Source organism: Haemorhous mexicanus, chromosome 2 (genome assembly GCF_027477595.1).
Source record: "Haemorhous mexicanus isolate bHaeMex1 chromosome 2, bHaeMex1.pri, whole genome shotgun sequence".
In the NCBI taxonomy this organism is placed as follows: Eukaryota; Metazoa; Chordata; class Aves; order Passeriformes; family Fringillidae; genus Haemorhous; species Haemorhous mexicanus.
In genome coordinates this window covers 72126744-72396425 of record NC_082342.1, presented here as the reverse complement: position 1 = coordinate 72396425, position 269682 = coordinate 72126744, and the positions used below count along the sequence as shown (strand labels likewise).

General features: G+C 38.1%; 6 protein-coding genes across 23 annotated transcripts; 3 read left to right on the top strand and 3 right to left on the bottom strand.

Moving 5' to 3' along the window:
* Positions 1 to 29609: 29609 nt before the first annotated feature.
* On the bottom strand, positions 29610 to 36765 carry LOC132323682 (protein VASP homolog). The gene is made up of 2 exons (XM_059839185.1): positions 35872 to 36765; positions 29610 to 33725 (listed from the first exon to the last, which is right to left on the bottom strand). The coding sequence occupies exon 1, from the start codon at positions 36763 to 36765 to the stop codon at positions 35974 to 35976; it is 792 nt and encodes a 263-aa protein (XP_059695168.1). The 3' UTR covers positions 29610 to 33725; positions 35872 to 35973.
* Positions 36766 to 36802: 37 nt separating this feature from the next.
* On the top strand, positions 36803 to 205854 carry MYCBP2 (MYC binding protein 2). Of its 16 annotated transcripts, none has more exons than XM_059839180.1 (85): positions 36803 to 37133; positions 58179 to 58254; positions 65964 to 66179; positions 70796 to 70949; positions 72200 to 72396; positions 72616 to 72858; positions 73137 to 73208; positions 75024 to 75120; positions 79490 to 79563; positions 80704 to 80842; positions 81465 to 81541; positions 83038 to 83242; positions 84151 to 84315; positions 85014 to 85172; positions 85638 to 85842; positions 86518 to 86663; positions 87400 to 87501; positions 96664 to 96771; positions 101626 to 101745; positions 102224 to 102305; positions 108202 to 108319; positions 109822 to 110026; positions 110379 to 110532; positions 112873 to 113045; positions 114058 to 114183; positions 114275 to 114402; positions 116024 to 116115; positions 117026 to 117160; positions 117241 to 117324; positions 118549 to 118645; positions 119425 to 119617; positions 120225 to 120499; positions 121447 to 121668; positions 123269 to 123460; positions 124287 to 124493; positions 125240 to 125371; positions 125898 to 126076; positions 128663 to 128805; positions 129564 to 129664; positions 130821 to 131039; positions 132138 to 132363; positions 132656 to 132774; positions 134049 to 134136; positions 137147 to 137199; positions 137882 to 138054; positions 138294 to 138438; positions 140279 to 140491; positions 142839 to 142894; positions 143317 to 143432; positions 145489 to 145586; positions 149599 to 149715; positions 150487 to 150627; positions 156609 to 156683; positions 158628 to 158852; positions 159761 to 159893; positions 162554 to 162679; positions 166022 to 166183; positions 175608 to 177251; positions 178124 to 178293; positions 179034 to 179278; positions 179961 to 180128; positions 181790 to 181947; positions 182362 to 182561; positions 182841 to 182990; positions 184156 to 184316; positions 184925 to 185081; positions 185684 to 185908; positions 186514 to 186579; positions 187810 to 188049; positions 188181 to 188279; positions 188889 to 188969; positions 189570 to 189836; positions 191201 to 191484; positions 191618 to 191714; positions 193521 to 193640; positions 195206 to 195307; positions 196939 to 197067; positions 199578 to 199710; positions 199940 to 200043; positions 201216 to 201404; positions 201891 to 201998; positions 203024 to 203233; positions 203806 to 203913; positions 204123 to 204288; positions 205047 to 205854. In XM_059839180.1, the coding sequence occupies exons 1-85, from the start codon at positions 36862 to 36864 to the stop codon at positions 205160 to 205162; spliced, it is 14247 nt and encodes a 4748-aa protein (XP_059695163.1). In that variant the 5' UTR covers positions 36803 to 36861; the 3' UTR covers positions 205163 to 205854. The 16 variants fall into 16 exon arrangements, with proteins under 16 accessions (XP_059695163.1, XP_059695167.1, XP_059695151.1 ...); XM_059839184.1 differs by having other exon boundaries at positions 36847 to 37133; positions 137150 to 137199; positions 188181 to 188270; XM_059839168.1 differs by having other exon boundaries at positions 36847 to 37133; positions 137150 to 137199.
* An 8287-nt stretch (positions 205855 to 214141) lies between these two features.
* On the top strand, positions 214142 to 231445 carry FBXL3 (F-box and leucine rich repeat protein 3). Of its 2 annotated transcripts, XM_059839163.1 has the most exons (5): positions 214145 to 214352; positions 218526 to 218889; positions 220934 to 221056; positions 224069 to 224240; positions 229013 to 231445. In XM_059839163.1, exons 2-5 carry the CDS (start codon positions 218527 to 218529, stop codon positions 229654 to 229656), a joined length of 1302 nt encoding a protein of 433 aa, XP_059695146.1. In that variant the 5' UTR covers positions 214145 to 214352; position 218526; the 3' UTR covers positions 229657 to 231445. The 2 variants fall into 2 exon arrangements, with proteins under 2 accessions (XP_059695147.1, XP_059695146.1); XM_059839164.1 differs by lacking the exon at positions 220934 to 221056 and having other exon boundaries at positions 214142 to 214352.
* A 736-nt stretch (positions 231446 to 232181) lies between these two features.
* On the bottom strand, positions 232182 to 241934 carry CLN5 (CLN5 intracellular trafficking protein). The gene is made up of 4 exons (XM_059839166.1): positions 241735 to 241934; positions 238885 to 239050; positions 237460 to 237685; positions 232182 to 235662 (listed from the first exon to the last, which is right to left on the bottom strand). The coding sequence occupies exons 1-4, from the start codon at positions 241863 to 241865 to the stop codon at positions 235151 to 235153; spliced, it is 1035 nt and encodes a 344-aa protein (XP_059695149.1). The 5' UTR covers positions 241866 to 241934; the 3' UTR covers positions 232182 to 235150.
* A 1989-nt stretch (positions 241935 to 243923) lies between these two features.
* On the top strand, positions 243924 to 250071 carry LOC132323680 (glutamine amidotransferase-like class 1 domain-containing protein 3, mitochondrial). The gene is made up of 4 exons (XM_059839167.1): positions 243924 to 244119; positions 246667 to 246838; positions 248670 to 248874; positions 249778 to 250071. Exons 1-4 carry the CDS (start codon positions 244012 to 244014, stop codon positions 249968 to 249970), a joined length of 678 nt encoding a protein of 225 aa, XP_059695150.1. The 5' UTR covers positions 243924 to 244011; the 3' UTR covers positions 249971 to 250071.
* Positions 250072 to 250618: 547 nt separating this feature from the next.
* On the bottom strand, positions 250619 to 258307 carry ACOD1 (aconitate decarboxylase 1). 2 transcript variants are annotated; one of them, XM_059839162.1, is made up of 5 exons: positions 258157 to 258307; positions 256625 to 256786; positions 255450 to 255539; positions 253228 to 253433; positions 250619 to 252653 (listed from the first exon to the last, which is right to left on the bottom strand). In XM_059839162.1, the coding sequence occupies exons 1-5, from the start codon at positions 258166 to 258168 to the stop codon at positions 251699 to 251701; spliced, it is 1425 nt and encodes a 474-aa protein (XP_059695145.1). In that variant the 5' UTR covers positions 258169 to 258307; the 3' UTR covers positions 250619 to 251698. The 2 variants fall into 2 exon arrangements, with proteins under 2 accessions (XP_059695145.1, XP_059695144.1); XM_059839161.1 differs by lacking the exon at positions 258157 to 258307 and adding an exon at positions 257387 to 257566.
* Positions 258308 to 269682: the final 11375 nt, after the last annotated feature.

The window sequence follows — 269682 nt, the reverse complement described above, 5'->3', positions numbered from 1 at the left end:
AATGATTTCCTCGTTTTGCTTTCCTGCATGAGCAGCTTTTGCTTTCCCTGTTAAACTGCCTTTATCCCAACCCACAAGTGCTTTCACTTTATCTTCCAATTCTCTTCAACATCCCACCAGAGGAGAGTGAATGAGTGATCATGTGGGACTTGGCTGCCAGCTGGGATTGCACCATGACACCAGTTAGGTTGAACATGTTCTATGAGCATTTTGAGGGCTTGAATACCTTTACATGTATCTTTTATATTAAAGGCAATAGCTTCTTTCTTTTCAATTCAAAATCCCACTTTATTTTCAATACTATCAATATTCTAAATCTGTGAACTATTTTTCCACAATGAAAGTTAAATCATTATTTCATTTGTGTACCAAGACATCAAGACCATCATTTGCATCTAAAACTATTCTGCTGTGTTAGATGAAACACCTAAAATGTTTAAAATACAATTTTATCCTTTCTATCACCATTTTGGCACAGTAACTTTCCTCTTTTCTATGTTGAACCTTTAAGACTGACCTGTAAACTTATGCTTCCATCATTTGCTAATCTAGACTAAATTTTTTCTCTCCCATAGCTTTGATAATGTACCTGCATCTTTGGTATGACCTCAGTGAAAACTCCAGTGGAAGAAATGAACCCCTGTTCAATTGTCCCCCTAAGAACATCACTCATGGGCAATGAAAATCATGTCATGCTGCCTGCAAGTCTGCAGATACACACTTTTATTCAATTTATCTATACCTATGTGGACTGTTACCAATAGCTATGGATGCTAAAGGGAATTCCAGCTCAGCTCTCATTTTTACTCCTGGAGCTATGTAGCCACTTACCTTCCTGAGATGACTCCTGGCAGCATCTGTACAGCCTATGACTTGGGCTTATAAAGCTATCAGTGCCAGGACTTTGGGTAAATGAATTAATCTGCCTTCCCACCACCATTATTCTGTGGTTCCAGCACACTGTCTTCTCCCATGTCCCTTGAAAAAGCACTATTTCCTACTTAATTTGAAAAATGTTACCCACCTGACTGTTCCATCCCACTCTTAATCACATTTATTCTCTTCATTTTATCTGATGCACATTTATGTATTCCACATCCCAAGCGGGATCTCACGTCTCTGTTCTGTTACGATTGTAACACCTCTTAATAGATGATTTATTTAAGAACATTTACCTCAAGATTGTACCTCTTTTTTTCCCACTGATCAAAGCTATTCCTTGATTTTTTTGTAACTTTTTCCCCTCAGAATTACTGGAGCAACATATGCTCATTCAGATTTTTAGCTGATGTTCATCAGTGTGATCTCTTTAAATTCTCTATTTATAGAGTATTATCTCCTTGTCATTTGTGAACTCCCAAAAAGCTCTCAGGATCACCATACTTGGTCCAAAGACTTACATGGGTAAACTTCTGCATTATATATGTCCAAAGGGATATGGCATATGTATATATGGCATTTTCCTTTCCAAATGCATTTCTAACAGGCTGTATCCACTCACGTAATGCTAAGAGAAATAAATGAAAAAAACCCCACATTTAAAGAAATTATCGTTTCTCAATTATAAGACTGGAAACACGCTTTTACAGGGTCTATTTGGCCAGCTCCTTTCATTAGCTTACTCTGTTGGCAATTCTAACCCAACAATTGCCTTTTTCCCTGCTGTACTTTTAGAATAGATCATTTTTCTCTTGGGCACAGTCATCCATGATATTTTCACAAATTCAAGTCACTCTCAGAAATTATTGTTCTCTGTTTCACAGTTATTTTACTTGGGTTTCCAGCTCTTACTCTGTCATCCAGGTACATGTTCCCAAAGCTGTTGAGGCCAATATAGGTATCAGTCTCCAACAGCAGGTCAGTGGCCTTATTGCAATATTTTCCTTGTCTTCCTGCAGCTGCAATATACTGTCATCTGCAGCTTTGCTGGGGAAGAGAGCAAAGAGATAACACAGAAATTGTTCTAGGGAAGGTACAAAAAGAAAACTAGGTAGAAAATTAAGAATGAATGTGAGAAAGATAAAAATATTCAGGAGACAGATTTCTTTTCTCACATACCTCAGCTCATATTGATTATATCCACAATAAGCCACCTACACAGTCACAGCTTCTAGACTGTATATAGATTAAAAATATTGACACCAAGAAGCTGTCAGATAGTTCTTGATAACTTGTTAAGAAATGTTAAAGAAAGGAAAATTGGGAAAAATATGAGGCAGGGATAGAAATAAAGGGAGTGAGTAATTTCAAATCTAGTAACTTCTATATATTTACCTTTTATATAGTTCCCTAGGAAATGACAGTAAACTGTGCCCTGCCTCAAGCCTCTTTCAAAGATCATGCAAACTCAAAACTTGCCTATATAATTTTTTGTGTTAAGGAAAAAGCCCACCAAGTGGTAACTAATTGAGCATAACTCAATTTGCAAAAATTCTTAAGAAAAACAGTTGAAGCTAAAGAGTAGCAATTACAGTGGATAACACAAAAAAAACTCCTTGGTACCAAACATATCTCATCCTATTAATTTCATTGTTATTGTATGTGTAAAAAAAATGAGCAATTATATATGTAAATAAAACAAGGCCCAATGAAATCTCTACTTCAAAATATTCTCCCAAGGGAGCCAATTATAAGCTCCTTCACTTAACACACTAAAATGCTGCAACATAAAAGAATAAAAAAAGTTCTAACAGACAGCAAACTATACGAGATGATTCACCATGAAAAGTCTTTTCCATATCTGATTTCTATGAGTCAAGGATCTACAAAACCATCAATTTTAAAGGGCTGTCACCCCCATTTCCTCACGAGTAATTTCTGTTATCACTGGAAAACAAATTTACCAATAAAGACACCAGTGAAAAGCTGCTAGTTATCTGTATTTAAAATGCAGATCTTTTATTCAAATGCTGCTATGACATATAACATTTCCCAAAAAACCCCATTGGTTTGCATACAACTTTATCCAAGTAAAAATATGTTGCAATGTTAGTTCCTGGAAATAAAAATAGAATTGAAAGTTGACACACTTTTATTCCTTTCTGCTCTCATTCTAATCTAGTACAAGAGTACAGACCTGGTGCAATCCTATCATGTAATTAGATGGTGCAAGATCAAATGTCTTCTGTTGCATTGTTAAAACAAAATCAGGACTATGTTAACCATCAATAGTTCAGCCTGTCCTGTTCCAGTGGATGGGCTTCTTAGATGCACGTGCAATAAATGAGGATTAGAAAATAAATAAATCAATAATTTTAAAAACCAATCTTATTGAATCTAGGTGTTTTTCAGGCACTTAAGTTGCTCATACTTTTATCTAGTCTACCATATTTATCTAATTTATGGGGGTTTCCTTAGAGTTCTGCTCATGTTTTCCACAACAACTTTATTTTTCTGTTATTCATGAAAAGAACAATAATATGTTGACTTCCCATGAATTGTGAGGAAACAAAATTATTAATTTTAAATAAATAAAATCCTTGAAATTGTAGAACACAGATACCTTACTCTTACTTATGATAACATCATAAACTAGTTCCACTCAGAACACAGGTAAGTAAGAGAAAATAAACAGCAACACTTCTGTTATTCCAGTATTTGTTAACTTGTATTTTTTAACATGTGCACATGTTAAAGAGGCTTACTTGGAATGTGAGAAAGTACGAAGAATAAAATAAGACCAATAAAAACAGTGGCAGTAGAAATAAAAAATTAATTTCCACATTAAAGTTTTAAAATCTAGGCCAATAATAAAACATTCACTGAGGTGGTTTTCCAATCCAAACTAACATCTTGTAGAGTTATCATCAACATGCAATTAAAAACTAAGTACTAGAGAGGGAAGAATTTTGTTTTTTACATAACATTGAAGTTATGTAAGGTTTCTCATGATTCTCACACGCACAAACTCTTTCAAGCAGGAAGTTTTGCCTAGCTTGACAAACTTCCAAAATAATTTCATAGCTCTGAAATACATAAAGTATTCAAGTCTCCATGTATCTCTTTAGGCATTTGTGCTGGTTTTGGCTGGGGTAGAGTTAACTTTCTTCACAGTGGCTGGTTTGGGTCTCTGTTTTGGATTTGTGCTGAGCACAGGGCTGGTGATATAGAGCTGGTTTTGTTATTGTGAGCAGGGCTTACACAGAGCCAAGGTCCTTCCTGCTTTTGATACTGCCACACTGGTGAGGGAGTTTGGGTGCTTGGGAGGTTGGGAGGAGACACAGCTGGGACAGGTGACCCCAAATGACCAGAGGGTTACCCCAGACCTTATGACATCATGCTCAGTATATGAACTGGGAGAAGGAGGAAAAGTGGGGATGTTTGGCATGATGGTTTTTGTTTCCCCATGTCACCATTGCATGCGAGGGGGCCCTGCTCTCCTGGAGATGGCTGAACACCTGTCCGTGGAAAGCAGTGAATTAATTCCTGGATTTGCTTTGCTTGCATGTGAGGCTTTTGCTTTCCCTATTAAACTATCTTTATCCCAACCCATGAATCTTCTTCCTGTTCTCTCTCCAGTCTCTCTGCTGGTGGGGGAGTGAACACGTGGCTGCATGGGGCTTGGCTACTGGCTCAGGTTAAGCCACAAGAGAATAATAATGAAAATGGATCAAAATTCTTTGAAGAGTGATGTACAGCATTTTATTTCTTTATTGAAATTATTGTTCTCTAGTTGTCACAGCTACAGTAATTTTCCTTGTTGTTCTTAACATATTTTTGTAGTCTATCCTTCTACTGACCTAAAGAGCGAGAAAAATGTATTTCACATTCTGTTCTGTTTTGAGCTTGTCCCTTTTTAGTTCCACTTTTCCCTACCAATGCTACCTCACCACACTTATTCATTGCTATTCTCAAAGACAAGTTTTATTCTGTACTTTCCCAGTATTCCAGGTTTCCTATGGTATTGTTTATATTTTCAGTTTTTAGAACTGATCTTGCACATATTGAGGTCATTGGAAGTTTGGGACTGAAAGGAGTAACAATGAACTCAGGACTTTACAGGGAAAACTGGGTAACAAGCTTGCATTAAAAAATGCAAATAGCACTAAAATGTGCTCTCAATAACTCATTTGGAGTTGAGGGGATGCCATGAAGACATACATGGTCATAACCAGATTCTGAATGGGAAAATAAGATGTGTCAGAAAGAGTGATGGAGAGAAAAAATATTCAAAATGCAAGGAAGAAAAGGAAAAAAAGAAAGTAAATAGAACTGCAGGAAGGAGAAGGGATCCAATCCATTATATTAAATGAGTTGACACTAAAATTAGCAAGATATTTTATTTGTAAGCAATACATTTTTAATTTTTATATCAAATGGTTTAATGAAAATGTAAGAATCCAAAGCCTAAGCCTAAGCATCCTAATCAGTTCTGACTGATGAAGGAATTTTGAGAAATAATTTTTTTACTTCTTGTTGGCATTTTTTATGAAATCTGAAATACCAATGTTGTTTGTACAAAATGTTCTGAATTGACCATGCTCAGAACCCAAAATTTAGTATCACTGAACTTAATGCTAACTTTTAAACACACTGCATAATGACAGTGAAGTTTCTTATCATATGGAATTAAAATCTCCTGTATTTTCTTTTGTTTTGCAATGCGTATTGTTTATCTCTTTATGACTTTTGAAGAACTTACCCAGAAAATTTTATTTAGGGAAGTATATTGATCTTAGTGTTGCCAAGGCAGCCAAGCTAGCTGTAATGAATGTAATGCTCACATTGAGTGCAAAATGGAGAAATATTTTTCCAAATGAAAAAACTTAATTTGCCCAATACATGAGCTGTACAGACAAAGAAGAAGATCATTTCCCAACACCTGGCCTAGGAGAGATGACTGAATAAGTTTTTGTTAGTGCTCTTTGGTATTAATCAGTTGCTATGAATACTTGTTTGATAACAATGGTATGAAAGTTTGCTGACTGTCATATGCAATCCTACAGAAAAAAATCCAATTTTTTAAGAAGATACCACCTTCAGCTGTTAATTTAAGGTTACATGAAAACACAGTTGAATTCTGGTTTACTTGAGCTAGCCCACCTTAGCTCACTTTAAGAAACCTTGGGAGACTACACTGCTGCTCTTAGAGCACAGAACTAATTTTCCAAAGTGCTCTGATTCAATTCACAGTAGGTTGTCTCTCCACACCTCCATCTTCAATATGAATAATGGAATAAAATAATGTTTTTTTCTTTAAGCAGCACCATTTCCCAGCTCAGAAGACTCTTAGAGGTGCATAAACACCTAGAACTGGCCCACACCTACTTAGCACACATAAGCAGTTCAGTCACTGCATTCCCAGTCTCTGCCTTCCAGGTCCTAACCAGATTACTAAATTCAAAATTGCTCTTTTATTTATTCCTCAGCAGCATAATAAATCTTGAATTATTTTCTGCCAAGTAAATAGTGGAGTTTGAAAGAAATGCCTTTTGCCACCATCCTCCTCACATCCCGACAGTGAGGTCACCCCTCAGAAATAGGAGCTCTTGGCTTGAATCAGTGAGTCAGTGATCATGAAATCTGAGACAGCAGGAGCAGTCAAGATAGTGAAATCTGATGATGATTCTTTAAGACACACATGCCTAAAACTTTTGCTCAGAAGTGATAATACTAGCATCTAAATGACTCACCTTCCTTTCTGGTGGGAGATATTTATGTGCATACACATAATTATATAAACATTTATTGGCAATATGACGTCTTTATGCATCTCTTGGGGAGGAGATCTTTTCTTTAAGTAGAAAACTGAAGAAATAAAAGTGCAATGTACCATGAATATTATGTTTTTCTCTTTATGGCAGTACATTATATGTACTAGAAGGCCTTTGCAGCAAGGTTCAAGCTCATTTCAGATCTCATCTTTCTTTAATTAAGGTAAATTAGTTGCTCATTCTCCACTCAAAAGTCATCTATCTTTCACATCTCAACTAGCTTGTTTTTTTAGCTAATAATGAAGTTGTTTTTTTGGGTTTTTTTACTAATTCTTTAGCAGTTCACTTCCATATGTCTCTATAGAAGCTTTGTTTTGCTGTAAGGTCAATCCTTGTTATCACTTCCAGGTAAGCTAAGAGCCATTCAAAGTACACAGCTCCTTCTATTTCAAAACAAGTGACTAACGAACAGTCCTTTGACATAATTATTTTGGCCCCTACTGTTATGCTTGATAATATGCTCTTGCAGCCTCACTGACAACAGGAGGATCATCCCACCTCTTCCTTTCAACACCTTATGTTTAAATTTTCAAGTAGTTTATTTACTTCCAGTTTTCCCAACAGATATTTTAATCTTGTTCAAGTTCCATCAGCATCCTGAACTGGAATATGACTGAAGATCCAGACAGTTCCCAGAAAAGCCTGTCAGGAATCTGGATTAACACTTGCACCATGAGAACTTGTGTAAATTAAATGCCTTCTGCACTCATCCTTCTTTGATTAGCCTCTCAGATATGACATATATGCTCAAAACTATGATAAAATAGGATCATAAAATGCAACACCCCAAAAAACCCCCAACAAAACAAAGAAAACAACAACTATAAAAACAAAACAAACAAGCAAGTAAAAACCCAAAAAGTACAAACAAAACCAAACCAATAAAAAACCCAAGAATCCCCTTAGCAATTTGTAAGCAAGAACATGAATGGCTGTGGGTTATAGAAACTGTGCAAATGTGACAACAAAGCTGGTACTGTGATATTTGGTTTTCGTTTTGATGGCCATCACAAAATCAATAAATATATTTTACCACATATAAAAATACAAACCACTAATTAACCTATGAAGATAAATCCATCCAACTTTAATTCTCCTGTTCCAGGTGTCCTTGGATATAATCCCAAATTATGGGTTAAAGTGTGAAAAAGTAAAATAATTCAGCCTATACATCTATTTAAATAAAATTGCCTTACTTGATTGTTAGAAGAAAATGGATACCATAGAATATCCTGAGTTGGAAGGGACCTCCAGGGATTACTGATTCCAGCTCCTGGCCCTGCACAGGAGACATATGCTCTTTTACATGGAATTCAAGACTGTGCACTTGTGGCATAAGAAGACATTTCTATGCAGCCTGTGAAGGCACCAGAGCTTCAGAGAAGGGCAGAACTCAGGTACATTTCTAAATGCTTCTACTCTGTAGCAGCATGCTCCATGAAGTCAGATACATTGGTTCCTGTTCTGAAGCTCCAAATTCCTTCCTTTCTGAGCACATGATTTCCAGGTCAGCAGCCCAAATTTCTTGTACAGTGCTCATAGGCACAGATGCCTAAAAGCATCTAAGACCTCTAACTCTAAACAATTAAGATATTTATTGCCTACAACCTCTGCCTGTAACATCATTTCCTTTCAAAGCCTCTAGAGTCTTAACATTGTAAGCTGTTTTTTGAACTTCTCCTTTTACAGGAATTATGGGGTTTTTTCCATTTTCTCCTTCAATGCCAAAAAATTTACTTTTCTGGAAAACCACTTGTCTAAGGAAATGGATTATTTGATTTATATCTTAAATTCTATATTTTGTGCTCTAGAATGACCCTGGTTGAACAGGGAGCTTGGACCAGATGGCCTGCTGTGGTCCCTTCCAACCTGACCAATCCTGTGATTTTTAATTTATATTTTATGTGTTAATGCTGATAATTAAGGCCAGTCTTTTCATACTCTCATGGATTATAGAAAGTACATTAAATCTTGGAAGCTTGCAGAAGTTAGCAGTTCTGTCTCCTCTTACTGTCAGATCTGTTCATCCCAGAAATCAATAAAGGTTTGAAGAATGTATTTACCCCGAACACACACACGTGAAAGTTTATGAATGAGAAGCAGCTGTAATTTAAAACTGTGCCTGCAGACAGATGTCATGAATTATTTTTAGTATTTACGATAATGTCTTGGGCAGAAGCCTAAAAAGCACTTGCGTATATACTTGTACATATAAATCCAAATCTGAGATTCTCATAATCTTCCCTCAGTTTCTGCATAACTCTTTAAACTCTGCGTGTTCTCCACATGTCCTGAATTTAAATGCATGCCTAAAAGAGCAAGTCTTAAAAAGCCAAGTGTTTTGGCCCAAGCCTGCCCATGGCCAGCAATTAAGCTGTCCTCTGTCTTTGTCCATGACAAGCTCTCCAAAGCAGTGAAAGCTAGGTGCAGGCACAAAATGCAGGTGTGGCAATCCCTGTCTTTTGAAAGAGGTCAGTGGAAGTGTCAGGCTATCAAATGTTGTATCAGGCAACAGTTAATTGATAAAAAAACACCTGCCCAGTGATAAACCATGGGATCAGGTTCCTCACAAATTGGAATGACATTTCCTGTAAGACAACGTAATGGTTATATGGTTTGCACAGGAGGAAACACAATTAACGTTTTATGGTGCAATAAACTTTGAAGTTCTTGCTGCAATAGCTGGCACCTCTTTGGGAAATGAGATGGAAAGCATCTGCTCTGAAAGCAGACCATCAGCTGTTTAGGCTGACTCTCTAGAGATACAGATTTGAATCCCTCGGGGAGATGATGGTATTCAAGCCAACCAGCTGCTTCTTCCCAAATGCTCCACTGTGGAAGGGTAACATCACACAGCACACTCTGACAATACAGCAAGGAGAGGCATCACTAACAACTCTCTGTCTCATTAAGGCCCTTCTATCACATTTTGAGAAGGGATTAGTTCTTCTCACGAGTGTTAGGCTTGCTCAGTTCAATTGTAATTGATTAGGCCAATAGGGAAATTAAACTTAAACTTGCCTGATAGACACAGATGGTATTCAGCCTGCTCAAGTCTATTTCTATAATGTAGATGTTCTACATTTAAAAGAAGTTTGAGGGCTTCTATTACTTTAACAGAGAGATAATTGGCCCAGTCACTGGACTCGAGAAAGCTGTTGATGTCATCCTGGGGTGGACACCCACACTTCATCATCTGAATGTATCTCCAGCTCTGGATAGCTATCAATCATATCTAGCTCTAGATATGGTATAATTAGATCTAAACCACCTAATTCACACACAGAAAACACCCCTAAAATTGATAGGTTGTATCCTACCTTAGCTGCAGAAAAAATCTAGGATGAAAAAGAGACAGAACTCTTACGAAACTGGACTTGCATGGGAATCAGTTCAACATTATCATCTGAAAAATACCCTCAGGGACAGAAGTCAGGGACTCGATTGTATCTACTGAGCAGACTCACTGGGTACCCTGGATAAGAGAATATTAATTTCATAGAGCTATATGAGTTATGAGACCCACCCCATACATTTGTTTAATGATTACCTACATGGCTTGGAGAGTGGTCCCAAATTAAAGGTCAGCCTCTGATTCACCTGACACTGAATTTACCCTGATCGGAGTCAGACAAGCCCAGAGCTGTTCACTGGCTTTACATCAGTGCTTTCCAGCTCTCACTTTCTCTCTGTGAGAAAACGATTTTCAAGCTTTCCAGAAGATTGCTGACAACCCTTTAAAGACTTGAAAAACAAGTCAGTGAGTCATGTTTGGTGGGATGCTAATTAGTACTGAAAATTAGTGCTTTATATTGTCTTTTATCTTCAAAGCACTTAAGAAATGCTGACTTGGCATTAATTCTCCCAGTGTCTTGTGTAACCTTGCTGAGTATACTAACAATTGAACAGCTGATTCAAAAGAAAAAGAAAAACAAAAACAAAAACTCAAAACCATAAAAACAAAAAAGAAAAGGCCAAGAGAGACCACCTCAATGTCTAGTTTCTACCTGTGCTCTGTAACATTTTCATAAGCACACAACTCTGCAATAGGTCCCTATCACGAGCAGAGACTGACCTAATCATTAAGTTCAGACACAGCTAAATAAATCCCTTTTAAAGTTTAAGGAATTTATCTGTCATATATATGTTTATGTTTATTTACATTTCACAGTGTGCATCTACACACTGGTTTTTGTGACTCCAGTTCTTAGGTGCCTGAATACTCCAGAGCTCCAGACAAAGCTTTATTCCTTATATCTTATTTGCAGGCATAAATTTTAATATTTATCAAGGAACCCAACATCTAGCTGCTGCGAAATACAATTTCTGTTTTGTAGGGCCAGCCTTAAATAGAAGTGAACTTCTGGAAAGTACCTCACAGATCTTTCTTGTCCACATAGAGAAGATCAGATTTTATTTTTTTTTAACCAAAAACATATTGACCGATTTCTCTTTCTAGAAGCATTAACAACAGAGTGAACAGAATGGAAGAGTATATAGGGTTGTTCCAGGAAACTTCCAAGGATGGAAATTTCATTACATTTCTCGGCAAGCTATTCAATCTATTCAAGTGCTTAACAATTTTCACCCTGAAATTTTGTTCCTCATATTCAGTTACAATTTTCTGTATTGCAACCTGTGGCAATTAAATCCCTCTTGTCTTTTTGCTGTTCACCTCCTACAAGAATGTGGCTTTACAAGGGACTTTTGGGTTACTGAAGACAGAAATTTAACCCCCTTTTAACTTTTCTCATCTCCAGATCAAGCAAATCCAGTTCACTCCATCTCATACAATACATGCTCCAGTCACTCAGTCCTCTTGATGACATTTTGCTGGACTAACTTTAGTACTGGGGCATGCAAAGCTGAACACAATATACCAGATGAAGCCTTCAAAATGCCAGGTAAAGAGGAATAAATACGTTCTTTAACAGCTTTGACCTGCTACCTACACTCTAATCTGGTGATTCACATTCAAATTTTTTGGCCAACAACACCCCAAGGTCTTTTTTGCAGTACTGCTGCCTCAGCAGCATGTATTGCTGTGTGCATTTGTTCTGTCTCAGATGCAGGATTTTACATTTGCTTTTGCTAAACTCCATGATGTTTGTCTCATGAAAGTATTAAGCAGAATCATCCCAATAGTGGCCCCTGATTGTGCTGGTTTTGGACGGGGTGATCTTCTTTGTGGTAGCTGATTTGGGCTTATGTTTTGGATTTCTGATGGAAACAGCACTGATAACACAGGGATGTTTCAGCTATTGCTGAGGAGCGCTTACTGAGTGTCAAGGTTCTTTCAGCTCCTCAGCCCACACCACCAGCAAGAAGTTGGGAGAAGACACAGCTGACCCCAGCTGACCAAAGGGATACCCCACATGCTTAGCATATAAAGCTGGGGGAAGGAGAAGGAAGGGGAGGATGTTTGGAATAATTGTGCTTGTCTTCCCCAGTCACCATAATGCATACTGGGGCCCTGCTTTCCTGGGGATGGCCAAATGCCTGCCTGCCCACGGGAGATGGTGAATGAATTCCTTGTTGTGCTTTGCTTGCATGTGCAGCTTTTCCTTTGCCTTTATCTCAGTCCTTGAGTTTTCTCACTTTTCTCACTCTCCAGTATCCCAGCACAGGGGGAATGAGCAAGCAGCTGCATGGCACTGAGCTGCCAGCTGGGGTTAAATAACAATACTGAGGAATATCACTGCCAGTTAGAGTTCAATTTGTTGACCACTACCCTAAAGCCTGTTTCAGACAGTTTTCTATCCAGTTTGTGTTTCATCCAGTCTGCATCTCCTCTTCTAGGCCACATGTTTGTTACGGGAGACTATTGTCAAAGGCCTTGCTTGTTCCAAGGCAAATGACACACACCACTCCCTCCAGCCCGTACAAAGAGTCACTAGCATCTAAGAAGGCAATCAGTCAAGCATACTTTGGCCTTGGTAAATCCATGCTGTCTGTTCCTAAACACATTCTTGTCACAGGCTTGAAAACAATTTCTGTGAAGTCTTTCTCTGTAATCCTCTGAGAGAGTGAAGGGAGACTGAGTGACCTATTGTTCATTATATCATTCTTCCTGCCCTTTTTGAAAAGCATGTAACATCTGCTTTTTCCCAGTCATCAGGGACCTCCTTCAATCACCATGAGCGTTCAAAGATAACCATCAGTGGTCTCACAGTTGTATCTGTGCTCTTCAACCTTTCCTCGTAGTTAAACTTTTTAACCCTCTTACCATTCTTTTGATTTCCTCTGTACACTTTCCAGTTCATTGAAGTTTTTCAAGAACACAGTGACCAACACAGGACATGGTGCTCCTACATACCACTGCACTTTAAAATTAGGAGCATCATTACATTGTTGACAAACCCTCCATTTTTGATTCCTGATAGATCCCACACTGACAGAGTGGAAAGCACTGAAGTCCAGTAAGGCAAAACAAAGACATTTCTGAATCATAATAAAAAGCTCCTATTACCAGGCAATGCCTTTCTCTCAGGAGAGATTCAGGTTTCTAATGTATTGAGTTCAGTGAGATTTCATGATTTATAGCATCCAACATGATCAGAATGATAAGATTCGGTGTCCTTGATCAAGAATTTTGTGACACAGAATTACTATAGATGAGCTAATAAAAATAATTCCACTGTTATATTAGACTCATTATATATGTCTGCCGTACCATAAAATGTGGAAATATTAAATTTCTTCCCCAAACTAGGTCGCAAAATTATTTTAGTAGCTGTTTCAGTTAGTTTTGCATCTAATATTAAATGCTTATTCTGAACTCCAGAGTACCTACATTTATTAAATACAAATCTTAAATTTTCAGTGCAAAACAAAGAAAATGAAGGAAGGAATTTATAATCCTCACTCTGCAGCTGACTGCTTCAGATGTTCATTTCACCATCTAATTAAAACATCATTTCAATTTCTCACAGAAACATACTATCAGTTACAAGATACCTGGAAATAATTTGACTTGATATTTATACAAGACAACTAAATAAGCAGACTGTCACAGTCTGCAGGAAGGGAACATGAAATATTACCTGATCCAGCCTTTCATAGGAAAGGGAGCCCAGAATTCATGGGAGGCAGACCACCAGGGATGGACAGTAACTTGGCCTTGACAGAGTACACAGGTGGCAGCAAGCTCAGAGCACAGGAAACAGGATGCCAAGGAGGGCAACATCCAGCTAAGTTATGAAGAGGTGGATGGACTCATGGGAAAGGTTATGTTAATATCTTCATGCCAAATAAGGTGATGGTCCGAGTCCTTGTTAGTGATTGGTTAGTTATGTTCTCCAGATAAGGTAATGTCAGTGGTTCTTGTTGTTGACTGGTTCCCTCAGCCAGCACCGTATAAATTCTCATGTTTCCCCCATTTTGAGGTCTTCAAAGTAACCCTATATTCTATGCAGCCTATCCTGTTTTTGTACATTATTAAAGTTTTGCTTTCCGGGTTTACTTCATCGTTCCCGCTTCTCCATCACCGATGTTAGGGGACGTTCCCGCAGGCGGGCTATGTCACCAGTCCTTGTCATCAAGGATCCATTGCCGCTCCCAGGGCTGGATCAAGCAGCGACAGATATTGTCGAGAATCCTGTTGCATTGCTTCTTGAAAAAACCTCCTGTGATGAGGACTCTGCTGCATCTCTGCGGAGATTGTTCCAGTGACTGACTGGTCTCATTGGAAACACTTCTTCCTTATGGCAAGATGAAACCTCTCTTGGTGTTACTTGTACCCATTGCCCCTGGTCTTTTCCATGTGGCTCCTAGTGAAAAGAGAGACTCTGTCCTCTTTGTAGCCACTCTTCAGGTACTGGAATGCCATGATGAGGTCCCTCCTATGCCTTCTCTTCTCCAGGGTGGAAAGACCTAATTCTTTCAATCTTCCCCAACAGGACAGGTTCTCCAGCCTTTTGATCATCTTTCTGGCCCTTCCTTGGACCCTCTCCAGCCTGTCTGCACCTTTCCTGAATGGTGAGTACCAGGCCTGGACGCAGTACTCCAAGTGTGTCCTAAGACATGCTGAATACAGTGGGTGACCACATCTTTATCTCTGCTTGTAAAGCCCTCATGGATGCAGCCCAGAACTTGATTTGCCTTTGTTCGCTGCAGCTTGACTCATGTTCATGTTGTTGTCCATCAGGACCCCCAGGTCTCTCACAGAAAGGTTGCTCCCAGCCACACAGATCCCAGCCTGCACTGGGTTTTTTTGGTTATGTTTTCCCAGGTGCAGGACCTTGCACTTGCCTTCATTAGACTTCATACTTCCTGCTTGTCTCTGTCTCTGACAAAGGGCTCTCCCTTCTGACAAGTCCACCTCACCATCCAGTTTGGCATCATCAGCAAACTTGGTAAGCATGTTTTCAATCCCTGCATCCAGATAATTTATGAAGATGTTTACCAGCCTGGAGCCCAGTATTGATCCCTAAGGGACCCTGCTGGTAACAGACTGCCAGCCTGGGTGAAAAGCATTGATCACCACTCGCTGAGTGCAGCCTGTCAGCCACTTTGCTACACATCTCACAGATCACACATCCAACCTGTATCTTGCCAGGATGCCTAGGAGAAAACTGTGGGAAACAGTGTCAAATGCTTTGTTGAAGTCCAGGCAAACAACATCCAATGCACTCCCCACGCTGACAGAGGATGTTATGTTGTTGTAGAAGGTGTTCAGGTTAACCTGGCATGATTCACCTTTGGTAAATCTGTGCTGATTTTTCCCAGTCACCTGCTTCATTTGGAGGGTAGTAGTTTCTGGGAGGACTAATCCCATTATTTTCTCAGAAACTGAAGCAAGATAAATGAGTGTGGAGTTTCCTAGCTCTTCACTTTAGCCCTTCTTATAGATGGGTTTGACAATGCATTTGAAAATGCTTACACTAAAATTCAACTTATACTGATAAATAAAAAATATTGATTTCTCTTACATTTGCTAATATTATTGGTTCTTCCATGATTATGGCTACTGCTAAGTAGTTTTTCATTGAATTTTTCGCTGCCTCAAATATTAAATTTGGGGAATTAGGTTTTGACTGTGTTTAGAAATTATTTCATGAGTATCTAAGAAGAAATATCACTATTTTGAAAGTTTTTAGAAAGTATAATCTACATTGCATTTTAATGAGGTCATGTAAAATTCAGATATTAATACTTTCATGTTTACTTCTAAATAATTAATTTCTAAATGTACTATCAGATGCAAACCAAAATAATATTCAAATAAATCTTAATTTTCAATAAAATGATCTTTAGAATTTACTTTGTTTAAGATGAAGAAGCAAACTCTACAGTGCTTTATTCCTCCAACCTTCTACTCTTATACAGTTTCAAAGGAAAACATAAGAGAAACAGTTGGAATCCTATTTTACATTGTATTGAAATAGACTGATATAAGATCACCACTTTTTATCTAGTCTCCTTTTGTCAGGTGAGAGAAAATTGATCTAGACCTGCCTGAATCTGAAGGATTTTCTGCATTTTTGAAATATCCTGGGTCCATGTCCTCCAAAATCATAAAAAAAGCCCATCTAGAATTTTCAAAATGGTATAAATAGTTAAAATACTCCATAGTTAGAATAGTTATAAACTTTAATTCTAAACAGTCTTTCCAACTATATACCATCATCTGTCTCTGACACCGTTATCTGTCTCTGATCAAACATCAAGAAGACCACTAGTATCATTTTACTAGAAATTAGCAGGAACAAGGAATATTTCTTTCCTCTCACTATTCAACAATCAGCAAATTGGCAAATCGTTTTGCATAAGACTGGAAAGTGTCCAGATAGATCAGTTGCTGAGGCAATTTAAAAATATTGAAATAATTAAATTTTCAAAAATCTTTTCTTTTCTTTTCTTTTCTTTTCTTTTCTTTTCTTTTCTTTTCTTTTCTTTTCTTTTCTTTTCTTTTCTTTTCTTTTCTTTTCTTTTCTTTTCTTTTCTTTTCTTTTCTTTTCTTTTCTTTTCTTTTCTTTTCTTTTCCTTGTTTTTCACAGGGTGTTCCACCTTTATATTAAATAATTTTCAGCTGTAGGTTTACAGTGGGAAGATTCAGGAGCAGAAACACCAATCTCAATAGCCACTGAGTTAACAATTTGCACATCCCCTTTCCTGGACAGCACAGAAGTGTCTCTCTGACTTCAGCAAAGATGAGAAATAATAAAAAAGCCCAGAAACTATTGCTACACAGCTGCCCAGAACATATTTGTGGCAAACACACATACCCTACTCCTCTCTGTGTCACAGTGGTTTTTCATTACTTTGATATGAGATGGAAACAGGCCTGATGAGGAAGGTGGAGAGCAGCTGAGTTCTCATTTACACAATGGATGCCTCTTCCCTTCTACATTTGTCTTTTTTAAGTGTTTTTCTCCTGAGATCAAAATGAATTACCTGTATCAAAACCTGATTTATTCTCTCTTTTTTTTTTTTTTTATTTCTGAACAATGACTCACAATGGAACCTGAAAATTTAAGTGATATTTTCTACTGCTTCATTATTCACAGCTATTATTGGCCTTAATATTTAAAATTGTTAGTAATACTGTTTTCTTTGCTTGTGACCCAACTTTTTTTGGGTTGAAAACAAAAATATGACTATGGCTGTTTCTGGAAGCCTTTCCTGGCAGGGACTGAACGCACCAGTCACAGGTAAGCAGTAAAAAAAAGCATCTTTTTCAGACATAGGAGGGATTCCATTTCTTTGCTCTGTGAGAAAAAGTCAATATATTATCACCATAGCAATGCTCGCTCTGAGCTTAACAGTTTCTGTGAGGAAAGGAAATGCAGGCAGTGTTTTTTTGCAGAAAGAAAATTATTTCAAATGGGTGCCCTAAGAAATATAGCACCCAATGCTTCATCACTGTTCTTCATTATATTAACAGCAGATTGTTGAAACTTTCCAGGGTGCTAAAATTCACTGAAATCTTGTGCATCATTGAAATACCTAAATATTATCGATGATACCTTTCTCCTTCATATATTTCATTTCTTCTTTAGCACAGATGGAGAGAAAAATTTCTCACAATGAATTCACTGAAAAACCTATTCTTTAGGAATTTTTATGTTCTTTTGTACTGAATGGGAAAGACACAACAATTATTTTAGCAAAGACAGCCATTTTCTTGATTCCACTACTATCCTCCAAAAGAGCAAAGACCTGCCATTTTACCTACAAACAAGTTTGCCTTTTGTGCTCTTGAAACTATGGAAAGGAAAAAAGCCTTCTCAAAAGAGGCATTCCTTCATGAAATTTTCTCAAAAACAGTCACTGCAATCTTTAGATGTTCTGTTTAATTAAAACTCACTAAAGTCTAGGGCATATTGTGCATGCAAATAGAAGTGGACTGTAATTAAGTAACAAACACTCCACTCCCATTGCTCGTAATTATTTAGATTATGAAAACACTCTGAAAACATGTTCTTGTTAACTGCTAATCTTGCAGCATCATCAGTGTTGTCTTTTCTAGTTACCAGACAATTTTCTTTGTAACTGTTGGCAAGTAGTATAGGATAGATACTACTCACCCACCCAGTCTCTTACCTATTTGGAACCCAAGTTATGGAGTTCTGGACGCAGTCTACAGCTTCACAATTAAAACAAAGGCTGAAAAGGCTGTGATATTTTGTGACATTATGTAACTCTTCATTATATAGTGAATTTTATGTGAGGAAGGCCAGAGCTTTTGGACCTCTGAGAATGGGAGTTGAGTTCCCAAAGCAAGTGAAATCCACCCAAGTTCTCCTCATTTACTACCCAAGACATGAGACAAAGAGGAAGAAATCAAGACCTATCACAGCAAGGGAAATGATACATCATGGGATTTTGGGGCTTAAACTCAAATGAATAAATTTCAGTTTATTCATATATTTCATATATGCAAAATTCAATGAATAAATTTTTGGTTAACTAAACTGTTTCAGTAGTTTAATATATTCTAGGAAAAATTTGAAAAAACCCAACAAAATGGCATTTCTATTTCAAGACGTGCAGTTTCAGTGAAACATTCATTAAAGAAAATACAGAAAATATCCTATGACTTGAACTGTGGTATTCTGCCATACCAGAGGGTGCCTTACACCTTAGGCTTAAAAATGAAATATCCTTCGCCTATTTTCACATGGCTCTTGAGTAAAAGGAAGCTAGAGAAAAAAAGACAGATTTGAAGACTATCCAAATATCCAGTCTTTTGGTATATTCTCCCAGGAAGTTTTGGTTTACAGCTCTTTCAGCTAGAGGAGGTAATGGGATATGGGTCTCTCATTTCCTTGGCAACTGTGCTAATCATTAGGTTATTCTGTGGAAGAAAAACGTGAGTCCAGCAGAGTTCTCTATGGAAGAGACTGCTGGTACCTACTTTCAAGTAAAAGCTTTCTCAGGTACTCTCTCCTGCTCTGTAAGCTTTCAGTCTGCTAAATACATTTTACTTCAAGTTAGTAAGATTATAAAGGAAACCATAAAAGCAGTCACAAAATATATATGATGTATTTGGCCTGGTCACTAACAGAAGAGTATTTAACACTGCTGTTAACAGCATTTAAATAAATCTGATTAAACAATAACTTGGCCCATGCTGTTCACCCACCTACAGGGGCGGGAAGCCAAGGGCAAATGGCACTAACCACCTCCAATCTGCACTGCTTAGTTCTGGCCCCTTGATGAACAGGTATGTCTGATGTGGAGGCCATACAACACAGAGACAGTGACTGAGCTAATATTTAAGTACCATGCTCAAGATTACTGTGGCCCTCTTCTATCTCATCACAGATGTACAAAACACACATAAGTTACTGTTTATGTTTTCTCAAAGTTTTCAAAATCTTACAAAGGCTCCAAAAGTATTTAGTGAAAAGTTAATGTTAGAAATTTTTTAGATTTTATTTTAATCCTTATCTTTTCTCTTTACTTTTTTTTTTAAATTCTATTTTAAAACCAGCAGTCCTACCTGGAACAAACTCAGTGCCTTCTGGTTCATAAAAGTGCTTTGCAGTCAAAGGATGACCTTGTAACTGAATACAGCTACTCCAAAGACAGGATCAGTTCAAATGTTCCCACAATGGTGAGCTAATGTACTAGAGATGTCATTTTCAACCTTCTCTACTTTTGGAAGCTTAGTCATTTTCCAGTAGTATATAGAACAATGTAAGCTCACTGAGAAATAATCATCCGGCATTTCTTAATTACTTTGGTGTTTATATTATTTAGAAGGAATTTACAGTCCCTAGAAGTCTGTGTGTCATGGGTTAAAACCCATTATGCTGAACAAACATCTCTATATCTCATTCTGCAGTCCTGTCTCATGAAAAATTTTCACTTGCTTTTCTTTTCTACTTAAGTGAGAAGTCTTGATGTGGTTTTTGGAACCAGTTGACCTCCTGTTTCCTAATTATTATTTTTTTTGTGGAGAAGGTGCTTTCTCACAGCTTGTTTCCAGATGGTGGCTGAATGTCTCTTCTTTCCAAGGCAAATACTTCCCTAAACTCTGTAACAGGAAAGGTAACTGGCAGATGTGTGTACAAACACAGCAAATTAAAATTACACTGCAACCTATATTCACCTAGGCTCATTTCACCTTGAAAACATTCTGGTTTGCATTTGATTTATTCTCAAGGTAACATAAAAATTAATTACATTTATTCTGAAAAACAACTGAATAATGAGCCAGTGTGAACAACATTGAACTACCTCATGAAATTTATACCATCACATTCACTAGTTTCAAATCTAATGCAATTTTTAGCATAACAATCTCTTCCCAGTCATCTTTTAAGAGCAAAAGCTGAGATTTTTCTATGGCTAAGGGATGTCACTTTTGCAAGAAAAAAACTGTAGTAGGCATAATTGAACATGAAATCTACCTGACAGCTGTCTCAGGAAACAAAGCTGTAGAGAAATGTAAAAAATATGACCTGTTCTTAAAAAAAAACAACTGACAACCGTTGTTTATTTATCTTTCTTGGAGGTACTACCCAGGAATCCAGTCATGAGGAAGATAAACTCAGCAGCTATGAATTAATTAATCCCAAAGGGAAATGGGAAAAAGACAAACTCCAAAGAACCTACGACCCTGAAAACTTGTCCTAAATAAGTCTATCTCCTAATGAAAAAAGGAAACTTGTAGGACATTTCTAATGTCCTTTTTATCATAGAACAGACTTTTAAAAAATTATTACACCCTTACAAAGATATTGAAATGTTATTTGGTTTCTGGAGTTTAGACCAAATCAAAAGTACAGAGTCAACATCTGACTCCTCACTACAGAAAGAAAAGCTACCTACCATGCTTCTACCCACAATCTTCACATACCCTCTAAACTAAATACCTGAGTTTGGGTTCAGGTTCTGAACAGAGCTGAGGCTGAACTAAACCACAGTGACTGGACTCGGAAGGTGTGACTTTCACAAACACTGACATAAGCCTCCCTGCTGTTTCCCATTTACCTTCTTATGAAGAAATAGCAATTTGCTCCCAGCTGTCTTCCAGATATCTGGTGCTACTTCTGCCTTCCAAGTGGGGCACACAAAATAAGGACATTGCAAAACAACACTATTTTTAGTAGTTTTCTGTAGTGTCTTTGCTCTTAACATTACATGTGGTACTCCTTGCCCTTCTGTTTGAAATGCCCATATAGTCTGGCAGCTCTCTCTAACTGAATGTGCAGTTGTACACACAATACTTGGTATGCTTCCAGGAGCCTTCCTAATACTGCCTATTAATCTGGTTATTAATGTCCTAATTGCACTTGTTAATTTCAGGAAAGGCAGCGGTTATTTTGGACAACAGTTTATACCTTCAGTAAAAATATTTTACCATTTTTTTTTCACACTTAATATCTGAACACTCCTTCAGCAAGTATTCTCCCATGGGAACAGCCTCTGATTCACAAATAGATTAGGTGCCCTTCTCCATTAACCTTCTGGGATAACGTGCTGTTCCTGTCTCTGCAGGGACAGTCTCGAAGACAAACTCCTTTGGAAAGCTCTGTGTAGCTGTGGACAGAAAAGCTTTTCAAAGGTTCTAAAGCTCTAACACAGTCTTCCTTCTTTATTGCTTTCCTGAAACCATCAAGGTCAGTCGAAGAAACAACAAGTGTGTGGGTAATATTAATTCTTTTACTAAGAGGTTGTGTACTTTTCAAGTCTTTCAGCAGGATGTCCCTTAAGATACAGATAGATTTAAAAATCCAGAGAGATAGTTTGAACTTTATCCCTGAGCTGAGCTCTAGGCTGTGTGTCTGGGTTAAAGAGCAAAGCAGATAATTGCCAAGCCAAGAAGGAGTTAGCTTGCAGCAGTTGCAAGATACATGGCTTGCACTGAGCTTCCTGACTCAGCAGGCAGCGTAGACACAGCACACACATCCACATGACCAAATTCAACCTTGAGTTCTGTGGGTGTATGGAGTGAGAAGTCAGTGGTTACCTCTTCTTTGCATTCCTGGAAAATTATCCTGTGGTAAAAGAGCCAGATTGATATTTTATCAGATTGACATTTTCAGCCCACTAAATGGAAAAAAGATCTTGAGTAAATTGCTTTTAGGCTACTAAATCCCATCCTGAGCAGTGCTGAGGTGACTAGTTCCACACAGACCCAGCAGTCTCAGAAACTCTATGTTAAAATTGCCTGGGACTAGACAAAGGGATTTCCCACAAAGGACTATCATGAGATCATTAGTATACAATTAGTCTAACTTTTCAGGTTTTAACTGACTCAAATCCATTAAAGCAGTCTGTTCTGTGTCTTCATTGTCAAATTGCATTTTTCTCCAACTATGGAGCAACCTGCACAGAATAAGGTTCATTGATCCACTCACAATATTAAATCCTCTTATCTCACAGTCTTCCATCATCTTTTGGATAAGAATTGCAGCAAGAATCACCTGAAGCATACTTATCTCAATGCCAACCACTCAGCCATACTTCAGCTTCCCTATCTCTGATGTATGCTGAGTGATCTGCTGGCTCCAGAGAGAGTTTCCAGATATTGCTTATGACAGAATTCTGCCATGTCATGTCCACTGTCTTGAGATCCATCTGGAACATTTTAATTTCAGTGGTCAACAAGGGTCTGATTCAGCTCTACAAAGGCACCAAAGGTGCAGGTCTCTCATAGGATTTATGTCATACCTGCAGCTCCTCTGTATTGGATATCAAAGACATCCTGAACTCTCTAGGACATCTCCAGTGATGCTCATCAGTTAGGCTGGGCAACAGCTCTGCCCTTCTGCCATGAGACCACTCACTCCTAGCAAAGGCTGTCAGTTCTTTCAGTACTTTTGCAACAGAAGGGATTGTGTCCAGTCAGATCTTGAGCCAGTAGCACCTCAGGTTTTCACCTAAAACATTTAAATTAATATTAACGCTGAAAACATAACAAAATTGTGGATAATATGTTATGAACAGAATACAGAAGAGTATTTGGGGTCAGAAACATTCATGGGTTTATGATTTTGCTGTTTCCTCTCATGCATCTTATGGGTGGGCAGGGCTAGACGAACTCATCTTCTCCCCTCCAAATGGAGCGACAGTCACAAAAAATGGTCCTGAGGAAAATATCTGGTCCTTACATCTCTATATGGGACTACAGAGTCCAGACCACAAGCCTTTTAGTGACATAGATGAATAATTTTATATAAAGTGATATATCCAAAGGTGTAGATAGATAGATAGATAGATAGATAGATAGATAGATAGATAGATAGATAGAGATATGGATATAGATATAGATATATAGATCGATATAGATATAGATATAGATAAAGATAGATTAAATTTAGATATAAGGTATGAGAACCTGTATACAGCTGCCAGAAGTGCAAATTTTGTGTTTAAGCTAGAATTCGCCATGTATATCACTGGTTTTGAAGAACAGATTCATCATGCAGATTTCCTCATCAACTCAAACTCTGCTTGGAAAGAGAAGCCTTCTTTCATGGGAAACATTCCAGCAAGATGACTTTTGTTGTGACACTAATTGAAAGGCCTCTCTTATCAGACAAAGATTTTATCTTGCTAGTGTTGAAACCAAGCTAAGGTCTTGTAGCTTGAATGACATAAAAGTCTAAGAATTTTTTGTTTCTACTAACAGGCTTGCAATTTATGCCATCATGGCTTCTGTTTAAAGACATTGAAGAAGAGAGAAGACTGAAGTACAATCCAGATGGCAAAGGCTAGCCCTCCTTGCAGCTGAGTCATCCAGTGAAAGCTAAGAATCAAAGCAATTAAATTCCCAATACTGCATCTTTGGTCATTTGCCTAAAATTAGTTTGGAAAAGTTTGGACTCTAAAATGTTTCAAACACAGGCTGGTTAAACTACTGCTGACTCTCACAGAATGAACTGCAATCTGCAGAGGAGAAAGCAGAGTTGGGAAAAGCAGAAATACCTCTATTTCTTCCACATAAGTAAACCAAATTATCAGATGAAGCACAGTTTCAAATTCAGCAGTCTTCCTAAGAGTTTTCCATTCTTGTTATCAACATCAGTCTTAAAAGGAGTACCTTACTTAGGGTATTAAGTTTTTTTTTTTTTTTAAACATAATTGTTTTCACTTTTGCCCAAAGAAAATTAGTTAATCACATTTGCAACTATATTTCTTTGGTTAATTTTATGAGACTAACTGGCTACTCTCTCTTTAATTTGCTAGTCTTCTTAACATTTTACTGATTTATTTCTCTGGCTGTTCTTAATCATTATTTCTTATGGTGTGCCCTTGGTTCTTGTTACTGCCTGATAAATTGCAAGGTATGTTTTCATAGTTTCTAAAAAATTCCTGCATGTCAGAATTTGTGAGCACTCTCTGTGTGGTTGATACACAAATAAGTCACCTCCTGTTCCCTATGCTTTTATAAACAAGAAGGGTAGGGGGATGAAGGTTTGCTCTCTACCTGATAGGAGGTGGGAATGCAGCTGGAGTTTATAGCTGGACACAGACATTGGGACATGCCCCCATGTTCCAGAGTTTAGATTGCTCTATGTGCTATTAGTATAGCACAAAGGAAGGCAAATAAAAACATAAAGAGTAGAAACTTGTTTTTCTCCTGAGGCTACCTTTCCAGAGTGTAGTCATGGCTGATCACTTCTTTCCAAGACCAATGTTTAAAGCTGTAAAATTTTGGCTGTCAGTTCAGACACTGACTAGCTTTGACTCACTCAACACTCATTTCTTTGCTGCATTCAGTTTGGACTACCCACTTCAGCAATCCTAGAGGATGTTATAGGTTTCATTCAGTAGAAATCAAAAAGTAATCTTAAATTTATTTAACTACTAGAATCAAAGTTCTAGCCTGATTGCTTATTTACCTCTAAAAAGCCCTAGCAGAAAGCATAGCTTCATGTTAATTAACAAATTATGCAGAAACATATTTCTTAAGAGAAATATGTTTCTCTCTTCTTCATACCTTTTAGACTTCCCAAACTACCAAACACACCAACTTTTATGGCATATGTAAAACATTAGATTATCTGCTATTAGCTACACTCATTTAAACTGAATTTGTATTAGCTTTCATTACCAAGTCACCATAGATAAGTTACTAATATAACTTAACTTCAAACTTGGCTGCTCTCAAATACAAAGCACTAAGCATCCAAGATATTCCAACTTCATAAAGAGATAGCTTTCATTTTCTTACTAGGCATAGAGTAAGATTTTTAAATAACAACTAGTGCCCTTCTGCTAGAAAACCTTTATTTATCAGCATACCCATAATTCAGTTAATTTTATTCAAATAAAGCAAATTTCTTATACTTAAATTTTCACTTATTTCACTTCTGCAAAGCCAGATTGTCTTGGCAGCTTCATCAGAAATTTTATACAAAAATGTTGCTAATTAAAAAAATTAATTCATTAAGCCATAAATTTTTAAGAGATATTCCTACACTGTTCTTTAATATTAGGGAAGAATTGACTGCAAAAGAGGGGTCACCTTATCTATGTATATATCTAAAAATTACATGGGACTAGATGGCCAACAGCCTCCTAAATCCAAACCAAGGTTTGAATTTAGACAACAATAAATTAAATATCAGTTTTTCTATTTTCTCAGAACATAGCAGAAGTAAAACTCTGGAAATTCATGAGGTAAAAAATATCTAGCAGAAACAAAATTGTAAATTTTAAAAGCAAAGAAAACCTGTTGCAAAACTTCCTAAAACTGGAACAAGTTAAGGGATCAGCTGACACGGCACCTTAAAGCACCAGTCAAAAGCAGTTCCTATTAAAAAAAACCCCAAAACCCCACAAAAACCAAGAACCACAAACCAAAACAGCAACAACAACAACAAAAAACCAAACCAAAACCCAAACCATACTTTGTTTAAGTGCAATGGAAAAATTAACTGGATGAGCTGAAGCCAGAAGCATTCCAACAATTAAGTTCTCAGGACTACAGTGGGATATAGCCTTAGCTAAAGGCAACTTGGTGTGGAAAACAAATGACAGTAGCTGATTGGCAAAACTCTTGAACTCTGAAAAACAACTTTTTCCATTGTCGAGGTCAAGGAATGAGATTAGCAAGGCTTATTGGAAGACTTTTGGTAAAAAAGAATAAGAGTTTAGGGGCTAAAGAGGATGAATATATTTTGAATTTACTTGCTCAGAACAGAACAGATCTATAGTCAAAGGTAAACTGCATTCAATGCTCACCTGTAATCAAAGTAAATGGTCTTCTAACACATTTTAGAAAGACTTGCACCATAAGGCACATCTGCCTTCTTATTTTGCTGCTTTGCATTGCATTGAGATGAGTAAAGTGACTGGAAAATACATCATAACTGCCTGAGTAATGGTTTTATGTACTATTTATCTCTTTCAAGCTTTCATTAAAATATGGTGGGCACATCTGAAGGGCAATTCTTTCCACCAGAAAAAACAAGCAGGATGAAGTGCCATTTGGAGATACTCATGTCTTTTCATTTAACACGGAAAGAGCTTGTCTAGTGTAGGCAACACAGCTGACACACACATAGGTGGTTAAAACTAGGGAATCCTGCCTGAAGGATATTGATTACTAGCTGCTTGTGATAGACTGAGATATGTACTTTGTTAGATTTTAAGCCAGATTGGTCTGAGATGCCCGACCTTTAGATGACTATTATTAAGTAAAGTATGTTTTCCCTTTTTATGGCAAGAATGACTACTCTAAAGAAGGGGTTAAAGGTCATCATTCCAAGGCGTGACTGTTGTGAGCAGAAAATAATTGAAATTGTCATCAAAATGTAACTAACTAAATCTATATTACAATTAGTTGCTTTAAAACCATTATTCCAATTGCTGTTTTGAATGGAGTGAGGTGTTAAGAAAGTTGTCAGGTAGTCCTAAATTCATCAGCCACACATAGTGCTTCCAGATTATGTCTGAGCACTACACTGCAAGCAGTCTTCGTCTCACACCACCTGTAAAGTGACTCTGGAAGAAAGAGGTGGGGATAGTACACCTGCATGCGACTACTTATTTTCTATATTGCTCCAAATGCCTGTACCTTTATGGACTTACACAAATACAGAATTCACAAAGCTGATGATTAATTTCTGGGTAAAGCCTCACTGAATATTATTCTGGGATTTCTGTTCCTTGGGTGATTTCCTTTTTTTAGTTAGTAAATGTGTTATACCAGTTCTAAAAATGGAGAACATGCGAAATTAAATAAATCAGCTAGTAATCTACCTGCTCTATAAGCACCCAGTAGTCAGCCAATCATAAGTTCTAATATTCATTATACTTTTTTGTTCTGTAGACTATAAAAATGTAAGATGTGCAAACAGATACAGATGTAATCCAAATAGGTAAGTCTCTACTACAAAAACACAGCAGCTCCTTTCCTGATGTCTACTGATTTCTACAAGACAGAATATTAGCCTATCATTAAATTTATATTACAAGAATGCAATTTGGTGAACACTTTCCACAAAATGTTTGATTCCTACTGCACCATCAGAACAAGTGTTATAATGTAGTTTGTTTACAATGTTGCTACTTTGAAAGTTGCTATTTTTAAAACCTTAAATTTGTGACCTCATAGATGCCCACGTCAATGCCTGCTGATGAGTCAGTTGTTTCTAAATACTACTTTAGTGTCTTCATGAAACATACAAAATACATAAATGATTAGTGGGTTTGATATACTGACAAATAATATCATAAGAACCTGCATTTCTTCCCTGGCTCTTGGGGCATGGACAGTGGATAGGGTCAGGTGTAATCCTTGCTCCAGCTACGCATCTTTGTATGTAACTTGAAGGGTGTTTCTATCCAAGCTTTTTTATGGCAATTTAAATTCATTTAGGAGTACTTCTACTCAATGCAATGGCAGAAGGAATAGGTGTAACTCAAAAACATGATGTAAAATGACAGAATCACTTCTCCTCTTTCTCACTTCTCCATTCTGTAATCGAGGATCACATTTAGTCCCTTTTGATAACATTGTGCTTTGATGTTACAGACTTAGGAAATTAGCCCCCTTCACTCTAAGAAATAGTAGCACACAGCTATGAATGTGATAAGGTATATCACATTCATATATGATTCCCAGCTTCAGGCAGTCCCATCTCAAAGGCAGTCCAAGCTCAGAGAGAACAATGTTATTGGGAGTGAGCACATGAAGGAAAGAAAGTGAGGTGGTGTGTGACCTGAAAGCTAGCAGGAGGATTTTGTCTGCTTGGCTACTGAATGAACTGAACAGCACTTTTTTTGAGTTTGTAAAATAAAGCCTGTGTGTTTAATAGCAGCAGTAGTACAGAACTGGAAGCTGTCACAGCTATGCTACTTTTGTGGTCTTGTTTCTCTTTAAAAAAAAAAAAAAGTGTAACAGAAGTAATTATTGTTTTTCTTAATGTTGATATTAAAAAATAGATGCTACCTGTGAATATTAAGTAACTTGATAGTAAAAATTAAAACATTATGTAGCTTAGTGTTGTGGGGTTTTTGTGGATTTTTTTATATTTGTTTTTTCTTGTACAAGACTAATCTTTCAGTTATTCTGTAGTGTAGAAGGAATTGGAAACTGGTCATTTGCAGGAGAAGGTAGAAGTAAATTCAGTTAATATGGATAAAGCACATATACTGATACATCTCAAAAAGGACTTGTTCATCATCTAATCAATAACCTTATTTTATGTTCTACAGGGTGTTGATGTTTGAATTGGAATATTGTGTAGTACTAACCTAGAAACCTATACCTGTATTTCTGTCAAAGAGAGAAGGAAGATTTACATAATGAGACCTACTTTTGTGTAAGAGCATAACTAAAGCTATTTCATCTTTGAATGTCTAGCACTGCAGTCCTTTCTGTTACCTAAGGAGTAACATTAAAATAATTACAGAGTAATTATTGTTGTCATTCTGTTGGTACCTCATAAAAGCACAAATTTAGTATTCTAGCTCTTTTAAAAGATCTCTAAGTACCAGGACAGTTCCAGAGGGTAAAAAACCCCAAAAGTCCAAAACCAGAACAAAAACAAACAAAAACCAACCAAACAAAACCCAAAACAAACAAACAAAACAAAACCAAAAGCAAAAACTCTTTGAATCTGGAGTCAGAGGTTTTAGACTTCTTGATGTGGCTCACCTCTGCAATCAGTTAGTTTAAAAAAACTTAGTCCTGTGGATTTTCCTAACACCCGTCTTAAGTGTTAATGGAATGAAAAGTGCTTGGCTGCTTCAAGGTAATGCAAGTAGTCCGAGAAAATAACTTTTTGTAAGTGGGTCAGTGGCATTTGAATAATAAGGGAGAAATGTTGATGGATGAAGACATTTTTCTGAGTGTATGTATATGTCAGAGCTTAACCCCAGCTGGCAACTAAGTACCACATAGCCACTCGTTCACTTCCCTGCCCTGTCCTGCTAGGGAGAAGAAACAGGAAAAAACAGTAAAACTCATGCATTGAGAAAAGAACTGTTTAATAATTGAAACAATTTAAAACATAATATAATAATAGTAATTGTAATAGTAACAACAATAATAATAGTAACGAAAAGGAGACAGAGAGGAATAAATCCCAAGGGAAACAAATGATGTGCAATACAATTGCTCACCATGTGCTGACTGATGCCCAGCCCATCCTTGAGCAGCGATCAGCAGCTCCTGGCCAGCTCCCCCTGGTCATATACTGAGCATGCTGTTCTGGGTATTGAATATCCCCCTGGACAGTTTGGCTCAGCTGTCCTGACTATGCTCCTCCCAGCTTCTTGTGCACCTGCTCATTGGCAAAACATGAGACACTGAAAGGTCCTTGACTTTGGGTAAACATCACTCAGGAACTCAAACATTAGTGTGCTATCAACATTATTCTCATACTGAATTCAGAACTGTACCAGCTACCAAGAAGACAGTTAACTCTATCCCAGCTGAAACCAGGACATTGTGACACTGAACTCTGGTGTGGCTTACTTTTTCTTGTTTGTCATAACTCTGGTTACTCTAGTACCATTTATTCCTTGGGAATTTTATCCATTTACAGGAATTTTAGGTATTCCTTAGATATGTTACCCCTCTTTTGGGGTAAAATTTATTGATTTTTCTGTCTTTAGGGGGAAATAAGAATAGAAGAGAGATCAACAAGTGAGGAAGCCATTTGACTGAGATCCATTCCTAGTCTTATCAGGTCAGTCACAAGTGTCCAGGACAAAGACCAAATTCTCAATGCTACTAAAGCATGCTACTAAACTGTATGATAAACTTCAGTACATCAAAATCCATACCTTCAGATGCAGAGTCTAGCAAGGGAAACAGTAGAGAAGTACACTCTACCACAACTAATGGCCAAATAGGCTTTGCCCAAGTGCTTTGAAAATCGAAAAACTGTAAAATCTAAGTAGAATATTAAACTCTGTGTTGGGTACTTGCCTCTTGGTCTAACTATTTAATATATGCTCCTAGAAATACTGGGAACAGTGCTTGTCCTCAGGACTAGTTGAAATGGAAAGTTCCTTTTGGCTGCCTTACTGATACATATTTGTAAGAAAATTACCTGTTAAGTGACTAATGTAGTAGTCCTTAGTAATTATAAGATTACAGGAAAAAGAGATCCCACAGGGAATAATGTGGCTAGTGCAGCAACAGGTATATGCACATACCTCAGAGTTCAGTAAATCCAATGTGATGATTCATGTGTAGAAAGTTTCTGGGTGTTTTAACCTAAGAGCTGAGAAAGTTCACTGAGCTATTAATTTAACTGAATGCCTGGACTCTGCATTTAATAAACAACACAAAGCCTGAAAGGTATTAATCTAATTTACAGTTGCTCAAGAAAACTGTTTTAAGTGACTTACAGTTACTAAAAATATGTCCATGGATAACTGTGTGAAGTTTTAAGCAGTTGCATCCTAGACTGTTTTGTTTTTTGGTTTTTTTTCCTGTGATCACAGCACCATCTCTTCGGTTTCTTAGCTAGACTTCCAAAGCTTTCACTGACAACATGATTGTTCTAAATATATCCCTGGCATTCTGCTCTGAGTCTGGAATTTGAATTTAAAATTGACCTGTTTTATCTATTAGAGAAGACTCAATAAAATTATTTCGATCCTGTGTGGAAATAAGGAAATGGGAAAAAAATGGAAATATAATCTGATTCCATTTTTGGTTTGGGGATACCCAAGATTATTGCTTGCATATTAACATGTTTAACAGCTAGGTAATTTTTTTTCCCTGACAAGCTAATTTAGTTTTCAATAGAGTTCAGGTGTTCCCTGTCTTGTAAAGGATGCAGGATTTATTGTTTCCCATTTACATTCCATCATTTCAGGTAGAAGACTGGTCTTGATGATCCAAGTGGATTTTTCCAGTCCTGTGTTTCTATGATAGAACTTTTCCATGGCTTTACATCCTAGTCTTTGTTTCTTCATCCTGTGTGACAATCCAGTAAACATTGTTCCATATGTTATATTCAAGAGGACTTGAAATTTCCAAGTTTCAGAACAGTTTCAGCCCAGGGTCCAGTTTCAAAGCTTCCTGACATTCACAGATTTGAATGTCAAGCCATACTAGCTCTTCCTTTTAACCTATATAATATTTCCAAAGCAATAATACATTATAAAACATTTCTAGTATGCATTTTTGTGGGTTTCTAATACTTTTGTTTGTTTTTTGACTTTTTGCATTCATTCACAAACTTCAGTGCTGTTGGCTAAAAAAGTTCTGCATAAATTTTCTTGCTCTTCAGGATGATTGAAGATAATATCCTGGTAATACTTCCTCATCTGTGTTTGTCTTCGTAGTGCTTAGCCGGTTCAGACATTTGTATACATATATTCTGGATTTCTGTATAAGGGGAAATCTGGTGGAATACTGTTAAATAATAATTACTGAAGTTTTGAAAGGAAAAAGTTACTCATTAATACACTCTTTTACTTCAATGTGTACCTATTTTTATTTAGACTAATGCCAATTATATTACCATGGCAGCAGTAAGTTGTTGGGTTTTCTTTGTTGGTCTCCCCACCTAAAAGAAGTCATTCTCTTAACTTATAGAGTTAAAAGACGGGGCTTTTCTAAGGTGGAAATAAAGTCTAAATATTGGCACAAGTAATATAAAGACAAAAGTGGGTTCAAGGGTGCATAGAAGTACCTTTTGACTACCCAACACTGGTATTTGTGACAGCTGGCATAAAAAATGAAGTGGCATTTGTTTGATTGCTTTCCTTTAGCATGTCTCTACAATTTAGAATGGAAAATCTTGACTTGAAAAAAAAACCATGACAATGCAAATAAATTTAGTGAGTTGCATTTTTAAATTTATTTTTATTTTTTAAATATGTGTATTTTGTTTTCCTTCATCTGTTCTGCATACCAAAAGTAAACCTGGGTAAGCATAAGTTAGTGGCACTATTTGACCTGGAAAACAAATGTATAGGGAGGAATAAGAACCTCCACTGTAGCATGGAGAAGAAAGCTTTGTCTGCAATATCGAGGCAGTATAGTGCCTGTCCTGTGCTTTCTGTCAGTATGGAGCTCTTTATAATAGAAAAGCACAGGACAAGAATTGTGCTGTGAAATTTTGGGGTTTTGGTGCTTATGTCCCCAAAAATAATGAAGCTTCAAAAGAAATACTGACAACTTAAATAATGATAGATTTCCATTACAGAGTAATAATGCCAAAACAGATGCCAGCTTGGTGGAACTATGTGGTGAAAAATGGTCCTTTTAACTAATCATGTTAACAGCCTCACATCTTGACAGCAACATAAGCTAAATGACCAAAAGATTATTATGGTTTTTTTGTTGTTATTATTGATTTAAGTCCTATTTCTGGAGCAAATGTGTTGGCAAGAGCTAGCTGCTTCAGGCAAACAAAGAATTCTAACATCACCTGACTGTAGTAAATTACAAGTTTTACTGCAGAAGTACTAAATTCTATGGTGCATAACTTTCTGGCTTCAATGTGATATGTAAACTGTCTAGTCTACAAATTTTAAAGTTGACTTACTCTAGTTCACTGCTTGCTTGTGAAAAAATTACTGTGTTGATTTGTATAGTATTTTGAAAGCTGAAAAGAAAAAATGGCCTGGAAATATAATCAAATAGTATAAGGGTTAAGTTATGAAACCATGGAACTTTTTACTTTACTTTACTGTCATGCAGGATACGGAATTACCTGGTGGAAATTCTAGTTCTGCAGTGTTGAAACTCACATTTGTACAATGCTGATCCATGACAGTGAATAAGATAGACTGTCAGGCTGATTCTTGATGACATGCAAACTATTTGTTCTGCTAAAACTTATTTATAAAGGTGCCAAGTGAATGAACACAACTGCTGTAATCCCCACCTTAAAGTAAAAGGGAGAGGCCAATGGACAAAGCACTTCTTTCTGTGTCAGAAGGAAGATGTTTGCAAACAGGGAAAGAGCTGAGTGTTGTCAGAAGCAAGCTATATTCTGCACAAAGTAGCTTTGCTCAGTTGACTGAGTTTGTTCTGATGGTATAATAAATCCATTTTTCAAACGAACTGCTAGACTCTGCAGCCACAGAAAGCAAAGGGCTAATCCAGCGCAAACAATCTCCAAAATGACACTATCCCTAAAAAAAACAAATGAAACAAACAACATAAAACACCGCCAACTAACAGGCAAGGAAATAGTAGATAATGATTTCATCCCAGAACTGCAGAATACACTTTATGCTAACTACAGGAGTATAGTCAATATCAGACCTAGCATAATGTTGGAGCAGATGAAATGTGTACTCCTGAATGTTCTTACATGGCACAGTAGTGATATTGTTGCTCAGAATCAGTGTCAGAATATGAAACAAGAGTACCACAGTCCAAATAAATAAATAAATAAAGGAAAAAGAAAAGGTGGCATCCTTGGAGGACAAAGCAAGAAGTGATAATATGGCTGTGAATGAGGACTGAACCCAGCTTGCATTTTGTGCCATTAAGAGTCTCACAAGTTGGACACTTGCTTGTATTTTGAGTGAAGAGAGGTTAGAGGTGGACTAGAAGAAGTTACAGTGCTATCCTGGCCTGGCAAATCCTTGTCAAACTCCACTGCTCATCATAAGACTGAAGCTTATGGAAGGTGGACTCTGCACTCCAGGCACCTTGCAAGATTCACCCAAACTGAAAAACGCTTGAGATAAAAACAGATGTGGAGTAGAAGTTGCAGTTTGCAAATAATGCTCACCCCACGGTGAGTGGCTCTGTAAACACAAGCCCAGACAAATTCTAGAGTTTGCAGCAATATGCAAGAATTGCAATAAATTGCATCACTTTCATAAAAGTTTGCCAGCATTTATTGCCCATGCAGTAAGATGGCTACAGTGGCAGCAGTGCAGAATAAGTTTGAGATGAGACAGAAAATGTTATACCAGAACACAACCCTTTTGACAGGCAGTGTGCGTTCGGTGAAGGAAAAATAACTATTTGGATATAAAGTAACAGCTTACAATAAAACAAAAATTTGAGCTAAGAGGGGGTGGATTTGCTGGTTTTGCTTTTTTCATGTTTGTTTTTTCTGTTTGTTTATTTGTTTTTTCTTTGTTTCTATGGATCTTGCCTGTAGGAATGATTCTAGGTAACTCCTAGACGAGGAGCTAGAAAGATTTATCACTGATTCTCATAGGGAATGTGCTTTGGTGGTGGTTAACACCATAAGATGTGGTACTTCTTTTCTCACAGCTCTTTTTAATCACTACTGGGTTATTATTTTTTTTTCTCCCACCCACTACAGCATAAGAAGTATAATCAAAAGCTTTTTATGTAGTTAATGCTTTAAATATTTCTGGAATGGTCTCTAGTTGCCTCTAAATGCATGAGAAAGCAGCTTTTTCCTCAGTAGCAGCACTGCTATGGCTGTCTTTCTGCTACCTGAACAGTTACCTTTGTGAAAACCTGTATGAATTTACTGGCTTCAACATCTCTAGTTCTCTGTTAAAAAAAAAGTACCTGAAATTTAGCTTGAAAGATTAAGCATTGGTGAGCAACACACAAACTTAAGCAAGATGGCAATTGCATAGTTCTCTTATATTTGCTATTATTTTATCTCAGGCACATGTTATGCTTCTGGTTGTCCTGAGCAGGTCAAGAGGCTTCATGATCCTTGTGAGTCACTTCCATTCCAGGTATTCTGTGATTCTATGATTATGGAGAAATTGTTTGCAAAAATATTTATCTGTAGTTACAAGCAGGGGAATTCCAGGGCTTGTTTAGGGCCTTTTTTGAAATGTAGAATTAAAAAAAGAAAATATGTCAGCACTTACCTCCTTTGGATGACAGCTTTCTGCAGACTGCAATCCAAACCACATTTGGTATCAGGCTTTTAAAATTTATTTTTAAATTATTATTTATTACATATTACATATTCTGGCCTATACACGTGGAGTTTTCAGCTGTATAAAGTGGTAGAAAGTATGGCAAAATTGCAGGGCTACAACAGCAACAGATAAAAAGCAATAATGTAAGTGACCTGAAGATAAGAAAGTGCCTGCTGCCATGCCTCCCTTATCCTCTAAAAGCAGGTGAATTGCCCTGGAGATAGTGAAGTCAACCTAAGGAAATTTTAGGTAATGTGGCAACTCGATTTAGTGGACTCTGCCTCAAGTCATGGAGAACACTGCTCCTGGGAAAAGATCCTTCCTAGGTAGCATTACATAGCACAGAAGCAAGGTGTGAGGCGTTGGACATCTCAATAAAATACGATGGACAGACACTCTACACAAATACCTGAAAGGAGGTTGAAGTCAGGTGGCGTTCAGCCTCTTCTCCTGGGCGACAGGGTCAGAACAAGAGTCTTAAACTGCGCCAGGGGAGGTTTAGGTCGGACAATTAGGGGAATTTGTTCACAGAAGGGTGAGTAGGCACTGGAATGGACTGGGGAGGTGGTGCAGTCACCCTCGCTGGAGGTATGTACGGAAAGACTGGACACGGCAATTGATGCCACGGTGTAATTGACAAGGCGATGGTTCGGTCATAGGCGGGACTCGACGGTGTCTGAGGTGTTTTCCAACACAGCTGATCCCATGATAAGTACTCCCAACGGGGCGCAGAAGCTCCGTGCCAACACCCGCCTCCCGGGCCCGCGCACCTGACCCCTCCCGGGCGTGACCGCGGGGAGGGAGCTGTGCCCTCGGCCACGCTCGGTGCTCCAGCCGCACGCAGCAGGTACTCCCTCCGTTCCTCCCTCCCTCCCACCGATCCCGGATTTCCCGGGGGCCGCGCGGGGCGGGCGGGGCAGCGCATGCGCCCGGCGGCCGCGCTGCCCGCGGGAAGGAGGCGGGACCGGAGCGGCCGTGCAGGGAGAGGGCGGCGGCAGTGCCGAGCACAAACTCCGGAGGGGAAGCGGCACCGCTGGCCTCCGCCCCCCGCCCCCACGTACACACCCTGTAGCGGGAAGGGGGAAGCAAGCAGCCCGGCCCCCCCCCTCCCCGGTCCCGGCGGTGCACGGTCCTTCCCCGGACTCGGTGGCGGCGGGCGCTGTGCCCGGGGCGGAAGGCGAGCGGCGGGTAGCTGGGGCCTGGAGCCGCCGCTGGAGGAAGGGAAGAGCGGGGTGTTCCCGCAGCGCGGGTGGATGCGCAGCCTGAAGGGCGGCTCCTGCGGCGCCTCCTGCGGCCTCGCCATGGCCGGGCCCCGACGGTGAAGGCAGCGGGAGCCGCCTGTGTCCGCGCCGCGCCAGGAGGCGGCGCCGCCGCAAGCAGGGGGCGGGCGGGGAGGGGGATGAGCAGCGCCGCAGCCGCCGCCGCCTCTGCGGGAGCCGCCGCCGCCTGCACCGGGGCCGAACGCGGCTACTCCTTCTCCTCCGGCGGCGCCGCTCCGGCCATGGGGCCCGAGGAGGGCTCGGCCGGCGGGCTGGGAGCCCTGCCCGCGCCGCCGCTGGGCTGCCGGAGCCGCTACCAGCTGCTGCTCTCCGGGAAGGCCCTGGCCGACAGATACCGGAGGATTTACACGGCGGCGCTGAGCGACCGTGAGCTGGGGAGCCACCCGGGCAGGTAACGCGCGCCGCGCTCCCTCCCGCGCCAGACGCGCAGCCCCCGCCACCCCTCCCATCGCCGGCTGGGAGCGGCCCAGCGCGTGCACCTTCCTCCCTCCCGGCAGCCGCCCTCCTCATCCTCCCCCCCGCCCCCGTGCCGGGCAGCGCGGGTGTCCCCGCTGCCATGTGGCCGCGCCGCCGCGCCCCGGGGGGACGGACGGAGGGAAGAGGCGGTGATGTAACCCGGCGGCTGCCCAGGTGCCGTCCGGGCCCCGCCGCTCGCTTGGCCGGCGGTACCGCGCAGATGGCGCTGCCGCCCCCTCTCCCGGGGCCCTCCGGGGCAGAGTTACCTGTGCCCGCCCCAGTGTGCGGCCCAGCTCCCCCGGGGGGATGGAGAATGCCTATGCTGGGTCCCCGGGCAGCCCTCGCTCCGGCCAGGCTTGCCGGAACGGGCTGAATCCCGTGGTCTTTGCCGAGACAGGCTGCGCAGAGCACCCGCGGCTCCCGCTGGCTGTTTTACCCGAGCGAGAGACCGTGGCGCTTTTTCCGTGTGCTGGGGCTGCCTTTAGCTACCCTGCCTTATTTTTCCTCTTTCTCTTTAGGTCATGTTCCCCCTTTGCCATCGCCATATAGGCGGCCTCGGTGTCTGGATGGAGGCAGCGCCTTGGGGGGAAGCCGGGGGGGGTTCTGGGGTGCGGTGTGGCCCCGCCTGGTTCCCGAGCACCCCTCCCCGTCGGATGGTGCCCCTCAGGGCTCCCATTCCCAGTCCTGCCAGCCGGCTCTGGGGCCGCAGCAGGGTGCCTGTTGCTCCTCCGGCCGGGAATGCCGCCCTGCCCTGCTCCCGGGCGGGGAGGGGGCTGCGGGCTGTAGCGGTGCGGAGCTCGAGGGCCGAGAGGGGAGGCCGCCCTTAGCGCGCAGCCCCCGGCCCGGCCCGGGTGGATCCTCCCGGCCCTGCAGGCCGTGGCGGGGTGCCCGGTCTCGCTGTGTAAAGGGCTCACCCGTGGTGCCCGGGCGCTCCCCATTGTTCCCCTCCGGAGGTCGCTGAGGATGTGGATGACATGAAACCGGCACCTTCCTGTGTTCTCAGCCTGTGCTGCTCTTCAGGCTGTGATGTGGGTGGCCGGGTCGTAGGGAGAGCTTTGAGTCATCGTTGTTTCAAGTTTGCAAACGGTTGTAAAGCACGAGGAGGTTGCCTACTTGGCTTCTTCAGGTTTTTGTCAGTCGGACTTGACAGCAAGGCTTATCCCCCCACCCCCTCGCCCCAGAAAGCTGTGTCAAGGAGTGCCGCTAACATAAGGCACATACCTTTCCCAATTTGCTTATGGTAAATGCTGGAAACGTGGACTGATAGCGTGGGTACTTGACATCTTTGCAACTACCGACTTCTTTTCAGAGTGTATGATAGGGAAACTCTAGCTCTTCTTTCTCCCCTGAAGACCAGCAAGTAATTTCTTACTCCACATTCCTTAGTCCATTGCTTATACCTTTTCCATTGAATCTCTTCCCGCTTTTGAGCTTTGTATCATTTAATCCCGGGATTGCAAGTGCTGTGTGTAAGGACGCTACTAAATGCAAGGAAATCAGCTGTGCAGTTGCTCCTCAGTGCTCAAATACCGGTCTGAATTTTGCCCAAAGGGGTCTGTATTTGAGCTGTAGTTTTGCATTAGTCGTGTCCTCTGTGTCTTTTGGTTTCAGGATGATTCAACTGCTATCCCTTATACTTAAAATTGTAGAAAATATTAGCTTTAGGTGTGTGTAAATGTTAATGCTTCCTTTAATTGATGTTTCTGAGGTCAAGTCGAAGAAGATAGACTCCTTGTACAGATCAAACAGGTTATATTAGGCTTTGGCAAGTAAATGGCAGGTAGTTAATACTGGTGTACACAGCCAATGTCTATTGGACTTTTGAGAGGTGGAATATTTAATAATTATCTAGTTTCCTGCTATCACTACCCCCACTGTCTTATGTGGCAGACTGATGGCAGTCAAGATACTGCTTGTGGTCTCCACCTTTTCTCCACATTGGTGTCAAAATACTGCAAAATACTTCAGCTGCCTGGTAGACGTAAACAGAAATGCTCAAAAATATGCCATTTTACAAAACTAATACAAATTCCAAATATTTTCTAAAGAGAGCTTTAAATTTAACTGTGGCTGCATCTAGTTGCTATGGTAGAAAACAGTGCTATTAAATGGAGCTTAAGATAATATAGGTTATGATAGAAGTCCTAACTTGGTTTTTATATATCTGGAAAATCTGAAGCCTCTTAATCACTAAGATTGTCACTAGGAGTGTTTATGACTAGAAAAATAACTTGAAGCAACTGAAAAAAAGCTAAACAAATTGGCTTATCAATAGTAATAAAATTCTCCATGTGTTCCAAGAAGACTAATGTGAACAATGATATTTGCAACCTATTTGCAATAAGTTGATGTGGAATTTTTGCTTCAAGTCTGCAAAATTATACTCTGTACTTCATGGGCCGTGACCAGTGCCTGTCTCAGTAAGTGCTTCTATTCCAGACCTAACTTTAATGTTTATGAAGAACTGGCAAGTAGTATGAAAATGCTTTTGTGTAGACAAGGAAATCAAACATTGTGGAGATTATCTGAAAGTCACAAGATTAGTATCACATTTGCAAGGTGTTTATGCTGGCTGTCATTGGAAGGGATGAATATCACGTGTTGAGTAGGATGCAGTAATTGGCTTTGAAACAGAACCAGCAGTGCTTTGCATTTCCTCATGTGATACGGGCTGCAGTGTCATGAACACTGGTCTCCACAGGAGATGGGTTGTTGGTATGCTTGCTCCCCCTGCCATGCTGACATAATACTTCTGTAGTGTCTTGCAGTAACAGATTAGAGACTCACTCTGGGTTAAAATTAACTTGGCAAAACTGGTTTGTTGTAATCCGGACTAATTCCCTGATCTGGCTCACCTTGTGATTGCACTTGTGACAGCGTGAGGTGAAGGGTTGCACAAAGATTTTTGTGTACAGAGAAGCGGGAACAAAGAAACTTATTTTTGTCACTCGTGCCAACCTAATAATTTTATGAAAGGAAACAGAAAAAAAAGTATTCAATTCTGTGATTTAACATGCCGTTATCTTTGTCCAGTTAACAGTGTTAAGGGTCTGCTGCAGTACTACCAGCAGTGGACAATTTAGTTGTCAATTCAGGATTGGTTTGGAAGAAGAAGCTGCTCTGAGCATGCCTCAGTTTATAGTCTCTGTTTTATGGCCACTGAAGTATTTGAAAATAACTGCATAATGTCTAGTGTAACCATTGAAGTGTGTAAAATGCTAGTAGGAAGTATTGGCTGATTCAACTAAAAATCCATGTTAAACTGTTGTCTTGTATGCTCGGTTCTGGGTGGATAAAACTGCAAGTGGGTTCTGGTTTTAGTGCTGTACCAAAGCTCTGTATTTGCAAAGTAAGCTATTTCTGATGTTCTCATTTTTGCTGTCTTCAAATGCGCTTTTTCTGTAGTATAACTTAATCCTAACAAACATCCCTATCCATCTGAATTGCTGCTATTATTGCTTGTGCTTCCTGGGGGTTTTCCCTGAGTTGCCAGTCCCTTTACTGTCCTTTCACCTATTTATGTCCTACCAGAATTATCAGTTAGGCTCAGCATGTTCTTTGAGACTTCTTGTCAAATGTGGATAGCTATATAAATTCATAATGGCTTTAGTGTGACCTTTTTTGTAGCGGAAGTGTTCACTACATTATTTGGACTAACTTGAAATTGTTATATTACAATTGCAGTGTACTCTAAAATGACAGTGATTTCATACTCATCCCAAAATGACCATTGCTTTGTTGCTAAAGTTGCCTCTCAACTTAGATCCTTCAAAGAAAGAAAGTTTCTCTTTGTATTGTGAACTCTACTGTTGTGGCCTCACTGAGGCCAGGAAAATTTCAGTGATGATGGGAATATAAGATTTCTTATACTAACTAGTAATTAGATGGCTGTTTTTACTAGCTGTTTTGGCTGAATAAGAGCCGGCCAACTTGTATTTCATTTAGATTGTTTCAACTAGATGATTTTAGCACGTTTTGAAAGTAGGTTACTCATTCACACTTGTAATTGTAAATTATACATCCTCTGGACATTAGGTTAGTCTTTAGGCTTTTGAAAATTTACAGTCTTCCCTTATACCCTTACTTATACTCAGTAAAGCAGTGCTTATTTGGGATGTTTGAAGTATATATACTTGAAAATTTAGTGCAGAAATATTACTGAAGCTTCAGCTTTGCCTTGTGAGGATTTAAAGATTTCTTGAAAACTGTTTTTAAGTAAATTTTGGTGTATGAGATTTGTTTGAATTTGCTTGCTGGTATACAAGAAAGCCTTAATTTCTTCAGATGTAAAGCCTTTACAAAAGCTGTTAGCTTTTTTGGTTTGGAACTTGTTGCTCTTTTAATATGGAATAATAATTGCAAAAAGTTAGGAAGCATTTACTTAGTTAAAAAAATAAAGGTTATGTGTACAAAGACTAGTAAAATTATAGTGGTGTTACATTACCTACTCCATTTTCCTGCTTATTCCTGTGCAAAGGTTTGTTCCATAGCTCCTTTCCAACTGCAATATTCTAGTCTAGTTTGTTATCTGTTTTTCAGTTCTTGTGTTTTGTAGATGTAATTTTACAAAACAAAGTTCAAGTTTTGTGTAAACTAAAACTGTTTAATTGGGAAATTGATGTGCTGTTGAGTCTTAGATTAAGCAGTGCATTAGAAGAGGTGATGAGAGTTGCTCTCTGCTCTAGGCTTTTTAGCTGCAGTATAGTAATGTTTTAATACTGTCTTGCCCTGTTGGTTAATGGGGATTAGCAAATGACTAAAACAGTATATTTTTAAATATTTACCTTATATTCTGTTAAGGAGAACAGTTTTATGTAGTAGTTTTTTTAAAAACCTCTAGTTGTCTCTTAGTCTAACATGGTTGTATTTGTTCAGTGTTGGTGTAGGAACGTAACAGAAGTTGGAAAGACACCAATAACATTACATTGAGAGGCTTAAAATGGGCATTTTATTTGTGTGCATTTATAAAAAATAATTTATTTAAGTAATGGGAAAAATTAAAACATGAATCCACGGTTTGTGGTGGGTTTTTTGGATGTTGTATTTTTTAGTTTAAACTGAGAGGACATGCTAGTTAAAGTTTCAGTTTGTTACACAATCTGCTCTGGCACACTGATGGTTTGTTGGGTAGCAAGTTGAGGCAGTTAAGACTGGGCTGGAGCAATTTAATAAGTTACCATTCTTCACTGCTGGCCATGTTAAATGTAGTAAATGTGTTTCCTGCATACTTAGAAACTTGATGTTGAATTTGTTTTTCTGCTGTGTTAACTATCAGCTGTCAGGGTTTAGTTTTGGTTTTCCTCCCATATTATAATTCCCTTCTGGCCAAAATATTTTGAAGAGGTTTTTTTAGTAAATTCTCCTCCTGACATATGACTATGTATGTTTTGCCAAACCCATGATTTAAAGATAAAGACTGTTTATGTCTTTATAGAAAGCACATGGGATGTATCAATAACACAGTTTCAAGGTACTTTATGCAAACTGTTTTCCTAATCCTTTGTTTACTTTGAAAACTTGATCCCTTGTAGCATTACTTGAACACATGGTTACCTTTTTGTCTTTTCTTTCTTACTTTGCTTGCCATAAACACTGCTTTGTGCTCAGGTGGTAAGTGGAATAGTACTCCTATTAACTTTATGTTGTAAATGCATTTTGAAGCTGGTCTATTCCTTTGGTCTTTCACAGCCAGTTCCTACCATTGTGCCCCTTCAAAGGATGAATACTAGAAATTAACACAGGAGAATAGGCTCCTTATGCTGTGACTGCATTAAGGCAGATGGTTTCTGTACTTTTAGATTTAGTGTTTCAAAGCATAGTGATGTGCTTTATATTATTTTTCTTAGTGTATCATAGTAATAGTAGCCTCCTCGAGCCAAGTCTCATAAGCTCTTGGAGGTTTATTACTCACCTAAGATAGCTCAGCTGCTTTTAGAGGCATAAAATCAGCAAGATAGCTTCTGTTGTAATGTTAGAAAGAAAAAGGTTTAATAAAAGGCAGAATAACAAAAACAAAAAAAAAAAACTGAGCCAGGTGCAAGAAGTTCTGGCTCCTGGTAAAACACCTCACAAAAGTGATTAGTTTATTTGTTCTCTTCTTTTTCTAGTAAATTGCCTAAGTAGGACTTTTTAGCTTCTATCCAGTTAGCTATCCTTAAGTTGGAGGCGAAGTCCCCAAAGTCCTATGAAGCGTCTTTTTCACCTAATCAAAGAGAGAAACTTCTGAGCTTCTTTCCTTTTTAAGGGGACAAAAGATAGTTTTGTCGCTCTGTCAACAAAAGACACATTCCTATATGTTATAGTATATAGCATGTTATAGCTCATTCCCTTCAGACTGATGAAGGTGTTGATGAACTTAATTAGATGAACTTAAACTGAATGATAGTTATTTCTTTGCATCTAGTATATCTATGATTTGGGTCTGAGAAAAAATTTATTATTAGTGTAATAAATCTAAATTTATACCTGTTGTATGCATTATTAAAAAAATCAAAAACTGAGTGTCCTGGTCCCCATGTGAAACTAGAGATGCTTGGTTAGATTACCGCTGTTCCTTGTTTTCATTTTCTTCCCTTTTTTAGGCTTGTGTTCCAAGCATTATTGTCATATGTAATGGGTTTAAAACTCTTGGAAAAGACTTTATAGTTGCTATGAAGGGGTGCCTGTGGTGTAACCTCAGTGGGCAGCTGAGCACCACATGACTCCTTGGTTATTTTCCCCTGCAGTGGTATGGGGGACAGCTGGAAGGATAAAAGTGTGAAAACTCGGGCGCTGAGGTAAAGACAGTTAAGTAGGTAAAGCAAAAGCTGCATGTACAAGCAAAGCAAAACAAGGAATTAATTTATTCCTTCCTTACCATCAGCAGGCTGATGTTCAGCCTGTCCAAGTGTTAGTCAGCAACAGATAAAGCACAGGTGTGCTACCAGCACTGTTTCCGTCACAAATCCAAAACATACAAGCATGATACAAGCTGCTTGGAAGAAAATTTTTATAGTAGCCAAAGCCAGATAAGGTCAAAAAGTAGAAGTCTGTTGCTTGTAGTTGAAATTCACAGGTGCCATGGTGTTAAGATTATTTTGGCCATGATCTCTGTCTAGAAAAGTTTGTAGCTAAGAGTTTTAACTTTAATGGGATTAAAACAGAAGTCTTACTTCTCTGCTGTGTTCCTTGTTGCAGTTGGTAACATTGCTCATCTTTTCTATTGCTGTGTCTATACAGATCTGCAGCCAGTCATTTACATTACACTGAGATGAGGTTATGGTTAAATAAATACCTTATTCTATTTTTGTTATTTCAGCCTCTTCTTTATTTTGTTTCACCATGTTACATGTAGTCACTTGTGACTTTCCTATCTGATTTGGCCTTGCTTTTCTCTCCCACTGGCCAATGCATAATTCTTTCCAACAGATGTGCTCATATATCTTCATTATGCTTGTATGTTTTCAGAGAAGTCATGTCTCTATTCCTTTTCTCTTCAAACCAATCGATTCTCTATCCACTTTTATTTCTAGAATATACTGCTATACAGGGTAGACAGCTATCAACTGGTGAGTTTTCAGTTGTTTGCAGTTGTCTTCTGCTATTTGTTGCAGACTAAATTAGAAATTTCTTTGGTTTGCTTTTGACAGTAATCACTTTAAAGATGTTACACTGTCATTAACCACTCGTAATGGGCTTGTTCTTAATAAGTACAGATTTTCCTTGACTTCATGTAGCATAATTGCTAAATTAAAATTCTGCTGATATGATTCTGTGTAAGATAGCTTTATATATACACTTTAATTTTGGTGGTTGTGTTTAGATATGAGAGTGGCCAAAGGTGCAGATCTTGTCATCTTTGCTGTGGTTGAATGACTTTCCGAAAAAAAAGTCCTAGAAGTGCTTAAGGATAAATACTTTCATCTGCATTGACAAACTTGAGGAATAAGGGTTTTCTTGCACGTGTTCTTGCAGATCTAATTTCATACTCAGCATTAAAATGAATAATGAAAAATCAGATAATTACAGAAAAGAAACTCCAGTTGTCAGTGGTTGTACTGAGAGCCATTCTTTTGTGTGGAGAACACTCTGGAGGCATGCTTTCTTTTAAGTTGCTTTTCTTTATCTGAGACAGATTTATGCTATTTTGAAAACCTTTCCAGTAACAAAAGGGATCAGATACTATTTTGCACTTTTGTCTGGTCAAATGAAAATCAGTTACATTTTACTTGTGCAGTTGGGTTTTAATTTCCTTTTTAGAACCTGTAGTATTTGTTTCTATCATTATTGGAGAGGCCTTAGGGTATTCCAGCGGCTGGAATAATTCTTAAGCCTCCAGAGTTTTGGCTTTCAGAAAAATGGTAGTTTTTAAGAAAGTTATTGTCATAGTAAAATAGTCCTCAGTTATGAAATTAAAGTAATGATTAAAAAGATGTGCAATTTCAGCTCACCAACAATAGCACATAAAAATCCCAACTGGAAAATCAATGAGTAGGATGGCCTTTGTTTTTCTGTTCTGACTTTTTTTAACCTTTTCTTTTCAGGTGCCTTAGAAGCGCAGAGTAAACCTGTCCTACTACTCTGCCTATGTTTTCCTCTAAGCCTGTGGTAATTGGATTGCAGCTGATGTTCCTTACCCTGATTTATGGATTAAGGGGACAGGATTTTGATGATTTTTCCATTTGTAGATATACTGCTTAAGTCCTGACTTTCCTCTTATTATTGGCATGGATGAAAATTCACATCAGAATGCTTGATTAATTATTTAAAGAAGATAGTGTGTAAGCTGGTAATGTCTTGGAGAGCATACACATGGCTCTTTGAATGACCATTGACTTATTGTCCATTTCACAAAAATGTTAAATTTCAGGCTTACTAAATAAAAACACCAATAACTTTAAATATTTGATGTTATCTGAGATAATATCGTCAGCAATCAAAAAATACCAAGTTTTTATTATTTAGGGAAGATATTGGTTGTGCTCTCAGTGCTGTTTTGAGGTCCACCTATCAAGCCGAACAGTTTCCCACTCTAATGATTCTTACAGCTGAATTCCTTAAAAATCTGCAGGCCTTAGTGAAAGGTAACTGCAGGCAATCTACAGATACAGGCGGGCAAAGCAGTGGATGTGCTGTACCTCAACTTGAGTAAGGCTTTTGACACTGCCTCCCACAGCATGTACAGGCTGACAGTGAATGGGTTACATAAGTGGACAGCGAAGTAGATTGAGAACTGGCTCAGTGACTGTGCCTAGAGATTTGTGGTCTGTGACACTCCAGCCAAAGTCATCAGTCATGTACCCTAGAAGCTGATACTGAGGCAAATGCTGCCTAGCATCTTCAGTAATGGCCTGAATGCTGGGACACTGTCCCCCCAGCAAGTTCCCATATGGTGCAAAACAGAGGAGTTCCTCATATACATCATGGTTGTGTTTGTGTTCAGAGGGTGCGGCCAGGCTGGAGATTTGGGATGAGCGGAATTTTAAAGTGCAACAAGGGAAATTGCAGAATCCTGCATCAGGGATGAACTAACTCTGTGGGGCTGACCAGCTGGGAGACAGCTCTGCAGAGAAGTAGCTTGATGTACTGGTTGGCAAGCATCTGTGTGCCAGTAATGCAGTGCCATGGCAAAGGTGGCAGACAGCCTCCTCAGCTGTGTTAGGAAGAGTGTTGCCAGCTGATTGAAGGGGATGCTCTCTCCTCTCTCATCTCTGGTGAGGCTGCATCTGGTGTGTCCAGTTCTGGGCTTCCCAGTAGAGGAGAGAGAAACTGCAAAGAGTTAAGTGCAGGGTCATTGTTGGTGATTAAAGATCTAGAGCTTTTCTTCAGTAAGGAAAGGCTGAGAGGGCTGGGACTATTAGCCTGGAGAAGTTTCAGGAGTGATTTTGTTAATGCAGTGACGGAATGAAGGGAATGAAGAAGGGAGAGCCAGATGCTTCTCAGTAGTGTCCCCCACCCTGACAGGGCACTGATGTGGCACAAATTCACAAAATTCCAGTGCATTCCAAGAATGCAATTCTTCACTGTGAGAATGGACAACACCTATTGATGCTTGACCTGAGAGGTTTATGTCTCCTTGGTAGTACTAAAAGTGCCACTGCACGTGGTAGTGGGCACCTTACTGTCTCTGACACTGCTTGAGCAGGGTTTGACAGAATCAGACACAGAATCACAGAACAGTTGAGGTTGGAAGTGACCTCTGAAGTTCATCTGGTCTACCCTTCTGTTCAAACAGGGTCACCTGGAGCCACTTGCCAGATGGCTTTGAATATGGATGGAGACTCCACAGCCTTGCTTGCAACCTGTGCCAGTGCTCAGTCACCCTCACAGTAAAAAAAAATAAAATGTTATCTTAACAGGTCCCTTCTAACCTGAATGATGTGATTCTATAATCCTTAAGAAAATTAAACCAGAAGGACACAGGATCAACATGAAGTTTGTCCTCTGAAAAGATGTGTCACAGGAAACAAACATGGTACTGAGCAATCAGATCTTCCAGCAGAGCTGTGTTTTAAGATGGTGGTTGTTGTGGTACAGAATCATTAAATAGTTTAGGTTGGAAAAGACCTTTAATATCACTGGTTCCACTTCTAACCCAGCATGGCCAAGTCCACCACTGAACTGTATCTCTGAGAGCTACATCTACACTCCTATTAAATACATCTCATGGTGGTGATTCTGCCACTCCTAGGGCAGTGGGTTCCAGTTCTTGAAAACCTTTGTGCTGAACAATTTTCCCCCAATACCCAATCTAAACCTTCCCTGGTCCAGCTTGAGGCTGTTATCTCTTATGCTGTTGCTGGTTACTTGAGAAAAGAGACTGACCCCCACGTGGCTACAACATTTTTTTAGAGAGTTGTGTGGAGGAATAAGGTCTCCCCTGAGCCTCCTTTTCTTCTGGCTGAACAACCCCAGCTGTCTCAACCCATCCTCATAAGATATGTTGTCCAGGCACATAAGCAGCTTTTCTGCCTTTCTCTGCCTTTCTCTCCAGCACTTTTTGGTGTGAAGAGTCCAAAACTCAACACAGGATTCAAGGTGTGACCTTAACAGTGCACAGTACAGGGGCTGATCACTGCTCTGGCCCTGCTGGCCACACTATTTCTGATACAGGCCAAGATGTCATTGGCCTTCTTAGCCACCTGGGCACTCTGCTGGCTCATGTTCAGTAGCTGTCAACCAGCACTCCCAGACCCTTTTCTGCTGGGCTGCTTTCCAGCCCTTTCCCCAGACTGTAGTGCTCAAGTGGTTGTCAAGACCCAAGTGCAGGATCCAGCACTTGGCCTTGTTGAACCTCACACATTTGGCCTCAACCCAGCAAAGAGTCCCCTCCCAAGCCATTATCCACTAGTTTTTCCAAAGACATGTTGTGAGAAACAGTGTCCAAAGGCTTTATAAAGGCCAGATAGACACCATCCACAACCTTTCCCTCATCCACTAAGTGGGACTCCTGGTCTTAGAAGGAGATCAGGTTGGTCAAGCAGGACCTACTTTTCATAAACCCATGCTGGCAGCCCTGGTGACCTGGTTGTCCTGTATGTGCCATGGGATGGTACTCAGTGTGATCTGCTCCATGAAGTTCCCCAGCACTGAGGTCAGGCTCACAGGGCTTTAGTTCCTTCCCTGGATTCTCCTTCTAGAATTTCTTGTGATTGGGTGGCACATTCAGTGACTTTCAGTCAAGTGGAACCTCTCTGGTTAGGCAGAGCTGCTGGTAAGTGATGATGGAATGTGGTTCAGTGAGCACTTCTGTCAGCTCCTGCAGTACTCTTTGGTGGATCCCACCTGGCCCTGTAAACCTGTGTGTCTAAGTGGTGTAGTAAATCACTGATCATTTCCCCTTGGATGATGAGTGCTGAATACCCTGAGAACACAACTAGACTAAGAAGGGATTAAGTACCTCCACAATTTCTTCATCCTTTACAGGATGGAGATTGTCCTCACCCTTCTTTTTGTTACAAACATATTTTTAGAAACATGTATCAGATCTTCATGCTATAGCTTGATATGAGTAAAGGAAATGTGAGAAGAACTGAAAAGGTTCTTAAAAGAAGTAGCTGCTTTCAAAAAAAAGTAACTGTCCAGTTCATAGAAATAAGACTGCTGAACACTGAAGCTTATGTACATGTGGAGAGGTACCAAAATAGGGAGTATGCAAGCAGTAACTCCAGTATGTTTTACATCAAGGTTTGTTGGTTGCTTTTTTTCACATAGTATCTCTTCATCTCCTTGCCAACTTGCAGCCTCTATGTAGTTTTATTGATGCTCAGCTCTCTGGTCATAAAACCTCTTCTCTGTCTATAGGTTAGGCCATTGAAGCTCTGCCCACTTGCTTTGTTCTGTTTTTTATCAATGTCAACTCCTTCATGTGAGCAGTTGCTTGTATGTTCCAAATGTCTCTTGAACAACTTCTTTCCTTTGTTCCCCTTTGGCTGTTTGCTAGATGCTTCTCAGTTGTTGACAGCAAGTCGGGATGTCCTTTAAAGTAAGATGGTCCCACAATTTTGAGATCTCCTCAGGCCTTCTGAGCAGACTTGATAACCATTTTTTCTTTAGGATTCCCTTTACTTTATTTTGAAGCTCTTACAGTTGAACTTCTATGGCAATGACATGTGTGTATAGTAAGTTTCTTACTGACAAGTGAACTAATATTTATTAGCTGTAGTTCTCTGTGTTTGATGTTAAGCCTTGAAGCTCAGTTACAAATTTAAGAACTGTTTTGGAGCAATTCAGAGAATGGAGTAAATGGCCTAGAAATAAGGAAGTCCAGCAGAGGCTGCAGATGCCTTTAAGTTGCTTTTCATGACAGTATTGTTCTTTGTGTGATCAAGTGTCAGATGACTTGTTTACAGAAGAGAAGGAAAAAACCTTAAAAATGGACATTGTTATATTTCATCAGAAGAATACCTTGTTTTCTTGTTGGTTTTCTGTACAACAGGAAAGTCTGGTGCAGGTCTGGTCTGTCTTATTATAGCAGATGAATGAGTATATCAGAGATCTTACTCCAGTCCTGGGCCTGCACCTGGAAGCATTCCCTTGGGCCCACAGGAATCTCAAAAGGTTTATCAAGGCCAAGTGCAAGGTGCTTCACCTGGGTTGGGGCAGCCCTCACTATTAACATGGGCTGGGGATGAACGGATGGAGTAGCTCCCCACAAAGAAGGATTTGGGGGTGCTGGTGGGTGAGAGGCTGGACATGATCCAGGTAAGTCCCCATTACAATAAGGACATGGACTTGCTGGAGTCCAAGGGAGGGCCCCCAAGATATTTAGAGAGACAGAGCACCTCTCCTATGAGGAAAGACTGAGAGAATTGGGATTGTTCAGCCTGCAAAAGGGAAAGCTTTGGAGTGACTTAATTGGGACCTGTCAGGCATTTTGTTTCTATGATTTTCAAGCAGGTGTAAGTAAGAAAAGCAACATCTGTTGTTCCTGTTGTACATTGTCTAGACTGTATCCTTCCTCAGCTAGAATTTTTAGGTGTGTTGCTTTCAGCCTGATGATTTGGTTGCCTCTGTTCTAGATAGAACAACTGTAAAGTAGATTTCAAACTGCACAGGAGCCCACCCTGGAGAGATGCTGTGGAATGGTTGTCGAGGGGGAAGCCTGTGAGAACCAGCAGTAGCTGTTATTCTGCATCTGGATCTGTCCTAGGTCCTGAACTGTATAGTCTCTCTCTGACAATTTCAGAATTGGAGCTGAGATTGTAGATGAAAAAGTTAACAGAGGATGCAAAACTGTAGAAGATAAGATATAGTTAAGATTGTAAATGTTTAGCTTCAGAAAATCCCACTACAAAACCAGTAAACAAAAATGTAAAACCAGCAATGAGTAAAAGGTACCTCATGAGAGATTCTACACATTCTGTAAAAGTATAAAGTGATTGTGATTCAGAGGTTGTCATGCTACTGCTGGAATGTTTCAGAATTTTATTTAAAATTGTGAGAGATTCTTTTCTGTAGGAAACCTGAACTAATTCTTGACCTTTTCTTTGTATTTCAGCATTGTGGGACTTTTTTTTCCCCCACTGTTTTCTGGAAAAGAACTGGTTACTATGAGAGAATAGTGAAATTAGATGGTAATGATGTAAATGAGTTATGACTTAGGCTGAACTGAGACTGCTTAATTGTCAGAAGACTCATTTTTCCTCAGACTTGGAAAAAAATCAAGCCAATTGTGGAAAAAGAGAAAAATAAACTGATTTTCCTGTAATGAAGATATGAAAAATAGCATTTAATTGCCATAAAGACAATTTAAAAAATACCTCAAAAATACCTTCTATTAGTAGGATTTCAGAGGACATGGTGGGAGTGTGATCATTGACAGTGTTTAATATCTCTCCAGGGAATAGAGATGTTGGGAATGCAGTGGAATTTAACTCAAATCATAGAATATGCTGTGTTGGAAGTGACCCTCAGGGGTCCATGTCCACTTCCTGGCCCTGCGCAGGACCATCCCCCAGAGTCACACGATGTGCCTGAGGGCATTGTCCAAACATTCCTTGAACTGTCAGGCTTGGTGCTGTGACCACTTCCCTGGGGAGCCTGTTCCAGTGCTCAACCACCCTTTTGGATGAACTACACTTTCCTGATATCCAGCCTAAATTTCCCTGACTCAGCTTCATGCCATTTCCTCAAGTCCTCTCCTGGTCACCAGAGTGAAGAGATGTGTAGCTGCTCTTCCTCTTCCCCTCATGAGCAAGTTGTAACTGCAGTGAGGTCTCCCCTCAGTCTCCTCTAGGCTGAACAGTGACATCAGCTGCTCCTCATGCAGCTTCCCCTCCAGACCCTTCACTGTCGTCCTGGCCCTCCTTTGGATGCTAACAGCTTAATGTCTTTCTTAAACTGTGGTGCCCAGAACTGCCCCCAGCACTTGAGGTGAGGCCACCCCAGTGCAGAGCAGAGGGATCAATGCCCTCCCTTGCCTGGCTGATGATGCTGGGCCCCAGGACAGGGTTGGCTCTCCTGGCTGCTGGGGCACTGCTGACTCACAATCAGCCTGTCATTGACCAGGACCCTTGGTTCTGTGATAGACCAGGACACGGAAATGCTCACCTTTTGGGGTTCTTTCCAGACACTCTTTTTACTGATGCTAGAGTACCTTCCATTTGACAAATTATGTTTTAGTTTTCCAGGTGACATGCTGTGTGCACAAGCTTTTTTAAAAAAGTCTTGTTAAAGATTCTGTACAGTGCTCGTGTTGGTTCATCTGCACAGAGAAGCTCTTGATTGTTGCATATAGGCATGTTCTTTTTCATGCCCTTCTTAATGTACCTGTGGGTGTTGGTTGTGTCCAAGAAAGTGTGGATCAATTCAAGTGACTGGATTGTCTTAATGCAGGCATATATTTTAAGTGTGATAAGGTAGCTTTCATCCCTCATTCTCTTGTTAGCTTTGTATACTGTTGTAGGTTTGATTATGCTGACTAATTCCCATAGAAATTGCTCCTATGCCTGATTTTGATGTCTGTTTGCTGATCCAGATGGTGAACAGATGAAAAGCTCAGTATGTCTCTACTTGGAAGCATAATCAGAAACATGGCATGATATCAGGAGAAATGCAAAACTCAGAATGAGAAAAAATACACTCTTTCCACAATGCAGAAGCATTTTTATTGTACAGTCAAATTTTACTTTGTTTTATAAGCAAACGGTGAAGATCACAGAGTAGTTGAAATTAGAAGGGGCTTCTGGAGACTGTTGAGCGCTCAAAGTAGGATCAACCGGAGCAGGTTGCTCTGAACATTGTCCAATTGTATTTTCAGTATCTTCAAGGAAGGAGAATGTGTAGGCTCTCAGGGCAACCTGTTCCTATTTTTGACCATTTTTACAGTTCTTAGGTATAGTTGGAACTTCCTGTATTAAGTTTTTTTTTTTTCTCCTTTGTCTCTTGGCCTGTCAGTGGATATTGCTTAGAAGAATGTTTCCATCATCTTTGCTCTCTCCCATCAGATAGAAGTGGAGATATTCACATGGAGGCTCTTCCACCCCCACCCTCACAGGTTTTCTCTTTTCACAGCTAAACAATCTCTGCTTGCTTGGTTTCTCCTCATATGACAGAACCTCCAGTCCTTTAACCATCTTAGTGGCCTTTCTCAGGACTCACTCCAGTAAACAAGTATTTCTTGTTCTGGGGCACTCAGAGCTTGCGGTGGTATTCCAGATATAGCGTTGCAAGTTGTGTGTAGAACATGAGTCGGCTCCCCCAAACTGCTGGCATTGGAGAGCTCTTCTGCACTCTTTTCTCTCCAGGGAACTGTATCCTGTGGATTCTTCAAGGAAGACTGATGAACTACAGGCTGTTCTTGACTGATGAGGTCTGTTCTTAGGAAGTCTAGGGTTGTCTTGCTCCTTTCTTTCAGGTTTCTGAACTTCACCTGCACTGCTACTGCATCCAGTAAAATGATGCTGTGATGAAACACCCTCAAACTTGATGATGACTACATGATAAGTGTATCATTCCTCACTACATGATGAGTGATAATGGCTTGCTGTTGTGATGCCCTTGACAATCTGAGTTTGGGATTTCACTTTGGGCTGTTCAGAAGCAAATGCTTCCTTCATCTTGTCTAACCAAGCTGATCACCAGCAGCAGTAGTTCACCTAATGGAGGAAACAAAAGAATTGTTTGATACCACAAACCTGACTGTTTCATTTTCAATGTTTACTGAGTGGCTGCTGCCTCAAAAGCAAATTTCCACAAGCCCTTGAATCCTTAAGGTAACTGTGTTGAGTTAGCACTTTTGGAAACAGAGTAACAGAATATATTTGTCATTTGTCTGAGCGCAGCAGCTCTTGGCTAGACCTGTCCTGTCAACAGTATACTTCTTCCCAAAGATGGGTAGCCCCTGAAGCAGAGCAGGCGAGTTTAGACAAATGCACTGAGTTAAAGTCACTTGGAAGTCTTAAAAAATTGAGCATGTGTTAGCATGTGGTTTACTAAATTCCACAAATTTTTCAAAAGTGTACTCAAAGATTCAACAGCAGATCTGTGTCTAATACTGTACTAGGTACCATTGTCTTTGGTACCATGTTTCAGAAGCAAAGGTTTTAGGTCAGACAGCCCTTAAATAAGGCTTTTGTTGTTCCTTTTCTGCCTCAGCGGCAGAGACGGAATAATATTTTTTCCACTCATTATACACACACTTCATGTAACATGTAGTCTAGAAGATATTATGCAGGTGTAACACTAACATAAGGTTAGCCTATGTTGAGTAATTCAGTAACAGCATTGAGGGGAGGAGCACACACTCAGCATGGAAAGCTTCCCTCTCAAATTTAAGCTTATCAATTACAGTTGCACCTTGAGGGAAGATGCTCTGTTTGCATTTCTTCATCTCTTTTAAACAGTAAGAGCAGTGGTGTTGAGACACTGAACAGTGTTATTCTAATAATGCATCAAATAGTCCATGTACTAGCTATTGCTACATCTGGTTTAGAACAAATAAATTAAAGCATGCCTTTACTTCTCCTGCTACAGGTGCTACAAGCCTGATTAGAAGTTGCAATCATTTAAATAGCCATTTCACCTGTTTTAAATTGTCAAGCACTGGTTATTGCCCGCCTTTCCCTTTCCCCTCCTTTTTTTTATTTCTGCCTTTGATTTGAGGCAATTATTTCATATTCCAAGGTTGAAGATTTTTGTTATTTATTTTATTCTTAACAGATTTTTATGTAAAGGCTGTAATAGCACCATTCACTCTCTCTTTCTGTCCATTTGCCACAAGTATTTTTTTGTCAAGGTGTCTTTATGTTCTGTGCTCATTTGACTTGCGCTTGATTTGTGGTCCCGTTCAAAATCTGGTCTCCAGTGTTATAATGCTTTGAAGCAGTTTGCAGAAAGCCTGCCTGAGATTTGCTGAAAATGAGTGTTTATTTTCTGTGAGCTAAATGGTATCAACAACTGAGATAGAAGTTGAAGGCTAAAGACCTTTTGCCAGCAGAAGCTGATTGTCAGCACAGAGTACCAAGGCCTTTACAAATGACAGCTAGCAGCAGCTTACAATTGTTAACCAGCAATGTAATTAATAATTTAGCTAAAAAATATCCAGCTGAGCTATATCAGATCTTGTTAATCTTCAGGTAGTAGAGGAGTTGTGGTTATAATTAACACATGTGGTTTCCGACAGGAAATGGCTCATAATCTGCTTAACATTGTTTTCCATGAATATATTTGCCCATGTTTTTCTGAATATTAAAACACCTTAGTTTTTTGGTATATGGTTTTAGTGTCTTTTTTTCTGAATATTAAAACCGTCTTAGTGTTATGGTATGTAACAGTAGAACTGTGAACAATCATATGTATCTTTGTTATGTGCAGATACATTGTGAATACTTTAGTGTTATGCATAGTCATTGTAGGTTGCTCAGAACTATTTATAAAATTAGTGTGATGAGGTATTTTTTAGTAATTAATTGCTTCCTTCTTTTGAAGGTTGCTTGGAAATGGAAGAAAGTATACTTCCCAACTCCTTGAGGTTTCGTTTTTAGAAAACACAGGGACATAATTGTGGATTCTTACTACGGCATTTTTATCCCAAACTGTTTCCATGTAAAATTATTCAAGCCCAAAACTTGCTGAAGATAAAGAGTGCCACAGTAGAGCAGTCAGACTTTAATGGTTGTTGTATGAATGAGAGAGATCTTAGCACCATCAGTAAACCCATTGCTGATCTTTCCTGTTTGCTGATTGGAAAAAACATTGTGTAGGTGTCATGACAAATGAAGGTAATCTGCCAAATGGCAGAGGTTTTGTTACTATGGAAATGAGCCCAGTCTTGGCGGGAGGGGAGAGGCTTAATTTGGGGATTTTTCAGATGTATTCGTAAATGTGAAGAAATACTTGCAAAAGTTACAGGGATTGGTCCAGTGAAATATTTACAAGATGAAAAAGTGTTTTTAATGTTTGCAGACTGTAACAAATTTGGAGAGTTTTCAAGGATTTTGGCAGGAAGGATTAAATTTGAAATGTCTTGGCAACTTGAATTAGTATTTTTTAAAACAAAAAGGGAAAAGCTATGCTTATCAAGTTGTCTGTGGTAAGTCCAAATCATATTGTGTTTAAAAGGCATAATTATTAGCACAGATAGAAAAAGAGTATTGGAAGCTCAATTTTGAGGTTTGCAGGGAAATGTTTTCAAGCTAGTCTGTGGTAAATAGGTCTGCTGCGCCATATTGCTGTGGAGCTGCCAAATAATACCTGGAATGCTGTTTAAATGTGACCTTGGAGGCATATGAGACATTTCTTCTTCCTCTTCCTAACAGCAAACACCAAGTATTGTTTTCAGCTTTGGTCAGCATGGTTTATGTGTGGTATGGACTGAGAGAGCCCAGAAGATACTTTCATCAGGACTTTTAAACTGAAAGTTAGGGTGCAAGTTTCATAAAAGGTTGTTAGGTCCGGAGCAGAAGATGGAGTGGCTGCAGAATGGAAAGGGCTGCACTGTTCTTCATGTTTGACAGCAGAATAAGAATTAACTGCATGAAATGATAATAAGGAAACATGTCTAATTAAAGAAAAACTAAATAGTGAGTTAGACTATGGAGTTTGATATCTGAAATTTGAGCAGTAAAGGTTATATGAAGTTTTTTTCCTTGCTTCTTAAATAGCTTGTATACTGTTACCTATTGAAACTTTACTGCTGGGGGAACCTTGAGCAGTCATCTCCATTCTCTTTGTAAGCTGTAACTTTTTTGGGGATGGTGAGGGAATTCCTGCTCACTGCTCACTGAATCAGTTCTTTTAACTCTAGGATAATGGTGTTTGTTCCTTATAAGCAAAGTGGTGAGCTGGTTTGTTTCTGCAGGAAGTGTCTTGAGGAACATACCTTCCTCTTAATATAGGTCAAGAGGGGAAAAGTGGTGAAGTTTCTAGGAGGCTGCTTTCTTGCCATTCTCTGCAGGAATTCTTTGTTTGAGCTTGCAGTCTGAATGATGTACAGGACAGTAACCACTATGCTTTTAGAACCACAGTATTTTTATTTAGAACAAAGTTGTTTGAATAAAGCATTAAGATTCTTCTGATTCTTAGTCTGTTACTGAAAATGCAACGACTCACTGCCTGGGATTTTCAGATATAATAGTTTTTTTATTTTTCAACTAATCTGAACTGTAAGCTATTTGAGTAAAGTTTGTGGTACAGAGGAATGTTAGTAGCTTTTGTTTGAAGTCCTATGTAAGGTGAGCTGTATGCTGCATAGGTTACATATGACTTTTTTCTTTATTTTTGTAGAATTAATAATCTGAAAAAACAGTAGGTTAAAAACATGCATTTCAAAATAATCTCAGTGATGGTGGCAGAACAAGCATGTGTGCATATGTTGTCTTTCTTGTATGATGGGTTTTATTTTGTTTGTTTGTTTTTCCCTCTGGGTAATAAAATGGAGGAGAAAAAGAGGTGTGGGCAGGCGAGGATTAAATGAGCTTAGAGAAGTGTGTGTTAGCTAGATCTGTAATGTAAAGAGATGGACATTAAGTCTATAAAGTCAGGGTGGAAAAAGTCCAAACAAAAGGTAAAGAAAGTGCCGTTTCTTCCATCAGCTGAATCTTCTGCTAAATGATATATTTTTAAAGCTTACATTTTGTCTTGGAAGGCTTGAATCTTTGTGTGATAAAGACTTCACAAGGCAACATTCTGTGCTAACAGGTTGTTTTACTGAGAATTGTCATTAATTCTATCTTCTAGCATTGCTATGGCACTAATGAACTTGTAAAAGAAACAATAGGGCAAGACAATAGAAAGCTCAGGGACTTGTTTCTCTCCTAGCATATATTCTGCTTAAATTGATGAGAGTAAAGGTCCATAATTCAGTGGAACATTAAGAAAACACAATTTTAAGTGCTTTGTATTCTGCTTTATACTCTGAAATTCTACCTGTGATTATTCCCTTTGCCTATGAGAAAAAAAATTGAGTGCTTCTGATGTTTTTTCCCTCTGTGCTTATTACCATGAGGTACAGAAGGGAGTCTATTTATTTTGTTCTCATTGCTTTTTTTCTCTTTTTCAGAAGTAAGAAACTTTTTAGCAAGAAAAAATTGAAAAGAAAACAGAAGACTAAACTGAAAGTAAAAACACGCAACAAGGTAAGCCTGTAACTAACTTGACAAAGTCCTGACTCAAAAATGAGAGTAACTTCAGTTGAGAGAAATGCAAGAACACCTAAGTGTGACTAACAATGTGTTTGTTTAGAGGATTTAATAGTAGACCAGTATTGTCTGTTTACTGTATCTTAGTGACTGTGATACCAATGTTAACCTTATTCAACTGCTTGTGGTGCTAATGTTCAACAGGAAATAATGTGAACAGCATTTTTTAGTTCTTCAAGTGTAGCTAAGCATGTTGGTCTTAGAGGTAAATTTTGAGATCTGCATCTAGCAAACAGAGACTAGTGCTGCAGAGTTTGCCATATTGGCTAAAGGAGAAAGGGAGCATTCTAAGGACTCCAAAGTTACCTCTGAAAATTCCTCCATAATGGAAAATGTAATAAATGATACATAAGTGTTTTCATTCATATTTTCTCCCCATGTAACCCCTGCCTTCAATCACTTTGAATGCATGGGAACCACACAGTGAACTTAATAAAAAAGTTTATATCTTTGTTCTTTAGAGAGAATAAATTTATGCAGAAGCAGTGCTATTTTAAAATACTGCTGTGCTGCATTCTTTCTCTATTAGAGAGCTATTATTTCTCTATTTAAGCTACTGTCTTGGAAGGCTTGCTGCAGGTGTGAAGGCTTGTAGTCAGTAAAGAGAGCTCAGTTTTGGAATTTTTCTGAAGGACAGAACCACTGAAATATCCAGTGAAAACACTTTCTAGTCAGCTGAATGTCCTTATATACAAATGCACTGTACAACTGCTTGGCCATCTTATCCCTATTTGTCAAACCTCATGTAGTTACTGTATCTCAAGACAGATGGCTTTGGGAGGGTGAAGCAAACCCTCTATCTATTCATTTGGTATTGACTTTTTGGAAACTTACCAGATTATTCTGCTTATCTCAAGTAATGCAGCTTCCGACTATGGTATAGAAAGAGCTTATCTTCATTTCTGTTCTCAGCACTGAACAGTAAAATATTTGTGGTCCAAACTGAATTTCTCAGTCCTTTCTTCAGTTGGTATAAGAAGTTTTAGTTCTGTCCTGTCCATGACTTTATCAACCCACTGTCAACAAAGAAAGCCAAGTTAGAAATTTGAAGAAATATTGCAGAATGTAGTTAGTTTGTGTGTTCTGTCTGGTGACAGAAACTTGTGCTTTTACAATAAGATAACTCTTTGGCTTTGATCATTGTTATACTATAAAGGGACCCTTGTCTATCTGGTTGGTGGGACCCTAGTTTCACTGCCAAGTAGAAAGCTAAATACAGAATGGCTGTTGACAAGCTTAGCAGTCGAATGTAGTTCTTAAATTTAGTTGTATTGGATAGATGGAGTGGCTGGATCCTTGGCCAAGACAGTGTGAACATACTAAAGGCTAGTTCTTGTGAATAGTTTTGGATATGGTACTAACTGATAATCTCCTCACCTCATCCCTGTGGAAGGTGTTCTCAAGATTTTTCTTGGGTTTAAGTCAGTTTCTACTTAAAGCATTGAGATTCATATCTCTGAAGGTCGTAATGGATTTTTGTGTATCTCTTACTCATGCTGTTATCTAGACAGTGTCTGAGGGAGACCAGGGCTGACCATTAGAACATTGCTCTACATTCTGAGTGACTTGGGTATAGAAAGGCACTCCAGCATATTTCAGCATGATAGCAAAAAATTGTGTATTTCCTGAAAAATGTAGCAGAGAAAGGAAAGATAAAACCAGCTTCATATCTTGAGGTTATGAAACTGACAAAGTGGGATGATTTTGTTTATTGGTTTTTTGTAGTTGTTTTTTTTTTGTTGGAGGGGTTTTTTTTTTTTTTGTTTTGTTTTGTTTTGTTTTTTTATGTACTTTTTAATGCATCCCAATGCTAAGCATGGCAGAATCAGCACAGTGGTAATTTTTGCACTGGAATGTCTGAAAATAGATGTGTCTGTTGTCAGGAAAATGTGAGTTTCCATTTGGAAGCTTTAAAATAGAGCAGGTTGAAGTTTTTCACTGCTGGACATTGTGAGCAGTAGAGTTTGTGTGTGTCAGTTTATTTTTTGAAGAAACAGGGTCTTTTAGTCTGAACAGAGATGGAAGCTTTCTCTTCATATACTTCGTAGAGGCAGAGAGGGCCTTAAAGGAAGAGTAAGATGAAGTAACCCAAAAATTTGTGTCCTGTGCTTACTAAAAATGATTGCGTAATGGAAGAGGAGATAAATTTAGAAGAGAAGCAATTGTTGAGCAAGTGGAAGAAAATGATTTCCACCATTTAAGCATTAAATGTTAAAACATTTTAGGTATAAAACTAATTGGTGTTTAAACAGCTCAGTAGTTTGAGCCTTATTTTGTTTCTAAGGTGGGTCATGCTATGTTCACTGGTCTTTGAGCTATCACTGATTTTAGGGTTTGTGGTTTAGTATCCATTTTTTAAATGGAGGCATAAAAGATTTCTGTGGTGCAGTCTATTTTGGCTTTAGAAATTCACTGCTGACATAAGTGACTTTTACACAGAAAACATGTATCTGATTGTTAGACATGGGTGTAGCACCTTGGATTTTCTACCTGCCTCCTCCCCATTTTTTTTTTCTTTTGGCAAAGAATATCATCAGAAACTTACAAAGCCACGTAACTTTTCCCAACTCTACAAATAATGCTGCTAACCCTCCCTTCCCCCTTCAGACACCCTGGATATTTTCCCCCTTTGCTGTTATTTCATACAAGTGCTGCTTAGGACGCTTGGATTAAGAGAGACTTACACAGAAGACCACAGTTCCCCATAATCTGTTTTCATAATGTTATTTGAATAATACTGAAAAATTGGAGTACACCAAACACAGGTTGCACTAGAAATGATTGGTGTCTACCTGTTTAGTTTATGCAGAAGTTTTAAGCTATGACTTTTTTATCTTTCTACAAATGGGAGTAATAAAACTTTAAGGGGGAGGTTCATGTAGCAGACAAATTCATTGTAAGCTAATGAATAGATGTATAAAACTGATTGACCAGGATGAATCATTGTCTCATAGGTTCTCAAATACTTTGGCATTGTTTTCAGTGCCTTCTGTATTTGGTCTTTCAACCTCAAGAGGGCATCCCCTTTCTAAGAGATCTTTTGATTGTCTGAAAAAGAATTGGGTGAGCTTCTCTTCTTAGTGTTACACATGGATTAGATCAGATGGTTATTATAACCTGACCCATCTTTAACAGCAGGTTCACTTTCCTCTCTTAGATTATAGTCTATTTCCATCATATTTAAGAATAAACCATTACCACAGTCATCTGATTCAAGAGGAAGAAAACAAATAGGTCAGAAAATAAGTTATGTGTATGGGTTTCATCTTTAGGGAAAACAGTTTCTTTATGTGTGAGATGTGTAAAGGAGAGCAAAGGGTTTTGGTTTTTCCCACTGCTATCCTTGAGTGTACTGGAACATTACAAAAGGCTAACTGAGAAGAGCAATTAGAAGTAGGTTGCTCTTATCTTTTGAACCAAACCTGTGCTGTTTACCCTCTCCTACATAATTAATTCTTCTAGTTAGCAGGCACTATGTGTTTACAAGGACAAGCCAGGCATCAGGGTGTGAGCATCTGCACTTTGATCTCTCCCTTTTCTGAAAGTCTTACCTTTCAGAAAATAAGAAGTAACACACAAGAAATAAAATCTTTCTGTATTAAAACTGTCTTCACCAATGGTGGATATTTAAGTTTTACATTGTATGTTTCACCATGTATCTTCATTTGATAAGGTGCACATTTAATTTTTGGTGACACCAAGTCAAACAGCAAAGATTCAGAATGTCCCACTCAGTTACAACTCATGAAAACTACTGAATCAAACAGCACAATTCTATTTTCTAGTCTGTAAACTCTCTTTTCATTTTCCAAGAAACCTGGTGCTTTGGGAGGAAAGCTAGTATAGAAGCTATCATTTCATCTTCTTAGGCACTCTGGAAGCTGAGTTTGTAGTCAAATGTAATGAGCACTTTGAATTGCAGTATTCCAGCACCCATTAAGAATTGGACATTCAGAGGCAGAGAAAGTGATTGCTGCTCTTCACCTTATTCCAAGTGTCATGTGACTCTCAGTACTCTTAACACCATGAAAACAGGCTGTAAGGTGTTGTTTATCCTTTAGCTCAAGAGCAGCTCAAGATTAATAATCTGTTTGGATTATTAATAATTCTGGATCTGTGCAAAATCAATAAATTGCTTTAGTGAGTTCTTACAAGTTGATTAACATTTTGGTTTAATATTCTGTTGTTTTTCTTGACAATGTAGATGTATTTTGTACCGACATGAAATGCAATATCATTAAGAGATTTGTAAGTTAAAGTAGACTTAATTAATTTGATAAAAGGATTACTAAATGAGGTTCTGTAGGTACAGGTATTGGTTATATTTTCTTACTGATCTATTCTTCCACGAAATCTGAGTCTGCAGCAAGATTGTGCAGATGATATCATGAGTCTCATAATTTTGGGGAAGTTTTTATGATTGTGTAGAAGGTATTAATTAGCTGCAGAAAAGTAAACTTTCAGGTGATGATGGGATGAACTTAAATCCCAGTTTTCTGACTTGTTCAATGTATCTGACCTTAGTGAAGTTAGGAATCTGTTATCTGGAAGGGAAGAACATTTGTTTCATATGGAAAAAGCTTCTGATGTCTGTTTTGAATACTTTATCACTGTTGAAGAAAAGAAAAAAAACAACAAAAAAAGCTGCTCACTGAATGAGCATTTGCGTTAGAGGGGCAGAAAGTTTTAGTGGTTTTTTTGTTGTTGTCAGCTCTGTTCTTGCCTTATGTAAAGGAAATCTAAGAATGTGATGCTTGTAGAACCTGCTTATTATATGCATCCACTTTTGAACAGATGTTTGTTTTGAAGACCTAGCAACTATAAGTATTATAGTTAAACCACTTAGACTTGAGCAAATCCATCACAAATCACATCAGTGTTTTTTACCTTATGATGAAGTTTCTGGAGGGTGTTGAGCTGTACTGAAGTCTCTGTAGGCAGTTAGTGTATGCAAGTATTGTTCATGCACTGTTGTAGAAAAGCAGAGCACTGAAAACAGAGATAGAATTGTTAAAGTGCTTACTTGTTAATAGTTGTAAAGTATTGAGAATAAGGAGTTTATTTCTGAAAATTAGTCAGCTTGTTATTAATAGGCAAGAAAACATACATTGATTTTTATCTAGCACTGTAATGTCTAAAATTATCTCTGCTGGTTTAACAGTTTGGCCAGTCTGTTTCAAATGAGACTATATGACCTACAGACCTTAGGCTCTTCAGGATCAAAGACTTAGCTGAGCAGACAAGAAAGAATTGGAATGGAAACTCTTCACAGAAGTTACAATATTAACTAGATAAGTGAACTTTCAGATAAATATCTGGAGCCTCTGAAATACCTTTCTCTTCCTGTAACTGTCAGTAAAAAACTTTAGTAAGCTAAGTTTACTGAGGAATTTAACCTGTGCCATTCAACTGAGTTAGCTTTAAAGCTGAAAGCTTGTACTATTTATTTGCCTTAACAGGACCTGCAAAAACTTTTGGGGTCATGTGTATGGATACTTGATGAACAGAAGAGTTACATCTTAAAACCATTCAGTTTTCTGGTGTCAAACCTCAAAGCATGTAGGAGCTCGTTATCAAGGGGGTCAATCCAAATTTATTTTGATTCAGTTTGATACTGGAATAACATATGAGGTTGTGCCTTGGGTTCTTGCACTGATTAATATTGTGGGATTTCTAACAAGAGATTTACTATTTCAAAGATATTAATATTGAACAAGGACTAAACTTTGCTTTTTTTCACTCCTTAATGGCAGAAGTTTTGTTGAGTTAAAGAAAAAACATGAGTATGCGTGTAGGGAACTTTTTCCAGATGTTTATTTTTCCTACTTCATTATCTTTATATTTTTGTGCTCACTGCTACCACTGATGCAGGTGAGAAAAATTAACACACAGTGTGTTGGATAAAATAAGTTGCATAGTCAAACATTGTTTCTTAATGTTCTAGCTTGCAGTAACTTTAGTAATAATGGAAAGGAAGGATAGGCAAATATATACCAGTACAGTCAGAATAATATTATAGTCAAAACCAAGGAATATGTGAATGATGAAATATTTCCAAATAATTTTGAATGTTTTTGTTATGTTTTTTAACATACAGTGTTAAAAGGTCTTAGAATCTTGTGTTGTTTCTGGTATTAATAAAAATGTATGTGCCGATAAAAGTGGTTTTGGTGTAGAAAATTGTGGCGACCATATTGTAGAAAAACAAATCACCCCATTAAAATATTACCCACTTCACTGGTTCTCAAATTCCTTTTACCTCTCCTCTGCTAGTTTATTGTTCTCCTTCCCATCACTGCTCTCAGTGATCTGTTTCAAATCACTGTAGTATAATTCACTGCGTAATTTCATGCCAGATGAATGTGGCAATGCACAGTGTTAATACCCTATAAATAAAACAAAAGTAAAGAAAAAAAACCTCCACTCTCACTGTCCCCTTCTTCCCCTTGTCCCTCAAGAATGAAACCAGAAATGACCTTGTGAAGTTAGTCATGACCCTGAGTCTGTCTGGCCTAATAATCCCCCGCATTTTGCCTTGCATGGTCAAGCAAATTTGTCCTGCACTGTTAACCTGGGCCTTCTCTCCTTACATGGTCTTTACGCCCTCTGTCTACAGCAAGCTCTTACAGAGAATTGCTTCCTCCCATATGCCTGAAGTCCAGTTTTCAAAGCCTGTGCTGATACCAGCAAGGTCTTTGCCAGTACACAACCAAATGGAAAGTGTAACCCTGTCTGGGAATTAATCGTTGTGGAGTTTTGTTTTTTCAAGTCAGTCATACCTCCTCTCCCATCTTACTGTTTCAGACTGGGAAAGTACAGGGCAGATATTTTTAAAAAATGTTTTTTTAAAAAATGTTTTCTCTTGTTATTTTTCCAAATCCAGTGACAGCCTCATGAAGGCTCCTTTGTGTCTTGGCCAAGGCTGACAATAATATACCAGTAGTAGGTACCAAGGTGGGCCATGGTAGTGGTAACTTCTCAGAACAATTTCCCAGCTCATACTTTGTATCTCAGGGCTTCTGAAAACAGAATGGTGTCCTGCTAAGTCATAGGCCTTGATTTCTTTATTTAGTAATTAGTCCATTAGATTATTATTCTCAAAACTATTATCTGCAGCATCCAGACAGGAGTTTTTAAACTTGTCATCAGTTTTCATCTAATGAGAAAACAAGCAGGCTTTCTTAATTTCTAGTATATGTTTAACAAACATCTTAAATTTTTAGTATTTACTAGCAGGTTAAAACTAATAACTAGAATAGCGAGGCATGCATTTTAAAATTCAATTATAATTAAAACCTCCAAAACAGACTGCTGTTGAGGAGATAAAGCTTGATTCTGCTATTCTTACCACTGTGGCACAGGTTTGGACCATTTTGTAGCCTGAGTTGCTGTCATTTTTAGTCCCAGTGTTCTCATCAAGTTATGAGAGGTAGAAGCTAAAGTGTGACAGAATTTACTGAAATGTCTTCCTCTTCTTCCTTTCTTCCCTACCTGAAATAGACCTGGTACTTCAGCAGGAAAGTCGTCTCTAGTTTGGAAATAGTTTGATCTGTCAAAATTGAGACTGTTAAGATTATTTATATTTAGCAAAGCTTGAAACTTTACTAAACCAATAAACTAAAATTAAAACTGGTCTTGTTTTTCAGACTGAAAGCCTAGAGAGTACAATAACCATACCAGATATCAGATTACATAGCAATCCTTCAGCTTTTAATGTTTACTGCAATGTCCGCCATTGTGTGTTGGAGTGGCAGAAAAAGGAAGCGTCTGTGTCTTTGGCCACAAAGAACAGTGTCCAGAGTGGGGATTCAGACAGTGATGAAGAAGAGGAGCCCAAAGAGCCACCTATTAAACTTCCAAAGGCAAGTAACTGATACCACTTAAAGTGTTCCATATATGTCATCTAAGGTTGGTATATTCTTTTTGGGGATTAAAGAGCAACAGTATAAGCCAGCTGCTTAGAACACTGCTGTAGTTTATTTGTAGTCCATCTAGTTCAGAATCATTTAGTGAATTAGGATGATCTAAGTATCTGCCCAAATGTCAGGTAAACACTCAAGTTGCACTCCTTTTAAAGTGTTGGTACTTGAACACCTCCTGCCTCAAAATCTACACAGAAATGATGCAAATAAGGCAGCTCTTATATCTCTGAGGGGCTACCAGCTCATAATGGTAAAGGGTGCTTTTTTTTCCATTACCCTCCAAAAAGAATAAGTCTTTCTAATAATGGGAATAATTTGGTGGAATGCTTCCTAAGATGTTTGCTGGGTATGCATGTCATTGCAGTAACTGTCAATTATTTTTTCCCTTTTTTGGCTTTAGTGCCCTTAGTGGTACTGACAGCTCCAGATTCTAATCCATGTTAAGATTTTGATGGTATAGTTGAACAGTTACAGTGGGTTTTTGATTATTGACTGCTTTTATGCTTATAGTAGGATTAATGGTAGAAAATCAGAAATAAAGGACTTTATGATTTTTTTCTTCTTTTTCAAATTTGTTGGTTCACTTGTTTTTTAGTATGTATTACAAAGCTATGCATTTAGTTTTGTTCATTGCTACCTTATCAATGCTATGGAATGTGCTTTGTTTTGTTGTTCTTCTGAATCTAAAAAACATATTCACATTAACTTTCGTTGTATATATTTGGCCTAAAACCAGTACAAATGCTGAATTAAAAAAGGTGGTTGCAGCTGTGGTTATGTAGAATATTTGAGTGGCTTAGAAAATTAGATTTTATAGATGATTGCATTTAGGTGTTATCTGAAGGGTAAAGTTGGCACTCCAGAAAATGGTGGTGAATTGCAGAAAAGCATAACCAAGTCAGCCAACTGAAATTTCATGATTGATGATTGCAATATGTGGTTGCTAGAAATGAAGTCAGCATTGTTTATGAAGTGCATCTGAGTACTCGTGGATTGTATCAAATGAATCAGCAAGTGCTTGTAGATGCTTAATTTTAAGTAAATGGCAATGTAGCTTCTAGCATTTATGGAGGATGAATGATGTTTTAAAAAGATGTTGAAATTAAAAGAGGTTCCAGGAAGGATGAGATTTATGAGTGATATGGACAGAAGACTTGCATATGGAAACCAAAGCACTGGTATTGTGTGTACAGTTAATTACAAAGATAGTGGCTTAGAAAAAATGATAGGGAAACTGTAGGTAACAAACTTCTCTCAAAATAGAAAGTTGTTGAGATTTTTGTTGCATTCAGTACGGCAAATATAAAATTGGTGAAAACCAGTACATTTTCACACTGTTAATTTTTAGTAAAGTATCTACAAAATATCAAATTTGAGAATTTTTGGTTCAAAAATATGTTTAGATGCCTGACGCAACCTCAGTATTTTTCATAACTATCTAGGTAATAGAGGGTTTTTTAGGTCACTTGGAGGTAACAATTGGACTTGCATTCGTGCTTTTGAACTTGATTGGAACTGTCTCACATGCAGAAAAACTTCTAGGGACTGACTGTCTTGGTATCCTGGATACAGGTGTCTTGTCTCATGATAGTGAACAATATTGTGTAGGGCTTAGTTTGTTAACTCTAAAGAGTAAAGTTATTACAAAGTTTTTAAGGTTTACAATATTTACAAGACAAATTTCTGATAGTAATTGTTAGTTTATTAAAAAGACTACTGATGTATTTTGAGTTTGAGTGAGGTGAAAGATGAAAAAAAAAAGTGTGGCTAGGGTTTGTGCTTTTACAGATTCTTCAGAGTGTAGTCCTTGGTGTGTTGGCGGCTTTTTGTTTAATTGAGAGTAAGTTGAAAACTTTCTACATTTTTGTAGCTTAAGATGACTTCAGATGTTCTATTGAAGTATTTTTCTTTAAGATCTTAAACTTGAGGAAGTCAGGTTTGTTAGAGCCTTTAAGTAGAATGTATTTTGGAATCAGAAGTTGTCCAATGCAATTTCTATAATAAGATTAAAAATAGTTTTTAACATGAAGAGACAGAGTTTGCTGCTCTTCAGATACTAGCACAACAAGAAATTTGTGTTTTGGTTGTGTTCAGATAGTTTAGTAACTTGCTTTGATAGCTTTATATTTTTGGTTTCTCAGGAAATACTTACGTTTGCCTGACATACTTGTTTGCTACCTTATTTATTTAGTATCTTAGCTAATGGTGAATGGAGTAGGTTCAGTTCTGTTGAAAAGATTTGCAATTTGCAGAGTAAAGGAGAGGTATTTCCCACACCTTTCACTCTCACACACACACACCCCCATACCCCTGCCCCCCCAGGATTTTAAACTTAAGGCTGAGTAATGAATGATCCATAAAAGCCCTCTACTAAACAAATACTGGATTAAAGTGATTGAGGTGGAATTAATTGAGTTAAATATTCTTTGTTCCTGCACTGGCATACATTTTGTTAGTAACCTTAAGCAAAAATTTAAAAATTTAAGTTGTAACAAAAAATAAAAGATAAATGATTGCTTTCTTTGGGGACTGACTTAATGCATTTTAAAATTAATTACGGTATTGTTACCTTTGTAAATGTTCTCCTTTTTTTGTCTATGAATATAATATAAATTAAGTCAGAGTAGTGTGGAATTTTAATTATAGAAATGTTAGCATTGGGGATAACACTCACAATAGGAGCGAAGATAAAGGAAATAAAACAAGAGCATAGATAAGACTTCAAGATGAAATAGGAGGGGTTTTAGGAATTAATTAGGAGTCACAATGTCTGCATCCAGGCTAGAATTTTGGGTACCTTTTGTTAAGCAATCTTAAACTTTTGATCTGAAGTCTCAAAGGTGTTGCAAAGGGAATGGGAGAATGGTTGCACAGAGAGCGTCAGTAAGAGCAGTCAGGCTGTGACACAAGCTGAGGCAGAGCAGTGCTTGTTTTGGCTCAAAAACCTTTTAGAGAGCAGTGAGAACCAGCTTAAGATGTCTTGAAAAGAACTATTTGCTTATTCTGTCCTTCAGAGCACCTTTTGGAGGAGAGAGGTAGAGAGATACACTCACACACTATATATATATGTAAGCTATACATACATGAGATAATACACCGAATAGATCTGTTTTATGAAGCCCACTCAATCTCTTGATCTCAGATATTTAAAAACCAACCCAAAACCTATGCAGAATTGATAGCATCCCAGGAGAACTCTCTCTTATTGATTCCTACTGTAGTGGAAGTTCACCGAACTCTGAACTTTTTCCACCGTGTTATGTTCTCTACTTTCTCTAGCTGCCTCTGTCAGCTCTTAGATGAGGTCTTCTGTCTGAAGATTGTAAAGAATAAAGTTAGTTTCTCTCAAAGACACTATAACTGAACAGGAAGGGCATTTATAAAAATGTACTTTAAATGTATTTTATTTTTTAGCCTTTAGGATGATGGTGAGTTTTAGATCCTGGAAAAAACATTACTATGTTGACAGGTTTTTTCACTGTAGATTCCATGCATGTGTTTTCCCCCTACTCCATTGCAGATGTGAAATGTAAGGTGTAATTAGTAGGAAAATTGCTGTTGTGCTTTGAGGACTTGACTTGGTATTTTTTTATCCTTCCTCCAAGAAAAAAATAGATGGCAAAATAATTTGTGAAGGATGGGAATCAAATTAAAGGTCAAGGCATCCAGTAGAACTTAGACCTGACTGCCAGAATATATGTTTTAAGCATGGGTGGCAGTTGCATTAACAGTGTTATTTATTTTCACATTTCTGTCTTTTTCCTTAGATTTTACTCAGGGGTGAGTCTCTATGGGGGCTCTGCTCCTGACCAAAACACATAGTGAAGTTAAGATACAGTTGCTTATTTGTAATGTGGTAACCCCTTCTCTTTCATCTTCATCATTATTAAATTCAGAGTTTGAGAAGGAAGTGCAAGGGAGGAGTCAGTGAAGAGAAGCATGACTGTAATCTCAGAATAGTCAGGAATTCTAAAAGGGAAAGTTAGAGATGGCTCTAACAGGGCTTTTCAACATGTTCTGTTAGCTGGCTTAATGCATGTCTTTTATGAGTATATACAGAGTTTTAGTGACTAGCAATTAATCTTTGTTTTTGTCACAATGTAAAAAATAATCTCAGAGGCTTTGGAGGGAAAAGTTGTAGAGCTGCCAATATCAGCTGTCAAATGTATTGTTATTCAGGATGTGAAGCCAGGTTGCAAGACTGTTCTAGTTTGCTGGCTCACGTTAATGAGCAAGGAAAAAGAAGACTGTCAAAGAGTGAACTGGATAGAAATTAGAAGGGCTCAGAGGTACAGTTTGCCTTTTATTGTGTAAAAAATTTTAAGCTTCCTTATTCTTTCAAGAAGTTTAGTCTGCTTAGATATGCTCTTTTATGTATTGGCTGACTTATGTGTAATATTTGCTGCTATAGTTTTATAGGTGGATTCTTGATTTTGATTCTGGTTTAACACTGTAATTTTTATTGTCTTGTTCAGTGAACACTGGGATATACTTTTTTGATGAAGATCTAAAAATGTTATATTGACATCTGTTCTGAAAAATCTCTACTTCTTTAGATCATTGAAGTTGGATTGTGTGAAGTCTTTGAATTGATAAAGGAGACGAGATTTTCTCATCCATCCTTGTGTCTCAGGAGCTTACAAGCCCTACTTAATGTGCTCCAAGGTCAGCAACCAGAAGGCCTGCAGTCAGAGCCTCCTGAAGTCCTAGGTAATCTCATCTCTTACTGTATTTTTTATTAATATACACCTGTTACTGTGTTGGACAGAAGAAAATGGTTCTTGGAAAATATTTGTGAGATAGTAACATGCCTGTTCTCAACTTACTGACTGTTCTGGCCTTATGGTGCCTGTATGGATTACTTCCTTACTGAAACAAAGTAATGAACATCACAGCCTAAAAAACTGGGTCTCACTTTCTTACTGAAATATAAAATACTTGATCTTATTGGAAATAATACAGTTTTAGGGTGAATTTCTCTTGTAATCTGCTGGTGTGGTCTATATAGCTTAGATGTTTAATTTTGTAATTTTTTTGGAGCTGCTAAGCAGAGTGTCACAATTCTTGTTTCTATTTTCTCTGGCTATCCCAAAGCTTCCCTGAAAATTAATTTTCTTTTTAATGATCTTGAAAATAAAAGTTGAACTTGTGATGCCTTTGAGAGCATGATTGACTATATCCTTTAAGTTAAAATCCCATTTTCTTTTGTTGGTTTATAGAACAGCAGAGAAGTCCAGGCTGTAGCCTGAGTTGTTTAAAAAAAATTTTTAAAAAGTCTTTAGACTTCATTTTTTTTTTTCATGTTTTATGACTTAACAGTATTGCATTTCCAAAGATTGTAATTTGCTACAGAAAACTTATTTTGTATTGATGCATAGAGTATTAAAAAGCTACAAAGAAGACTTTTTGATTACTGCCATAGTGATTAATTGTATCAGCTGTCAGGAAAAATTAGGTGGATTTCTGTTCACACCTGGATTGTTACAGAAGTTCAGCCACCAAGCAGTGTTTGGAAAGAGGCATATGATCAAAATAATTTTCAAGCCTCAATTTGAAATAAATGCTTGTTCCTATGAGGTGAGTTGTGCTTCAACATGGGTAATGGTCATAAAGAGTAGACAAGCGATCTACACATCATCTCCGTGATGGGGTAGACTGAATAGTGTCTACTATAATAACACTTTCTGGCCCATTTCTTGCTAATGTGTCCTCCTGTGACAGAAGGACTTGTAGTTTTTCTTCTTCGGCCATAGTGATTATCCAGACTTGATGTTTTCTTGCTGAAAAAAAGAAAAGGTAAAGGTAATCATTTAAGATGCTTTTCTGTCTGAAACTAGCTCTGAACATAATAGCTGAGGAAAGATATAATGTATTTTCCTCTTTTAATTTCCCATTGATAGTTAAATTGTTTTGTATGATTTTTGTGACTGATCTGTGCAATGGCTGTGTTTTATCTGCAGAATCCCTGTTCCAGCTGCTTTTGGAAATAACTGTCCGTAGCACGGGAATGAATGACAGTACAGGACAGTCCTTGACAGCACTTTCCTGCGCTTGCCTCTTCAGTTTGGTAGCTGCCTGGGGAGAGACAGGAAGGACATTGCAAGCAATCTCTGCAATCCTCACCAATAATGGCAGCCATGCTTGTCAGACTATTCAGGTCTTGCGCTAAAACTTCTCTGTATCTGGGAATTTATGAAAATGAGAACTTCTCATGACTTCTGAGAAGATGTGTTGTTTAATTATCTTCCCCCCCCACCCCCCCATTTTTGAGATGAGTTGGTATTTCTCTGTCTCTCCTGAGTTGGAGTTAGAACAGAAAATACAACATTTTATAAAATTGTCATCTCTTTCACTCACTATTTCTTTTGCTGTTTAGGTGCCAACCATTTTAAACTCTCTTCAGCGGAGTGTACAGGCAGTTCTGGTGGGCAAAATTCAAATCCAGGACTGGTTCAGTAATGGGATAAAGAAGGCAGCCTTGATGCACAAATGGCCATTGAAAGAAATATCTGTAGATGAAGATGACCAGTGCCTACTTCAGAGTGATGGTTTTTTCCTCTATCTCTTATGTAAAGATGGACTTTACAAAATTGGCTCTGGATATAGCGGGACAGTGAGGGTAATGTGTCTGCTTCTTGTCTGATCAGTGATACTTGGTGTTCTAATTTAACTTCTATGATGTCCTATTTCCATGGACAATCTTACATAGCTTACTGATAATCAGTTCTATTGCAGTTTGTGTAAACTTTTCTGATGACTTCTGTGACAACTGGACAGCATTTTCTTAAAATTTTCACTTTGCAATATGGTTGAAAATATTACTTAGATGGTAAATGATTATGTGTTGAGTTTTCACTCTGGTATGTGTTAAATGATGGAAGTTTTTTTGCTTTTCAGGGTCATATATACAATTCTACATCCCGCATCAAAAACAGAAAAGAAAAAAAGTCTTGGTTAGGTTATGCTCAGGTAAGTGAATACTTAAAATATAAAATGTGCAGCCCTCCTCGTCCCTCATAAGTAGTTTAAGTAGACATTGGCTTAAAGTAAGCTTACGTGGATATTTTATCGTTCCTTTAACTTTCTTTATAAAAAACAATATTTTTGGTACTGGCTTCTAAATTATGGAGAATGATGGACCTGTAATCACTGGCCTGTGGAAAGGAATAATGGAGTGTTCATGCTTTGTGTTGTCGCTGTAAAGACTTTTGCAAAATATGTATTAGCACATCAGTTTATGAACTGTACAGTCAATTGATGTGTGGTTCTGATGTGTGTGTGTGCATGTCAGTGGATGTAAAAAAGTGTTCTTACAACAAACGCGTAAAAAATACTTGAAATACCTGTTTATGAAAAGAAATTGGCATGAAAACATCTGCAGTAAAATAAAGAAATTCTGTTTTGGTTGGGAAGGATTTGAGCACACGTAAACAATACGTAGAAATAATTATTGACATTGACATTGTGGAGTTAACTATATTTGTATGGTTTGTGTTTTTTAGAGTTAGTTTCTGGAATATCAACCACTTTTTCTTATACCTTTATTATTCATTATAAAAAAAACCCAAAACATTTAAAAAATTATTTCAGAGGACAATAATTTACTGAATTTGTTGTATATTTACTCTTAACTGAATGATCTCATTGTCCCAGTGTGATTTTTAGTATATTCCTTGCCGCGCTTTTGAAGTGAAATTGTTCATTACAAATATGTTCTTTCATTGCAGTTACTGTTTGTGTAAACACAAACACATGAAATCTGGTTTTATTTAATGCAAAAGCAGATCACCAAAAGGTGCACTGGCACAAAACAAATGAGTGTGGATGTATTCATTCTGGAGCCTGTTCTATCAGTTTGGAAAGGAACAGGATTCATGTGGTTCCATTATATGGTGTACATTCTGTACATAACTATAAATATATGTGATGCTTTTTGAGTGCTTGTACAGGTGTGTGCACTCACACAGTAACTGTAGCCAAAGGCACTGCAGTTTATACAAGTGTCATTCTGTGACTATATTTGTAGAAAGGTGTGTAACTTGCACTTATTGCTAGTTATGTGTCCATAAGAGATAAAAGGTGTGCTTAGTGTCATTTCCCTTCAGGTGCATAGTTAAACGCACATAATTAAAAATCACCTTAAATTCAGGTGATTTTTCTTACTTCATCATATTAGTTACTTTTAGATTAAAGCTTTACTATCTACTTTAATGCTCTTTACTTACTTTATGTGGGCTTCTTTTCCTCATATTTATCCAGTAGTTTCAATGGAAGGAACTGTTTTAGTGTGAAAGTCAAAGTAGTTAACTAATATTTTTTTTATTTTAGGTTTTAATGCATGTATTAATATGCAGTAACAATTGGTCTTCTGTATAGGACAGCATTATCTATTGCCTTCCTGGTATTCCTGTGACTATTCTGTTGATTTGAAAAGTGGATACAGAAACACTGGTTTTTACTGTGGCTGTGGCTTTTAAGTCTAATTGTATAGAGATATAAATAACAGTTAAAATGTGGGGTTTGAAAAGTTGTATACAAGCTTCATCATGCTAATCTGTGGCATGAAGAAAGTGAAGGAAGGGAGTCAAATTTCATCTTTTAACGTGGAACTTAGTTAAATTTTGGGTTAGTAGAAAAAATGTTGATCATCATTTGATGTAAAAGGCTTCCACTATTTTAAAGCAATATGTAAAATTATAATTGTATTTTTTTCCCTTGTAGCATCTGTTAATGTATTTAGGAGTGTTCTCATACCTCCACATATATATTTTTTTTTCTTGCCAGGGCTATTTATTATACAGAGACGCAAATAATCACAGTATGACAGCCATAAGAATAAACCCTGAAACTTTGGAACAAGACGGTACAGTTGCTTTGCCAGGTGAGGACCTCCAGATGAGAGAAATTTGGTATAGATTGCTGTTTACATGTTCTGTATTTTCAGGCAAACAGAAGAGAAACAGAGATTTTGAGGTCACAAATAGACTGCTTTATGACTTTGCTTCACTTCAGACCAGCTTCAGTATTTCACTTAAAGGCCTTGTATCTTATTCCAGTTGCTGGAAGAACATTGCAACATTTTAGAATATGTGAACATCTTAATTTAAATTCCTTCCTAAAAATTTTCTTTTCTTTCTCATTTGAACTTTGAATGTTTGGCTCATGTATGACTTTGCTTCCAGGATTTCTTACGTGTAGGCAATTATAAACTATGAACAGAACAATTTTGCTTTTTAATAGGGTAAAAATATATCCAAAAAGCAAAAGCAGCTAATGAACACTGGTGGACCATGCTTCTGATGTTTATATTGGTGGTGGATTTTGGTTTATTTGTTTGGGGATTTTTTTGTTTTGTTTTGGGGGGGGTTGGGTGGGGTTTGTTTCTTTTGTGGGGGGTTATTTGTGTTCATTTTGTTGTCCTTTTTCAGAGGAGCCTCATAACTTCAGTCTGTTTAGAGAATAAGGATGTTCCTGGAACGTGCTTTAATGGCCTTCTAGTGAAATACATCTGTTCTTAGCTACACAGATAAATAGCAGAAGGACACAAGAATATTTTTTAATCAAGCAATGACAGGCTCATTTTGTAGATCAGAAGAAAGATTTTTGTTTCATCCTGACATAAGTAAGAAACCACTGACTGAAACCTCAGTTAAGTTCTCTAGGATTTTTGTCTTTAAAATGCAAACCACAATTTTTAAATAAGTTCTGAATGTCGAATCTAGTCCATGCAACCTTCTGCACATCCTTAAAGTATGGATGTCTTTTTAAGCTGCTCTTGCTCCTTGTGGGGGCTGTATGAGGTATTTCAGTGAGAGCACATTCAAGGACCTGAAAAACTGCCTTTCAGAGTGGTTTTTCAACTTTGTTCACCTCAGGGCAGCTTCTTACACAGTAGGGTTCATTGATGTCCTTAATTATATTACCATTTATAAACAAATCAGTGTTCCTCATGCAAGTCTTGAGAGAGATTTGAGCACATTTAAAGTCTACCCTTTGGAGCTGTTAGCTTGTTTTTGCAAATCTCAGTGTCAAGTGTTGTTCTGCAAGACTGCCTTGTATTTATACTGTAAAAAAAGCACAATTGAATGTGTGTGCCTTCTCAGCAATTTGCAAAAGCAAATCCAAATGGGAATATCCATTCAGAAATTTCTCAGACTGTCCTCTCAGTTGCATCTTGTATGGTTTGTGATGGAGTTAAAGTAGATGTTAGATGTTCTTTGTAACTCCAGTCCTTTGTATTTCAGTCCTTGAACTTTGCTGTTTTAACTTTGTGCACTTCTACACATTTATCTCAGTGTGTTATTGTGAGAAGATATGACCTTGTTCTTTTGCCTGGGACAAATTCCAGGGGGTCCACTTCTGGTTATTTTCCTTTCCCATTAGAAAAAATAAAATAAAGGTAGGGGGAAAGTGTCTGACCTGAGGAAAAGTGAATTGGTACTTAACTCTGAATAGTAGTGGCTGCCCCCCCACTGCAGTCTTATGGTCACTTGCAAGTTGTTCTAGTTCTGAAAAGCCATGCTGGCTAGAACTAGAGGCCAGTGACCTTGCTAACAGCTGTACGCAGCAAATATTTGCTCCTAGTTGGGATGATATTCAGACATGGCTCTATCGGGAATTAATCTCTTTCGAATGTCTGGGCTGGTGGTAGTGCATTAAAAAAAGCTATTAGAATTTATTTATACAAGGGATGCATAGGAGGTTAGGAGATTTCATTAGAAATTGATCCTAGATAGAAGTCACATGACCTTAGAAAAGTCAGAGAACTATGAAATGTTATTTTCTCCTTTCTCAGCCAGTAGGATCCATCAGCTTCTTGAAGCCATAAACTTCTATTTTTAAAGGACAGTCTTTCCACTCTGAAAGATGATCTTTCAAATCCAGCCTTATTTCTGGAACTACCAGGCTATGTGTCAACATTCTTGTGTCTAAGGCCTTTGCCAAGATTTATACACTGTACCTGAGTTGTGTGTCTGTTTTCTCAGTCCATGTATCATAAAAGAATGTCTGAATTCCCTGAGAATTTACTAGGTGACTAGACTTGAATTACAGAGGTTTTCATCTTTGCCATTTCTTTCAACAGTGATGTTTACTGCATACCTTAAAACAGTTGCTGTTTTCAGCTGGAGAAATTGAAGTCACATGGTATATGGTTTTAGTGTTCTTTGAAATTGCAAATTAGTGTCTTAGGCTTAGGACTATTCCCTTAGTGTGGAAAGTACTGCTGAGGGTAGCCTAGGTGGTCTCAAGGGCTGCATTAGCAGGCACAGAATGTGCAATATGGATGTGGAAGGTGATGCTTCACAGAGGCTTCCTTTGAAGCCTCTAAGGAGGCTGTGATTAACAGATGTCTGTATTTACATGCTTTTAGTACATAAACCTTTTCTCTTATTGCAATCTTCAGACAGAATGCATGGTTATCCTCACTCCGATAGTAATCTACAAAGTCAGATTGAATAAGATTTAGGATTTATCATACAAGCTTCTTCCTAGCTGAAACACTATGCTAGTTTTTCCAAATACTCCATTTGCCTTCCATTTTTTAGTCTTCCCAATTATTTGATTTTTAATGCTGGGCCTGTTTGGTAGCTAAGCAAGTGCTAATTTTTGGGAAGTCTTCTGGAGAGCATGTATGTAAAAAACCAAAAAAAACCCCACCCCTTTTCTAGATTTCCTCTTTGAACAGATCTACCAAACATAGCAACATAGCAACAAATGTTTACCAGGAGACTCCCCTTTCTTGAAGTGACTCAAGCAATAGGCTAAGTAGTGCAATATGGACCCACTGGTGGCCAGAATGTTCTGTTTCCTTGGCTGTTCTGCTTGTGTGAACGTGTAATTTTCAGTCACTCAAGGAAACTTCATGCTTACCAGCTTCCTGTAACCTTTGGAGAAATGTCATTTATTTTAGTTTTGGAACTTCTCATCCAGTTACTGGTGCTTCTTTTATCACTGACATGACTTTGTAGCATAAAGAATTAGTAGTATGGGCTGCCTTTGGTAGTTAAATCTGAGATTATTTTTGAGAGAGCAGTATTTCAGATTTCTGTGTTTCTGCTGCCATTCTCCATCATGCTTGCTGCATACCTTCTGTGATTCATGGTTGTGACCTGGTTGTGCTCTAAGGGGAAGGAATGTTGTCTACTTTCGGTGTTTTGCTTCCAGATGTGGAAGTTACTGAAGGCTTTTTAATGCATATTCTGTTCCTGGTAAGACGCTATATTGGACTGGGCGGTGTATCAGGAAAAAGTAAACACTGGGTTTCTGTGGGGTGTTCTCAGCTGTATTATTATAAAAACAGCGAATTTGCTGGTTCTGCTAGAAAGACATCATGTGTGCTCCATTTAGCATTAAATTTATTTGATGAAATGTTAATACTGCGTCTTTGTTTAGATTAGAAAGCAAATATTTGAAGTGTAAAGTGGCTGTCCTGTATTATTTTTGGAAGAGGTCTTTTTCCTGTGTGTAGTCAATGAGACAAATACAAACCATATGATGTCTTTGCCAGTAGCTCCATCAACAGTGCAGGAATTGGAGAAGAAATAGTGTAGAGACCTAGGTTTAAACTTGCAGAGAAAGTGGTCTTTTTCTTTTTTTTTCTCCTAATTTGGGTAGAATTCTTTCCCTCCCATTTTCTTGGAATTATCTGAGCTATTTTCAATAAATGATTCATGTATTCAAGTATCTACTTAATAGTTTTCAAAAACCCCCTGGATTTTCAGTTAATAGTTTGGTGAGATTTATAAATCGTGAAAAAATGAGATAAATAATGAAAACAATGATTGATTTATTTCTGTAAGTTTTATATGCTGGACTGAGGAAACATTTATTTGAAGATAATGATCCTTATATTAAAAAAAGGTTTTGGGAAAGGAGAAAGATTTAATAGTCCTGGAAAATTTGAATTTATTTGTGTTGTAATAGTTTTGAATATGCTTCACAGGTGACTACTTGTGAAAGGTGAATGGATTTTTTTTTTTTTTCAGTTAAATATTGGGGTGTAACCACTCACATTTTATACAATGGAAAGTGCTCTAATAACTCTTACAGGAGCTAAGGAGAATTACATGCATTTGGTGAGACAGGACATCTTAGTGTAAAATAACACATTGTCAGTATGGTATGATCTCACTTGAGACAAAGTAGACCTCTCATAATCTGATCGGAGTGAGAATGAATTAGAAGCAGAGTTCAGTTGTGCGTGTATGCTAATATAAACTGATGCCGTACGCTTCATTTTTCTCTCACAGATTGTCATACTGAAGGGCAGAATATCCTTTTCACAGATGGAGAATATATTAATCAAATAGCAGCATCTAGAGATGTAAGTTTTACAAATGATGGGTAAACTATTTTTCTCTCAACTGGGTTTTATTTTACAATATTTATAGCCTCCTTTTTTCTTCATGTTTGGCTTTTTCTTTACGAACACAATTAAGGAAGAAATCTAGGTAACTAGAAATAATGAGAAACTTCCATATTTGTGCATAAAAAATTAATATTTTGTTATTAATTCCCACAACTTTGATTTGTGATTGATTTTGTTTTTATTTTCCAGGTAAGTTTTAAGAAAAACTCCATTGCTCTTTCAGGAAAAAAAAAAACTTATACGTTGAATAACGTCTTTTTAACATGTTCTACTGTTTCTTTGTGAGATAAGCTTCATAGAGCTTAAGGATAATTTTTTTTCTTTATTAGTTTCCTGAAATTGCTTTGGAACTTATTGGAGCATTTCAGACAGTTTTACTAGAAGAGATAGGAAATATACTACATTCCAATTGATTTTTGTGTGAAAATTGCCTCATGGCCAAAGCTCTAAAAACTCAAACAAGTGCTCGTACTAGGGACAGAACTGTAGTAGTGGTTGTATTTTTTTTCAGCAGACAGTTACTATGTTTCTAGTTCTGGTGTGGTTTTTGGTAGTGAGAAATCTGTAAAATAGGGATGGAGTGAAACTTGGTTGTCAACAGGTGCTAAACATCAACTGCAGAAAAACCAAGATTAATCCATTTCCCTCCTAACAGAATCAGCTGTTGGGGTTTTTTTTTTAACATGGCGAGATGAAGATACTCTGCACTTATAAACAGAAAACTCGTCTAACTATTCTTTACAGCAGTCACTCTGCATGCAGAATTTTGGGTTATGAATAAGGAGAAGTCCAGGGCTTAAATGTAGATGTAAATAGTTGTAAGAGTAAGATTTCTACAGCAGTTCACTATTTTTATAGTGTTCATAGCATTTTCATAGAACTCAATACCTGTTTAAGGAGTCAGATACTTCAGCTTGTCCTGATGGCCACTTAATTCTTTTCTCTTCTGTGGTAAATGTTATAATAAAAGTTACTTTATCAATATGTCCTCTTACATTTACTCTGAAATAGTACTATGTCAATGCACTTAGGACTTGAAAAGTAAATTAATTAATTTCTTGTACAGTATAAAGTGGATTTTTGTATTTTTTGCAGGATGGCTTTGTAGTGCGAATATTTGCCACAAGTACTGAGCCAGTATTGCAACAAGAACTGCAGCTTAAGCTTGCAAGAAAATGCTTACATGCCTGTGGCATCTCATTGTTTGATCTGGAGAAAGATTTGCACATTATCAGTAAGTTCTCTTCTTTGAAGGTTAATAACAAGCCTGGTAATTCAAACAGTAGAACTGAAACACTGCGCTTTGCTTTGGCTCTACTATGTGCAGGAAGGCATAGCTCCATAATAAACACATGGAGAGGGGTGTGAAACTATTCAAGTGTTACTTGACTCAAAGTCAAATCCATACACCCATTTGGAATCACCTTTCTGTCTCTAGTACTATTCATGGTTTTCAGGTATTTTCCTTCAGCTGTATGATAAATATATAATTGTTTGAAGCTTGGACTTTATAAAACATAGTTAAGCTGCAGAACTCCTTGCTGTGGGTCAAAGTTAACAATTTACAAGGACCACTGACTGGATTAAAGGGAGAAAGAATTACATTGGAAAACACATTTGCATCAGAATTTGAGGTGAAGAATTGTTAGTATCTATGAAGGTATTTTGAAAAAATATCACTTGGTCTTTGCTTTGGGGTGGTTTTGCTCCGTTGAGCTTGGTTTTGGCTCTATCAGAACAAAAAAAAAAAAAAAAACAAACATATTTGGCTCCATGGACCAGCAGAGGTGGATAGGTGACTGGTCTGTGAAACTGCCTGGTTAAACTGTTCAGTTAACACAATCTCACTTGCACAGGTACAGGGTTTGATGAGGAATCAGCTGTCCTTGGTGCTGGGAGAGAGTTTGCACTGATGAAAACTGCTAGTGGAAAGGTACTGAAAATGTTCTGTAGTAAATAGCAAATTGCACCAATAGATTTCTGTGTTTTTAGTTTAATCATTATTTTCCATAATTTCTTATTGCCTTTTCAGTATGTTAGAATGTATGTTTATGACTGCACTCAGATATATTTTTCAGAGCCTGCTTTAAAACCTAAAAGGCAAATAGTTATTTAAAAACATAATCAGATAGTTGGAACCCCTTAAAAATCCATTACTTGAATTTATAGGAATTTCTACAGTGAGTCTTACAATGAAGGGCTTTGTTTAAATTTGGGAGACAAAACTTCTGTCTACAAATTATGTGTTAGCACCTTTGAAAATTTTACCACTTCATAACTTTCCACAGTCTGTCCACAGTAATTTATTTAAATCCCATCCTGATTTTTTTCTGGTATTTTAGAGAATTATTGATTCCCCATTGCAGATTTTTCAATTGGTTTCTTTAAACCTATTCTTAATGATTTGATATGTTGTTCTGCTCAGTGGAGACTTTTTGAGGCATTTTCATAATGATGGAAATTTAGAAATAATACTGTCAGTGACTCTTTACGTTATTTACTGTGGTTCTATTTCAGTGTGAAAGACTAGTGCTATTTATCTTGTAGAAACATAGTTCTTAATTACATGTTCAAAATTGCATTGCTTTGTTGGAATGAAGGCCTTACTCTGCTGCTGTCAGAACAGTGAGATTGTTGAAAATATTTAACATTTTTTAAGAAAATTTAATGATCTGTACCAGAATTTGATCAAATAGATCTCTTCAGCATTGAGGGAGATAGATTAGCTTTGTCATTTAACTAACAAAAGTGCCTGTTCATATAAAATTAACGCATTTCCTGGGTTTGGTCTATAGAGTTGTCTGTTAAGGTAGGAAATACAATGTGTAAGGCAATGTAAAGTGGCTTCAGGTGCCCCATAGGTTGACATACCAATTTTATAGAGCTGTTGAGTTGCATGTTCTAAAGGAAACTTTTTTGTTCATGGCAGTATTTTTGTTCACATTAAATATCTTACTCTGTTATTTATGTAGTCAGTGGCCACTGTGCGTTTACTAAACATGTTTTACAAATGTGTTGAAGCTTATTAAAATATGTAGTGATTTTTTTTATTTTAAATTGATTTTATTGTTATAATGCCATCTTGTTTTTACACAGACCAGACATTTTTGTGAGGTGTTTTAAATGCTTCCTCTGAGTAGTTTCTTTTGTTCTTTCTTGTGTGTTCAACTCATCTAGCCAAACAATTATATATGAAAACTCACTAAGTGGCTTAGTAGAAAGCACAATTCAAAACAATCTAATCAGAATGTTTCCCCCATTAAGTCAAAATTGATGGGTTTGAGACAGAGATACTGAAATGGCATAAACAAGGTCAGGAAGAGTGCAGTGTGCTTTGGAATGAAAGGAATTAAAAAGAATGCAACTTTGAGAATTATGTAAGCTTGAAGTGCTGTGGCATAACTAAAACTGATGAACTTTTTTCCCTAGATTTATTATACTGGCAAATATCAGAGCCTTGGAATCAAACAAGGTGGCCCTTCAGCTGGTAAATGGGTTGAACTCCCAATCACAAAATCTCCAAAGATTATTCAGTTTTCTGTTGGACATGATGGCTCACATGCCTTACTTGTTGCTGAGGATGGAAGCATATTCTTCACAGGTTCTGCTAGTAAAGGAGAGGATGGTGAATCGAGTATGTATCATTGCTTGCTTGACCAGCGGTTGGTAAAAGCCTCTTTAAGAGAGTTTTTAATTTGAAAATAAGAGTTTCAGCATTTTCTGGGAACATCTAAGCATGCTGTTTGTGCTGGATGCTGGCTGCAAATCCTGACCACCAGTGCCAAAACCTCTCCCAGCTACAGAATCCAATCTGTGTTTTACCACAGTTTGGGTTGTGTGGTGGAAGTACTCTTTTAGATTTATCCCAAGAAAAGACAGTAGTAAATTTGGTCAAGAGGCCACACTGTCTGCCTGGGACTTGAAAAAACTGTGGAGCCAAACTTTTGCCTTTTTGCTGTTGTTTTATTGAGCTTTGAAAGTGGATGTTTTGCTGGCTGGTGAAGGTGCATTGATGAGAACTTGTAGAAGCAGATCTGTGCTCAATCAAGCAGAATTCTTCAGACATTAAAGAAGACAGATTAATTTGATCTTTGGACTAACAAATGCTTCATCAATATAAGATTAACACATTTCCTAGTCTTGATTTCTTTAGTTGTGTGTGTAGGTTGAAATAGACTTTGTAAGACAATTGAAGTTATCTTTAAGTGCCCTGAAGCTGTGATCTGCTGTAATATTGAATTAAATACTTCACTTCAGGAAACAGATGGGAGATGATGATGTGGTAGATTAATAAGAATAATTAAAGGGATTTGAAATACTTGAAGAATCATTTCTAAAAGATACTGATCTAATCATGTCTTGGCTTGCCATTGAATTTTTTGAGAGGAGCCAGTATAATCCAATTAAAATTAGGCCAGGAGATTGTACCTATTGTTGGTTGTTTGGGTTTTTTCATTAGTGGTTTGAAAACTAAGGTTTATGCCTGTGATGGTTTGAGGATTTTTTGGTAGATTTATTTGTAATATATTTCTTTATTTAAAGCTAAAAGCAGACGGCAATCAAAACCATATAAGCCTAAAAAAATTATTAAGATGGAAGGAAAGATTGTCATATCTACAGCATGCAATAATGGAAGCAGTTCTGTAATTTCCAAAGATGGAGAACTCTACATGTTTGGAAAAGATGCCATTTACTCTGACAGTACAAGTAAGTTAATATTGGTCTTTTGAATTATTTTTCAGCTGAAGTAATTGAAATTAGTATGGAAGTTTTTAGCCTATGAAAATGTTGTTTGTGTGTTTCTTACCTTCCTGTTGTATTTTTGACATTCTGTTGATTCAGACAAATATGACAGAAGAGTAGAAAAGGTAGTTTCCAAAAATTCTGTAAAATAATTTAGCATCAATGGTGACACACATCCAAAGTAATTCTTCCACTAAGGAGAAGTAAAAAAAATTCACTTGTGTTAATCTGGCACGAGAAGGCCACACAGGAGGAAGTCACAGAAATAAGATGTGCTTTGGTACGAACAAAGGCTGCTGGAAGCTGGGCCTTAATGTGCTTCTCTGCTCATAAGGTAGCAGGGGATCCTGTACACCACAGTTTATGTAAAATATAATGAAATGAACTCCAATGGCTTTATGATTCCTTTAGAATTCTTTTTCAAAACACGTGATTCACAGCAGTTTTAAGTTTGCTTTTGGATTTTCATTTTTTGCTGGACAAGTGGCTTAGGCCTAGTTCTCCTTTCACTTTTCATTCTAGTACTTGTTTTTTATATCTGTTTTTCTCCCATGCTGTAAATTTTAAAATTGTCAGTATCCACTAACAGTTTTGTTACATCATTGAGTTTCCTTCTTGGCTAGAAAGTGCAATTTTTCACCCAAATGTTTTTTGTCTTTCAGGTTTAGTAACAGATTTGAAAGGTCATTTTGTGACTCAAGTAGCCATGGGCAAAGCTCACACCTGTGTGTTAATGAAGAATGGAGAAGTTTGGACATTTGGAGTAAATAATAAAGGACAGTGTGGACGAGACACAGGCTCTATGAGCCAGGGAGGAAAAGGTGTGGGACCTTGATTTTTTTTTTTTTTTCCATTTCATCTGCATGCTGTCAAATATCAGAAGTGAAAACAAAGCTAAACATTTTGTTATAAAATGTAATTCCAACACTAAAGTTTGAATACATGCAACATGATTAAAAAAATCAAGCATGTCCATGCACAAAGATTTCCAAAAAGTCTCTGTGCTGGCTGAGCAGTCAAATCAGGATTTCCTAGTCATTCTTTTTAAAACCTGATCTGTGAATGTTCTTCAGAGCTTCAGCAGTTCATAGACACGTAGAATAGTTGGAGGTGGAAGTGATCTTTTAAACGTCATTTAGTGCAACCCCCTGGCAGTGAGCAGGGACATTTCATCTAGATCAGGTTGCTCAGAGCCTTGTCCAACCTGTCCTTACCTCTCTGAGAAACCAGAACCCTCTCTGTTGGCCTGAGAAAGCAAGTATTTCTTATTTCAATATCTTAATTAGGTTTTGGAGTTGAGAACATGGCAACAGCAATGGATGAAGATCTGGAAGAGGAACTGGATGAAAAAGATGAGAAGTCCATGATGTGTCCTCCAGGCATGCATAAATGGAAGCTGGAGCAGTGTATGGTGTGCACTGTATGTGGAGATTGCACAGGCTATGGAGCCAGCTGTGTTAGTAGCGGGCGTCCTGATAGAGTACCTGGAGGGTAAGCACATCTGTGGCACTGTGGGTGGTGCAGTGAGTTGGATGGCTGAAGCACTTCCTGAATGTGAACTGAGTTGAAAGTAACTTTATAGCTAAATATATAGTAATATGTGCTTTAAAATCAGAAAAGGCTTAAAATTTCTGTAAATAGCTTGTGGCTGCAGGTGATTTAGTTTTACAAATTGTTTTCTTACTTTAGCGTGTAGTTCTTTACTAGAAGCTGTTGGATGTGAACACCAATGTAATTTCTGTGTCATGACAGAGCTCCTTGCTTAGGGTAACTTTCCTTCATCCTCTGATGGAAGCTTATGTTGCTGTTCAAGTTGCCATTATCTGTTACTTCTTAGTTGAGCTGCAGGAGGGCCACTGAGTCACCATTACTGTTTCTTCAGCATTTTGTGTGCTCATTGTTTCCTTGTTCATGTTTTCATGTGGTGTACATTAAATTGAAAAAAAGAAAGTTCTGAGAAGTCAGTTGAGTGGACAGTCAGTGTATGGTCAGTGTATGGCACCATGCAACAGCAGCTAGGATTTAAACTAGCTGTCCTCCCTGTTTATCTCAGGAAAACTTGCATGTTCACAGATAGAACAAAGTAATAATCTATGTTTTAATTACAAAGGCATCAGTAATGCACAAAAATAAAAGATAATGATAAAGCAACTCTGTTTGCTGCAGAATCTGTGGCTGTGGCTCGGGTGAGTCAGGCTGTGCTGTGTGTGGCTGCTGCAAGGCATGTGCTAGAGAACTGGATGGCCAAGAAGCAAGGCAAAGAGGAATCCTTGATGCTGTAAAAGAGATGATACCTTTAGATCTCTTGCTGGGTAAGTAATATGAAATTAGCAGAAAAGCTTTTAATTCTCATTTTTCTGTACCTGTTTTTTTCCCTATTGCTGTCCTGTACATTTGTTTACACACTTTGTTACATGACAGTTTTAGTGTAATATTGTTAAAATGGTGCTTAACAGTCAGATTTATTTAGTGGTGATATAGCAAAGCGGGATCATTCTGTTAAGTGAATTGTTCTAAGTTTACCTTTACTATAGTCACTTGTGCCACTTCGTGACCTGTGCTGATACTGATGTTGACCTGTGATACTAATGTTGATACTACAAAGTTGTTCTTGTCCTTTTTGATATCCTGAAAATTTTTCTATAATGTTTTTATCAGGATTTAAGCATTCTGAAACTAAAACATGGCTATTTCATGTAAAACCTTTAAAAAATATAAACATTCATAGACTTGGTTTAATACTTTTTGAAACTTTTTAGGGGAGAATGGAGATAGCCATGACAACACATAACTACATATATGTATATGCCTAAGTACTACTTAGTGATGTTGGAGTTGTCAGATTTGTGAAAACCAGGAAGTTAGGAGATAAAGCTTAGATCTCCTCCAAATTTACTCAAATCCTTTTTACTTATTGTCAGGGCCATGTAAAGAGCAGCTAGTTAAGTAGGTTTTCAGTTTTCATTTCCTTTACTTCTTTTGGGGTTTATTGCCACCACAACAATTTTAAAGATAATTTTAGCTATTTTATTTTCTTAATCTATTTAGCTGTCCCTGTTCCTGGAGTTAATATTGAAGAACACCTTCAGCTACGACAAGAAGAAAAGCGGCAGCGTGTAATTAGGAGACATAGATTGGAAGAAGGAAGAGGTGAGTGACTTATTGAGAAGGGCCTTGAATAGCTTGAGAAACTTCTGAGTCTGTTTTCTAAGAATGAAAATAGTCTTTCTCCGTTGAGCCTGTACAGTGATCAAGCTAAATCATGTCCTAAGTAGGTAGTTTATGTAGCATGCTTTCAGAAAATTATGGAAAATCTGTGTTTAACGAAGTCTACACATAAGATTGAGAATTTTAATGATGAAAGGAGCGCTTTATATCACTTTCACAGGTCTGTTTATTTTTTTGTCATTTCCTAGTTGAATGATTGTTTTTTAAAATGTAGATTCTGAAACATATTTATTTGAAGAAAGGATTACAAGCCTGTCCCATGCTATTTACCTAGTATATGAATTATCTAATTACTATAATAAATTATTCCTTTTCTGTTCTGTAATAGTAGGCAGAATTTTCTTTTATAAAATGAACTTTTCTGTATTTGCATAACATGGGAATATTGACACAGACTGAATTAAAAAAACAAAACACCATTGCAGCAGTTCAAAATTTTCTTATGTTTTATCTACCTCATTGTTGATTTTCCACACAATAATATACCTTAAGAATTTTACAGTACTCTTTGTGTTCTAAAATACCTCAGTGTCTTGTCAAATTGAAAATGAGAAATTTAGATGGATGTAACCTATAATATTTTTGTAAAGCATGATGATGTGGTTGCTAAAATTATTGTGTGTTGAGAAGAGGAATAACTTACTGGGACATATGCTCTTTCAAGTTCCTTCAGTTTTAGTAAATACCGCTTTGATTCTTCTTTTATGTATTAGATACTGGTTTTACTTGAATACAAAATGTGCCTTGTAATCCAAATTATTTCCTAGACTGTGCCAGTGAATCTTGTGATGTGAATTGTCTTTATTTCACTTTCACTAAGAAATTGCTGGTTTTAACCACAAATAAGGAGCAGTGAGAAAGAGAAATCTTGTTGTTGCCTATGCATATGGAAAAGGATGGAATATTTATTTTTGTTTGCATCTTTGTGGCTAATTTTAGCTGTGAGGTGAAGGGAGGAGGCCTTTGTTTAGGTCATGTCAGAGCTGCTGCATGCTGCTGGCAAATGTTGGGTGCAGCTAACAATTTTTTATTGAATCCTAATTAAATGCCCAGGCATTATTGAAAGATGCTGCTATTCAGACCATCAGTGATGACAGAGCTGGGAGGTAAATTTCAGTTGAAAGAAAAAAGAAGAGTGGCAGAGAAAAATTTACATTTACTTCTATTTCTGTAGTTAGAAGTAGAACCAGAGCAGCTTATCCCTTCTGTATGCCATCTGTTTCAAAAAGCAAAAAAAGATCACTTGAACAGTAGCAGGAATGTACTCTTATGGTTGGTTTTTCAGGCATATGTGTGAAAGGAGGCTGTAGCCAGGTGGGGATTGGTCTCTTCTCCCAGGCAACCAGTGACAGGACAGGAGGACACAGTCTTATGTGGCACTAGGGGAGGTTTAGGGTGGATATTTGGAAGAATTTCTTCACAGAAAGGGTGATTGGGAATTGGAATGGGCTGCCCAGGGAGGTTGTGGAGTCACTATCCCTGGAGGTATTTAAAGGGAAGACTGGATGTGGCACTTAGTACCACTTAGTTGACATGGGGGTGTTTGATCATAGGTTGGACTCGATCTCAAAGGTCTTTTCCAACCTAGTTGATCCTGTGATTCTCTATAGGGACTGTAGCTAGAAAGATACTGTTATCCAGCTTGTTGCATACATTTGTGTTACCTTCTCTATCTAAAGAGCATTGAAATCCCATACCTGTGTGGCTGTGGGAGGTAGTGGCTATGCCAGTCTGGAAGGGTTGGAGATTAGTCTCCTGTTTTGGTTCAGAATGACTTCTTGTGATAAAGCTGGGAGCAGTTTTTCACAAATAGGTAGAGATGTTGTTTTATATAATCAGGTATGAATATTTGATTAGATAATCAATCTTTATTTGCATAATCAGATTAAAGAGCTTTTTTGCTTCTCCATCCAAATGCTGAAGTTTTTCATTAATGAGTTAGTGCAAAGAGTAGCACCATTCTTGACAACTCTTATGATGCTACTCTTTTCATAAGAGAGAGCGAGAACGTTTAAATAATCTGCTAGATTTTTTGTGCAAAAGGTTTTGCAGTCTGATAAAACATAGTTATAACAATGATAAAAGAACAGGCATGTTACTTGTTGCTTAGTTTTCCCAAGAGTTTTAGTATTTGTGCATATGGAACTGAACAAATCCATGCTAATGAAATAGCTATTTGGAGATCCAAAGAGAACTTTCAATTTTCTAAAAACTCTGCTTAGTCAGTTAAAGGCTGGACCAGGTCTTTAGGGCCTTTCCTTAAGGTATGCAGTGGTTTTTTGTCAGGATTCTGATTTCTGGATTATTTAGTGTGTTAATGTGTCTTTTGTTCTTTTATAAGAAACAAAGCATGCATAGTTTATGGTGTTCAAGAATAGGATTCATCACTGAATGTAGCTGCAGACTTTTAAGCTCCTGTTGGTGACCTTTATTCAATACAAATATTTTCAGTAAATTTTGAATGTCTTGTAAACAAGAGAAAATCTTTGAAAATACAGGAATATTTCATTCCTAAAACAGTTATACAAATAAAACAGAAAAGTCACAAAGAAACCTCTCACCGAATGTGTTGAAATAGGACTTAAGTTTAGGAGAGAGGTGTAAGTACAAAAGTACTGGGATTATACTGATTTTTAAGTTGTCTAATTGTTTGTGCTTCTTTCAGAGCTTCAGATTTAGTTCTGTTACAGTGACCTGTGATACAAAAATATGTTCTTGGGGTCCACTTGAATTAAGAGTAAAAGCAATAGTCATGTCTTTAGGTGTGACAATCATTTAATTTCTTCCCAAGATCACTTGTGGTCTCTTGTATTGAAGAAGATAAGAATGCTCATCCTTGTTTGCATTTATCTGAAAATGCTAACTCTGAATTTGAATGTTCTGGGTAGAAGTAGTTGTTAATAGCTGCAATATCAATGACCTGCTTCAATGTTACTGTCACAAGCAATTAACTCACTTCTCACACATGATCCAAGTAGCCTGCCACTGTTGTAAGGAACCTGTATGCAGCTCAGCAACAGCACACTAAGTAACTTTAGCACTAAGAAATTTTAAGTGCTTATGCCAAAGATTTCTTTGTTTTTTACATTGAAATGAGTCACCAACTATAGTTTGTGATGGAACTGTAATCAGCTAATAATTTTTATTTTTTTAATCAGTTGTTTATGTTGCTGTATTCAAGAAAGAAATTCTGCTTTAGTGGAAAAAAATCCTTTAAATTAATAGTGGGCAAAAAGTGTTTGTTTGGGATAATCAACTATTTAAAAAAATGTAAGTTCCTTAATATTGATTATAGTTCTTTGCTCTTTTATGCACACAAGTGACTGTGACAAGCAGTGAAGAGGGCTCAAAATCAATTCTACATTTTTGAGTTGAGTGTATGACCTTCTGAGAATATAGCCAGCTGTATTCATCACAGCTTCTATGCTAAATCATAATATCTCAACATAATTATTGATGGAATTATCTCAGCTCTTCACTGTCTCTGTTCTTCTGGTGAGAAGTGAAGGAGCTGATTTTCCATATGGTGAAGTGTTTTTTGTTTTTCAGGCTGGTTTGGGGATTGATGAAAGTAATGAGAGATGAATATGGAAATAGTTACACTTAATTATTTTCTGTGGCAGTGAGGAAGTTTTGTATTTTACAATGTTCAGAACATGGTTAATTATTTTTTTTTTCCTATGGAACTATTTTTTTCATCATGGGGGCATTAAATTGCCTTAATGGATTACAGAAATCTGTGGGCCACATGTGCAATTAATGTAATGAACCTCAGACTAGCATTTTCTGAGAGAGCTAATCTTGAAAGCTGTTCATGAGACTTTTTACTTTTTCTGATTGGTATTTGAAGTAATAGAAGTTGGAATAGTCAAAAATTTCAATTTATCACTTGAAGATAATTCTGGGGCATTTTTTCAGAGGGCGATGAGAATGTTAAAATAGCTTTTTAAACTATATTTAACTAATAAGCTAAAGAACACAGACATGTTTCTCAATACAGCAATAATATGGTCTCATGCTTCACTGGTATTTCACTACTACTCTTTCTCAGCCTATGATGTAAAAAATGTAAAAACCTCAAGATTATCATTACTGAAATGCAGATTTGGTGTGTAATTAAGCAAGGTTTAGCTTTTGATGCCCTTACAGAAAAGGAAAATGAATTTTCATCAGTCTTATGCTACTTGCAACAGCAAAGAACCCACAGAAAATTGATTAATTTTAGTCCAAGCTGCTCTGTTTTAAGACAATATAATCTGAGGCCTAGACTTGGGCATTTTTTAATTTTCCTGAAGTGTAACTGATTCTTCAGTTACTTCAGTGATTAGTTTTACCACGGTGGGCTAAGTATCATACAAATCTGTTTAACATCTGCTCTGAGCTTGGAATCTCTTTGTCTGCTCTACATATACTTAAATAGACAGCAGAACTGTCTGTACTAGTGCAATATTAAGTGCAATATTACTTAGTAAATAATTGTGCAGCTTCTTTTTATGGTTTTAGTTAAATGTTTATTTTGATGCTTTCAGGATTACTTTTGTTTCAGTGTTCTTTAAGCAAACCAAAACCACTCAAAACCCCCTACCTTTTTACTTGAAGCAATATTGGACTCATACATGACTTTTAAAGAATGCTTTCAAGGGAAAGCTGTAGGCTTTTGCCCCTAATGACCATCAGGTATGGTTCTATGAAGTTACATTGTTGCACTTGTGTCTGTGATTCCTTTCTGAAAGAGCTAATTATTGTTATGAAAACTGATGTTTAAAGTAAAAATATTTATATTATAGTTTCATAAATCAGATTTGTAGTAGACACCATGACACAGTTTTGGTTAATATTTGCTGTTGTAATTTACTTCATGTATTTATATGCAGAAATTAATATTTTATATTTATTTAAAAATACATATGAAATTAAGTACACAGAAGGGAGAAAGGGTCAAAATTAAGATTATCATAAACCCTACTTCCATCTCATTCTCTTATTACTCCCACATTGCCCTGCATGCTTGTGTTGGCTAGTGTGCATCTCTTTTTCCCCTTTAAAAGGCCTTAATTTTTCTTCCATACCTGATTTGTACAATTTAAATGTTGCTTTAAGACTACGGGAGGAGACATGTATCCTGTCTTTATTTTCAATGTTTTGAACAAAAGAACCGAACTGCAATTAACCTTAGTGCCTGCACATGACATTCTCCATGAATGTTTTTGCCTTAATGATAAATTGCTAGTCATAGTTGGAAAAATACAGATTTTTTTTTTTACATGCATCATAATTGTTAGCCCTGCCTCATATGAACATTAAATTTTGTTTCCTTTAAGGCATAATAGGTGGGACATTATCTCACTGTAGTGTTTTCTACTTCTAGTCGAACTGAAGTCTAACATTTGTTTCTAATTCCATTTCCTGAAATATTTTTCTCAAAATTTGCAACCTGTTGACCAATTAAGGTGGCCAATTTCCTATATTAGGGTTTTATCTTCTTGTTTTATTATTTAAAAAACCAAAAAAACCACACACCCCCCAAAAATTGCTTGGTCTCTTTCAAGAAGCCAAGAATATGTTTTAACAACAGAGGGTGTAATCCAACCTAGGACTTAGCTCTGCAACCTGAATTTATACTACTTTTCTGTATGTATGTGTCATCATGTGCTATTTTTTCAGGTAGCCTGCTGTGTTCAGTTCACTGGTGCAGAAGTCAGCATTTGAGATAATTGATTTCAGGCTCCTGCAATCACAGCTTGCCAAATAGCATTTGTTTAGGGTGAGGTCCTAGAACAAATCAAAGTATGTGTTATTTAAATCAAACATTAAACTCCTTCATAGTTGTGTCCAAGAGCTTATATGACCAAGAATGCCAAAGCACATTAAGTGCATGTAGGATGAAATAATTGTATACATTTTTCTGAACTCCACTGCATTATTTAATAAACACATTCTATTTGGAGAAAATGAAATTATTTCTGTGGTTAAATTTTTTTAATGCTTTGAATTCCCTGCACAACAATGTCCATTTTGCAATGTCTGGACCAAGAAAGGAAAGCTAGTCTTGACATTTCAGCTAGGGCTGTTCAGCATCTCTGATCAGCTATGGAAAAACAGTCTGTGAAGGGAGAGAGTGAATGTCATTTTGCATCCTACAGTGAGTGATTTAAAATAGCTCTGTAGTCTACCAGTGACTCCTCTTTGTTTATCTCTGTCACTTGATCTTCTAAAGTTGAGACTAGTAATAGATGGTTATTTCCCATGCAGATCTATCTTAAAGGCTTCTGAAGGAGTTTTCCAAATAATACTCTGCAGATTTTTTTTAACATATGAAAGGAAGTATCTAATGCATGACTGGATTGTTCCACCAGAATATTCTCAGTGCCTAAACTTTGCTCCCTTCGATAAGGCAGCTGCAGATGTGAGCAGAAGGCAATTCATTGTTGTAGTGTTTTGTTCCCCGTGTTATTTGGAGGGAGAGGGAGGTACTTTGCACCTTGCCAGCAGATGATCAAGGAGGCAGACATCACAATGCAATCAAAATGTAGATTTTTGTTTATTTTTGTAGTTTCCTATTCTGTTATGATCATTTTAGAGATTTAGCATGCACAAAAAGCCAAAGAAGATAACAGACATGTTACATGGATTTGGGTGGAAATTGCTATGAAATGGCAATCTGTTGCATTTAAGTTTATTTTGGATTCAAGTTCTATACGCAGTGGTAAATGTAGAGTGTATAGGAATATCCAGAAGCAAAGATAAATCCTGTATTGGTCAGAAGGTTAGATTGTCACAGAATTGTCATGTTGACTAGGAGAGTGTGATTCAGATGAGTAGCTTGGAAGCTAATAGCAGGTGTGTGCTAGGGCCATGCTGGAGCTGACAGCCTCTTATGCTTACTAGACATCCTCTGGCTTAGAGATCTCCTGTAGTTCTTTTGCTCACCCTACTGTGCTTCACTTCTGTCCTCCTGAAATTCTCTTTTGTTACCTTTGCTCTTAGCACAGAAATGCCAAAGGCTGCCTTCAGGTCTGTATTTCATCCCTTGCACTGTTTGTTCTGCGAGCATGTTTTGGAGCCTCAGAATATTTGCTCAAGTTATCTAGAGGTCATTCAGCCACCCACAAATATTTTAGATCTTCACTCTTCAAGCCACACTCTTTGCAGTCCTTGCATCTCTTTTTGCAACTTTGCTGGTCCGACTTTCACTCGTGTTGTGTTGTCCTGTCCATTCTCTATTTCTTCAGATTTTAATTTCATTAGAAACTTTCCAGTAAGTCTCACTACTTTTGCCTTATTTTCTCATGTTCTTCATTCACCTTTTCTCTGTATCATTTGTCCTTCAGACATTTTTAGCTTTCATAATCTGCTTGTCATTCATCTCTTCCCCTTTTAACCTTTTCCTGGTGTGCCTCAGGATACTCCTCACTATATCGCCTCAGTTGGTAAGAAACAAAATATGGTGTAGTTTTTGTGCAAGTCAAAACTGTGGAAAGTAGAATATTAAACACAGCAAGTGATTTGGCAGAAAGTAATGTTTACCAAAAATGTATCTATTAAATGGAAATTTGAATTCAGAGGACACTGAAAAGGGGGAGCACAACAGCAAGACAATTGAAGGAAGAATCTGCAAGATGAAGGTAAATCAGAAGCAAATGATGATCACTGATTAGGAGAAGGAGCTCTGTATTAGTAAGAGGATCTGTTCTGCAATAGAGTCCAAATGAATACAGTAGAACAAAACTGAAAATTCTATGCTGTGTGCAGAAACAAACATGACACAGGAAGTTTTGGGCCATTATGTTCCCTTACACATGTATGAACCTCTAAGCTAGACAGTAGTGTATTTTTAAAGCATTTTTCATTTTGTTTTTGAAGTGAATGCTAAAATTTGGGAGCTTCTCTGTATCAAGTTTCTTCATTTGAAAGTTCTAAAGCTATATAGATTTGGCCTAACTTAGATATCTATCCATGCTGTTTAGTATTAGTGAAGGAGGTGATAAAGTTGACAGCAGAAAACCTGAGGCAATGGGCATTTATTAAAAGTTAACCTACACTGTCTCCTTAATAAAGTTCAGCTGAGGAATGAGAGTTTCAATGAATTTACAGAGAAAGGAGGGATATTTGCATTCTAAGTTTTGCATAAGTGGTTTATAACACAGCAGCCTGATCTGGGGTGCTTTTGTTTGCTGTTCATGGAGGGGCTGGATTTGGGCACCTGTGGAACTGAGTGTCACTTGGCAGAATTAGCTGCTTCCGATTCATGGTTTCTGTTGAATATGAGACTTCTGAAAGGACAAGAAGTGTTCAAAAAATTCATGGTGACATGCTTAACCTATAAAACAGGAGAAATACAGATTTAAAAAACAAATTCCGTGTCCATTACCTGCTTATACTCAGCCTCAATTAAGCATAGTAGCTCACTGCCTAAGTCTAGATTTCTAAAAAGGAAAAGCAATCTGGAAAAAAATTTAAATGCGTGTATCATTGCTTTCTTTAAATCAAATCTTCGCTTGAAGACCTTTAAATAGATTGAAAAATATTTTCAAAGTAAATGGATTTCAAAATTACTAAGTATGTAAGAAAAGAGTCATATGATGTGAATAACTTTCTTCATGAAACATAGACATTTTCTTTAAAAGTTATAAGTCTGCATCTTAAATATAGTAACTGGAAACAAGTTTATGCTGGTGGTTTTTAAATTTAGCATTTATATTATGATCTTTCTCCAAATCAGTATTTTGAATGTTATATGTAGGATTTAAGGCATGATAATTATTCTTTTTATCTTTTAAGGGCAATAATGGGTATTTGCTATCAAATTTTGCTCTAGTGTGTGTATGTTATATTTCCATTGCTTGCAGTACAGTTGCATCCTTAGAAATTCAGGTAAAACTATCACTATGGGATGTTTATTGGTTTTTCACATAAGTTATCAAGAAATGGCAACTTTTATATTTTAAGGTCTTTTGAATTTAAGGAAACAAGTTTATAATTATTATTCTTTTTTTTTTTCATTGCTTTTAATTTGAATTTTGTTTAACACACTGTTTCCATTTTGTGAGCTTTCCTATGCATGTGCAAAATGTTTCTCCTCAGGCCCCCTTGTAATTCCTGGTCCTATTTTTATGAACCATCGAGAACAGGCTCTAGCCAGAATCAGACTCTCTCCAGCACCGCTAAAGCATAAACGGGACAAGCACAAAGGTATTTGGTCTTCCTTATTGACTAGGGTGGAAATAAGCCCAGCCTCCCAGTCACTTCTTCCAGATGCTGCATCTGTCTTTTCAAAGAACTGCACAAAATGAGTTCTGCCTTTTCCTCCTGTTAGTATCTTGTTACCTGAGGAGAAAGAAAACGCATTTAAATGTTGACCTTTCTTTAGAAGTGTAAGTGTTCATTAGTCCACATCATCTTTGTTTTGCTTTCCCCTTTTTTTTTGTGAAATATGCATTGTCTTTCTGTGTGTCTTCTCTCATTTCTAATGCTGTCTTATTCTTAAGGTTCTTTATTTTTACTGTAGGAAATGTAATATGTTAGAGTGTCTCAAGATTGTTGCAGTGTGTTTGTGGTTTTTGTCCTTTGTATTGTGTATTTGGGGTATTTACTTAAACATATCAGTTCCAGGCTTGATAATTTTGGCATAAATCTTCTCATAGGTATGTTTATACCTTTCAACAAGCCCTTTTTAGGAGTGAAATATTTGAAATAATATAAACATTACATTTTGCTAACTTTGAATGGGGAGATTACAAATCAAAATAAACACTTTTCTCTGCAATATTCTTGAGTTAAATGGTTTTATAGAGTACAGGTATGGAGGTGTCTTGATATTTTAGACATTTTTGTATGTCTGGCAAGCCAGTTCCTTATATCTGCAATTCCAAAGTGTGCCATTTTTTCAGATCTAAATGACTTACATGTTTCTTAGAAAGTGGTGTTGTATTATTAACTGAACTTACTGAAGTTGAGCTGTCTCAAATCTGATCGTAGTTTTTATATATATCTGTGTATTGATGTGTCTGTACATACATTATTTATATATAGAAGGTAAATATGTAAAATGGAGGTTAGAGACTTGGTCAAAGTAGGAAGCTCCTAAAAGTGGTGAACCCAGAATGCTTCAACTCTTTTCTAAAGAATAGCTAAATATTAAAAGAGTTAGTATGGCGTTTCAGTTGAATTAATGGAAGTTACTGATGGTATTTGGCATGTGTGCAAACAAACTGTATATCAGTTTGAAGCCTTATGGGATAAAGTTTCAGTGTATGTGGGTGATGGGCTTTCTGAGTTATGAACATACTGGATCGTGAAATCATCTTAAGTTTTCTTTATGGAAATGAAAGCAAAATCTGATACTTTGAATCTGGATAACATTGTCTTTGGAAGGCATACTGTCTGAGCTGTAAGTCTTGATGGACTTGGAATAAACTATCATAATCTCACTGGAGAGGTTGTCTGTTGAAAGAGCACATAATGAATTTAAGTGTTGTTACGTGAGTGACAGTTTGCTGATGGGCATTATTCTTGAGCTGGATACTGCTGCTAGTTGTACTGCAAACCCTTGACTCCAGAGGCACGTGCATAAAGGAGTATGCTTGTCCTGCCTCCATCTGTTCTTTTCTGGCATGTGTTAGTTGTTGGAACTCATTTCAGACCAAGTATCTCCTTACAAGAGGTATATTCATTAGTATCAATTTGAGGCTTATGTTGCCTCTTGGAGTTGAAAGAACAGTATAAAGGTCTGTGTTGTGCTGGAAGGCTTTGGTCAGATATGCCCTATAGTACTGAACATTTCTTTTTCTTTAAGGAAGGCTACATGGAAGGAAATACTCAGTTTATTTTAGTTCTTTGTGTCTTATGGTGAATAAGGAGGTTTTTAAGTGAACGTTTAGACCCTTCTCCGCCTCAGAAGACTGTCTTTCAAAAGACAGCCATAAATTTGGCTAGGAACTAGAAATACCCCTTAACTTCTCAAAGAGATTCCAAGGGGAAAAGGAAAACTGGTGAAGTGGGTTGTTATCCAAGTAACAGGCAAGGTGAGAATTGTGAAAAAGATAATGTATATTTTTATCTTAGAAGGCATGCCTCTCTTCTTGAAGAAGAATGTAAAAGCAATAATAGAGCAGAGATAAAAGGACATTATCACATTGAAATCAGCAAATTGTTTTATTTTTGAACATGATGCTTTTCAGACTGTTCTCCTTCCTTCAGATGTTTCTGCTATAGTAGTCTTCTTCACAACAGCCAGGCCTTCAAGATCTTTGGGCAAGGAATGTTTAGTTCAGCTGGTAGTACTGATAAGGCCGGTACTAAACTTGCTGGTTGCCACTTCTCTGCTTGCCGCTGCAGAACATCTCTTGATAATGATATTTAAACTTGAATGTGCTTCCTCAGGACTTCTTCAGACAATTATTGTCTAATATAAAAAGTGTATTTGATATGTACTTGTACATATTGTAAAACCATGGAGTCATTGAGTGGTTTGGATTGGAAGGGACCTTAAAGATTGTCCAGTCCCAACCCCCTTGACATGGACAGGGACACCTTTCATTAGATCAGTTTGCTCAAAGCCCCATCCTGCCTGGCCTAGAGCACTTGCGGAGGTGGGGCATCCTCAATTTCTCTGGGCAACATGTTGCAGTGCTTTATCACTCTCAGAGTAAACAATTTTTTCATAATAATCCACGTCTGTCACTTGTGAATTTTGCGTATTTGGTTGTCCAGCTGAAAACTCCTTCAGTTTCATTGAAACTGCAGGTTTTTTAGAAATCTTGCCATTGTAATTTACTCTTTTCACATTTATAGGGCCTGCATATCAAGATCATTGTTACTGCAAAAAACTGCATAATTAAGCATACTCTTCCTGATCTGTCTCTTCTGTGTCTTTCACAATTATTAATAGAAGGGATTAGGTATGACATGTTTGGTATTCATGGAGTGGTTTGGCACTAAAGAAAAATGAGCTTGTGCTTCATCCTTATTCTTTAATGAGGTAGTGAGTTTCCAGTCTACATCTCCAATCCCTGTAGATTCCCGTAACTGAGCATCTTAGTAAAAAGTGATACCTAGAGAGGATACCTGTAACAGAGGCTAGACAGTGTTCAAGGAATAAAGTAGGTATTGAAAAGGCCTTCAAAGGATACACCTTGAGCAGTACAAGAACCTGGCTGTGCCTCCACTCAAGATGAACCCTGAGTCACGAGTTTTCACACTTTTATAAGTTTTGGTCCATTTCCATGTTGGGGTTAATTGTCCAATTACAGCTTCAGGTCATGAAGTCCCATCCTCCCAGTTTGCTCTCCTCAGTTCGCTGCTGTTTATACTTTTTGGGCCTGAAGCTGCAATGGTGTCCTTGGTTCTCAGGCTGGAAAAGGATTGTTTTGTCTAACTGAACTGTGAAGAGAACTTGCTAACACTTTATGTGAAGTTCAGAGTTATATACTAATGCTGTACAGAATATAGAAAATATGAAAACTAAAACTTAAGGCATCAAAAGAATTAATGAAAGTCTGTAAAATTTTCTCAGCTGTAGAAATGAACTGACATAAAAAAACAAAGTAAGCTTCTTGAGTCAGCTAAGATTCAACAGTTTGAATGCCACCTTTTTCTTGTATTTGGAAGTAGTGGTAAACATTCTAAGGAGTATGAATGAAATACCCTCAAAATGACTAAGACTAGATGAAGCTGAGCCTGCATGAATGGAACAAGATATAGGTCAGCCATTTTGCAAATACTAAGACAAAATTATCAGACATTCAAGAAAACTTACTTGGAGTTTACTTTTTAACTTTTTGGCTAAGATACCATGTGAAGGGCAGAGTAGTTTGAAGCACTCATTGGAATGAGACAGCTGACAATGAAAAACCTACATCTACGACTGAGTTTATAATTAGAATGTGAGTTTGTTATCACTTTATTGTACGTGTTACGCACTTGTGACTCTGCATATCGTATTTCACCTACCAGCTCAAGAAAGCTCTGTAGCAATCTCTTAGGAATCCAACAGACTTACTTTTTGTGCTGCTCTCATAGGATGGATGATTTCCATAGACAGAGTATATTCCTTTTCCCCCTGCCCTGTAACTATAAAATTGGTTACAGATATTTAACCTGCAGCCTGGTGTAGACAGCCAAGAAGCTGCAGGCACAGGCTGATTAGTTAAAGTAATGTTGTCTATAAAGTCTGTAAATTACAGTACTTAGAACACCCTGTGAGAGGTGGATATCAGAGAGGCTAACCAGTAACTTGACCAATATGCTTTATTTTGGTGATTGCTGCTGAACAGAACAAAGATTTGTTGGCATGTGACGTGGTCTGAAGAGACAGTTAGTGTAAGAATTTTCAATATACAGTCATATTCCATTAACGCTTTTCATCTATGGGGTATTTAACATCTTTAGAAGTGCTTTTTCTCTCCTCCAAAGATGGATGGTGAGAAATGGAATATCACCACCCTTGCTGTTGGAGAACACTAACAAAATGCTTTTCCTCTGGTTTGGGCCAAACAAGGGTCCACCATATCTTTCTGTAATGGTGCTGGGTTTGGGTTTTTTGCCAGAAGAGGTCTCATTTAAAGCTTATTACTTCACTTGCTATTGAGTCTGAATGAGCTTTTCCTTGACTGAATTGGAGTCAAGTAAACTCCTTAAAGAGTAGTACTTGGAAAAGGTAGACTAGGCTATGCCTGTTAAGTTTAACTACAGTGTTTTCTACTTACTAATACTACCTTACTGAAGAATGAAAGTGATGGCTTTTAAACAAAGCTTCTGAAGTTTGCATTTTCTGTTTCACTGGTTCTTTTTGTCTGCTCATTGGGAAATTTCTGCTTTAGAGGATCTTTTCCAATGTGTACCTTTATAGAAGATTGTTTAAAAAAAGAGTTTTTGTCATCTTCCACATCTGCTTTGATGCTGCATTTTGAGCTGTTTTGCTACTCTGAGTTCTCTCTTCTACCTTACAAGTGGTGGAGTGGGGAGTTATTTACTATTCTTGTTCTGTTCATTCTTCTAATATATCTTTATTAGAATGCATAGCATAATTATAAGTCTTGTTTGTAGATGGAAGTGGAGAAAGAGGTGAGAAGGATGCCAGCAAAATCACAACGTATCCACCAGGGGCTGTCCGCTTTGACTGTGAGCTGCGAGCTGTACAAGTCAGTTGTGGATTTCACCATTCAGGTAAAAACAAATAAATCAAGATTTATTATAATAGAGTTGTTTTTTTAAAGTTGTCATATGTGTCTTCACTGCTTGGTGTTCAGTTTTTAAAACAGATGTATGCAGGAGTGCTGAAAGTTGAGAACATGGCAGGGTCATTTTGTCACATCTCAAAGAATCACACCATGTGTCTAAGAGTATTGTCCAAACACTTCCTGAACTCTGTCAGGCTTCTGTGACCGCTTCTCTGTGGAGCTTATTGCAGTGTCCAGCTGCCCTCTGGGTGAAGAACCATTTCCCAATATCCAGCCTAAACCTTCCCTGACACGTCATCTGCATAGCAGAGCTCTACTCCTACATAGAGGTGCTTGTTGTTTTGGGTTGTGGAATCTGATCTGTATGTCTTGGGGATCATAAACTGCTACTCAGAAGGGTAACCAGGACTGGTGCAGTGCCATGCCATGTGTGTATGTCAGAAAAATATTTTGTTGTTTTTCAGTGGTTTTGATGGAGAATGGTGATGTTTACACATTTGGATATGGGCAGCATGGTCAACTTGGACATGGTGATGTTAATTCCAGGTAAGCTGGTAATCAAAGGATGTGATTGTGTATTACTGTACTGCTGCATAAGAAATGGCTAAATTTCTGGTTCTCTCTAGCTAGCAAGTGTGAAAATTCAAACATAGACCAAATAAAGTTGAAGAGCTCTTGTTCTGCACTTACTCCCTATAACCCCGTGAATATTGATGCAGTAACAGTACTCTTGTACTGTATAAGTAATTTATTTAATGCATGAAATCTTCTGTGCATAGTTATTAGCATTGCTTTGGTAATAGTTTGAAAGACTTCTGTCTCTTTAATTCTCCCAGCATCTATTACAATTACATTGATGCCTCATTAGGATTTCATTATTTCTGTAAAATACTACATATGCAATAATTGAAATAGTATGATATTGTAAACCTAGATGAACCTGTTCCTGTTGAATCAGTGATAAGGGTTCACAGAATATTCACAGAATGTTCTGCATTGGCAGGGACCCACAAGGATCGAGTCCAACTCTTAAGTGAATGGCCTGTGTGGGGATCAAACCCACAACCTTGGTGTTTACTAGCACTGTGCTCTGACCAGCTGAGCTAATCTCAATTCAGTTATGATGAAGTCTCATTTGTTGCTCATCAGTTACCTCCCAGATGAAGTCCCTAAGCTTTGATCTCAGCTGCATTTTGTAGTCACTTGTTTTGGCTGTTGACAGAAGAGCGATGTGTGCTTTCACTGTGGTCAATGGAAATAGAGAAATGAACAGAGCATGGATAGATATTTGACTAACCAGCCACTTCTTACAGTCTTTAGGTATGGTATGCTTAGTAGCTCTGTAAACCTGATCTCTATTGACTACAATGAGAGCATAGATAAATCATATAGATGTCTTTAATGGGAAGCTCAATCTCACACTTAGTATCTCATGCTTAGAATCACATCTTTTCATTAAAGTAAATAATAAACCATTGTCCTGCCATAAAAGGAAATGTGATTTAGATCTTTGGACATGTACATATGCAATGTAATGCACACAAAAAAGGGTTTCTATAGTAGGAATCTTTGAGACTTTGTGTATGTAATGCTCAGTATCCTTAGGTAAAAGGCATACAGAGCGGAGCATCCATGACCTCTCTTCAGTTCTCTTGTTTCTCTTGTAGCAGTCAGGTGAAAATTACTGAACATCTATCCTCCTAATCTCTTTGGAGACTTCAAAACCCTTTCCTTTGTCAAGTTCCTGAAGAAATCTTCATCATCTTAAAACTTGCATTGGATTCACTATGCTTAAGGGGGACAGGGAAGAAAGAAAGTATACTGGAAATATTGCCTTGTATTGGCTGCTGTGCCTGATAGTAGTCTCTGAACTGTTACCCCTACTCAGTTTGCATTAGATCAGTGGATGCAGTCTGGGTTTCTGTCTGATAGAGTCATATTGCAGACAAGTACTTTGTTTTTCCCTCCTGGAAATTCTTGGGTATTTGTTCCAAGGAACAATGGCTTAAACTAGCAATTCAAGTTGCTGCTTAAACTAGCAATTCAAGTTGCTGTTAGAAAAAGGCTAGTTTCTGTCTTAAAGACTGAAGAGGTGCACATAGCAGTGACTTTTGTACTGGTAACCTAATGTCACCTATTTCTAGCTTTGATGAAATCACTTGGCTTTTCAGAAGGCTTTGGAGATATCTGCTGTATTTGTCAGTATTTCAGGTGGTAAACCCTACGTCTTTTGCTTATTTAGATAGAAACTGGATGAAGACTAGTAGTAGTTCCAAGTGAGATCCTAAAGGATAATATGAAAATTCTTGTGCTGAAGGATAGTGCTTGACCAGAAGTAGAAGCTGAGAAGGTGCCAGTGACTTGGCACAGACCTTTGTATCATTCTACATCAGACCTAGAAAGTGTCTGAAAAAAGCCTGGAAGAAATTTGGAGTATGTCCTATGCATGAGAACTGGCTATAGTACTATATTGCTATTTAGCACCATCATTCAAATTATAATTTCTTCATTGATGTACTTCTTTTTCCAGCTTTAAGTAGAGATCTCTCCTCTGTCCTCACAGTAAGGGATTCAGAGAAGGAAACAGGGAATCCTTATGCAGAGTTCCACCTCAGTTGGGACGCAGTGGTGCTCAGATGGCCAGCTCCTGCCAGGTCAGTGGTATGTCAGTCATGCAGTGTGTCACATTGCCTGTATTGACCTCAGGAAGAGCATCATCTTCTGAATTCAGGAACTGATACTCCGCTGTATTTCTGGGAGAGAGGAGAGAGGAGAAAAAAAAAGAAATGTAATATTTAGGCATCCTTTCAGAGACTTTTGACTTGAAGTGTAAAGATTTAGTAGTGAGGCTACATTTTTAGAAGTCTTGAAAATGTTGAAGTATTTTAAATTCTGAACACCTGTTCAGACATGCCTTGCTCCTTAATTAAGGGGATTGTAGACTCTTCTATTAGAATATTGTAAACATCACACATTCTTCCTCTACTACAGCAGGAATGAGGCAGATTACATGCCCTATCAGTAAGCTGGAACCATTCAATTAGCCTGTATAGGCTTTTTGTTGTAACATCCACAGTGACAGATGTTGATAAGCTATTCACTACACGAAAGATTTGTCAGTCTGTGCTTATATTCTCCTCAAATTAGATGCTGGTGAATAGAAACTCAGTGGAAACAAGAAATGCTTTGCAGTGTCTAGTGTTGGTGAAAAATAGCATGTATTGTGCTCAGGTAAGCAAAGGCGTGTTTGTTGCTGATGCTTCCCTCAAGAAGCTGGAACTTAAAACTCCAGGATCTTTCTGTTACTGTTTAAAATTTGCCTGTATTTTTTTGTACAAACTCTTGACTTCAGCACTCCAGTAGTAAGTACATGACCTGACAGTCAAGCTCCAGAAATGGAATGACTGAAGTGATACAGTCTTGATAGGATTTTGCTTCCAAAGGTTCAACAGTAACATAAAGCAAAACTGATCAGACCTTCCATAGATGATCAGCTATGTTACTCTTGAAGGTAAAGCATAGAGACTATATTCTCTTAGTAACTCCAGGGGGGAAAAGAGTGTGCCATTATCTGTTTGTTAGGACCATGTTTTTAGGTGTATTTTCTGATTATTTTACTCCAGTGGTGGAGTGCAGGTCATATTTACATCTTTTCACCAGATTTCCTCTAAAATGGAGTCACTTCTAAAATATAAAAATCTCCATTTTCTCTGTAATAAAGTTATTTCTCTGTAATAAACTCTGCTTGCAATGGACAGAAGTTGCTACCGCTTTCCTCTTACCCGCTACACAGTAGCATTTCCCAGTGAGCCGTGTTTGCAGCACCACGGTCAGCTGCCCCAAGTGACATGTTTTGGGAGCTGGCAGGCAGCCGCTGGCTACATAAGTACCACGGACAGCAATTGTTCCAACAGGTCATGCATGATGAATTTTCAAAGACTACAACTGGTCTGAGAAATGCTTACCCTTTGGGATGGAAGAATGTTTCCGTGTGGACAGCCAGAATACATCTGGACCTTCTTCAGGATCCTGAGTTAGCTGATGCATGTACATCTCCTCAATTATTCAGCAGTTGTTACTTTTTCCCAAGTGATCTCAGGTTAATTTCTCTATAGCTGAGATTGGTCTTTCGTGATTGACCAAATGTTCTGTGACTTTATTACCAGTGTGTCTTTCCACTCCATCCCAGAAGAATAGTTCTTGTTTTCTTTGATTCAAATGGAGAAACTGGTTGTTAAAACTTTGCCAGAGTCTCTCAGACTCTTCAGTGTCTATTCTGAGCTTTCCTCTGCTGAATTTCAGGGGGTAGGGAAATACTCAGTAGTATCACGGGTTTTAAATTCTATGTGCACTAGTCAAACTGTCTGTATTTTTTTTGAAATCCTTCTTACTTTTATGAAGTGAAAACTAGTTTTTTGTAATTCATGTTTATTTTATGTAGTTAAGTATCTTACTTTTTTTTTTCTGTTCGCTTCTAAACGAACTGATAGACTGTAGTTAGCCATTCCAAAAGTTGGGTGATCTTAATTAAAAAGCTGTTTAAGAGGATAGTGTAGTTCATCTCTCTGCCTTAGTGGCTTATTTGATTTTGTTCTGCTGTTGCCAAGAGGCTATCAAACACAGCATTCATATAACATTGCTGAGAGATTCAATTGAAAGAACAGAAAGATAAATTGTTATGGTGATAGTAGCATAGTTTTTAAGCATTAAAAGATGAAATATTCACTGCTTTTTTTTTAAATAAAGATGTGATTGATATTTCCATGCCTGCAGCTATTATAATTTTGAGGGAGAGGAAGAAAAACCTTATGATGAAAATACTTCCTTTTAACAGGGGTGCTTTTGGATTAGTTACTAGTTATGTTATATTTATGTTTTGATGCCTTTTTGAGTTTCCTTAAAGTTAATGAGAGACAAATGTAAAGGGTTTTTTTTTTTTTTTAATTTCATCATTGGTGCTGCTAAACTGTGCTCTGTGTCTGTGTATAATCATAGTGATGTCCAAATCCATGTGCCTGTAGACCAAGATAAGCACCTAAATTTGAGTATCATGTTGTACATACTCTGCTTAATTTTATTCTGCCTTTCAGTCCCTCCATCTTCACTAGTCACCCACTGAAAGCTACGTTTGCCACCAGAGAATACTTTTTCATACATGTATACCTGTGTTCATCTTTCTTTAGGTTATCAACTTATCTTTATGCCGCATTCCTCTATTCCACATTTTTTGTATGTTCACATCTTCCCATCTACCCTTTTTGTGCTGAACATGATGCTTCACCTTCCTCATAATTTCTTGACTTCTATTTTACCTGCAATTGAGCCAAAATCAGAACTTTGAGATGAAACATCTTTTAGCACATCATCTGTTAAACAATCGCTAGGTAACTATGGGCTGGCCTTTTTTTATTCCATTATAAAACAACCTGTTCTTATTTTAGATTACCCTACTTTTGAAAGGCTGTGTTTAAAAGGAAGTTCACATAGTGCTGTCATCCTCTGTATAACTCTGAGCCCGGTTGCAAACATGAAATTATGTGGGAATAACTTGTACTTCAAATTCAGTCTTTAACTCCACAGGAAATATTAAGTCTAGGTAGACATTCACTATGGGATTCAAAGTCTTGTAGGTTTCTGTTCTCTTTGTTGGTATTGAAATAAAAAATTCTAGTGTCTCATTCTTTTTATCTTTTGTGCTCTTTCTATTCCAAGTCATCAGTTCAAGTTTTCTTTCTTTGCATCTTGAACACCCTGTCGTTTTTTTCCCCTTCATTTTTAATGAAATAGAAAGTTTATTTTCTTACATCTGTCCATATTTGGGAGACAAATGGATTAGACCTTTTCATATATCTCTGGAAAAGAGTTTGGAGAGGTCTGTTCTTTATTGAGTCTAAGTTTGATGGGAGAGGAGCTGATGAAGAGGAGTAGACCTTTATTTATTTTATAAATCCCTAGCCAGTGATCTTGAGAGTGTTGTAGCAATATTGCTTCTGGTAACTGCGCTGGAGTAAGGCTTCAATTACTTCCAGGGGTTTAAGTGCTTAAGTAGAGTTCTCTGAACATATTTTATTGCTACATTTCATTGCAATACATTTTGTATTCATACAAAAATACACACGTATATATGTTAATGTATCTACACATCTGTAATTCTAGAATTATATATTAAATAATAATTTTTATTCAATGCTAATTTCTGAGTTTAACTGAAGAGAGGGTCCTTGATCTGTTTCCCTGTAACAGCAGGGCGTAAACTTAACTATCTGGTGCAGTCTCTCAAACCTGTTTATTTAATATGTAAGATATTTCTTGGCCCTAACTTTCTATAGTACGTGAATCTAGTGAATATATTTCACAGCAATTGAAATACTTATAATAGTAATGTGTGTTTTAAATGCTGCATGACCATATATTGACATGGAGTTAATTTATTTTTATCTAGGGGATGTCCCACTTTGGTGCAAGCATTACCAGGTCCTAGTACACAAGTTACTGCTGGGAGCAACCACACAGCTATTCTCTTAATGGATGGCCAGGTTTTCACATTTGGAAGTTTCTCAGTAAGGAAATGTTACTTGCTTATGGGAATAAGCTAGTACTTTATGTGTTGTTCAGAGTCATTTCAAGACTGCTTATACTTGCTCTTACAGAACTGTGCATAACTTCTGCATGTCTTCAGCCCTTATTATGTTTTAAAATGTAGCCTTTAATATTGATCTGATTAGAAAAGCATAATGCCCGGAATTCTTGGGGTTTTTTAATATTTTAATTAAGATGGTGATTTAAAAGAGTGTTATTTTATAAGGTGCACCAGTTTTCTCAAACTCTTACTGTTTCAAGCTTGGTTCTTAAGTAATTGTTGCCTATTCTATTACCTGTCTCCATTTGGATAGAAAAAAGTGTCCTGGGTTCTTCCATGGAAACAGCAATGAGTTGCAGAAGTTCTGCTTACACTTGAGGGGAGGGGTTATTGCTCAGTACAGCACAGCACAAATCCAGTAGTCTTCTTTCATATCCATATGGTGTATATTTCTCCATGTCCATATGGAGTCCCTTCTTATATTCACTAAACAAGCATTTAAACATAATTTGCTACCCTCTGTGCCTCCCTGTGTTTGCAAAGATGCCCCTTGTAGTGTATAAGTACTGAGCTATTTTTACATGCTTTAAAAACTACTTACTGCCAGACACAACAGAAGAGAAATTTCAACTTTTCAAATCTTTTTACCGCATGTTACTTGAAAATGTCTTCACCAAGTTTACTTATGTTATTATGAAGAAAGATTAGTAATGTGCCAAACAGAAGACATTTGCTGTATATACATTTTTCTTTTCTCCAATAATTTTAACTTCATTTGCATGCAGTGCATTTTCTGTGCCTGAGGGAGGTAGATGGAGCATGAGCAGGTTTCTGGCATCAGTTTTTTCTGCATACTTAGGTGCAATATATGAACTGTTGGTCCATCTCAGTAACTAGTTATACATAGAGCTAAAGCCTAGATCTCCAGATAAGTGTTCATGAGCATGTGCAGCAGTGCTTGCTGAGGCACTGTTTTTTAGCTCAAGTTTGATGAGCTAATCAATTTCTAGGTGCTTTTAAGAGGTATTTGCTGTATAAAACTTAGTCCATATAAGTTCAGAATTGAGTGGAACTTAGATGGTCTATCTGAATATATCTGAATATAAATTTTTTTTCTTACAAATGTATTCCTTGTTTAGCACTGACATTATTCAGGTATTGAATGTTGTAGGAAAACAATGCTTTTATATTTGATTCTGAAGATGGAGAGGAGGGTTATCCATCGTAGAGAGTTTGAGTTGTATTTAACAAAAACTTTACTCAAAAATCTACCTGAAAAGGGAGGATTATATCTGTCAGTAACTTGTTCCTTGTAGTTAAATGCATAACACTTTGCTTGGAGCAGCCACTGCATTTTGAAGGTAGTTTTGTGGTAAATTCTCTTCCAGCTTACCAATTGTGTGATAGAACTATTGAAGTAATTTATCCATCTTTGAGACCAGCTGTTACTGTCACTTACTGATTCTTGCATTCTTCCTACAGAAAGGTCAGCTTGGCAGACCAATTCTGGATATGCCCTACTGGAATGCAAAACCAGCACCTATGCCTAACATTGGCTCCAAGTACGGGCGCAAAGCTACGTGGATTGGAGCGAGCGGGGACCAGACTTTTCTCCGGATTGACGAAGCTCTCATTAATTCTCATGTGCTTGCTACATCAGAGATATTTGCAAGCAGGCATATAATAGGCAAGGGCCCTTCTGTATTATTTTAAATGCTTATAGAAGTACTGGAGAAGAAAGTGGATTCAGTTTTGTAAACAGTAGAGGAGCAACAAGTCAAAAACATGGATGGATGGACTCAAAATATTTTTGCCTTCTAGTTTTACTGCATATGATGATCCTTTCTTTAGAAAGGTGGTTTTTATTAAAAATAATAATGTGAAAGTCTAGCCTTCACCTGCATTTAAATCTTACCACCATTTATATTTTTGTTGTAGCAGTATATCTGTTCTTCCCTACTGTATAATGTGGCATTTTCTAAGCATGAAGCATTAATTTGTGGTGTCTTCATGTCTGCTCTTTTTGCTCCCTGATCCAGGTTTGGTACCAGCTTCAATATCAGAACCTCCTCCTTTTAAATGTCTTCTGATAAACAAAGTAGATGGCAGTTGCAAAACATTCAATGATTCTGAGCAGGAAGACCTTCAAGGTTCTGGTGTGTGTCTGGATCCTGTCTATGATGTTATTTGGAGGCAAGTGTGGATTATAGCTATTAAAATAGTAATGTATAAATAGTTTTTTAAAATATTGTGCAAGGCTGGAGATTTGATTATGCTTATTTTCCCTGTAAATGAAAAACAATTTTTAGTCTTCCATAAATATTTTTCACATTTTTGGATGGTTTGTTCAAGTAAGCCCAAAACAAACATGTTCTCTTGCCTGCATTTTTAAAATTTCTTTCCTTTTTTGCATCATTCTCATTTCAGTCTCATAATATTTTGGGGATTCAAATCTGTTTTGTTTCTTTACTCTCTTAAATCCCTTTCCTCCATCTACTTAACACTTGACTGAATAACTTCCTTTCCATATTCAGCTGCCATATGTGTGTGTCTTAAACTGTTGTTCTTCTGTCAGGCATTAGTGGTTAAGACCACTAGAGAAGGAGTGGAGGAGTAATGGTAGTCTTTTCAGTTCTGACGTTTTGGGAGGTCAAAATAAAGGTGTTTATTTAGATGGCATAGACATTCAGACCAATTGTATTTATTTCAGTCTTTGAGCAAGTGTAGATAATAAGCCTTTGTTCCAACATGGAATCATAGCATCTAATTCTTCTATAACAGTTCAAAAGCTTTGCTAGCTGGGATTGGGAGAGAAATATGAACTTCCATCTGAGTTCAAGAGCTTAATGATATTTGAATTGTTTGAGCACAAAACAAGTTAGAGTGATGCAGGGAACCAGCTAGCCAACATTCATCTGGAAAAGATATCTCATAGGATCACATCTTTAAAAGCTACTTGCATCCTGCTTTGGATGTCTTCATTCAAAATTGAGACTCAAGAACTTAACAGCCAATTAACATTGAAGCATGTGTTTGCCAGGCACATTCTTTTATGACGTAGGAAGTACCTTGGATGGTTGTAGTTGTGCCTTTTGCACATCTGCAGGATTGTTTAAATCTCGCTAGTTCAGTTCTTACTTAAATTATGTGGAGATTAGAAATAAGAGTAGCACCCACATCCCTTAGAGTTCTATATTTTCAGCATGTTTTAATCCACTGGAAGACTCAATTTGTGAACTAAACCAGTTATCAATGGCCATGGGAACACAGCAAGTTTCAGGGCAGGCAAGGTAATGATACTCAACTTGAAGACAATAAGGTGGTTATTCAGCTTGACGAAGTAAAAAGTCACGGGTTAGATAATATGGGTAAACATTAATTGAGATATTTTACTCTCTTGTAGTACTTTGGGGACTATAGAACTAAATCCAGAGCTTAAAAACTTAACTGAAGAGTGGATTTTTTGAGACTGCAGACTTATTTCTCTATATATATTTCTCTTATATCCCATTCGTGTTCAATAGAAAATGGTAAAACAGTGTGAAAAAGAGCAGTGTTAATAAATATGCCTATTAGTAGTTAAAATACTTGGTATATTATTATTTCTGGACACTTTGATTCATGCCTATTTAAATTATGGATTCAGTTTCTTGTACAGAGACAACATTCTGATGATGTGCAGCTTAAACATTTCTTCAAACATTTCTTCTTTGTGACTTAATCTCTTAATGAAATTCAAGTGTATGTGGAATGTCACATAAAATTTGTGTATAAATTTGAATATTGGTAACTTGCTAAAATCCTGAATACATATGGTGCGCTTTAATATTTTTAGCTAAAACTATTTCATTGTCCATTAGAGTTTTGAAAGTGTAGCAAATGAAAATTCCTTTTGTGTTTCTTCAGAGCACTCCCATAGACTTAGGTCTTCTTACTGTTTTTTCCTTTTACGTAGTGGTATCAAAGATTTCATTTTCCTTTTTCTATGTGTTAATCTATATTATAGAAAGTCTTTGTATTCCCTTGTTTATGCTGCCCTTTTTTATAATCCCTTAAAAACTCATGAGGGGATGTTACCCATTTAAAAAAGCCCAAACAAAATATGTTGGATTCCTCAAGAGTTTTTTCTCTTATTTGAAGGTAAACCTTTTCCTTTCGCTTGGCATCTTTAAAATTTTAGAGCACATCTGCCATTCTCTTTACTACTTAGCTAGTTACTTCACACTTCTTAATAGATAATACTGTTTTAACATTTGTTAGTTTTGAGAAATGTCTTAATATTTTCTGAAATTTCTAAACCCATAATACGACTTTTTGACTTAAGGTATAATAATGTTTTTGTATCTTTTTGTTTGCTGGAGTGTTAAGCTAGTAAAGTTTTCATTTATTTGTGATAGTGATGCTCAGTTTCAAGAGTTTATACCAGCACCTCTACATTTTACATTAAATATCTTTAAAATGTAATTGTTGGTAAGGTTTTGTATTTTTCCAATAGATGACGGGTTTTATTCATTCTGTTTTCTCTTGCTCTAGGTTTCGCCCAAATGCCAGGGAACTGTGGAGTTACAATGCAGTAGTTGCTGATTCCAGGCTTCCCTCAGCTCCAGACATGCAATCCCGGTGTAGTATTTTGAGTCCTGAACTTGCTCTGCCAACAGGTTCCAAAGCTCTAACCACCAGATCTCATGCAGCTTTGCATATTCTAGGTATACATTTTTAGTTCATGTATCAGAACCTTAGATGAAATAAAGGAACATAACTTAATCCTGACTTTTTCAGTTAAAATTTTACTTTGTAGTCCTTCACTATTCCTCTTAACTTTTATAATTCGGCTGATGTGGTTATCTTCTGCCATCTTAATAGTGTTAGAGGATTTTAGAGTTCTGTTGAAACTTGCTAGATGCCTACATAATAGAGTAAGAGACCTTCCTAGAGCATCTTTTTGGAGTCCACAGAATAAAATCAGTACTCTTAACCTGGAATCTCAGAACAAAGAACTCAACCTGGAAAAAGTGATCCTCAATAAGTTTTTTTTACTTTAAAGAAAATGCAGTATATAAAATCTTTGCAGTTTTGTATAGGGAGTCGCTAAGGGAAATATTTCTTTTTGTAGTTTTTTTTCTTTAGTCTAAAAATACAACACCTAAGTACACTGTGTGCATGTATAAACTGGCCATTCTTTTAACTCACTTGTCCACTGATTATGATAAGTCATCTGTTCCTTGACCTGCTCACTTCATTGTGTGCTAGAACTTGTGCTGTTCAACTTTCAACTTGAACAGCACTTTTTTGTGTCTGTGTCAAAGTAAGGCATGTTAGGTACTTACGTGTATGAAACAAAACACCTTTTGTGAAGACTTTCAAATCTGATCGTAATTCAGTTCCTACTTCAACTCCTTTTGGGTAATATTTTATGTGTTAAAAGGAAAAAAAATGTTACTGGTAATTTATTTGCCATTGGAAAAGTTTCAGAGAAGTTTTAATCACATTTGTTTGTTAATCTGGATGATAAATGAAGTTTATGTTCATTAGCAAGCCTTGCGATTCTGCAGCAGTGATCCTTAACCTAATCAAAATATAAAGCTACTTGGTAGCTTATGTGTGGTGTAGGGACAAAGCAGATTGCTTTGATTTTCTTAACTAGTATTCATTTCTATTTCAATGCTTATAATCAACAGTGAGAGAATTTGGGTTCTTTTTGGTTTTGCTTTCTTTTAGGTTGCCTTGATACTTTGGCTGCTATGCAGGACTTAAAAATGGGTGTTGCAAATACAGAAGAAGAGACTCAAGCAGTAATGAAAGTTTATTCTAAAGAAGACTATAGTGTTGTTAACAGATTTGAAAGTATGTATACACTAAAATTTCATAGCACAAGCTGATCAGCTTGTAGAACGACTGGGTAATTATATTTTTGTTGGGGTTTTTTTTTTTGCAGGTCATGGAGGAGGCTGGGGTTATTCAGCCCACTCAGTAGAAGCCATCCGTTTCTGTGCTGATACAGATATATTGCTAGGTGGTCTTGGTCTTTTTGGTGGCAGAGGTGAATACACTGCTAAAATAAAGGTAGGAGGTTTGGTTTTGTTTTAAGCAATATTGTGTCTCAAAATCACAACTTTCAGTAATGCATCCAAAACCATGATTAGTTTTATTTCTTGATGAATGAGTGGTTTACTGTATGTGGAAAGCATTATGCAGGCACAGTGGGTGAAGTACAGAGCTGAGAATTACTGTTCTTACTTTTCATGAAATTGGCTCATTCTTACTTTCATTAAATGCTGTCCCATCCTAGGGATATCTTGGGCAGGTATTTTAGTGGTCTGAATGGTTCTGTGATCTGTTTACACAAAGCTCCAAGGTCCACCAGCAGAAAATTGGTGTTCTGGGCTTCAGGTTAAAATCACATCCTGTGTGATGCATGAGGAGCTGTTCTCAAAAGCAGAAAAAGAGTCCTTATCAGGAACCATTGTTTTCCCCTTTCCCTGCCACTTCTTTCTCAAACTGCTGTCAGGAGAGCCTCTGGGCTGGGATTCTTCAACTGAGAAGTGGCTGCAAATACAGTTAACTCTGTGCCAAATATAGGCATGATTATGGGTGGAGCAAGTGTGCTGATTATTTTAAAATAAATAAATCTGGCTTTGAATAAATAAACCTCGCAGAAACACACACTGGTGTTAATGCTCTGGTTTTGGGTGAGTGTTCTCTGCTCCTATACTTTATAAGGATTTTGGTGAAAGATGTTATATCTGAGACTTCTATTAGATGTTTGTGTTTGTATATTCAGAACATGTTATTGTTGTTACATACTTATCATTTAGTGGATTATTGAATTTTCTCCCTCTGTTTTCAGATGCATAGGTATTGAGGTTTATTCTAGGGAAATGGATGACACGCTTAGCAGTAACATTTGCTTAAGCCAATAGGAAATCCAAAATAAGTAGTTGCACTTGTTCTAGTTTAACATAATGACTGAGAATTGCAAGTAACTAAGTACAGTCAAGAAATTTAACGTTAATCACACCATTTAAATACCAGAGGTAATAATGTTATGATAATACTCTAACATTATATTTTCAGTTTGTTTAGGATTAGATTATAGCCAAGATAAGATCTGCCAGTCCTGCCAGAAATAAGCTGTGTAAAATAGGTGTTTGCAAGAGAAGTCATTGACATGTATTGTGGTCCTTTTTCAAAATCATCAAACCATAGAAATTATTTGTAAGTAAGAAAACAAAATTCTCTTAGGTATCATGTTTTGTCCCAATCACCAGCTGTTTATAGCACTATTGACTGTCTCTGCTCAGCTGTCAAGCTGTCCCTTTCCAGAGAAGCTGAGTATATCTTAAGGTCATATTGTGCATTTCAGTCGGTGATGGAAAACCTGCAACTTCTGCCCAACTTTCCCTTTTTTAGATGCTCTGCTTTTGTCTTGTTTGCAAGATTTAGGGTGTTTCTCCACTTAAAAATGTATATGGACATAAGGCTGGGAGGTCATTGTCAATTGCTATTTCTAAGCCATTAATGCCTGACTTCCAAATGTGGGTTTGCCTGTCAGTGATACTAAGTAGTAGTTATTTTTGGGAAGGAAGAGTAGTATACAATTTCCAGAATGCCACACAAGAAAAAGTGGTATTATGAGGTTTCTAACACCTAAAACATAATTTTACCTTTTTCCTTACTTCACCAGTTGTTTGAATTGGGTCCAGATGGGGGAGACCATGAGACGGATGGAGACCTCCTTGCTGAGACAGATGTCTTAGCATATGACTGTGCTGCCAGGTAAGCTGTTTAGCTTGCCTACTTCCACCTGCTTCTTGATCTTTATTTTTACTTCCCTGTACACATTTTAGTATCACTTTAAATATCAACAGAGATGGTCTGTGTCATTAGGATTTTGTAGCAAGTGATGTAAAACACTTGATGTGTGTAGGGAAATAGTAAAACACCAAATACATCCCCAAACCAGTATGGTATTTAAATTAAAAGAGGAAAAATAATGAAATTCTTGCTTTTGTTTAAATCCAAGTCAAATCCTATCTTCCTGTGTTGAGACCATAAGACAAAATATTGCAGCAGCTCTTTTGTGCGTATGGTTGGGTTTAGCCATGTGTTATCTGCTTTTTCGTTCTCTATAATGAAGTAATTTAAATTTCAAATGATACATAAGTCTTTCAGGTTTAAATCTTATATATCAATCCCCTAAATATATATCCTCTTAATTTCTTTAATACTTATTGTAATTACTAAGAATTTATGTATAAGGTCTTGTCATTTGCAAACATTTTAAGAAATCAGTATTATATAGTACCTTATAATTAATACTTTGCTTGCAGTATTGTGTATTAGATGTAACTGGGTTTATTTAAGTTAATTGACTGAAACTTTTTTTAATTAACATTAAGTTAATTTAACTAAGTGTCTTCTTGCTCTGTTTGGCATTGATACAATTGTTCACAATTCAAGATCAAGCACAACTCAGGCATTTGTAGGTCCTTCTGAATTAGTTTTTAATTACTACAATATTTTTAAATTAAAAATTTTCGATTAAAAAGTTTGGGGTTTTGAATATAAATAGATACAACTTAACACTATTGCTTCTCAATTTCTTTTAACAAGTAGGATGTAATTTATTTAAAGTGAATATAAAAATAATTAAAAGATAACATTTTCCAAAATTTACTTCTCCCAGAGAGAAATATGCAATGATGTTTGATGAGCCGGTACTCCTGCAAGCTGGCTGGTGGTATGTAGCCTGGGCAAGAGTGTCAGGACCTAGCAGTGATTGTGGATCTCATGGACAGGCCTCTATTACTACAGATGATGGGTATATTTTTTTCTATATTTATTATGAGAAAGAGGAGCTCTAATAAGATTTAAATAATAACTAGGTTATTTCTCTTTCAGTGTCGTATTTCAGTTTAAAAGTTCCAAGAAATCAAATAATGGTACAGATGTGAATGCAGGGCAGATTCCACAGTTACTATACAGGTAATACTTTAACCTCTGGAACACTTTGTTGACATGTTTTTTTAAAATAGAAATATTAAATTCATTATAACCATGTTTCATGAAAATATTACTGTATTAAGCAAAGGAAATTAGTATCTGAAAAATGTAGGGAAAACTTACTGCCTTTGAGAAAAGTAATGAAATTATACCCACATTTACTTCCTTGCTATTTTTCTTGCAGTCATGCTGTATGAGTCTTGAGGTTTTCATTTACATCCATAGAATCTCACAATAACATTAATAATATTTTTTACTAGTTGGGAGTGCTCTATTTGGTAACCCTCAGTTTAGGAACTGTATACTCTTGAACAGATGATGTTAATGAAACAAAGCCAAAATCAACAGTGCTTTACAATAAGTTACCATAAACTTATCATTGCCTCGATAAATGTTGTGTTTTAATAATCAGGAACTCTTTCACTGTGTTGATAGTAGATTTTACAGATGTCCTCAGATAGATACATGACATAAATTTTATATATTGTGTGTGTATGTAATTCCCCTGGCTTCCACACTGATTCTGAAGCTTAGAATTCTTTGATACCAGTTCTCTTCTTCTTTCTAAGAATGTCCTTTTCAAGGTTCTTCTGCAGAACAGTTCACTTCTGCCATGAAGTTTTCTGTCCTTCCTGGTGAAGGTTTATTTTGATGTATATGAAGTCCTGGCATGACAAATTCATCATTTAGGTGATTTCTGTAGAGAGGTGGCTGTAGCCAAAAGACAAACAACCCTTGAGACCTCTGAAGACCAGTGGGGGGCCCAAAAGGGAAGATGCTACAGTGATAGATGCTGTCTGTATTTTTTAACCTCCACGTACATTTTGCCTTCACAAAACCAGTGTTCTTTTAAGGAATAACATTTCCAGTCGTGATGTCATCTGAAGAAATACAGTAGATACTAGTAATAATTTCATGTAATTAAATCTCAACCTCATTTTTAGTTGTCACAGTACTGCTAGTTGGAGAGAATTCAAGATACTTGGTTACTGGTCTAGAATGATGAGGAAACTGCAAAAAGTTCTGTTGAAACGGAGCTTTTTTTTGAGAATTAAAACTTTTTTTACTTTGGTTCTTTTCCTCACTTGAACAATAAAACAGTAAAACTATAAAAAAGTAAAAAACCAAAACAAAACACCAAACCCAACCCAAAACTTTACTAAAAGTAGAAAGTGGAGATTTCAAGTTCTAAAATTATTCTTCCAGGTTGCCAACAAGTGATGGCAGTGCATCCAAAGGAAAACAGCAAACTAGTGAACCTGTACATATTTTAAAGAGATCTTTTGCCAGAACTGTCTCAGTGGTGAGTACTATTGAGAATCTTCTGTGTTTCCTGCAAGTTCATACATGGTTAGGAAACTGAAAGATGTAGATGTGAAAATAATGATGATTTTGTGCTTACTTTCTCAAGGAGAAATTAGGTACACTGATAAGTATATATATATTTTTTGACTTTTTCTGAAGATTTTATTTTCTTGTTCAAAACCAAATACTTTTATTTTACTTTCTGAGGTACAACTTTGTGAAATTGACTGACCACATACAATAATAATGGTAGAAACAAAACTTTTTAAATCCTTAGATTTTTTGTGAACTACCATGTGCTTCTGTTTAGCTTTCAAGTGCTGTAAAGGTCATATAGTGGCCATGGTCCTGCAGATCATAGCTGTTTGAAAGCAAAGTGAAGACAGCCCTGATAAGAATGTATTATGTCCAAATTTGGTGTTGGACTCTTCTGTAGTTGAAGCAATTAAAGCTTATTGAAAAACCTCCATTACATTTGTTCTTAAATAACTGAGAGGCTTCCTCACATAATATTCTAAAATAGCTTATAGATAGATTTTATTATGGTATTACAGTTAAGTGTCCCCTGCATTCTCAGTGTTTTGGTTTTTTTTTTTTCTCAAGCAAATTAGGATTTGTGTGTTGAATGGTGGATATATATGGACATAAATGTATTTTCATAGGAAACATAGATGAAGATGCTATTTGCCTTTTGTCTAACACTGATGCAGAACTGTCATTTCTTGTTTTTTAACACTAAATCTGTCTTTGGTATCTATCCTTCATACCTTGAAATAGGAATGCTTTGAATCTTTACTGAGCATTCTTCACTGGAGCTGGACAACACTGGTGCTGGGAGTTGAAGAACTTCGTGGGCTGAAGGGTTTCCAATACACTGCTACTCTTCTGGATTTGGAAAGGTTGCGTTTTGTGGGCACTTGCTGCCTGAGATTGCTGAGGGTTTACACCTGTGAAATATACCCAATATCAGGTATTCCTCTCTGTTTCATATTTATTAGCAAATAGTCTACAGGAAATTTATGGTTTGATCTAAGTAGTCATGTAGGATATGATATGAAATAGATTTGCTCACACAGATGGTTTTATTGGAGCAATTAAAAGACTTGTTGTCAGAAATAGGAAATTTTCAATTGTCTGCATAACTAAGTATCCTAGTACCACATGTTTGCACTGCAACCTGTGTATTTTGAAGTTAATTTCCTGTGTGATTTGTCAGTTGAGCTGTTTTGGACACTTTGTATCTTCTTTTTTCCGTATCTGTGCATAATGCTTGCTGTGGCAGCAAGCCAAGTGTGAATTTGAAAGATTGTGTTTTTCATGCCTGTGCTTTAAAAATGCTCATTAAAGCGCAGTTTATATTATAAAGGATCAGAAAAGTGGGAGTTTTTAATGCTCAGGTTTTTTTGATAGAGTTTAACATCCTTTCACTGTTTTACTTTTGGAATTAACTTCTCTGAATGTAGATTCAACAATGTTGCTGAATTCCCTGTTTTTCTGTTGGCATTTAAAATGTGCATGCTAACATGAAAATATTTCATTATTGTGCATTTAATGCTTCTGTTTCTGTAATCTTCTAGCTACAGCTAAGGCAGTTGTAGAAGAAACCAGCAAACTAGCAGATTGCATTGGAAAAACTAGGACCTTGCTGAGAAAAATTTTATCTGAAGGAGTTGACCATTGCATGGTGAAGCTGGACAATGATCCACAAGGATATCTTAGTCAGCCTCTCAGTCTGTTGGAAGCTGTTCTTCAGGAATGCCATAATACATTTACAGCTTGCTTCCATTCATTCTATCCAACACCAGCTCTCCAGTGGGCATGTCTTTGTGACTTGCTGAACTGTTTGGACCAGGTACATTAAAATGACACAAGTAAATGTAACAGCTTAGCTTGTCCTTTTGCTCAATCTGAAGCCGAGTAATACGTAAAACTGTTATTAATTTTTTGCATTTATCCTGATTTGCTACTTGAGTTCTATTGTGGTTTTGGATTGTTTTTTTTAATGATTGGGCATGGGATTTCTTTCTGGTTTTGTTTGTTTGGGGTGTTCTCTAAATGTAGTTCAATAAGAGCCTAGGAACTTAGTCTTCTTTAGCTTTTAAGATTCTCTGTGGGACAGTGAAGAAAATTTGTGGTGCTGGTAACCATCAGCACCTGCTTTTCCAGTGTTGAGGCCATGCCTTTCTATGTGCTTACCCTTGCTGCATGTTGACTAAGAGCATCCATGTGGAATTTATCACTAATACTTGAGTAATTCCTCATTATTAAACAGCAGTGCTCTGCTCCAGCCAAGTACGTGAGAAGCAGTATTCTGTAATCAACAACTTTCTTATTTTGCTTATTGTGAATGAGCATCCTACATCTAAACAGTGTAGTTGGTTGCTTGCATTGCTTGGGGTCAGATGTAAACAGTTTGCTGCTTTGCATGAAGATTCATTTAGCATATACAATTTCAAGGAAGAATCTGTTCTTTAATGTATGGCTCTAATTCAGTTGTTTAATTATAATTAATTATAAGAAAAGCCTTGTCTTCAAAGGATACCAAAATTTTAAAAGTAATATTAGATGGGTTTATTATAAAATATGCCTTTAAAATATGCCAACCAAAAAATTTGAATTGCTCCAGTTTTGAAGATCTGAATTCAAGCTTATGAGCGAAGATAATGTTAAATTCATAAAAAAGCTTTCTCTAAATTATTTTTATTAATTACAGTAAAGCTGGAAAGTTCCTTTCCAAGTAGTTTCTCCATTGTTTCAGTGCAGTAGTGCCATTTTGTTAATTTCTTTTTCTGTCTTTAGGATATCCAGGAAGCAAACTTCAAGACCTCCAGCAGTCGGCTCCTTGCAGCTGTCATGTCTGCTCTGTGCCACACTTCAGTGAAGCTGACCTCCATCTTTCCCATTGCCTACGACGGAGAGGCCCTGCTGCGCTCCATGGTTAAACAAGTCAGCACTGAGAACGACTCTGCCCTGGCCCATCGCTTTCCTCTTCTGGTGGCACACATGGAAAAGCTTAGTCAGGTGAGGATGTATTCTAAAAATCTAATGATTTCTTTTACTTTGCAACAGAAAGCTGTTATGTACCTACATGTTTTTGCTAAATAAAAATGTACATTTATTTACCTAAGTGTTTTCTTTCTAAAAGGCTTATTTTAGAAACTTCTTACTTTGTACAATTTTTAGTTTTTTGTGTGAAATATTTCAACTGTTTCTTCTTTGGAGAATGTCTAAGCAGAATGGTTCTTATCTTGTAATATTAAATTGGAAGAAATATCCTTTGGAGTATTATTCTGTTTTCTGCAGCAGTTTTTCAGTTTTTTCATGTGATCACATGTAGATAGATTTGGTGTTTTGAGGAAGACAACCTTAGTAATAAGAAGCCATGTCCCAAACTGGAGTTTTTAAGGGGGTCAATAAAGGAATCCCAGTTCATACTGTTCTAGCAAAGGTTATTAAGCAATTTCCTGATCAAGGGCTCTTTAATGCTGTATATTGTAGTTCTGATATTTTAGAATTGATTTACAGGAATGAGAAATAAGATAAAAGATAATTAATAAGTAAAGATGATAATAATAAAAGGTAATAGTGAGATAAATAGGACTACTAAACAGTATTCTTCAATTTGGGTGGCAACAGGCATATGAAATTATGAGTTATGCAAGAAAGGTAAATAGAGGACAGTTGTAGAATCTACCATTCCCTGAAATTTAGAGCAAAAGATAAGGTCAGATGTTTTCTACTCTCATAAAATGCACAGTTAAGCTGCAGGACATACTCCTGCATAGGCCGTTATTGTGCTAAAAGCTTTCACGGACTTGGAAAGCACCTGTACAAATTAATGAAGGAAAAAAGCAACAGGCACTACTAAATGCAAATATAGTATTTGTCTCTTGGATGCAGCAGCCTCTTAACTGTAAAAGATGGAAAAGTGTTCTGTACAGGTTTCTTTGCCTGATTGTCTTCCATATTTGTTCACCACTTGGATTTTTTTTGGCATACAAAGAGGTGAGAAGGATAAACCTTGGATTTTGATCTGTTGAGCTGATTTTATTTTTCTTGTTGAAAGCAGTGGATGTCACTGCTAGGCAGAATAGCTACCATTTGTTTCATAGTCTTCATTCAGCAAACTGTTTATAATCATCCCACCGCTGGTTTTGTCCTACCTCTTTGCATAGAAGATTCTTTTTGCTAACACCAAAACAATAAAGCAAAGGCTTTTTTAGACACTGCAGAAGAAAATTGTATGAACTGTTTCAAAAGTAGCTATATGTCCACTGTGTTTTCATGTATGCTTTTAAAGTCCATAGGTTTTATGGCTATACAGTATATAAAGAAGAGACTTCTCCTGGGAAGGACATCTGTGTCTGGTGTCTTTCCAGTGTAATAAAAGACTTGTCACCACCTCATACAGGAAATTAAGGACATCAATCAATTCTTTTGACAAAGGAATACATACTATGGTAGCTTTGAGTCTTATAATTTTTCTTCCCCCTTCTAGACATTTCTAATCTTCATGAAGTCACAGATATTTCAATAACCTAATACTTATAATATGTGAAAGTTTGTGTTTTGGTTTTTTTAGTAACCATGTCATTTGTCATTGTTTTTGTTCACACTGCAGAGTGAAGAAAATGTTTCAGGGATGACCAGCTTTCGGGAAGTGCTGGAAAAGATGTTGGTCATTGTTGTTTTACCAGTACGGAACAGCCTTAGAAGAGAAAATGAACTTTTCTCTTCGCATCTAGTTTCTAATACCTGTGGGTTGCTTGCTAGTATTGTGAGCGAGCTCACAGCATCAGCATTAGGATCTGAGGTAAAGCTGCTCTAAAATAATTTTAGAAGTCTTTCAGGACAAACATACTATGAATGTGATTGAGGCTGTATGGGTATTTTATAGGTGCGCAGCTCTTTCAGAGATTGTGGAATTCTCAGTTTTGAGTGGTGCAGATGATTTGCATAGATTTAAAAGCATATATTTATCAGAGAAGTACTGTTGATAATTAGCTACTTCATTAGTGCTGAAGAATACTGCAGATTGTTTTAAAATTTGTACATCTTTTGAGTAGTTTGCTTTTTGCCTGCATATTTGTGTAGCTATACAATCCTTTCAGGAGGCTGTAACTTCATTAAGCGACAGAAAAGTATCTGAAATTGTTAAAGGCATGTCACTGTCTTTATGCTGTCAACAGGCTTTTCTCACAGAAAGAATCAACTTTTGATAACATCTTGATACAAGGTGTTTTTACCATTATGTAACAACTGTTTCTGCCCTCCTAATCTTGATTGTACCTGAGTCAGATATACCTTACCTTTACCTAAGGCACAAATACCTAACCTCTCTTTTAGTACAGCTAATCTGTATTTTTTGCTAATTCAGCCATAAAATATCTATTTAAATATTTTTAAAAAACTAGTTGATTTCTGATTATTCTTAGTTAATTTTTAATTATCAGAAATACTTTCTTTTTTCTTTTTAGTCAATATTAACTAGAAAGCTAAATAGTGCCATCTTCTGTGGTTTATGAGTTGACTTTTAAAATTTACCCAGTTGAAAAATCTGATAATTCACTTTGCTTTATCAAATTTGTCTAAAATTTAGCAGTGAATATTTTCTGACAGCTGTATTTAACTTTCTTCAGGTTGATGGACTGAATTCTCTCCATTCTGTCAAATCCACTCCAAACCGATTCACTAAAACAAGTCAGGGAAGAAGCTGGAATACTGGGAATGGATCCCCTGATGCCATATGTTTCTCTGTTGACAAACCTGGTGTAGTTGTAGTAGGATTTTCTGTTTATGGTGGAGGAGGAATTCATGAGTATGAGTTGGAGGTATTAGTTGATGATGTAAGTACTGCTTTTGGGAAAACAATTTGAACAAAAGTAACCTCAGAGGTTTTCTTAGAGTATGTTCTACAATGTGATATTTTCATATTCATATTCAGTCTAGGCTCCCAGTAAAACAGTGCACTGGTAGTAGGATTTTTTGCTTGTGGTGAAGATTTTTTTATTACCACAAGCTTCATACCATATCTAGTAGGGTCCTTATCTTGGTTATTGTTGTGAACTGTTCCTTTATTGCAAGTAATATTTGAAATATCGGGGGCTTTTCACTTTCTGGAGCTAAATATAAATTAGTACCTGTTACCTCTCTGTCAGCCATGAATGAAATTAAGAAATGAGGTTATAACCAAAAATTGAAGAAAAGTATGATAGCCTCCCTGCATGATCAGACAGTACCTACATATGTTTCATGTGCTGTTGATGTACTCTCTTAGAAGCAGCATAAAACTGGGTTGTGGGTTCTTGTAATGAAGCAAAACTACTGTTCCTTTACATACAGTTGTTCACTGTAACTGACAATTCTGATCTCTTTGAAAGGACAAGCACAGGTTCCTATGGGAAATTAACCTCTCTGCTCACTAATTTCCTCTTATGGGGAAAGGCTTTACTGTTGACTCTGAGCAGGTTTTTCATCATTTGTTTGTAATGCCATGTGTAAGAATTTATGCACTGAAACATAAGTTGCACATTGCATGTGTCATGTATTTACATTATAAATTTATTAAAATTACTTTGTTTCTTTGAATCAGAGTGATCATACTGGAGATGCAACTCATTCTCATAGATGGACATCTTTAGAATTGGTTAAAGGAACTTACACCACAGATGATTCTCCTAGTGACATAGCTGAAATCAGACTTGACAAAGTTGTGCCACTGAAGGTAAATAAAATAAAAGTACATCTGTAGATTTCATACAACTTTTTTAGATAACAAAATTGAAATGGTCAGTGTAAATTGTTTGGGTTTTTAGATGCACATTCATAAGTTGATCTTGATGTGTGCTTCATAAAGTCTTGGCTTCAACCTATAAATTAGAAGTTCCAAATCCTCTTAGCTAGAAGAAATTAGATCCCAAGTGCATATGATAGATTGTAGTTGCCTAGTAATTTTAGAATATTTTTGAAAGTGCAAGTTTTTTTGTGCAACTTGATAGTTAATTTTCTTGGATACCTGCTTGCTCTTAAAGTTATTAGTAGTAATTTAAGTTATGGTCCATAGTTTGGGAGCATGGAACAGCTCTGATTTTTGTTAAATGCTGGATCTTTCTTGTTTTATTTCATTTGTAGAGTGCTTTGAAGGAGTTTTCAGACTCTACAGTATTAATGTAAAATAATAACTTTCATATACCATGAAGCCATTAGATATTTGCTTTATACTGCAACCTGTTTTTGCTCTCCTTTCTCAGGAAAATGTGAAGTACGCAGTTCGCTTGAGGAATTACGGAAGCCGGACTGCCAATGGAGATGGTGGGATGACCACGGTTCAGTGTCCCGACGGTGTAACGTTCACATTCAGTACATGCAGTCTGAGCAGTAATGGCACCAACCAAACACGAGGACAAATCCCACAGATTCTTTATTACAGGTTTGTGTGGTGTAGTGATTCATTTCTAAGAAAAGTGAACAAAACCATCACAGTGCTATTTTACCACATCTTTTACGTCTGTTTTTAAGAACTGATAGAAATAAATGCATCCAGAATGTGCTTGTGATGCCTCTTCCAGTCTTGTTTTAGGTTCTCTGCTTGGTTTTTTTTTAATTAGACAAATAATGTGATGATTGACTTCTTATGAGGTCCATTGTTTACTACCTTAAAGCTCTAAATAAGATGCACTATTTCAATTTCTGTTTTTTCAATACTATAGGCGATATCTGAGAGAGATTACTCACTGACATGTTTATCTCTCCAATTTATTCAGTTCTTCAGTTTCCAAAAATAATTGCATCAGGGAGTGAAGCAAGGTCTATTTATATAGGAGCTCCTCTCTTACTTAGAGGTGAAAGGTATAAAAAGAGAAATTGCAATTGCCTGAAGAAAACCAGCTGAAACATCTGATGGTCCTGCAGGGGAGCTTTGCTTCAGCCTTTCAGGATGACAGTAGGAATTCACTTGTGGTGATGCTTTTGCAGAAAGCATTGCTTTTGTGTTTGAGGTGCTTACCCTGATTTGTATAAAGACAGGGCAGTGCAAGGCTGATTAACAGAAGATGAAAGGAATAAAATGATCAATGAACAATAATTTACTTTTATCTTTGATTGTGTGAGAAGCATCTACATAACAAAATATGTAGAAGATAAGAAAAAGTAGTACTTACACTAACTGATGTATTTTAGACTAACAAGCCCATGAACATATATTGCTCTTCATATTTTACCTTCTTTAAAACTTTAAGGAATAAAGTGGCCAGCAAAATTATAGTAATAGTATATTTGAAGATACAGGATAGCTCTAAACTACCTTAAAACATAAGATTGTGCTCAGAGATCCAGCTTGTCAATAAAACCATTAATTACTTATTAAAGAATGTAATTGCAGTGGTGCAGATCATGATACTTTGATTGATTTAGTCTCCTGGAAACTTGGACTTTATTATGCAGTATCTTAATTGGAAAGTGTCATTATGTAAGAAGGATGAAAGATAGACATGGAAAATACCTATTTTCACTCCTAGATTGTTTTCTTTTATACGGGCAAAAGAGAAATAAAAGAGAAATAACAATTTCTTTGATTTCAGAAATGCAAAGGATGTAATTTCAGTAATGGAAACTTCAAGGCATTCTAACAATGATAAATTAGAATATGAAAAAACCCCACACCAAAGTCCTGTCTTCAGATCAGAGTAGTCTCAGGTTTTTTAGTTTCAACTGGTAAAATTCAAAGAGGCTTTCAAAAGACTAGTGGTACAAGTTGGAACTGTTACAGAATAAATTGTGTTGAAAAAAATTGCAGCTGCTGTGGTGTAATCACAATGTCTTTGTAGTTTGCATGGACAAGATAAATTTATTTATTGCATGGTTATGGTTGTGGACTTAGTTTGAGGACTCACTGTTTGATATATAATGATTGGAAGTTTTGATTTGCCTAAAGCAAAGAATCAAATGTTCAGTCAACTATTATTGAGCAGGTTGTAAAAGTCACACTTGATTTTGTTTGGAGGCTGCTCAGATATCAATAGAACTGTTTCTTAGGCATATGCAAAGAAAGACCACATACAGAAGTTAACACACTTTTGGTAAGCAGAAAAGTTTTGGAGGGATTTGTTGGAAAAGTACCCAAGTTGAATTGCACTTATTGTCAGTCACTAAAAAATTCAAATGAAAAAGGCTTGAGGCTGACAGCAAAGTCACAATTCTAGGACACTTTGAGAAAACATAATCTTTTGTAATAATCATTGATTCACATGACAGAGAAGGAGAGAGATCCTTGTTCACTGAACTGCTCAGAGTAAAATATCTTAACATTCTGAGGTGCTAGTCCTGAAATAATACACTGGACAAAAAAAAGATATCCAAAAGAAAATGGTATATTTTGTTTTACATGTTGACTAAGTGATTTTATTTCTCTGTGCCAAGGCTTAATCACTATCATATTGAAGACTTGAATTAGTTTTTAATTGTCATTTGATAGCTTTGAAAAAGCAAATCAAACCTTATTGAAATGGTTGCATGCATGATGTTTAGGAGAGCCTAATTTGATACACAGAGTGGATTTAAAAGAACTGTTTGTTTGGTAAGTCTTGGGTAAGCCCAAGACTATTTCAAAGCCATAATAATCTTTGAAATAAGCAGGGAGAATCATTGTCTTTTACAAAAATGCAGAAATATCCATTAAGAAAGTTTTACTTGTTTCTGTGAAGTATTTAACATTGCTCTTTTTCCAAGAGAGGGAACTTGCTTTGGAAGAGTATGGCAATTAATTCTGTGGTTTAAAAGGCATTTAGAGAAAAGAAACATTGCAGGAAAATGCTTTTTATACTTTTTGCCAAATGAAGTTCTTGCAAAGGACTAACAGTGACACATTTCCTCCAAAATATCCTCCATGGTTTCTCTGTGGTTTTTTATTGCTTTATCAAAAATTGTTTTGCTTATTCTATGCCAAAAATTAGTCAGTAGTTTTTTTTTAATGTAATTTTGTATTTGTGAACTTACTTTAACTTAATCCACTGTCCAGGAGTGAGTATGATGGTGATCTGCAGTCACAGTTGTTGAACAAAGCTAATGAAGAAGACAAAAACTGTAGCAGGGCTCTTTCTGTCGTGAGTGCTGTTGTACGAGCAGCCAAAGACTTGTTGCACAGAGCTCTTGCTGTAGATGGTAAGGCTTGGAAAAATTTACTTTACTTTTCAAAACTTTTTACTTTGCTAGCAAGCCATAATAGTAGAATAGCACCTGAATACAAGAGCTGTGATGTTTCTCTTTTGCTTTCGAAAGAATGTTTTTCTAACCTTTCATTCCTGTAGGTATCCAACTGTGAGTAACTTTTATGTCATTGAATTGTGCTTGTGATAGCATATGCAGATACTTTGTATAAATTTGCTCATTAATTTAGCAAGTATCATATGGTAAGATTCTTTATTTCCTAAAGATGTTTTATGTCAGGTTAGTTGCACATTTCCTCAGTGTTTTGCACAGAGGTTGTAATCAGTAGGACTGGTTAATGTAATTAATATTTAAGCACTTAAACATCCCTTTGTGAGAAATGTAGATATCAGCCAAAATGTTCAGCATATTACATAGTGCTATAAAGCTCATTTTGAAGGGCTGGGAGGACTGTTGTGCTAACTTATGCTGTAAAAAATATGAACACAGCTTCACAAAATGGCAAAGAATGCAATAAAATAATGCTCCAGGAGAAGGACACTTTTCAACAGAGAACTATATATAGTTATATATTTATCTTGGGTGGACTTGGCAGACTCAGAATTCAGTGCCTAAACAATGAAAACATTTGAAGTAAAAATAGTCTGGGAAATAGAAGTTTAACTTACAAGGGGCAAACCAGAAAAATAAGATGTGCTTTGAACGACAGCATGTTTATTAATAATACCTCTGTTCTAATTATCTTTATTTAGCTGAAGACATTCCAGAATTACTCAGTTCTTCCAGTCTGTTTTCAATGCTGCTTCCTCTCATCATAGCCTACATAGGACCAGTAGCAGCAGCCATTCCCAAGGTATACTACTCAAGAGAAATTACTGAATAAATGTATGAATGTTATGCAAGGAAAAGGTTTACTCTGAAAATTTGACCATCTTGATTTCTTACTATTCTGTGAATTAGTGGTTTATAGGTTTATATTTGATGAGTCATGAATTGTCCATGAGTCAAGAATTTACAAGACATGTAATGACCTTTTTTTTAACATGAATTGAAAACATGATAACAAAAATACCTTAAGGAAGCCGAGAAATATGAGAGGCTTTAGTAGTAGGAAAAGATAAGGAATGAGAAAAATGTAATTTACAACTCATTGATCAACATTGGGGGGGATGAAATTTTTTTATTTTATATAAATATTATTCTTACGGTGAAGAGCAGAAGCATTTGCTCATTAAATTAAGATTATTTCTGTCAAATTTAGAGTTTGAAAGATGTCAGCTGTAAATAAAAGAACATTTCTTTCCAGTGCCATGGCATTTCTTGCATGTGCCTGGTCTGGGACACTCTTGAGATCTGTTATTAGATCTGCAAATGTCAATAATCCTTAACTAGTATACACTATTAAGTTTTATTGCTTTTTCATGAGCTCTAAGATGTTTTTTGACGTTTTTTTTAAAAGGGGAGGAAATAGAAGTGACCACTTAAAATGCAGCAGACATGTCATGAAAGACAATGTCAGATTTTAGTTACCTTGTTTCTTCATGGAACTGAGATTTGAAACAACCAAGTGCTTTGCTGTAGAACTGTTCATCTGCTTAGAAAATGAAGTGAAGATCCCAGGGAACATAATATTAATATTAAAATAAATATTAATATGGCTATAGAGTTTAAGTGGGTTTTGGCTTTAGTGTGGTATTTACTTTCTGTGAACTTGTACTTACTGTTTGTTATTGTTTAAGGTTTTAGTAGACGCTATTTTAGGGAAAGGATATCACAGTTATATGCAGATTCTTGTTTCAGGTTTGGTGTGGCTCCAAGAGGAGATTAATGTACTGCTGCTTTTTCTGTTAGGATTGTGTAGATGCAGAATTGCAAAATGATGGAATGAATTGCTATTAGTGATATTCTGAAAATGTTCAATCAACCATTGAAGAGAATTTTAAGTATTAGAGTATTGTTTTCACCAATTTATAAGACTTTGTAATAACACATGTGGTGTTATGTTACAGGTTGCTGTTGAGGTCTTTGGCCTGGTACAACAGCTGCTTCCTTCCGTGGCAGTTCTGAATCAGAAATACGCCCCTCCAGCTTTTAACCCAAATCAGTCTACAGACAGCACCACTGGAAACCAGCCAGAGCAAGGGCTTTCAGCTTGTACTACCTCCAATCACTATGCTGTCGTAGAAAGTGAGCACCCCTATAAACCTGCCTCTGTTACACACTATAAGGTGAGCACCATTTCTAAGTGGACATGCTGCTTCTTAAAAGCTTTACACATGAGTTTTCTTGAGTCAGCATTTGCTATCTGAAAAATTGTTGCCGTAGATTATAATTAATATTGTCTAATATAGAAAACATATTATTATATTATTGCTATACTGCTTTTTGGACAAAACTCTACGTCAAGTATAGTGAAGTTTTAACCCCCTAATTCAGCTATCTGCTCTAAATCCCTAAATTTGCATAGTCTTAGATTTTTCTGCTGTCATACAGTTTCTTTGCTCTAACTGTAGAGGTTGTAGAAGTTCAAAGTCTTTACGTATAGAGTATATAATCACATATCAGATTTTCTTACCTAATGTTTTAACAATGTTTTATAAGAATACATAAAGTCAGTTCTAGTCAAATTAAGATCCAGAAGTAGCAAAGCTATAATCAAGAGCCTGAACATAAATTATTATTCTACTATTCCAGTGCTTGTCCTGTGAGACAGCAAGACATCCACTGCAGAAAATGTAGTTACCATGTGATCATCTTGGTGCAGTAATGCTTACTTGTGTCCTAAAAGTTTATGGAGCATGTCTAAAGCCTTGGGTTTAGTAGGTACTGCATTTGAATTTCTGTAGCTATATACTATTGTACTGCAGGCCACATTCACTAGTGGTATTCAGCTGCTCTGTACTTTTCTGGGATTGCACAAAACAAGTATTCATTATGTTCATTGAAGTTTGAGTTTGAAAAAGGTATCTGAGAGTTCAGTGTGTGTAGTAGTCTGTGGTTGTTTTGTTCAATGAACCTGTACAGAATTCTTGAAAGCAATTACAAGTGGTGCCAGTGCAAATACTTAAAGGGAATATTGAGTTATAAGGCAGGATTCTAATTGAGTGAAGTGCAAAGCATCTCAGGTGTACATAAATTTCAAGGAATAAATTAGGTTAATGTTAATTAAAAGAATAACAAAACAATTGTGCAGAATTTCATAATGAAATCACTTCTGTAGACTAAATCAGAGTTAAGGCCAAATGGAAATGAAGAAGTAAATGTAAAAAAAAAAAAACCAAGAACCCCAAAAGCTTGGGCATAATTAACTTATTGCTTTGTTTTAGGTGACTTTTCCTGAATGTGTCAGGTGGATAACAATAGAGTTTGACACTCAGTGTGGCACCGCTCAATCAGAGGATGTTCTTCGTTTACTAATTCCTGTCAGAATTGCACAGAGTCTGGGATTTGGACCAAAGCATACCTCTGTTCATGAGAACCTTAATTCATGGATAGAACTGAAAAAGTTCTCTGGATCTTCAGGATGGCCTACCATGGTATTGGTATTGCCAGGTAAAACACAGATACTGATGTAATTACTAGTAATGTGTGTCACTGCAATAATTAAAGGAAGTTTGCTTTTTCTGCAGAATTATCTTGGCAAACAGAGTTAAAGAAGGGTCTTTATCCCAGCTGGCAAGTTAATTGTGTCTATAGTAGATGTCTTGCTTGAAGTATTGATCTGCTTGTTTTTAATTCACATTTTACCTGTGAAAGCTGGGTTTCATATATACTTGCGTAAAAGAAAAACACAAAAAGAGGAGGAATATATTATTCATTTAATTTATCCTTTTACTTCTCAAAGGGAATGAAGCACTTTTTTCTCTGGAGACTGCATCAGACTATGTGAAAGATGAAAAAGCTTGTTTTTATGGCTTCAAATGTTACGCAATTGGATATGAATTTAGTCCAGGAAGTGATGAGGTAAGGGAAAAAGCAAGGTAGTTATAATTGCTTCACCTAATAAATCATCTAATAAATTTTTTGACAGTAAAAAAATTTGTATTTCCACTTATGGCTAAGTGACATTAGCAAAATATTTTTAGATTATTTATATAAAAGTAATAACATTTTTTTGCTAAGGGCATTATTAATTTGGAATTCTTTAATCAGGAGAACATTGAAATGGGGTTTTGCATTGTTTGTTGCACTCTGCAAAAACATAGTGTGGTTTTATCTTGTATGTCAGTGGGATACAAGATTTCCTGAAATTCTGGCCTACTCTTGCACCAAAGATCCAAGATGTGGGGCTTTTTACTGTCACTGCCTATTGAATGACATACTTGCATTATTTTCCAGTGCTCATTTAGACAAGAACTCTCAGACTCCTTGGAAATGCTGTGTGCATTTAGGCTACCTCAGGTTTTACCCAGTAGTCTCCTCATTTTAGCTCTAAGGACATGAGTCATTTCCACCACTGTTTATTGCAAAGGGACGATCAGATTTCTGCACATCCTTGACCCAGTTCTTTCTTTTGGTATAAGAGATTACGGAAAACACTTAATATGTTTTATACTACATCCAGAAAAATAAGTCTTCCATTGTCCTGGGAGTCTTTGGCCCTGTTCCTTCATGTGGATTTCGCAAGGTCTGCATCCTGCTTACACTGCAGCATTTATAGAAGACTTACCTCATCTTATTCCTGGATTTGGCTCAAGCTAAATCATGTCTTCAGATTTTCAGAATGTCAGGTTCTTTGGAATTTCTTTACATATCAGATAAGAACACATACCATGAGATTATTATCTATGGTTTTACTGGCTTTCAGCAGAATCAGATTTATAATTTCTACAGATGATCTAATTAGTCTGTGTTTGCTTAAGCAAAAGTTATTTCTATTCAAAAATACCCATGTAGATTCATGTAATTCTTTTTCTTTAAAGCATTTGCAAACAAAGCTGCTGGCATGTTTTTAATGCTCAATGCTAAAACATTGCTAGCTAATACCTTAAGTCTATCATCTAAAGAATGGTTGTAAGTAATTGTTTTCAAACATGCCTTTTTATTCTAAAAATTTTTGTACACTGTCCTGTGTCACAGCAAAACATGGCAGTGGCTGTATGACAAGAAATACATTGCTGAGAAGCTTCAAACTGGGACATACAGTATTTCTTAATAGAAAACAATGTCAGAAAAATGGATTTATTGTCCTGTTTTCTGAGACACTAATTTTGTTTTAATTTTTTTTTATTTTGAAGGGTATTATTCAGCTGGAGAAAGAACTGGCAAATTTAGGAGGATCATGTGCAGCAGCTTTGATGAAGAAAGATTTAGCACTTCCTATTGGTAAGAACATACTTCATTTTTTCATCATTGTCCATGTTTTCTGAATTAATAGTGCATTCAAATCTTATTGTTGCTTTTAATTAGAGATAATAATACAAAATTGTGTCTTCAAACTGAATTAATCAAACAGTAAAGCTGGCAGTATTTTTTGCTTACCTTGTTCTCTTTGTGTGTATATGGGGAGGAGGGAGACATGGTCATTTAAATTTGAATGAACTCACCCCATCCACAGGTAGTGTATGACTGTATGAACTGTGTCCCACAGTTTCCTCGTGGTACTTCCTAAATGTGCAGGTATCATATTTGTATTTCTCTTTCACTGTTTTTTTTCTTCCCACTCTTCACACCTCTCTGTATGAAAAAATACCTGCAGCATTGAACTGCAAAACTTTAAAAAAGTAACTTTAAGTTGAAAGTAACCATTTCGTCGGTAGACCTTATAGCTAATAATATTTCTACTGCAGCCTTTTTTTTTTTTTACTATTAGAAAAGAAATCACATGCTTTTACAGCAGATGCTGCAAAGAGAGGTTTGTAGTAACCCAGCTGCAATTTAAAATGTAAGGAAAAATGAGTTTGTGGAAATTAATGGATATGGAGATGGAATTAGAACTTCCAATGATGCGTTAGAACTTCTAATTCTGTATTATGAGTAATATAATTTCTTTTAAATAGCACCAGCATATAGGAAAAACAGGGTCATAATTTATAATAGGATATCTCTCTGATCATTTTCATTTAGGGGCACAAATCAAAGCTCAGATACTGTTACACTGGAAGTGTGGATTGATGAGCAGGAGAGCAGTGATCAGTGTGGCCTTCTAATCACAAAACCTTCTTTGTATTTTTAATCCAGTATTTTGCTTGTGTATTTGGATTGTTTACAAATTTCTTCCTTTATGTTGTAAGGAGGCACCTCAATTGCACTAGTAGATCTGTATTTCACTCTCCAAAGTACAGGCAATTCTTCAGGTTAAATAGTGCCCTCCTCTCTTATTCCTCAAGCTCCTTAGTTTTGTTGACTTCTCTTAGTTTTGCTGTTCTTCTGCGCAACAACAACCAAAAGATTGAAATCCTTGTAACTTAATCTCCCATATTTTGCAATACTTTGTCCTTCTCTCTTGGGAGCTTTTTATATTTGTTCTGTTAAAATGCCTGAAATACAAAGGGTGACACATAGATTGACTTTATGCAATCCAATAGAAATTTGAAACAAAATATTCAGTGAGGTTACCTACGCAGTCACAGCTGCATACAAAAGTGGTTGTTTATGATCTGCAAGAGAGGAGGGATAGGTGCATTGCCTCTAAGGAGTTTCTTGATGACTGATCTAATGGCAATTGATTTGTCTGACTGTTTATCTAACATCAACTCAAGAACTTCAACCAAGTCTGTTAATGTTGCTGGTAAGATTACAGTGCTTGTGCTATATAAGTGTATTGTTTCTCTCCAAGACCACTAGACGCTCTGGGTAAACAAAACTGGGGAATTATAGTCAATGGTGGTAGTATTTGCAAATGGAAACTACTGTGCAGCCTTTTAAAATGGTTTTCAGCTGTGTGCAGTTTTGCTTTGGTGTTTTGTCTGGTGTCTCAGAAAAACACTGTGGCAGAAAGAGTGGTAAAGCTGTGGTTTTCTAGAGCAACATTTAAATTCCTTAGCATCAGACTTTTTTTTCTTTTTTCTGCATCCTAGGTTATGTATCTTCTACCTTTTTGCTGCAAGTGAAATGCCTCTTTAATACTGTCATTCCTAATCTGCAGAGCACTGTTACCTTACTTGTGTGAGAGTGTCCCTTAAGAAAAACCTACAGAGAATAATAGAATCAATAATCATATAAAAGACTTTCTTGTAATGGATACACACAGAAAAGGCCCCTTTTAGTAGACTTTTCATACTTTGTTATAATTTCTACAGTTTTACTTTTCAGTAATTGTTGTAGTGGGTATATTCAGTGTGCAGAGTCAAATATTTGTGGGACTATTCCTCTAGAAATATTAGGAATAAAAGTGTTTTGAAGGACCTAACAAGGTTAAGCCTGTTTTGCTCTGAAGGAAGATGGACCAGAAAGTGCTTTCTTCACATATCAGGAAAAGTATCTTTGAGAGTTACACCCAAATAGTGTTCAAGTTAGCATGTTCAAATGGTTCTTCTTCCTTCTTGCCACTTCAAGACATGAATTTAAGATACTTCTTCCCAAGAGAGAGATCTGGACTATGACCAAGATCTGACTTCAACAGCAGTGTGAAATTGGTTTTTGTATTTTGTATTACTACATTCTTAATTGTGTCAAATCTGGCAGTAGTTTATTTCTGAGAGCAGTTTTTAGATGTCTGTATTTATTTTAATTTTAAAATTTGCCTTGGAACTTGGTTTTCTTATTTCTCTCTCTTCTGACTAGTAGAATTGCCTGACATGTTTTTAAAAGAGAGTAGAAATATGGTAACCTTTTCTGTTTCACCCCTCTGTTAAAAGACTGTGTTTGGCAATTCTGGTCATCCTGGAATCAGGCTTTGGAGTTGGATTTGTGAGAAAGAAATACTGTGTAATACTAAGTATTTGAGCTTTGTGTTTTAGGAACAATCATAATTCATGAAATTGTGCAGTTTGTCAGGTTTTCAAAAAATTTTACAAAGATAAGCTCTTAAAAGGGAGCAGCTGTTGCATATTTAGAGATACTGCTTCCCATAAACCACCTTGACCTCTCAAAATCTTTCTGAAAGTATCTAGTCACATCCAAAGACTTGCCATACATAGTGCCTTGGAGATAAAAAGAGAAGCACCAAATTTTTGTTCTCTGTAAGTTACATTGTTCATTTGTGTGTGCACTGAACTACACAGTACTGCATGTTTACTATGTTATTTATAAATATTAGTATTTCAGCTGCTGATTGAACAGTATGATGCATCATTATGCAGACTTGAAATCTGTAATATAAAAATCTTCACAAAACAGAATTGAATCTTATATTCTGCAATATGTAGATGATATAACTGGTTTATTTTTCCAGCAGGTAGTGAGTTTGAAGAGGATCTTGAGATACTTGAAGAGGCTGCCTTACAGGTATGCTGCAGCTTTTTATCCATTGCAATGTACTTAGCATTGTTTCAATGCATAATTGCATTGAAACTGACTGCTACAGAAGAAAATAATTTGTAAGGCTTTTATACTAGAATGGAATCCAGCTTATTATTTGACAGTTTAAGAAAATCATACAGAATTTTAGTATTTAAATGAAATCATTTTTTATAATGAATCTGCTTGGAAAAAAATACGTCACATAGAACATTAGATGACAAAGTATTTCAAAATATGTTTGGCTGAGGTTGCAGTGTTTGGCAAGTTTTAAATGTTACCAAAATCAGTCTTTTACATATCTTTGTAAGTAGAGAAATAAAATAACTTTTTCAGCTGAGCAGTGATGTTAATCAAGTCTCAAATAGTACGATTGCAGTTGTTCTGGTTTGCTGATGGCCTTTTGTTGAGTACAATGGGACTTAATGCTGAATTTCCCTCAACTCAAGGTCATTTAACCTCTCTTGGCATAAATTATTGTTCAATAGACTGTGATGGCTTTTTCTAAAGCTTTTATCAGGGTAAAGTTTATTCTTCTTGAATGGTTTTAAATGCTCAAAATGTTTTTTACCAATTGTGTCACATTATGGGAAAATGTGAACATGTTACTGAAAAGCTGTTCTATGTCTCTTTTTTCACCCCCAACCTCTGCCAAAAAAAATCCAAAAAGGTGTGCAAAGCTCACTCAGGCATTCTTGGGAAAGGCTTGGCACTGTCTCACTCCCCAACCATTTTGGAAGCTCTCGAAGGAAGTCTTCCCCTGCAGGTACAAAGCAACGAGCAGTCGTTTCTGGAAGATTTCATTGCTTGTGTACCAGGATCAAGTGGTGGACGACTTGCAAGGTAAAACTGCACTGTTGCTTGTCCATTTAACTGGCTATAGAACTGTCATACTTATTTTAAATATTAGTTGAGTAAAACTTTTTGGCTAAATTGTTTCCATTAATACATTAGTTAAAAGCATGTAGGCATTCAGATGTTCTGTGTCTTTTCTTAGCTCTGTGTCACATTTGTACAGAGTAAGAATCTGTCTTTTGGAGGCTGTAAAAGATTTTAATGTTGGGTGGTTTTCTTTGCTGTAGGTGGCTGCAGCCAGATTCATATGCTGATCCTCAAAAAACATCATTGATTTTGAATAAGGATGACATCCGGTGTGGTTGGCCAACTGTTATTACAGTACAAACAAAAGACCAGTATGGGGAAGTTGTTCATGTTCCTAATATGAAGGTAATTATTGTAATCTTGGCTGTTCTGCTTCATCTTGTTGTCTTTTAGTTTTTATTTTAGGTATTCCACAGAATACTCTTGTATAGGACAGAAAGTGGCATTCATAAATTCATTGTAATCTGACTTTCTTACCTCTAAATCCACAAACCTGCCAAATTCTGTATTATGCCACCATCATTTCATGAAATTCATAACTTGCCTGTAATGAACCACACATGTGTAGTTGCATAAATAATCAGTCATGAGTGAGGTTGGATGGTGGGGATGTATTAAGGTGACAAGAATCCATTTTTTAATTTGTAAGCCAAGAAAGAGTGTTACAAACCATAGACTTCGTGATGGGAAAAAGAATCAGAAGCACAGTGATGGACCACCTTTTAGTTACTCTATTTTAGACTAGAACAGTACTGTTGCCTTTTTTGTTTCTAATACTTGGATGTTCCTGTAGTCCTTGCAGTTAATAAGGATAACTAGCAGGGACTGGTGTTCCTGTGTTTTCTTTCAGCCTCTTCAGTTAACCACTGTTTTTCAGAAGTGGAAAGGAGGTGTTCTTGAAAGCCTCAGGTAGAGTTAGGAGAATTTTGTGCATTTTGGGGTAAAACCTATGTGGAATGTATAAAAGTAGGCTGCTTGATTTGAAGTAGTAAAGCAATGCAAACAAAACAAACACAAAATGGTTTTCATGTTCTAATAAATTAGGTTACTTCTGTTTTTTAAAGCCCACTACTACTGTACAGTAGTTGGTTTTGTTCAAGCCCAAGTGTAGATGAAATACTTTTTACAAAGGCATGATTTCTTGTGAGAAAAGCTCTCAAATCTGTTCTTTGTATATGATATAATAATTGAGTTTTTTTACAATGAGCTGTAAACCTAATAATGAGCAGCAGTTCTACATCAGTCACACAAGAATCAACTTAATCACAAACACTGCTTGAGTGAAATTTGTCTGATTACTGACTTAAATTAGTGACAGAACAAGTGAAAGACTCTCAGTAGTGATTTTATTCCATCAATCAGGAAAAAGATATGTAAAAATATTGTTAAAATTATTACTGGTTTTATTATTTAATTGCTGTTCACAGATGTATTGAAGTGACAAAAACCTTAATTCAATTAAATTATTCTTCAGGACTCATTCAGTGTGCAATGCAGTGATGTAACTTTTGGTAAATTAAATCAAATTTTGATAATACTGTGTGTGAAAGCAGCAGTGTTTAATATTGCAGATTTCAGATGAATAACATATAAACTTATTTTCCAGGTAGTCTGTCTGTCTTTCTCAGAAAATTGTGTACTGCTAGCTGTTGCCTGCACTAACGGAGACCCATGCTACCTCTGGGGGGAAAAGTCAGTTAAAACATGCATTGAAGAGCACAATATAAATGTGCAGTGCTGGCTGTGAGGTGGCAGAGCCAGCCAGGATTCAGTCTGGCCATTGCTGATCCAGATCTCGTGGCCATGATGATCCACATTGTAATTCTTTGCACTCTCTTGGAAGAGTTTCTTTCTCCTTTGTTGCACTTTTCTGTTCTGGGAAAACTTCCCTAGGCATACCAGACTGTGTGCTGCCAGCCAGGGAGTGCTCTGGGACTGGCAGAAGTGATACCAGCCTGTGCTGATGGTGGAGTCAGTTGGGTGCTTCTCCCCTGCCCATTGGCATCTTCCCAAGATGCTGTGGGCTTCCCAAGGGCTTCCCAAGATGCTGTGTTTGGCTTTGCAGGTTAAATGTAGATACATTGGGAATTGACACAGCTGGATTTACAGCTGTGATCAAATTTAAAAGAATGTGTGTGTTTGTTTTCTCACTAAATCATATTCCCTCTTCCACGTCTTATTACAGGTGGAAGTCAAAGCTATTCCTGTTTCTCAGAAAAAAACATCTTTGCAACAAGAGCAAGTTAAAAAAGTACAGAGGATACCAGGCAGTCCTGCAACAGCTGTTTCCCCTAGCAGTGATATGACCTTTGGAGGACTTCCTTCACCAAAGCTTGATTCCTCCTATGAGCCAATGATAGTAAAAGAAGCTCGGTATATTGCTATTACAATGATGAAGGTAAGTTAATGCAATTTTGGCAATGTAACTGTAGAATTCAGCATTCAAAGTGTGTAAAGGTATGCAGCAGAGAAGGAAAAATGTATGTTTACTTTGGTCTCAATCTGAAAATATATTCAATGCAAATGACTTTGATTAATATTAGTTCAGCAATAAAGGAACTACATCAAAAAGGCCAGTTGCTTAAACTCTAAAGCAGTTAGATTGGATTAGCATAAAAAGGAAAGTTGTCTTTGATTTTTATTAAACAGATTAACAAATTAATTGGAGTCATGCAGGAGAAATAACAACAGATATTAAAATGGTGAAGGGAAAGTTAAACCAGTATTTTTATTTATATGGAGTTGGAGTGTTGCAGTGAACGCTTACTTTAAACTAGAGCAGGGGAAATAGAAAACCAGGAAAAAATAAGAGATTAGCGTAGTAAAAAACGGCATACAAATGATTTATATATCAATGCATATGTATTAAGCAGCATCTAATGAAATTAACCACTGTTGAATGGATCAGCTCAGACACTTAGCCAGGGACAGTTTTTAAAGAAGTGAAAACTGAGCAGCTAGTGTTGATTTGATTGAGTATATTGTAGCACATGCAGTAAATTTACATATGTGTACCATACTGACCCAGTTAAGAGATGTGACGTTGTGTACAACTAACAGTTGCACAGCTTAATGAGACAGGATTAGCCAGCAGGGTAGAGAAGGATAATACTTAGCATAATCCAGAGAATGGATTTGTTGTGGGGGCAGAACCAGCAAACTAGCACCTTTTAGAGGCAAAGAATAATGTTGCAGTACCTGTGTGTAAATAGTGCAGCTGGGCACTGAATAGTGTCTTAATAGATCAGTGAAATAACTATTAAATCAATGTAGTGTACAACAAATGGTTTAAGAACTTGCTAGATCATGTGCATATCAAGGTGTGATTTTGGCATTTTTATTTGGGCTAGTGCAAACATCACTTCTTGGTTTGATGCTTCTTTTAAAAGTAACTTGAAGGGAGGCAGAAATAAATTATTTATCCCAAATTAGGGCTTAGATGATCTGTTTCTTTTCCAGCGATAGGTGTCAAATCTGCTCACAAAACTCTTAGAATTGTATATCTTGTAATGCATAAGATGCTTTAGGGAAAATTACAGTGGTGCAAGTGTAGGGTGTTGAAAAACTCTTCTGTAGATTTGATGGAATGAGGAATGCTTAATATCAGCTAGTTAATGTGTAATCATTCTTTAACTGAAATAAGGCTAAGGGAAAATGAAAATGGAAGGATTCATTTAAAATCCTCCTAAAAGGTAATAACAGTATAAACCTTTATAAAGGTAGAAGTAAAAAGACACTAAGGTTAAATTTAGAAAGCATCTCTTTTGTTGAAACGTGCTTGATTTCCGTATTTAGTGCTTTTCCAGAGAATCTTCCCAAGGTTCCTTTCAATTTAAGTCCTTTCCATCCAAAACTTAATGAAGTCAAGGCATTGTAAATATTCTGTTCTATTTCCCTGCCTGCATTATTAAGCACACTCTTCTCAGTGTAAAATGAAGACATCCCCTGATACTTTAATTTTACATCAACCTGCACATTGTATGAGTACTTGAAACAAACACCTAAATATGATTATAAAATCTCCCTTCATAAATATATATATAATAAATTATGATATGTTTGGGAGACTGATACCCAAAACTATATCTTTATACAGGGACCCAAAATGGCTGATCTGCATTATATGTTCTAAGGTTCTTATCCTGCCTTTTTCTGGTTTTGATTAACAGGGGAATCTGGTAACTCAGCAGCTATTGCAGCCTAGAGAGATTCTTGCTGAGGGACTTTGTGCATTCCTAGGACTAGCTCTGTTTTCTTAGGGGGCTTTTCAGAGCAATGATTTCACAAGATGCTATGGAAGTGAACCAGGTCTTTTTTGTAGTGGAAGTCAATGGAAGTATCAACTGAATGTTCAGGGAATTTCATCTTCACTTGGAGTTGAAAGAAAAAGGATGTGAAATTTCTTTGATAAAGCCCCTGGGCTGGTTTGCTTTCTTATCTTCACACAATCTTCAGTGCACTGCCTGGGTTCAATAGGGTTTTATACAAGTCAGATTTGAAAAGATTCAAATATTTATAAAGGTTTTTGTTAGCAGTAGCAATCTTTCTTATCTAAATGATGGCTGTTTAATGAGACAGTGAAGATACTCTTTCCTGTGTGCATATTTATTTATGTGTTTTGAAATTAATTTTTGATTGCCTGATCAATGCTTCTTGATGTGTTCTTGAAGAAAATGCTCTGCTTTCTGGTATTCAAGACACTGGTATAACTGTTGGTTTTGTGTTTGAATTTAATCTGTGTATAGGCATATGAAAATTATTCCTTTGAAGAACTACGTTTTGCTTCACCAACACCAAAGAGGTAAACATTAAAAAATTTCTTTTGGATGGGAGCTTAAATTAACATGTCCTGACACTTCTGCTTACACCCAGACTCCCAAGTGTGAGTGACAGATAATCATGTCTAAAGGTAGAAAAACAGTCAAGTATTATGTTTTCTTACATGTAGCAATTTTATTTGAAATCTTTTTTTTCTTAATTGTTCTAATGTTGTTTCCTTATTTGTATTAGCTACTCTTTGAATGTGTTTTTATCATTTGCTATAAATAAATGTGGAATAGGGGATTATTATTTTCATAGTAAATAATAAGAGGTTAGTACATTGGAAAGGGAAAAATTGTATTTACATGATCTGCTCAAAAAAAAAAGAGTAATTTCCAAAATAAGCATTATACTAATCATTATATTTGATTGATTGATTTTAATTGTTTTGTTTATGCCTAGACCCAGTGAAAACATGTTGATCAGAGTCAATAATGATGGTACATACTGTGCAAACTGGACTCCTGGAGCTGTTGGTCTCTATACCATTCATGTTACTATAGATGGCATTGAAATAGGTACTTAATTTTCACTATATTTAAGCATAATTTTATATTATTTCCACTTTGTATACTAACACATTTGTCTTGATGCTCATAAGATTTAATATTACAGTTCATAGCAAAACTTAGTAGCCAAGTTTTCTTTCAGAAGCCTTCTAGTTCAATCACTCTTTGTCAGAAGAAAAAACCCCACTAGTTCAATCACTCTTTGTCAGAAGAAAAAACCCCACACGCTGAAATAGGAGTACATGTTGCAATCATGTATTTATAATGTGGTTAGATTACCAGATTAGTGGACTCTCTTATTCTCAACTCTCAGTGTTGAAAGAAGAATGTCTTGTTTCAGCTGAGAGTGACAAGAGAAGTATAGTTAAAGGGAAAAAAAACCCAACCCAACACTGAAGAACCTAAGGAACATGAAATTGTCCCTGATTATGCTTAAATACATATTTGTTCTGGAAAATTGAGGACATGTGGTCTTAACTGAGACTGCCTAAACTCTTAATTATTTGTACTAATTTTTAAATGCTTCTGGTTCGTTCCTTGTTGGAAATCTTTTGGTTATCTTGCTAGTCTTGGGGACTGCACTATGAGATACTATAGCATGTCGTGGAAAGAGTGCCCTCCCAAAATACTCTATCATGAATGCTCTCATGTCAGCCTTACTGCTGATATGGTGAAGATGGTAGTAGAAACACTGAAAGTGTTGTAGCTGGACCCACATGTGATAAGAGGGCTTGGGTGAGTTCAGAAGCACCAGCAGTTCCTCTTTCCCAATACTGACTAGCACCTTTAGTAAACACATAGTGATACTCCTAAATGCAAGTACACATCATTCACATGGAAATTGTATGATTTGGTTTTATGTGTTAACTACAGCAGATAACCATTAATAATCATACTTTATACATCTTATCTCTGTTCCTCAAACAGATGAACATTTGTCTTCATAGGAGCCTGTGATGCACTCAGTTGTATTTTTTCCAGTGTGTCATCTCTGGAGCAGACTTTACATTGTAGTTTCAATCAACTGCTCTTATACTTTTACACAGGTTCTAACATCCTCAAGCATTGTGTAGGGTAAACTTTTAGAAATTATAAATATAACTCCTTACCTTCATTATTAAACAGGTATGAGTATACTCTTAATACTTAGCTGTGCCATTTTTCTGCAATGGAACTTTCTGACTCAGTCATTATATTATGTGCCCTCTGAAGCTTTGATGTACCTGTGCTTGGCCCATAATTCTGTCAACTTTTGACTGCTTAAGTACTGGTTACAGTTTCTCTTTGTTTCAAACCTTTTATGTTCTTGATGCTTGTAGATTCCTTCTGTTACTGCCATGCTTGTTTAAAAGGATGTTAGTGAAACCAGCAGTTTCATTGCTCTGTCTGGATGATTCTTTTCAAGATGTTCTTTGCTTTTAACAGTGATTGCAGAGGCAATTTCTTTGAAGGTTATTGCTCAGAGTTATATTCATCTATTAAATTTTTGTGTCTTTCTTCACATGTATTTACATGTATTTTTCTTCACAAACAAGAATGTCACTTTCCAGTGCCTTCATGTTTTATAACAGCATTGGTTATTATGTATGTCAGTTGTTTACATTATAGGCCTTTTCTGGTTGTATAATGTGGCTTTTCAGGCTCTTATATCTCTTGCATGTAGCAATTAGCTTCTGTAGCAGTACAGCATTGCATAAGCTACTGCCTCTCCAGAAGCTTTCACCTGCACCTCTCAAACATTAGATTCTGTGTTGATCATACCTTGAAACATAACCCTACTGACACTATTAGGATACAGAATTACCTGGTAGTGCTTTGTACGTACACTGACAGATATCTAACAGCGGCATGAAAACACATCTCTGTAAGTTTCCACGTATGAAAATAGAAATGTTCAAAAATTAATACCTTGCAGTTGCTTCATAGTGCAAGCGTTGATTTTGGCAGACAGATAAGTAAGTGGTTATTTTGTTTACTCTAAATTGTAGCACAGATAAACTGTAGTTACTATTTAACTGATATGTCCCCTTATATTTTTTTAAACATAGTCTTTTTTTGCTTTTAGATGCTGGACTAGAAGTGAAAGTAAAAGATCCTCCAAAAGGAATGATACCTCCTGGAACCCAACTTATTAAACCAAAAGCAGAGCCTCAGCCAAACAAGGTTTGGAGAACTGAAAAAAATCCCAAAACAGATAGTTATGTTTGGGTGGGACTTTTTTGTTGTTTATTGTATACTTTATCATATAATAGTGCTGCAGGCTTAAAGATATTTGCAGATCACTTTGACTTGCTGAATGGAATGAAATTGATATACTGGATAAAATGAAACAAGTTCATTTAGTTTTCTTTTGGTACACGAATTTATAAAACTGATAGAAGCTCTACAGAAACTGCCTTTGCCTTGGCATGTCACACAGACATATCACAGCTATTGTTAAAGCCGCAGACAAAATTTTGCACTATTATTAGTTCTATTTCTTTTATATTGTACCGCGAAATTAATTGTGCACGAAATTTTACAAAGATTTTGTTTGTTTTGTCATGAACATCTTCAATCAGTATAAAATCCATAACCAGTTTCTTTAGCATATTTTTCTTCCTTAGAGGATGGCATGATTATGTTTTTTAAAGGTATCTTTCTGTAGCTTTTGACATCCCTATTTCACCTTATCACTCCACCCTGAAGGACTAAAGTAGACACAATAAAGCAAGTAAGCTGAAATGGGCAGCAGTGGTATAAGGAAAATGCCTAGGTGAGGGAGATACATTGCACTTCCTCTTAGATGCAAGGAAGGGATATTAAATGAGGTGCTGGGTTTGTTTGTTTGCTTGTTTGTTTGTTTGTTTGTTTTTGGTGGTGGTGGGGGGTTTTTTTTGGGTTGGTTGGTTTTTAGGGGTTTGGTTTTTTTTTTTTTTGTTTTTTGCCACAAGGTTGTCTTTCCTGTCCTACTGAAATTGGGAAGGTGCTTAAGAAGTACATGGTTACAAAAAGGATCAGGTTTCTGACAACTTCTTACCTATGCAGTGCATCCTAACTTTTTTTTTCTGGACTTCAGGATAATCCAGAGACAGTAACTTTGTTGTATGGTTCCCCAGTCTCTAAATGCATCCAGCATCTGCTTCTACTGCTAACAAGATTTTTTCCCTGGAGCCATGCCTCAAATTAAAAAAAATAAAGAAATGTTCTTCTAGTTTCAATGCAAGATTTACCCCTCCCTGGCTCTCTTTTTTTGTTTTTTTTCCCCAAGAAGCTTCTTTTAGACTTTCTCTTGGGAGGAAGATTGCCTAGTTAGTTCATTATCTTAATTAGAACTCCCAGTTCCTACTAAGATAGATTTATATCTCAAGCAACTTCACTATACCTCCACCCAAGCTGATCGTCATATGTGTTGTTTTGCTGTCCTCAAGTTGAGAGAATCTGGTTGGATATGAGATGAATTGCTGAACAGAAGTTCTGTTTTTCTTTTCAGTTATTACAGTGGAAATTGGGGTGACTTGTTCATACATGGTAACTCTGTGTTGTCAAGGAACAGTCAAAGTACTTGACAGAAGTCAGTCCTCTGGAGGTCTGAGATGTTATGTAGTGTTTAATGCTGTCTTTGTCCTGTACATAGTGTCTGTAGAGCCAGCTGAAAAGTTAAACTAGAATAAAACTAAAAGTTAAAACTTTCATGGTAAATCACTTAATCAGTCTTCTTTCTTCTGTATGATAATAAATCACATAACAAATCAGGATAATTATTTGTGCATCAACAGCAGTATTGTAACTAATACAGCAAGGTAGTAATTGTGCTGTGCTCCATGTTTCTGAAGCCAAGAATGCAGATTAGACATGTATCAGTCAGAGACAGTCCAGTATACCAAATCATGTTTTGCTGGCAAGAAAAGCGCAGTTGAGCTCCAGATGCTGTTTCATCATCTTTGTCAGCCTGAAATTTCAGGTAGTTGTAACCCAAGGATACCAACAGTGCTTTCTTAGTGGTGATCTGTTCTCAGCTAGAAACACCAACATATTTTCATTGAGGCACTGGAACATTCCAGTTTTGTAGCCAAACCTCAGTTAAACTGCAAGCTGAAAATGGGTACAGTGTTATGATTTTATATGTGTATTCTTCATTCTCTGTTATTTGAAGTCAGATGAAAAATCTGAAGGAGACTGTGATAGTGATCTATATTCAGCCTGGGGTATATGACCCATAAGAATTGCTGCCTCCTGATAGTCTGCAAAGCTTAAATTAACTAACTTGCAGGAAACTTGATTCCACATCCTATTGAGGAAAACATTGTTTTTCAAGCTATGTAATGTAATTCAGGGTAGTTGGAAGCAACTAGAAGGAAATGGTCCTAATTTAGCTGAATTTGAAGGTGCAAGGCTGGTACCAGAATGATTAATTGGTCACTAACATGTTTTGATGGTTTCTGCCATCCTGACACAACAAGTAGCTAGCATTGATTGCAAAACAAACAACCACCAAACCCAAAAGCTCTGGGCTGGGGGTGGTTTTTCTCACCCCTTCATAGACCAATCCCCTTGTTAAGGTTGCTTTATCCTGGACAACACCCCTTTCTTGTGTGACATGTGTGGTGTGTGTTGTGTGATGTGTACCTCTTTGCCGATTTGTCAAATAAAAAAGCACAGCACCACAGCTCTTGAAAACTGCTGTGCACTGTAGGGATAATGTACATCCTGATTGCTAAGCCTTTCTGCCTTAGTTCTTCAGTTGGAATCCAGGTGGATAAGAGAACTCCTAATCTGTTTTTTATTGTATTGTCTGTCATTGGATCCGATCCTTAAGTAATTTCTAGTTATAGGTTGAAGTTTTTTATTAACTAATTAGCTCAGCTGTTGCAAAAGGGAAGAAGGCTCTTTCCAGGCCTGTGCCAGCTCAAAATCTGGAATGTGAGTTTTCCTCTAAATAAAGGTTTTTAATCCAAGTTCTAGCAAACTGTCATAATGATTTTCTGAAGTAACATGATGCAAGGACCCCTGATTTGCAAGACTTGGTTTTTGGCTTGTCTGTGTTTAGAATGTTGTCAGCAGTGATTCAGCTTTATACTTTTACAAGGACCTCGAAAATCTTAGCTTTGTCTGTTGAGAGAATCTAAGTATTACGAGTAAGAGGACTGTTGATAAGCAAAACCTTGCACATTTTGGAGTCATTTATGTATGAAATCCTTTACATGCTTCTGGTTTTGGGGTTTTGTTGGTTTAGTACTTTGTTTTTTAAATTATCCTCAGAATAAATATAAGTTCTTAAATAATTTCTTTAGGGAAGTAAGGTTCATGCACTTAGCTCTTAGCTTTCATTATGTATTCCTGAGTTTGTTCCTTACACATCATTCTGTGCTTTATGTTGTTGCAGATAAAGTCCATATTTCCATTGATACTTTTATCTGTGGAGTTTGAAAATAGCATTCCAAGAAAATGGTTTTATACCATATGGATAGAATATATGCATCTCTGGTTTTAAGAAGCCGATAGGATGCCTTTCATTTGTTCTCTATGGGACAGGTGCCTGATAATGTTTGAACAGTAAAAAACATGACAGTGAATAACAAGTGGAAGATTTTGTGGTGCTGTACTAAGTCCAGCTAATAGCAAGGAGCCTCTGCTCTGACTTTCCTGTGGAAAAAAGGAAGAAACTATTGAACTAGCTGTTTGAAAGATAAAGAAGTAGAAAGATTATTTTATTTTAAAATGGCTAGTTAAACTCTTTAGGAAAGAAATTTAAGGAAAATAAACAAATTTTGCTTAAAAATGTTAACTAAAGAGAATACTGCAGTAGCACAACTGAGAAATGGTAATTCCAAGCTGATCAGTTAAAAGAAATTATAAATTTGGAAATGCAAATCTGGTGAAATTTTCAGCAGCGAATGAAACGTGTGTGTTAAGAAAATCAGAAAGTTGTACTGATTATTGTAGGGTATAACAGAAATATTTCCAAGTCAATGCATGCTTACATTATGGTTTTTTGGAACATTATAACTTTTTTGATTATAGTAGAAAAATGAAGTTACACACAGCAGCCATGGGAAACTAGCAACAAACTGTAACTCTTAAGACTGCTGTCTTGTCACTGGCATTTCAGAATCTGTTAAACCTATTTCTTTTTACTCTGAGAGCTCTGTTCCAATTTTTTTTCTTCCTTACTGTCTTTCTTTGCTTCTCTTAGGTTCGCAAATTTGTGGCCAAGGACAGTGCAGGGCTTCGTATCCGTAGCCACCCTTCCCTTCAGAGTGAGCAGATAGGCATAGTGAAAGTCAATGGATCCATCACTTTCATTGATGAGGTAATCCATAAGACATTTCTATTGAAAATTGGGCTGAGATGTAAAGGTAATTCATGCAAATAATGGGGTTTTTTCCATGTTAAGATGCTGACATATACAACTTAAAACCATAAATTGCAAAAATCTAAATTTACTAATTTAGTTTTTCAAGCTGTTGTTTCCTTTAATTTACTTACGTCAAAACCTGTGTAACAAACATTTGAGACTGCTACAAGGAAAGAAAATTCCTGGAGGTAATCTTACAATAATGCCTCTTAAGATTTAGCTTTTCTCTACTTAATATTTCAACTCTACACAAAAATTCAGATGCAGATGTCCTTTTCATTACATCTGTTACTTAGAGATATGAAAGATCACTACTAGTGTGTTAGACTACTATGCATGTCTTTTTCTTACAATACAATTTCATATGCAAGGAATATTTTTGCGATTTACAAAGTCATACCAGCAATGCAAAAATGGGAAGTGGGGAATTTATAAAGCTTATTAAAGCTTGACTTTCTTTCCTCCTTTATTTCAAAGCATATCTTATTACTGCATGATATGATTTAAATTTATCTTCTCGCCTTGGCTTATAAAAAGATATGCTTCCCCATTGCTTTGGAATTCTGATTTTGTCAATACTCCTGTTTACCTCTGCTTATGTTGTATCAGCATTGTAAGGATCATTGCTTCTTTGCTGCTGTTGTCTGCCTGAAGTCTGTTAAACCTTGCTAGCTACAGAACAGTTACAGGAGGGCATGGCTCGTTCTTGTTGCTTGTTTCCCATAGATCCACAATGATGATGGTGTTTGGCTGAGGCTGAATGATGAAACAATAAAGAAGTATGTTCCAAACATGAATGGTTACACTGAAGCCTGGTGTCTATCTTTTAACCAACATCTTGGCAAGAGCCTTCTGGTACCTGTTGACGTAAGTAAAAGGTGCCTTCGAGAAATAACCAAAAGTACACTCTATCCTCATTACAAGACTTTCTTTAATTAAGGCTGCAAAAAGTCCTGAGGTAAACAATATTTTAATTATCAAATACAACCTTACATGTGTTTGCATTTTGGAGGGCTGCTGTGTAATGAGGGTGGAGTGTAGAAAGGTATGAGGCTTTTTATATTGAAGCCTCTTTTCCTAGAAGAGAAACAGAAGTGCAGGGACTGCTGTAATAAAAGCAGAATAGTATTAGATTGTGGTCTGCACCAGGTGTTTCTTATGCTAGATAGCATTGTTTGTGAAGTGGCCACTGGTGCTCTGATTTCAGAAGAGGCTTGCAGCCTACAGTCAATCAATGTAATTGTTGCTTTTTAAAAGACCCAACCAACCAAAAAGTTCTTTAAGTTCTGGGTTTTGTGGATGTATTTCGTGAGTTTTATACCCGAATCTTTAAGTTCCCACTTCATTAGCTAATTAAAGAACCCTAGAGCTTCAAGACAAACATTGAATTTATAATAAGAGTTAACAGAAAGTGAGTAACTTCAATGGTGATTGTCATCACTGCAGTTGAAGGTTACACCTTTTCTGGAAACTGATTATAGTTTTTTGAAAGATGTGAAAGACAAAAAAGGAAAAGCTCTATTAGCTAAACCAGTATTTCTCAAAAGATTCATGAAATGCAGGCCTTTCTGGCTCATCTGTTTTCATGCATTCCCCAGAGTGGGCAGTACCTTGTTTTCTTATGGGCAGAATATGAGAATCAGATGTAATTGATACTGCTATTTAGATTTGATTTGTCATCTTATCTGAGTAAGCTGCTGCTGCTGCAATTGAAGATAGTTGAGAAATATTTCATTAAATTAAACACTGAGACCAGTCCTGTTATGTTGTTCATGTTTTTTGGTTATAGGAGAACTGAGATATTCCCAGTTCCAGTGAAATTGGGCTATTTGCTAGTAGCTAAATCTGGAAATTCATAATGCCCTGTGGCTGTTCTGCCAAACAGTGTTAGATGACGTAACAAGGTCTTCTTGTCTACAAATTATTTGTTTATATATTTCTCTTTGTAGATTTCTTTCAATAGAATCCTTGTTTGGGAAATTATTTTAATTTCGGATTTGGGAAGCAAATTATTTCTGTACTCAGAAGTCAGTCACTCAAATATGCCTGTCATCACAGTGTTTTTCTAGTCTGTTGTAGAATATATGAAAACATGGAAAAAAAAAATTAGGCTTTAAAATTTTGCCTGTATTTTTTTGCCTTAGGAATTGGTTGCCATTAGAAAACTACTGTATTATACTTCCATGAAATATTAATAGTTCTGTGCAGCAGTTGAATTTTACCAGTTCACCCATGGTAAAATTGAATTTATCTTGACTAAGTAACTAACTTAAGCAAATACTGTTTTTTAGATGGGTATTATAGTCTGGTAGATTTTTCTTAGTTGTATGGTTTTCTGTGGGTTTTGTTTTTTTTTTTTAGTTTAGATATCTTCAATACTTTTTACTTGTTGAAGGGAATATTTTTGAGCTCAGCCGTTGTCTGTGATTAGCAAGAACTTACTGCTTGGCATATTTGATACAGCTCTGGTATGCATGTGGTTCTAGGGAAGAGCATATGCTGTGCTCCTTGAGAGAAGCCTGGAAAGAAATATCTGCCATGAATAACTGAGCATTCTATCTTCACAACTTAATTTTGAGAATTCAAATTTCATGTGAATAAGGAGGTCAGGCACAATCAAATGTGAAAAACAACATTCAGTATTCAAACATTTTGTTCTGTGTGTAAAGTTCAGATGAAAGATTCTCCCTTGGTTTTGGGTGTAAAACTAATTTACACCCAAAATTAGTGTGAATTAGTTTGGTTACCATTTGACTGTTACGAGCTTTAGATATGCTTCATTTTCTTTTAGGTAGCCAGTCACGCATCTTGGCTGACACAAGTTAAAAGTCATGTCCTTTCTTAGTTTCTGCTCTGTAAGTGGCAGCCAACATAGCAAAAGGCTTATGAGAGCAACTCTAACCGCAATGCAGGCATGTGCAAGAAATGTGTTTTGAGCTGCTTTCAGGAAAGTTTCCTTGTGTGGCTCTAATTTTCAGATTTTCAAGAGGACTTAGCATATCCTGAAACTATTCTATTTCATTATGACAGTATATAAGCAGTAAGATTTGTTGATTTGATTTATAATAATAAGAGGGAAAAGGAAGAAAATAGTTCTCTAACATTTTATATTTTAAAGGTGACGAAACATAAGGTTCAGAGGCTGACTTTTGAATGCCTTAAGTCTTTACAGCATGCTAGTCTAGCATATACTGCTTTCTTACTAGATCCTTCCTTTGCACAGATATTGCTTTCTTAGTAGGAAGTTTAAAATCTTTTTTATGGTGATTACTAGGTTGAAAATATTTCAAATTATACTTTTTTTTCTCAGAATTGTCCAAAAAACTTACTATTTGCAAGTTGTCAAATTTGATTTTTGCAGTCCTCTAGTGATGAATGACTTATGTCAAAAAACATACTGAATTAAGTGATAAATGCTAAAGTTTTGTTAGATTAAATTGTGGTATAATCCATATCTGCTTGATCCTGTTGATTTGGGTAGCTGAATGACTTGATGAATGGAGTGCAGTAGAAAAAATTGTGATTGTGCGAGATTTTTGGGAGCCAAGCTGTTCAACCAGTTTTGGCTTAAAAGGAAGTCTGGAGAAAGTCTCTTGTGTGACTGAAAATGCAAAGGGAAGATCAAATGCCTGAGCGAGGCCATGTATTCCCTGTTCAAACAGATGTCATTTCTTCTACTAGACTCCATTTTCTGTTCAACTCTGAGTGGGCAGACTTGTCATCTCCAATTACATTGCTTTCTCATGTTTAAATATACAGGCTTTTTAGAATCAATCCCTTAAGTAAATAAAATTTCTCAGTGCATTTTGGAAAATATATAAAAACTTTTTTTAAAAAGTTTTAGTTATTCTGTTTCTTCACTGTATTATGGAACAGTGAGCAGATGAAAAACAGTAGAAGTTGTCATCAGTGTTAATTATGACCTCTTTTCATCTTGACTTATATTTTGTATCTTCATTTTATATATATTTATTAGCATTAACTAGGTATTTTATGATAAAGCAAATACTGAATATTGTGGATAAATGCACTTTCTGGATTTTTATTAGAGCTATTATAGTTGAAGATAAATTATCAATGGTAGTTACCAGTGTTTTATTTATTTGAGCTGTGCTCATTTACCTTCTTAGAAAGTCTTCAGCTCTTCTTCTGTTGCTGTTGTCCTTTCACAAGGAACTGCTTTACAGCCCCTTATCTCATACTGTGCATCCAATTCATTGTAGATAATTATGAGATTGTGAATTTAATAGATTATGATTTTGAATAAGCAGTTTCCATCTCTGGTAGTTATTTTTCCTTCTGTCCTATAGTATTCAGGTATCTGTTTTTGAAAAAATACTTGTAGAATTCCTTATGCAGACAGTTATTTATTCATGCTTACACATGGTGCTTAGTAGAAAGGAACATAAGATACAAAAGAGTGCACACTAAGAAGAAATAGAAATTCATCTTGGTCAAACTCTGGAACTCGTCTTTCAAAAAATCACATTCTAAGTTCTCACTACTACATTGAAATTTAAAACTTTATAAGAAGGAATATTGTACCCTGGTGTCCAGCTACAATATTGCATTCCCCAGCCACCACAGACAAACAAGGATTGTGAAACTTGTTTTTTCAAACCATTATTGCACTGGAAGAATTAGTATATAGGCTCCAGTGCTTGATCACAGAACCTCAGAAAGCTGAATGTTCTGTGGAAACACTGAAGGTACATTGACAGAAATTTCTACCATTTTTTTAAGCATGATGGAAAGTAATTGAAGAGTAAGACTGTGTTGGATAAAATGTCATGATGGCTGTTTAAGATAAGACTTAGCTTTGAAAAATAATAACTGAGGTTTTAAATGCTTCCTAATAGACCAGTGATTTTTGTGGCAAAAAGAAAAAACTTTTTTTAATCTCTGAAACTTTGAATTTATTGGGAAAAGTATAAATTTCTAAAATTAGTTTTAGATCTTGGAAGGTAAAGTCTTGAAGAAAAGTACTAACTAAATGTACAGATGATAGCATAAGGGCTAAATTCAATGCTTCTTCTAGTAGTTTCTCAGAATGACAACCTAGTTCCCAAATAGCTGCCTGATCTATTCATCTAAACTGGTGTGCAGTGTTGTAATAGGCAGGAAGTTCTCAAGTTCACAGAGCAAAGGAGAGCTTCTAGTTTGATCTTCTTGGTGTTTCTAAGCCAGCATGGTCCCACCTCACTGCTGTTGGTTTCCCTTGTGTGTTTCACACATAAAGCTCTGTGATGTAGAAAAATAGATCTTTGAAATAATTTGTAAATATTTGAGGTATGGATAGTCCATGTTTCTCAGTGGAAGTCTGTCAGAAAAATGAAGATATGCTACAAAGTAATAAAATCAGCCAGTTTAAGTAGGTTGGATGCCTGTGAAGTACACTCATTAGGCACATGTAGGCTTTTTGTAGTTGCCATAGTTTTATGCTGAGTTGATAAACTTTTACTTTGCTAATCTTCCTATCTGAGACCCTCCCCTCCTTCCCCAGTGCCCCAGAGCATATATCATTAGTGCATGGCTACCTCCTTCCGTTGTGGGTAAAGGTACTCAATTCTAAAGAAATGCTGGTGTAGTGACAATTTCCCTCTCTTGTCAAAATGGCAGATCATTTTTATAATTGAAACATAATGTTCGCAAGCAGTATATAGTAGATTATTTGCTTCTGTCATGTGATAAAAGTGTAGATTTGCTTACTTTTAACTTGTTCATGCATTTTCAAGGAATACAGATGAAGCATGCCGAGGGTGTTTTGTACTTGTTTCTGCCTGAAAGGATTTACTGCCTTAGCTACTGTTAAATTTTAATGTGGCTGCTGAGCAGGGATTTCATTTGGTTCCCATATCAGGATGGGATAGGAGATTAGTTTTTAATACTTTGGTTCATATAGATGAAATGGGTGCTTTGTCAAAGAGATTCCATAATAAATACTATAAATACAATTATTAGTACTGCTATATGTAAACTATTCTTTCATTTGACAGAAAATTTCTTTGAAATTAGTAGAAACTAGCTTATGGAGAAAAGATTTCTTCTTTTTCTTGTTTTCCAGTGATGAAAATATGCTGTCCTCCCTGTTTTGTGGGAGGAAAAATTAAGCAGAACAGCAGTGCTTATTTCTATAGTGTGGGTAGTTGGTTATAACATTAGTGATGTCTCTCTGGCAGCTATATTTGGGTTTTAATTATTCATAACAAACTAGTTAATGCATTGTATGTTTTACAAAACTAATGGAATCTTAGCAATTGTTTTCCATATAGCACTGACATTTTTGGCTCCGGTAAAAAGTACAATTTTGATGTGCAAACTGGTGAAATCATTCTGTGCAAGTGAACTCCTTTCAGCAACAGACAGCTTAATCCTTTTGCATCTCTTTGGTTCTGACTGGGTGACTAAAATTCTGTGTGCACTTGTCATGCACTGGTTGAAATCATCTTTCAGAACAGGAGACCATCTCACTAGAAAACTGGTTTGTTATGGGACCAGCTACCGTTTCTTTGTAACAGAAATATGAGATTTTTCTGTATCTGAAGTCTCAAGCTTTGTAAGAGATGTCTGGCTCTTAATTTCAGTAAATGGCATGACACACTACATCCATTTTGAGCTTTTGACATACTAAACTGTTTCTGTGTAATGGATGATTTGCCATGGTGAGCAATGGACTCAGGTGACTTGATTAGGAAAATAAAACTTTCCCCTTTTGCAAAACATTCTACCAGTAAATTTACTTGAGGAGAAACTTTGCATTCTACTACCTTGAGCTTCTTCCTCCAGTATTTCTTTGTTCCCATTTCTTTGTTGATATATGTCTCTTTTTTTCAAACTTTGTTGCTCAGAATGTCTTTAATGCTAGCCAAGGAGTAAGGGATTTGGACTTTTTTTCATGGACTTCCAAAGCTTTACCCCCTAAGGTGAGTTAAATTACAGGAACAGTCGCACTGTATCTTGTGTTTTCAGAATGCGCCTTATGGCTCAACTTCATGCTCAATATTCTTTGAAGTCTGTTTTACTGTGACTTATTTTTATAAGAAATAGCAGATTTGCATTCAGTGCTGTATCTGTGTCTCTTTCTGTGTCTCTTTCTTCTAAAATGAGAAAAAAGTACTAGGACAGATTTTTGAATTTTTATTAATTAATAAGTAGTGCTCTCCTTTTTTAACTAGCCAAATTAGAAATTCAGAAAGGTGGCCTAGTAACGAACCAAGTCTTTGATTTTCTCTTAGAGCAGAATTTACTGGGAAATATTTTTCTGTTGTTGGAGGCTCCACATAAAGTTGCGGCATCTAATATGATATTTGTATAAGTAAAGCCACCACACAGATATTTAATAAATACTCTGACCATTCTTAATGGGATTTTTTAAATTATTTAATTCTAGGAACATGATATGTTATGTACAGTTAAGCTGTTTAAATTCACTGTAGAAGTGTTTGTCTGAATATCAGTTCTGTAATGTTTGGAGATGGATTTTATTTTTGTATGAACTTTGTAATGAAGATGATAATGTGTAGTACATTTCGGTTTAGACATTTTAAAACTTGTTTGTCCACTGGTTGTTTTTCCCCAGAATGGCTGACTTTATTATGTCAAGATCTAAACTGTGTTTAAATTGTTGTTTTTTTTCTCTCAAACCAGTTTAACTCAGCTTGCATTAACTTGCTTTGTAAGTTACATATTTACATAATGGAATAATTTTTGTATAAAGGCTTCTTGAAAAAAACCTGTTGTATTAGTCTGGACATAGTGCACAGACTTCCATACCAAAAAAAGCTGAAAACATGATAATTAAAGAGATCAGAGGAAATTTGGATTCATTTAAAAGTAAATAACGTAACCAGAAGTTTGGTTTAAATCTGACCAAGAAAGTATTCTTTCTCACAGCAGGGAGTGAACTCCTGGAAGGTGTTTTTTGGGAGATTGTCAAGGCAGAAAGTATCAGCATATTCAGAAGAAATTAACTTTCAAGAAATCAGATTGATAAATAGACAGTAAAGAAAATAGAGTATACCCTGTAATATCCATAATAAAAAGGTTTTAAATGCTGTTGGTATAATAGGGACAGACCACTAGTAAAGATTTTCTGCTGCTTCTACAAAGCTTCTCCTGTTGCTGAACACAGTAAACTGAATGAGCTGAACCACTGGCTTCATCCAGCAGGACATGATGTAGTTGGTAACTTTCAGATGTTCCTTTAAAAGTGCCTATGACTTTCAGTGTAGTGGAACTTGCTCCTGCTTCTCACTTGCATTCTTCTGAAATAAATGCACTTTTGTTACTCCTATCCCTCATGGGTTTTTGTACAAAAGCCTTTCAGTTAAGCTGTTGCCTGCTGAGAAATCTATGCTAATTTTTTTTTTCTTTTAGTAACTACCGCTTTTTTTGGTAAGAAATTCAAAGTGTTTTCTGACTTCAGATTTGGATATATATTTCATCAGCAAATAGTACGGAATAATATTGAATTCCCTTTCCATAGCCCCAGACTTTAACAAAATTTCACTAATAGATTAGGAGGAATGAATGTGTCAGCAAGGATAAAGGTTTAGTGAAAGCAGTTAGATTAAATAATTTGTATCTGATGTTAGATATGAGCGATTATTTTTATATAAATGGTTACATTCATACCACTTTTGCTTGAAGAGTAATGTCAGGAGTAATTCAATTAATATGCAATTTAGTAGTAGTTGGTTGTTCAGCACTGCACACTAAAATTAGCAACGTAACTAGGATCTCCTTTAGCTCTGAAATTTACCTTTTGTAGTCTTGAAGTAAGTAAGTGTTTCTTAACTCAGTAGTTTAAAGGTGGTATTAATAGGTTTTATTCTGTTCTGTTTTGCCTTTTTTTTTTAATTTCTCAGGAATCTAGGTCTAATGCTGATGATTTTTTCAAAGACCTAAATTCACACTGCCCACAGGAAGCAGTGATGCAAGAACAAGACATGCCATTCCTTCGAGGTGGACCTGGAGTGTACAAGGTAGTGAAGACTGGCCCATCAGGTCACAACATCAGAAGCTGCCCTAACCTTAGAGGTATCCCAATTGGAATGTTAGTTCTGGGAAACAAAGTCAAGGCAGTGGGCGAGGTATGGATCCTTGTAGCTTCAGTTCATGTCTTCATAGATACCAGTATATAACAGTAGTAACCACAGCAAAAGACTCTGCCTCTGTCCAGGTTTGCTTTTCCCCTCCTCATGCTAAATACTGGCCTTTGCAGTTGGTTTATGTTAGCAGTACTAATGCAGTCGTGTCTCTTGCCTTTTTGCATTGATTGAAATAACATTAAAATTGCACTGCAGTTACCTGTGCTTGCTTTTGTATTTCTGTTATGGTATTCCTTAAAAAATTGTGTTTCTTGATCTACTTTTTTGTCCTATTCTTTGAAAGAATTACGTTTCATGAGAAAATGTTTTCCTAGGACTTAACCATTTAACAAATTCCCGTTTCTCTTTGCCGATTGTTTCAATTTGTTTAGTTGCTGAACTATTGTTATTGTTCTGGGTTGTCCAGTTGTGGTGTTTTATGGTTAAGAAGGGCTTAAGGATGAAGTGTGTCATGCTATTTCCTAAATATAATATCAGGAACAAAATTAATACTCATAAAAACCTTTCATGTATATCTTGGTATTATAATTCTCCTGTTGCCACCATTGATTAGAAGGTATATCTTGGTGACTGTTACCCTCCAGTTTTTATTTAGGCTTATGTGGATTTTCTGAAGTTGTGGTGTTGGTGTTTTGCTTCTTCTGAACATAAATAGGTCTAAAATTTTTGGAATTACTCCTAAATGTAAATATGCCATAAATAGGTTTGGTACTTCAGTCTGCCTCAGCCTGTGGCCTTAATTTAAGAAACTTTTTTTTTTTAACATTTACTTTCTAGTAGAAAGATGGAAATTTAATGTGTTTTCCAGATACTGTAAATAGTTGCTGAATCATACTACTGAATTATTTGAGAAGTCAATAAATTCTGCTTTTTTTATGTGTGTGCATCAGGTGACTAATTCAGAAGGTACGTGGGTGCAAATGGATAAGAACAGCATGGTAGAGTTCTGTGAAAGTGATGAAGGCGAGGCATGGTCATTAGCTAGAGACAGAGGTGGAAACCAGTACCTTCGACATGAAGATGGCAAGTGGTTGTTTTCTTTTATTTTTTTTAATCAACTTTTAAAAAAAGAACAATCTAAACAGGAGAAATAAAGAAGTATCTGAGTTTTGAGCAGGTATAACATTAGCTTATGTATTTTCATTTGAATTACATTGCATGGTCAGACTTACAAGTTGTTTATAAACATTCTTTAAATGATTTTTAAAAAAAAATAGTCAAAATATTTCTGTATTATTTCTTCTGTACCAGTTATGGTTATGGGCAATAATTTTAACCGTCTTTTTTCTTTTAGCTCTGGGGTTAATTTTTATGCATCTGTTTTCCAAAAAGTATCTTTATGAAAAGCTTTGACCTCAGCAGTCATATTCTGCTTGTGTTTTTAGGTCACACTTATTGTCAGCCTCTCTTTTGTTCATTTTAACAGACTCTTTACCATTTTTCTGGTTTTCACATTTGCTGCTGAAATTCGTTTCACACATAGATACTCTAACAGTTATCATCACATTACTGTATTGGAACAAAGCAACTCCTTGCTAATACATAAGTATTTTCTGTAGACTGTTGCACTTGACTTTCAGGTGTAAAACCTTCTGCAAAGAAGGGAAGTAGCAAAGAGTTTTTCATTAAATATATAAATGTTTATGTAATACTTCAAACACTCCTTTAGAAGTCATAGCTTTTCTAATTTTAGTTGTGTCTGATAATGTCAAGTTGTGAGCTGCTCAAAGAGCCCAAGTAGATTCCATAAACTAAATAATTGTGAATTGTAACAGTACCTTGTTGTTGAAAGCACAGATATTTAATAATAGGGTTGATAAATTCATTATTTTCTATTTTTATACAGGGTTGTTTGCTTTTCCAGTAGAAAATAATTTATCTGAAATCAATACATTAAACAGTGTGCAAAAATTTCCATTTCAGAGTGCTTATTTTGAGAAGTACATTTAAATAACTTGACAGTATTTTGCATTTTTAAGTAGTTTTTCATCTTCAGTATTTGACCTATCATTTCATATTGTCTTAAATTTCTCAAAGTACATGTGTGCTCTAAGAAAGAATTGGCAAAACAGGAAGACTTTAAACAAGACCTTGTTTGAAAGTGTGTCTTCAGATTCTTGATGCTTAGGCGCTGTTACTGGAGGGCATCTTGGAATATAGCATTGCTCTCACAGAAAAACAGGAATGCAAGCTCCAGGCTTTGTGGACAAAACTCTGTAGTGGCATTTCTGCAATACAGCTCATAGAAATTCCATCTTGGAAGCTTTCTGATATGAATCCCATCCCTCAATTTATCAGTTGTTAATATTTTCTAGATGAGTCTCTTTTTACCGGTAGGGTGAAGATGGATGTCTCTTGTGCATCTAGCTAAAGCATTTTATGCAGTTACCAGTGCAATTATTGAGATTTTTCAATCTGTTCTAGGTTCCTAGTCCCCCTCAGTGCCATGTAAAACTTCATGCACTCAAGCCAGATCTGAAGGTTATTTTAAACTGATTGTTTTTATTTGCACTGAAATTATTTCTAAATAATTTATCATCAGTTTCAATGCTTTTGGTAGAGGGAAATAATAAAGATCTGCAGGAGCTCTAGCTAGATTTGCAAATGTCCATTTTTTTAATCCATTAATAGCATCATCTTTTACATTACATTCAATTTTCATTATTTAATAAAATTAAAATTAAATTCCCATAATGAGTAAGGTTTCTGTCAGAGACAAGGTAGAAGTCTGAATAGCTAGGTCTGTAGCCAGGTATCCAGTTAAAATACTACAGCAAGATTTAAAGTAGCCTCTAATTAAATTTCTAGCTTTCTCCCTCATAAATTGTTTTTAACTTGAATAAGTTATCTAGAGTTTGTACTCTGAAATGCAGTTTTGTCCTGAAAAGCAATTTTTTAAAAATTACTTTCTAAAAAGTTGTGATTTTTTTTTTAAATTTTATCCTTGTTAATTATAGTACACTGACAAGAAAAAAAAAAATTCAAGGTGCCAGCTCAAGCTTTTAAACCTGCATTTGGAATATTTCTTCTGAATACTTTCATATATATTGTCAGCTGGAATGGTATTTTTGACCACGTTAAGTCAGTAATTTCTCTGTAAATCTAAATAGTCAAGTGGATTCTGTCTCATTTATTTTAGTTCTGCTGTAATTTTGGATGTTAGTAAATACTCCAGGTTGGTTTGGGTTGGAGGTTGCTTTAGTGTCATACAGAAAGCAAAATTATAGTACTCATTTTCAGATACAAATAAATTTGTCAGGAACAAATGTCTTGTGTTCCATGAACTATCAGGGGGAGCCACAATTAAATGTTTAATTGGCTCTGAGTTTGTCACTCTGAAAACCATCCTTTCTCCACCTTGCTTTGTCAAAGGATTTTAACAGTTGCTGTCCAAAGAATAAACACTGAATGATGTTACTGGAGAAAAACATGTATCAAATAATGGCATAGCTGGCAACAACTCAGTCAAACAAAAAACAGACAACATAGTATTAAGTCCTCTGTCTTATTATTTTTAGAGCATCAGTTCTGAAGAGCAGGTGTGGGTTTTTTTGAAGATAATTTAGTCGAGGGGAAGAGTGCTATCGGTGGAAATAAATATCACCTTTTGCTTTGTGACTCGTCTTTCTAGTGGAAATCCATTACAGAGGTCTAACCCCGAAGTGATGTGGTTTTTTTTACAGAGCAAGTCCTTCTAGATCAAAATGTGCAGACTCCTCCCCCAAGTCCTTTTTCAATACAAGCTTTCAGTAAGGGGACAAGCTGTAGTAATGGACAAGGGTTTGATTATGGCCTTGGAAATAACAAAGGTATGTTTTTGCACTCATATTTTTAATAGCTATATTTTATTACTCATTTTCTGCTTTATGAGGCTCCACAGATCTTCTCCAAAGCAATAGTATAATGAATTGCAAAGTGTTAAAACTGCTCTTTTCTCTGCTTTAGTTTTACTCTAAGTAGTGTGTGTAAAAAGAATCAACAAAGATTTGGAAGTTAATTTTATATTTCTGCAGTGCTAGACACAGAACTGAAATGCTGAAATGAAAAATGCATGTAAAACAAGATTAGAAAACTATTTAATTTAGAAAGCACATGTTTTTAAAAGTCCAGAAACATTTGTCATCTTTCTTCATAATTTTTAAATGCCTTTAGTGAGTTAACAAGATAAAACATGCCATTTAAAATTTGTTGTGAAATTAAAAAAAGAAGTTGTAAAAGTGAAGCTGCCTTTCAATCATCTGGATATCAGTTACAACTGCTGGGAAATAAATAAAGTCTAGTTTCTTTTACTGATATAAAACAATTGTTTCTTTTAATCGTGGTTTATTTTGTTGGCAAGATCTAAATACATATATAAATGCCATCAAAATAAGCTCAATCTGCATGCCTTCTGTTCATTTCTTTGTTAGTTCTAGCAGATTTAATAATACAGAAGGGACTTTCCATGAGGTTCTTGAGAAATATTCCTGAAACATGGAGCTCTATCATTGTATCCTTACCTTGCTTTAGCCTATGCCACTCCAAATAGGGGCCTAAGGTGTTCTATGTGGTTTTTTAGCACCAGCATATATTTCTTCATGGTATTCTAAATAAAACAATTTAAAACTTACTTTAAAGGAGAAAAGATGAGAAAAATAATTATTCCTAAATAGTCTATTCTGTTAGTGTCACAACATGAAATAGTTCTGTATCATTTCACAGTGGTTTACTGTGTAGAGAGTGCCTCATACTTTTCTATGCATTGTTATAGTAAACCCTCTTTTTTGGACAAAGGCTGCATAAGTTGAAGCATTTTGTTTTATACAGGATTTTAAACCTCCTTTTCCCAGTTCATCCATACTCATTTCAGAGTGATGGTGGAATCACAAAAGTGGAAGTACTTAAGATGTGAGGCAGTATTACAGCTTGTCTCTCAATGTCAATTGTGTAATTGTGCAGAAATATTACCTGTTCTTTTTTCTGCAGAAATGTATTAAGACAACAATTTTTTACTTCTGTGTTGTCCAAGGATAAAATCTTAGAGATGAATATGCTGTGTTTACAGGCATCCTGATTTCTAAAGACATTGTGAATCTCTTTACTACATTTTAAGCAGTTCACAGGTGTTTCTTTGGGATAACACAGTTACAAAACATTTGGAAGCTACTCCTGGCGTTGAATTCCCTCCTATTTTGTATGCATTATTTTCTCAAGATACCCTCAAGCTCTGATACTTAGTGGGAATGAACCGCTCAGCTATGTGACTTCATTCAGTCTGTGTGCTGTATTTCCTTTTGAATCGCCCAAGAGTTGTTGGCAACTATATTGAAAGAATAATGGTCTTACTTTTCCAAAAATAGTATTCTTCAGCTGTACCATTACTTTGTGTGCAGTCTTTCTGTATTCTCAGGTCTAAGAAGCTCTGAGTTTTGTGAGAAATAAAAAATGGAAGGCACAGGCACAATCTCTCAGAGGAATTTCTGAAGGAAGCACTTCTTTGGAGGGGCTTGTTTGTTAAAAGTATTTCTATTGCCCTGGTTTTGATGAAAATTCAGTCCCATCCAAGAGTGTTTTAAAATAACTGATCAAATGTAAAGATCCCCACAATAGGTGTGTAGTTCTACAGTAGATAACAGAGTTTCCTACTGTAAAACCATTAATTTTAGGTTTACAGTATTACATGCAAGAAAGAAGACTTGACTCCCCCAAAGAATCTGTTTGATTGAGCTTTGTCTTCTCTCTTCCAGCTTTCTATGTTACAGGCAAGTTTTCAATATTCCTCATGATTGGCCCTATCCACCTCCATCTTTGATTATTGTGGGCAGATGATTGTCAACTTCTCAGATATTCTTCCCTTTAAAATAGTTCCTCATTTTAGGAATTAGGCACATTACATTTAAGAATAATAGTTTGTCAGACATGTAAATCACAGAATGGCTGGGGTTGGAAGAGATCTTACAGATCACCTAGGTCCAAACCCCCCCTAGAGCAGGTTGTTCAATCATTTCTAGGTTTTTAAGGTAGGAATGATTGATGCTGAAGTACAGATTCAAATAGGTTTTAGGTATGCCACTTCCAGAATAGTGAAATAAAATTGATTCATTGTTTCCTGTAGGTGATTATTTAGAAGGGCATTTGAGCTATTTTCTGGTATTTTGTCATCTTAATTTTTAACTCAAAATATCAAGAAAATAAATTTACCTAATCAGTTCTTGGGTAATATTGGGTTTGATTTATCTGCTGGTATTTCTCTAATTCCTTAAAAAGATAATTGATAACAATCTGAAAATGTTGTAAATTCTGTGTTAGTTGCTAAAGTTCTTTACTAGGTTTTCTACAATGCTGTCAAAATTATAGGAATGTACAGAATAAAGTGACATTGCTAGGATTGGTCTGGTGATGGTTCAAATCAAGAATTTGAGAGAATCTCAGGTGTCTCCTACCTCATATTACTAAGTATACTTCCAGTTACAACATGGTGTGACCTTCTTACTGAGGCGTCATGTATTTCTAATGCTCACATAGAGTTCTTTGAAATTGGCATTCAGAAATTAAAGCTCTTTGATTTTAACATGCTAGTTTGCTGAAGGCCTTCATTTGCCTCACAGCAAATGTAGGTAATTCTTCAGAAAACCAGTTCCAGTTCTTAAGTGGTACTTAGAGATTTTTTTAAATTACCTTCAATCTGACCACAAAAAACAGCATAACAGAATAGTTTTAAAAATATTTGCAAAAATGAGCAAATATTTACCAAAGCATTGGCACAGAAATACATTTGCCAAAGCCTAATTACATGTTAGCTTTCCCTTCTCATCAGTTTTTTTAATGTTTTTTCTGCATGTACTGTTGCATGTGTGTATTACTGTAAATGCTAGGGATTTATTTTTTTCTTTGGCTGCTCTTCATTTTTTAGCAAGGCAAATATAATTATCTATTTTGAAATGTTTAAAATAATTGCAGTAAAATACCCATGAGCCTTAAAAACCAGTACTTTTATTGCCATGCACGGAGTGAGATTTTTATGTTTAGCCGCAACCAGAGTTGTATGTGGCTAAATGAGATGTGTGAGCTTTCTCTATTATCATCATTGAAACTTTGAGTACCATTTTACTCTGCCTTTCTGGAGAATGACAGGTAACAGGTTGTAGTTTTGACTGTTTTGCCCACTACAGGTGACCAACTGAGTGCCATACTGAATTCCATTCAGTCACGGCCAAATCTCCCAGCTCCTTCCATCTTTGATCAAGCTGCAAAACCTCCCTCTTCCCTTGTCCACAGTCCATTTGTGTTCGGACAGCCCCTTTCCTTCCAGCAGCCTCAGCCACAGCTTCAGAGTAAGTTTGTCAGCCTTACCTGCCTCATCAGTCCGTTTCTGCAGCTTTGACATTGCTGTTCTCAGTTGCTTACCAGCTACTAATCATCCCACGGTGCACCCTTCTGGTTTTGTTTTTTTAAGTTTTTCATGATTCAGAAGCATGTGAGGTAATGCTCCCAAAGAAGTATACTTGTTCAACTTTGATTTTTATATTGACACTATTTTGGGTTTGTATGTGTTCTTCACCGTAGACAAGTCATGAAAGTGCATTTCCAATATTTTATGCAACTCTGGTTTATAAATAAGGTAAATATTTCATATAGTACAAAATGTTGGTAATTCTTTTAACATCAAAAATGCACTACAGTAAGTACATAGGTATTAACTTTTCTTATTCCCTAAATTTCTATTTTTTATCATTGCGCCTAATTTTAGGGATGTAGCTGGACAGTGGGAATAACTTGGCACTACACATAAATGTTTTGTTAGTTTTCTGTTGGGTGCTCATAGGATTGGCATGATAAAGAAAGTTTGCTTATTGAGGTGAATACCAGCTAACCTGATTGCTGATGGGAGGACAGGAAACTGTTTTGATTAATGAAAACTAAAAGCTCAGCCTTCATGATGGATAGCTGATACTGCACTAAATTCTCTCATACATGCAGAATTGGTCAGGTCACAGGAATACTCCTTTATGCCTGTCTCCCACAAATTGTCTCTCTGAGGTGCCTCAGCTCTTTCTTTTGGGACCCTGTCACTCAGTTCAGTGTCTGTGTATATGGAGTCCTGCATCTCTCCAGCTCAGCTTATTGAAGTGACAGTGAAGTCCTTCATGTGAGAGATAAGGATTTCTAATCTGCTTTTACGAGGATTGTCAGAAATCTTTTGACTGCGATCTTCTGTAGTTCTGCTGGACTTACACCAGCATCCTGAAAGCAGAGTATTCCAAACTCTGCTCAGATAAATCAACTGACTGCCAGTGGCATCAGCACACCCTTACTGAGAATTTGTCAAATTCTTTCCTATCACTTTTAGGTTTTCTTTTTTATTGTTCAGAGAGGTGAAATCAGTTACTCAGCTTTGCATCAAAAGTAACCCTAATTGTCTTATTTCAAATTTCAGCTGATTTGTCCTTTAGCATTTAGACCTATATTGTATGAAAACAAAACCATCATTTTTGACTTCCCAACAAGATCTTGCTCAGTGGATTCTCTGTCCAAGATGCAGAGATAAACTGTATTCAGTAAGGTACATGCATGTTTGGTTTTTTAATAAGGATCCTATTCAAATGGAAGCCTTTTTTTTGTCAGGTAGGGGAGGAGCGCTGGGGGTCTACCAAATAAAATTATGAAACTGGAAAATTTTTTTGAATTTGTGTCTGATCTGGGATCTTAGCTTAGTACAAGGTCTCAGCCAATTTGGTGATTTGCCCTTCCAGAAGGAGAAAAATTGTCAGCCTGAACTGGTGTACTGGTCACTGACTGTGCTTTGATACAAAGACTTTTCTTTAAGCAGTTTATTATCCAGTGTCAGGTTTGATGCAGATAAAGTAAATTATTCATAAAGGAGAGAAATATTAACATTTTTGTTTTCACAAAATGTTAAGAATAACATGGGAGATTTCTTGTTTAAATTTCCTTAGACTTTTGCAAACTTGTTCATCCTCCATTTGCAAGTTCATCCAAATTCAGCATATAGTCAAGGATGCCTGTAAGACTGTGTCAGTATACTTGTTCATTTTAGAGTTTTATGCAATTATGCTAGAACTGTAACAGAAACTCATTTTAAGTATGCAATTTTAATTAATTACTTCTAAATCACTTTATAGCCTCCTGTTACCAAACATGTAATTAATAGTCAAATCCACTAAACAACATATCTTGAGTCCATATCAAGTCAGTTGAATTTTTGCCCTAGACATGCTTAGTTTTAGTTTCTAATTATGTGCTCCATCCTTAAGTGCTTCCTGCAGTAAAATTAGACTTTAAAATGAATGCTTATAGTTAGTATACTGTTTTATTAAATAGACTAATAATGGTCTAATAGTTGAAAGAAGTTGTGCCAGCCTAGATTTTCCTGTCTGCAGATGTTACATCCTAAATGCCAATCTTGATTGCAAGTCAGCCTAAATAGTTCAGTCTACTGTTTACATTTTCTGTTCTTCCTCAAATATCTCTATCCCTGGGGAGAAATTTGGTTTGGCATAATTCTGAGGAAAGCTAGGATCCTGCTGAATGCCCTCTAGAATTATTTCCTTTATTTAGATTTTTATAATAGGAAGAAAAATCTTGATCTGATAGAAACATACTTTGTGCTGGTGACAGATTATAGTTTTCCTTAGAAGTGTTTGTAGGAAGCTGGTTTTTTAGGAGATATTTCTGTCCTTGAGGTTTGGTTTGCAAATTCACTGAAGAAAGAAGGAAAGGACTTGTCACAAGCTTTTATCCTCCAACACAGTGTCTGGATATTTTTTTCAGAAATACTACAGTATAATGCTTGAAGAAATAAAAAGTGCCTCTGTTACTCCTTTCACATCATGAGTTACAACAGCACTCTCTGTTATACCAAAGAATTTGTTGCTGAGGAGATACTAGAATAAACAAAAGGGAAACTGTTACTCAGTTTTGTGTTACTTGCTAGAAATCTAGAAGTGCTGATTGTTCTGTCCTGCTTAATTCCTTTGCTACTTTCAGACATAGTTATACAAGAGATTGTTTTTGTTTTCACAGGAACAGACAAAATGAGGGTACTCTTGCCATTTATTTTAATTCTTTGTCAGTCTTGTGTGCAACTAAAAGTTCAGAAAAGTTAGAAGAGCTGGCAAAACCTTCCTTGGAGTACACAAACATCTGTATTGACTTGGAGCCTTAGCAAGATGGTTTTTTTCCATTAAAATCACAAGTTTATATATGTTTCTTCCTTGCATATTTGAGCAAAGCAGGCTGTAATTGCTGCAGCCTGCTTATGCTTACTTTTGAGAAGATCATCAGTAACAGATTTGCTTGGGACTGCAAACACCCATACCCACTAGATTATTACTGGTTGCTTGATTTATCTGTCAATGAACTTTGTTAAAAGCATAGAAGACTCAAATTCCCGTTGAGTTCTGAGTGTAGGAGAAGTGAGGAAGTCTAGAGGGTCATGGAAGATCTTGTTTCTCCAGCTTCAGCAGTATGTGCTAGGTCATAAATCTCCTTTGATGTGGCCAGTGTGGGTAACAGGATCTTGGCATGTTGCCCAGCATCAGTTACCAAAATTTGATGGTTGGCTGTTGAGCTCTGAAGTTAAGGAGAGAAGTGTGAGACTTTGCAGTCACCAGTGTTAGACCTTTATGCCATGTTTCCTCACACCTGAATTGATTGTGCAAATGAGGAATGGGTTTCTGGGCTAAAAAGCTTTGGACCCCCTGTGACTTCCGATATGTTAACCTCCCTCCAATGCAGCACTGGCAGCTTGTTTCAGGTACTGCTTCCTGTCCAGGCTGAAGCTGCAGTGCTGAGCTGCTGTTCAATACAGTGTCCTGGCAGGCTGCTTCCTTTCTAGTCTGTGCTGCAGAGCTGCAGTCCAACCATCCATCATCAGCTCCTGCCATTCTTGTCAGGAGTTCGATACATCCTTTCAGTATTGTGTGATCAGTTTCTTTTTGGTTTTGTTCCTTTCCCATCTGCATGCTGGTGAAATTGCATTTAGAACCACAGTGCTTCTCTCTGCATTTTCTAAAACTGTAGAGGGGGCACAAAAGACCAGCACACATATGGAGCACATAAGATATGCTTCTTGGTAGTGTTTCAGTAAAATGAAGGGAGAGAATCTTCTCAGCCAGGCATGGTGATCTGTTCTATGTGTGACTTAATCATCAGTTAAACCAATGACAACTGGTCTAATTGTTTTTTCATCATTTAAAAATTAAAAATAATAATACCTTGGCTGCATATTGCGAAGGTATCATTCCTGAAAATTTGAGCTAAATTAAATGGTCTCATAACCTAGGCTTTTCAGGTTCTATAGGCAAGGGTACATATGAAACATACATTTGGCCAGGTCAATCCAAAGCCATCCTCAGAGGGCTGGTATGGTAAAAGTTGGAGGAAGAGTACAAATTGTCAGGCTTTTTTTTTTGTTGTTGTTGGTTTTTTTTTAGAACTAATCTCCTCATATCACATCTTCAGAAGTTTTAGCTACAAATTAGAAAAGCATAGAATTCTGTAATTCTCTTTTTAATGTACCTTTCCAGCACAGGGGCACTTATTCCAGTTCATACACTTATGTGTCTCAAGTATTAGTGTTCCAAGCCCCACCATTGGTATAGAATATTGCTAATATTTTTCTCATTATACCATATTTAAGCTTTTGCTTTAATTCATACTCCTACTTTAACCGTACTAAATACATTTTTCTTTTTTAATATTCAAGGGTTTTTTTTCTTCAGTGCATTCTTTTATTCATGGCAAAAGAATTTCTAAAAAAAGTCTTAGTCCTGCTGTTAGTATGACATTTGGCATTTTCAGGAGGTGAAGAAAGATAAATGTTGATTGCAGTGCTTGAGGAAATTCAACAGCTGTATTGTAGTTTCCATGTCAGTAAAAGAATACATTGGTTTTAAGAGGCATCCATTGTTTAAGGCAGCACAGCAAAGGCAGGTCAGTGCTTTCCTTCATCATGATGCAGAAAAGCAGTGGCATTTCGGAAGAAGCTTGAAGTTAGCTCCATTTTCCAGTGACAATTTACATGATGGTTACAGAGTTTGTGTAAAGAAGACTCACTTGAGCCAGTTAGTGGTATGTCTTGCTTCCCAGGTTTCCTCAGAGAGAGCAGGCACAGCTGTTGAAAGACTGCATCCTGCCATAGAAATTGAATTGCCTCTTATGTCTCCATATTGGGTAGCTTTTCAAGCTGGAGCTATTTCCATGTTGAAGGAAAGAGCATGACTAAAGGCACACTGTCACATTTGAATGGCTCATGAGGCAGCCTTGCCTGCCTTGTATTTCAAGGCTTTGTAGTCTTTGAGGATGTTTCAGGAAGAGGGAGTTCAGATGAAATGTTGGTCCCTGAGGCTGTCCAGTTATCCTGGATATAATGGATTGTCATACTGCTGAAGCCACAGTCCCCTTGAAACGCTTTAATAGTAGTAGCCCATCATTCAGCACTAGATTACAATATTGAAAAATATAAGTGTTCTCAGAGACAGGGTGAAAGAATGAAGTATAAATGTGCATTCATGAAAGTGGATTTCATAAAGATTTTCCTTTAATTATTCATAGAGTGGGATGCTATTGTTTCAAATTGACATTTTTAGGTTTGCTGCTACTGCTGTTTTGGGCTTCTAATGTTTGCCTACCTTTTACCTTTAAAAATTGACTGAATGCCATCCTGTTGCTCAGAAGCTATATAGTTGTTATTGGATCTCTCCAAATCAGTTGTAGGTATCAAAAGTAGGTAATACTGGTGTTAAATCTGTGTTACTAGAGTGTTGAGAAATTAAGGATTAGTTTCTTTTTTTAGAGAATGAAATTCTTACTTCAAATATATGAACACCTTCTCTTTGCAGAGTTTCTAGAACCATAGCTCATTGCATGAGCAGAAGGTATTGCAAGCCTGCATAAGGCGGCACACTTGTTGAGTTGAGTGTACAAGCTACTAAATGTATTACCAGAACAAAAAGATGTCTTAAATAATGTAGGAATTGAAATAATTTATTTTCAGTACAAATACCTTACTCCATTTGTACAAAAGGGTGTCTCTAAAACAGTATCTTCTAACATACACATTCTCTTTACAATTATTATTTTAGTAAGAATTTTACCTTTTTTCCCCAAAGGAATGGGACTTAAAACCAGAAAAAAAATTATAGACTGAAATGAAAAGTACCAATTATTTCTCTAAGTTTCATTTTTGTGGAGTTGTACTTCTAACAGATTTGGTGTCAGTACACTCTACTGAAATTATCTTGGATGACATCAGAATTTTTCTTAAATCAGAATTACTTTTAAGAGCTGATACAGGTTTTTTTTCCATCTATGTACTGTTTGGTAGACATTCATCTACTGCTAGTTATGTTTCTTGTATTGAGCAATTTCACATTACATAAGTGACATTTTTCAAAACATTACATTATTGAGGTGCAATCACTTTTGAAAACAGAGTTTTGGTGTGTTTAATGTATTTTTTTTCATTCTTTCCAGTGATTAACAAGACTCCAAAACAAAATTAGATGTTCTTTAATTTTCACAAAAGAATGTGTAAATTGATCATCTGGAAGACCATATTGAAGTTCTAAATAATTAATTTCTGAATTTACAGATTAAATGTTAACATCTCAAACCCAGGTTCAGTTCAAAACTAGACACTGCTGTTTTTTATAATAAAACATAAATGTCATTGGCTAGCCCTCATATTTTTAGATCCCAGAAGCTAAGATTGAAATTGCAGCATTTTTAAAACAAGGAAGCTGATCTACTGCATTCTACTACAAACTACTGTCTGTCATTTATAACTAATGTAGGAATCTAAACACTGAATTCAGAATGCATAACAAAGAAGATGCATATCATTTGAAATGCTTGTTTTTATCTTTGCTGCTTTTCCATTGAATCTGTGCTGCTTCTGTGCAACTGTTTTCCACTGTAGAAACTCCATCCTGCTGCCTTGCTTCTCGTGAGCGTATTTACAAAAGTAGTGATGTAGCTGGGCCTGCCTCTGCTATTTCATCTCTCTCTCACAAACTGAAGGGTGGGTATGCATGCCAACATAGCAAGGTTATTCAGATTTTTTTACCTGCAAAATGTTTTGGGTTTCTTTTTCTTTCTCCTTCCAATCATTTTCATTTCATTCACATAAGAAAATAATGTTTTGAAAGCGAATGTTCAAGTTTGGTATTTGTTGGGAGCTCATCTGATGTAATCATTCAGGGCTGCCTTCCTGAGTTGCAGCAACTCCATGATACACAGTCTAGCTGTCTCTGCTTTGTAAAATGGAAAGTGACTGTTAGTCTAATTACAGCTGTTTTCAAACAATAGGCAAAAGAAGTATATAAGAAGAAACAGGAAATAAAATCTGGGACTTTTTTCCTTTTTTTGCTTACAGACAAAGCAGCTTGCTGTTTTATGCACTTTTTCCTTTGGGAGGTTTTTCTTTTTGTGCTGATACTCTTGGATGCTGCTTAAGATTATTTATCTCTATATGTGCAAATCCAAACCTCTTTTTTTTCAAAAAACAAGATATTTTTGTTGTTGGAAGCCGTTGTTAGGCTTTACCTTTCATAAGCAGTTTTGTTCTGGAATGTTTTCCTCATTGGTATTTGCTAATCATGCATGTACTTTAAATTTGATACTTTGCTGAATGGCTTGAAGTGTTATATGTCCTCTAAAATGATTGTCATCTTTTCACTTTTTTTTTCTCTTTTATGAGGCATTCTGTAAAACTTTGAATCTGAAGTATTTTCTCATCTGGCAGACTGGGAAAAATGTATAGAAGAGTAATTCTAATTTATGTTTCATAATTTATCACAAAATAAGCATCTCAAAATAGCTGATGAGTAAAACTGGTGAATAATTAAGCTGGAATGGTTGAAATTCTTGGACTGATATTTCCAAAACTTTTTTTTCTTTTGGCAGGAACAGTCATTTTATAAACCACAATTTACCATGTTATTTCTTGCCTTCTTAGTCCAACTTCCCCCTTCCAAGAGAAAAACAATTATAGAACTTGTAAAAATGAAGACAGATTAGACTCTCAAAATTGATTAGGATAATAAATACTTGGTATATTCTCATTATATTCTATTGCTTACATTTGATGTATTATTCTTGACTATAGACACAATATTTCTTCTCTGCTCAGAAAAATATGAACTTCTGCCATGTCTTGGGAAGGCAGAAAAATATTCTAACTTTCAGGCTTGTTAAATATTCCAATATAATTAATTTCCTTCACTTTTTTCCTGTTGTTAATTGTAAGGTATTTAAATATGGAAATAGCAAATAAATAATAATTTTTTTATAACCTAAGGAAGCATCTTGGTTGCTAAATTTTGCTCAAAATTTTTCTACATTTTTCCTGGTTGTTTTTTATATTGTGAGAGATAATAGTAGGAAAAAATTGCATCTATGTATTTTCTAGGGTAGGAGTAAGGGTTGGTGATTGAGAACTACATGAAGTTGCTTCAGATCCCATAATGCATTAGAAAGTAGACACTGATTTCACATCTTCTAATACTGAAGGTCCTAGATAAAAGGTGACTGTCTATCCTGTTCCCATTATAAATCAGGGCTTAAATTTGCAAATATTCTCTGATTAATTGAAACTTTATTTTTTAACACATAGTTGCTTTCCCAAAAACATGCCCAAAAAATGCAAATAACCTTTTAATATCTAGAAAAGTAAAATATTCTTAAGTACTGTGTCCTAATTCTGCAGGCTTACTAGGGAAACACTTATTGTGTTTGACTAGCGAAAACCCATTCAAATCAAAAGGATTTAACTCTGCATTCAAGATTTTGCAGTAAGGATTTATGGAGAGACAGCTGTATTAACTGCTGCATTGCTTGCCAGTAATGTCCATATTGCTTGGATTAATTTTCAAAATACAATTCTACAAGAGAGACTTGGTTCACAGATGTATCAGAAGCAGATTGCCTTAATAAGCTACTTTTTGCATATACTTGTTTTGTATGTTCTTGTACTAAGCTGCCTGTAGTTCTTGTAGTCTTACAGCTCTGTGGATTAATGTATGTACAAAGTCAGTGTGCATCGAAGTAGGAGAGCATCATTGACCAGAGTTGGCCATTTAACTTAGTGGTTGAAAAAAGTGGGTTTCTTCTTTTAGAGGGGGGTTTAAGTGTTTTGGTAGCAGAACATGGGGTAGATTTTGGACTTGAAAAAGTAAATTCCATAGATTATCCATTTGAGTCATTTTGAGCATATTTGCAAGCCTCTTGCCCAATTTGCCTTACTAACAGTGTTTACTTCCTACAATTCCTGGCTTTTGAGCATTGAAGAAAATAAATCTGGCAATACATGTAATCTCTGTGCAAGTCTCCTGTTGCAGTCAGCCTGTCACACATTGAGATAATAGATAAATAGTCTCTGTTTTCTGTTGCTACTGAGGTAGACTTAGTTAACTCCTGGAATTTCACCTAAGGATGTAAATAGTGCTTCCTTTACTAGTGTTTTGTAGAAGGAATGAACTGTGCCTTTTGGTAACATCCACAGTAGTATTTTCTCTGTAAAAACTTCCTAACACTTGTTTCTGTGTACCTTTGGGAAAAGAAATGTATTGAAAGTATTCTAGGGGGAAAAAGATCGGTTCATGTTTCCTTTCATTTTGATGTGAACAGAAGCATGTGTTTGATACTTACCTTGTGTTCAGGTCGTCAGTCTTTGTTTTGTACTATGAAGGGTGTCCCTGTCAGCATGTAACAATTCAATTATGAAACATTATACAGGTGACCGAATGAATTTCACAGGAGCTGCTAGACCGATTTCTCCAGCAGGAAAATCAGACATGGCATCCAAGCACAGAGCTGACTGCAGGTCACCCAAGCTTGACGTGCGAATGAACCGAGCCACTGCCGAGCAGAAGAAGCCCAGAAATACCGATGGCTTATCGGCCAGCGAGTGCCTCATGCTGAAATCAGACGCCGCAAAGTTGCGCTCAGACTCGCACAGCAGGTCTTTGTCACCAAATCATAACACTTTGCAAACACTAAAAACTGATGGAAGAACAACTCCTGGTCTGAGAGCTGAATCTCCAGGGCCAGGAACCCGGTCAACTTCTCCAAAGACAAAGACACTGACAGGCGTTAGATCTGGTGCTAGTTCTCCGCGATCCTCGTCACCCAATGACAAAACTCTACCTCAGAAAGCTTCATCCCCTGTAAAAACAAAGCTTGATCCTCCTCGAGAACGCTCCAAGTCAGATTCTTACACTTTAGATCCAGACACCCTTCGCAAAAAGAAAGTGCCGCTAACGGAGCCCTTAAGGGGGAGGTCCACTTCCCCCAAACCAAAAATTACTACAAAAGATGGAAAACCTGCACCAGAAACTGAAAATAGAGCTCCTTCCCCTCATGTCGTACAAGAGAATCTTCACAGTGAGGTAGTTGAAGTCTGTACTTCGAGTACTTTAAAGACCGACAGCATTACAGATACCACCTGTGAAGACAACACCGAATTCAGAAGTCTGGATGATGGTTCTAATAAAGTTCATTTCAGCATTGGAAAAGCACCGCTGAAGGATGAGCAAGACATGAGAGCATCTCCAAAAGTGAGCCGTAAATGTGCTGGCAGGCACACAAGACCCAAAAAGGAAAAATCCAACTTCCTTTTCAAAGGAGATGGATCAAAGCCCATAGAGCCTGCCAAGCAAGCAATGTCACCTTCTGTTGCAGAATGTGCTCGAGCCGTATTTGCCGCATTTCTTTGGCACGAAGGAATAGTTCATGATGCCATGGCATGCTCATCTTTCTTGAAGTTTAATCCAGAACTGTCCAAAGAGCATGCACCCATACGAAGCAGTCTTACTCAACAACCTGCAGAGGAAAAAGAAACCAAGTTGAAAAATAGACATTCATTGGAAATATCATCTGCTCTTAACATGTTCAACATCTCACCTCACGGACCAGACATATCTAAAATGGGTAGCATCAATAAAAACAAAGTCCTCTCAATGTTAAAAGAACCACCTCTGCATGAAAAGTGTGAGGATGGAAAAGCTGAAACTACCTCCTTTGAAACATCCAGTCATCACACAATGAAATCCAAGTCTCCTCTTCCATTAACGCTGCAGCACTTAGTAGCTTTCTGGGAAGATATTTCTTTAGCAACTATTAAAGCAGCTTCCCAAAACATGATTTTTCCAAGTCCTGGTTCTTGTGCAGTCTTAAAGAAGAAGGAAAGTGACAAAGATAACAAGAAAGCCAAAAAGGAGAAAAAGAAAAAAGAAAAGGTTGAGGCTAGGCCAAGGGGAAATCTTTTTGGTGAGATGGCCCAGCTTGCAGTGGGAGGACCTGAAAAAGATACCATCTGTGAGTTGTGTGGAGAATCCCATCCATATCCAGTGACTTACCACATGAGACAAGCTCATCCAGGTAAGACTCCATATTTTTAATTCCCATGTCCATCCATAAAGTGTATTTCAACACATGCTTTGATGTTAGTTGCTGTTAGGGAAAATGTCGGCTATGCTTTCTATTATATACACTAAATTAAAAGTTGTACTTGCATATAGATCAGTTGCACATCTTTGTGTATAATTTTAAGTAGTTAGGGATCTAAAGTTTCTAAGTTGTTTGAAACAAGGTCAGAATAATGCTCTGACTTTACAGTTGCTCTTCAGAAACATGCTGTGTTTTACACTTTAGGATTTGGAGCTGTGCTGAGAAAACTGAAATGAAAAATGAGATTGGTCAGTTAGAGTTTCTACATTGACAGAAGTTTTTGTTCTACTGTCAAGAGTCGGAAACTTCTGTTTCCGACTTCTTATTTTTTATGTACTTGTTGGTCTCTACTTTTTTTTGGCTCTGTGTCTTCAAAGTCCTGAATCTTTCTGAGAAACTCTAATCAGCAAAAGAATACCCTCCATTCCCTCTTAAGCTTTGTTAGCTAGGAGGCAAGATTTTTGTGTTAGTTAAATTACAGATATTGTTGGCTAACTTCTAATACTCACCTTAACCATAACTTAGCTGTCTGAATAGGGATCTGTTCATGCTTTGGATAAGTTCTTTATAAAACTTGAAATCTACAGTGCATTTGTATTCGTTAGACACTGGTAGAACATGTGGATAAGAACAGAGAAGAACTTGTTTTGTAACCAATTCAGACATACAGAAAAATAGAAAATTTGGCCAGGAAAAGGCATGCATCTTCCTTTCTCCCCTCTTCATCCCGCTTTTACAGCAATAGATAATAGAATAAGAATCCTGCATTTGAAATCAGTTGTTCTCACCTTTCCCTCCTGTAGGCTGTGGCCGCTATGCGGGTGGCCAAGGGTACAACAGCATTGGGCACTTCTGTGGAGGATGGGCTGGGAATTGTGGCGATGGTGGCATTGGAGGGAGCACCTGGTATTTGGTGTGCGATCGGTGCAGAGAAAAGTACCTCCGTGAAAAGCAAGCAGCCGCAAGAGAGAAGGTATTTTCAGCTCTTATGTTTAACTTTCTATCTGCTTAGTAGTGCTGTGTTCACAACTTGAAAAGAAAGGCTAGTTTAAAAATTTGGAACTTCATAATTTGGGAATATCCTCCTATCCTCATTGTTAGGTTTAAGATAATGAAATAGAAACGTCACTGGCTTCTGACCAGTTTTCTTCCCTTCAGATGATAGTGTGCTCAAATTTGTAAAGTAATTTTATTTTCTATCCCTGTATAACCACAGGATTGAATGTAATATTTTTGTTAAGTATCTGTTAGTTTATTTAATTTTGAATGGTTTTATTCATTTGCTAAAATGGGGGCTGTTTTAACTTCATGTTTAAAGTTTTTTTTAATGATCATAATAATTATCCAGATCTTTGCATACAAGATGCCACTAGAGGAGTTTTTAATGGGAATAGTACAAAAAGTGTTTTTCTTGTAGTGGTCTTCAAGGACTAATTTCAAAATCTTGCTCAAAGTATGTAAATATGTTGATATTAATGAGGTTAACTTTATTTTTAAATAAACTTTTTGAAACTTTTTGCACACAAAATTAATCTTGAGGCAAATGTCAGAACTATCAAACTATTAAATGTTTGCAAAGGTAGGAAAGTAATAGAAATGTGTTTTGTCATAGGAGGCAGTTAACAACAGGCAGAATTAAGCAGCTGTATTGAGAGATGGGTCATCAGGTTTTCCTGTGGTGAATTTAATTATGCCTTATTTAAATCTATCTAGATTAAACAATCTAGGAGAAAACCAATGCAAGTTAAGACACCTCGTGCCTTGCCAACTATGGAAGCTCATCAAGTGATTAAAGCCAATGCTCTGTATTTACTGTCACTGAGTAGTGCTGCTGAGCCCAGTATCCTCTGCTATAACCCTGCAAAGGCATTCCAATCTCAACTTCCCAGTCTAAAAGAAGGAATTTCTGAAGACTTTCCCATTAAGATGCCATGTCTCTATCTACAGACATTAGCAAGGTAATTAAAGGGCACGTATGAATATTGATTTTAACACTCATCTGTGTAGAGTATTGGATAAAAATAAGTGTGTAAACTAAACTAAAGCTTACATAGAAAAAGACATTTTCCTAATTCTTCATGATGTTTTTTTCTTCTGTTTTGATCCATGATCTTGTTCAATCTTTTAGATTGTATTTTCTCCTAGAGTCAAATATGCCCTAAGTAGCTTTCAGATGCTAAATATTTTATAACAGTTCAGTTTCTGTCCAAAGAATTCAGAATTTGCCAAAGAGTTTAACTCAGTTTGTTAGTAGCAGACATACATGCTACTTTTTTCTCTTCACAGTTAAAAATAATAAAAAGAAGAGCAGAAGACTTGTGATTTCTTGGTAATTCTGAGTAAATTTCACTCTAGTGTCTATGTATGTTGGGTTGACTTTTGGACCCAAAATACATTCTGGAAATACCTGATGAAAATACTAAAAGATAGAAAAAGGTGATCCCCACTACCTGGTGGTTGAGAATGCCACTGTATCTTCCATGAACACTTCAAAGTCATAACCAGCTTAAAAGCATTAATAGGTGAAGAGTACATGGCTAGCATTGGCTGATAAAGTGTATCAGCAAATGACTTTTGTGTATGTGTGTGTTTCAGCAATTTTTAATCCTAATTCTAATTTAAATATCTCATTTGGTGTAGGCATCATCATGAAAATTTTGTTGGGTACCAGGATGACAACCTGTTCCAGGATGAGATGAGATACCTGCGTTCAACTTCAGTACCTGCACCGTACATCTCCGTTACTCCTGACGCAAGCCCGAATGTCTTTGAAGAGCCAGAGAGTAACATGAAATCTATGCCCCCAAGGTACTTCCTTGTAATTCTAGGTACTACATACAAATGTTAAAGCAGCAGCATAACACCATTTAAAAAAAAAGGAAAGCATTGCTGCAGTTAAGAAGCTGAAGTATCTGATCAGTTTCTGAAATGGCAGCGTAAAAGCCAAACGCATATGAAGCTGTAGTTAGGAAATTTTCAGTGAATCATAGCATATCAGGTGTATTTTCAACTGTTAGCAGTGAAATATGTTTGAATATGTAAATATGCAAGGAATATACGAATCAGAACTGAATCTTTTTACTGTTCTTCAGTGACTTCTCTCTAGAAAGATCCTGGGTTTACAACCCAAATACAAAAAAATTTGTTCAGTTGATAAGGACTCTTAGCATACAGGGAAATTCATCCATAGCATCTACTTCAGGCCTGCTTATTTCCCCATAGATAAAAATTCTCCAGAATCTACAAAACTGAAGGAGTGATCTAAAGATCAATAATCCAAGGACTGTAACTGTTGCAAATTCTGAAAATGTAGCAGGTTTTTTTGACTCCATATCTGTTCTTTGCCGCAACTGATTGAGTGCAGGCTTTTTGAAAGGAAGTAGCTGTTGTTCTCCTTTCAGGATTTCATTCTGAAGGGAAGCTTGAACAGGAGGAAATTTCATTGCCTTACACTTTTCAAAGCAGATGTTTCTGCTTTGGTCTGTGGGACATAAAAATGCCACAGAGGAAATGACAATGCTGTCTAGGACCGAGAGTGTTAGATGGTTTCTGTCAGGTTAAGCCACTTTCTTGTCATGTAATGTTTACTGTGATCTAATTCGAGAAGGTATAAAATTTTTTGTTTCACCAGGGAAAAAATGGCTCTTACTATTAATAATAGTCCAGAATCTACTTAGATGTTCAGTGTTCTCAGATGTCAGTGATTCTTCATATTATAGTGAGGATGTAATGAAGAGAAAATTTGCTTTTAATCTGTTTTTATTTCAATTTGTTGTATTTCATACTGACTGCACAAATAGTTTATTGGAATACTACAATCTATAATGTAGTCTTTTCAGAAATAGAACTTTTCTAACAAAACTCCTTAAGAGTGCATCGTATTGGTATATTCCTTTATTAAAACTGTGGACACCATGGTCTCCTGAGGCCTATAGGGACAGCATAAGCTGGGAGTCCTTCTGCAGACTGTAAGAAGTCCACTGAAGGTAAGGAGTAAAACATGTCAGAGGTATAGCCGTAGCAATTCAAGTTTGACTTTAAGGCTAATGATGTTAGAAGCTATTACTTCACATAAAGTTCTAAATTTTAGTTGGCTTGCATATTAAAAATTCACTTCATAGATGTTTTCACATGCATTCTCAGGAGAAGTTTGGTCTGAAACTTCAAATTAGGCATGATCTGAATGTTTGTATTTCTCTGAAAGAAATACCTAAATTCTTGGAACTCATCATGTTCATCATTACATTTGTTTATAAAGCACTTGCATGCTTTTTCACCATGTGTAATTCTAATATGTGCTCCTTCTTTTCCAGCATTTAAACCAGTTCTTAGGTACATAAGACAAAGTTTCATGCAGTAGTAACATTGTGATTATGAAATGCATGTATCCTTATTAATTATTGGTGTATAATTCAGGTACACTGTATATATTTGCTAATGAGTGTATTACTTCATTGATTTTTTCCTAGTTTGGAAACCAGTCCAATCACAGATACAGATCTTGCAAAGCGCACAGTCTTTCAAAGATCATATTCAGTTGTTGCATCAGAATATGACAAACAGCACTCAATTTTGCCAGCACGTGTAAAAGCAATCCCCAGGAGACGAGTCAACAGTGGAGATGCAGGTAAGAGCACAGACATCAGAAGCAGGGACAAAAGATTCAAGGATTTGCAATGCTGCTTGGAAACTGTAGACAAATAAATTTTTTATAAATACGTGTAGTGACTTTTTAGTTATAAAACAAAATAATAGTAAACATTAGGTGTTTGGTAATTGGCACAGAATTAGCCTAAAATTGGATTAGGATGTACTGTCATTCTAAAATTTGTGATGCATCTTTTGTGCCTGATTTAAAAGTGAAGGTGGTATTTTCTTTCTCAGTTGAAGCATCATTTTTCCATATTGCTTATTTAATGTGGTTTTCTCTCAGAAAAAAAATCAGTTCTAACAGTGCTTTATTGCTTTTCATTTTTACTGTGGCTATACAATGAAATGCACAAGGAATCTAATGTATGCATATTTTTATGCTTTTGAATAGAAGTGGGGTCCTCTCTCCTGAGACATCCATCTCCTGAACTTTCTCGGTTAATCTCCGCCCACAGCTCTCTTTCCAAAGGAGAGAGAAATTTCCAGTGGCCAGTATTGGCATTTGTAATCCAGCATCATGATCTGGAAGGACTTGAAATAGCGATGAAACAAGCCTTACGGAAATCTGCTTGCAGAGTCTTTGCCATGGAGGTATTCATGTACTGATGGCTCTTGTATGATTAAAATAATGTGGTATAAATTCTGCCTTGGAATTTCTTTTTTAAGATTATGCTATGTTGGCTGTACTATAGTTGTCATTTTAATAAACTGTTTTAGCTACAGGGCAGTAACATCTTACTTGAAGATTTTTGCATTATTATTTGCCTGTCCAAATCATCAGTGTACCTCCTTCAATAAATGGTTTAGGAAATGGTGTTATTCCAGGTTTGCTTAACCAGTTGGTAACTCCTTGTGTGTAATTTGTTTTAGGCCTTCAACTGGCTTCTTTGTAATGTCATTCAAACAACTTCTCTTCATGATATCTTATGGCATTTTGTGGCTTCCCTGACTCCTGCACCTGTAGAGCCTGAGGAAGAAGAGGATGAAGAAAATAAATCAAATAAAGAAAATGCAGAACAAGTAAGTGAGGTTCTGCTGATTTTGTAGGGAAATTAGAAATACTTCCATGTGAAAAACAAAATTCCTTAATCCTCCCTCTGTGAAACAAAGCCTTAGATTGTAGTTGAATTCATTTTGTAGACATAGATTAATTTTTCTTCTGAATAATCACTTTCTATGTGCTGATGAATCACAAGGTCTTCTAAAGCATTATTTGTTAGTATTCTTGGGAAACAGAAAAGCAAAAAAAGCACAAGCACATTGCTGAATTTAAAAAAAATAACCATTTGCTTTTTATTCCTAATTTTTGCCCTGTGATGGGAGAGAAGAGAAAATATTTTTTAGAGAAGCTTTGTGGTTTGGTGTACTGTGTTTTTCAGTGTTCTAAGAAAAGTCCATAGTTAGTTATGAAAATGGACAGTTAATTTACGTACTGCTGCGTATGTATATAAATAATTAAATAAGTAATTATATGTGCAGTAGGATACTTAATTCAGTGATTTAAGAAAAATCTATAGTTCTGAAAATGTAGCCTGAAAAATGGTACAGTCTAACATCCCATACTTCCAAAAGATATCTCTGTACAGCCTGTTCTAGACTTAGCTCTGATTTAAAACATTATCATGTCTGCAATGAATAGCTCAAAAAAAAATCATGCTAGTATTGTCAATAAATCAGGATAATCTTTATCACTTCAAATCTAATCTAGTTCTGAAATTAGTCTTTTCAGCAGTGTAACCTGGTACACTGCTTTTCTGATACTGGCACACCTTAACTAAGAGTTATTATTTTCACAGCTGTAATGAGATGCAGCAACTGATCACATCAGTTTAGTGATCAAGTTTGCTATGGGTGGATTTTGCTGCTCAGATAAAGTTGGTTTCAGTTGCTGGAATGTATTATTTATTTCTGGTTTGTTTCTTTGTTTTTAAATTATTGCTGTATAATGTTTCACATCTTTAAATCCTGCAAATATGTGACAGTATGCACTACACTTCCCTAATTCCCTGTTTGAGGCTCATGAGTAACTTACTCCAAAAATTTTCTGGCAGGAACTGTGTCAAGTTCACATTCATTGTAAGATTGTTGCAGTTACTCTTAAAGCAAGCAGCAGAAATGTTTTTGTTTTCTTAATCTTTTGTCTCAGAAAATCTGTGAATAAGACCCAAATTGCTTTACTCTGTAGGAAAAAGACACAAGAGTGTGCGAGCACCCTCTGTCGGATATAGTGATTGCTGGGGAAGCTGCTCACCCCTTACCACACACTTTCCATCGCCTTCTTCAGACAATCTCTGATCTTATGATGTCTCTTCCCAGTGGTAGTGCATTACAGCAAATGGCCTTAAGGTAAGCACAAATCAAGAAAATACTTGAAAAGGCTGGAAATGTTGTAGAATTTCAGGTTAAAAGATTTTGCAGTGTAAATAGGATGCTTAAAAACTTCGTACATGAAGGAGCACATCCATCCTTACCACTAGGAAGGAGATACATAGAAGACACTTAAGTGTTTATACATATAAATAATAGTATAAAAGATTTTGTACAGAGTTATGTACTTTCTTCTAAATTCTATACAGTGCCCACTATGAAAAAGAAAACATCTAACAGAATAATATGCAAGGATCTGTGTGTGGCTGTGCATGGCTGTGTGGTGCCCTTTGCTCAGAAATCTGTCACCTGGATTGTATCTTTAAACTTTAAGATTTTTTTCTGTGCGTTTGTCTCAACGGAAAAAATGAATAATAATGGTTGCATCTACTATTACAATTCTAAGAAAAGTCTATTCCTGCTTTCCTCAAAATGGTGCATTAGAAACACTTGAGATCCTGCAAAATTTGAAGTTAAATGTTTATAGAAAATACTTTGAGAAGCAAGAATGTGATTAATAGTTTCATGGGTAAGTGATGTCTTTTGCCAACATTCAAAATTTCAAAGTCAACTAAATGTGTTTTCAGGTGCTGGAGTCTTAAATTCAAACAATCTGATCACCAGTTCCTGCACCAGAGCAACGTTTTTCATCATATCAACAATATTTTGTCTAAATCTGATGATGGAGATAGTGAAGAGAGTTTTAGTATAAGCGTTCAGTCTGGTTTTGAAGTCATGAATCAGGCAAGTATTACAGCTCTGGCTCAGAAGCGGAGATCATTTGTGAATAGTCTGTACTTCGAATGATAATTCTCTTTAAAATAAAAGATTCTTAATTGCAATGTCATGTTTTCTTGAACATACGTCAGTTTAGAATCTTGTCCCTGCTTTCATATTTAGCTTTAGAGGTTCAAGTATTGACCCTTAGCCTGTATATCACTCAAACCTAAATTTTGAAGGAGTGCTTGTTTGCAAGTGAAATTTTTGGGGAATGTCGTGGAGTTGGTTAACTTTTTAAATATTGTGTACTTCCCGTTCTTCTTTGCTTACATCTTTTTCCTTCTGTTATTCTGAGGAGCATGAAGTAATACTTCTGTTTAATATTTTTAAAGTATTTTCTTCCATTTAGTAATATATTTAGGCATTTACTAATATATTCAGCTCTTAGCTACTAATGTTTCCTGTGGCTTAAAGGACTGAATAATTTGAATCAATAAAGGACAAATTTCTTGGAGAGCACATTTCATCAAAACAGCAATGTCTGTCTGGTTTTAAAAATTGTAAACCATGCCCATTTATTTGGGCTTACTCTCAAGTATTTTAAAAATTCCCATTTGTTTTCACAGGAACTGTGTATAGTAGTTTGTCTGAAAGACCTAACCAGCATTGTTGACATTAAGACATCAAGCCGACCTGCCATGATTGGTAGTTTAACAGATGGGTCTACAGAAACATTCTGGGAGTCAGGAGATGAGGACAAAAACAAAACTAAAAACATCACAATCAACTGTGTAAAAGGAATCAATGCACGTTACGTTTGTGTTCATGTAGACAATTCCAGAGATCTTGGGGTAAGAGGAAACTAAAACTGTCTGTCATTGAAGGTGCATAGTCCAAGCTGTGTGTGTTTATCAATGAAGAAGCGCTGTTTTCTTTGTCAGTTGGTAATTCTAATGCAGAAGTTGACATTTCAAAGTGAAGTTTCTAAGTCCTTTGATTTAGAAAGCAGGAACTGTTATGATCAGACCAGTCTGAATTTGCAGTTGCATAAAACTGAAACTGGGAAACTTAATTCTTGGTGGCATGTTCTATTTCAGACACATTTCCAAACATTTAATTCTTTTAAGTTACTTTTCTTGCTCATGGTTTCTGCAGAAGCATTGAAATAAGGAGCTGTCATAAAATCCAAATTTTCTAGACTTTCTACGTTCTTTTTTATTGATCTTTACAGTCATGTTACATATATATCTGTATTTTCAACTACAGCATTTAATACAAAGAGCAGACTATGTTGGAGAGCTGTGTTTTGGAATTCTTTGTCCTTGCTTTTGATCCTGGGGGGTTTTTGTAATGAAGCAATTTTTCTCTTTTACATATTTGCTCTATTAATACAAAAGTAGTAGTCAGAAGTGTCTCCGTTGAAGTGTTTCATTCTTATTTTGCTTGTTTGTTGCAGAACAAAGTGACCTCCATGACCTTCCTAACAGGCAAGGCAGTAGAAGATCTCTGCAGAATAAAGCAGGTAAACATTTTAACAGTTGACATACAAAAATTGCTGTCATTTTTTGTGCACATACCAGAGATTTTTCTGAGCAAATAGTTTCCATTTCTTACAGTAGATAAATTACTTAGCAAATATCAGACATCATAAGAAGCCTTGGAAAATAGTACATTATTAATGACAGAGTTCAGTTATGTATACTGACTATTGATAAAGCTTTTACTCTTCTACTAAAATAGAGCAGGGTTATGTAAAATGTTCCTTAGATTAATTTAGTTTTGATTACTGAAATATGGTAACTTATCCCTTCAACTGGAGAAGGTTTCCCAAAAAAACTCCCAGAACACAGGGGCAGGGACTGATTCGGCTTTGCTTCCTCTTTGCTCTGACACTTTTCCAACAGCTTTTTACCTTCCAGCACACCCACATACTGTATCCTGTCTCATGGTATTAAAAAAAATACTTATCCTTGTCTGCTGCAGCACAGTGCAATGCAGATTCTGACAATTAATGTAGAAATGGGCAAAAACAAATATTAGCTTGATTATAAATGAGTCCTTGGATAGGAGAGAGGTCTCACTTGCCTCAGGGCTTGGGTTTCTCTGAGTAGTGATGTGAGGCACTGCACCCTATCAGTGCTTGGTTTCCAGTAGTATCTTGCAGTTTAATATGAAATATATGATTTCATATAGCATTATTTATATTCTTTTTTTTTAACAGTACTTATTTTGAAATGCACTTATGTGATACAGTTCATCTCCCTTTTTCACAGTTAAGTCCTGCAGTTAAGTCTTGGTGTAAGAGAAGCAAATACTGACTTCCACAGAGTAACAATTTCTTTGGCAGGGGGTGGTGTGAATAGAGATGAAATTATAATTGTGTGTTATATTTTCATTTAAATCATAGAGGCTGTTTGGTTTTTTTCCTAAGACTGGTGACTAAATACTAGTTTTAAGAGTTGTTTTTTTAATATATGAACTGTTGCTTTGAGGATAAAATAGATAGGTAGGCCACTATTTCTAATCAGCTTTACAGATAAAACTGAAATGGCCATATGTCACTTTTTAATCTGAACTCAGGAGGTTGAATATTTTTATCATTAAACATAAGACTTACAGCTCAGATTGAGATTTTCATTACAAGCATTACAAGTATTTCATTACAAGTATTTGTTACAGTGATATATATGATGATAGATGACATTTTGTTTGATGTAATGTCGGTTTCCAACTTTATATTCCTCTTTAATAGGTAGACTTGGATTCAAGACATATTGGCTGGGTAACAAGTGAGCTTCCTGGGGGTGATAATCACATCATCAAAATTGAATTGAAGGGTCCAGAGAACACACTAAGAGTTCGACAAGTAAAAATTCTTGGATGGAAGGATGGTGAAAGCATTAAAATAGCAGGCCAGATTTCTGCAAGTGTGGCTCAACAAAGAAACTGTGAATCTGAGACACTGAGAGTATTCCGACTTATAACATCCCAGGTGGGATTTTAATGATGTCTTACACAGTGAAAGTTACTGTGAATTGTAGACTTTTAGTGCTTTATAGTTTATTGGAAAATGTCACATCTGCACTCGTTTATCATTGAGATACATCATTGTATTTCTTCCAGGTATTTGGGAAACTTATCTCCGGAGATGCTGAGCCAACCCCAGAACAAGAAGAAAAAGCACTGTTGTCATCCCCAGAAGGAGAAGAAAAAGTACACAATGTATTTATTTGTATTCTATCAATAATACTTTGCTGAAAAAAATTATCCAGGATGATTTTCAGTATTTGTTCTGTTTCTTATGCTGCATAATTTTTAGATCAAAACTGAAGTAAAATGTTGCAATTGCTTATTTTTAAAATATCATAGTGTATCTTTAATACAAAACCATAGTGTGTTTTTTTAAAGTGAATTATAACTGAGGCATATGCATGTAATGGAAACACCATAGTAATAGTGATGCAAATGATGCCTACAATTACAGAAGGACTTAACAGCTGTAGCAATGGTCAGCCTGAAAGTCCTGGCTATTATCTTTTGCTTCAAGAGAGGCTCTGTTAATATGTAGAGAAAAAGCATGAAGAAACTTCACTCCACTTGTTTTGCCTGTTACTTCATTTGATTCTTAAATTCCTCTCAAAAAGAGAAACTTAATGCATTGATGAGGTATTTATTAAGCATAGTTTAATTGATCTTGGTTATATATCTTCCTGTAAAAAAGCTACTAACTTATAAAACACAGTTTGTTGATACATTCCATGTTAATTGCTGCAGTAATTGGGAAATGTTCTTGAAACTTTTGATCTAATATTAAACATGCTTTTTATGAAGGCAACATCAGATGCAGACCTGAAGGAGCACATGGTAGGGATCATATTCAGCCGGAGCAAACTGACAAATTTGCAGAAACAGGTTTGTTCCTTTTGAAATTACTTGAGGATTAAATATTGGTGTCTTTTATTAAATAAGCTCAATTTCAGTGAATATTGCTATGAAGATTTGTACAATAAGAAAGCTGTTGATTAATTTTGAAATTTTTTAGTTTAGTAAGTTAAGCAGAATCTACTCTTCTGTCACTCATCTTTGCAAACAGTGTAGTCTCCTAAAAATTCTTTTTACCATGCTATTGTTTCTACAATTTTTTTAAACTTTCTGATTATTAAACTGAACGAGAGACTATTTCAATAAGTGCTTTTTATTTGTGTGTGCTAAATAAATGTATTTCTTCGGGGGTTTATGTGGAGTGGTTTTTTTGGCCTGAATTCTATGTAAAAAATAAATTAGAAGGCAGGATCTGAAATAAAAATAATTTCAATTAAATTTTCCAGAACATAGATGAGCACATTCAGCATTTTATTCTTCATTTGAATTTATGCTAAAAAGTAATTTAGGTACAGGCCAAATTTCACAGGTTTCCTATTTTAGCCATACTTATGAAGGTACCTAAACCACAACATTCTGCGCTTGCTAAATTTTTTAAGAGCTGCTGTGCGTTTGGCTTCTGTCTGGCAGGTGTGCGCCCACATCGTGCAGGCCATTCGGATGGAGGCGACGCGCGTGCGCGAGGAGTGGGAGCACGCCATCTCCAGCAAGGAGAACGCCAACTCGCAGCCCAGCGACGAGGACGCCTCCTCGGACGCCTACTGCTTCGAGCTGCTCTCCATGGTCCTGGCGCTCAGCGGCTCCAACGTGGGCCGCCAGTACCTGGCCCAGCAGCTCACTCTGCTCCAGGACCTCTTCTCCCTGCTACACACGGCTTCTCCCAGGGTGCAGAGGCAGGTCAGTGCTGACCGCTCCTCCAGTGTCTCGGTATTGCTGGAAAAGCGTCTTCGCAATACTGAAATCATGTGCTTGGAAAAAATACAGAATTTCTTTGGGGAATTGAAGGACCAGGTTTTAGGGTGTTTGTTTTTTCTAATGGTAGAAATGTCTGTCAGATGAACAGCACAGTGTTTTTTCAGTATTTCCTCGTGTGTATATATAATGCCCATGTAGCCCGTGTAGGCAAGATTTAATTGCCAGAGTCTGTTATGAATCTGGCATACGTCCTTAGTGTTTATGTCTTACACTCAGGCTCTAAGTGTAATAGTGTGGAACTAGACAGCTCCTTTCTGCTCTTGGTATCTTCAAGGTGAGTTTTAATATCTGTTTCTTTCTGAATTTGAGTGTTATCTGAGGGTATATATAGTTATATGCACTTACTATATAAACACATATATATATATTTAATAATGCTATTAATATATAAACATATAAAATATTTGCATTAGTACAGTTAATGCACTATTTTGTTGCTAGATGCTGTGCCTTCTTCAGGTGGATTTTAAGTTTCTGTTGCAGAAGTTTTTGTCTCATACTCCCTATTCTTCCTTTTACCATTTTTGAGCTGTTAAAATCTCACATCTCAATTTGCGTGGAGGCAGATACTTAGTAGTTGTGATACATTGCAGATATGCAATAGCTTTTCAAGAGAACTTGAGGGCTTGCAAAATTACATATGAAATGTTAAGTCCTTAAGCTTTCATCAGTTTTCATGCTGATTTGGACCGAACTTTGCATGGTATGTGCAATTTTAACCTCAGCTTCACCAGTTGGTAAGGTTATATAATTTCAAGACAATTCTTGTTGTGTCCAGAGCTATTGACACAGCAAAAAAAATCCAGTTAGGCTATCAAAAGAAAAGACAAAGGAGTTGGAAAAGAGTAATATAATTCTCAGTACCTCAGGCAAGTACTTTGTTTACAGAAGTCTAAAGGGTCTCTAACAGTTCTACCGCCGTTTCTGACATCTCAGTAATGCATGTGAAGTGGGTACCATACAAGGAAATCAAAGTTGTACAAACATTGTATCACTCTTATCCTAAGTCCAGTACCAAACATAATTTTGTTAGTATGTGGAGACTAAGTATTGTTTGAGTGAGATCAGGTTTAGATTCTTTGCCTTGTCTTGCTGCTTACATTAATAAACACTTCATCATTATGTAGAAATACTGTAGAATTTCTTACAGGAGTAATTAAGTACAACAATTAGATTGAGTCTTTCTAACTGAAATAAATTGTGAAGAAGGACTTTATGTGATTTTTTTTCTTGAAAACTCCAGCTGTCTTGGTAAGAACTGTGGTGTTCTGTTTTTTTTTCTCCAGGTAACATCATTACTGAGGCGTGTTTTGCCCGAGGTAACCCCCAGTCGCCTGGCAAGTATTATAGGGGTGAAGTCTCTTCCACCAGCAGATATAAGTGATATAATTCACTCAACAGAAAAAGGAGATTGGAACAAACTAGGTATCTTGGACATGTTTTTGGGATGCATTGCCAAAGCTCTCACTGTACAGCTAAAAGCCAAAGGAACTACTATCACAGGGACAGCTGGCACTACGGCAGGCAAAGGAGTTACTACAGTCACACTTCCAATGATCTTCAATTCCAGGTTTGTTTAAAAATATGCAACAAGCTACTACAACCTACTGTATGCTGAGTATGTACACTATTTCTTTGTGCTGGATTTTGACAAATACTAACTATTGGAGTTTATTTCATCTATTACCATTTATCCTTTGCAGCTATATTCGGCGAGGTGAAAGTCATTGGTGGATGAAGGGGTCAACACCTACCCAGATTTCAGAGATCATCATTAAACTCATTAAAGACATGGCAGCAGTGAGTTTCTATCCTTTAAATGTGGATGATATTCAAATATTCTGATAATGAAAAATACATTTTTTTATAAATTGTTACAGTTAGTATCAGATTGAGCTGTTAAATGTTAATCAGTCTCAAGAAAAAAGACCCATACAGTTTTCTGGATAGGGTCTAGGGTTAAAAGCAGTAGCAACTGAGTTCTGATTCTGCTAAACAGAAATCCAGCTTTGAAATAAGCTTTTTAAAAAGTTGCTTATACTAAAAATTTAAGAGATAAACAATAATTGCAGGTCATTTTCTAATATTCTTGACTTTAAAGTTTAATTTTTAAATCTTGAGCACTCAGAACTTCAAGTCAAAAGTAAAACTTATCTGTGAAGTAAAATAACAGCATTGTTTTCATGTAACTGTACCTAGACTTACAGCATGGATTTTCTGGTTGAGATTGACTTTTTTCAGTCACTGAAATCTACACTTGTTGTTACTTATTACTTTATGTATCTGAGTTTAAATTTTCCATAGTTCTGCTTCAGACAATTTTTTGGCAGAAAAAGAAAAGTGAATCAGCTATTTCCCAGAAATAATACTGGCAAAAGAAAAAAAGGTCCTGTATATGTTTCTGGGAAAGGAATTTAGTTAGGAGGTTGTTTTTGTTTTCCTTACTTCTGCACCTATTTCAGTGAGATGTTCTAAATGACCCAAATTTTCCTCTGTAAATACCCTTTGAAAGATCTTAAGTATCTTCAGAATGGAAGTCCTATTTTCTAAACCTTCACTGTGCTTGGATTAAGGAGGTTACTTCTCAAAGTTGCTGAAGCTGGATGAGAGTTCTCTCTATTGATTCTGACTGCCAGATTTTACAATCTCATAATTGATAAGAGTTACAATTAAAGTCTATGTTGGAAAACTTTTTCTTGAAGCTTTTTAGAGCTGCTAAATATCAGCAGGGTGGCATCAGTGTAACTATCCTCTTCATAAGAGTTACAAATGCGATTCCTTTCACATAATATTTTCACCATTTGCAATGTGAAGGTACCTGTATCTGAGTTAGTCACTATAGCTTCCTTTTTAGAGTCCAGTGAATCTCAATTATCTGTCACCTTCAGCATGAAGTTTAGGACTTTAGAGTTTACAATAAGAATTGAAAGATGCAGCAGCCTCTGAATCAGAAACTTGAGAGTATGAGTCAGTGCCACAGGCTCAGAATGTTAAACATTGGAGAGTATGCTGTGGTTCTGATGTTTGCTGTGTACTCCTCTTTATTTCTTTCTAATAAAGGAACTGTGGAGTCTATTCAGGAGGCTGAGCTAGGCATGTGAAGCTAATTTTTCTAGGAACCCACTGTGATCTGTGTGGTGGTCACAGTGACTTATCCGTGCTCCAGCTCTGCATCTTTATTTCCCCAGAAGGGGTGGGGGACACTTTAGGAAAAGGACATTCTGTTCTTCAAATCATATGCCCTCTACCTATTCCAAGTTAATTATTCCAGTAGTTGCTCAGAGACAACCTCAGTATTTGAGGGCTAATTCTTACCAGATCTGTCTGATTTGCAAATCAAGGCCAGGTTGGATGGGGCTTTGAGGAACCTGGTCTTGTGGAAGGTGTCCCTACTCGTGACAAAGGGTTGGAACTAGATGATCTTGAAGATGCCTTCCAACATAAATAATTCTGTGAAAACACCTAATTTATCAGTCATCCCGGATTTCCTCTTTTTCTGTTTTAACTTGAGATACTAACCTAATGTTTTGTAGCAGTTCTAATTACAATTTTACTTGCTCTTCATATTAATAAAAGCTGAAATAAATTGAGTTTCGTCTTTAACAGGGTCATCTGTCAGAAGCTTGGTCACGTGTGACAAAGAATGCAATTGCTGAAACTATCATAGCTCTGACCAAAATGGAAGAAGAGTATAGATCACCTGTGAGGTGCATTGCAACAACCAGAGTAAGAACTTCACCAAACTTAGCATTAGTTCATGGTAAATGTGCAGTAGGAGCCCATTCAAGAACCTTTTTATATGTCAGAAATACACAAGCCAAAACTGAATTAGAATTAAATGTGCATCTAGGGAATCTCAGAAATAATGAAGAATAAGTGTGATGCCTCTATATATTTGGGGGTTTACTCTTTAAATAATTCTGCTTGAAGTTTGTCACACTTGCCTTACACGAAATGTGAGATCATCTGTGTGGAAAATTGCACAATATGTATCAGCTGTGTTCTTTCAGCTCTCCAAGCAAATTATAATAAGTTGTTTGACTTCTAGGTAATCAGCTGCCACATCTTAAGGCTATTATGAAAACGCTCTAACAGATGTTCTCTAGGACAATTAAGATAAGCTTCAGTTGTGTTTCTCTCAAAAAATATTTGCTGAGCCCTTTATTACTGACTTGGTGTAACCTGGTGGTTTTCTTTTCTTGGTCTTTACTTTGTCTGTGAATCTTTTATAGAAACTAAAGGCTACTTTAACCTTAACAGATTGCTTGAAATACTGTGAAAAGCATATTGTAAATTATGACATTCCTGCTGTCATAGGGAGCACAGATTTTAGCTTCTCAACCTTAATAATTACATGTAAAAGTAAAAAAAAAGTTTGCAGTGGTTTCAAACATTTGACACTCATGTTGTTTTCATCTTAAAAGGTTGTACCAGTTGTTCTTTTCATCATTTTTGTTACTCATATAGTCTCTGCTTTCTGGTGGTCACAGTCTTGGACTACTATTGACTTCTGCTATTGTCATATTCATTTAATCAGGTCTTAGAGGAGCCCTGAATGTCAGCCCAGCTGCTCTGTGACTGAGTGTAGTTCTGTCATGGATTGTGGTTTTGGGGGAGAGTCCAGTAAAGTTTCTCAACAAAAACAATTTTATTCAAATCAAACGTTTGATTAAAGCAGCTGTCAAGTGCCTTTCAGCTGTGTTCGCAGTGACAAATTATCCTCATGTAGCTCATCTGTTCAGGATTTCCCTGTAGTCAGTGGAGAAGAAGAGAGAAAAGCTTCCTTTGACTAATTAGTCCAGAACCCTTTTCTAGGTAATGCCAATTGCCCTATGCAGTGAGGAGGGAACAAGGAAATCAGTCTCACTGTGCTCAGGTTTTTGGGTGGTTGTTTTAGGGATTGATTTTATTTTTATTAGTCTGTGTCCAGGAATTTCTTCTTCCCCAAAGCCTGCAGTGTTTGGGTCAATGTGCAAGTCTGTATTTGTCATATTTCTTCATAATGTGCTTTGGTTGATCTTCACTTTTTTCTTTCTTGTGTGCTGACTACTGTATTTATAATCATAAAGTGACATACCTGAAAGAAACAAGGTAGTTCCCAAAAGTTAAGCAAGTTTTATTGTGTTCCTGACTTATTTGGGAAAAGAAACTTGCACTGTATAAGTAGGCTTCAGCTAATAATAGAGTTTGCAGGTAATGGTGACATTCTTATCTGACAAAGTTTATCTCTTCAGTATTTGGTTTGATTTTAATATGTCTAAGACATTTAATTCTACCTTGCTCTTCAATAGCTGTGGCTGGCCTTAGCATCCCTCTGTGTACTTGATCAGGATCATGTGGATAGACTATCCTCAGGAAGATGGATGGGAAAGGACGGGCAACAGAAACAGATGGTGAGACTGAAAATCATACAGTTTTGTGTTTGATATATTCACTCATCAAAGAATTTAGAATAATGATGGAGAATGGTAAAATTGACCGTTCTTCCTTTTCTTCCATCCCAGTGGGGATTGTATTTATGTTTGAAGTATTTGTGTTCTAAATAAGTATTTCCCAGAAAACAGAAATTCCAACTTAAAACAGTAATGTTGCAATTCTGCCAGTATGTTTCAGGATGAAACAAGGCCTTCCTAACACCTGTGGCATGAGTTTTTTAGTAGATTGACTCAGTTTGTACAGCTCCCTCTATCAGAGCTTTTTCTTTGTCTTAATCCTTGTCACAAAATAAAATCGATTCTTTTGTGTTACTCAGTAACCACTTCTCTGTAATTTAGCTTCCTCTTCCCCATCTCACTAGAGAATGATTACCCCAGGGAGAAACTCCTTCTAACTGAATTTAGTAAAACTACCATTGACTCAGAGGATTTATAAATTTGATATGGAATATGGTTGTCTCCATACTTTTCAGTTGACAAAAGGCCTGTTCTTTTCCATATGACAAAAAGCTTGTGACTTTTTAATACCATTTCAGAAAGAGCACAGTAATGAAGCTGGTCTCTCTAAATCTTGGTTAGGTGGATCCCTGTGAGAAGCAAGGGAAGGGTGTGCAATAGCAACCAAGCATAATTAGAGCAAAGAAACATCCAAAGCACTTTAGTGTAGGTAGAAACAGAATTCAGGAGGCATAGAGCTGCAGCAGCAGCAAGGAATAAAACTGCTGAGACAGAAGCAAACACAAAGATTTCTGAGGTGATTAAGAAAGTTAAAGGTCTTGGAGATGTCAGAGGAGCCTGAAATCCCCCAATCCTGTTCCACCTCAGGATATTCAAATGTTGAGGCGTACTGTGTGTCTCCTTACCAGAACTGCTTTGAGAGAACTCTGTTGCATGAGAGTATCATGGAAACCATGTGTTACAATGGACCAAGTATTACAATGGAAACTTGTTCTCAGAGATGTGGTAGTCAAAATCAGTTTTTGAAGTCTGTTTGCTGGGATATTTTGAATTTCAAAACAGAACCCTGCTGAATTAAAAAAAAAAAAAAATCTTTCAGTAGAGTAACTTTAATTTATGATGGATTTTGAAGTTTGTTACTTCAACCATACTGTCTTTGAGGTATGGATGACCTGCAGCTTTGTTTCGATGTTTGAAAAGAGTAAACATACCAAATCAAAGTAATGAAGGGTAAATATCATGCCTGTTGACTGACCTGAGTACTCATCTCTCTGAACTTTTAACATGCCCATAGTCCCTTGTTGCCACATAAACTTCTTCTCAGGCTAGTTGAAAGTGATGTCTCAATCGTATTATTGAAAAACACTTTTTGGTGCATCACACAAAATAGGAGATGAAGAGTATCAGAAAAACTGATGTCAGAAATGGAGGGGATTTGTGTCAAGGCATAATTGTTTAAATACTGATTATTTTAAAGATAGCATTAATAGTCCAAACAAGCTCTTTATCCACTTTTATAAATTGGAGGGGTAGTGTAGGGTGTGTGACTGAGGGGAGAGTAAAAACAGATGCTGAAAGGAAGTGAAGGACTTAATAAAGAGGAATTATTTCTTTTTTTTTTCTTCTCTCAGCCAATGTGTGATAACCATGATGATGGAGAAACTGCTGCAATCATTTTATGTAATGTCTGTGGGAATTTGTGCACAGACTGTGACCGATTCCTTCATCTCCATCGGCGAACCAAAACTCACCAGAGACAGGTAGAGTATATGTGCCCGCTGTTGTGTGCACTGCATCATGGTGTGCATATTTATATAAATAAAATATAACCAAAAGGTAGTAGCAAATACTGAATCTGAAAAGGGTGTTAAATTTTATTTTGGCGATGAGATAGATGTGTTTCCAGTTAATTCTCTTCAGTTGTTTTTGGTTACATTCTTTATCTTCCACAAAGATTAGAAAATCTTGCAGCAGTTCCTAATTCTAGTTTTTATGCTACATCAGCTTTTTCTCTCTTGTTTTTCTCTCTTGCTTAGGAATGCTTTTTTAGGAGAATTTAGAAGCTGCATAGACTTTCTTAAGTATATGTTGGTTCATTATTCCTGTTAAATTTTATCTTCTTTACTACATCTGTCATAGGAGTCAATGCTTGTCAATCTCTTCATTTCTAATGTATGTGTACTCCTTTTTAATATCCAGGAAGATGATTTGACAGCAAATAATTCCTACTAGTTCCCCTATGAGTTTTCCCTTGTTTTTCAATATTCCTCTACTTTTCACTGTGTTCTAAAACACAAATATGTTTTAAAACAGAAATATGTTGCCCTATCCATAAGCTTGAAAATTTCCTGACTTCTTTTGGGTTTGTTTTTAGAATTGAAACTTTGACTAGATAGGAATTTTATAGCTTGCTGTGTACTCTGATAATTATTATTCTTCTGTGGTATTCTTTTATCCTTTTTGTTGGATTTTTTTCTTTTTGTCTTTGAAATTGATGTTGAAGATGCCTTTACTTCTAGAATTCTTGAACATTTCCTCTTTCCTGCCTCTGTTCCTCATTTGCAGTTTGTTGTGATCCTTTATTTTCCCCTTTCCCTCTGACTATTTATATCTGTACAAGGATTAAAATAATAAATGTCATTAATAAAGTTACTTCAGTGGAACTCAGTCCTCTTCTCCCTCTCCTGCAATGCATTTATATTAATTTTTAGTTATCTTCCGGAATGGGCTTTTAGAGAAGATGATCATGTCTCCTTAAAGTACAATGTTTTCTGTTACTGAGCATCCTTGGAGTACCTGAAGTGAATTGGTTTTGTTTGCTTTTAGGTGAAACTAAAAGCAAATCAAAAGATAGATGCAGAAACACTGCAAATGGTCGTTCAGTGCAAGGGATAAACTGCTCTAGAGCACACGTGATGTAAACATCAGACCTTTGGTACTGAGTTTCACTCTCCAGTGAAGCACTCCTCTCTGGTGTCACAGCATTTGCAGTGTAGTCTCAGCCGGGCACTGCCATGGGTGTCTGTAATCTTCTATTTCTTAGCCAGAGTCTTCGCAATCCCCTTTGAAATTTTCCTGTTTCATCATCCTCAGAAGATCATTTTATGTCTACTCTTCTGTCATGGCATAGCACCGTCTAGTCTCATTCATTTTTCTGGTTTCTCCTATATAGCCTGTTCAGATTACAGTTGATAAAAAGTAAGTTCTTATCTCATAGAAAACCTCATATTTTTCCTTTTATCTGTCCAAAATAGCTATTTACCAGATTTTCCTATTCACTTCTAAAAGCATGTTCAAACTTCTGCTATTTATTCACCACTTTAACCTTTATATGTTAAGCCTCTCAAATTCAGTTTCAATTCTGTCATGTTCCCTCTGTCCTGTTTTCTGTTTGCTTCCTGTTCTTTGTCCAACTTCAGTCATACGTACCTCTTTAATGTATTTTCTGTCCCCTCCAGAAAGGACAGCCTGTAAGTTACTGAGATGTGCTTATGTGAATAATTTGTGAAGCAGTTAAGGGCCTTTTTTCCTGATTCTAATACAAATTAGAGTGAGTTGTATACATCCATACCTGGGAAAATTCTAACTTTCCTTGCATTACAGGTGAAACAAATGCAAACAGAACTGCCTTCAAAGCTTGGGAAAGGAGCAAAAGAAGAGACTGCATGAAATTCCCTAAGGATCTCTTGCAGTTTTTTTTTTTAATTTGCAAAAACTTTATATTTTCCTCATTGTAGCCAAAAGTATCCACTTTGTATTTATAGGAAAGTCAAAAACATTATTATCACACATTTCTATAATTGTTACTCTGTAGTACTTGTTATTAAGACCCTAATTCTCAATGTTGCTTTGATAAACTACTAGCATGGTTATATGAAGATATTTCTGATTTTATCTTGTGCTTTTAATATTTTGTGGCCTACTGGATGTGTTGGGTAGGAATTATGAAGTCCAAGCTCTGTATTTATTAAATCAGAAAAAAAAATATGCAGCTCTATTCTTAACATTGCTGTACTGTTTTTTCTCTGCCATGTTAAATCAAGAGCTAATTTTATTCATTTTTACTTCTAAAAACATGAAACCTTTATCCTGCATATCTGCAATCTGTACAAGTTTATGGAGTGTATAAAAGAAAAACAGCTTGCAGTAGACAATCTCACAGAATCTGTAAAATGCCTGGTTTAATCCAAAGAGAGCAACAAAAATAACAGAGACAGGGCCATGCTCTAATTAAACATGCTATTTAATATCTGTTTGGTTAACTTGACAGGTGTTCAAAGAAGAAGAAGAAGCTATAAAAGTTGATCTCCATGAGGGCTGTGGTAGGACCAAACTTTTCTGGCTGATGGCATTAGCCGATTCTAAAACTATGAAGGCTATGGTGGAGTTTAGAGAACAGACAGGTAAAGCACAACTGTTACTACTTGCTACCTTTATCCTGGTTGTTGTGATCCTCACCTGCTTAAGGGCAATGCTTTTAAAGATTTGTTAATAAAAGTAGAATAGTTTAGCTGCATAAGAATTCTTGGCTTTCTGGTTGTTCTCTGTGAATGCTGCTTTGATGTCTGATAGAGTATCATTCCCTTGTGTTTCATTAGAACATTTTTGGCCTTGTTCTCTCTTGCACTGTAGGCAAACCGACCACCAGCAGTTCTGAAGCATGTCGGTTCTGTGGATGTAGGAGTGGAACAGAATTATCAGCAGTGGGAAGTGTTTGTTCTGATACAGACTGCCAGGTGTGTATTAGCAAGTATCAATCACCATTAATTACATAAATAGAAGAGAGCATAGGATGAAATGGGCTTCTTATTTTGAGTAAACCTTATTTATCCCTGTGGTCCATTTTAAATCAGATCTGTCATGTGAAAAGGTTCTAATATTGAATATTACCATTCAAATACTTCTGAGTTTGTAAATGTTTATTTTAATTACAGACTATGAACACTAATAGTCAACTTACATACTGGGCAGTTTTATTATTATCTTCAAAAGCACCTCAAGTTTTCACAACAGCCTTGCAATTATAAAGTAAAATACACACTGTCAGTATAAAGTCAAGTGTACTGGAAAGCTTGATGAAAAGAGTTTGCTCAAGAGCCTGTGTATTACGTGAGTGTAGAACATTTCAGACTTGGCCAGGTTTATCAGCTGTATCCACGTATCCTGAGTGTTTCTGTGCCCTACACTGGGTGCAATTGGCAGAGGCTCAAATCATAACCAGTTTCTTACTTTGCCTTACCTATTTCTGTCTAAGTGAAGCAAATTGGTCATCTTTTTTTCTCTGTCAGCCTGTGAAGACATAATACAGTTCATTAATGGACTGTTAAGTAACAGTTCATTAATGGACTGTTAAGTAACAGTTCATTGCAGTTATTAAATTCAGTTCAATTTGTTGCTGGCTTCTGGGTAACTTTTATAAGTTTTCTGTTTAGTAGAGATGGGAATTAGAGGTGGTTAAAAATCCATTTCCATGTAAAATCACTTTATGCTGATTAATGATTAGCTAATAATGTATTCTTAAGAGTGAGTTATTTGAAAGTTCTCCAAAATCTGTAGATACTTTAAAGGCTGTTAATACAGGGTCAGGAATGTTTATGCAGGAAGCACTCAATATATAAAAAGCACACAGAGAGATGATCAAAGAACAGTTCTCTTTCTATTGAAAGTTTTAAATTATGGTTTCATTAAGCCGTTTGCATTCGGGAGCAGTGTAGGTAAACAAAGAAAACATTGTTTTTTCAAGTACACAGTGTTCAGCTTTTCCCAAGTACCCGAGGCAGTAGCAGACAATATAAACCATGATTCTTCCATCTCAGTTTATTGCACGGACCAGCAGTCCTTCAAAAATCGACACTGTCTTAACACTCAATGAAGGGGAAGAGATGATTAACTCTCTACATTTGTTTAGGAGTACGCTAAGATTGCCTGCAGCAAGACACACCCCTGCGGTCACCCCTGCGGAGGCGTTAAGAACGAAGAGCACTGTTTGCCGTGCCTGCATGGCTGTGATAAAAACGCTACAACTCTGAAACAAGATGCTGATGACATGTGCATGATCTGCTTTACTGAAGCACTTTCAGCAGCACCAGCTATCCAGGTTTTTTGTTTGTTTTTTCCCCTTTTAAGAGATTACTATTATGATTGTAATGTGTAGTATGAAGGAAGTGGAAATATAAAGTCTTTCAAATTATGCTCTTCACAATTTGAAAACAGACACTGTAACAATAGTTTAGGTACTTTAAGTTTTATTTTTGTCTGTCATTCTATTTCAAGAAAGCAGATTGGATCAATTCAGTTTGCTATGTCTACTTTTTAATATGCATGGTATTTTATAAAGGAGTAAAACAACTGAGGTCATTGATATAATTCACATGTATTTCATACATCTGTAGGTGATCTTGGCATGGTTATGATTTTAATGCCTATTTTATGTTCTTTCTTGTTGTTAAGAAGAAAATAGGGGCTTTCTAGGATTTCAAATAAATTAATACTGGAATTGCTATATGTTTCCACTTAAAAGCAAATAACTGCCTCTACTTTCGTGGTTAATGTAACTTCAATATTTACTTACTCTTTTCTAAAGCTGGACTGCAGCCATGTTTTCCATTTGCAATGCTGTCAACGAGTACTAGAAAACAGATGGCTTGGCCCAAGGATAACTTTTGGGTTTATGTCCTGCCCAATTTGCAAGGTAAATGAGCTATGTGCCTGCCAAAGTCAAGAAACTCACCTGATACTTTCCTTTTTGTATTTTTTTCTTTTTCTTTTTTCTTTTTGTTAATACTGTATTGCTTGGTACAGTATAAATTAGTTATACATTACTTGTTTTCTTAATTCCACATGTTGCTATGGAAAGACTAACATTGATGCATCTTACTACTTTCTCCTACTGTTCCCTGAGGTGTACTCTTAAAAAGAAAGACTAGGTCAGACAATGTCTTAATATTGTTTCATTCTTAGCGACATCAGCTTGCAAATTCCCAGTATTTGGTGATAGTGGGGAGGGCAAGAAGTAATCTTAAAGCACACTATTGTGAAACAGGAATTCTCCATTTTACTAACCACTTCTAAAGCAGCTTTTTGCTTTTTAGTCTGAGGGCAGAGCCAAGGAATACGTGTACTTAGTTCAGCTAAGTTGCTAACAATTCTTCTTGAACTCTAAAAAATTGCTGTAAGCAAAAGCACATGATAGCTGCTGGAAAGAACAACACCTTACCCCACCCTATGAATTTGAAATTTGGGAATAGTGAGCCATTCTGCATGCTCTGGTTCTTCTGTCATGTTGTGTTGTGGTAATTAATGGCAGTAGCTTGTGGTCACTAATTGATAAAGAACTGCCATAGAGGACTGTCAGTCATTATGCTTACTTGCTGAGCAGTAAGCCAAAAAGGACCAAAATTACAGAAAATACACAATGAGAATATTCCTGTGCTGTGGTGAATATTTCATATACTCTTCACCACCTCCCTGGCTGTTAGTCTCTTGGAAGGGTTGATGTTCCCATGTCACAACAGGCCATAGAGAAAGCGTTCATGGATATCATTTTTACAGCAAATAGAGTACATTCTGTATCAGCCTTTTTTGAAATGTCCATTGCCCGGGCCTGTATGTTTTTATGATATCTGTCATGCTATTTGTGCCTGACTATAACACAAATTATCATAGCTGTTGGGATAAAGATGCACGATACTTTAATCAGCTTTGTTTTTATTTCAGAACAAAATCAATCACACAGTATTAAGGGATTTGCTTGATCCAATCAAAGAACTCTATGAAGATGTAAGGAGAAAAGCGCTAATGAGATTGGAGTATGAAGGGCTGCACAAGAGTGAGGCCATCACAACGCCAGGTGTTAGATTTTATAATGACCCAGCTGGCTATGCTATGAACAGATATGCTTATTATGTTTGCTACAAGTGCAAAAAGGTATGGTGGTATTTATTAAATGGATGTTACCATTTCACAAGTAATTTCTTAAAACAGAAGAAATTTTGTTTACTACATTGTGTATGGAGCAGAAAGGCAGAAAAAGATGTTTATAGAATCATAATTTAAAAAATCAAGTATTGGGCTAATGAGATGTACATAGTATCTTAGCTAGTAAAGCTCAAGTGTGTATACAGAGCAGCTCAGAAACCAAAAGCACCTTGAGTCAATGGCCACGAACAAGAAAGGTGCAGTACCTACTTCCTCCAGTACCTATTCACCTCAAACTGCTACTTAATTCTGACCTAAGGTTCATAGAGAATCCAGTCACTGGCATAGAGCAGGGTGTGTTGCAGTTTTTAGACTTGTTCATCTTGAGACTGAGGGACATTTTCTGAGTGCCTCCAAACCACGTACCTACAGAGTCAAGAGAGCTCAGAATAGTGGAGGCCACTGAAATGGCAGTCATTTGTCATATTCCCCTTACAAATGGAATTGGTTAAACTGAAAAGAATAGTTAAAAGAATAATTGTCTCTGGTTTAACATCCACTCATCTCTATATGCAATTAAGGCATATTTTGGTGGTGAAGCTCGTTGTGATGCTGAGGCTGGACAAGGAGATGACTACGATCCAAGAGAACTTATTTGTGGTGCCTGCTCTGATGTTTCAAGGGCTCAGGTGAGTAAATAATTTCTATTCATGTTTTTATTTCATTCTGAAACTCTGAGTACCTGAGCTGTACAATAACTCACAGCCATTTGTAATTATATGTATTGAACAAATTTGTATACCATTAATATATTCTACAGAATGTAGAAGTGAACTGTTGGGATTCAGTGAGTTGTTGATGCTGCTTCACTGACTGGTGCTTGCTTTCCTCTGTTCAGATGTGTCCCAAACACGGTACAGATTTCTTAGAGTACAAATGCCGCTACTGCTGTTCAGTTGCTGTTTTTTTCTGTTTCGGGACAACACATTTTTGCAATGCTTGCCATGATGATTTCCAAAGAATGACAAGCATCCCTAAAGAAGAGCTCCCACACTGTCCTGCAGGTAGGATTTTGACAAAGCAAATTTTCCACACTGAATTCTGAAATAGATTACAAGTTCTAATTGATACTAGCTTTTCTTGGTGATATTTTTTTGGTTTTCTGGCAATGTCATTGCACTGATCATTTAAACATTAGGAACTTTGATAGAGAAAGACATTCCAATTTCCCTATGCCAGGTCAGACTCCAGATGTAGAATGGTGTGTAAAATGGTATATTGATAAAATTGACACATTATTAAGTGATGTATGTGTAGTTAGGTAGCTGTTATCTGCAAACTGTTACCCTAGTGCCTTAATTACTAAGTTCATGTGCTGTATATTGATTTTATATTAGTAAATGATTGGGGGGTTAAAAGTGTGATCTTTTCATTAAGATATTTACATAAAATAAGTAAACAAGTAAATTACAATTCCTGCTATAGCCTTAGAATTTTTGTTTAAAGCAGAATGTAACTCTTGTTCATTATTCAATTTTTCTCTTAGCTTGTGCAAATTTCTTCCACGGTATTAATGAGATAAAACTTCCTTAAGTGACTGTCTATAAACATCTTGCCTTTTTTAATTTGATTTTGATTGGTTTCAATTAAATGGCAGTTCGATCTTTTTTTTTCTCTTCAAATATCAAGTCAACATTTGAACAAGATGTATTACTTCACTTAGTTTGGGGTTTTTTTGGAGGAAATGTAATATATGTTTGTTTACATCATCTGCAAACATTAATCTATTCTTTTTTTTCCCTTATCTTTACATTCACTGTAGGTCCCAAAGGTAAACAACTTGAAGGAACAGAATGTCCACTTCATGTTGTCCATCCACCCACTGGTGAAGAATTTGCTCTGGGTTGTGGGGTTTGCAGAAATGCACACACTTTTTAGAATAGCAAATTTTTTTTAACCAGAGCAAAACAGGTGCCCTCATCCCTCAAGTGTCCTGAAAACAAAGTCCAGCTGGGATGAGGATGGGACCATTCCATAACCCAGGTAAAAGGAACAATTTACAGTGCAAGAAGGATGCCAAATACCATGTACATAATTCTTGCTGTGAGATATTGACATTTTTTGAACTGAGACATCAAAATTTGTGAGGTGTTTGCATGTGGCCATTACAGTCATCGGCTAGGAAACATTGGACATTTACAAATAAACAATTGTTATTAAAGGATCTGTGTGTCTGTGGACTATGAATGATGCTGGCTTTCAGGAGAAAGAAAAAAATATTGATTATTGTATACTGACTTTTTGTAATCTTGTACAATTGTAACTCATCACAAGTGGGGATGGGAAAGAGGAATATTCTGGTTTATTTCCTAGACTGTTATAAAAAAATGTGTTAGGAAGGCATAAATGTAACAAGTATCACCCTGTATATAAAGGTATCAATGTTTGTCCTGTATAAGAAATATTAAATTACAACAGCAGTTTCATTTAAACTTCTGGGTTATGTTTGAGCCTGAAATTTTAATGAAGTGCAATACTGAGTGTGCCTCATATCTTGCAGCTGTAAACATAATGGAATGTACATGTCAATAAAGCCACTGTACATTTTTATACAGTGAAAGTCTAACAAATGTGTAAGCCTCCATTTTCAGAAACAGTCTTAAAACAGAGTGGGGATGTGGGGAGGGAAGGGGAAGAAGAGAGGTGTCCTATAATTATTTCAGCAGACTCTTGAAAAGTAGGAAAGTTTTTGGGTAAAGTTTTTGGAAGTCCTTAAGACATGAAAAGCACTGCTCCATTTCTCAACAGAAAAGTTGGATAAATGTTCTAGCATTCATATGAAGAATTGTATTTCCATTTCAGTTACCAACAGTGTTCAAAAACACAAAAGAAGACTGCATTTTAAATTATTTTGGATCAGTTTTATTTTACTGAAGACTCTTAATCACTCCCACTTTTAAGAGAAACAGCTTTTTGCATTTCAAAATGTTCATTTTATAAGAGTCCTAAGTCCTCTGCACCTGCATAATGAATGCAGAATATAACTTCAAGTAAAAACTTCTATTTGTAAGATTTTCTCTTTGGATTTTTTTACTTAGATATGTTCAAATCCCTTTCTAGCATTTCTGTCTTGAACCTGATGAAAAGTGTGTTACTGCCTTTTACATTTAAGATATTGGTAGATGGCATCCACACCAGACAATCTTGATGGGACTGGAACAACAGGATCCATCTTGCCTAACTTCAGACATCTGGAATCACAGAATCACAGAAAGGTTAGCATTGGAAGAGACTTCTGGAGATCATCTTGTCCACCCCCGGTGCTAAAACAGGTTTACCTAGAGAAGCATATATATCTGCACTTTGAAATAATTCTGAATAGTTCACACACCTGTGAAGTACAAGGCTGGATCAGTGGGCTGAGGCCAGTTGTGTGAGGTTCAACAAGGCCAAGTGCTGCACTTGGGTCACAGCAACCCCATGCAGGGCTTCAGGCTGGGGGAAGGGCTGGAAAGCTGCCCAGCAGCAAAGGACCTGGGGGTGCTGCTCAACAGCAACTGAACATGAGCCAGCATGTGCCCAGGTGGCCAAGAAAGCCAATGGCCTCTGGCCTGTGTCAAAAATAGTGTGGCCAGCAGGGCCAGGGAAGTGATTGCCCCTGTATTGAGTGTCAGACCCATTGCCATTTTTAGAAAATTAGAGTGTAGCACCATTCTTACAAATTAATTCTATTTTTGAATTTTTCAGCCTTCTCTTTAATATCAGATAATTATGAGTATTAATTTAGGAAATTGAGATTATGGTGCGGAAGGGACATGACACTGTTCATGTTTATTTAAAATTGATAGGGATAGGCAGTACAGCAGAAATGTTTCTCTCACACACAGCTGACCATCTCCTGTCACCACTCCAGGAGGGCAGCACAGCCACGTGTGAGCATCAGGCTCTTGCACAGAGCTCAGCTCCTCACGTAATGGTTGAACCTTGGCCACTCTGCTCCCACACTGTCTCAGACATTCACGTCACCACATCCCCCACGCCGATCTCTGCCGTGATTATAGCAGATGCCAGCACAGGCTGCTAATCAGATCAGTCCACAATAAGATTGCTGTATGCCTTTCCAGCAGTCTCACATGTTTTTCTGTCAGCTGTTGATCCACTGCCCACGCAATGGAAATAGTCAGTTCTTGTTTGTACCACCGTTTGCCACAACCCAGCACACTCAGCTAATTTATACCAAACTCAGCTCCTGGCCAAGGTGAGGCCTCAGTGCTAACACTTGGATCGTTAGTTTAAAAATAGCTTAAACTTTTATGGGTGTATCCACCCACTGAACACAATGTGAACAGTAAAAGTTAATAAGATACAGCTAATTAACATGTCATCATCAAGGCCAAATAAGCTTGGTCCTTACAAAACAGGTTTTGCCAATTCCATCATAGGCTCATGTTTCATCTAGACAGAGGCTTAGCTAGGGAGTTTCAGGCCCACCCAGTCATTCAGGATAAAACTCAAACTTTGCAGGGCTTTTCCACAGCCCTCATTAAGCCATGCAGGTGCCAGAGTGCAGTGGTTGTAGGGCAGATGCCTCATCCCTCAGCCCAAGGTGCACTGGAAGGGCTGCGCTGTCACAGCCCCCACTCTCATTCATGGGGTGTGGTAGTGAGCTTGTGCTGCCAGGCATTCCAGGATCTGGGTCTTCACCAGGCATTCCTACAGAGATGCAGCCAAATGCAGAACAACACACTGATTACAGCAGCCAGATGCAATGGGGACTGTGATTATTATTGATAATCACCCAAAGATGTCCTCTGCCAGCTAGTCCAGGGAGTTTTCCCAGGTAATACCCACCTCTGCAGTCTCTTGGGATTCAGGAGATGTTCTCTGCTCTTGCCTCAATGTTACAGGCTGTGGGCTGCTTGTTGAAATACAATCTCTTAGGATATACCAAGTTGCTGTGTACCTGAAAGGGGATTTGGACACTGAAACCTTGGATGGGTACTTGAGGTAGTGCTTTGGGTCATCCACTGAGCAGCACACAGTGTCCTTTGCGACTGCCATCTGTGGTATTGCTTCTACACTCCCACTCATTTCTACATCCCAGGTGCTTCAAGCATCCTTAGCCCATGTTAGGTCTCAGATAATCTAGTATTTCCACCTCCCTGTATGTTCATTCAATAATTCAGTCCTTTCCTGAATGTGACTCTGTATACATCTTCCCCTGCAGAGTTTACCTTTTCTGCTCACTCAGCTGCACTGGAGAGCATTCCCACTCTACCCAGCCCCATTCCTAGGTCTCACCTCTGCCATGTACTCTGCCAGAACAACCATTAGAGGAAGGAAGGATGGTATTAAGTATGCTGGCACACAAAGAGAATGCATACTCCACTGTGGCCATGTGGGCAGCAGTGTCACATCACTTTAGGCTAGAGATTCAGGTGGTTTGGTGTGAATGGGGTATGATCTACTCATCACCATCCTAATGCCAGTTCCTAACAGAGATACTTAGAAACCAGGCTGGAGGACCTGAACAACAGCTTTTTAAAAGCATTTGCCTGAGGGCAAGTTGTATCAGTGGACTCTGTCACAGAGCAGTAATTGCAATGGGATGATCCAAGCTACAGAGTAAACACAGATCTCTCTCCACAGATTCTGCTCTAGTGGACATAACATATGTAAGATGATACGCTGGGTTTGCATCCATCTCTGTCTCCCTTTTCTCCAATACAAACAGAATTTGAGCAACAACATTCCAGTTGTTACTCATAAGATTGTTGTCTCTATTTCTACATCTTTGGCTTTTTCCATACTCCTAGTGGGTTGTGGAATGGCCTATGTTCATAAATCTTTATTTCCCTCCTGATGGAGGCTGGGCACAACTATGTACCTTCCACCAAGTAAATCCTAAATTTTGGCACACCCAGGGTGTGTGCCAAATTACTTACTGCTGACTGAATTTGCAGGACTTTGGATCTGTTCATCCAGCACTCTCATACAATCAAGGAACTGGTGAATAACTTCTGGGGTTTGCCTCCAGTGCTTGGATACAAGAGTTAGAAGCAAGCCATGTTTGGAAACCAGCTTTAGGGTGCCCTTGCAGGACACATTTCACATCACACATAAGGTACCCTCCTTCCATGCCTTGGTACCAAGGCCAATCCTAATACAAATGCCAGCCCCCTCTTGGAAAGAAGTCTCTTTGGGAGTTTTTACCATTGTGGCTTGCTAATCATATTAGCTCCTCACCTACTGGCAGAGTCAGCTGAACTGATTTGCAAGGAGCTACACAAAGCACAGAGAACATCCTTGTAAATCAAAGAACTCCTCTAGCAGGATGCTGTTAGATCAGCCTATCAATGAGCTGGCACTGCCCTTTCCAGCAGCATTGCTCTGTCCATGGCTCACCCCATGGCAAAGATGAGGTGCTGTCCGTGCTGCTGGGCACAGCTCAGCCCACTCTGCCCGTTCGTACGGCAGCCCTAGCCAAGGCAATGCCACGAGACTTCCCTGTCAGAGGGGCTCCAGCAAACAGCAGCTTTTACTGTGTTACCAAACAAAATAGAGTGGTACAACAGCTTTTACCCAGGAAGCAACCTTGGGAGCCATTCATCTGGAAAGAATTACTAGAGCCTCTAGAGACAGAAGCAATATTTAGACAGTGAGGAACCTTTTAAAACAATTATGTCCAGCTTCTACTGAACCATGAGCAACAGCATCAGGTAAACAGCCTGTTGCAGGCAACACTCTGTCCTGCTGTTGCTCATCCTTAGTTTTATCTTTGTATTTTTCTGTGGCCATGAGGCCTTAAATTGAGGCCCACTGGTTTAAATACCATTTTATTTGCAGCTACTGTTAAAAAAAAAAAAAAAAAAAATCTGAGTTACAGCTCCTGTTCTGTAAGGTCTTGCTTGTGATGGATAGAACATACTTATTTTAGCAGTCCACAATACCACATTCTAACAGTATAAGAAAGACCCTCACCACAGAAAATCTTCCTGTATAGACATGTTGAGAAAATAAAATCAGGAAGTTTCCCTAATGAAATCCATTACTGAAAAACATTCACTTCTTTTGGTATTGATAATGAATAGGTTCAGCTTTCCTCTGTATTTTCTTTTTCAGCACAATCTGCTGAGAATTAAGATTGTCACAGACATTCTAGATCAGGTCTTTCAGCCACTACTCATCACATTAATATTCTCCACGTTTTTCAGAACTTCTGTTTTCATTAAATCAGTGGGCTACTCATGCCCTGCAAGCCTGACATACTTTCATCATAGCTGGATCTGGTCTGCTATGGTTACTTAACTCTCTTCCAACTGCTTCTGTGATTTTCCCCTCTGCATTCTTATCCTAGCCAAATGCAAGCCAGGCTTATCAGGGTGGAGTACAGTTCCTTGCTTCAGGAATGCTTCAGAGCTACTTGAATGTGGCCAGAAAATCAGCACAGTAGACTTTCAGTGCTAAAGGGTGCAGCATTTATAATCAAGACTTGGCATTTGAAACGTTGCTGTGGCTTCATCAGGCAGGCAGTCTGCCAGCTGAAATGAGGTGTTCTGTACAACCTCAGCCTGTGGTGGTGAGATCCCCTGTTAGACACTGAGATTTTACTGGCTATGTCTTGGGTTTTATGCCTGTGGGCTGTTCTTCATCTTCACATGGTGACAGTGAGGGCTGCTTCATATCTCTAAGTGAGTGATTCTCCCATCAGAAGAACTGCAACTTCAGAGAGCTTTTCCTTCTCTTTTGGAAAAATAAAAAGTTACAATGCAGTTTCCTTAATAGTCTCATTTTTGCATAACAGGGCTCAGAACAGGCCATGGCCTTTTTCTGTTACTCCTGAAAGCATACACCAGAAAAAAAAAATCATTAAAAATATTCCTCTCTCAAGAACCCACCTGCTGTTAGTTAAGTGATTAGTGTAAGGCAGAGAGACTACTGAATGCAGACACAGCTTACAGAGGTGTCCAAGTTACTGATTAAAGCTCCAAAGTGCCCAGCCACCACTGGCAACAACAGGGCAACAACACAGACCAGCCCAGACCTGCGGATGTTCTTTGAACCTTTGCTGCTTGGCCCCTTCTTAGCCTGCTGCCTCCCATCTCAGTGCCAGCTACCTCAGTCCAAGAGCTCTGCAGGGCTTTGTCTGCCAGCTAAACCAGAGCCAGCCCTGGGGATCACCAGGAGCCCACACCACCAGGTGCCTGCAGGTTTTCTTTCATGCAGCTCTGATAAACTGCCCAGTTCTTGTGCTTTGCCCACAGACACTGCAGACATTTTTGTCAGTGCTCTGCACCGTGTCCAGGGCCTGGGTTGGCCCCAAGGACAGAGCTGCAGCTGCCTTTCTTGCTGAGTTTAGCTGCTATGTCCCCAAACAGTGTCACGCTGGGAGCGCTTTCTGCACTTGTTCTCCTCTCCTAGACACACAAAGGGTGCCCAACACTTACACAAGCGGCTACAACAAAGCAAAGAAGGGCACAGGCAGTGATCCAAACTTTGTTTTCTCCAAAGATAAGGCAGCAAATTGTAACTGCTCGGCACTGTAAGAAGTTCCTCCCAGTAAGTCAATACAGTGAAACCCAGATAATGTGCGGGTTTTAAAGTAGTGTTGCCTTAAAAATAATGAAATTGCAGTTGTTGCATCTCCCAAGACTTCTACACAAACTCTGAAAATATTTGTTTGGTTTTTTTTTTCTTGCAGACACCAGACTTTGAACAGAGCATAAATCTTGATGAAAATATATTTTTACTGACTGCACATGACATGGCTCAGTTACATCACATCATAACGCACATCATGCTGCCTTTAAAACACTAAGAGAGGTGACCAGGAGAAGCAGCAGCTGCTTGCTCTGTATTCGTTGGTAAAAAATAGCTCCTTCTCCTCACAGACTGGGTGCTGCTCTAGTTCCAGCCTTTGCAGTCTGACTTTGTCTCCCACATCTCCAGCAGTTTGCAAGTTACATACTTGTAAATATGACTTGTCTTTACTAGAAACTGTAATTGGGTTTTCTTCCCACCAGCTGTTTTCTTCCCACCATTATAAACTAACTCTGAACTGGAACACAAGGGCTGAAAAGGGAATTCCTAAGCAGTGAGTATGGAAGACATGGAACATTTCCAGATGGGGACGGCAAAACAGTTATTGCAGGTTTCTTGACAGTATTGGCTTCATTCATAAACACACCTCATTACCTACCAAGGTTTATACAGCTGTCTCATGTAACTGAGCAAATTATACAGTCACATATTTGCTATTACAAGGTTGTCTAAGATACTCATTAATCTGCTCAAGGTAAGATAATGTCACCTCTTATTTCCAGATTTTTGTTGCATTTCCTGAAAAGTTGAAGACTGGATTCATAAATACACACAGAACTGTAATGGCTGAGCTTCAGTGAATGGCTCAAGACATTCTGAAATGGAGAAAAAGATTATTTTCTCACAGAAACTCAAAAATTTATGTTTCTCACTGAAAAACAATCCTGTTTTTGGACAAGTCTTTTTTTCCCCCCCACTAATAATCTCAAGGAACTAGACTTTAAAAAAAAAATATATTACCTGACTTAAAGTATGCAAGGAAATGTATTTTTATAAAGTGCTTCTTAAAGATCTCAGGGATGGTGACATTTGAGTGACCACTGAAGTATGTTTCAAAGCCATTTCAAGACTGGGATGAGCAGAGGATCACAAGTGCTATTTTCGAGAAACTAAATGACAGGAATTGGGATTACAACAATTTGAGCAGTAATTTATTTACTATAGCTTGCAATAAATTAATAATTAAGTTTTGTGAATCTCAACAACTGTAAAGAGTTTGGACACATAAAGGGCTGAAAAATGAGGTGCATTGGAGTGTACCACATGCACAAAGGACACATGATGACAAAGCGTTTGCAGCCCACGGGAAATGTCACACATCACTTTGTCTTCTCTGCCTGGCAAAATCCCAAGCACATCAATCCCAGTGCCTGCCGGCCCCAGGACACATTGGTGCTTTGCTTTCCCTCTTATATCTACTCCTAAGGCCAGCCTGACGTGGTGCTTCCAGATCACAGCACATAACCGGCTGTACTGGTGACGAGGATCCAGCTCCATCGCTGGGAACACCCAGCGTGCCCAGGCGGCCGAGAAGGCAAACGACAGCACCCTGTCAGCAGTGGTGCGGCCGGCAGGGCCAGGGCAGGGACTGTCCCCTGGGCTCGGCGCAGGGGAGGCCACACCTGCAGCGCTGCGTCCAGCTCAGGGCCCCAGGCTACAACAAACAAAGTGAGGGGCTGGAGCGTGTCCAGAGAAGGGCAATGGAACTGAGAAAGTGCTTGGAACACAAGTCCTGTGAGGAGCGGCCAGAGGAGCTAGTGGTGTTTATCCTCAAGGAGAGGGAGGGTCGGGGGAACCTCGTCACTTTCTATATCTCCTGAAAGGAGCTTGTAGCCAGGTCGGGGTCGGCATCTTCCGCCAGGTAACCAGTGACAGGACAAGATGACATAGCCATAAACTGCGCCAGGGAAGGTTAAGGTTGGATATTAGGAGGAATTTCTTCACAGAAAGGGTGACTGAGCATTGGAACGGTGGTGGAGTCACTATCCCTGGAGGCATTTAAGGACAGACTGGACGCGGCACTGAGGAGGCCCTGAGTGCCATGGTGCAGCTGACATGGGGGCGTTCGATCATAGGCCGGACTCGATGATCTCGGAGGATTTTTCCAACCTAACTGATTTTGGGATTAGCCCCGGTACGACTCTAGACTGCACGGCTCCCCTCCCGCCCGAGGGAAGACGCGCCCAGCCCCGGGCCGAGACGCAAACGGGCGGGAGGAGGAGCCGGCGCCGTCCCTGGCTCCGAGGCGCCGCGGGCGGGGGCGCTGAGGGGAGGTGGGGCCGCCGCCTCTCCGCCCGCCCGCCGCCATTTTGGCTGGTTCGCGTCGCTTCCGCCGCTGGAAGTAAACAGAGAGCGAGGCCAGGGAAGGAGCGGAGCAGCGACGCGGGCGGGACGGGACGGACCGGACGGTCGGGCGACGGAGGCGGTGCTGGGGTCGGCTTTGGCGGAGAGAGCTGATGTGGCCGGAGCGGAGGCGCCAGCGCGGCCCGAGCCCCGGTTAATGCGAAGCGCAGCAGGGAGCCGCCAGGTGATGGGGCGGGAAGGGGCGGGCGGCGGCGCAGCGGCACCATCCGCGGGGTCCCAGGCCCCAGGAGCGGGCTCCGAGCAGTGGGGACCGCGGAGCTCGGGGCCTACCGGGCTGTCGGAACCCCCTTCCCCGGGCCGGGGCTGGGCCGGAAGGAGCCGACCCTGAGGGGAGCCTTCCCCGGGAGTAGCGAGAGATCCTTAAATGCTAGTCTGCCGTGTTTGGGGGTCGCTGCCTCGCGGCTTTCCCGTGATAGCGGTAGTCAGTCGTGGAACCCTCGCTGTGTCCAGCAGAACAGGCTCTTTGCGGCAGGGAGGGGTTGGGTTCCTGTGCGGGTCGCCCCCTTTCAGCCCGTGCTCCCCTTCAGCGCATTCCTGGTGTTCTATGAACAGTGGGGGTGAGGCACAGCGAGCTCGGTCGGACAGGCTCTTGGGAAAGCGTTATCAGTCGGGTGCAAACAGCTCTGCACAGTTTGTTTGGTTTGGTTTTGGTTGTGGGTTTTTTTTGTGTTTTTTTTTTTTTTTTTTTTAACTGCCGTTGTGTTCTGGCTGCACCTTACTCGGCAATAAAAACAATGTGAAGCACGTGCTTTGCTCCTCCTCCTCCTCCTGCTCGGTGACTGAACTGTGTGATTAGGGTTGGACATGACTATTGCAAACAAGATAGCGTGGGTTGCGCCCAGGTGCGGAGTTCAGAAACGAGTCCTTATGATAGGTGGAGAAATTTCCTTGGATGATTTTAAGGCACACAGCCGGCTTTTACCCATCTCTCTGCCTCGATACAGTTGGGTATTTTTGTTGGTTTGGTTTTTTGGGGTTTATTTTCCTTACTGGCAAAATCTTAGCTGCTAAAGCAAAGTTGGTTATAGCAGCAGTTTGAAAAACAGTGATAGGTGTGTGTCCTGAGGGTGCCAGAGAGAGTTAAAAGCAAGGTTGATGGTTCATGCATTTCTAAGAAGTGATAAGCAATCATTCCTTGAAAAGTAGGTTTTACTCATACAGTAGTTTGCTAGTCTGGAATTTTGCATCCACATCTTCCTTTTTGGAAAGTTGGCCTTGGATTTCAAGTGGTCAGATCTTTTAATTACTGGATACATAAAGCAAAGTGAATTGAACTTCTAATTGCATTGCCTTTTTCTTATGTTAAATGTCCAGAAAGGTTTAATCTCTTAAGCGGCCTTTTAAAAGTAAATATATTTTCAGATAGCTCTTTAAACTTCTGCAGGCAAATATGCATTCTTTAAATTTCGTATTTTTTATTGTTGGCATGTGAAGAGGTTAAAAGCAGTTACATTTAAAAAAACCTATTCTGATACTATAAGTTCTGAAATGAGAACCCAAAAATTAGATGAACAAATTTGTCAAAAATTAGATGACAAAACAGTCACTCAGTTCTTAAAATAATATTTTTTAGTCTTGAATTTAGGCACTTTTTTCCTTTGGAAAAGAGGTTTGGAAAAAGTTTGGCTAGGAAATATTTTGAATGGTTTCAAAAATCTTGATCTCAATGTCTTTAATTACAAGATCAGTAACAGAAAAAGTTGTCTGAAATGGTGTGTTTTTTTCTACATCCCTTGCTTTAAGTCATGGCATTTAGAACGTGTAACTTCTTATTTTCTTGGAAGAAGAAAACATCAGTATACCTCTAAGTAATGGCTGTGTTGTCTTTTTGTTTTTAAGTTGGCTGTTTCCAAAAATTTGGGACGGTATCCCACAACTTCCATGAGTGAGTTTTGGTCTGTAACCAGCACATATTAACTACTTAGAGCTTATCCCAGTTATCTCAGAAGTGCACCGTGAGAGCTGTCAGTGACCTGGTCCACTCCTATCAACACATCCCAGAGGCTTTTTTTCCAGAAGAAAAATTAATACAGTTTTGTCAGTGGCAGCTCCCTCCTGGTCTTCTCTGAAAGGGAGACAAAAAAGAGGAGAAAAAAAAGCCCAAACCCTACCTTAATGCAGTGGTAAAAGTAGCCTAACTGGAATGTTTATGCAGATTTACTACCTTGCTAGCAAAAGACCAGACAGGATTTCTGTAAAGGAGGACTCAGAGAGCCCAGTCTTAACAGTACCTTCTGTAGCTTTTTTGCAGATGGCTTTGGAAGGACTTGGACATCAAACAGGCAAGCCTGAATTTGGCAAGTTAATAGCTTGCCTGTGGTGAATGCTCCTTATAACCTAGTTGTTTGGAATTTCTGTTTAGCCTAACGCTTAAACTAATGTTGCATTTCAGACTAGCTTATTATAAATATTGTTCTTGCACTATGCTGAGTTATTATCTCTGACAGAAACACGACAGGCTTGCAGTGGATTTGCCAGTTAATTCTTGATTAATTTTAAATTGAATTCCATTTTCACGGTTGCAAAATCCAATTCCTTTATATTTTTGTTAGTTGCAGATGGTTCTGAGTCACTGTTCAGTTTCTTGCTTTTCTTCACTGATGAAGTGGCTCAGCAGCAGAGCTCTGTCTCTGCAGAAAGCTTGTTCCAGCACAGGAATTGTGTTCTGCATAGTCCCATAGACAGGAACTGAATCACGGAAAACGGTTCTCAGGAGCAAGTAGAGATTTTTGCCCAGTACTGTTTTCATCCTCTGCTTGCCTCCAAGTGTGCTGGGAGTAAAAATAGGAGTTGAAAAAAGTCAAGACAAATTTTTTTCGTCAGTCTTTCGTGACCATATGTTCAGGTTTGTCTGCATCATCTTATGAGTGGCTTTAGACCTTAAGTGATAGCTTGCTTCTGTCATGTGAGTAGCTAGGATTAAAGTCTTTAAAAGATAGGTAGGGAGGTGCTGCCTTTGAGAAAGTAATCTGTGATGCATTGGATTATGAACAGTATAATTTTTATGTGACATCTTGTTTTAGGAAGTACTTCCAGACTTAGTTGCAGTACATAGCAGGGAAATGTAACTTTTCAGATCCCCGGAGGGATCTGGGCATATGATAATCCTAGACATGCAATTTTACTTGAATGTTAAACCAGGATGATTTCGCTGTGTATGAAGTCCTTGTTTATCTTCTAGAAATCAGGGAGGCTGGGGGTGCTTTAATGTGTCAGGCTCACCCTGCCCCTGGATTCTCTCAGCTCTTTGGAGACTGGAATTGAGCACATTGTAGTTGAGTATGAGGCAGCAGAGCCCTTTAGGACATGATATGCATCACACTGAGGCTTTTAAAAATAAATTATTAGATGCCAATGATTAGATGTTCACTTGTAAGATGGCATGTACAAAAGAACATATTTGGATTAAAATCCAGTGAGCCCTGGATGTATTTCAGGTATATGTAGTGGTAAGGGTATTTTTCTCTCCAATAATGTAGTATAAGGTAGAAGTTGTTTAAGTGATGTAATTATGGAAAGAGCATATGCTACAACCTTTTTCTGCAGGCTTGCTGAATTTAATACAATTTTGAGGAGTTTTTTCTGGCCCTTCTCTAAATTTTTTTTGTGGGTTGAAACTTCCAGACTGTTACTGAAAATCTTCTGTAATGCCTATTTACTAGTTAGCTGGAAAAATGAAAGCACACCAATGGACTTGATGAAATATATTTTCAAGGATATTTAAAACAGATGCCTATTAAAGCAATGTATTTTAAATAAATAAATTTTAAAAGAAAATATTCTTCGTCTCTGAGAAAAAAATTATTTGGTCTGATACAACATCTGCAATATGCAGTGCTTGCAAGCATGCATGCAGTAATTATTTACTTCCTTGCCTGATTTTTATCTCCACAGTTTCAAGTGTAGTTCCTAATAAATAGGACTGGGCCAAGAATATTTATGTTGGTGTTCAAAAAAATTGTTTAGAAGATTATCCTTCCATTAGTAGAACAGTAGAGTAATAATCAACAACACAGTAAAACAAATTAGGTTCAAAGTGTTCTCAAACACACAAATGAAACACTGAAAGGGGAGTGACTGTTATAAATGGGTTGGCAATGTTAATGATTAAAGAAGTAATAGTAAAGATATCAGTTTAGATGATAATGTTATTTCTGGACTGCCATTTTGGTTTGTTACTTGGGATTTTTTTCCTTTATATATGGCAGAAAAAAAAAACCCTGCCAAGGTGTTGATGCATAAAATACCCTTTTTCAACTCCACACTTTCTATTAATATTGTTCTCAGCTCTTTTACATTTACAAAATAAATAATTTTTTTTTTATTACTTCTGTAGAATGAAACGAGGAAGGAAATCTAATGAGGCCAACAGCAGTTCATCTGAAGATACAACTGAGAAGGAATCCAAGAGACACAAGATTATAGAGAAGAAAACAACAGTTGTGCAGAATCCTGACTGGGCAAACCTTCTCCAAGACATTATCCTGCAGGTGTTCCAGTACTTGCCACTTCTGGATCGTGCTCATGCATCCCAGGTCTGCAGGAGCTGGAACCAGGTGTTTCATATGCCTGATCTCTGGAGGTGCTTTGAGTTTGAGCTGAATCAACCAGCCACGTCAAACCTGAGGACTACACACCCCGAACTAATCAAGCAAATAATAAAGAGGCATTCCAATCACCTGCAGTATGTTAGCTTCAAGGTAGTGTATTTTATAGGCTTTTTTAAAGTGACTTTTATTCTAAAAGGAATAGGGCAGCTCTCAGTGTGGTAGGTGGCCTTGTTTTCAGGCTTAACATATGGAGGAAATGGATTCTCTAAATGGATGTGTAAACATGGAGGTTACCTCCCAATTAATTTGTTTTGGTATATTTTCAGGACCAAAACTTGGAATAACAATATTGAACATACTTTTTCATTCTCTTATTTCTGTTAGATGGGAATTTTTTTGGCTAGTTGTGTGGTTTGTTTGTGGTTTTTTTGTTTGTTTTTGTGGGTCCTTTGTTGGTTCATTGTTTGGGGCTTTTTGTGAGCTTTTTGGTTGGTTTCAGTTTTTTGGATTTTTGAGGTTTTTTTGTAGCAGTTCAGCTGCTTAAAATTGTGCTTCATGAAGCGGACAGAAATAGTTCTGATATGACTGCGTGTGTGGGTTACTGCCGCGGAATTAAGTTCAGTCAGGATGCCTAAGTTGAGCCTTTCTCCATTTCACATCCTGTAGGTACTTGGCTCTAACATTCATGGTTAGAAAACATCTAATGCACAGAGTGGCTTCAGTACTGCTAGGCATCAACTAGCAGTTCTATTATTAAATTGTATGGGATTGTCTGTACTCAGTGCAGCTGCATTTCAGGGGACTGAAAAAGGAGGTGTGGTTTGCATAGGATGGTGCATGTATTCATGTTGTGGAATTATTTTCAGCACATGAAAACTTTTTATGTGGGCTTACATAGCAGTGTGTTTTGGAAGGGTGCTGTGAATCTCCTGGCTGCATATGCATCGGCTGTGTGAGAAATTTGGAAAGGAAATATGTTCTGCAGCAAGTTCAGCATACTTGTTTCTGAGATCAGGCAGTTCTAATGCTGGAATCATCAGCATGTGAGGAGCTGAGTCACCTCTGCCTGATGACATGTATTGCTACTGCTTGCTTGCAATACCAGATACAAACTGTTACCACATGGTTTGCAGGGCTTTTATCAGCATCCAAATAAAGAAAACCTAGGGCTGTAGTGGAGTGCCCTCCCAGTGTTTTAGCTCCTGTCTGTGTTGCTTTATGCCCAAGGAATTTTGGGTGCCCTTTGCTCATAGGGTGATCCATTGTTTCTTTCATGTGTCACTTCAGTTGTCCTCAGTGCTGCAGAATACACAAGGAAGTGGGTGTAACACTCACCAATCCTCTGAAAAGGCTGAAAACAAGAGGGGTGTTTTCTGTAGGCAAAGAAGGATGAGATTGTTGAAAATCAAGGTTTTTCAGCTTGTGTTTGAGCAGAAAATGAATGTTCATTTTACTTAATCTGTTGCTGCCAAGGTAGCATGGCTTACGGTGGAGTTAAATTTGATTCTGTGATCGAGCTTTATACTGTTCTGTAGGTTTGCAAAGCTGTCATGGCTGCTGTACATAAGGGATTATTCAGAAAGCACATCTGAGTGTCAGGGAAGTCCCCTGGAGACACTCTGAGTGATTTGGTTGGGCAGCAAGCTGACTAATGAAGGTTTTGGGATTTGTTTTAGTTTGCTTGGTTTGGTTCAGTTTTTTTAGAGTATCCATTGCATCTGTTGTGGTTTTAACAGTGAAGGGCCAGTCACTTGCGTACGTATGATAATGCACTTAGCTCTCCAGCAGCTCAGTTTTATTAACTGAGCCGCTGTAAAAAGAAGTGGCTTTTGCACATGGTAAAGGATTTATAGAATTCCTGCATTTTGGTAAGGAGGAATGTAAAGAGGAAGTGGAATAGGCTCTAGACCCTCCACTTGCTTGTTATTTCATGTGGAATGAGTATCTTGGACCACACTGTTTAGTTAACCCCTCACCATGCTCTATTTTACCAGAGTGTTTAGAAAAGTATTAAATTTATAGCAAATAGTCTCGGATTTTTGATTCATACTTTTTTTGGGGAATAAAGAATAACATTGATGGATTCACAATGAGAGTTTTTTTTTACATCACATTTCAGAAGGTAAAGTGTGGAAAAAAAGTTAAAGAGTGTATTTGCAGTGCATTCTGAACACGAAATTCATTTTGTTTTAAGGTGGACAGTAGCAAGGAATCTGCAGAAGCAGCTTGTGATATTTTATCACAACTTGTGAATTGCTCTCTGAAAACACTTGGGCTAATTTCAACTGCCCGGCCAAGCTTCATGGATTTACCAAAGGTATTTTATTATATATATTTTCTATTGCAAAGTATTGCAGTGTTTCATACAGTACTTCTGTAACTTTATGAAAAGTTCTATTGTAGGAATATGAATATTGGATAAAGAAAGGTTTATTAGTGGTCTGGCCTGTAATAAAGGGAGGAGCTGATATGTACAGTGATGGATATATGAAGTTCCATTCAGACTCTGAATCATATGAGAGTGTAGGCCTGACCTTGTTCTTTCAAGTCCTCCTGTCTGTTGACCTCAATGTAGTGCTGAGCAGCGTGGTGCAGGTTAAGAGGCTAGACAGTTCAGGTCTGTGTATTTGTGTTGTGGGGTTTGTTTAGGAGACAATTACAGTCAAATGAGTGGTAGAGTTTTATCCATGTGGACTTGCCGTAGGGCTTACACAATCTCTTCAGAAAGAAATAGGATCATGATTTGCAGGGCTTCACATTAGGCAGTCAAGCATTAACATCCTTTGTGAAGTGCACAGTATTTCTGAAATTTTCAGTCAAGATTTTTGCCTTGCATATTTACCAAAAATCAGATCTTGTTAGAAAGCATTTAATCTGGATGACAGATCTCTTACATGTGCTTCTAGAGAAGCATTCCTGCTAGTGAGGTGGAAGTGTACTATTGCTAAGGAGCGGGGGAGTGGTTGTGACGGGCCAGATACAAGTAGACCATTAGCTAGAGCTCAGTGATGACATGGCTGGTGATGGCAGTAAGGACAAAGGAAAACTAGAGACAGCCTTGGGAAAGGAAGTAGGCTGCAGGTGAGGTTAGCTACAGAAGAGTTATCAGTTATTATCCTTGCAGTGGTCACTGCCACATCATGTAGCTCTCTTGAATACGTATTTTTAATTCATAATTTTCAAAGAGGCTTTTCAGATATTTAACTAGTTTTGCTCTGATTTTTTTTCCTTTTCTGATGTTTTTTGAGGTGTGATGATAAGAAAACCTGAATATAGTGAAAACAATCCACAGTGTGTTAAAAAAATACTTTGTCCTTTCAGCTCTATCTTACTGTTTTCTTTATTAATATGAATGCTGCTTTAGATCTATTAGTTTTCACTGGAGGGATATATTAGAGTCGTGTCCAGCTTGCTGAGTAATTACTTGTAATTGTTCGTGCTATGTTCTTATTTAGCTTCAAGGCTTAAAAGCACAGGCTTCCTTTTTTGTTCTCAATAAGTTCACATTTGGCTTTAAAAAAAAAAAATTCAAAATAGCCAAAATTAGCTCTAAGGATAATTTGCCTTTTGGTGCTTACAACTTCAATAGTTTTGTCACTTGCATAAGGAACAACTAGTGAAACTAAAGGATTTAATTTGGCCGTGACTTGTGGGAAGCTGTTAGTGACTGGTCCATTAGATGAAAAGCAGACAAAGATGAATTAACTTGGAAAATGGTTAATACTTTGCTGTGGTTTGGGATTTTTTTGGGGTGGTGGTGGCGGCTTTTATTTTTATCAAGCCTGCATAGGAAGTCTGAACTGCTTGGCATAATCTTCATCAGTGCTCTCTTGTTGTCAAGTGACCTAACAAGTGGCAAATATTTCTAACTCATATTTAGAGTTGTGTTGCCTGTCTTTTCACTAAGTACATTCTAGACGAGTAGAATCTTTTAAAGAATCATACTGCAGACTACAGATGTGGCAATAATGAAAAGACCAGCTTTTACATCTTGGGATATTGCCTGTTTCCTGTTAGCTCTTCAAACTAGAAGGCTCAAGTTACCTTTTTAATAAGTGTGGTTAACTTCCTTTGCCCTTCTATTTAACAGCCTTCCTTTTCTAAATACAGAGAATAAAAACACAGTACTAACATTTTCATAATACAGAGTTGAAATAATATTAAAGCATCTTTTCTTCTGTACATAACACATATAAGCATACTGTCAGGGTAGTTGGAGTGGTCCCTAAAGCCAAAGTGCATAAAGATTCTGAGTTGAACTTCCTGTTTCCATTTGCATGAACTGACTCTGAAAGTTTGTGTAAACGTGAAAGCAGTAAGTCCTAAATCTAATTGTGTGGCGGTTTTATCAAAAATCACAAATATATCACCTAAGAACAAACAAATATTGTTGCCAGGCCTTTTCTCATATAACTGTATTCAGGATATGTGCCTGTGGCTCAGATTGAAATAGGCTTGAAATCCAAGCAGCACCTCAGTTTTTTAAAGATACTTAATGTAGTGCGTGAAAAAAATACTTTTTAGTCTTCTGTTTGGTCAGTCTGATAAGAAATCATGAAGATGAACTACTCACTTCATACCGCCAGTGGATTTTACAATCACTGCTCTATCTGCTCCTTACCCTGTGTTTCTCAAGTTTGGGTTCCCAGGGCTCTGTCTTTAATGATAAGTTTCAGTGGTTATACAAAAATGCTGAGCACTTTTTTTACCTTATTTATGCTTCTTATTTAGTAATTAATAGATTTCCTGCTCCGTGGCTCTGTTTGGACCACTCCAGTAAGCTTTCCAAGAAATCTGTCCAAACCTTTAATACTCCTGTGTGGGTGGTAGGCAGGCAGTACAGTCATTTTGCTTTGGATACAAACTCTCCTGACTAAGTTTACATCTCACCAATGCAGCACAACTTGCCATGAGGGAATTCCTCTTCTAGAAGATGCTTCTTTTAGAGTGTGACTTTTCTCATTTGTCCAAGGACATAAAAAACCAAAAATCCTCAAAATGAGGGCCTTAAGGCTTTCCCTTTGCTTGTGATTTTTCTGTAGATTTAAATTTGTGCAGTGGCTTGCCCAGGGTCAGGTTCATGATTAACATCTAATGCTATGCGTTCTGATTTGCCCAATTAACAAACAGATAGCAAAAAATTATTACACTTCCTCTACTAAAAATGTCAGTTTTAGTATCATTTTTTAATTGTTCAGTATCAAAAGAATGGTCTTTCAACAAATGCTGTCAAGAAGTAACAACTAGGACTGCTGTGCACAGTGTGAAACCATTGAGATTTTTACTTCACATACGACTCTTTCATTTAAACTTCCTTTTTTTTTTTCAGTCTCACTTTATTTCTGCACTGACAGTGGTGTTTGTGAACTCCAAATCCCTCTCTTCACTTAAGATTGATGACACACCCGTAGATGATCCATCTCTCAAGGTTCTGGTGGCTAACAACAGCGACACGCTCAAACTGTTGAAAATGAGCAGCTGTCCTCATGTTTCTCCAGCTGGTAAGCTACTGTGGTTTTGGGGTTAGCCTCCTTGGGATTTTTTGGTTGGTTGGGATTTTTTAATGCGTTCATTAAATTCTGTCTGAAACCAGTACACCTCTGAAAACAGAGGGGTGGGGTAAGAGGGAAGATAAGTATGCTATTATCAGCAACTGTCCCTGAATAAAGTACTTTCAGCTAGTGGTTAATCCATCTATCCAACCACTTCACAGTGACTGCTGGGCTAATGATAAAATACTGCATGTCTGTTGTGGGCAAATAGTTAACCTCATGTGGTATTAAATGAGAACATATCAAATTGATTGTGCTCTATTTGTGCAATGACAAAGTATTCCAATATAATTAGGCTTTTTTGGAACACAAGTTTCTTTTCCATACTTTGTGTGGATTTTGGCTGTTGCCATGCCATGGATTAGGTAGATGCTTGTTTAGTAATTCTGAAAGAAAGTCATTGCTGGAGAAAAACTTCAGACAGCATCAAAAAGGGGAGATGAGACTGAGCTGTGCAAAACTTCTACAGTCACCAAATGTACTTCTCTAACACTCTTAAGTGTGTCTGTAACAAGAATGAACCCGGCTCATACATGAACAAAATCATTCAAGATTGTTGAAGTTCACAGAATTAACATTTCTGGTAGACTTACACAACACTCAGCAAGTTTAAGACTTATTTACAGACCATCAGCTTAACACAGTTTTCCACTGAGAAAGGGAAGAGGAATTGTAAATGAAATGGTGTCAACTTAGTATGATTCCTCTTCTGAGGATGAGTGGAAACTATAGAAACGCTAACACCATGACTTTCTCCATGCAAATACATTGAAGCTGTAAATGTTAGATTGATTATCTGTCAAATTCACCAGCAGGATTCCTACAAGGGGAAAGGGGAAAGCAGTACTGTTGCAGGGGGCGTGTTATTGTAGTGATAACAAACAAAACAAACTTGATACCTTTTGTAAGTGTAGCTCTCAGACAGAGCCTTGTGTTTGGCTTTGTATAAACAAGTCCTGAAAATGCAGGACTGGTGTTTTGCAGCAGCCTGGTCCAGCAGAGTATTCACAGAATTAACTGCAGTATTGCCTCCTCCAAAGCTGTCTGGTCATAGATGGGGTTTGTTTAAATTTGCTTGAGGGACTGGCTTTTCCAGCCTAAAATTGTTTTTTGAGAATCCTTGTGTCTGGGAACTGCAAGAGCCATAACAGTTGTGTCTGTTGAGAGGAAAAGGCTTCAACAGTAATTTGTAGTTAGGCAGAGACAGTAATTTCCTTGGACTTGGATCGAAGAGTAACCTGTCAGCTCTAGCAGACTTTGCTGGTTTGTGGATAGTCCTTGCTAGAAGGCTTCATTGGAACATCATACACTTGATAATTTGGGAGGAGACATGGGTGTGTTCTGATGGATGTATCTTGCATGGTTGTAAATTGAAGGAACAGTGGGTAAGAAATGGTCATGCCTGTTAAAGGAGCACAAGTACTATTGTCCTTCATGGAGGATGAATAGATGCATTAGTAGCAAAACCAGGGAGTGCTGAGCAAACAGTAGGAGAGTTTAATTGCCTGATTCAGATATGGGTGTGCCTTGAGATGGAGAAAAAAGTGGATGCACTGGGTTTGCATGGCACTTCTTTTTGTGGGGCAGGGAGGGGGCTACAGGAGTGGTTTCTGTGAAAACTGCTAGAAGCTTCCCCATGTCCAACAGAGCCAAGGCCAAGCCCGTCAGTGACAATGGTAGTGCCTCTAGGATAACCTGTTTAAGAAGGGGGAAAAGGTACTGCAGGAGAGCAACTGCAGCTGGAGACAGGAGTGAGAATACATGAGGGAAACAACTTTGCAGACACCAAGTTCAGTGAAGAAGGAGGGGCAGGAGCTGATCCAGGTGCCAGAACTGAAATTCCCCTGCAGCCCATGGTGCAAACCATGGTGAGGCAGCTGTGCCCCTGCAGCCCATGGAGGGCCACGGTGGAGCAGAGGTCCACCTGCAGCCTTTGGAACAGGTGGATGCCAGAAGGAGGCTGTGACCCTGTGGGAAGCCCATGCTGGAAGAGTCTCTCAGAAGCACGTGTTGAGAGGAGCTCATGCTGGAGCAGGTTTGATGGCAGGACTTGACCCTGTGTGGAACACTGGAGTCTGTTCCTGAAGGACTGCATGCTATGGAAAAGACCCACACTGGAGCAGTTTTGAAGAACTGCAGTCTGAGAAGGACTCCCACTGGAGAAGTTCATGGGGGACTGCTCCCATGTGAGGGACTCCATGCTAGAGCTGGGAAAGAGAGTGGGGAGTGGTCTCCCCCCTGAGGAGGAAGGAGTGGCAGAGACAATGTCTGAAGAACCGACTACAGCCCCCATTCCCTGTACCCCTGTGCTGCTGGGAGGGAGGGAGGTAGAGAAAATCATGAGGAAGTTAAGCCTGGAAAGAACAAAGGAGTGAGAGGAAGGTGTGTTAAGATTCAGTTTTATTTCTCACTACCTTACTCTGATTCAATTGATGATATCTTGATTTCCCCAAGTTGAGTCTGTCTTACCCATGATGGTAATTGGTGAGTGATCTCTCCCTGTCACCCTTATCTTCACTCTTGAGTTTTTAGCTGTATTCTCTCTCCCCTGCCCAGCTGGGGAGGGAAGTGATTGCACAGCTTTTGTGGGCACCTGGTGTCCAGGGAGGGACATCCTGCCAAGTGGAACAAAGAAAGAAGCTGGTATGTGGATAGTTGGCTTCAGGAGCGGGCAGGCTGCAAAAACGAAACTCCTGAAGGAAAATGTGACCTGGATTTTTTTTGTAATGGGGGTATTATAATTAGCAGGCTGCTATAAATGTAAAAAAACTTTATGGAAACAAAAGGGCTATGATTTGCAAAACTAATTACTTATAGATGCAATTAAACTGTCTTCAGATTGGAGGAGGGGGGAATGTTCATTACTAGGTCAGTTCTCAAGAAATTTTTTAGTGAAGGACAGAAAAGAATAATGAAAGTAGAGCAAGAGAGACTCCACTACTGCAGGGATAAAGGAAAAAGATTGGTATAAAACAGTGAATTGCTCTAAGTTACTGTACAAAGATAAAGAGGCACGTTTGAGTTTGGGTTGGAGAAACAAAGGCAGTGATGTATTTCTCATCTTTGTGAGGTTATCTGAAGTTACTTCTGTTTGTTGTTCCCGCTCTGAAATACTAACTGTTGGAACAGAGGGAATGGAAAGTGTTCTGTAAAGGTGATATTTGTGCTGTGGCATCGGGTAGGAGGGCTGCTTCTCTTGGGGTGGGAGTTGGAAAGCAGAGCAGTTGTCAGGTGTGCCTTCATCAGGGATATCATGAGTCAGGAATTTTTTTAATGCAACTCTGCAGTAAGATCAGAGAGCAGAGCTGTTTACCTCTCAGTGACACAGAGGTGTAGGCAGTGCCCAGGGGTGTTCTGTGAAGTACATGGGCTCCAGGCAGGCACTCTAGTTGCTGTCTTCACTGTATACATTGTCAGCTCTTTATATAGGATGCATAATTACATTGACAGACCGTGCATATCCAGTTCTAGACCCATAAAAATCACAGTAAGTTGTACCCCAGCTCTTCTCCTTTTGCATTGCACTGGTCCATAGTGTACCCCTAAAGTTAACAATGTATATGGATCTTGAAACTGCCTAAAATATTTTATATCTCAACAGACCTAGGTATTCTGAAGCAGCGTGTCTGAGTTTCCTTAGAGAGTGATCAGAGTGACCTTTCTGATTCATGCAATGCTTTTGCAGTGATTTTTTAAAGAAAGTGCTTCTATGCTCAGTATAGGCTTCTCTTAAATTTAATAGCTGCACTTTAAAATAACTGCTGTTTTCTGAATTTCTTCCTGTTGCTTCAGAACTACAGTGTATTGAGCTCAGGTTTTTCAGTTCCATGTTAAATGCTATGTTCTCATCCCTTCTCTTAATGGAAAGGCTGTATCCTACATTTCTTGCAGTTTTCTGGGTCACATGAAATGCAGAGGACTGAATGCTGTTCTTAGTGCTTTTTATTTTTTTCAGTACTGTTACCAGCATAATACCATCGCTTGTATCTACAAATAGTGTGAGTGGAAACCTTAGACTGACCCGGATTCTCTTTTTAATATTTTTGTCTTCTATGAGCTGCAGATTGTATTGAATCACTAATCTGAAAATTGCTGGTTTAGAAATTACTGCTCTTAATTTCTACTGTTTTGCCTCTTTTTTGCTGTAGCTATTCCAAATTTAAGCATTTATACTTTCCTAGAAAAAACAAATACTGACAGCAGCAGCCTCTCTATTGAATTAAAATCTAACATTCATTTTACTTTTGCTTTACATTTGCTTTCTTCAGATGACAAATTTCATTCACAGTTGCTTTGTCAGCCACAGAGCACTCAGCAGTTCTTCCAGAGCTGGCTAAGGAAGTACTTTTATCATGAGTAAGCACCTTTTACAAAAATGAGGTTGAGTATATGTGGTCTTACAACAGAACAGTCAGAATATGCTATTTATGTATTTGTCACTTCTGTTTATGTGTTTGTTCACTTCTTTATGATTCCCAGCAAAACAGAGATGTAGTCACATTGTGTGTGTCTGTCTCACATCTAGGTACAAAGAAGTCACAGGATCTTGCTTGTGAAAAACATTAATGTTCTGGTTGTTCAGTTTGATTTGGTCTTGGTTGCACGTTTGAAATAGGTGCCCATAGCACCCCTACTGCCACACATAAACAATTCCCTCGTTTTATGTTCAGTCATCAGCGCCTTATCTGTGTAACCCCTTGCATCGTGTTGTCTTCTCACAGGTATCCTTTGTGTGGCTGACCAGTGCCATGGCTTGCGTGAGCTGGCGCTGAACTACCACCTGCTGAGCGATGAGCTGCTGCTCGCTCTGTCTTCGGAGAAACACGTCAGGTTAGAACACTTGCGCATCGACGTGGTCAGTGAGAATCCCGGACAGACTCAATTCCACACGATTCAGAAGAGCAGCTGGGACGCTTTCATCAAGCATTCTCCTAAAGTAAATTTAGTCATGTACTTTTTCTTGTATGAGGAGGAGTTTGACCCGTTCTTTCGTTACGAGATCCCCGTCACTCACCTGTACTTCGGACGGTCGGTCAGCAAGGACGTGCTCGGCCGCGTTGGGATGACGTGCCCGCGCTTGGTTGAACTGGTGGTGTGTGCCAATGGATTGCGGCCGCTGGACGAGGAGCTGATCTGCATCGCCGAGCGGTGCAAGTACCTGTCGGCCGTGGGCCTCGGAGAATGTGAAGTCTCTTGCAGTGCCTTTGTGGAGTTCGTGAAGATGTGTGGCGGTCGCCTCTCTCAGCTCTCTATTATGGAGGAAGTTTTGATTCCTGATCAGAAATACAGCTTAGAGCAGATTCATTGGGAGGTCTCAAAGCATCTTGGTAGAGTCTGGTTCCCAGACATGATGCCCACTTGGTAAAGTCCTTAAAAGACTCCAGGGCGAATGGAGTAGCACCTTAAACCCAAGCTTACCATATTGAAATTTCCTGTATAAGCTTATTTAATAATATAGGTTTTGCTGCAAGTTAATTAATGGTTTGATTAGAAAATTATTTTTTCTTTCAAAAATTGCTTTGGAACTTGAGAACCAAAAGAGTTCACAGCTCCAGAACTTGTTTTCATCCAAACAAAATTCAGTTTTCTGTTTTATAGTCCTTGTCATTAAAGGTGACTTTAGATATTTTTGGAAATAAAAATTATTTAAAATATTGAAATGCACTTGCAAAATATCAGTTTTAATATGGTGTTTTTCTTTGATTTAGATTAGTAGTATTGGACACAATCATATTTGATCTTAAAAAGTCAAGCGAAACCCCACCAAAATTGCATGTTTTGTTGCAGACTGTAGCATTTCTAAATCCAGTCACCTCGATGACAAGATGACGATTATGAGGAGTGTTTAGTGGCCTGTGAAATACACACGTTCTGTTAAGTCATAAAGGCGAGAGCAATACACAATAATAAATTTAGACAACTAAAGTAGTAAGTTTACCGCCTTATTCAACCTATTATTATATCCATCTAAAATGTATTTAGAGCGCTAACAACCAGTAGTGTGAGCTACCAAAAGCAGTGTGGGGTTTTTTCCATGCTCTATGCATTTTAATGTAGTTTGCTTATGGGGCCTCGGATCTGCGTCTAAACCTGTTTTAAGGTATTTTATGTCTAGCTCAGGAAGCGAAAGCATTCTGGGGAAAAATGTAGATACATTGTATTTAAAACCACACTGGAGTTAATGAGCTTTTCTTGCACATTACCCGGTTTGGCAGCATACGGTGAGATGGAATAATGTATGGTTTGTGAAATGAACCCAGCAATGTTATTCTGATGATGTGGGTGTGAGCAGTGTGAGGTGAGAAAGGTAAAATTTGAATGTTGACCAAGAACCTTTTCACAAAACCTTAGACTTTTTGGCTGCTTTCAGTTTGACAGAAATGACATTGGAACAGTTGCTTAAGCTGTATAAACTAACTGTATACTGTAAATCTGTTTCAGAAATGTTTATGTATAAAGTGGATGTTTAATAGATGATAATTTTTGTATACCTATAATTCAGCTAGTTCTGTCATTTCATAATATTTAACAATTCAAAAGGAATAGATTTGGTGAAGTAGAGCAGTAGGCAAAAATTTGTTTCGAACATTTGATAAATCAGTTTTATTAAAGAAAGTTTTTAGTTTGTAAGTGGTGTAGGCAAGACACTGCCTGTGATCTGGATGTGGCTTGTGACTTAATTTCTTACTGCCAACAGTTATTTTCTCTTTGAGGTTGCTGATGGTAACACTGAAGTGTTGCCCGGACAGCTGCATGTTTGAGAGATGTGGTCAGCCCTCAGCAAGGCAGAGCTGCCCCCGCTGGCTGGGTTGAGCTTAGCTGGTGGCTGCTGCTCACTTGAGCTCTACAGCTCCTTCTGGTAGTAAGTAGATTTCCTTCATCTCTGATTTCAGTCATGTTTATCCGAATGTATAATTTAGGGAAATACACTTATGAGTGTATTTAAGTTCATAACTATATTTTGAGCAAACAATGCTCAGCGGACTGGACATCTTTATAGGGGAGTTGTATGTTTCTGTAGAGCTTTGATTTTAAAAATTGCATTTTATGAAATACGCGGGTTTTGTATTAGAATTTGTTAAATTAATGTAATACTATAATTTGCTTTTATTTGTACAAAAGGTGTCAATGTATTTAGTCCGTAAAAGTAAAAAGGCTCTGTGTCTTTTATAACCTGACTCTCAGAACTGCCTGTATGAGGAAGGTGGAGTATCACTTGTAGTCTGGGGAATAGGATTTAGTTTTCACAGTTCATGTGAAATAATACCATTAGTAATGGAGCCAAAAGGTCTTTGGACCTTGACTGCAGGTGTCCTGATGCTGCAAGGTAAGTCACCAACATGTTGGTAGTGGGAATAACTGAAAGGTGAGGCACACAACCTCAGTACCAGATCCCACTCCTGGAAGTCACACCTTGGAAATCCAGCGTTCTGCTGCTCACAGAGTGGCCTCTGTCAGACCCCTGTGTGAGGAACATATTAGGAGCTGAAGGCGGCAGGGTTGGCTGTAGCAGAACTGCTTCCCCAGCAAGGTAACTGGCTGGCTTTGAGAAGCCTGTGTTGTTGCATTGACTTCAAAAAGTCCTTCCTGAATGCAACACCACATTATAGTGGTTATTAAGATGTTCAGCACAGGAAAACTGCTTAAAAGCAGTTGTCTCCCTCTTCCGTGGGAGGTCAGCAGTTTTTATACATCCTTCGTTCAAATAACTCAGCTATGACATAAACTTGCCAGGCAAGCCTACAGTGCTTTTTGAGCAAATTCTGTATATCTTCTTTTGCCTTCTAGATGTTGAAACAATTCAAATAGATAAAAATCATGGCACAAGTAGTAATGAGTATCACAGACTCACAAAGTTCACTAGAAACAGGAACGTGAGTGTCATAGATGTATCATTTTCCCCAAGCTCACCTTTATTTCTTATTATCAGAAAAACAAAACTCAAGTGTTGGCTTGGTTGTCCAGTTTTGGGTAGGAGTTAATGTGTGCAGTGACAAATCTTACCTCTGAATCCACGTAGTTACAAGTTAAGATACTGAAGGCAGCAGCTCTCCTGATCCAGGACATCCGGGGGTGGGTTTGTGAGGGGGAAGACAGAGAACATTGGTACAGTGACTTTCATTGTGCGGTGCTTTAAGAAACAGGAGCAGCACACTCCGTTTGACCTTGATGGATGATCAGCCAGGATCTGCTTTGCTGGAGAACTCTCATGGCTTACAACCCCGAGCAGCCCACAAGTGTGACAATGCAGCAGTTTTGTACAAGACCACTGTGCAGACTACCAAATCATTGTAGTACAGAATGATTGTATATTTTTGCCCTCAAGTGCAACGTGCATGAGAGCAGGGAGCAGAACCAAGCACAGTCTGAAGTGATGAACAAGTCCTGTATTCAAAATGTGAGTAAAGACGGAGTGAGAGTGACATAATGCCAGGCTTATCTTTGAGCCTGGCAGTTTGGACAGTGCCCTGGTTCCTACTGTTGGGCAAGTGCTAATACCACCTGGCTGTGAGTGAAATGAGGTGAGATCCTCCCTACTGCTCCCTGTGTGACTTTCAGGAGGAGGTCATCCTTAAGTGTTTGAGGTGAATAGGTGGTTTTCAGTCACAAGCAAATCATCAGGTTCACAGAAGCTGTGACATCTAATGCTTCCTTTTTAAGTTTTAAAAGTTTCATTTTTATGGATGTATTCTCAGCTTGTCTAAACTTTGCAGAATTAGCCTATTCATCATCGCTCTGGTTTTTTTGGATCTAACTCTGTAGGCCTAACTCAAGGATTGTGGATTCTACCTACAAGACAGCACTGCACTCAACAACTTCAGCTCATTCCAGTGCAGTGATTCCAGTTTAACTGCAACAACAGCACCTCCTTCAGGACTGCAGTTTGTACTGGTGGAGTTTATTCCCACCCAGCTGTGCATTCAGTCTGAACAACTAATTAACACACAAACCCCCACAGGAGAGAGAAGCAAAGGAAGTGAGAGCTCTCTCATAAATACTGGCCTCAGAAGGAACTTACGAGGGCAACTCCTTATGAGGAGGAGACAAAGGGCAACTCCTGCATTGACAATTAGTACCTTTAAACTGAGGCTAGTGTTCAAAGTGTGAAACGGACACATATGACTGCATGGAGGCATCCCTACATCACTGGCAGTGTGATCTATAAGCTTGGTTCTGTGATCCTATTTCCCCTTCAGAGCTTTAAACAGTGGTTTGTGATGTTCGTAGGAAGACAGAAGCGGGTTTAACAACATTGAAGGTTTCAGAGACATAAATGAGAATGTAACTTCTGTGGATGGGCTTGGTGCAGGCCCTTTGATTTCCCTAGAGCCTCCTGGATTACCTTCCTGGCGGTGCTGTGTGATGCTTGATTGCTGGGTGGGGTGAAACCATGACAAGTGTCTTAATCCAAAGCTGAGCTCAGTCACAAGGGCCTGTGACTTTGGCTAAGAAGACTCAGATCTTTCAGTCTGTGGTAAAAGATGAAGTTTCACCTAACTGTGGAGGTAGCAACTTGAAGAGAGGTGTGCTCATCCTCTCATTCTTCTCCAATTACCTCTCATGCTTGTCCCATTACATGATAATGCAATTCAACTAATTAATTTTAGTGACTTTCTGAATGCAAGGGTAATTTTCTGCCATTCTTATTGTTTGAATCCAAGCACTGTGTAACTCTGCTCTCTGGCTGCAGCAGGCATTAGCTTGGCTCAAGCCAAATGAAACTGCAGAGTTGTGTTCCTGTGCTTCTACTTGGCCACAAGGCAGCAATAACCTCTGCAGGAGCACAATTCATCCCACAGCTACCTTAAAAAAAACATCCCAGCAAGGAGTGAACACTTTGAGATGATTACATTGCTGCAGCTGTGCTTATTCAGTGTGCAGGCACCTCAGTAGTTTCCAAAAAGCCAGCATTTCTTGGGCTTTGGTCCCTTGGCTTTAAAGAAAAGTAAGTAGTTACCAAAGTACTCTAAGCTGAGCCTGGAACAGGACTCAAGGACAGCACAACTAGCACAGCACCACTACTGCAAACATCACTGCTAGCACTGTCATTACTTCTTTCATATTAAGATTTCTATGTTTTTTTAAAAAATTTGAAAGGAATATACACAAGATCTATGAAACTGACCCAACTGAAGTCTCGAGTAGACTTCAAGATAGTAGACTGGAGAATAGAACACTGCAATTATGCATGAGTTGACATCAAGGCAGGCAGTTTGGCTTTTATCTGTGGCACAGAACACACATGAAACTGAAGAAGAGCCATCTGTATAGTGTTTACAGTGCAGCTGAAGGAAGCAAAGTGGTGAAAAAGTATCACCCATGCTATCCTCCAGAATACCAGAGAATAGTTCATAGGCCACAGCCATACAGACCAAAGAACTACACGAACATCAGTGTAAGGCACATGTTGAAGGAACTGGACACATCTAGACACTCATGTTGAGCGAGTTAGTCCTTGTAACTTGTGTCCCACCTCTGCTGGTGGCCAGGTGACATCTGCTGCCGCGTGGCCATGCATCTGAAGAGCAGCTGAGCCAAGAGCAGGCAGCTGCCTCCCCATTCCCCCTCTGGCACTGCAGAGCTCAGCCAGAGGAGCCACTGCAGTCTCCCCTCCGGCAGCAGGGGGCCATGCTTACACAAAAGCTGGCCAGGTCAGAGATGCTGAAGCGTTCATGAGTGTGTTATAGAAGTCGTAAGAAAAAAAATGCAGTCTTTCACCTGGTACAGCAAAGCCTGTCTGACACAATTTTTTTACAGTCAGCAGTGAAACATACAACCCCTTCACACCATCATGGTAGTGCCGCAAAATCCTTAAGAATATTTTGCCATAAAGGCAAGTTTTGTCCTTCAGTAGGCAGTCATACACCAAAGAATGCTTTGCTTCCAACAGGCAAAGGGACCTCTTCATAAATTATTTTGAGATAAGGGGACTTCATAGGTAAAAACCAGTATTCCAAGTTGTAGAAAAGGTAAAACTGATGATTCAAGATAACACGATCAATTATTTTGAAAAGATCCATGAAAAACTCCCTGACACTCTGATGAGGTTTAAATGGATTGTAAAAGTCTCTTATAGCTGCTGCCAGTGTCTTGTTTCCTTGTGGTCCAAAAATAGATGTTTCATTCCCCAGATATATAGGTTCTCCACTGAATAAAATTATGCTTGTGTAGTTTGTTTGTATCTTCTTAAATACAGCTCCTAAGTCAGCTAGCTTCTGGTAGGTTCTCAGTATAAACTTGGAGCACTCGTAAGAGTCAAACCACACTGTAGACTTTTTGTCAGGACTTGCTTGAACCGTCCAGGTCTCGTAGTAAATGCCAGTCTCATTGTCGTATTTTACCCATTGTGCCATTTCATTAAACATGGTTCCTGTAAGAGATGAAAGTAAGTATTGCAGAGATGAGGTAACAAATGCAGGATTCAAAATATTTTCCATCTGTTTAAAGGTTCACCTGCCTCCCCTGAAAAAGTTTACCTACACTACCTCACCATACACAGACACAAGGCTTAGGTCAGAGAGGCAAGGGATAACCCACTGAATACACTGCATTTACATGCAGATTATTTAAACTGTAATTCCTTTTCCTGCTACTATGCCAGAACATTCAAACACCACAGAACTGTGACACTTCTCATTTGGCATTATCCATTCAGATCAACAGGACAGAGGCAGTACAGTACAAGAGATGCTGGCAAAATGCTCACCAGACCAACAGACATTTCTGCACTTCAAGTTTTAAGTAAATTCAAAAATTCAGAGCAGAAATTTTCATGTTTCTTCATAAAAGAGATGCAGACTGAGACACCCTGCTGATTTAGCAGCTCCACAGCTGGCAAAGCTGAATTGAGCGAAATTATGAATGGGGTGTAAGACCACTAAGATGGGATGCTTTTTGCCAGGTCTCAAGGGAAGAAGGGAGCAAGTTCAGCTCATTATGCTGTTCATCTGTGCTTGCATCCACTCACCCTCTCTGACTAGAAATCTGACAGTTATTGTGAAATTCAGACAACTGAAAACTCTCAGAGATGCTACTTCCTTGTTTCATGGAAATGGAAAGCGAGAAAGGTGAGGAACACTGTAACTATGCCTCCATGAGGCACCAGTGTAGCCTCACCTTTCTTGGGCCTCAAATAATCCACAGAGAAAGGAAGCATGACAAGTTCTCCAGCTGCATGAAAAATCTTAACTTGGTATTCATACAAAAGAATTCAACTGTATCAGGCATCAAATACTTCAGTCACAAACTACAAACACAGGAAAGCATCTCCACTTTACTTCCTTGTTTAAAGAACTGCCTAGAATTTCTTAGCAGCACTGGATAGATTATGCAGAGACTGAGGCCAGCAAAGCACTAAGGGTGGAACTGGGCACGCACAAAGCACCACATCACAAGAGCTGTAAGATGACTCTCCACTGTGTCTTGCACACTGCACCAACTTCAGAAACTAAGAAGTTTTCATCATCCAAAATGTAATTCTCCAAGTCCTCAGTGAACTTTTTTTGGAAGTCATTCACTCTATTGCTAGAGCAATCAATCAGATTTATTTGAATGACCTTTTTATTTTAGGACTGCAGTGATCAGTATACAGCAGGAAACTCTTCTGGTGATCACCTATGCATTTTGAAGTGTAAGGCCTAGGTTTGTTCTACAACATCTAACAGAGACCTATTACTGGGGACATTTTCACAGTTTTTAGGACACATAATGAGGGGGACAGAAATAGAGATTAATATTTTTATATCTTTGAGATTGTTTCTAAATATGCCTTATTTGTTTGCTCAATAATGAACATGTTTTTCAACAGTTTTTCTATCTCAGCAGTCATCTGCCACTTCACAATAGAAGATTTTGTTTTGGTGAAGCCATATGAAAAGAGCCCATAATGACTCTGTTTAAGCTGTTTTGCTATTTTTACACTCAAGAGACTCAAGTGTTTTTGTACAGCAACACCCAATGACTCTCACTTAACAACTCTCCAGTGTGAAATGTTCAAAAGGCAGCAGCCTCATGCCACTTTCTGTATTCAACAGAGTGTTTGAAATTAGCATCATTGACTAATGCATCTAATAACATACAGAACATAAATTAAAAGATACTGCTTTACAGAAGACAAGGCTGACTCTATATTTCGTATTAACATTATCCAAAGCATCTAAAAATCTACCTGATATTGTGGTCACAAGAACTAAAGTTCCATTTGCCTTCCAGTGTGCATCATCTATTCCTTCATAAAAGCAGGCAGCTCCCTGGTTACACCAGAATGGTGCATCCATGCCAGGCCGCAGATGTGGAAATGTGCAGTTCCCAAGCTGAAAGAGCTCATACCACTCCATTGTGTAGTTTTTGCCTGTTAGAGAGCTCTTGAAACCCACAGCATCATGCATAATTTTCTGGAAAATAAAAAAACAAAGAACCAAACCACCAAAACATTTATTTCATAACTTTAGCTTGACCTGTACAGAAGGTAAGATGCTCAGGAGCTGTTCTGTAACAGAGAAGAGGGCAGGGAGTTTCTGTAACATCTTGGATTCAGTAACACTGAAGCACAACACACCAGACAGCATGACACACAGACTTCTATTCAGAGCATCATGCTGTCTCAGTGGTTGTCTATCCATCCATGGTAAATTCTGTCACTTGGAAGCAGATACTCAGTGGGAGCTCATAATCAAGACTCAAGCTGTCTTCTGAATCCTTAACTTCATGGGGGTATCAGAGAAATAAGGAGCAGAACCAAGTTACCAAAACTAGATCTTTCTAATAAATGCCATAAAATTATATAAATAATTATATACAATAATAATTAATTATTATATTACTAATATATAATAATTAATTATTATATTACTAATTATATAAATACTTCATTTAAAAGCTGTAGAGTAAAACATAAATCCAAACTTAGTTAACAACTGAGATAACATTTGAATCTACTTCCATTTTTAACTCTTTGTGCTTGGTTTTGATTCACTAACATTTCTTTAATAATTAGGAATCATGGTTTGAAGATTAATTTTGCTACTGCTATAACTATAAATATTCCTAAAGCTGAGACTTCATGTTTGCATGATTCCATGAATGGAGACTTCAATTCCATACTCATCATAACACTCAAGAAAGAACTGCAAAAGCAACCAATTTCTCATGATCCACCATTCTGACCAGCTGGCTGTCTGCTCCTGACAGATACCAATGTCCAAGCAAATACATGAGTTTTTAAGAAGAGAAAAATTAATACACTAAGCAACTATTTTACCTGATATAAGGGGACAAATAAAAGTATATTCTTGATATAGTGATAGCACAGAAGAAAAGACATCCAAGACATAATGGTGTGTGTATACAAAGCATTTATTATGCAGCTACAGAGGGGAATGTGTTCAAACGATGCTGGTCATGCTCTTGTCTTTAGCTGAGCTGAATCCTGTACGTTTTGTTTGAAACTTAGTGTTGAGTATCCTCCCTGCAGATAGCCTAGCTCTAATTGCGTGGTCTAATATTCTTCCATACAAGCATATCCCAACCTTAACACCTGCTATTAAATTCAGCTGAATTCGTCACTCTAACTTTGTTAAAAACGTCACCTTACCAAATGTCCTAGTAGGTCCCCGTACTTGAATTCCCATACTGGAGCCTGTAATCGATAGACTTCAATGACATCCTCTTCTTTCATAAGTGGGATGGCAGAGCCAGTGGGACAGAAGGTGTAGCGAGCTTGGCAGTAAGGATCAGTTTTTGGACGGTAATCAAAGCGCCTGTGTTGAAAAAGAGAAGCACACAGAATGACAAGCACAGCTTTGCAGCTGGAGTAACCGTCACAGCTTCCTGAGGGGAACAGCTTACGTGTCCAGCACCCCATGAGACAGATTCTGTGACCCAGACACTGCCACACTTGGAGTACACAAGTTCATAAGGCTGCTGGGGTGCACATCTGCAGAAACAGGACTTAAGGCTCACAAATGGAAGTCACGTTGTACTGATCGTGAAGGAGTGGAAATAGTGTGGATTACAAAGGGTGACATACAAAGATCAGACACACAAATGCTGAGTAAAGCATAGTTTGAGATCTGCCTCAAAAACATTCTCCTGGCAATTTATTTACATGGGGATTGACCAATTTGTTCTTGCTATTTTATAGTAAGAGGTCCCCAGATGCAGCTATTTTGACTCTACAACATTGCCAAGTTCAGAAAAATAATTAATTTGTCTATGCTAATTTAGATAAAGAGGTCTAAGTACATAGCTGGGATCGTTGTTTCTATTTCATTCCAGTTAAACTTCAAAAACTGAAGACCCAATCCACTTCCTTATCACACTATATTCAAACAGCAAAGAACATTTTTGACAAGTGGGGGAGGGGGGTGGGCAGGTCTTGGTAGCAGGGTGGCTACAGAAGTGGCTTCTGTCAGAAGCTGCCAGAAGCTTGCTCCATGTCAGGCAAGGCCAAATGCAGCCAGCTCCAGGATGGATCCTGCACTGGGCAGGGCTGAGACAATCAGGAATGACAGCAACACCTCTGTGATAACAGATTGAAGAAGTTAAAAAAAGTTACTGCACTAATGTAATCGTGGCTGGAGAAGAGCAGGGTTAGAATACATATGAGACACAGCCCTGCAGACACTATGGTCAGTGAAGAAGGAGGAGCAGGAGCTGCTCCAAGAGCTGGAGCTGAGATTCCCTTGCAGCCTGTGGAACAAACCCACACTGGGGCAGGTGGATCCCTTAAAGGATGCTTTGACCCCACAGAGCAGGCTGCAGACCTATAGAGAGAGGAGCCCATGCTGCAGCAGGCTTCCTGGAAGGACTTGTGACCTTCTGGGGGATCCATGTTGGAGCAGACTGTGCTTGAAGATTTGCATGGAAGAGAGACCCATGCTGGAGCAGTTAATGAAAAACTGTTGCCTGTGGGATGGACTCAGGATGGAAAAGTTCATGGAAAACTGTCTCCTGGGGAAACAACCCCACGCTGGAGTAGGGGAAGGACTCCTCTCCCTGGCAGTGGCAGAACAGCATCTGATGAAATGAGCCTGAACCCCACTCCCCATCTCCCTGCACCGCTAGGGGGAGGAGGCAGAACCTTCGAAGGAGAGAGGGGTGGAGCAAAGGTGTTTTTAAGATTTATTCTACTTCTTATTATTCTGCTCTGATTTTTTTAGCAATACATTCAATTAATACCCCAAAGCTGAGTATAATTTGCCTTGTGACGGCATCTGGTTAGTGATCTCTTAACTTGTGAACCCTCAAAATACCTTGCTGTATTTTCCTTTCCCCATCCACTTGTGGAGGGGAGCAATGGAGTGACTTTGGTGGGCACCTGGCATCCAGCCAGGATCAACCCACTGCAACAAGTCTTCCTGTTCCAAGTTCCTTTAGAGTCACTCCTGTATTTCACTTAAAACAGCACTCCTATATTCCTGATACCACAACAAATTGGCATGCACAGCTTTTCTAGATCTTGTCTGGTTAGCTGGGGGTGGGGGGGGGGAAGAAAAGAAAAATAAGGGAAAAGCAATCCCCAAACCCTAACAAGTATGTCTGAAAAAAACATACAGAAAACAAAAACTTAGGCCAACCACACATTAAAGTCCTATTTCTAGCTTGCATACCTTACATTTTCAATTACCCCTTGCACTGCATGTGACAAGAAGGTAACAAGCATGTTAAGAAACACTGAAACCCCACATTTCTGAGCATCCCCCACCAACAGGATTGTTCTCCAAATCTGACCATCCCAAGGCCCAGTCTTGTAACTCCCGAACTTGCTGGAAAATCCCAACAACTCATAGCTGCAAGATCAGCTCCTTCAGGCATCACCTGACAGAAATGTAACTGCTGGGAATTGTGTAACAGCCTCTCAAAATTTCACGTGTGCATTATTAAGCTGCAGTTAAACATTGATAACTACTCCCTTTACAAACAGCAAACCCGCGCAAAATACACAATCAAGCGCAGTGCTTCTTCTGAAGGGGCTCATTTCCTCGGCATGGCCAAATCTATCGCTATTTTCACGCCACAATGTGCAGCTGTGGCCCAACACACCCAGGAATTCTGGAGGTCAGGCAGCTCTGGAGCAGCGAACAGGATTTTGTACCGTTTCATTTGTCACGAAGCATGACGTTAAGTTAAACTTACAAAGTAAAAAAACTCGTACCTCAATTTCCCCACCACCACCTTTTCTGCGGGCATTAAGGAGCGTGTTTAACTGCGGGCAGTCATTCCCGGGGAACCCATCCCTCCCGCTGCTAAGACCAAGAGCAGCTCTCGGCCCGGCATGGCACTACGGCTTCCTCGGCGAGCCAAACCAGCCAAACCCTTGTCAATGATCACCACCCCGAGATTAGAAAGGGGAAGCTTCCCACGGCCTCTCCAGGCTAATGCACAGAGAAGCAGGAGCAGCGCGGCGCTGGCGGGCCGGCCGAGGCCCTGCTGCGGCACTCACCTGTAGGGCACCGGCCAGCGCCGCCGCAGCGAGCGGAGCTCCCCCGACACACGCGGCCCCCACGGCGCCAGCAGCAACAGGAGGAGGAGCAGCAGCGGCGGCAGCAGCCGGGAGCTGCGAGCGGCGTCCATGGCAGAGCCGGGCCCGGAGCTGCGGGGGAAGCGGCCGGGCCGGAGGAGGCCGGGCGGGAAGGGGCCGCCCCCGCGCCCGCCCACGGGGCCGGGGAGGCCGGCGGTGCCCGCCGAGCCCGGGCTGCGAGCAGGGCCTGGCCGAGCGGGGGTGCTTTTCCTCCTTCTCCCGAGGGAAGCCAGTCGTGTGCAGAGTCATCCCTGAGAAACGTCAGCCGGCCAAACTGCGACTGAGTTTTCTGGAGGTCCAAGGAACTACACGTCGTTACCGTTTAGCTGGAGTAGGGATCGTCTGCGTTTCACATATTGCTTTGGAGACGCGTCAAGGCTGGTGGAGGGTCTGGAGCACAAGTCCCGCGAGGAGCAGTACAGCTCCCTGAAAAGAAGTTGTAGGTCGGGGTCGGTCTCTTGTCACAGGTGATCAGTGACAAGATGAGAGGACACAGTTTTAAGCAGCACCAGGGGAGATTTAGGAAGAATTTCTTGACAGAAGTGGTGATTGGATATTGGAATGGATTGCCCAGAGAGGTGGTGGAGTTACTGTCCCTGAAGGTATTTGAGACTGGATGCAGCACTGAGGAGGCACTGAGTGCCATGGTGTAGTTGACATGGGGTGCTCAATCATAGGCTGGACTCGATGATCTCAGAGCTCTTTTCCAACCTAATTGATTCTGTGATTCTCTAAAGGCACATTAAGTGCCCATCCCCACACCCAGAACCTACTGATGGGGTGACCTCTGGGCCTGGCCCCAAGATGATGACTTGAGGCTTCACCAAATGGCAGAGAGGCTTTTGCTGTGATAAACCCTGTAACCCTGAGCCACTTCAGACTGCCCAGAAATCTTGTCTGAAACTTTTCAGGGCTTCAAGCTAAGTTTGTATATCCATCATCCGTTTCAGAACACTTTTTCAAATTGTAACACATTACAGGAATCGTATAGCAGTTTATTTTCTCATCTTTATGGTAATGGTGAAAGCTATCTTGCAGATGAACTAAGAGAAACTGTGAAGACAGGTTTGTAAGCAGGATCCCTGCAGAAAACACAGATTCTTCCAGCTCAGTAGAGTTCAAAACTGGCTATTCTGGCATCAGAGTCCAGGAGGCTAAGTTTAGTAGTTGGCATCCAGATGAAAACACTGGTGTATGCTACTCACTGGGTAATTAATAACTGTGCTGTGGACTTTTGACCATCAGGAGCCAGAAAAACATCCCTGCTCATTTCTTGTGAGCCCCTAAAGAACAATCAGTTCTCTAGTCAGCACTGTGCTAGGCTATATATATTCAAAGAAAACTGCAGGTGGAAAACCCTGCATCCTTCATAAAAATGCAGGATAGGCTACTGAATATCAGTTTCAAAAATACTGAGAGATCTTCGTAAAATTCAATGCAGCTGATCCCTGGTGTGGCATTTGTGTGCACAGTACTAAGGAGGAGACATGGGATGTATTCTTTCTTTTTTAGTTCACTAAAGCAATGCCCTAAGGGATTAAGCTGGGAGTGGATCAAGGAAGAAAGTTTCATATGCTGAAATTCCTCAGTTTTCCCTGATAAAGTGGAGCAGTTCCCTGAAACCCGGCATGAGGTTGAGGGAGAAAAAAGGACTAGGTGGAGTCACTGAAACAAACAGCATCAGGGCCCAGCAGTACCGCAGGCCTCTTACCAAATTCCACTTTTTTCTTTGGCTTTCAAAGCAATTTGGAAGCCGATTTTCATTACACAATTATATCCCTAGGCGCAAAACAAACCCACCAAACAAAACGCACCTCACAGGCACCCCCTGAGGCTCTGCGAGGCCCTTTGGGACCAGCGACAGGGCCCGCGCGTTCTGCAGCACACCGAGGGTCACCGTGCGGCACCCGCCCGTCACAGCCCCGCTGCGGGGCGCAGACCAGGCCAGCCGCGAGGCCGAAAATATGTCTGAAACCCTTTTGTTTAAAACTAGAGACACATGCCCTTTGCTTTCCAGACTTCCTCATTTATTTCCCGCCCCGTCCGCCCGTACGCTGGCGGAAGATGGAGACGGCGGCGGAGCCCGGCGGCGCAGGCGCGGGAGGAGGAGCAGGAGGAGGAGCCGGGACTGGGGCAGTGGTGCCAGGCCCGGGCCCGCCGCCTGGCGCAGCTTCTTGCCGGGCCTGAGGGGCGGCTGCCATGGGCAAGCGGGTGGCGCTGGTACTCGCCGGCTGTGGCGTCTTTGATGGCAGCGAGATTCACGAGGCGTCGGCGGCGCTGGTGCACCTGAGCCGCGGCGGCGCGGAGGTAGCGGGGGGCGGCGGAGTGTGAGGGGGTGTGTGTATGTATATGTATGTGTCTGTGTGTCTGTCTGTGTCTGTATGTCTGTGTGTGTGTGTGTGTGTGTGCGTGCGGCCCGGTGTGCGACACAGCAGCTGAGAGTCCCTCTCTCCGTGGGACCGGAGCCCCTCCCGGTTTGCGGTGCTCGCTGCGCCGCCGCTGCACCCTACAAAGCCCGTTCAGCCCTAACCTCTCTATGCTGTCCCCGTCCCCCCCCCGTTTTATTCATCCCCCTCTGTGAAAAACGCCAGTCACTTGTTTTTAAAATTTTAAAAGTTTAATAATAATAAAATGGTTATAAAAATGGCAATATAATTAGAGTAATAATAATTTGGATAGTTTGGATTAGGACAATATGAGACAATAAAAACAAAGAGTTACGGACGTCCGGGTACCTTTTTTCTGGAAAAATAAGCCCGAAAAAGGACACCCGTTAACAGAGGATTAACCCTTAAAAACAATAGCCTATTGCATGTTCATACACTTCATACATGATGCATAAATTCCATTCAAACGAAGGATTCTGTCTGGTCAGTGTCAGCTTCTTCTTAATCCTAACGGCGTCTTCATGGCTGAACGAGGCGGGAAGAAGTTAATTTCTTCTGATAAGGGAGCAATAAATTCTTTTTCTCTGAAAGATTAGGTGTCTTGTGGCTACTATCTCAGTGTGAGTCCTTTCTTTGAATAAAGTATCTTACATAGCATAGTTTCTATTTTAACATTATGTTATAACCTAAAACTATATTTAACACACTACTTAAGAGAATTAACACAGCATAACTTTCTAGCATAACACAGATTATATTCATTTTAATATTTGCTAAAAGCTGATCATAAAATACGCATTTTTCACACCCTCCAAAGACCTGCCTGGCTCTCTGACAGGAGTTCAGGTCGCACAGGCAGCTGGACACAAGACTGAAAAGGGGTCTCGTTAATACAACTAAGCTATTAGACTAAGAGTCATGCCTGCAGGTCAAAGACAGCCCTGCCCAGGTGAGGACTGTTCCCCTGAGCCTGTGTAGAAGTTAACTGGAGATACAAAACTTGTATGGCAATGACCAGCCAATTGGAACAGAGGAGCTGCACCTGGAGAGTTCTCTGAATTTCCCTGTACAGGCAATGGCACAAAAACTCCAGTGGGTGTGCTTGATATGTGGAATACCACCAAACACCCAGGTTTGCATGACTGAAATAAATAATCTATGTCTCTCTTGAGTGTGTAGTTATTTGCTTGTCACACACCAGGAAATGAATCCAATTTTTGGGGCAATAGTGCCAGACTCTTTTTAGTGGTGCCCAGTGACTGGATGAGGAGCAATGGCCATAAACTAAAATACAAGGAGTTTCATCTCAACATGAGGAGGAACTTCTTTACATTGAGGGTGGCAGATCATGGGAACAGGCTGCCCAGGGAGGTTGTGGAGTCTCCATCTGTGGAAATATCCAAAACCCACCTGGTTGCATTCTTGTGTAGCCTTTTCTAGGTAACCCTGCGTGGTCAGGGTGGTTGGACTGGATGACCTCCAGAAGTCCCTTCCAGCCCTTACAATTCTGTGATCCTGTGAAGCCAGGAGCAAGGAGAAGCTGAAGACCTGTCCCTTCTCCTCTGGCCACGGGGAGCTGAGGATGGGTTAAAATTCTTTATCTTCCTTCTGATTGCTTTTGCAGCCCTCACTGGGGTTCACCTGCTTGTTTTCTGCTCACTGTTTCTGGACTCTCTTCGTTAAGCTGGGACTTGTCAAAGAAGCCTGGGCCAGGACGTAGTGGTGTGCTTTGGTCCCATCTGTGGCTTCAAATGGCAGAAGCTGGTCACTGTCTGTGTAGCCACACTTAGGTGTCTGATGGTAACAACAGCACCCTCATATTTAGCACAAAATTGTCATCTCTGAGAAGTTTGCAAAGGAGGCTTCAAAACAGACAGAGTGATACAGCCCTTGTGGTATGCCTGTCACAGAGCTTTATATTCTGATGCACTGTCCTCCTTTTGTGTCTAACCAAAATCTGTTCTCCTGTGTTTTGGTCTTCCTTTCTGCTGCTGGTGTTTTAGGACAGCTGGTAACTCCAATGTTAGCTCTAGAAATGCTTGTAAAATTTGCATCTTTAACTTTTTTTATGTCAAACTTTTTAAGCACTTTCATCCCCTAACAGTTTAGAGCAACCTTTCTTCAGAGTCAGTTGCATGTCCAGTTGGGCTGCTGGTATAAATTGTGGTGTCCTGTTTGTCCTTGGGCTTATCTGCCATGGCAAAATCAGTAAGCTTGATGTTGGCATAAGAATACTCTCCTGTCAAAATGCTGTAGGAATAGGATGGGAAGAATGCCTGTGTTTACCCATCCTAATATATCATATGTTGCTTTAGATATTTAATGTGCTAGATTCATCCTGTGGAATTTGCTTAACTTAGATATGGGGCTTCAGGGACAAAACCTTTTTTCATTAAATGATCTTTATTGTGACAAATATGTATTAGTTTTGTTTACATTCACAAAATTGCTTCATCTCTCTTCCTAGGTGAAGATATTTGCCCCCAATATTGAGCAAAGGGATGTAGTCAATCACCTAAAAGGAAGTCCAGCAGAAGAGAAGAGAAATGTGTTAGTTGAAAGTGCCAGGTTGGCAAGGGGAAACATTCAGGATTTGGCTGAACTGAAAGCTAGTGAATTTGATGCTGTCATTTTCCCTGGTAGGTATCACAAAATCACAAAATACTCTGTGTTGGAAGGCCCACAAGGATCATTGAGTCCAGCTCTTCAGTGAATGGCCCACACAGGGGTTGAGCCCACAACCCTGGTGTTATTAACACTATGCTCTGACCAGCTGAGCTCATCTTTCAAAAGAAAATTGTGATTTTTTAAATTCAGTATATTTATTGATTCATAGTTCATTAAGTTAAGATACCAGAGTGTTCTTTTGGTATGAAGTTATGCATCCCACCATTCCTTCTTACTGAATGTTGTGAAAACTTCACTACTTACGTGTGGACAGGAGCCCTGACCAGAGTACAAAACCAGGGTCAGAACTCAGTTACACGGCAATGCCTTAATTTCAGGGCCTCTAAAAATGTTGGCAGACTAGCAGGTTTCCAAATAGATGATGTTCCATGTCAGATGGGAGTACATTCTGTTTTAATTATGTATCCACTCAGCTGGTGATCAAGTTGTACTAAACATGTTTATGGATAATTTTTCATTTAGAGACCACAAAATTTCATTCCAGACAGAGGTAATTGTAATCATTTTTAGAAATGAGGAAGCTGGAGCATCACGAGGAAATCATGACTTGCTGAAGATCTGTTTCCAGAATATTCATAGTACTGTTAAATACTGCCTTCATGATTGGGCCTAAGTGTTAATTTTGAAGTTTTCACACTGTTGTAAGGCCAGCAGAGGGAGTGTGTGTATAACACAGAGAAACAATTCTGCCTGCTCTGTGAGTAGTTGATGTCAGGGCTGATCAGGAGTGAGTAGAGGCTCACAGATGTTTTGCACATTAATTTCATGCTGTTATAACCCAGGCTCGAGGGGATTGCTGTAATAACTGTTAGAGGGAAATAAACCCTATTTAGTTTGAAAATTAAAATCTTACCTCAGAGATTTCAGATAACACTTGAAAGTGAGCAAACCGGGAAAGGAAAAATATTAAACATGCAAAGCTTCTTGATGTTGTCTGTTGAAGTACTTGTGGAAATTTCCTTATGCTTATTGGAGAAAAGTTGATGCTGTGTACATTCCCTGTGGAATAACCTTCCTTTGATTATTCTGATGGTTATAAATCCAGCAGACAAAGGAACTGTAAAATACAATCTGCTTATACAATTAAATGAAGATTAAATGTACCTAAAGGATTGTTAAAACTAATTTATATGAAGACAAATCAGCACTGTTTTTAATAGGAAATTATGTTATCATTTACAAGTTTTTTTGTCTTAGAATACCATATGTTATAATGTCCATTTTATCCATAGTGGTTTTTTTATTGTGTTAATGGCTTTTTTTAAAGCTGAAAAGTAGTTCTAGAGAAGAAGAAAAATTATTCTATAATTGCTTAAGCATCAAAGTAAAACTTTAGAGTTAATTACTATAGAGGGCCAAATCCTGTTTTCATTACTCCCATGAGCTCCATACTTGTGGTTTTAACTAGTAGTGGTTTTCTGGTCCCTCTTCCTTATTGAGTGCACAACAGATGGTACAGCTGTTCTAGTGACTAGCAGACGATTGTGAGGTTTCCTCTTTGTCTATTTGTTACTTTTTGAAACAAGGTTAAGCTTTCTGGCCTATATATAACCTACACAGTATAAAGAAGTGCACAGTTAAAATTTTAACATTGTAAACCCATTGTTTACAGGTTACAGTGACATTGTAAGGCTTTCAGTACAGTCACTTAACAGTCCCACTGATACCAAGATTATGTTGTGAAAAAGAGCTTCTGTTTGGTGTGTGCTGTTATCAAATTTAATAGCTTTTAGCGGTGCCTTATATTTTAGCTTTTTGGTTTTGGTTTGATTTTTTTCTTAGGTGGTTTTGGTGTAGCAAAGAATCTGTGTTCCTGGGCTGTAGATGGCAAGAACTGTACTGTCAATGAGCACGTGAACTCCACACTCCAGGCCTTCCACAGTGCTAAAAAGCCCATTGGTTTGTGCTGCATATCACCAGTTCTGGCAGCCAAAGTCTTTCCTGGTTGTGAGGTTACGGTCGGTCAGGATAAAAACATAGATGGAAGGTAAGAAGGAAATGGATGGCGAGGATTTTCCTTGGAATTAAGATTAGGAAATGGACAGGCTTCTAGGCAAAAATTTCTTTGGTAGCAGTAAACCTAGGGGAACTTAGTTACTTTTAAGAAAAATTAGTGACAGTTTTCACTATAATAATAGTAGTAGGCACAGAACTCTCAGGGCAGACAGAGTGAATCCATGAGGTTGGGTGACTTGTGATGCTACAACCAGATATATACTGATCTGTGATATCATGGAATTGTTTAGGTTGGAAAAGTTCTCTAGGATGGGCGAGTCCAACTGCTAACTCAGGGATTTTTAATAAAAGTTTTTCTGGTGGTAGTGGTTTGGGGCCACTTTAGGGGAGGGAGATGAGAACAGGACCTGGCAGAAATCAGTACTGCCTCAAGAACTGTCAACTCCCAATAAAACTTCTGAATTAAATTTATCAGCAGCTGTAGTGGGGGATTCTGTTCAGAACAGATTGCAATCTGTTCCTTCTTTATCAGAAAGAGGAAAAAAAAAAAATCAAAATCTCTAGAGATCCCAGAGGAACACTTTACATGGAGGTGTTGGAGAAGGTTGCAAGTTCAGCTGGCTTCTCTCAAGCTTTTAAAGATCAGTTATGCCTGCACTTGGTATCATCTTCCAAACTTAAGGAAAGATTGTTAAAAACTATTGTACCTTCTGACATATTGTGGCTCCATATTTCAGACCTTGTTTTCAAAGGTATTAGATCACTTGATGTGTCTGTAGGGGATAGGAAAATCAGATAGTAGCAGCCTCCAACTCCCTTGTCATCATCAGTTAAAGACTCACGTAGATATTGTAGTTCTCTCATTCAAGTTATGTGTGCAGAATTTTATGGCTGTATCATTGCTTTATGTTAATTAAAGTATTTTTATTGACAGATTTCCTGATGCTGAAACGGCATCTGCTATAGCAGAGCTTGGATGTAAGCACATTTGCAAAAATGTAAATGAATCCCACGTGGATAAAGCCAATAAAATAGTTACTACCTGTGCTTTCATGTGCAAAGCTCCTCTGCATGAAATCTTTGATGGAATTGGAACAATGGTACAAGAAGTCCTGAAGCTTGCCTGACTAGAAGTATACAGACTTCTCCAAGGAAATCAGTGTAGCTAAGCATAAACATTTAGCTTCCTTAGATTGAATTAATAAAATAATGCAACTGCTAAACTTCACAGTTCCTGGTTTGTTTGGTGTTTTTTAATGTTTAATACATCAGATGGTCACTGCTGAATTTAACCTATTTATTTCTCTTCTAAAATAGAAACCATATATTGAAGGTGATGGGGGGAGTTCCTTTCCTTTGTGTTTTTTGTTTTTGTTTTTGGTGTTTTTTTTTTAAATGAATCCAAATGTATTCAGTCTTAAAATTACTGAATGGGTAATGGGGTTTTATCACATCATTAATGGTTATCAGTAATTCATATCTGCTGTTACCCAGCTGCAATTACAAGTGAAGTAGCTGTAAATGAGTCTGTTTACCATCAGTATAGGTGAATAGTTCAATTCTGATTTCTAATCAGAGGGGAAAAATAAAAGAATGTGGTTATTTGGGTTCTTTTTTCCCCTTGCAAGTCTTTAAGCAAGTATTACTGATGGACTTCGGAAATTTTTGCAGAGCCCCTAGGTAACACAACTTTTTAAACCAAGATGCAGCACAAATGAATGCATTGCATGTGGAAAATGCACAAGTTTTTTGCTAATAAATGAAGTAACTTCAGATTTCTTTAGTAAAATTAATTAGATTTATTTTGTAATTTTTTTTTGCATACATTGTTTATTGCTCTGAGGAAGACAATTTTTTATGTATTATAAACCATGCTTAGATCTTACAAATGTGAACACAGGGTTGGCAGCTTCCCTTAGAAGCTCAGTCTGGCAAGGCTTTGTACTCCTGGAGGAACAAGAATTTCCCAGAATTCATGATCTGGGTTCACTGTGGACACTGAGCTGTCTTTGGTAAGAAGTGCTCTGGTGCTCACAGGTCTCTGTCACTCCTGCCCAGTGTAGTGTAGCCCACATTCTGCTACACTGACATCTCCTGCTCAGTGTCTCATGTAACTGGGGCAGGAATAAAACAGGAACAGACCTGTACCACAGAGGAGCCAACAGGTGGAACTGGGCAATAATGCCTTTATGATGAGGAGTGTGCAGCTGTCCCTCCTGCTCAGTACTCTGTGATCAGGTTGGGCCCAGGCCTTTGCTGCCTCAGTGCAAGAGCAATGGCTACAGTGACACCTGCAGAGTATGCAGAGACATGCTGCAGAGTATCGAGTGCTACCCCTCCCTACATCTGCTGTGTTTATTTTAGCGCAAATGTCAACGCTCAGAGGTAACAGTTTCTCTCTTCAAGGAGGTTGTAGAGATAAATCTGCAGAAATAATTATGAAAAGGTTTTCATTCTCTGTACTTCTGACTATGATGATTTTCAAGGACACAGCACATCCATACTCTTCCAGAATTCGGATTTCCTGTATGGAGTTACTTAGGAGAAGCAGAACACAGATTTTTGGCAGAGGAGCAGGGAGATTTTTGTGCCGTGAGCAAGCAGTGAGTCCTCTGCCTCTAGAAGTACAAAGATAGCTGGGGTCAGCTGTGTCAGCAGAGGATCTTCTGTTCAGCCTGGCTAAGCTGGGCACATAAACACCAAATTATTTTCCTAGTCAAAACCCGCAATATTGGACTGAATATGGTTCTTGTGTTACAGGAGTCTTGTTTAAAAATGCTTGAATTGCTGAGTAAGAGTTTGTCCTGAATTTTGCTTTGGCTTTGTGAAGAGCATGTAGCTGTTGGCTGGAACACTCAAAGGAAGCGCAGCTTCTCTGGAAGCGCTCTAGCAGACTGTCCTGATAGAAATGTACTTAATACAGAACAGTCCTCTACTTTTTCCAGGTTGTACACGGTCTCTATAATGCCTTCCATGGCTTCTGCGGGCAGGATGCCAAGCGCATTGGATTGAAACTTTTTCTCCAAGTCTTCCTTTTTCAGAGGTTTCCTCCAGTGCCCGTAGAAGGTGGTGCAGCGGTCGCTGATGGTGCTGCCGTCCCGAAGCGTGACGCTCACTTCGCAGTAAAGGCTGTCAAAGCTGGGCGTGTTGTCAGGAGGGTGCTCCAGCTGTGTTTTGCGGAGGAGCTCCTGCAAGGCCGGCCGGTGAACGTTCTCACTGGCAAAGGACTGCACTGACATGCTGCCATCCAGCAAAGCCGAGCACGCAACAAACTGGAAGGAGTGTCGTGCTTCATGCTCTGAGGCTGGGCTGGGTCTGTTCACATATTTGACTTCAGGGACTTTGAGAATGACTTTCTCAATCTTATCAAGGGGGAGCAAGCTCTCACTGCCCTCCATGAGCTTCCTCCTAACAGAAGATGCTGCATCAGCCACCCAGTGCGTTGCAAGATGAGCAGGAAAGCGTTTGATGGCCACATCTTGCTGGTCCAAGAGCCAGGGGTAGAACTGCAAGGTTGGCAGAGTCTCTGGGTTGTAATCTGTATAAAAGGCACCCATCCCTGACTCCATGTCCAAGATCTGTTTGTTTCCTTGAAGGCCCTGTAAAGCTAAGCACGCTGCTTCCAGTCCGTGCTTGGCAGCATTCCCAACGTGGAGGGGCTTTATTTGGGTTGCTGCATTAGCCAGTGGGGCACCTGCATAGGAGACAGCAATAGCCAAGGCATTTTTACATTCCAGCTGGTCAAGAGCTAGCAGTTTAGCACAAGCTGCTGCACTCCCCATCGTACCAACCACAGCTGGTGGGTGAAACCTGAGAAAACAAAAGTATCTTCGTTACCAGATTTCAAAAATTCACCCAAATTCACTATCTACGAAAGCTTTTCATTCATTGTTATGGGAAATGGATTGGACCATAAAGAAACATGCATTCAGCATTCACGTGTGGGCCTGAGAGTTGTCACTTTTCCCCAGGAAAAAGTAGAACTGGAATAGTGCTGCTTGCAGTAAGTCCTTCCCAGAAAGCAACTGAAACTTTAGTGCTGCTCATAGTTTAAAGCAAATTTAGAGTCAAATATAAAGTTATATTTATTATTTATTATTATTTAAATTTATATATTATTATAAATTTATAAAAATTCAAAGTAGGGAGATCATTGCCTCATTGTGAATTAATCAATGCTTAAAAAAAAAATAAATCTATTAGCTACAGAGTTAGGAATCAAATGTATTTATGTGTAAGATGAGCCTTCCCAAAATTTCCAGACAAACAGCTTAGGAATATGAATAACTGTGCCACCTGTATGTTAACTGACATTTAAATATGTATATTAGCACTGATTAAAAACCACCTCCACTCCACTTTCTACTTTAAAATTTCTGTGTACCTTCTTGGAATATTCCTGGCTTCTCTGGAGAAGTGCAGCAACCTGCCTTGCACTTCTATTCCCACATTGAAAGCTAAGAGCAGATCAAGACCCGAGATTTTTTTCTTCTGAGGGAAGGCCTCTGAGAGTGCAATCAATGCAGGGAGCACAGCTCCAGATGGGTGTGTGGCTGGATGCCAGGTGTCATCAAAGTCCATTGAGTGCACCTAATGGAAAGAGAAACATTGGTATGTTAGAAATAAAATCTGACTTTGCAAGGTTGTCTCAGTCAAATGAAACTAGTGTAACTCGTATGAAAAAGAACCAAAGAACTAGGTCTTCCTTAGAAAGCAAAAATTTCAAAAGTGTTTTAAAGAGCTTTACTCCCCATATGGCTGTCTGAGAAGTGGCAATGCAGCAGAGATCTTTCCTCAAAGGAGAATTATTCTAATTCAACTTGTTCCAGCCTGAAACCAGTGTGACAGTGATTCTTTTTTTCTGCAGTTGGCTTTTGCTGCTTTCATTAGACTGGTATAATTAAAGCAGCTGTTCTAGGTCCACTGTGTGAAGAGTGAATTTTCTCTTTCCCCAAAACATAATAAAATATAAACACAATGAAATTACATCACCAGTGCTGCAACTGATGCTGCCATTAGGACTGGCACCATAAAACTGTAGCAGTTAAATACTGGTAAATGGAATTTATATCATCAGAGCTACTTCTCTGCTGCAACCATCCACTGTCAACAGGCACAAGCCTGCAAATGTACAGGAGGCTTTAGCCTGAATTTTCAGCACATTGAAAGAAGACCCGTCACACAAGAAAACAGGTTCCCTGGAGCTGCTGGGAGTAGGAGAAAGCTACAGTCTGAATGTGGAACGAGCTGCTTGGCTCAACAGAGTATCTCAAGTGGTGCCTTCTCTTTCTCATGCCCAGAGCCCAGCTGCTCAGGAAGGTTTTAGGTGTTCCCAGCATGGCATATGGCTGCTGATCTGGCAGCAGATCATCCCCAAAAGTGCAGTCAGTGTCTGTAAAGCATTGCTTATCACACACATTCCTTCCTCCTGCAAAGTTTTGAGAACCCCCAAAGACCTGAGAGCATTAGGGACAGCATTTTTTTTATAGTAGCATAGTAAAACACCTCAAAAACCTGAACTTTCTCATCTGTTCACCCATGTCTTAACTTCAGAGCAAACTGGGAAGGTGGTCAGGCTCCCCAACAGTCAGGTTTTGCCCTGTTCTACTGTGATTATGCATTTTTGAGGACTGTTTCTAAACAGATAGAAGAAAATGCAGTGTCTGCCTTGAAAGCCTTTGATGCCATCTGGGAAGATGTCCTGCAGTGCAGGATAAGGAAAGTTGTGGCCAATACCCTGTAACCTGTGTTTCTGGTGTCTTCAGTAAGTGCTTAAATTGACCTGTGACCAAGATATAAACTGATCATATATATGCTAACAGCCAGATCTGAGTATCACAAGGGCTGCTAGGAGCTGAGCGGTACCAGATCTCATTTCCAAGGTAATTTTCTCTACATTGGAAATGAGCTGTTAAATTGGACCTCTGATATTGTTGTCACACTAATTTAAATAGGCTTAATATTACTATTTCCTTGGTTGGTCACCTTTCCTAGTTTTGCATAATTGCCAAATTTGTCTATCCCACCTCTTGTGCATCTTTCAATTTCAAATGGTTTCAGCCTCAATCTGACTTTAGACAGATGTCTGGGGAGTCAGTTATTGCTTTAATGACAAAGTGCATGTTCAAAATACATAGCTGGCTTTTGGAAACTGTAACTGAAGATTAAGTTGCCTTGTGATATTATGTCTGGATGTATCTATATGTGCATCTGTGTTTTTCTGTAACTGTACTTTGCCAGTTGGCACAAATTTCGGATCCCAGTGAAATAAGCTAGAGCTAGAGGGTGCGTTTTTGAGCAGCTACAGCAAGGTTGTAGCCTTCCTACAAGGTTGCCAGGTTGTAAGCTGTAGAGTTCTGACTCTTGACAACAGCCCCAGGTCCCACATTAAGTGTAAGGGATGCTGTTGAGTTGGATCATACATATATTATACCTTAAGTTCAGACTCACTGGAAGGAAGTTGAAGCACATTAGGAGAATAGTTTCTAGAAAAGTTTTGTAGCAGGCTTCAGAATAAGCTATGATTTTTGGGACATTCTGTTCTCTATAGAGCAAGAATGGCATCAATTGGTATGATTTCAGAGCAAATAAAAGAGCATCCCTTACAGCCACTCCATTCACAAAAGCTGCATACAGAGGAGGCAGTCGGAAATCCAAGTGGCCCCAGATGGTACTGGATAAATCTGAGCTGTAGATCTGAAACAAATTGACATAAATTAATTCTAAGTCCTGAACCTAAGGATAAATGTGCATTGTATCTCTGATGTAACTGAGAGCAGACCATGTCCTCTGGGGACCTAACTGCTCCCTTTTATGAGAAAAGAATCGTTCTTTCAGAAAGTCTGAAAAGGAAGTCAGTTTCCTGTTCTGACTTCCAGAATGTCCTATTCCACCCAAACAGAGTTCGGGGGCAGACCAACACCACCCACCTGGCCACTCAATACCTTCATACCACCTCTGGCCACTCATGCCCCTTCTCACCACCCATTGACAGAATCACAGAATCACCTGGGTTGGAAAAAACCTCAGAGATCATCAAGCCCAACCTAAATGATGACGGGACTGTCATATCTTGTTGGGGAAGATGTCCCATTAAAGGGTTTTGTTTTCTGTGTTTTAGTAAGAGCCTGAGTAAATGATAGATGGCCTCCCTGGTGCTGCAAACTGAATAAAAGGGCATAAACTACCCTGGTTTGGAAAGGGGAATTCGCTGTGGGAAGAGACTAACTGGCACACAGAGCTCTGGAGCCCAAGTCCACCCAGGAGGTCTGAACGATAAAACAGTGGGCTGAACTCCTCATTGATGCACTCCCCTGTGCTGGGAAGGGTCAATTACTCTGCTAGTTTGAGGAGAGCAAGACTGGAGGAGAAGCATGGCTAATGCACCTCAGACAATTATGTTTTATGGACTGCAAGTAACCCACTGCTAACTCCCCGTCTCTTTTACAGTTCTTTGATTTGAAAGGCTGGTGATAAGTGATGCTTATTTGTTGATGTTTTGAATACGATATCATAGGTGAAAGAAAGGAAGGGGTTCTTAGTTGACTGTGTTTGTAGAGGGGGATCTTAGCATACAGACTGATACAGAGATTTTGCCCATCCAGAGTGAAAAGTAATTTGAGCACTGAAGTTTCACTGTCTCCAGTGGGAAGAACACAATTTCTCTCTTTCCATCCGTGAAATAATTTCACCATGGCAAAATTTCCTTTTCATTGGCCAAGTTTTCCCTTGTCTTCTTAAAGCTAAACCTTAGGGTGTGCTACGAATGCCAGGCAGCTTACCTTGCTGTACTGTGCCACTTTGTGGCAGACCTCAGTGCTGGTACCCAGAAGCCCCACTCCAAGAGTATCCAGAATCATTCGCTTACTTCTCTGAATTACTTGATCTGTCAACTGATTTGCATTCAAACCATGAATCACCTTGGCAAAATTTCCTGTAACTGTCTGGGAAGAGAAAAAATAAAGAAAAAGAAGAAGTAGATATTTCTCTATATTTAAAGTAAACTCTCTATTTTCTTTCCTCTTTTTTTTCTTTTCTCTTTTTTTATGCTTTCAGTTTTTGAGCTACTGTCTAGCACACTGGCCATTTCTGCCCCTGCTTACATGAATTGCATCAGCAAAGCCAAGGTTTGAATTCTTCCTCTTTTTATTCCCAGAAATGTCACTGTGTTATTTATATTTTACTTAAGCTTTCATCATTATCCTTTTCTGTTTGGTATTTCTTCTGCTTTCTCCCTGAGCCCTTGAGAGTATGCACTGCAGGTGCTATAACTATGCAAGATTATTATCTCTATCTCATCCCCATCTCATCTCCATCTCTAATCACTATTCACACACACACATCCCCCAAACAGAAGTAAAAACATCTGTCTTTCCCATGGCACCTACTTGTTGGTATTGAAATCAGTGGGAGAGTAGCATTTCAAGCCAGTGCACCCACTACCACACAAGAAGGCAAGATTTAATCTCCCCGACTGGCAGCCTTACTATCCCAAATCTTGCTGAGCTTGGAGCTCAGTAGGAGGCAGGAGTTGGCAGCCATACCTCGCACATACTGCTCATAGCTCCCAGCTCCCATTGAATTCACTCTCAGCTGGAGTCCCAGCTTTTCTCCCAGACAAGATCTTGCCTCTTTGAAAAGCAGTGGCTCCTTGTTCCTGGATCCTGCTGGTTTGGGAATTATATGTATTTATTTTCCTCTCCTGTTGAGCAATGACCCATATCAGAAAATGATCTAAAACTTCCCTTCCTGGACCATTAGAAATGTCCCACTTCCTGGACCATTAGAAATAACGTGTAGAGGTACGCATTATTTACAACCTAAAAAAGAAACAACAGTTTCTTTTTTATACTGGCAGTAGTGAATATTTATCGTCTCTCTCTTTGGAAATGATCTCCTTTTGTTTCGTCTCTTCATTGCCCTTCCTTTACTCCCCTGCACATATCCACAGAGAGTGTTGGTATTGCCTTTTGGCCTTCGTTGAGCTGAAGTTAACAAAGCAGACTGTGCTGCTCTCTCCTCTGCAATATGGACTCACCCCTACCGTGCCCATATATTTTCATTGCGCTGTTCACACTGCATTCCTCTTTCTCTAGCAATGGTGACCAGAATTGTACCCACCATTACAAACAAGCTCTCACTCACACTTGCAGTGAAGCATTAAGATTATCTCAAGGAAGCAGTTACAAGCAGTTTAAAGCAGGTGAACCCCACATCCCATGGTGTGATGGTCAGCAACTGCAACATTTGGAGTGAGGGTACAAAAGCTTAAATAGAGAATCACATCTTACAGTGCAAGGAAACAAGACCATACCTTTGCCCACATCCTGCAGGGGTGATGCACGTCCCAGAGAGATGCAGCAAATGAGTGGTGGTCAGTGAGCAGGGGAACTCACCCTCTCACTATTTATATGTGTCTGTCTGAAGAAGGGGAAGGAATATAGGCCTTTGCACTTATGCATCTTGTCCTGCCCATTTCCTCTTCTGCCTGTAATGTTCTATTGTGCCTCACTTTCAATTTTCCTCTGACTAATTGCACTATAAACCTCTGGGACACATGTGATAGGACTTAGCCAGTCATCTTTACATGTTGTGTAAATTAATACATGTAATACTTCCTTACCAGATAGAAGCTGATTCATCTGGTAGCATGGAGAGCTGTGTGGAACCACAGTAATACATGGCTGGAAAAGTCCAGTACTAGACAAGGATGGCAAAGTCCAGTACTTTGAGGATGGCAAAGGCTGTTTTAGCTTAAACAACCTGTTGTTTATTTGTTTTGTTTTGTTTTGGTTTGTTTTGTTTCTTCTTTTGCTATATGTCTCCTCTCTAACACATACCATTCAGACTTGGGAAATGTGTGCCATAAGAATTTCAGGCCATAAATTGGATTAAGGTAGTTCTTGGCACTTAGCAGTGTTTTAACAGCATGAATCACTGTGTGTTAGCAATAGATAGTGAGTGAGAAATCCCTGCCTATCCCATCAGGAAGGGAGCAGACCCCACAGGAGCATGACTAGGGGCCACTAAATGATTCTGAAGCAAATAAGTAACCATGTCTGAAGTATGGAAATCACCTAGGTTAGGGAACAAAGCATCAAATCTCAGAATTGCAGCCTTGCACTTACATGATAAGTGCTGCCTAAAACAGTCTAGGAACCTCAGCCCTTTACAGAGAATAGCTCCAAATAATTTTGTAAAGCCTTATCTAACTCCTGAGTGCTTCCAGGTAGATAACAACATGGGTCTAGAGGTGAAGCTAAACATCAATTTGAGTGGTTCTAACCACTACTGAAAGGTCCTATTTCAGGCTGTGTCCTTCCCCCTCTCCTGTCCCTGGGTACATGGTCCTTCTCCCTGGGCCAGCCCTGATGCTGAGCAGACCCATTTCTGAGCTGGTCCAGCCTGTCTCCAGAGCTAACTCTGTGATTCTCATCAGTCAGGCGTAACTGAGTTTCATTCCCTTGGAAATGCAAAATTAAATCTTGCAGCACAAGCAGAGGGAGGGAGGGGTAGGGCCAGCAGTAGTCTGTGAAATTTTGGGAGAGCACGGTAACATGAGAGAAAGAGGGAATCAGCTGTTCCTCAGCAAGCTCTAAGCAAGACATTTGCTTATTTTTCCCGTGCTTTTAGCCAGTTCTGCTTTTGGGTGCATAACTTGATGCTGAAAATTTCACTGGGTAACAAAGGGCCTTAAATGACAGAAGCAGTGATGAGTCAGTTCATGGATGCAGCCAAAGAGTCTGAGGCCCACGACTCCTAAAACCCAGCCCTACAAACACAAACATAATTTTGTACAGGCTAACCTGCATCATGTGAAAGTTCCATTTAAACTCTTGTCCTATCTTTCTTTTAAATATGAGCAGCATATTTTTTAAAAAATATGTTCAGCATAGCTACTAAACCTATTCCCACACATTTCTCTAGGAGTATGACAGTTTCCTCACCCATGTAGGTTTAACTTGAATCTACATAAAATATCCTAGCACATGTCCTAGGTCCTGGGACTGTTTTGCCTAATCCTGACCCCATAGGGACAGAATGTGTATCTGTACTTCTTTCTTGCCCCCCTTATTTCCACATTGAGGAAAACCTCAGAGGTAGCCTGAAGAATTATCTTTGGTGCTGGTAAAATCCAACTGATATATTGGGATTGCTCAGGTTGACAAGGTTGGCAGCGGTTAGAAAGGTTAATAGAAGTTAATGCTGTTGGGCTGATAAAGGGAAAGATTTTGTTGACTTTCACCTCTGTTCTTTCAACTCATTCTTCTCTCAGAAAATTTGAAGAAAACATTTAAATTTCAGAACAATACAATCACAGAGTGGCTGCAGTTGGAAGGGAGCTCCAGACAACACCTTGTCCAACCCCTAACATGGCCACCCAGAGCAGGCTATGTTCAGTTAGGTTCTGAGTATCTCTGAGGACAGAGACTCCACAGCCACCCTGGGTAACCACAAAATATGTTAAATATTAAATAAAAGATATTCAAAACACTAAAGTTCACCCTCTTTCCCAAAACCTTTGGGATATAATTTATAAACCCATTCTGTTTCTCATTCCCTTCTCCTTCTCGAGTGAGACTGCCTTAATCCCATGATGAGACTCCAAAGTGAATTTGGATGGGATCCAGAACTTGTGATGTGCCTTGCAGTGTGCTGTGCAGTCACATGCTGCTGGCTGATCTCAGATACATGGTCACTTCCTTCTGTCATCTTGATTGCAGGATGCACTGTCCCATGCATAATAACATTAGTGATATTTATGGACTGAACTGAGATACTACAAGAAAGTGACTTTTTGTTTAAAAAAGAATGAAGTGAAACAGTACCTTTGCTTGGGATACCAATTTCCAAACTGCGCTCTGCAGACCTCAGGCTCAGGTGTACACTGTAGACTGAGGGAAAAGAAAGCAATATGATTATCACTGCAGGGGGAAGAGGCAGCTATACAAAGTCCTGTACCTCCACAGCAGAATTCCTAGGGGTCCAAACAGAAGAGGGTTGGAAATCAGTGACTGAGAGTTTGGTACAGCCTGTGCACCCTGACAAAGGGAGTCTGCTGCTTTCCTCTTCTTTGACACAATACTCATGGTTCAGCAATTTGGGCAGACAATTTGTTAACTAGCAAGTGTGGTGGAAAGACAAAATATGTTCATCCAAATGCCATTTGCAGCATTGCACGCAGCTACAGTAATGAGCTGTGTTGATTACAGGACAAGGCTTTAGAAAACCAGTGCCCCACAGAGTCTATTTTCTCCTGCTGACATCACATTTTTAAGCTGCTTTTTTCCTTCTTTTTCCTCCAGTTATTTTAGGCTAAACTCTGCCCACACCTGCAAACTGTATGTTTGCTACTGAAAGCAATTTTGGCCCTAACCTTATGCTCCTTTTGTTCTAAGGAAATATTAAAAATTATGACAAAATACAGAGCCCAGGCTTCCTTTTTTCCAAGCCAACTTTTAAGAAGTAGCTTTGTTCATGGCCTGTGCTTAGATGAGAAAACAGGAGACAGGTGCCAGTGTCTTGTGTTTACAGAGACTCTGCTGTTGCTGACCCTCTGAAAACAAGTTACACGTTCAGAAGTTGCTCCTTTTCCCTCTACTGGGAAATTTAATTTCATCGAAAAGGTGAGAATCTTAGGTGGCAATAACACACAGCAAATGCAATAGGCAATGACTGCACCATGACGTGTATCATCCTGGAAATTTCCAGCCTACAGTAGTTCTCTTATTCACTTACTTGCACAACTAGTGGCAGTGGCAGTGAAATCTCTGAGAAGTCATCACCCTTGTTTGTTTTTTTCAAAGTTCCTGTAGCAAATCTTGGAAGTTCCCAGCCATGTTCTGGTAAAGGTTGCTAGGAGTCAATGTGCTGGTCAGTGCATTACATTACACTGCCCTTGCCTTCCTAAATTAGCAGTGCTATTCCTAAAGGCAAGACCTCAAGGTTCATTTTAACTTGTAATGTAGATGCTGGTTTGCTTAAATGAGCTGTTAGATAGAAGTGCTGGCACCAGACATACCTGGGATATTCCCTTAGGATCACATACAAGACACATCATGTATGGAGTAGCGTGAAGAGACCTGGTCTATAACAATATGAGAAGACACTGCAGCTCCATGAAATTCCTGTTGAACCAATTTAGCTCTCACCAATGCTACAAGCTTTACCTGTTTTGCTGGTGCCAGCACTTAGTTTTCCCCTGTCTTCTGCAGCACCCTCAGGCTCTGCTGCAACACTGTGGATCGCATGGAGTCTTTCAGTGGAAGGAGCAGGAAATGAGTCTGGGGGTGCCTTGGGGGGTCTTTGATAGTTTATGACACCTTCTAAGATAGGACAGCCGTATCTCATGTAGCTGAGCCAGTTATGCCCCATCAGAAGGCATAAATACCTTCAGGCCTATGTGTGAATGTGACCTTCCTCAAGGTGGGGGGATTTACATCTAAGTCAGAAGTGTAAGGGAGGACAACTGATGTGAGAAAAAACACCAACCCCCCTCTGCAGGGCATGCTTCTTATGGACCTTCTATCTTATCTGGCTCAAACCCCAGAATGTCTGGTGGTGGCTGTTCTCCCCCTCTGTCTGATTTGGATCAGAGGTTTTGCTGCCACATACCCCAAAACTCATCTCCCCCCCTTGGTGGGTGCAATCCCTGCCCCAGCACAGCACCCTGCTGCATCTGCAAATGGCCAGATATTGGAGCCATTAACCATTAATGTCTCTCCCAATGATCTCCGGTATGAATAATAGCAGTGGGTGTGGGACATCCCATAGGTTTTGTGTACCTGCAGTTTCCATTACTACTTTTTGGTTTTGACAGCCTGTAGCACACACTGCTCTCTTAATCAGAGAGCAGCTCATGATGTCTATATTATGGGACCAAGAGGCAGCCAGATGTCATTACATGACTTGTGCTATTTAGGGAGGCGATAAAACTTGACTAGCATAAATTCAGAGTTTGATGAGCAGAGACCAAACTAGTGAGAGCACATGTGAGGGATGTGGAATTGTAATTAAATTACCAGCAGAACTCCAGTGGTGCAAACGAGGCATTACCCCCTGTGCTAGGCTGTGCATCATACTCAGAAAGGCACCAAACCTTGATGCTCCTGATCACTTCAGAGCAAGGCCAGATGTCAGGACATAATGGGCCCCAGCAAGGCTGTGGTGGCGGTCCAGTGGGGAGATACAGTATCAAGACCTAGTACACAACAAGCTTTACCATTAATTAAAGGATAAAAGAGCTTCTCTGCATCTATACTAGTTCTCAGGGATTTGGAATCCCTAAGAGATTATCCAAGATTTATTACAAACTGTTGTATGCACTGAAAGGGCTAAAATAACACCTATAAAATATACAGCAAAACCAGAATGAAAAATAGAGCAGCACTCTTCAAACAGAAACAGGTTTTGGGACAAAATAAAAAATTCACCTAATTTTGTGGGAGTCCATAATTTACCTGGCAGCAGCCGCATAAAAGGCTTGAGACAGGTGCTGGAAGATGCTGTGTGAGTTAACAGAGCTGTTCCTCCACCTTTCAGAGCAGATGCTTTCTCTCTTGCTCTCAGCTTTGTCCCTCCAACACATGGCCCCCCCTGGAAAGAGTTAAACAATGAGTCATGTTACAAAACCCACACACAGAGTTGCTAAAGGAGTGCCCATTCTTCAAGCTCTTGCCTTGAGTTAATTTCCACTCCTCCCTCCTAGCTGCTGGACAGAAACCCCTGTTCGGACATCATGCCTTCACTGAGATCCCCAAGGCAGCCTGGGTACCCCATGAGTGACAAGTCTGTCCCTGCTCTTTTGGAACACTCCAGCAACTGCAAAAAAGGCTTTTTGCTCATCTGTGGTTGTACCCAGCTAGATTATGCATTTTCCACCCTGATATACTTCCCAAAGTGCCAAGAAATATTGCAAAACAGCCTGAAATTACACTTTTAAATGCAGCAGTCTCTGATTTATGGTGCAATTATGAAACATGTCATGGTAGTTATTAGCTCTGAGATGGAGTATCACATATTTCAGACTGTAAAACATACTGAGGAATTTCTAGCTGTGATTGTGTATTCACCTCTAAAGAGGAAATGGGCTTAATTACACCAACATTTATAAAAGGGAGAAATAACAGCAAAAATGGAAGAAAGGTTAAATTTGAACACAAGAGCCGTGAATACATAAAACATTTATATTATTGCACTTGTAATTGAGCATCTAAGCAGAAGCTAATGATTTGATTTAAATTGGTCCTTTTCACATAAGTAGCATTTGAAGAATTTCTGGTTTTAGAATTTATAATGACACTATTTTTTCCCTATGATTACTCATCTTCAGCATAGTAGATTCAACCAGATGCAGGAAGAATTAAAAATCAAGAAAAATAACTACTTTCACAAAATGATAAGAATGATCAACCATGTTGATGCTTCAGTCTTGGCAGGGTTTAAAACTATTCACCTAAAAATGAAACCTACTGTCAGATGTAGAGGACAGCATTTTATTTACCTTTTCCCTCCCTGGAAGATGTCCCTCCTTGTATGGTCTTGAATTATTGCTGGAGCCCTAGGGTTAGCTGTAAGGGAAATAATGGGATGCTACTGATACCACCAGCTCACACAGCTTATCCTCCTGACTTTGGTAACTTATTTGCATGGCACAGTGGCTTCACTATGAGTTTGGGGTTTATATAATACAGAAATAAATCATCCTTATTTCTCCTTTCCACAATCAGAAGATTTTTCTATTTCTGCAATCTGGCTATTTCCATTCTTTATCAAATTGGGCAGTTTTGAAGCCTGTTTAGAAGTCTGTGTTTTCTTTGGGCATTTATTTTCCTTTTTCTTTCCTTGATTTGGTATGATATTTTATTAACTCAAAGAGAGGTGGCTGGGGGAGTCAAAAAAGACAAGAGGTACATTTTTTTTCCCCCATTGAATTAAATGAGTCTCAAATGAAGGAACAGTGAAATATTATGGCCCATCGTGGGCTGCCAGCACAAATGCAGTGGGGTGTGAATCACCCTGCCACCAGCCATCCACAGGGTAGAGCTAATGCAATTCTGTTTCACCACAAAAGAAAAGCAGGAAGCTGCCTTTGGCAGCAACTTGTAGGAGATAGTTTGGTGCCCATGTTGCCTGTGAAAGAAAAAAATAATTCTGAGTGGCTTTTAGCCCAATCCACCCATTGCTGCTTTGTGCTTCTGTTGTGTTCAGCTGCTGCTGCCAAAGGAAGGGTTCCTGAGGAGGAAGAGAATGACTGATGCAGAGAAGCAGATTTTCCCCACATCTTCCTGCTGTCTCACCCTACTACCCTTGGCAAAAGGACTTTCCCCCACCTGTGCAGCCCAGCCAAACCCTGCACTGCCTCTTTTTTTGCTGTGTTAGCAAGGACCAGGCATATTTCCCCATGCTTTCTACTCTATGCGGATTTGGGAAGCCTCTCCAGTCAAGGTCAATTAGTGGAGATGGATGGAGACAGTGAAGGAAGAGAGAAAGGAGAAGATATATGACTGAGAATAAAACATGACATGTCTCACAAGGATGCTGGAAAAGCACATTTTTGGGGGGCAGGGAAAGGAGGGGAAGAAAGGAAGGGAAGGGGAAGGAAGATACCCCCAGCCCTTAGATATTCCCATTCACTTAGGTCCCCTGATTCCTCATAGGTCTTCTCTTCCCAGAAACATTCCTGTGTTCCAACAGAATCAGGTATGTGGTGAGCTTGCTCCTTGAGTGCAGGTGAACACAACTAGTAGGTCTCTGTCCACCCTCAGCATGCTGTGCTGTTTATTGCTTCCCCTCCCCTCCGCTCCCCTCCGCTCCCCTCCGCTCCCCTCCCCTCCCCTTCCATTTCCCTTCCCTTCCCTTCCCTTCCATTTCCCTTCCCTTCCCTTCCCTTCCATTTCCCTTCCCTTCCCTTCCCTTCCATTTCCCTTCCCTTCCCTTCCCTTCCATTTCCCTTCCCTTCCCTTCCCTTCCCTTCCCTTCCATTTCCCTTCCCTTCCCTTCCCTTCCATTTCCCTTCCCTTCCCTTCCCTTCCATTTCCCTTCCCTTCCCTTCCCTTCCATTTCCCTTCCCTTCCCTTCCATTTCCCTTCCCTTCCCTTCCCTTCCATTTCCCTTCCCTTCCCTTCCCTTCCCTTCCCTTCCCTTCCCTTCCCTTCCCTTCCCTTCCCTTCCCTTCCCTTCCCTTCCCTTCCCTTCCCTTCCCTTCCCTTCCCTTCCCTTCCCTTCCCTTCCCTTCCCTTCCCTTCCCTTCCCTTCCCTTCCCTTCCCTTCCCTTCCCTTCCCTTCCCTTCCCTTCCCTTCCCTTCCCTTCCCTTCCCTTCCCTTCCCTTCCCTTCCCTTCCCTTCCCTTCCCTTCCCTTCCCTTCCCTTCCCTTCCCTTCCCTTCCCTTCCCTTCCCTTCCCTTCCCTTCCCTTCCCTTCCCTTCCCTTCCCTTCCCTTCCTCCTGAGAAATTCCTGTAAGGCTATGGAAAGATGGTCTTCAAAGCTCACTGAGGTCTCACCAGAGGGTGGGCAGCACATGAAGGTGAGTGGCATTCCTTCCTCCATGTCATTACACCACAAAGAAGCCCGGAGGGGAGGGAACTTGCCCGAAGGTCCCACATCATCTCTGAGCCTGCAGGGCAGTGTATCCAGTCTGCCCATGGGCTTTGGTCACTCCTGTGCTCTGAGAACCACACAAGAGCCTTCACAGGAAGGTCAGGAAAGCCTGGCAATCCTCAGCTTCAGATCAGGCATTTTGGAAGGTTTCTGAACAATCTAGCTCATCTCAGACCAGGCCTGATTACAAATGATGGAGCAGCACACAGGTTACCAGAGCCTGTGGTGGGATACAAGTCAGCGATGGAACCATCATTGGCGCACCTTCTTTACAGTGTGGGTTTCATCCACAGCACACTCTAGCACAAACTCCAGCCTCACAGTTGTTAATGATTGGTGAGATTTATAAGGCTGCATATATTTGGGGCTTCTACTGCTGTAACTTTGCTCTTGCTGTATCCTCAGGCTTCCCATTTTTCCAGTGATAACAGTGAGAAACAGAGTAAAAACTTAAATTCTCAGTTGACTACATGGCTTCAGGTGGTGATGGCTTTAAAAGAAAAAAAAAATGCTTCAAGAGTCTAGATCATGTGTTGAGAGAAATATATGAATGTAAATCAGGAGTTAATCTATACTGGGAAATATGCATTATTTATAAAAATCAAAATGTATAAATACCTAAAAGAATACAGCAAATCTTAACATCTTATTCCTTTAGAGTGCCACGAAATTATACTTGCATGAAGCCATTAACCCCAAAAGAGTTCTGATTACAGGAAAGGCTGAGAATCTGTCATATGCCTACTCTCAATGTAGGTCAGTGTACACATAGAACAAAACGGAAGGAAACTTGAGGAAAATTATCTACCCCATCTAGAGAAACTCTTTCTTAAGGTTCTTCTGGAATTCAGATGATGTCTTAAGTTAAAATAGAACATGATAAGATGGCCACATGAGCAGTGACCACATAGGGAAAGGTGCAGATGGGAATGACTGCACTGAATTTGAGAAATTGGAATTTCTTAAATTGAAAAAGCTTGGAACAGGGTGACACACTTGTGTTTATCCATCCATCTTGTAAGAACAATTATTACACAGGCAGGCAAAGTCATGGTAACAGCACACACAAATTAGGGCAGAAGAGCATATGAGGAACAGCTGATCTCTTTTATGCCTCTGATGGCCTGCTCACTCATAAGTGAATCATACATTTTAAATATTCTTTGGATAGAGAAATACATTAAATATACCATTTATGAAAAACATTCAGATAAATTGGAAATTATTCAGAGAAGCCTAAGAACAGTAACAGCCTTGGAAAGCACGGTCTGTGAAAGAGGTGTGAGGAGTTTATTTATCCTAGAAAAGGGAAGCTATTCCATTTCACATCACAGCTAAGCCAGTCCGACCACTGGAACTTCCCTGATGCCCTCCCTAGGGCTTAATCCAGTAAACTAAATGGCCAGGAAACAAATTTTAATATTTATTTGAATGCTTCTCCACTTTATCCTCTGAACTGGTTCAACACAATCACATGAGGATTGGCTGAATGGGGAAAAATGTAGGGTGGTTCATTTTGCAGCATCTGACCTTCAGCTCGGCATAGCTTTAATGTGGAAGTGTACTTCTGTACACAATACAGAAATACAATCTGCATACTTTAGAAGTAGAGAGTGTTGAGCAACTTTGCTCTATCTGCTGAGAAAGAAAAAAAAAAGAAATCTGTTAAATATTTACCAGATTCTTGACTGATGTGATAAAACCTCTTTATAACAGGAAGGGTATTGAAATATTGTACATAAGAATTTTGTGGAATTTCCTTTATTGGAATCATTACCAATGTATTAGCCCAATCTGCCAGGACTGGTTCAAGGTTTCTTCTTCTGCCTTGGGGCAGATGTGGATTTTGAAAATGATCTGTTGAGATTCATTCTATCCCTCCTTTTTTCTGACTTCACCCAATTTGTCAAGTTCACCCATCCTGCCTGAGTTAGCTCTAACTGAGCTCAATAGTACTTGGAAAAATTGCTTTAACAAGAACAGTGCCAGATTCTAATATTGCTGTTTGACTTATATTTTGTTGAAGGCCAAAGAAATATCTGTGAATATGCTGTTCATGGGCACATTACCAGACACTCTGCTCATGGTCTGCTTTACATTCTTGAAAACTTCCTATGCTGGCATAGCTGATCTCTAAATACACCATGAAAATAAGCCCATAAGAACAAGTCACACATCAGAGGTCATTTCCAGGTTAAAGGTTTGTACTGCAAATGGAGTTACAGCACTTGCAAGTAGCTGCTGAAGCACAGTGGAAATCCAATTGCAAATAGGGGAAGCAGGGTCACCAGCAGGGAAATGTGTATGCTGAGATATTTCATTAATATATCAGAAGAAAAGTATAGCAAACAGCAAAGCTTTGTTGAAATATAACTAGTGTTCACATTTAAAATACACTAGAGCAGAAATGGGAAATTGGAGATCAAATGAGGAAGAGAGGTGCTGTATTAGGGACCTTTTTTTTTTTTCCTTTGGAAATCTTTTCCAGAAATGACAGACTGCAGCATCAATACATACAGATTTGGAAAATACTGAAATGCACTTAACCTTCTGTCTCCCCAGAGTCAGCAAATGTCATTATTAATGATGTTCTCTAATGAAGTGTTTTGTGGACAAAATAAACACTGCAGATTTCTTGTACAAAATTATCTACTCACTTTACTGCAAGTAAGTTCTGGGAAAAGTCTTGTAGGTAGGACAAAAAAAGAAAAAGTGAAGGCATTCTTAAAGAAAATTTAACAATCACTTTAATTAAGAAAACATTTTTATTTAAAGAACTAGACAAAACTAGCTCGAATGCAGGAAGTCTGTGGATTCACCTAGACTTTCTGGGGGAGGGATCAAGCTAAGAAAAATGCTTTACCAAGTATCTTTTCAAGTCTTTGGAAGTCTTGTCAAATGGAGAGGATCAATACTAATGTAGGGAGAGCACATAAATCCTTCAAAGCCATCTGAGCACAGGAAGTTGCTGTGTAACCACTCCCACCCTGCCAAGCTGGGCAGCCTCACATGGGAACCACCACTGTGGGACATTGAGCTGCCATCCACGGTTTGAGGAGCAGGCAGCTTTCTTCTTTGACAAGCCCTGCAGCCTTTGAAGCTGGGATCTGCTTGTTCTAAAGGGACTGATTAAAGAGGGAGAGGAAGCTTCAAAAGACCTCACTGCCTCTGTGAGCTAACTAGTCAGAAGGCTGCACTGACAACCTCCTATGGCATGTACCATAGTTTATATTTAACTTG

What these genes read in the sequence shown, in the direction of transcription:
- LOC132323682 (XM_059839185.1), bottom strand. Translation starts at nt 36,765, where the DNA reads ATGGCGAGGCCGCAGGAGGCGCCGCAGGAGCCGCCCTTCAGGCTGCGC.
- MYCBP2 (XM_059839180.1), top strand. Translation starts at nt 36,862, where the DNA reads ATGAGCAGCGCCGCAGCCGCCGCCGCCTCTGCGGGAGCCGCCGCCGCC. An exon ending in ATAAAGAAAATGCAGAACAA is followed by an intron (nt 182,991 to 184,155) that starts GTAAGTGAGGTT and finishes TTTACTCTGTAG; the next exon opens with GAAAAAGACACAAGAGTGTG. An exon ending in GCTCCCACACTGTCCTGCAG is followed by an intron (nt 204,289 to 205,046) that starts GTAGGATTTTGA and finishes CATTCACTGTAG; the next exon opens with GTCCCAAAGGTAAACAACTT.
- FBXL3 (XM_059839163.1), top strand. Translation starts at nt 218,527, where the DNA reads ATGAAACGAGGAAGGAAATCTAATGAGGCCAACAGCAGTTCATCTGAA. An exon ending in TGCAGTATGTTAGCTTCAAG is followed by an intron (nt 218,890 to 220,933) that starts GTAGTGTATTTT and finishes TTTTGTTTTAAG; the next exon opens with GTGGACAGTAGCAAGGAATC. An exon ending in TCCTCATGTTTCTCCAGCTG is followed by an intron (nt 224,241 to 229,012) that starts GTAAGCTACTGT and finishes GTCTTCTCACAG; the next exon opens with GTATCCTTTGTGTGGCTGAC.
- CLN5 (XM_059839166.1), bottom strand. Translation starts at nt 241,865, where the DNA reads ATGGACGCCGCTCGCAGCTCCCGGCTGCTGCCGCCGCTGCTGCTCCTC. An exon ending in GGGACCTACTAGGACATTTG is followed by an intron (nt 237,686 to 238,884) that starts GTAAGGTGACGT and finishes TTTATTTTCCAG; the next exon opens with AAAATTATGCATGATGCTGT. An exon ending in TCTTGTGACCACAATATCAG is followed by an intron (nt 235,663 to 237,459) that starts GTAGATTTTTAG and finishes CATCTCTTACAG; the next exon opens with GAACCATGTTTAATGAAATG.
- LOC132323680 (XM_059839167.1), top strand. Translation starts at nt 244,012, where the DNA reads ATGGGCAAGCGGGTGGCGCTGGTACTCGCCGGCTGTGGCGTCTTTGAT. An exon ending in TGAGCCGCGGCGGCGCGGAG is followed by an intron (nt 244,120 to 246,666) that starts GTAGCGGGGGGC and finishes CTCTCTTCCTAG; the next exon opens with GTGAAGATATTTGCCCCCAA. An exon ending in GATAAAAACATAGATGGAAG is followed by an intron (nt 248,875 to 249,777) that starts GTAAGAAGGAAA and finishes TTTTATTGACAG; the next exon opens with ATTTCCTGATGCTGAAACGG.
- ACOD1 (XM_059839161.1), bottom strand. An exon ending in CTTTTGTGAATGGAGTGGCT is followed by an intron (nt 253,434 to 255,449) that starts GTAAGGGATGCT and finishes TCTTTCCATTAG; the next exon opens with GTGCACTCAATGGACTTTGA. An exon ending in GCCAGGAATATTCCAAGAAG is followed by an intron (nt 252,654 to 253,227) that starts GTACACAGAAAT and finishes TTGTTTTCTCAG; the next exon opens with GTTTCACCCACCAGCTGTGG.